Source organism: Myxocyprinus asiaticus, chromosome 47, assembly GCF_019703515.2.
Source record: "Myxocyprinus asiaticus isolate MX2 ecotype Aquarium Trade chromosome 47, UBuf_Myxa_2, whole genome shotgun sequence".
Lineage (NCBI taxonomy): Eukaryota > Metazoa > Chordata > Actinopteri > Cypriniformes > Catostomidae > Myxocyprinus > Myxocyprinus asiaticus.
Genome location: NC_059390.1, coordinates 25,183,293 through 25,470,299, shown reverse-complemented (window position 1 = coordinate 25,470,299; position 287,007 = coordinate 25,183,293). Strand labels below are relative to the sequence as shown.

The following is a 287,007-nucleotide window of genomic DNA, read 5'->3' as shown; positions in this document are numbered from 1 at the left end:
GCCAGTGAACCACTTGGCTTGATTTAAATATTTTAGTAAAGACTGCATTTAATTTTTTTTTTTTTTATAAATAAATAAACAAAACAACAAAGAAACTATGTAAAGAGCCCTTTTAACACTCCCTGGTAAATTCTATCTATATTGTACACCATACAAGGAGATTTTACTCATATTAAAATGACATTTCTGAACTAAAAGCCACAAAACTCTCATTTAGATTTTTATGGTGCTGTTAAAGTGTTAGTTTCACAGCCATTTGTATGCTAATGTCTACTAAAAAAAATTTACTTGAAACTTTTCAGATATACGCATTTAAAATTGACAGTAAAAATGTACTCTTCTGTGAAAATGCAAGAAAAAATATTGATGACATCATCTCATTCTTAGGGGCGTATACAAATTTCTGTTCAATCATATGGTCTCTAGAATGTCCTTCCTCCTAATACCACCTACTAAAAACAATAGCAAGTAGAAAATCAGTTTTGCTGGGCTGTAAGAAAAAAAAAAACTTTGATAAATCTTTCCCAATCTCTTTTTTTTTAATGGACCACTTACATATTTCCGGGTTTGAAACGTGTAAGTAAACTATAGTGGGGTAAACCTGTATAGCAGTAAATATGAGACCAGAGCAAATATTATTTCCCATTTGCCCCATCAGTCAAAAAATATTGAGTTTTCACAATTTTCCAAAAGAGGAAAAAAAAAAACAAGAGAAATGGATTATGGCAGTAAGAATAGCGAAGAAACAGTTGTATTAGAAACCCCATTGCAATTGTAAAGTTAACGCCAGGGTAACATAACACAAAAATATTACAAATGTGCAAATTTTTTTTAAAGTTGCCTAAATTTACACTTCTAAATAAGGCAAAACACATCAAAGTCTTTGAAAAGTCCATAAAAAATAAATAAATAAAAAATGTATAAGGTCATTAAGATTAATCTACAAATAAAAAAATTAAAAAAATATTCCCACAAATGTTCCAGAAACTAATCCAAGAAGAACCCTTGCTTCTAGTTATATAACACGCCACTGCTAGTCAAAGTGAAATAAACAACAGTCTTTGGCATTCTTGTGAGAACAGCTCTTAAAATCTTAAAGTAATAATAAACTCCTACAGTAATAATAATAATTTCAAGTCATAATAATATATTTTTTAGCAAACACAGATTACTCTTTCCTGACCACAATATTTAAACATCAAGGTCACTGGCAGAAGAATGTGAGTCATTATACCCATATTTAGCAGTGGAATCTCCTTCGTTAGCAATAACCTCAATAATATGCTTCTTAGAACTGCTGATTAGATCTCTGCAGTGCTAAGGAGGGATTTTGGCCCACTGTTCAAAACTATTTTAGTTCACATATATATTTGAATGTCATTCTTGAGATATAAGTTGCTATAAATTTACTGATTTTATCTTAGTTGCTCAGAAATATAATTTTCAAACTGTTGCTCTGCCATTACAGTAGTTGACTTGAGAAAATTCACCATATAAGCAGACAGTTTACATTTATGTCCGCTATAGTGCCCCTTGTAGCAACGTTTCAACAACTTGCATTGCATTATGAATTGAGGTCTGACACATTTTGGAAAGCAACTATGCATGAAACCAAACATGGATTGCTAGATAGTCTGTTCACGTTCTTACGTAGAGTATGTTTTGGGCTCAAGTAATTTAGTAGGTGCTTTACACTTATTACAAGGACAGTTCACCTTAAGCAAACTGAAGTTAGCATCTTGCTCTAGGGAACAATAGTGATGGCTTATGGCTCACTCCTTGAAGGGACTGAATCCACAAACTTATAGTTATCAGTCTTGAATTTTAACCACCACACCACCATTTTCTTTTTTCCAAACATAAAGCTTGGCATCTCTGTTTAAAGCCCGGTGCACACTGTACGATTTTGGCCACGATTCTGCCGTCTGAGACAAATTTCGGAAATCCTAAAGAATTTCTGTCATCGCAGGGCAAAATCAGCAATCTTACAACGTTCAGTGTGACATGTTCACAGACAGCCAATTAATAGCCTTGCAATGATCTTTAGCCTCCAACGAAGTTCTGGCAGTGTCAGAAATTTAGCATGTAGTCGTATAGTGTGACTGCTATTACGACAGCCAGATGAGATATTCCACTCCTCTCTCGCACCCTAATTCACTTGGAAAGAAACCTGCTCCGCGTCTGCACCACCATAGCAACATTTGTACCCAGTTATCACTCTACTCAAGCTCTTTCAATGTTTTATCTTCTATTCATTTTATATACAAATTTTAATAAATAAATAAGCAGAAAATACTTGGAGAAAAGTGTAACACGTCAGCAATATGAAAGCATTATTCTCTGAATTAAATACAGAGCTTAGGCTACAAAACGAAAATAAATAAATGATTGCATTTTCTTTACAATGTTATTTTAATTACTATTTTACTTTTAATAAATTTACTTTAAACGTCTTTAAACTTCTTTAGTTAAGATTCACACCACTCCAATTTTATTAAATAAATAAATAAATAAAATAAAATAGAAAGATTAAACAATTTATACTGGTAAGTATTTATGGGATGTTTTATTCCAAATCAGCAAATACAGGATACAATTCTAGAAATCTATGTCATGTTTGTGCATTAGGGAATATATTATCAGCCTATATGATTTTTCTAAATTTTGCATGGCCTATATGTTACTAATCTAAAAGAGGAGAAAGACGTACTATAACCCACCTTTTTTGTTTTCTCCAATGTGAACGGAGAAGTTTGTAATTTTTCAGGCCATAAGTCTTTTTATTTCCACAATGAATATTTGCTTGTGGTAGTTCATTTTTACTCGAGGCTACCTCTCGCACTCACGTTCATTCTCAACATCTGTACTTTTCTGTATTTGTGATCAAGTTGTCTTATTATAGGCCTATTTGACAAAATCCATCTTTCTTGTAAATGTTAGCATATGCTCCTGATGGAGTGTTATTGGAGCAATGGAAATGCTGATGTCCTGACTTTCAGAGAGAAAAAAAAATGCTCCTCCGTGGTGGGCAAATTTTGCCTTTTCGCTTCTATTCCGCAACACTCCCGTAACGTGACTCACGTTCACTGACTGGGACAATTGGGACCACAGTCGGCTGCGATGTGTATCATGCAGTCGGAAAAAAAGTCGCACAAGTGTGCCATGGCGATATCAATGCGTTCATATCGTACAGTCTGACTTTCCAAAATCGTACAGTGTGCACAGGGCTTAAATTGCATTTAGGATGTAATTCCAATATCATCTCACAGCATACCAGCGTGTTAGTTCGACATCCCCCGTGTGTCAACTTCTAGACAAGCACCTTCACGTAGCGAATGTTCATTCTCCAAAAATTGTCTGCGTTGTTGCCTGCGTTGTCAGCATATCCCTTTTGATCTCCAGCTAGCGAGATATTACATTTGCACTAAGGTAAGTGAAAGAAAGCTTTTTTTGGTCTCGAAACTGTTATGATTAGGTTTAGGGTTTGGGTTACGAGTGTACTTACGTAATTAGTGCTCAAATGTTTACTTTAGAAAATGTTTGCTCATGTCTTACGCTTGCACGGTGCATTGCGAAAAGGTGAGTATTTGTTCAACTGTAGTTCCAGCTTCAGCCACTGGGGCAGTTCATAAATTCAGAAAGCATGGACTGATTTTAGCAGACAAAAGTTACAACCTCCTGTCGCTGATTTCCCACGAGATCAGTCTCACAACTAAGGTGACAAATATAATGACCTGTGAATTATTACTTATAACAGTAAAGTCATCAAAACAATGAATTAACACAAATGGAAATATGGGAATTATGTAGTGACCAAAAATATTAAACTAATAAAAACTTTTTTAAAGTTAAGTTTGTCTATATTACAGCTCTGCATACTCTCACATTTGATCAATCAATGAATCAGTCAAGTTTTAAAAAGAAATTCATATACAGGTATCTATTTTTGCCAACCAAAAACTTATTTCAAAAATTCAACATAAGCCTTAAGATCAAAAGTTCTTTGATTAATTGATTGATTGATTGATTGATCATCAGAAACATAAATTCTGTCCAAACTTTTGAATAATGTGAACTTACTGGAATCTTCTAAAATATATTAAGCATGCGCTTAAATCAATAGCTTTTAATTTTAGGGAAAGCAAAGTTGCATACTTCAGGTTTGCCTTAAAAAGTTTTAAAACATTGTGGCTAACTACTAATTTACCAGTTTAAGAGACAAACTGCATCCATTTGATGTCTTGCTTGGATATTGACCACTAATAAATGGCATGCTTGAATCTAAACTCCTGGTCTGCCAAATTATTGACATTTCCACTGATACCATTAATAAATCAGCATTGCACTTGCTTTGCAATTAATGAAGGCTTATGTTAACTTAACCACCATTTGATATTACAAATAACATCTGCATTTTAGCTACAAGAAACTGCACTGAGTCACTTTAAAAGGAAAATCTTCTATTAAATGTTTAAAGTAAGTTGGTTTTGGGTGGGCCCAGGTCCAGGACAAGCAATGAATGTTCAGGCAGAATTAGACTACCCAACTTTAAAACAGATTTTAGCTCAGATTGCAAATGTGTGTGTGTGTGTATATATATATATATATATATATATATATATATATATATATATATATATATATATATAATTTTATTTTATTTTATTATTTTTATGTCATAAACCAGTGAGATTCGATACACCCTGCTACATATCTGTTCTTTGAAGTCAACATGGCAAAGTATTCAAAATCCTCAGGCTCTGGAGATATTAAAAGACACTTACATGCTCAAGCTGGTGCCTCGGACGAGCCCGCAGACCAGGGACTCGGTTTGGACAGAGCAGCGGGAGAAATTCAACGGCAACTGGCAAGCATGTCTGTGATGCTGACGAAAGTTGTTGCTGACTTAGAGGATCTTGCTGTAATATGTTGATCGATTATTGCGATGGAAACTAAATTCTCTTAGTTGGTTGCGAGAATCGGGGACGTCGAGAGATGGATCGATTATCTGGAGTCATCCGCTAGCGTCCAAAGCAGATTTGGAATGCGTTTGGGAAAAACTGGAGGATTTGGAGAATCATAATCGGCGAAACAACGTCCGAATTGTTGGAATTCCTGAGCATGAAGAAGGCAGAGATATGGTGAAATTCCTAGATGAGCTCTTCCCGAGTCTGCTCGACATAACAGGCCATAAGCTGGAAATCGAGCGAGCTCACAGAGTCCCAGTTCGGAGATCGGCTGAGGGAGACAAGCCCTGATCAATTCTGGCCAAATTTCTGAGATCATCCGATAAAGATCTCATGTTACACGAGGCGAGGAGCAAAGGAAATCTTTCTTGGAAGAATCACAACATTTTCTTGTTCCCAGATTTTGGGAATTGGAAAAGAGAGAAACGTAATCGATTCAAGGAATGCAAGAAACTCTTACATCAATGAAAGGTCGCTTTTGCTCTGTTGTTTCCTACCAAATTGAGAATAGATACTAAGGATGGCCGCAAAATATTTACATGTCTCCAGCAAGCACTGTCTTTCATAGAGACAATGGGGTGAGTAAACCATTTGATGTTTCTCATGTGGCCCCCAAGTGGGCTTGACTCGCTGTACATACACTTGACTGTCTGAGGAAGCTGGGCGCCATTTTTGATTCTTTTTGAGTTTGTTTTGTGGAATAACACTGAAGTTCCCGGCCAAATTGAGAATGGATTTTAAGGATGGCCACAGAATATTTACATGCCCACAACAAGCGATGTCTTTCATAAAATCAATGGACTGAGGAAGTCATGGTGTGTTTCTCACGTGCCTCCACGTGGGCTTGTCTCGCTGAACATACACTTGCCCGTCCGAGGAAGCTGGGTGCCTTTTTTGTTTCTTTTGGTGCTGGTTCAGCCAAACGGCTGGAGTTTGTTTTGTGGAATAACACTCCTTCGGGACAGTTGTGGATGAATCTGCTCGTTCTTTGTGCTTATGCCTCCTATTGGATGGAGTTTGTTTCGTGGAGTATTTTTTTGCAGAACATTGGAAAGGTTAGGTCATCTCCTGCACTCATGAACAGCCGGCTCACTGAACATTAATTTGACTGTCCGAGGAAACTGATCGGCTTTGTTTTTTTTTGTGTGTGTGCTGGTCCAGCTAGTGGCTGGAATTTGATTTGTGGAGGAACACACCTTCGAGACAGTTTTGTGAATGAATCTACATGTTCTTTGTGTTTATTCTGCCTATTGGCTGGAGTTTGTTTTATAGACTATTTTCTGTTGTGTACTTCTGTCTCACAAAATTTGTACAGAAGCACCGGACTTGAGCAATCTGACGGCAGAATTGTTGCAGGGACTTTCGTAGGCGTACGTGGACTTTTTGAGTTTATAGGGATGGACGCTGGTTGGCGCTGTGCATTAACCCCTGCGCACGTTGTTCTTTTTTCTGTTTGTTTGGTTCGGGGGGAGGTTCGGGGTTTGTTTGTTGCACTAATGGGAAATGTGGTCTTTATAATTTTATTTTTGACACACAATCTATTATTTCTAATATGTTAAAATGTCAAATGTTAATATGAGTGGATTATCTCTCTCCATGTGGAATGTGAATGGGTTGGGGCACCCCATAAAAAGAAGGAAAGTTATTTCTTTTCTTAAACATAAAATTACGTTATAGTGTTTCTGTATTATAATGCTGATGATCAGGGCTTTTTTATAGATCTTGAAGGCATGTTGTAAGCCGCTGGCATCCCTCATGATATAATATTGGGAGGAGACTTTAATCTTTTGATGGACTCAGTCCTTGATCATAGTGAAGCAAAAGTGTGTAAGCCCCCAAGAGCAACGTTGACGCTTCACAGGATGTGTAAGAATCTTGGTCTTACAGATATTTGGAGACTTTTGAACCCATCTGGTAGGGACTATACATTTTTTTCATCAGTCCATAAGATTTATTCTAGAATAGATTTTTTAATTTTATATCTAAGTCCCTCATTTCATCTGGTGTTGATTGTTCAATTGGAAAAAAAATTGACTCAGAGGTGTTGCCACGTACAGAGAAAAATAAATCATATAGTTGGTGCTTTAATGTATCCCTTTTGCAAAATCTTGATTTCTAACAAATGTTAAAGGCTGAAATCAATGTCTATATGGAGACCAACTGGTCCTCAGTATCCTCTGTGGGCATGGCTTTGGAGGCACTTAAGGCAGTTCTTAGGGGTCATATCATACAGTATCACTTCATTCAGTTGGAAGGGAATGTTAGAAGTGCCGAGGCAGAGCTGAAGCGCCAAATGTTGTCTGATGGCCTCAGAAAATTGACCCGATTTAAATACAGATATAATACTATTTTGTCACGGAAGCTGGAGTTTTGGCTATTCAGGGAAAGACAGTCATACTTTGAGTTGAGGGACAAAGCAGGGAAGCTTTTGGCTAGATATATAAAGCAGAGAGAGTCTTTTTTCTACCATTCCCTCAATGAAATCTGCTGGTGGTGAAATATTTACCTCAGCCATTTATATTAATAATGCTTTTAAAGAATCCTCTCTTGATCTTTATAGTTCCACGTCTTCGTCTACTGATGAAGATATTAGAAACTTTGTGGAACCATTAGAACTCCCTAAACCGACGATGGAGCAAAAAAATTCTCTTGATTCTGAGATAACCTTGGAGGTAATTAAGGCCTTGCCTACAGGCAAGGCTCCGGGGCCAGATGGCTTTGCCGCTGAGTTTTTTAGATCTTATGCTACAGAAGTGGCTCCACTTTTGTTAGAAGTTTATATGGAATTATTAAAGAATGGAAAGCTTCTGCCATCCATGACACAAGCCCGGATCAGTCTGATTCTTAAAAAGGACAAAGATCCAAGCGAGTGTAAGAGTTACCGTCCAATTTCCCTGATCCAGTTAGACGTTAAAATACTGTAAAAAATTCTGGCTAAACGATTAAGTTATGACATCTCTTATACATATTGATCAGGTGGGTTTTATTCAGGGTCGTAGCTCTTCTGATAATATTAGGCGTTTCATCAATATTGTGGTCAGTGGCGAATGATCAGACTCCAGTCGCTGCTATCTCACTTGACGCCGAAAAGGCGTTTGATATGGTAGAATGTGATTATCTTTTTAAGATTTTGGAAATATACGGGTTCGGGAAAATTTTTATTGGATAGATTAAGTTACTTTATAGACATCCGGTAGCGGCGGCACAAACGAATGGATTAATTTCAGATAGGGCCGGGTGCCCTCTTTCCCCATTATTGTTCTGTTTTGCCGTGGAACCATGAGCAGCCGCGATACGAAAGGAGGATGATTTTCCAGGTGTGATTGCGGGAGGTGTGGGGCATAAGCTTCTGCTTTATGCAGATGATATTTTGTTATTTGTCTCAGACCCTACTAGATCTATGCCTTGCCTCCACAGAATTATTCATTTCTTTTCTGAATTCTCAGTCAATTGGTCTAAATCCGAAGTAACGGCTTTCCAGCCACGTGCCTTCCAGTGGCCCAGACAGGGCATTAAGTATTTGGGCATTTTATTCCCAGCAAATTTGTCTGATTTAGTTAGAGGTAATTTTGACCCTTTCATAAAAATATCATTCGAGCGATGTGGGCAGGTGGGCTTCATTACATTTATCTATGATTGGGAAGGTTAATGTTATTAAAATGAATTGTATTCCAATTAAACTATTTGTTACAATCTCTCCTTGTAGATGTCCCCCTCTCTTATTTCAAGCAATTTGATAGTATAGCGAAGTCCATCATTTGGAATGGTAAATGTCCCAGATTACATTTTAATAAATTACATAGGCCGATTGACAAAGGTGGGCTAGGCCTACCCAAGATTTTGTTTTATTATTATGCATTTGGTCTCAGACATTTGGCTCATTGGTCACTTCCACCTGAGAGAGCCCCTCCCTGGTTTTGTATTGAACAGGAAGTTCTTGTCCCTATTTTGTCATTACAAAGCCTTTCTATTAAACTAACCAGAGTAGTTTAGTTACACCCCGTTATCTCGCATTTGCACGCGGTATGGACAAAAATGTCCAGAATGTTTAATTTGGATATTTATTTAAATGTTGCCTCAAGCATATGGCTGAACCCTAAATTATGTATTGAAAGGTCCCCTTTCTGCTGGTCAGGGTGGATTGTGAGGGGGGTAGACCTATATGAGAGTAGAGTGTTTAGATCTTTTGAAAATTTGGTTCAACACTTTGAGATTCCCAGATCTCAGTTCTATAGGTATTTACAGCTGCACCACCTGCTCTGCAATATTTTTGGGAGTAGCTCACACCCCCTAAAGTGGCAGATAGGTCACGAGGCATCAGTGTATTACTCCCTGTTAATTCAGAGTCTGGGGGATGGAGCTTTAACTTCAATGAGATGTAAGGGTTCGCCTTATGCAATTTAAGATTTTACATGGATTCTATTAGACACCCACTAGATTATATTGGCTTGGTCTTAAAGACACACCCACCTGCTGGCGATGCCAATCAGAAGATGGAGACACAATCCATGTTTTTTGGGGGTGTGCTAAGATTCACGAATTTTGGTTGAAAGTTCAGAGTTGTATGTGTGATGTTTTGAGCACTCAGGTTTTACTTTGTCCCAGACTCAGTATTTTGGGTGATGGGGCAGTCATAAATTTGGGGGATAATCACATTAAATATTGGGTTCTGACCAGTCTCACGATCAGCAGGCAAATAATTTTAAGGGGATGGAAGTCGAATGGAGCGCCCTCTTTTTCGGAGTGGTGTGTGGAAATGGGGAGGGTGGCTGCCTTTGGGGAAGTGGTAAGTAGAAGTCTGGAGTTTTGGGACTTATTTGTTAAAAAATGGGGCAATTATTTCTTTTTTTTTCTTTTTTTTTTTTTTTTGGAGGACTCTCGGGGAGGGGATGTGGAGAGTGTAGTTTAGTTTATGTATGTTTATTATATTTTTTTCCTTTGGTTGTGTGTGTGTTATTATGTGGGGAGGAATATTAGTGGGGTTTGAAATGTTGATTCGTTGTAAATGAGCTGGGTTTTTCTTTGTGGTTTATATATGAATTAATAAAAAAATTTAATTACAAGAAAATCACATAGTATGGGTACAGACTCCAATTTCTTACCCTCAGACATGATTCCAACTAGTTGGAGAATATCAAACATGTTTGATTTTTAGAGCAGACTGTAGTGGAAATATCACAATGTTTGATGCACCGCGACTCAAAAGTCATATGGTGGGTGACTGGCCAATGGAAATTGAGCATGCAGGCCCTGCATGTGCTACTTACGAAGGAACGCCCCACACAGAGTCACTGCTAAACCAAGCAGTTTGCACTTGGTCAACAATGCAAATTTGCACATCAGAGTTCACAAAATTTTACCCACGTGAAATTGTCAGAGAGTGAGACAAGCAGACCCAAGAGCAGAGGAACAGTTCAAAGGATTTATTTACAGTTCAACATAATAACTTCAGGAGAGTTATGAGGAATCCTCTGTGATGAGCGCTCCCGCAGGCGATCGCACGTGCCGTGACGGCGAGGAGCAGAAAACTCCTGAAGAGCAGCTGACACACTGTCAACTGGAAGGCAACCACACTCTCGCCGTGCGGGCAGAGACAGGCAACCAAACAGATACAGAGACAGAACCAACTAGGCAGAGAGAGTGAGGTAAGTTACTTCTCACCAAACAGCTTTCTATAATGATAATTCAACAATCACTACAGACTACATTACGGCAACAAACATGACACACGAAGGGATTTAAATAAGCAGGAACAAACAAGGGACAGGTGCCAGGTTCGTGTGCCAGCGGCACCTGAAACACTTGAGGGAGAAAAAAAATTGTTAGAAAACCAGACCGACCGAAGAGCGCACAGTGGTAACTTACAACTGGACCCATGCGCTCACACAAAGAACATACACGAAGCACAAGACAGACAGGGAATGATGGTGTCACAGTCCCGCCAGACAAAAACCCAACTTGACAGAATGACAGGACAATGACATCGCCGAAGAGCGCATGGTGGTAACTCACAACCGACCCGTGCGCTCACACAAAGACAGGACACGAAACACAAGACATGGGATGATAATGTCACAGCCCCACCAAATTAAAATCCAACCTGACAGAGTGACAGAACTGTGACAGAAAATCGCATACGAAAATATCTTCACCACCGGAAATCTGTCGGGCAATAGTCCTCATTGCACGGATTCCCACTGAGAATACTGTATTTCGCCTGCAAACTTTTGCCTCACTAAAATGGCCAGTGAAAGTCAGAAAGAGGAGCCACAACAGTCTGTTTTTATTGAATGTAATTTCTTTACTTACTGAAAGCTGTGTTTGGACATACGCATTCTATGACAAACCTCGAGGGGATATATACAGTGAACAACAACAGCTCTGACTCTGTGGATGTTAAAATGGGAGTCACCAAGGGAGTTATCATGAAGCTGATGTAATGAACATCTAAGTGAGTCCAGATTAATATTCATCCTTGATCTATAAAAAGATGTTCTTCTTAAGCAGGTGTTACTGCCTCTTTCAGTTGACCAGACACACTTGAAAAAAAAATTCCCTCTCAAGTCTGCTTAACATTGTCCTGAATGACATTGTAGTTTATTTTGAAAGCTGTGATGAACATCTACTGAAGGGTCCTGGGAGATTTACTAAGACGAGTGACCGTTAATGATAAGAAATGCAATCGTAATGGATTATCAGAAGTTCAATACCTGGGGTTTCAGACTGGCAGGGGAATAATAAAATATGGTCACACTACTAAACATTAAACTGAAATTGGAAAAGTCTGCCATATTTTGAGTGTTTAAGAGATACAGTGCTAACATTTATATATAAAAAGCTTGATCTGTGAAGGGTTGTTGTTGTCCGCATCTTATTTTTACATGAAATATGAATTTTTCAAATCCGTAATATTTATTTATCTATCAGCTGTTCAATAGCTAACAGCAGAATAGATCAGGAAAGGATCTCTACAGATAATCAAAGCATTTTGCAGTGCTAAGCAAAAATAAGACAAACATACACTGAACTGACAAAACAGACTCAATTGGTCATTAAGTGAGATCACTGGACCAGATGCTCACAACTCACATACAGACATCAATCTTTAAACATTGTGTTCCACTGACAGCCGCTTACTCTCTCTTTCTAGCTATGATTTGCCCTGCCAACTTCCACCCCCCTTGTTTCAATCCATTATGGCCAGTGTCTGGCATTTTTGACAGATAGTTCTCAAAAGGTGTGTTTCAGGTCAAAGAGGTAATTTACAAATGGCCTATTATAACCATTTGGCCTGATTGAGCAGGACTACAAAGAAATTCTTTCACTTTTTGCCAAACTCTCGCTCTCTCTTTCACTATTGGAAGTGCTTATGTAAGTGCAAGTTCCATTATGCACCGCCAGTCAACTCTGACTGGCCTTGTGTAGTTTGAATACTTGGAAGTTTGAAGAGAGATTTTAAGTTTGAAGGGATACAAGCCATACTAGGCGGTTGCTAAGGTGTACGGAGTGATTGCTAGGGTATTTTGTGTTAGTGGTTAGGTTTAGGTTTGAGGTAAAATGTAAGAAAAAATCGTAATTACATTGTTCTCTCTTTTCCATTTCTTACAATTTCACCATTGTGTACAATTTCTTGTAATTTGGCCATCTCATTTGATTTCTTATGATTTTGCCATCTTATATGATTTCACCATCTTTTACGATATCTTATGATTTCACCAGCTCGTATAATTTCCCCATTTCGTACAATTATTATGACTTCGCCATATCGTATGATTTCACCATCTTGTAAGATTTTGCCATCTTGTGCGCTTTCGCCATCTCGTATGGTTTCTAACAATTTTGCCATCTCGTAAGATTTCTTATGATTTCGCCTCCTCGTGCGATTTAGCCATCTCGGAAGACTTCTTATGTTTTCATCATCTCGTACAATTTTTCCATGATGAACAAATTATTTTGATTTTGCCACCTTGTAAGATTTCTTGTAATTTTGCCATCTCGTATGATTTCTTATGATTTTGCCATCTCACAATTTTTTTTTAAAGATTTTTACATCTCGTATGATTGCTTAAGATTTTGCCATCTCTTATGATTTTTACATCTCTTAACAATTTCACCATCTCGTACGATTTCTTAAGATTTCACCATTTCATGCGATTTCACTGTTTTGTAAGATTTATTACAATTTATTAAAATCAAATCACTTTTATTGTAACACAACCATATACACAAGTGCAATAGTGTGTGAAATTCTTGGGTGCAGTTCCAAGCAACATAGTAGTCATGACAGTGATGAGACATATACCAATTTACAATAATCATCAGATTTACACAACACAATTTAAAATCTAATATACACATAATTACACTCAACACTATATACAAATGATAACATACAATGTACAGTATACAATACACACAATATAGAATACACATTATACAATAATAAAAAAATAAAATAGTATATATAAAATATACAGTAGGTTGTATTGTACTGTATTGACATTCAGGCTGTCGGTTGATAGTAAGTTGCTAGTGTGTTGTTAAGAGAGAATATAATTTATGACAGTCCGGTGTGAGATAATAAGATTAATAAAGTGCAGTGCTGATGTATTTTGATCGTGAGTTCAAAAGTCTGATTGGTTGGGGGAAGAAGCTGTCATGTAGTCGGCTGGTGCGGGTCCTGATGCTGCGATACCGCCTGCCTGATGGTAGCAGTGAGAACAGCCCATGGCTCGGGTGGCTGGAGTCTCTGATGATCCTCCGAGCTTTTTTCACACACCGCCTGGTATATATGTCCTGGAGGGAGGGAAGCTCACCTCTGATGATGTGTCTGGCAGTTCGCACCACCCTTTGCAGGGCTTTGCGGTTGTGGGCAGTGCTATTGCCGTACCAGGCGGAGATGCAGCCAGTCAGGATGCTCTCTACAGTGCTAGTGTAGAATCGTGTGAGGATGTGGCGGTTCATTCCAAACATCCTCAGCCGTCTCAGGAAGAAGAGGCACTGATGAGCCTTCTTCACAACGGCCTCAGTGTGGACAGACCATGTGAGTTCCTCAGTGATGTGGACACCCAGGAACTTGAAGCTGCTGACTCTCTCCACTGGTGCTCCATTGATGGTGATGGGGCTGTGTTCTCTTTCTCTTCTCCTGAAGTCCACAAGCTCCTTTGTCTTACTGACGTTGAGGGAGAGGTTGTGCTCCTGACACCAGTGTGTCAGAGTGTGCACCTCCTCTCTGTAGGCTGTTTCATCATTGTCAGTGATCAGACCTACCACCATCGTATCATCAGCAAACTTGATGGCATTGGAGCTGTGTGTTGCCACACAGTCATGTGTGTACAGAGAATGCAGGAGTGGGCTGAGAACACAGCCCTGCGGGGCTCCAGTGTTGAGGGTCAGTGATGGGGAGATGTTGCTGCCCATTCTAACCACCTGGCATCTGCTTGACAGGAATTCCAGGATCCAGCTGCACAGAGAGCTGTTTAAGCCTAGAGTTTCACATAAACCTTGGAGGGCACTATGGTGTTGAATGCTGAGCTGTAGTCTACAAACAGCATTCTCACATAAGTGTTCTTTTTTTCCAAGTGGGAGAGAGCAGTGTGTATTGTAGATGCAATGGCATCATCAGTGGAGCGGTTGTTGCGGTAAGCAAACTGCAATGGGTCCAGTGATGGAGGCAGCACAGAGCAGATGTAATCTCTGATTAGTCTCTCAAAGCATTTGCTGATGATGGGGGTCAGAGCAACAGGACGCCAGTCATTTAAGCAAGTGATTTTGGATTGCTTTGGAACAGGCACAATGGTGGACGTTTTAAAGCATGTGGGGACTACAGACAAAGAGAGGGAAATGTTGAAAATGTCCGTAAAAACACCAGCCATTTGGTTCGCACACGTTCTGATTACACGGCTCGGAATGCCATCTGGACCTGTGGCTTTATGGATATTCACCCATCGGAAGGATCGGGTTACATCCGCTACAGAGACGGAGAGTGAACTAACCTCTGTAGCTTCGGCCGCGAGAGCTCTCTCCGCGAGGGCGGTGTTATTTCCCTCGAAACGAGCATACAAAGTATTTAGCTCATCCAGGAGAGAGGCAGCGGTGTTCACGGTGGAGTTTTTATTCCCTTTAAAGTCCATGATGATGTTAATTCCCTGCCACATGCTTCTAGAGTTGGTGGTGTTGAACTGTCCTTCAATCTTGTTCCTGTACTGACGTTTTGCTGTTCTGTCCTCCACGTTCACGGAATTAAAAGCGGAGGTCCGCGCATCAGGTGCTGCGCAAACATCGCTATTAATCCAAGGTTTCTGGTTCGGGTAGATCCGTATAGTTTTGGTCGGAACAACATCCTCTATGCACTTTCTGATGAAACACGTTACACTATCAGCGTAAAGCTCGATGTCGTCATCAGAGGCGGACCGGAATATCTCCCAGTCCACATGATCAAAACAGTCTTGTTGCGTAGAGTCTGATTTGTCCGACCAGCACTGGATGGTTCTGAGGGTGGGTGCTTCCTGTTTCAGTTTCTGCCTGTAAGCGGGCAGAAGCAGAACGGAAGAGTGGTCCGATTTGCCAAATAGTGGGTGGGGGAGGGATTTGTAACCATCCCGGAAGGGAGAGTAGCAATGGTCCAAAACCCGGTCCCCTCATGTGTTGAAACTGATGTGTTGGTGGTATTTTTGCGTGACTGATTTAAGATTGGCTTGTTAAAGTCCCCGATCACAATGAACGTGGCCTCAGGGTGTGCGGTTTCCTGCTTGCTTATAATCCTGTACAGCTTCTTGAGTACCCGGTCTGTGTCGGCTTGTGGCGGGATGTACACAGCAGTGATAATGACCGCTGTGAATTCCCTCGGTAGCCAGAATGGTCAACACAGAAACATGTGAAATTCCAGATCAGGAGAGCAGAAAGACTTGATAGAATGTACGTTCCTCTGATCACACCAGGATTTGTTGATCATAAAACATACACCACCACCTCTGCTTTTACCTGAGAGGTCTTTCGCTCTGTCCGCTCGGTGCACAGAGAACCCCGTGGGTTCAATGTCAAACATCGAGAAGTTGTCACTGCCAAACTAAATTCTTTTTACTAATTTGTTTTGTTTGAGATTACAAGAAAAGCCATTTTACTTTTGGAAGATTTAAGGACTTAATGGGGAGAAACATACCTTATGCAAATATGCAAATCTAGACATGAATGCTTGGTCAACACATTGTAAACACGCAGTCCCATTAAACATAATGTGCATTCTTGTGTTACTGTGGCAGTATCAAACATCAGTAATCAAATGGGCGATAGAGTGTTATTTTTCAGGTAGCTTGCTATAAAACAGTCAATAGTCTTTATTTTTTAACTTCATTTTTTTAAGAATCATGTATAATAGCCATATTACAAGTGAAGAACTACGCTACCCATAATTCTAAAGAGAGACCCATCAATAGAGTACAACAGTCTGGTTCCAGGTAAAAATCACATACATTTTCTCTGTCGACCAATCACTTTTTTTAACGCTAACGTCATGGTTACTTGCGTAACCTCCGTTCCCTGATGGAGGGAACGAGACATTGTGTCGATGTATTGACACTAGGGGTCACTCTTGGGAGCCCGAGACACCTCTGGTCTTTGATAAAAGGCCAATGAAAATTTGCATGCCACTCCCCCGAACATATGGGTATAAAAGGAGCTGGTATGCAACCACTTATTCAGGTTTTATGCTGAGGAGCCGAGACAAGGTCCAGCCATTTCAGCGGGTAGTTCAGCATTGTGGCAGGAGGGACACAATGTCTCGTTCCCTCCATCAGGGAACGGAGGTTACGCAAGTAACCATGACATTCCCTATCTGTCACTCACTCGACATTGTGTCGATGTAGTGACACTAGGGGTCCCTATACAAAACGCCGCAACTGGCTGAACTGTGTTACGTGAACTGGCAGTGTGTGACGGGCAGACAACTGTGTGCCTCGTAGCCAGCACACCAGGCCGACATGTAACCTCCCCCAACATAGTTATGAGTGTCGAACGGCCCTTTGGGGACAAGTCAACTATCCAAAAGATAGAGACAGGCTAGCCCAGTCGTGGCCTCTTTTCCCCTTCTTTTTTTCCACTCCCTAAAAAAAAGGGGGATTATCCGATTGGGCCGACCAGGTATAGTCGGGGGGTGTTCCTCCCAAGGGGAGGACACCGCGGAGACCACACCTCGCCCAGAGAGAGGGATATTTAAGTGGAAAATACGTCACATGGTCTTGCCGATCATGTGGAGAAGTCTCATAGTAGGTCCTACCCAACAGGGGAGGAGTTACTACAAACATGGAGACTGTGGCAGAGGGGTCTCTGCCCAAGGAAGATGCAGTTTGCCAACAGGGAAACGAATTAGCGGAAGATATACATTGCATGGGGTTGCCTAAAGGGAACCGCCACATGCGGAGCACCTGCACCTGCACAGGGCTTTTAATTAGCACGTGTACTGGGCCGGCAGCGAGTCTCTCCAAAAACTCGACTGCCACAGGGCTCGTCGGAAGTCAACCAGGGAACATAGTTTGTGAACACTACTGGGAGTTAATGGCCCACGTCTTCAGCTCAGAGGAGGTGAAAGGAGCTATGTGCAAGCGATACACCCGGCCAGCTATCCCGGGCTTATCTGCTTGTATTGGGGGCCCTAGCCTGAGTGATTGTGTCTGTCACCGTGGGTGGTAGACCGCTTAGGTCTTCCGTGTCCCATCCAGGAGCCAGACATGGAGATTCCAGAGGTCTGGTCATGGGTGCCAGATGATGCCCCATCCCTGAGAAAGAAGGTCCTTCCTCAGGGGAATTTGCCATGGGGGGCTGTCGTGAGGAAAGTGAGGTCCGAGAACCATGTCTGGGTGGGCCAGTAGTGTGCTACCAGGATGACCTGCTCCTTGTCCTCCCTGACCTTGCACAGTGTCTTTGCAAGTAGGCTCACTGGGGGAAACGCATATTTACGCTGTCCAGGGGGCCAGCTGTGTGCCAGCGCGTCTATACCGAGAGATGCCTCGGCCAGGGCGTACCAGAGTGGGCAGTGGGAGGATTATTGGGAGGCGAACAGGTCTACCTGTGCCTGTCCGAATCGACTCCAGATCAGCTGGACCACCTGAGGGTGGAGTCTCCACTCTCCCCTGAGGGTAACCTGCCATGACAGCACGTCCACTGCAGTGTTGATGTTGCCTGGGATGTGATTGGCTCGCAGCGACTTGAGGTGCTGCTGACACCAGAGGAGGAAACGGCGGGCGAGTTGTGACATACAACGAGAACGCAGACCGCCTTGGCGGTTGACATATGCTACCGTTGCCGTGTTGTCTGTCCGAACTAACACGTGCTTGCCCTGGATCAACGGCCGGAACCTCCGCAGGGCGAGCAGAATTGCCAGCAACTCGAGGCAGTTGATGTGCTAACGCAGCCGTGGGCCCGTCCACAAGGCGGCGGCAGGGTGCCCATTGCAAACGGTGCCCCAGCCCGTCTTGGAGGCATCTGTCATGACCACGACGTGCCTGGAGACCTGCTCTAGGGGAACGCCTGCCCGTAGAAACGTGAGGTCGGTCTAAGGGCTGAAGAGGCGGTGACAGACCGGCGTGATGACCACGCGATGTGTCCTGCAGCGCCATGCCCATCTCAGGACTCGAGTCTGAAGCCAGTGCTGAAGTGGTCTCATATGCATCAACCCGAGCGGAGTGGCCACCGCTGAATGCCATATGCCCCAGGAGCCTCTGAAAAAATTTCAGTGGAACTGCTGTTTTCTGTTTGAACACCTTCAAACAGGTCAGCACTGACTGTGTGCGCTTGTTGATGAGGCGCACCTTCAACGAGACTGAGTCCAACTCCAAACCGAGAAAAGAGATGCTCTGAACCGAGAGGAGCTTGCTCTTTTCCCAGTTGACCCAAAGCCCTAGTCGGCTGAGGTGCGAGAGCACCAGGTCCCTGTGTGCACACAACACATCCCGAGAGTGAGCTAGGATTAGCCAACCGTCGGGATAGTTGAGGATGCGAATGCCCACTTCCCTTAGCGGGGCAAGGGCTGCCTCTGCGACCTTCGTGAAGACGCGAGGGAACAAGGACAGACCGAAAGGGAGGACCTTGTACTGATACGCCCGACCCTCGAAAGCAAACCACAGAAAGGGTGTGTGTTGAGGTAGAATCGAGACGTGGAAGTACGCGTCCTTCAGGTCTACCGCTGCGAACCAATCTTGATGCCGGACGCTCGCTAGAGTGTGTCTTTGCGTCAGCATCTAGGACGGGAGTCTGTGTAAAGCCCGGTTCAGTACTCGCAGGTACAAGATTGGCCGCAACCCACTGCCTTTTTTCGGTACAATGAAGTAGGGGCTGTAAAACCCCTTCTTCATCTCGGCCGGAGGGACAATCTCGTCAGACGTACCGGCGGGTGGGGCTTCGTGGCGGGGCAGAGCCTGAGGTGCCACACCGTGTCGTGGCCATGCTGAGTTCAGGGACATCGAGGTACTTACCTGGCTCCTTGTGACCACCCCCGGAACAGCCTGGGACGGGGGAGGAAGAGGCCTGTCCTCGTGATCCGTGGAGACTGTCATATCAGGGACAGATTTGTGCCACAGCTGGGTGCTCGGGGCGGAGAGACCGCCGCTGGAGCGCCAAATCTGCCAAATAGAGTGGTGGACGGTGGTCGTGATGACAGCCGTGCACACCGGATATGTGACCCAGGGAACAAGGAAACCGCTCTTGCTGAAGTCTTGGGTACTGCAGCCACTTGGGAATGCAGTGCAATTAAATGCAAAGATAACAAAAGATTCTCCTCCCGGCCCACGACCGGGGGATGGAGTGGTCTGCTTACCAGCTCCATGGCTTAGAACTCTTTTTGAACAAATTACTCTTATTAAAAAAAAAGAATTAAAAAAAGGGAGCACTCTATAGCACACCCTTGTGGCAATGCTGAGAATGTGATGCATGTTTGTATTGCATTATGAATTGCCTCCAAAACGCATCAACATCGAACTTGTGTAGCTAGAAACAATTGCGTTTTTGCGTGCTGGGGAATGGGAGGTCTGTGGGGGGATACCCAGCGGAGGTGGTCCCATTGGGGTCCCCAAATCGCCCCCAGTGCTAGTCGCGCTGGCCTCATACCTGTGGGTAGAAGGACCAAGGCGGGAGCCTCTGGAGTGGCTTGCTTTCTTACGAAGGTAAGCCGCGACCGCATCGATGCCATGGACATGTTCTCGCAATGAGTACATGACCCGTCCACGAATGCTGTCTCCACGTGAGCAGTGCCCAGACACGAAAGACAGTGATCGTGACCGTCAGAAGGCGAGAGATAACGAGCACAACCAGGAATAACACACAAAGGAAAGGCATCTTTAAAAAGACGCGTCTTTAAAAAGACGTTCCGTGTGTGCCGCTCTTTTAGAGAAATATACTCTTTTAGAGAAATATACTCTTTTAGAGAAATATACTCTCTTATTTCTGCCGAAGCGCCCAGGGGCGTTCTCTGCAGTGCACCAGTGCAGAGGAGGGAGAAGCCTCTGAAATGTGCCATCAGATCCAGCAGAGGTGAATGAACAGTCATGGGAATTCAGCTCAGTGAGCATGACCGTTCGGCTCCAAAGAGAAAATCTGAATGAGTGGTTGCATACCAGCTCCTTTTATACCCCTATGTTCGGGGGCGTGGCATGCAAATACCATTTGCCAATTTTCATTGGCCTTTTTTCAAAGACCAGATGTGCCTCGGGATCCCAAGAGTGACCCCTAGTGTCACTACATCAACACAACTTTGAGTGAGTGACAGATAGGGAACTTACATAAACCTTAAAATACAGACCTACCATGAGCTCCGAGGTTAATCAAGGGTATATATATTTGTTGAAGCCACCAGTCTGCGTTATTTCAACTTTTTTGTTTTTAGAAATTGTGTTTAATAGCGTTATTCTTGGTGGAGAACTACACTACCCATGATACTGTAGAAAAGGATCCACTAATCAGAGTCACGGCAAACAAACCATGGCAAAAAGCTCTGCAGCAACCACCCACACCCATGACGCACTATGAATGACGCAATCGAGTTTTTCTCCCTACACTAAAACTATTTATATATTTGTATTTATCTGAATATTTTGAATAACTGAATATTTCAAATTACAGTTTGTAATGTTCAAATGACAACTTCAAATCAAATGGCTTGGTTCATGGCTTAGAAATCTTTTTGAACAAATGACTCTTATAAAAAAAAAAAAAAAAAAAAAAAGAATACTTGGAGATTTATAGTTAGGGTTATATCGAAGAACAATGTCGGCTTTTGAAGTGTCTCTAGCAGCCAAACAGTGTCTTTTATTTTAGGAGGTACTGTGAGTATACAGATCAAGAGTTCAAACTGTTAAGTCCTTCTCTGTTTGTGTGCTGAGAGATGGAAAAAGTGGTGTAGAGAGAGAGAGTTTCACAGTGGTAGAAAAGAGTGAGGAAGGTTAGCTTTGGAATATTTATAGCTCATTAGACAGATCCGAATAGACTCTGAGAGACTTTTAACGACATTCATATTCACACTGTGAGATTTCCTGCAACACTGGGACACATTTATGCACCATCATGGCTGCTTGCATACAAACAACACATCTAATTACAAATAGTTGCAGTTTACAATATGGTTCCATTTGTTAACCTCTTAACGATGGGGTGGTTCAAAAATGACCCACTAGCTTATTTATTTACTTTTAATTTATGTTTAATGCATGTTTAAACTGTGAAATTGTAAACTAATACTGACATCCAATATATCATTTGAGATCTGGGTCTTAAGATTTGATATTTTAAAGCGATTTTGACGATAGCAAAGTTACAACGATTTTATTAAACGTGTCAAGAGTGAAAATCAAAACATGGAAAATGAAACTGGAAGTTCTGACCTTTATCGTCTTCCAGCCAAACACAGATGAGCACAATCCTCTAAACTTCGGTATGCTTTTCATTGCAAGTCCAATAAATAAAATCCATTAGAGATTTTAGTCCAAAAATCTACAAATATGAATAAATATTGATTAATCTGACTTTGTTCAGGTTTTACATATTCAACATGTTATCATTCATGTCCATTCTCTGCGAAATCTTGCACTCTGTGTAGTGTTTCAGTAGTAAAACACGCAAACATGATATTTGGGAGGGTCTTACAAAAAAATTAGCCCTCCCTCAAAATTTTCTGTGCAGTTGTGAATGGGTAGTCACTCAAAATAGCCAAACAGCACAGTCGACACGAGTGATGTAAAGATTTGCGTCATCCATGTTTGTCTCTGGATAAAGCTGGCCAGTGAAAAGCTAGATCATGTTTGACTGATGGGTTGTGTAGCTAATGAAAAGATGAAAACAACGATATGAGGGTTGTATATATCCCTGATGCCGATTTGCGAAGGTTCAGAGTGGAAAACCGTGGACAGTGTTTGTTTGTGTTTGCGCTTTTACCCACGGTGTGCAGTTATAGCATGTTACTGCCATACTGTTGACTTGGAGAGTTCTTTGTCAACTGGCTTGCAACCACTCATTCAGGTTTTGTGCTGAGGAGCCGAGACAAGGTCCCGACCATTTCAGCGGGTAGTTCAGTGTTGTGGCAGGAAACGCTCAGGGAACGGAGGTTATGAAAGTAACCAGGACGTTCCCTATCTGTCACTCACTCGACGTTGTGTTGATGTAGTGACACTAGGGGTCCCTATACAAAACGCCACAACTAGCTGAACTGTGTTATTTGAACTGGCAGACAAGCAGACCATTGTGTGCCTTGTAGCCAGCACACCCGGCCGTCACGTAACCTCCCCCAACACTCTTACAAGTGTCGTACGGTCCCCTGCACCCCTGCCATCATAGAGACTGAGTGTAACTCCATGCCGAGAAAAGAGATGCTCTAAACCGGGGAGAGCTTGCTCTTTTCCCAGTTGACCCGAAGCCCCAGCCGTAAGACGGGTGGTGTCTGCTTCCTGTGGGTGGCTACAAGCCGGGGCCGGCCTCCTGGGGTGGGCTGTGGTGGAGCCGGTGTTGCTGCTGCAGGGAGCGTCCAAGCACGTGAGACAGCGATCGTGGCTGTCAAAAGCAGAGAGATAGCGACCGCAACCAGGAATTATACACAGACGGTAAGGCATCTTTAAAAAGACGCTCCGTCTGTGCCACTCTTTTAGTAGGAAAATATACTCTTTATTAGAAAGAATATACTCTTTTAGCTGCTGAAGCGCCCGGGGCATTCTCTGCACACCACCAGTGCAAGAGGGGGAGAAACCGCTGTAATGCACCATAAATCCAACAACTTTCGAGCTGAATGGATCGGCGGAGGAATTCAGCTCGCTGAAACACAACCGCTCGGCTCGAAGAAGAAATCTGAATGAGTGGTTGCAAGCCAGCTCCTTTTATGACATGCAAATTCCACTCGCCAATTCCCACTGGCCTTTTCCCATTGGTCTTTTCTCAAAGATCAGAGGTGTTTGGGGCTCCCAAGGACGACCCCTAGTGTCACTACATTGACACAATGTCGAGTGAGTGACAGATAGGGAACCACTCTTAATAATTTGATCAATGACTATGGAACATTTTCAGGCTATAAAGTTAACCATTCAAAGTCATGAATGCTTTTTCTTAATGAATGGGAGAGACTGAATCCAACAATACAACATCCCTATAAAACCTCTATTGATGGATTTAGGTATTTGGGAATTGATGTTACTCCTCAAGTAAAAAATCTGATTTCATCAAATTTCCCCCTGATAGTTCAAGTTAATGAAAGTTTGAATAGTCTCTCCCTCTAGCTACTATTGGAAGGGAGAACACTATTCAAAAGAATATACTCCCAAAATGTTTATATTTGTTTCAGTCAATTCCACTAACACCTTCTCCTTCCTTTTTTCAAATATGAAGAAAGCATTTGTTAAATTTATCTGGAACAAGATGCGCTACAGGCTCCGCCTGTAACTTTTATATCTCCCATATAAAAGAGGTGGACTACAACTCCCTAACCTTTTATGGTATTTTAAGGCAGCCCAACTCAGATCTATTCCATGTGTTCATATCGAAAGAAAAGAGACAGGAAGTTTGAGTCTTGACACATACTTATATTCTGATTCCTTAAAGAGACTCAAACGTAAAACATCTAACCCATTTGCTAAAACTACTGTCTTAGTATGGCATGAGTCACAAGCTGTGTTGGGCGATACACCTGTATTATCCCAGTTCTCTTTTTGGGGGGTAATGCAATGTTTATTCCAGGCAAATCAGACTTGGGATTTAACCTGTGGAGGCAGAAAGGCTTACAAAATATAGCAGACCTTTATGCAGAGAATACACTGATGTCTTTTGAAACCTTAAGGGAGAGATACAAAATTCCCCAGACTCACTTTTTTAAGTATCTTCAGATCCGTAATTTTATATGATCTAAGTGTCATTCATATCAGTGTCCTTTCTTAAGCAGTATAGAAGATATCTAAGTTAAAAATCCTGCTGCTAAATGTAAAATCTCAATGCTGTATAGCAAATTTGTTAATGCATCAAAAGATTCAACAAATCATTAAAGATTGGCTTGGATTGATGATCTTCATATGGATGTTACAGAAAACTAATGGAGAACGATCTGTGTTCAAGCACAAACATTATCAATTAATACACGTCTTAAATTGATCCAATACAATTGGATAATGAGAACATACATAACACCGGAAAAGCTGAATACATTTTATCCAAATATTTTGGATACATGTGGGAACCCATAAGGGAAAATTATTTCATTGTATTTGGCAATATGAACACCAACAGTCTTTTTGGAAAGATTTAGTTAGTGTAATATCTCAAATTAATGGTAAAGAAATCCCTGTCTGCCCCAACATTTGTATCCTTGGTCTTCTTCCGCCAGCTCTATCTTTTAAGATACATGAACAGAAGTTTGCAAACTTGTGTCTATTGCATGCAAATCGCCTGATTGCCACATATTTTCTTCACTTTATAGAACAGAATGAGCCGACTCTTGAGTAATACCAATGAGTTTTTTTGTTTTTTTTTTTTTTTTTACTGACAGATTAGAACAGTTGAGTGTGAATGAATATGTAAATTATGTGTATTGCTATTTATTGTAATGTATCTTCCATTTTCATCAACATTTAATCTATCTGTACTGAACTGTCACTTATTTTTCTACTGTATTTTTATAATTATTTTCCCTTTTTTTCATATGGGTGTAAGTGTTCTTATGTGGCTCTCAGGTGGGGGATGGGGGTGTCCTTTGGTTCAGTTTTCTTCTCATTTAAATTTTGAATTGCATATGTTATTCCTTTTTTGAAAATAATAATGAGAGGTGCACAAAAAATGGCAGATCAGTTTCGCCCTCTTCCTCACATTGATTTCCTATGACATCTAAACACTTTTACTACAGCGCATCACTTGTAAGGCAATCAGTTTTAATGGTTGCATTACATAACCAATTACATTTGCAAGCTTATAGGAGTACAATCAAATTGTGCGGTAGCTCAACTGATAGAGTGTTACACTTGCAAGGCAAAGGACCAGGATACGAGTCCTAAAGAGCATGCAGGTCGCCCAGTGAGCTGAAAGTGTCATAGAGGCACCACAAAATGACATGATTGCTTCAGCGTTTATTGCCTTACATTTGCTTTTACTGACACTATCGGTACAGTTTAGGTTTAAGGTTTAGGGAGGTAGGTTTTGTTGATTTAAAGTGGATAAAACCTCATCTGTTTGGGAGAAAATGTAACTTGCTTTTAGCACTACACAGTGGACATTTCACCTCAGTACTTCTGTGATACGTGTAATGAACCACATAATGTCATTTTACAAAAATGTTGCCACAGTCACATAATTTTAATGAGATCAAGCAGTCCCCATCTCTCTCTTTACCGCTACTATTTTATCATGTTGCCGCTTACAACTGTGGCATGGGAAAGTAAAAGGACCCATTTATATTAGGTGTCTTTAACTATTATGTACTTAAGCATTTGATATAATGTACTTATTATGTAAATATGTGTTGTTGCATTGTACTTACATTTAAAGTACCTGCATTTAATTACATCTAGAGTTAACCTTACCCCAACCCCCAAACCTAACCCTACCCCAACCCTTACCCTAAACCCCTAACCCTCACCCTAACCCCACACCTAAACCTACCCGTTCATTACCTCAGACTCAGTAGCAGCAAATGTGAATCTTGTGAGAATTTTGAACAACAACATGTAGAATTGTGAGAGAATTGTGGTGACCCACAATCTGCCGACCATACAGCCATGTTCTGAATCATTTTCTGTGATAATTTTCCTGAATTGTAGTTTTTTTTTTCCCATCCCTATCCACACAAGATGACCAATTCTGTTTTGAATTTGATTTTTTTTTTTTAGGCAAAATGTGGATAGGATACCACAAGGATGGACTAAATTCCAAGCCTACCATGTTTTATGAATTAGAGTTGGGTAAGTGGAGACAGTGTGAAAGAAACGTGCCTTAGAATGACGAAAAGATGATACTTGGTGGAGACATGATATAGCCGATATTCCACTAGAAAATCGTTTGATTGATTGATCGTCCCATTTTGGAAGGTTTTCCTAATCCATAATACAGTTACTGATTCAATGAATTGGATTAACAGAATCCATTACGAACTGTATCATTTTGCGAACAGCACAAAATTGGCTATAACCTTCTAAAACGGAAATGGGTTACTTCCGACAAATGACTCTTCGAAGTCCGAATGGTATTAGATGGAATTTTAGCTGAAGAAGGTGTGTGTAAAAATTGGAAATGAATGTTGCACGTTTGTTCCAGCGTATGATGCAGATGGAAACAGCATATCAAAGGAGTTGGAGGACATGACAAGGGTGCGAGATGATTTGTATCAGGATGAACAGGCCAAATATCCAAATGCATCATGGGATTGGCTGAACAAACTCTTTCATGATTTCTGGAAGTGTACTCAGACCAATATTAAAGTTTTTGATGCCTGTGCTACTAACTCTTTTCATTAAAGGAACTGTAATCATGTGTGTTATAAAATGTATTCTTACATGTGTGTGAAATATGATAAAGGAGACCATTAAGAGCAGTGAGGGACAGTATGTGCAGTTAGATCCTGTAGCAATGAAAAATGATTCTGAAGTTGTGTACGATGAGGTGTATGAGAGAATGCTTGGACTAGGTGAATGGGAAATGGGGATGGAAACAGTCTAAGATTAATCGATAAATTGATGATCGTTGTTTAAACGATCAAAGGGGGGAATGTGATTGATAATTTTGGATTGAATAAAATTGACTGCTGAGAAGAGAGCAATGAAAGGTTAGTGCAAATCAGTACAAGTAGGATTTTAAGGGGAACTAGAGAGAGGAATTCAGCATCTTTCTCTCTCTTGTATTTCTTGATGTTCACCAAACCATGTCACCTCTTGAAAAAGTTTCTTGACTGTCACAGTTGTGCTGCACTAAAAAACAAAACAAAAACAAAACAAAGATAGGTAGTATAGCTAACTCGTAGCAAGTTTATCACATCTTGCTAATTTTGGTTGTTGGTCATCATAAGCATCTTAAGAGGTGCCTTTATTGATGAATCTCACAAAGCCTGCCAAGAAATTATATTAATTAAGAAAATACAGTTAAAATCTTTAAGATTTTTTTTTTCAATCCCTTAAAAAAATCTAGAGCTCTGGCGAACTAGCCTCAAACTTGCCACAAATTTTGCCACTCATTATTTTCACATGCAAATGAGCTTGTTATTTGCCGCAGTTGTTTGCCAAAAGTTTGCAGCTCTTCACCGGTAGTGGTGAACCTGCAGCAAACCTTTGGCGACAATGGACAATTTGCTTGACAATTAAGTCAAGTTTTACGCAGAGATATGGTGCCTAGATATGGCTTGGTGCCTTGGTCCATTTTATCTGGCAGGCGACAGTCATAAGTTTTATCACTTCTCAATTCGGACCATTAGCAACCACCTAGCAACAACCCACAACCCGCTACCACCCGGAGCACCTCAGCAACCATATAGCAACATGCTGAAAACCACTCAGAACAACCTAGTATTGAGAATGTAAAACTCTTCTGTAGTTAGTTGTTCATGCAATACGCATTGCTTTTAAACCATCCCTTAGTAATTTGATTGAGTCACAGTCACCAACAAAAATTCTTCTTTGGAGTGTGTCAAGAATAAGCGGTAAGGAAAGATGTTTTTCCTTTACAAAATCACCACACAAATTCAACTGAAAACATTTAGCAATAAAACCTTTAAAGGTAACATCACTTGTTTATTAAAAAAAAAAAATCATGAATGTAGATTACTTAAACTTTTAAATATACTGAAATCGATTCATATCAAATTTTTATCACATCTGTCATTTGAATCCAGTTTTGGCGCCTTCATTTTAAAGGCGGCTGAAGGAATGAAACTCTGTAGGAGAGTTTTACTGACATCTAGTGGTCAATTGAAGAAGTTCATTAACATCACTGTGGTTAATATTTGTTATCGACAGTCCTATTTTAATCATGTAACTTCAGAATGTAATAGTCTTCCATCTTATTTTTTGTGGCCATGATATGGTGGGCAGGATATTGTTTTTTCTCTTATTTTTATGTTTATTCTTCTATAAAGAGACAGATATACAGCTCTGAAAAAAATTAAGAGACCACTGCAAAATTATCAGTTTCTTTGGATTTACTATTTATAGATATGTGTTTGAGTAAAATGAACATTTTTGTTTTACTCTATAAAGTACTTAAAACATTTCTCCCAAATTCCAAATAAAAATATTGTCATTTCGAGCACATATTTGCAGAAAATGACAACTGGTCAGAGATTGCAGAAAATGACAACTGGTTAGAGTTGGGGAACATTGTCAGAGCAGAAGGAAGCAAGTTTTCTTCCAGGATAACCTTGTACATGGCTTGATTCATGCGTGTTTCACAAAGACGAATCTGCCTGATTCCAGCCTTGCTGAAGCACCCCAGTTCATCGCCGATACTCCACCTGGTAATCTAATGGTTATAGACAGAGACCTGGAGAGACCTGTGTGGCATGGAGGACAATACTCTATGCCACACAGCCAGGTCAATCAAGGTGTGGATGGAGGACCACCAGATCAAGACCCTGTCATGGCCAGCCCAATCTCCAGACCTGTACCCAATTGAAAACCTCTGGAATGTGATCAAGAGGAAGATGGATGGCCACAAGCCATCAAACAAAGCCAAGCTGCTTGAATTTCTGCGCCAGGAGTGGCATAAAGTCACCCAATAACAATGTGAAAGACTGGTAGAGAGCATGCCAAAACGCATGAAAGCTGTGATTGGAAATCAGGGTTATTCCACCAAATATTGATTTCTGAACTCTTAAGTTAAAACATTAGTATTGTGTTGTTTAAAAATGAATATGAACTTGTTTTCTTTGCATTATTTGAAGTCTCAAAAACACTGCATTTGTTCTGTTATTTTGACTAGTTGTCATTTTCTATAAATAAATGCTGTAAATTACTTTTATTTGGAATTTGGGAGAAATGTTTTAAGTACTTTATAGAGTAAAACAAAAATGTTCATTTTACTCAAACACATACCTATAAATAGTAAATCCAGAGAAACTGATAATTTTGCAGTGGTCTCCTAAATTTTTCCAGAGCTTGTATATTAGGCAGGATATGAATGCAACCCAGCAAACACACAATGTTCCCCTAACGTTAGCGTATGGTTCCCATTTGGTTATACTTTTGGGAACCAATTCCTAACGTTCTAAGAATATTCTCTTTAGATTCTTTATTTTCTAACTATAAACTTATGTTCCCAGAAGGTTGCAGGGTGTTCTTTGTGGGATAACCTAAAAGTAACTTATACCAAATTCCAATTTCTCCCATTCATTTTAATAGAAGTGACCCGTCTCTGCTAAATAGTCTCTGCTTATACAGAACGTTCTCTAGTGGTTATTTTTAGGTTTTATTTTTTATATCCATAAACTAACGTTCCCAGAACATTGCAGGGTGTTTTTTAAATAATGTAAATATAACTTATACAGAATGTTCTCTAATGGTTATTTTTAGGTTTTATATTTCATTCAGATTTTTTATTATTTTTCATTATATTTGATTATTTTTCAGAGAGGTTGATAGACAACAAAGTCTGACATTAGTGCAGTACAGCATAAAGTAAAAGTAAGACCACGGAATATGGGAATTAAATACATTAAAATGAACAGATGTGGAAAGCATACACTGACTATACAGTATAATGCATGCGCTATCTACCTAAATACATGCACGTGCCTTAGGTCCGCACACGCTTTATTCGGGTGTCTTCAAAATAGCTTTTTTGTGACCTTGAAGGGCACTGCAAGAAGAGGATGCAACTCGAAAGGTCATCCTCAATCAAAGTAAGAAAATATTTTTTTCCACAAAGAGCCTGTCATGAATTTTGTGTGTATTGGGTACCCGTACCTTGTATGACGTCACTGACAATCGACATCAGTAAATAGAACACGGTTGAACCAAAGTTCCAATGTGTGTGTCGTCTCTGTCCACCTACAAATTATATTAAATACATAACAGGGCCTTTCCACAAGACTGCTAGCGAAGAGTACATTCATACAGTAATGACAATGCTCCTTTCAGAGTGCCCAGATCAAGAGCTGGCATAGGAAGGATCACTTTCGATTGGAAAACGCCCTTGCTCTATATAAATCTGTGCGCTGCTGAATTTAAAAATTAAAGGTCATTCTGGTGGAGGAATTTGTTGACTGACATTCATTTGTCAATTTCCTCAATAAATAATTGCTTCTAGATGTAAGATTAAATAAATATGGTATTGATTTGAAAAAGATTTGACTCATATCAAAGTTGTTCTAGCAAATCAGTCCACTGTTGGCCATCTTTGGATTTTCCAGTCATGCCAGTGCAGCTCCTATCTACTTGAATGGAGAAAGACCAAAATCTCAAAAACGGTTACAATCAAAGAACATATTTCAAATTAGCAATTAAATTTGATAATATTGGAATCATAAATTGAGCTTCTTTACCTCATATTAAGCTAAAACAACTTATATATAAATATAACTGTGTCGCTCACGCAACGTTAAACTGCCAGCAGGAGTCGAAGCCACCGGAAGTGTCCGAGCGGCCATCTTAGTATGCCCAAACTCTCATAAAGCATCAATGACTGACAGGCGAAAACACCCCATTTCACCGTCTCCGACCTGCGGATACGACAGTTGCATTTAATGTTTGATTTGCTTGTTCTAGATAATATTCCTTACGAGGGAGAATATATACGTCGATCGCGATGTCAGAGCAGCACAACTGTCCACAAGTTGTAATATAAGTAGGAAAAGCTGTAATATCTGCTTGTTTAGAGTGACAACACTTCCTTACCCCCAAAAGGAACTTTAAAAAGTCAGACCGGGATTTGTTTGTTTTCACATTGAAGTGCACTCTGTAGTCATTTTAATTCATTGTCCTCCAGTCGAACCTGTATCAATTTAATTTTAACCAGCTTTGCTTTGTGTGTCTAACTCATCTCAGTGCCCGTTGTGCGTTTGATAGAGGGAGAGAAAGCACGAGAACAAGGCACTTTTTGATAAAAACATAAAACAAGTTACTCTTCGATGATCACAATAAATAAGTCTGAAAATGTCTTTGTATCTTACCTCAGTTTCAGTGAACTTGTTTACATTCAGCTGGTCTGTTCGCTGATGAAGTTTGTTTGAGGTGGTTACTGTTTGATATAAAGTAGATATACATAACTCGCTCGGGCTTTCAAGAAACAGGAAAAATTCCAGACTTTAAATAAATTATTACATGTGTAGAACATTTGTTTTTTTCAGATATAAAATCGGTGATTGAATGACTAATGTTTACTCACTGAAATGAGATGATTTCCTGTTAAGTCAGTAGGGACATTGGAATGTTTGGGCATAGCAATATGGCGGAGCAGTGGCTTCACTGATATGACGTCATGAGCAATCCAGTTCTATATATATATATATATATATATATATATATATATATATATATATATATATATATATATATATATATATATATATATCAGTGGCTAAAACATGCATTTTTCTGGCTTGAATAGCTAATGTGCTTGACAGGCGATGTCTGCATCTAAAAGGTGATTGGCTCTTTTACCGTAAGGCAGGACTTCCTTTCTACATCTGTTGACCATTGGGCATTCAGAGCCCCTTGGTTGTGCGTTCCAATTTCTCCCATTAATTTTAATAGAAGTGGCCTGTCTCTGCTAAATAATCTCTGCTAATTGAAAAGAACATGATTGTTGGTACTTTTTTATTGTTTTTGTTGTTTATTGGCCACTAATGACGAGAAGAACATGTCTCCACTAAACTGTACACTTCAGAGGTAAGAAATTAATTTTAATGTATGTCAATGCATTTCTGAGTTTAAAAACCCTAAAATGTATTGAAATCATTGATTATTTGGAATAGTTTACTTTAATATCTGCATAATGTCTGGTGCTGTAGCTGAAGAAACACAAAAATCAAGGCTGAGTTTTCAGTATGTACAATGTTAGATAAAAATTACATGTTTCAGCAAATCTTACATATTAATGGAAAAAGTACATCTTACATATGAATTAAATCCACCTGTTAGTGTTTCCCTGGCTGCGTGACCTAGAGGGTAAAAAAATGAGTAGATGGAAATTAATTTATCCATTAATTTATCCATCACTCCATATCATGTGTGATGATGTGTTTAACTTATTTTGTAACTTACGTTGCATATAGCCTAAACATCCATAAAAATAAATACATTAATCTAAGAATTTTTCTTCCATTGACAAGATTTATAACAAAATACACAAAACAAATCTTAATATGTAATGCATATTTGCCTTTTATGTTCATTTATATTTTTAAGAAGATTTAGATTTTTTCACTGAAAAGGAATTTATTGAAACATCACAAGATGTTTGTGTTGCGTGTAACATTACAAGACGCGGCCGTGCACACTTCATGATATTAAAGGCCTATAAACAATAGTAGAAGATTATTTATTTATTGTTCATCTAATTGTTTAATCTAGTGTCCATGTAATTTACATTGCCTTTTTTTTTGTTCACAATTTGGAATGCCCAATTCTCAGTGCGCTCTAATTCTTTGTGGTGGCATAGTGACTCGCCTCAATCTGGGTGGTGGAGGACGAATCTCAGTTGCCTCCAAGTCTGAGACCGTCAATCCGCGCATCTTATCACGTGGCTTGTTGAGTGTGTTACCACGGAGACATAGTGCGTGTGGAGGCTTCACGCTATTCTCTGCGGCATCCACGCACAACTCACCACGCACCCCACCGAGAACCACATTATAGGGACCATAAGGAGGTTACCCCATGTGACTCTAACCTCCCTAGCAACCGGGCCAATTTGGTTGCTTAGGAAACCTGACTGGAGTCACTCAGCACACCCCTGGATTTGAACTCACGACTCCAGGGGTGGTAGTCAGCATCAATACTTGCTGAGCTACCCAGGCCCCCGCCTTTTTAATTTCTTTGTTAAATTTGCAGATGACAGTGGTGGAAGAAGTTCACCTGTTTTTTCAAGTGGAGAAGTTTACCAAAAATGTATCTGTTTTTACAGTTACAATTTATTTTTTAATGATATAATGTTCTTGCACATTTTTATCTATGAAAATGTTTTCATGTTTTTTTGTATTAAATGGTAATTATGTGTTTTTAATTAAACAATCGATCAACAAAGTCACTGATTGTTTATTAATGATTAATGATGTATAAATGCATGAATATGTAAATCTAAATATGAACGTTAGGGGAACGTTAACAGAAAATTAGGAGAACGTTATGGGAACATTCTGCAAACCTAAAAAGAACGTTATAGTTCCGTAAAGAAACTTTCCTGGCTAACCAAAAGCAAACCTTAAAAATGTATTTTCTGGGAACGTTCTGGGAACCAAAAATTGCTGGGAAAATAAGAATGCAGCTTGTGATTTGGCCGACATTGTGCAAACTGGTGTGTTGTGATTTATTTTGGGATTTCTGCTGTGAATATGTCTTGCTTCCCATACCCGGCCTTTCAGTAAAACAGAAGCGTACTAAACTGAGTTTTCACTAGGAACTAAATGTAATGAAGAAATTTCACACGAACAAGAGTGCTGTTGATATATCAGTATGAGGCTGTACTGATATTCAGACCAGTAGCACAACTGCGAGGGTGATATTGCTTTTACACAAACAAACAAGTAAATAATAAAGAATAACTTATGTTTCAGACCAAATTTCTTCTCGTCTAGTGAAAATAGTTTCAAAAGAAGCCAAAGCATCAAGCACAACTCTGCACTTCTGTTTTGAACTAGCAGTGCCACAATCTGTCTTCCAAGCAAATCGTTTTTTATTTATGGTTGAGAACGACTCGTTGTTTAACGAATCAGTCGAGTCAATAACTCCCCTTACAAAATTTATAGTTCTGGCAAACTTGCGCAAACTTGCCACTCATTATTTTCAAATGAGCTTGCAATTTGCCCAAATTACTGCCAGAATTTTGCAGCTCTTTGTTTGGCAAAAATTGACAATTTGTCGCTACTGGCAAAAACTGAAAAAATGACGACTTGAATGTGGAAGTGAAAGTGAAAATGTAGATTTACAGTCATAAAAAATAAAAAAAAACTTAAATATTGATCTGTTTCTCACCCAGACCTATCATTTCTCTTCAGAAGATATGGATTTAACCACTCGAGTCTTATGGATTACTTTTCTGCTGCCTATATGTCCTTTTTGGCCCCTCTGAGTTCTAGTCACCATTCATTTGCATTGTGAGGACACAACGATCTGAACTATTCTTCTAAAACCTTTGTTTGTGTTCTGCAGAAGAAAGTCATACACATCTGGGATGGCATGAGGGTGAGTAAATGATGAGAGAATTTTCAATTTGGGGTGAACTATCCCTTTAAGTGCACTCTGTCAGTCTTTAAGGAAAAAAGCCTGACTGACAAGAACAGTGGTTATAGGTACAGTTATTCCCCGTCAGATGGCGCCAAAGCTTCAAAATGTCCTATTTGATGTGAATAACTTCGATTAATTTTGTCTAGGTATTAAAGGCCAATCTCAATTTTTAAGTGAAATAATGGTATATTATTAACCGAAGTCTTCAACAACATAGATGAAGCGACTTACGCAAGCAGACGTATTGTTGTGGGCATGTTTATTTCTGAGCAAATGAAACTGAAAGCATAAAGGGAATCTTATTTATTAACATGGCTTCGAATTGGGATGAGTGTACGGGTGAGTTCTGAATCTATTAAGATATAAAATGAACAAAATTGCATTAAACATACATTTTAAGTATACTTTTTTCTATCTGAACACGCAGTTTTCGAGGTTGGAGGCTTTTGGTGTCTCGTTACGACTGGAGTTTCAATCTCAGAGTCATTTTCCTTTACAAACATAATCTTTCAAGGGTAGATTCGTTTTTTAAAAGTCAGTTAAACTAGAATATATTTGTAAGACATATAAAATGTTATCAAATAAGAACAAAATCTCCCACAACATATAGCCTGTGTATTTCAAATGAATTATGGGTTGTATCATGGCTTTTTAACACAATTTAATTAAACAATTATGGAACTAACTTGGATTTGACATTAGCTTAGTTTTTGTGTTCATAGAAATGTTGCATAAAAGCAATATCACATTGGTGTGCTTTTGTACAGAATATAATCACTGCCAGAGAAAACAAGCATTTATGCAGTTTGACTCAAAACCTTAGTTACAGGGTATATACACCATGTGACACCTTCCTTATGTGACAACTAACCTACAGTACAATCTCTAAGTTGTATTTTGTTATTAATAATGAGGACTTCTACGTTCCTAGGTGAGAGCAGACATCAGAAGTCAGACTCTGAGGAGAGCAGCACGAGTTTCAGTGGAGCAGACTCAGATTCTGGCTCCAGCTCTGGAAATGAAGCCAGACATACCACTGCCAAGGTGAATCTCAAATTAGATGAAGACATAAGAAAGACATAAAAAGGAATATTGTAAAATATTGTAAGATAACGAAGACAAATCCTCTCAATAAAATGTACTTTCAGTTTAAAAATGTGTAAGAATAAAACATATTACTTCTTGAGAGTGACTGCAGTTGTCTTAAAGGAATAGTTCATCTCAAAAATGAAAATGAAAATTCAATTCACTCAAGGCATTCCAAACCTGTATGACTTTCTTCCATGGAAAACCAAAGAAGTTTAGAAGATTGTGCCGTGTGAACTAATCTTTAATAATAAATCTTAAAGGGGTCATGACATGCCTTTTTTATTATTTTAATATGTTCCTTGAGGTTCACTAATAATATTAGTGAAGTTTTTTGCACAAATAACAGTAGAATATTTGTAAAACATGATAATTTTCCACCCTCATTCTGACCCTCTGTCAGAAACACTTAGTTTTGGTGCTGCTTCTCCTTTAAGACTTGACAGTAAATGCCCACTGTTCTGATTGGCTCTCTGCTCTTGACTGACTTGCCTTCTCACTGCTCACCACTACTGGGCAGGGCTAAGGAAATAATGAGGTAAAGTAGGCATTGATGTGTTGATGTGGAGGTGGTCAGATGCAAATGTCTACAGCAGTGTGACATCGCAATGTGGAGGAAGTACATTTGGTTTCAACAAATGCTCTTTTTGCAGTGAAGAGGAAGTTTTGAGTTCTGAAACTTACAGTATGTTTTTAAGTACAATGACCTCTTATATGTCGAAAGATCAAGGGAAATTTGGTTCCTCATGTCATGATCCCTTTAATTGATTATCATGTTCTGTGTTAAGGTTTGTAAGAATTACAATAGTGGCCGCTGCCATTATGGAGACAAATGTTGGGACCAGCACATTTGCATACACCACTTGAAAGGCTTTTGTCGCTATGGTACTGGGTGTCGCCTCAACCATAAACAGATTTCATCTTCATCACCTAGACAAAGTGAACGTCCAGGGAGGAAAAGTCATGGAAGACAGCGGAGAAGGAGCCGAAGTCCCTCACCTGTTGGTATGTCAAGTTATTTTTATTTGTACAGCGCATTTCACAGCACACATCTTTTCAAAGCAGCTTTACAGAAAAGTATGCATTAACAGAAAATGAAACTGTAATATCTATAATGTCTTCGAATCACCATTGTGTAGTTTGATAAAATATGATTGTGAATTGTGTTTAAAAATAAGTAATTAAATAATAATTGTATTTATAACCCCAGTGAGCAAGCCGAAGGTGACTGTGTCAAGGAACACAAAACTCCATAAGATGTTGGTTAATGGAGAAAAATAACCTTGGGAGAAACCAGGCTCACTGTGGGGCCAGTTCCCCTCTGGCTAAACAACATGAATATAATGCCAATATTATGTAATTATGTATAGTGCAAGTCATGGTTTAAAATTATTAAACTAAGTAAGTGTGAAGGGTCAGTGTTTAAACACAGATTTTGTAAGAACTGTAAGATTAATGACTAATGTCTTTGAAGTCCATCCTGGATTAACTGCAGAAGTTCACATAGATGCATTGTCCTTTGTTAGTTGGCTGATGAAGGGTTTTGTTGGCAATTAATTGATAGTCTATGTATTCCATTATAAGAATGTAGTCCATCATTAGACCGAGGTGATGCAGGCAGAGATTAGTGAGGTGCATCGCAGTTCAACCGGCCAGTAATTTCAGTGAGGTTTATCCTAAATCCAAGGTTCAGGCAATGATATATGATGTATCCCATGTCTTATGGTTGGAGTTGGCATCAGTTCATCTGAAGTGATGTTTGACTGGCACCAGCTGCATTTAGTCGTCATCACTCACAGACACATAGCAGTTGAGTCCAACACGAAGAAGGAATGGAGCTGGATTCTGCTGGAATGCTTCTGGTGACCTCAGGATAGGAGTCCCGAGGTTGAGACAGGGAAACAAATAGAATAATATTAGCATAGATGCCATTCAATTTATTGCAGAGTTATAGATCATGATCAATGTTTCTGGTTCCAGCAGACCTAACTAAAGCAGCCTAGGTGTATGCCTGGCTTAATAGATGAGTCCTTAGTCTAGACTTAAACTGAGTGAGTGTGTCTGCATCTCGAACAGGGTTAGGGAGACTATTCCATAGTTTAAGAGATAAATATGAAAAGGATCTACGTCCTTTCGTGGATTTTAATATTCTAGGAACTATTAACAGGCCATAATTTTGCGATCGTAATGAACGTGATGAAATGTAGTATGGTAGAAGGTCACTTAAGTACTGCGGAGCTAGACCATTCAAAGCTTTATATGTAGTTAACAGAATTTTAAAATTAATAAAAATTTAACAGGTAGCCAATGTAACGACGATAAAATGGGGCTAATATGATCATATTTCTTGGTTCTAGCCAGCACTCTGGCTGCTGCATTTTGAACCAATTGAAGTTTATTTATTGATCTTGCTGGACATCCTCCCAGTAATGCATCACAGTAATCTAGTCTTGAGGTTATGAATGCATTAATTAGTTTTTCGGCATCAGCAACAGAGAGCATGTGTCATAATTTAGCAATATTTCTTAGGTGGAAGAATGTTGTTCTACAAACATTTGTAATTTGATTTTCAAAGGACAGAGCTTAGTTGGTATTGGATCTAACATAAACTACCAGTCAAAACTTTTGAAATACTTGACTGAAATGTTTCTCATGATCTTAAAAATCTTTTGATCTGAAGGCATATGCTTAAATGTTTGAAATTAGTTTTGTAGACAAAAATATAATTGTGCCACCATATTAATTTATTTCATTATAAAACTAAAAGTTTATAATACAAAAAAGTTTTTGAAATTGATGACTCGGACCAAATAATAAAGAAAAGCAGCCAATAAGTGCCCAACATAGATGGGAACTCCTTCAATACTGTTTAAAAAGCATCCCAGGGTGATACCTCAAGAAGTTGATTGAGAAAATGTCAAGAGTACATGTCTGCAAATTCTAGGCAAAGGGTGACTACTTTGAAGATGCTAAAATATAACACAGTTTTGATTTATTTTGGATTTTGTTTAGTCACAACATAATTCCCATAGTTCCATGTTATTCCATAGTTTTGATGACTTTACTATTATTCTAAAATGTGAAGAAAAAAAAATTATAATAAAGAATGAGTAAGTGTTTCAAAACTTTTGCGACACTGGGGCGACACTTTCAAGAGTGCTAGAGAAGACTGTATTTATATTTTCTGTTATTTCATCAAGTTCTTCTAGACTTTGAGGCTTATTGAGTGAATGAGATAGATCTGGAAGATTATTAGTGAAGTCAACTTTAGTGGTCGAAAGAATAGTTCTACCTGAACGATAGCGTGGTGTAGATTGAGTAACATTAGCTGATCGCAGCCTACAAGAGACGAGGTAATGATCTGAGATGTCATTGCTCTGCTGAAGGATTTCTATAGTATCAACATCAAATCCATATGACAGAATTAAATCTAGCATATGATTATGGCGATGAGTTGGTCCTGTCACATTTTGTCTAACTCCAAGGGAGTTGAGAATATCGATAAATGCTAATCCTAATGTGTCATTTTCATTATCTATGTGAATGTTGAAGTAACCAACAATTAAAGCTCTATCTACAGTAACTACAAGATCTGATAAAAAATTAGCAAATTCACCAAGGAAATCAGAATATGGCCCAGGTGATCTATATACTGTAGCAAGGGCAAAAGAAGAGTTTTTTTATTTATATCTGACAGGGTCACATTAAGCATTATTATTTCAAAAGACTTAAACTTATATCCTGTCCTCTGAGTAACACCTAAAACTTCACTCTAAATTGTAGCAACACCTTCTCCTCAACTCTTCTGACGAGGCTCATGTTTATAACAATAACCTGGGGGAGTAGTTTCATTTAAATTAATATATTCATCCGGTTTCAGCCAGGTTTCGGTCAAACAGAGCACATCCAAACTATGATCTGTAATAATTTCATTTACAATTAGTGCTTTGGTAGAAAGAGATCTAATGTTTAGTAGCTCTGTATTTATATGATGTTTATCTTTAATTTGTTTGTTTTGTTCAAGTTTGACCGTAATCAGATTTTTCTAAATTATTTAGTGAGAGTTTTATGTTTGGTAGTTCGGGGAACAGACACAGTCTCTATGTGATATCTAGGTGATACAGTCTCTATGATGTCTCAAGCAGATGATCGGATTAACCAGTTTGTCTGCTTCCTGACCTGGGACCCAGTTAGTCAAATACAATTATTATAAAGTGTATTGATGTGTGGAATGGATAGTTGTTTAATTAACTAAATAGTGTGCATTGCTAGACATTTTGTTATTTTTATTGACTTATAGAAAGTGATGGAGACAGTGACAGGCCCTACAGATGGCAGCTGGACATGGGAAAAGGCTGGGAGGACATTGCCAATAATTATGTTATAGAAGCCCAATATTCATGCCCCAACACCAAAGGAATCAAAATCTATAACACTTGTGCTGGGTGAGTGCAAGAGATCACAAGATTAAAGTTTGTTAAGATAAGTGCTTTAATTAGGGGTCCAAGTAACAAAGTTAATAGAACCGGATTTAATTTGAGTTTTCTTCTTTTTTAAAGTGTTAGTTCACCTTTATATGACAATTTTGTCATTATTTATATACCCTCTTGTTGTGAATGTAAATCACATAGAGCCCAAACTTAGTAGGTTGGCACAGAACCACATTTTTGATCCTCTGGATTCTTCAGTTTTCCTGAACGAAATGGTCATGCAGTTTCCATATCTGTCTATAATATTTTTCTGTCATTTTCAGTTTCCAAAAAAACTCTACATTTTCGAACTCATAATAGACCATGGGTCTGATTCCTATGAAATTTGGTATTTATCATCTAGAGACCCACATGACAAAAAGTATTTTTACCTCATTACTTTACCTCATTACTTCCTTAGCCCACCCAGTAGTGGTGAGCAGTGAGAGATGGCAATGAGAGAACAGATCAGTCAAGAGTAGAGAGCCAATCAGAACAGTGGGTGTTTATAATCAAGTCTTAAAGGAGGAGCAGCACCAAAACCGAGCATTTTTGACAGAGGGTCAGAATGAGCGTGGAAAATTATCACATTTTATAAATATATGACTGTTTTTTTAGGGTTTTTTTAACAACTTTTCTAATGTTATAAGTGAACCTGAAGGAACATATTAAAATAATTACAAAAAGGCATGTCATGACCCCTTTAAACATAAAGTCCAAACTTTAAATGATCAAATAATTAATACCTGCTACAATTCCCCACCAGGTCATTGTGAGGATGCGCACCAAATTTCATTCCATTCTGCCCATAGGGGGCGCTGCAACTCAAAACCATTATAAACAGCAACCATATGTTGGAGGATGTTGAAATTTGGCATGCTTTGGTGCAAATATACGGGGGGGAAAAAATCAGACTAATCAACAAAAACAGCCTCCAATAGCCAATCAAATTTCAGCAGCCATTAATTTCAACTGAGAATGGAAGATCATCCCGTTTCTCGCTCATTAAATCGTTTGGTAGACATAAATCAATACATTTTTCTGACGTGGCCCATAATTAATAACTAACCTGTATCTTGTAAGCACAAAACCAAAGTATACAAAACTTAGTACACATGGACACCAGGACATTCTGAGGGTGCACACCAAATATCGTTCCATTCCGCCCATAAGGGGCACTGCAGCTAAAAACAATCATAAACTGCAACCGTTTGGTCGAGGATGTTAAAATTTGGCATGCTTTTTCAAATCGAATTTCAAATGCATTCATTTCAGTTAACTGATTCCAATTCCATCAGATATAAATCAATACATCATTTGGGCATGGCTTTTAATGCCTAACATGCCTGTATCTTGTGAGAGCAAAATCTAAATGTGGTACACATGGACACAAGGACAATCCGAGGATACATACCAAATTTCACCAATATCCGAAGCCTATGGGTGCTATTACTAAGAAGTTCTCAAAATTCTGCAACAGTTTAGCTGGAACAGCTAAAGTTGGAAACAAGTTTTTTCAGATCATCCACAGAATTATTTCCAATAAAATTCAATTATTGCAGCTTGCGGCTGTATTTGGACATTATGTTTGAATTGCTGTTTTAAAGAACTACTTGAGGAACTTCCCTCTGCCTCTCTGACTTATTCTCCATGTCATTCAATATAGGGCTATTTCAATTGATTTCACTAAGATGAGAGTTCTAAAGAAATCTAATATCAAAGTCCGCCGTAAAGGTTCACGACAGACAGAGTGGCTCTGGTGGTACCGAGGTGACCAAAGCTGGAGTTGTTATGGAGAGAAGGTAAGTGATATGACTTGTGCACTATATTCCAAGTCATCTAAAGCCTTTCGATGACCTTGTGTGATGAATATCATGACACTTCGTTATTTGCTCTCAAATCAAATCATTAATTAATTGCTGAAATCAGCATGGCAACTACGTCGATAGCATCAGATCTCTTTGCCATATTCTCTTTGCCATATTCTTAGCTGCCATATTTGATATATAATTAATGCACAATATGCATTAATTGTATCTGTGCGTCTAGGGTTCTAAGGGCAAAGCCAGTCCACTTCAGAGCTCAAAACTAGAGCGAGAGTACCAAAACAACCGTAAAGGTTCGGTTCAGTTCAACATTGACTCCACCACCTATGAAGTTAACTTCAGAGGTTTGTTTTTATTGCACCCACGCACATGTCTAAAAGTAATTGAACTCTTAGCATTGATTCCTTAAACACGATTGGCCACATTCATGAATGTTTGTGTGTTAACAGGAATGTTTCAGAAAAATGTATCAACAGGCCACATCAGACGGGTTCGACGACGCCCTAAATATGATCCTCAAAGTGGAGTGTGAGTTTAAAGAACCAATTAGGGCAAAAAGTTCACTTTTGGGCCTCTCTGCCTTATTTAGTTCCTTTAGCTTATTCATAAAAGTCAACTTGAAATCAAAATGTCCCCTTTTTACTTTCTTAATACACATTCCTGGTCTAACTGTGCACGATTCCTCAGTGCATGTTATTCCAATGAAAAATATTTGTCTTTGGAATCTTTCATCACAATGTAAAACTTGTTCCGCCACTGAAACCACTCTGTTTCACTCTGAAATACTTAGCATTCTGTACTCTAAAAACTAAATGTACATTGACGTCACAAATCAACATACATTGAAATACAATCACTTTAAATTCATTTATATTATAGTTTGAAAGTCAAATGCTGAATGGACATTACTCAATATTATAATGTTTTCACTAAACCGATATAGTGGATTATCCTCAAAGTTCAAGAACTTGATGGCTCCTCCAAATAAAGCTCACATGTGGCAGTTTGAAGGGAGAAGTGGTGGAAACTGGCACACCTTCAAAAACTCGGTAAATCTCTTTCTTTACATGTGAATAATACTTTTCTGTCTATATGTTAATGGTAACTCCATATTGCAGCATATTCTGACCAAGAACTGCCCACTTAAACAGTAAGAGACTGTCTGGCTGTAAAGTGATCAGTCACAGTTCGTTTTGTTTTTACGTGCCATTTAGATATATTATACCACATTAATAGATCATGGAACATGGAAAAAAAATTATAATGGTGAAATAGTGTGTACAATCAATTGTGTAGGACATAGAAAAATAGCTGAAAAGTAACAGTACAGACTATTTTACAGACCTAACTAACAAAAACAAAGTAAAATAGACAGGTTTGTTCATGGATATCTAGTTTTATTGCTACTAAGATTTGATTCAATTAACCTGGCAAACTCTGGCAAGTCCAGTGATTGTTTATTCCTCAGACGTGCTTATTGTGTCAACCCAGTACCTTGTAAATGTGACTGTTTCCTGCGGAACTAATAAAAAAAATAAAAAAAATATTTGCTTATACTCTGGAAAGTTGCATAAAGCTAGCCAGTGAGATTTGAGCTTACTAGATTGAGAAAGTGCTTTCCATTTTTGTTTGTAATATGCATTAGATGGTTAGTTAACATACTGTCTGTGGGCGTGCCATCTGAGATTAATATGGACTTACTGACATAATTAGTCATTGAATAAAGTGTGTATTTATGTCTGTAGGGAGATTAAAATAGATTTTGTTGATCTTGTTGTTTTCTCAAAAGGGTGGATGTTCAGTTTCTAGTGCTGACATTGAGAGGTGCTACCAACGGCAACAAAAAAGCATGACCTTCACTGTGAATGGTGACACTTACGTACTGGATTTTTCAAGTATGTCAGCAAAACATACTCAAATTTATAATGATGCACATGTCTGAAAATGTCTCTTTTTGTCTGGCAACCAGTATTAAGATTGTGTCAGAGCGTCCCTGGTTTAATGGCTGCATTGATGTACATTGATCTTTTTTTTTTTGGTAGAAATACATGATAAATAGCAACTCTTTGTCATTGGATGTATAACAGGAGCTGTATCTGATTTGGTTCCATTTTAATTAGTGATTTCAATGACAAACATTTGTAACTTTAGTCTAAAATGAAGACAAGGATCTGTGGTGTCAGTCACATTCTGTAAATGCTTCACAAAATTGTGCACGACACACTGTATGGAAGTATATTAATGACAAATGTCTTTGAAGCAAAAAAGCACACTGAATTGCACTAATTGAAAAATAAACGCAATGCATTAACCGTGCTTGGATTATTTGGGGGATGCCGTTTCATATGGGTGTTGTTAATGCAATTCAGCGTGCTTTTTATCAAAGACATTTGTCACTAATATACTTCCATACACTTGGGTGTGTTTAAATCTGTCAGAAAATGAATTTTGGATCTCTGTTGAAAGGTTAGGTAAAGAAAAACAATAATTTTATGTCAGGGTAATAATTTGACAATTTAATATGAAATAGGAGCCCCCAAGTGTAATTTTTGTGTTTTTTTCGTGACCACACCAGCCTTCCTTCAATTCAAACCCTGCTGGTAATATAAAACCATTTAAAAATGCAAGGACATCATTTTGTGGTTCTATTAACCTGAATCTTTTAAAACAAACTTTAAAATAAATTATTGTCCTGTTTGGGTGAAACATAAAATCAAGTTGAGATGAGATGTTTATTGTTCTCTTTTCCAGGGATGAATCAAGTCAACCAGAGGACAAATGCCAAACGCAAGATCCGACGTGTGTAACGATCTGCAAGTCTTGCAGGAGATTTTGGCTGATGCTCAAGATCCAAACAGCAAATACTTGGCCAATATGTGGTGGAAGGAATTATATGTTATTTACTTAGTGATTTTAATGTTTCAACTCTGTTTTTATTTCCATAACCGTCTTGTTTTGAAAGCTGCCTGTGGAATCATTATTCAATTATATTAAACACTATCAAAAACAATATACTATATATAGGGGAGTCCAGGGCTAGTTGTCAAGGTTTTTACTCCAGTGAATATTTCTCAGGGTAGGTTTGTTTTTGAAAGTCAGTTTCTGCATAGACACATCTTTTAGTCTTGGTTACAAAAAAAGCTATTGAACATTTGACCTCTGTGACAACATGCCCCAGTAGCAGGGCATGATAGTTTGGTTTTATTATGTTCACTAGTTACCCAAAAGTTATAGCATATGATAATGGAATTTTAAATTTAAGAGTGTTTTGAACTGTTTGAAACCAACATACACACACTGCTAGGGGGGAAAAACACACATTTGTGTAATTGTGACACCTTCTTGTGTGTTTTTCTTAAATTAAAATGCTGTTTACTACATCAAATTGAACATTAACATGCAATGTGCCTGAAGTAATCTTGCCCTGATTTTGCTTTCTGTTTAGCTTCTGTGTAATGAAGGCTAATATTCTTTGTGATCCTGGAGTGTGTGTGTGTGTGTGTGTGTGTGTGGCAGGTTTAAGTGGTTTACGAGGACTTTTTTTAGGTTACATACTGGTAATTACAAGGGTATTATGCTATAAATGTGGGGTATGAGGACATTTCTAGTGTCCCCATAATCCAATTTGCTTAAAAAACATACTAAATTATGTTTTATTTGAAAATGTAAAAATGCAGAAAGTTTTTTGTGAGGGATAGGTTTAGGGGTAGGGTTAGGGTTACGGGATAGAATCTATAGTTTGTATAGTATAAAAATAATTATGTCTATGGAGAGTCCTCATAATGATAGCTGCACCAACATGTGTGTGTATGTGTTTACTTATGAATCTGCCAAGATAATTTTGCAATGCAGATTAAACTGCCTGTTGTGTTAATTTGCAATCATATTATCTAAATATCATATGAACCAGTGTTTACACCCTGCTGATTGTGTATGAATGTTTCCAGTTAGTTTTATTTTCTATACATAGTTTTTTAGTTTCAACCTGTTCACAAACTTGCTGTCAGGATCAATTAAAACATCCAATCAGAGATAGCCTGCACACCATGATACTGTGTGAATATTGAGCAATACATAATGTAATATAAAATGCCATGTGGTATACTGGACAATTTGATTTTACTTTAGACACTTGTGCAATGAATTAATGTTACATGAAATGACAGAGTTATAGTGAGACAATCGCTTAAAACTGAACTGTTTTAATGGTATAAACGCACTATGCAAGAATTTTATGGTTCATTGGTGCCTTGCTTTATACATGTTACTTGATATAAAAATAAATAAAATCATAAATGAAAGATAAATTCTTGTTTAGCTAATGTACACACACACACACGCACAATATGTAACATTACTATTTCTTTATCAAACAAATGGACAAAATGTTTTCTACAAAAAAACAAACAAAAAAAAGTTTATTAATGGGGATCACTGACAACATTATATAACCATTCAGAAATGTTTCATAAATACTTTATGGTTGTATATTGACACTATATTTATGTTTCTTGACATTGGTTTGAGAAGAATACCTTTATTTGATATAATTCTAAGGTTAAGAAAAACCAAAAAAAAAACACCCATCTTCCATTCTTAAAATATGTCATATGGTATCATTTAATGGCTTTTCAGCCAAATGTAATCAGTAAAAACAATTATGAAACAAAACAGTTGAGCACTTGAGGGAATGGCACTGGTCTTCACATTTCCATCCATACAACAAGTACATGTGAAGAGACTAATTTCATATGAAGTGCTAAATAATAGCAAAACCCTGAAATACAGCCACCCACTTCCCGGGAAATATCCGGCTTGTCCACAGTTCATTCCTGTTGGGGTTTGTCTGGGGAATCTCCAGTCATGACGCTGAAAAGAAACTGAAACTCAATCAGCTGTCGAGAAATCATCTGTAGTTTCATGTAGTAGTTCGGACTAAACGTTAGACAATACGTTTATTTAATAAATGATGATTGATTATTTGTTATGCTGGCGATGCCTTATAGTGTCATAGGAACCATATTTGGTGAGTATTATCCTCAAAGTGGAGTGCGGGTTTAAAGAACCAATTAGGGCAAAAAGTTCACTTTTGGGCTCTCGGACTTTAGTTCCTTTAGCTTATTCAGAAGCCAACTTGAAATCAAAATGTCCCCTTTTTACTTTCTTAATACACATTCTTGGTCTAACTGTGCACGATTCCTCAGTGCATGTTATTCCAATGAAAAATATTTGTCTTTGGAATCTTTCAATCACAATGTAAAACTTGTTCCGCCACTGAAACCATTCTGTTTCACTCTGAAACACATCACATTATGTGAGTAAAATAGGTTGCGATTGCCATTTCATGTTGACTAACAATACTTACCATTCTGTACTCTAAAAACAGAATGTATTTCAATGTATGTTGATTTGTGACATCAATATACAATCACTTTAAAATTAATTTATATTATAATTTGAAAGTCAAATGCTGAATGGACATTACTCAATATTATAATGTTTTCACTAAACTGATATAGTGGATTATCCTCAAAGTTCAAGAACTTGATGGCTCCTCCAAATAAAGCTCACATGTGGCAGTTTGAAGGGATGTGAGGGACTCGACATAGAGGTGAAGGTAGAATCCAAATGCAAGAAGTTTATTAAACACAGCAAACAAATCCAAAACACAGTAGTTGTATAAAGTAATCAGTCCAACCAGGCAAACAGAGCAAAACGGTAATCCACAAATCGGTAATCCAATAAGGCTTGCACAAATGGTCATAACATGAAGACAATGAAAACAGGCAATGGGAAAAATGCTTGGTAAGGCAGTGAAACTGGCAATACTTCACAAAGTAACAAATGGAAGTAGAGAACATTCTTTTATAGAAGAAACGGTTCAATGTTAGTATTCGGGAGAGGGCTTCCTCTTGCGGTCGGCTGAATGAATACCAGCCTCATTCGTTACAGAACCCCCCCTCCCCCCCATGAACAACTCCCAGTGTCCTCCTTCGGGGTTGTCCCCTTGGTCGTGCTGCTGTACGATTCGGGTGCCCTTGGTGAAAGTCATGAATCAAGGATGGATCCAGTATGTCACTGGCGGCTACCCTTGATCTCTCCTCTAGGTAATGCATCTGGCCCCCTCTACGATGAGAGTCCATAATCTCATGTAAGCAGGTGATCCACTGATCTCCAATGGAGGAGGCGGCTCAGGATCCGTGGTTCTGGGGCCAGACGTCGAGTGGACCGGTTTCAATGACACATGAAAGGAAGGAGAGATGCATTAGTTAGCAGGAAGCTCCAATCGGTATGTTACAGGATTCTGAACGGACCAACATACCTGGGGCTGAGCTTCCTGCATGGTAGCCACAACTTGAGGTCACGTGTGGATAACCAGACCCCCTGACCAGGCTGGTAGTTGGGGCGGGGACGCCTCTGTCGATCAGCTTGGATCCGTTGGGCCCGGATGGCCCGCTGCAGTCTGACGTGCACACTGTCCCACACCTGCTCGCTCTGCCTGATCCAATCATCCACCGCTGGCACCGTAGAGGGATCACCTGACCAAGGGAACACTGGAGGTTGGTAGCATAGCACACATTGGAAAGGAGTGAGTCCAGTGGAAGAGTGAGGGAGTTCTGAGCATATTCCGCCCATGGAAGGAAATCACTCCATTTCTGTTGTTCACGACTGCAGTATGACCTGAGATATCTCTTGGTTCAGCCTCTCCACTGTCCGTTTGCTTGAGGATGATACCCAGACATGAGGCTGACGTTGATGTCTAGCTGCTTGCAGAAGGTCTGCCAGACTCTGGAGGTGAACTGGGGTCCCCGATCAGACACTATGTCTTCTGGCAGACCACAGATCCTGAAAACTTGGAAGTGTGTTAGTGGTATCCATGGCAGTGGGTAGACCTTTCATGGGGATTAGTTTGCATGATTTTGAAAAAAGATCAATGATAAAAGATGGTGGTATACCCATTGGAGTTTGGCAAATCTGTGATGAAGTCGACAGACAGGTGGGACCAGGGTCTCGGAGGGATAGGCAGAGGTTGTAGAAGGCCGGCTGGCAGTTCTCTGGGGGTTTTTGACGGTGCACAAACTTGACATGCCTTAATATATGCAGTGACATCTTGAGTAAAGGCCACCAGAATGAGTTACGTACCAGGCTTATTGTCCTCTGGATGCCAGGGTGTCCAGTGCTGAGGGAGGTATGGATCCATTGGATCGTTCTTTGGCATAGAGTGCGTGGTACATACTGTTTTGTTGGGGGGCATTCTGGTGGTGCAGAGTCTGTCTGTTGGGCTCTTTGAATGGCTTCCATTATGTCCCAGCTTATGGGTGCAATGATGAATGAAGGTGGTAATATGGATTCATTTTGAGAGGTGTTGTGAGGATCGTGATGACGAGAAAGAGCATCAGCTTTGCAGTTCTTACTGCCAAGGCAGTAGGTGACTGTGAATTGGAATTACACATCAGGCTTGTTGTGGGTTGAGTCGTTTTGCTCCCTTGATGTATTCGAGGTTTTTATGGTCGGCGATTACTTGAAACAGATGGACATATCCTTCAAGCCAGTGGCGCCATTCTTCTAACGCAGCTTTCATGGAGAGTAACTTTGTTTCCAACATCATAGTTCCTTTCAGCTGAGATCAGTTTTCGTGAAAAGCACAAGGATAAAGCTTTCCAGGGTTACAGTTGCGTTGAGAGAGAACCGCCTGATGCCGCAGTCTGATGCATCCACTTCCACAATGAACGGCTGTTAGGATCGGGGTGCTTGAGAATGGGGACAGTCGTGAAACTTGTCTTGAGGGATACGAAGGCTTTTTGAATGGGAGTCGCTCCATGGTAGTTTGGATTAAAAGTTTTAATGTGTTGTGCTTTCTTGGGAGTAGATGAGTATGTCGTTGATGTAGGCGATGACACACTTGAGGTCTCATTGATGAATGATTGGAACACAGCTGGTGCATTGGCCAGGCCATAAGGCATCACCTGGTACTCGTAGTGCCCCCTAGTGGTGATGAATGCAGTTCCACTCGCCTCCTCTAATACGAATAAGATTGTAAGCACTTCTCAAATCAAGCTTAGTGTAGATGCATGCTTCATGTAGTTGTTCTAGGGCAGATGGAACAAGAGGGAGTGGATACCTGTATTTGATTGTTACGATGTTAAGTCCTCAGTAATCAATGCATGGACGGAGCCCTCCATCTTTTTTTTCAACGAAGAAAAAGCCTGCTGCAGCTAGTGAGGTGTAAGGATGAATAAAACCTGAAGCTAGAGCCTCCTCGACGTAGGTTTCCATGGCCATGGTTTCAGGTCTTGATAACGGATAGGCTTTGCTCCTAGGAGGTGCCATGTTGGACAGTAACTCAATAGTGCAGTCCCATGGACGATGAGGGGGTAATTGAGTTGCCTTGATCTTGCCAAAAATTCAGAAAATTGAATATTCTTTAGGGATTTTGATGAGCTTGAATCTCATGATTTTCGCTGCTAATGGTTAAACATGGCATGGTGACTGTAACAAGACGACAACTTGAACGGCAATAGTCTGACCATTGTTTTAACTCACCCTGGTTCCAGGAGATGATGGGATCGTGGACAGCCAGCCATGGATGACCCAGGATGAGAATATGCTTAGGTGAGTTGATGACAAAGAGATACTGTATGTCTTCTGTGTGAAATAATCCAATTCATAATGTCACTGGAACAGTTTGGTGAGTGATGCCTGTGCCTATGGGTGCATTATCCACAGCAGTGATGTTAATGGTGGGTATGCAAGGTACTGTTGGGATATGGAGTTCTTGTACAAGATCTTGATGAATCAAACTGAATGCAGCCCCTGAGTCGACGAGTGCAGAAACACATTTAAAATTTATCAAAAGGAGAGTTCGATGGGAAGAGAAAAACTGTGGTGTATGGGAGAGGAAATATTCTTGGTACTCACTTTTGTTCTTGAGTTTTGATATTTCTTGCCTTTGTGAGGGCATGCAGAGTTTTGAGGACTCCTTTTTACCACAGTAGTAACAGTCCCTCCTTATCACGACAATCGCGTTCTTCAACAGAAACTCTAGTGTAGGTGATCTGCATAGGTTAAGGAGCTTCAGGGCATGCCTGGACTTGACTATGGACTGATAGTTGTGACTTGAGGCTAGTCTTTGAACATGGCAAGTTATGCAGTAAATTATCAATCTTTACAGCCAACGAAATGAATTCAGTGAGCGTTCAATCCTCAACCTTGCATGCAAATTCGGCCTGCAGATTGTGGTTCAGTCCCTCTCTGAACACAGCCTTGAGTGCGATATCATTCCACCCACTTTGGGCTGCTAGTGTCCTGAAGTGTAGGGCAAAGTCAGCTGCCAAAGGTGAACCCTGGCGTAAATGAAGCAGCTGAACAGAGACCTCTTTACCTCCCACTGGGTATTCAAACACTTCATGGATCTGGGAAGCGAAGTAATCAAATGAAGTTTGGAGTTGCCTATCAGTCTCCCAAACAGCAGAAGCCCAGTCTAACACTTTACCGATAAGTAATGTCATCATAAATGCACATTTCTTTGAATCCTGGTTGAATGATTCTTGTTGGTTGGAGAAATATATTCTACATTGATGTAGAAACCCCTTACATTTCCCTGGTGAACCATGAAACTTATCAGGAAGAGTGAATCTTACCGGTGTAGCTTGTGGGGATGGAAGAGAGCAGATGTAGTGAGTGAGGCTCTCATTTGCAGCTCTTAGGTTGTTCAGTTGCTCTTGGTAACTTGTGAGAAGTTCGCTCTGTAAGCGAATGCAACACAAGGCAGAGACAGAGTTGTTAAAGTGGCAAAGTAGTCGTATAAAGTAATCAGTCCAACCAGGCAAACAGAGCAAAACAGTAATCCAAAAATCGTTAATCCAATAAGGCAGGCACAATGGTCATATAATGAAGACAATGAAAACCGCTTGATAAGGCAGTGAAACTTGCAATACTTCACAAAGTAACAATGGAAGGCATGGCTATTTATATAGTGCAAACAGGAAGTCACCATAGAAGAAACAGTTCAATGTTATTATTCGGGAGAGGGCTCTCTCTGGCGATCGGCTGAATGAATACCAGCCTCATTCGTTACAAGGGAGAAGTGGTGGAAACTGGCACACTCTGTAAATCTCTTTCTTTACATGTGAATAATACTTTTCTGTCTATATGTTAATGGTAACTCCATATTGCAGCATATTCTGACCAAGAACTGCCCACTTAAACAGTAAGAGACTGTCTGGCTGTAAAGTGATCAGTCACAGTTCGTTTTGTTTTTACGTGCCATTTAGATATATTATACCACATTAATAGATCATGGAACATGGAAAAACAATTATAATGGTGAAATAGTGTGTACAATCAATTGTGTAGGACACAGAAAAATAGCTGAAAAGTAACAGTACAGACTATTTTACAGACCTAACTAACAAAAACAAAGTAAAATAGACAGGTCTGTTCATGGATATCTAGTTTTATTGCTACTAAGATTTGATTCAATTAACCTGGCAAACTCTGGCAAGTCCAGTGATTGTTTATTCCTCAGACGTGCTTATTGTGTCAACCCAGTACCTTGTAAATGTGACTGTTTCCTGCGGAACTAATAAAAAAAATAAAAAAAATTTTTGCTTGTACTCTGGAAAGTTGCATAAAGCTAGCCAGTGAGATTTGAGCTTACTAGATTGAGAAAGTGCTTTCCATTTTTGTTTGTAATATGCATTAGATGGTTAGTTAACATACTGTCTGTGGGCGTGCCATCTGAGATTAATATGGACTTACTGACATAATTAGTCATTGAATAAAGTGTGTATTTATGTCTGTAGGGAGATTAAAATAGCTTTTGTTGATCTTGTTGTTTTCTCAAAAGGGTGGATGTTCAGTTTCTAGTGCTGACATTGAGAGATGCTACCAACGGCAACAAAAAAGCATGACCTTCACTGTGAATGGTGACACTTACGTACTGGATTTTTCAAGTATGTCAGCAAAACATACTCAAATTTATAATGATGCACATGTCTGAAAATGTCTCTCTTTGTCTGGCAACCAGTATTAAGATTGTGTCAGAGCATCCCTGGTTTAATGCCTGCATTGGTGTACATTAATTGATTTTTTAGACAAATATGTGTAAACTGTTGTAAAGGCTCCTGTTATTTAAAATACATACAGACTTAGTTATGATGTCATGCAGCTGTCTATTTTATTTTAGAAGTGTGACAATGATTTTAAGGAAGAGGTGCAGAGTTATGCAGTTATTATGACAATAGGATGATGTCAGCTGGTAGGACACAATTATTCTGATCTAACTTGTAAATTGTGCTGTTCTTTCTTTAAAATAAATTTCTTCCTTTCTTTAAAATACATTACACTTGCTTTGGTATTTTGCACTTACATTCAGACATTTTTAGTGTGGCTGAAATGCCCAAATACATTTTTGGGGCCACCGCATGCCATTTATGTTTGTGTTGGGTGTAATCCGATTACAAAGTATTTAGTTAGTGTAATCTAATTATTTTTCTGACGGATAGGCAGCAGCTTGTGAGACAGGGGAAATTCACTTCCAACACCTGTACAATCAGCACTGGTGCCCCACAGGGATGTGTGCTCTCCCCACTACTCCCTCTACACCAATGACTGCATTGCCAAGGACTCCTCTGTCAAGCTCCTGAAGTTTGCAGATGACACCACTGTCATCGGCCTCATCTGAGATGATGATGAATCTGCATACAGAAGGGAGGTTAAACAGCTGGCTATCTGGTGCAGTCAAAACAACCTTGAGCTGAACACGCTCAAAACGGTGGAGATGATTGTGAACACCCCAACACTGTCCCCCCTCACCATTCTAAACAGCACTGTGGCAGCAGTGGAGTTATTCAGGTTCCTGGGCACTACCATCTCACAGGACCTGAAGTGGGAGACCCACATTGACTCCATTGTGAAAAAGGCCCAGCAGAGGTTGTACTTCCTTCACCAGTTGAGGAAGTTCAACCTGCCACAGGTGCTGCTGATACAGTTCTACTCAGCAGTCATTGAGTCTGTCCTCTGCACTTCAGTAACTGTCTGGTTTGGTTCAGCTACGAAATCAGATATCAGAAGACTACAAAGGACAGTTCTGACTGCTGAGAGGATTATTGGTTGTGCCCTGCCCTTCCTTCAAGAACTATACACTTCCAGAGTGAGGAAAAGGGCTGTAAAAATCACTCTGGACCCCACTCACCCTGCCCACTACCTTTTTGAACTGTTGCCTTCTGGCCAACGCTTCAGAGCTCTGAGTATCAGAACCGTTAGGCACAGGAACAGTATTTTCCCCTCAGGCTATCCATCTCATGAACAGTTAAAACTACCCCATTGAGCAATAATTAATGTGCAATACACAGCTTAGTCTTTTTATATTATCCAACACATCCTATCTCTTCTGCCATTACATTCCCTTGCACTGTATATAACCGATTTGTATTTAGATTTGCACTACGTATGTATGTGTGTGTATATATAATATATATATATATATATATATATATATATATATATATATATTGTCTATTGTGTTTTCTATATTTTCTTTTCAATATTTTTTATTTTTTTTTTCTATTTGTAATTATTTTTAAAAAGTCTTGTTGCTTTTTTTGTATTGTTTGTACACTGGAAGCTCCTGTCACCAAGACAAATTCCTTGTATGTGTAAGCATACTTGGCAATAAAGCTCATTCTGATTCTGATTTAGTCAAAGAAAGTAGTACTACTCATTACATTTTAAATTCTTGCAATCAGATTACAGTTACTGACTTTCAGTTAATTTAATAACTTTTAAGAACACTTCCGGCAGTGACAAAGACAAGGGTGGGTCGGGTGCGTCTGGGCCCACTCAAATTAGACTCAAGCCCACCCAGAACATTAGAGATTATTCTATGACTTCAAATATATATTTAAAGAAATAGTTTTAAAAAAGGCATAAATTCTGATTTCTGAACGTGTGAAAGAACTGTTTGAATGCGCTGCCTCTCTACTGTCAAGGAAAATTTGGTAAAAAAATAAATAAAATTGGGGCCATCCATTTTTATTGAGGCCCACCCAAAAGTAATTTCATGGCTATGCCCTTGCTTCCGGGTTGAACATATTTCTATAATACAATTTTTATGTGGAATAAATTTAAAACATGAATTTTGTTCATTTGTAGGACTGTTTGCATTTCTGTGACAACTGAAGAGTCACTAAAAAGTAATTATAAAGGAGAAAATTGTGGTGGTGAGAATACTGTCTTGTGTGCAGTAATGAATAAGGAAGAAATGTAGACATTATTTTAAATTCGTTAAGCAGAAAGTGTTTTGGAAAGCAGCTTAAAAGGTAATTAGTAATGTGTTTACTTTTCCATGAAGTAATTAATAAAGTAATGGGATCACAATTTTAGAGAAATAATTTGTGGATTTATTTTTTGAGTAACTATCCCAGCACTACATACTCTGCTGATGTAACAGACTCCGGAGAACAGAGGTTAAGATCCATATGCGGTTTAATAGCAAACGTGCAACTCATAAACAGACAGGCAGGGTAAATCATGAGTAATGGAACAGCGTAGGCAGACGAGAAACATAGTCATAATCAGGCAACGGTCAGGGCAGGCAGCAAACAATCACAGTAAGAGTCCAGGTAAACGGTAGGTAAACAAGGCAGGCAGCAGAGTATCAAACGGTGGGAAACAGGCAGTAGTATAAACAGAGGTCAATGCTCAGAAATGTTATCGGGAGCAAAACAAGACTTCACAATGACTAGTGTTTGAACAGCGCTGAAATAGTCTATGAAATAGGGAACAGGTGTGAGTGTAATCGGTCCAGGTTGGCATGCTGGGAAGTGTAGTTCGAGGTGCCCTCAGAACTCGGGCGAGGGAGACTTCTGGTGGTGAGCAGGAGTCCTTGAGTTCGTGACAGCTGACATGTTGAGAACTGTATTTAATTTACTTGAGTGATGTATGAAGTTCTGTTAAATTGAATTCATTTGTTAAACTAAAATCTCTAGGTTATAAACATTCATAGAACACTGCAGGGGACAAAAAAAACAGCATTATGGCGGCAGGTAAACCTGTAATTTTTATTGTTGGTTTCTCTTACATTTAGCAAACATACAATGTGGAATCTGGCAAAACTTTAATATGTAACTTAATGAGAAACAAAAAATCATTTCAAAAAATCAAATCATTTTCTTTCACATTGATTGATTTATTGATTGATTGATTCATTCATTCATTCATTCATTGACACACTTATGCTACCATTTAGTATTTCATTTAACATTTCATTGTTGTCTTTGTTTTCATCCATTGAAATCCTCAGGTAATCACTATGAGTGGCAGTTGTATGATGGACAGCAGTGGTCATCTATCTGTAATGATACTGTCATTGAGACCCATTACTGTCAGCCAGGGGCTACTGGGATCACCATCCACACCAGCATGGGGTGAGTTTAGTCTTCAACAAATCCCGATGTTTCTTTACAGAGTTCATCAAATTGAGTTTATTGTAATAAGGCTTTACCACATCTGCATTAGGGCCATATTATTAAATATTATTAATTGTTTTCCATTGGTTCAACAGGTCTCTCTATATTGACTTTGATGCTTTGACAATCAATTAACCTTTTACTAACCTCGGTATACGACGCAATATGTTTCTGAACTACAATCAGAAGCAAGAAGTAGGCTGGTACTACAAAGATAACAGTCGCTGGTGCGAATATGGAAGTGACCTCAGAAATTGTTGACTTTTCTCATCCTTCTTTCATTACACTATGATTTTAGGGTAGGTTATGGTTAGCATTGCAGTTGAGGGTGCACTTTTTCCACATTTAAATGGTTTCACACTGAAGAAATGAATAGTTATTTTTTAAAACCTGTTTAAAATGATGTACACTCACATGAGATGAAGACTCCAGTCCAGCGGTGGAAAGAGTACTGATTTTTTTTTTACTTAAGTAAAAGTACTGCTACTTAAGAAATAATTCACTTGTAGATGTAGAAGATGTAGAAGAACTGGATAATATTCTGACTCAAGTAAGAGTAAATAAGTAGTTTGCAGAAAAACTACTCAAGTAATTACTTTACAAGTTACCTCATGAAAATTATATTATATAATGTATAGTATATATGCTTCCATTTTTAGAATACAAAGACATTTTTGTTTTTGAAATAAATTGTTGCTTCCTTTCACCAAGGATGCATAAAATTGATCAAAAATACTGCCAAAATCATTAATTGCTAATTATTATTACGGTTTGAAATAATTGTTTTAAGTGGTATTTATATAAAAAAAAAATTACCCGTGATGGCAAACATATACTGTGTCACCTGTTCCTTATAAAAGCATTCTAAAGTGTATGTCTAATCTGGTACTCAAGAAAATGTTCTTATTATTAGAACAATTGAAAATGGTTGTGCTACCATGTGGAAATCACAATACAGTGGGTTTTTTCCCTTATTTTACAAGTTGCTTTACACTTGCAAGTCAAATTTTGGTTTTAAAAATAGGCAAAAAGAAACATTTCTCCTGAAATTCTATTTTCTCCTAAAGTCTGTTGTTTTAGAGAGATGAAGGCTATTCTATCCATGCATTTCTGTTTTGAAAAAAGAATCTCTAACCAGGATAGAGAGGAAAGTGGGCAGCCCAGATGCACAACTAAAGACAAGTAAATCACAGTCTCTAGTTTGAGAAACAGACTCAGGTCCTAAACTAGCAGCTTTAAAATGCCAAAGACCTGCATTGCTGCAAGAAGATTCTTGGACAAACAGAACATTTTAAGAATACAACATTTATTTAAATAGAAATAACCATTCGTAACATTCTAAATGTCTCTAAATCAACTCTAAATGACATAATGTGCATTGTGACTGAAACATTCCTATTTCAAGTTTATTCTCATTCACATTTGTATTTTGACTATTAAGTTAACATACTGTACTAAACTAATATAATACAATATCATTGAGGAGGAAATGTATCCTCTATTATATTGCAGCAATTATCCAGATATGGAATGAGATTATTAAGCAAACTGTTATCAACTCATATATGCCAACTGAATAAAATAAGGCAAAAATAAACATTTCACATAGTGTTTAATGAGAGATATGATTGATTCAAACACTAAAAGTGGCTGTTCTGTATATGTATTATTGAATTACAGTTGTAATAATAGTCTTAATTAACATTATGGTTATTTAACATATTGAGATATTATTATTAAGTAAATTGTAACATTTGGTTGCATTATGTTTTGTGATTTTTCATACCTTCTTTATATAACATCCATCCCTTGCTCACTTTTGGCCTCTAGCGGGTGAGGCTTTTCAGACAGATAAACAGCAGCACAGAGCAGGGAAGTACAGTACAGCACCGTGAGCATGAGTGTTACCCACTAGGACAGTTTATTTTGAACAAGAGGGGCGAACGGTTATGGAATTTAACACAGGAGTACAATACCGAACTGATGCGGATTGATAAAAGCAGAGGGCCCATCTGTGCGCATGATGATGCGAGGAGCCGGACGACAGGAAAACAAATTATGTTCAGTCAAAAGTCAAAAGAATATCGCAATGTATGTAATTGTAACTATATCAGATATTATTAATTATTAAAATGAAATATGCAGGAAATCACAGTATTACAGTTCTTGTATAGTGACAGGGCAGAAAGTCTTGGAAAAGCTAGAGAAGAGAGGACACCGGTGGCAGTTTATGCAAGCTGCTGTGCTCATGATCCTGTGCCCTGTGGGCTTCCGTCGTGCCTCACACAGCATATTTTAGATATAGCGCTTATAAATTTCTTCTTCCCAAAAACTTTACTTTGTAATCGTGGTGAAAAATAACTGTAGCGAATTTGAATACTTCATTTTTAATCAACTCAAGTGAAAGTAAAAGTACTATTATTTATTTATACTTAAAAAAGTAGATTTAAAAAAAATAAAAACAGTACTCAAGTACTGTAACGAGAGTAGTTGTAATTCGTTACTTTCCACCTCTGCTCCAGTCATATCAGTGGTCTAGAAAAAGCTGTTTTAATTAACAAGTTAACCTGTTGTTTTATCTTCCTCTTTATTTTGCTTCCTCTAAAATTCTGCAGGGATCAGGTGGGAACACCTCGTCAATTGGAAGTGATTACATAGAGCAACAGTACAACAACAACCCAACAGGTTCAGTCCAGTTTACTGCAGGAAACATGACTTACATGATGGACTTTACTGGTAATTCTTGAAAAACACTCTTTGGAAAATTGAGAATTGTAACACAGCTATATATTAGCATCATTCATGACAAATACACTTGATGCACTTGAAATTTAAAATGGCTAACTTGCAGATTTATACGTTTATTTGTATTTACTGTGTTATTTGTAATGTTTTAGCCATGACTTAAACCAGTCTGTCCATACGCACGATGAGGAAAGTGAGACGGCGACCAAAGTTCAATTCAGTAGTAATGGTCAACAACAGGTATCCAGAGAATCACTTAACTAGTGTCATCAAAACACTAAATAAAAAAATAATAAAAAAATTTGTTATAACCGTATTGTGCTGAGCGACAATGGGCCTTATTCATGAAACATTGCAGAACGAATTTTCTGAGCAAATTGTTCATAAAAACATTCTTGTGTCAAATTAACGCAACAATAAATGTAAGAGTTGTTGTATGAATTCTTATAATGACTTTATTTAGACTCTTCAGGATTTCAACCTATGAATTTCTGTATAAATCATTGTAAAAATATTCTTACGCTTTTAGACTCTTCGGGGGTCAACCAAAGAATTTGCGTAAATAATTCGTAAAACCATTCTTACTCATGAATGCGACAATTTATGTACGAATGGTTTTGCAAAGTTTTCAACTTGTTTTATTAATGGTTTTACAAATTCAGTGTTTAGACTTTTCAGGGGGTCAACTTCCGAATTTCTGTGCAAATCATTCATAAAACCATTCTTACGTACATTGACCCAAAGTACGCCAATTTATGTAAAAACGGTTTAATGAATTTTTAAAGACCCACAGTGTTTAGACTTCAGAAGTCTTTCTTTGTAAATTGTTCGTCAAACCATTCTTACATAAATTGATTGCAATAATTTACATCAGAATGGTTTAATGAACGGTTTGCACAGAAATTCGAATGAGACCTAATTTCTTTTAACTTGTATCGTGTGGAAAAGTTCAACATCAAAGTTTGATATGACTTTATCATATGCAGTTTGCCAACGCTGGAATCTCCTGCTACAAATTCAAATGCTTCATCGACTGAATACATCTGGGAGTTTAAGGGTGATAAAGGCATTTGGACTGAGTACCATAAACCAGTAAGAGATGTTCTAAACCTTTTTTTCAACCAACCAAACACTATCACATCCAAATCCACATTCTGCATCAACTGAAATGTTGAAATATGAAATGTTCCACCGGCCTTAAATTTCATTGGACTTTGTCTTTGCAGGGATGTTCTTTGGATAGTGCAGATATTGAGAGATTGTACAAGTTAAACCCTCAATATCAGGTTTCATTCACAGCTGGACGATCCACTTACACTCTTTACTTTAGTGATAAGACATGTTAAGATACTATAAACAGATAAAGATATAGACTGTGCTACAAACATGTTTAAAAGACCTTGACTTGAATTTCCATTTCCCATGTGATGACTGAAGTATAATCAGTCTCAGTTTTTAACATCTCCTTGACTCTTTGTTTATTTACTTTACTTCCATATCCTTGTATTCCAATATAATAGTATGCTATTTTTTTCTGCAGAAATGTATCAAGTGAATAATAAGTTTGGTACGAAAAGACAGGTGAGGAGGATAGACAGTGGAGTCCAGCAAACCAACAGGTATAAATCCATGAATGACAGTAAACATTTTCTTGTTAAGAAAGCCAGTCTCATCATAAAATGGACCAGGTTCTGAAAAAATATCATTAAAACTAAAGTGTAAATGCTTTTCCTTTCATTTTTATTAACACAGTGTGTTCTCACAAGCTCGCTGGCAGTTCCAAGATGTGGATGGCAATTGGAAGGACTATTCTAAAGTAAATGTACCAGTACAATTGCACCATACTGATGAAATGAACACTAAATGCACATATTTAGCAGTCTGTGTCATAAACTTGATGGACTTTGTAATTTGTATACGGTGGTTCTTGGGGTCATTGCAGTGTGTCGTCAAGATATTGAGGCTCAGTATCAACAGGACTCTACTGGGAAAATGAAATTCTGGGCAGGCAGGTTCAGCTATGAGCTGGACTTCTCAGGTGTGCATGCACAAAACAAAAAGTCTTTCGTTCAATTTTTTTGTTTTAAATCAAATCACTTTAGTGTTTTCATTTTGTATGTTCTTTTAATTTTTGCCTTTTGTTGCAGACATGTCCCAGTCAAACCTGTCAACCAACACTAGGAGATTTGTACGCCGCCTTTAGCAATAAAATCTCACCTGCCTATTCTTACAATTACTTGTATTTTTATGTGCATGTTTTGAGGATGCCAGTTAAAGTGATAGTTCTCCTAAAAATCATTTACTCACCCTCATGTCGTTTCAAACCCATTTGACTTTCTTTTTCTTCCGCCGAACACAAAAGGAGACATATCGATGACTGTTGTATATGCTCTTTTGAATGCAAAAATACCATGAAAATATCATAAATGTGCACTGTATACTATATGGTATCAAATTATATGCTTTATTTGTCCAGACTAACCTATTGATAGTGTATGTGCCTAAAATAGTTTAAACTGCCATTTTGTAACAACTAAGACCATTCTTCCTTCGATTTTCTTACATGAACTCTTTTTTTTTTTTATTAATAGTTTTCAAGTTTTTCTAGTGCATTAACTGTGATTTAAAAAGTGCCACTTTTAAATGGGAGTAAGGATATAAAATATATATAGAACAGGGAGAGGGACATGTTTTTTTTTTTTTGTTTGTTTTTTTGCAGTGCCAGAAAACAATGGTGTGGTGCTTATTTATAAGGAACAATAACTTGTTTTGGTTCATTTTATTAATATTCTGTGTATTCAATAACATTTTATTTTAAAATTATTTTAACCAACAAATGATGATGAATCTCAAGAAGAACATTCCCAGATTTCTTCACCCACCCCCCCAAAAAAAAAAAAAAAAAAAAAACACTTATTATTGCATGACATTTAAGCACATTTACTCTCCAAATTCTTAGTACTGTATTGCACCCAGATGTATTACTGTTTGTGTGTAATTCTCATTACTGTTAGACATCCTGTCTGGATTTTTTTTTTTTTTTTTTTTTAAATCAGTATATATTTGGTTTATCACAAAAATACTATTTTTTTTTTTTTTGTCCATAACAATAATAGGAATGCAATTTTTTTGTTTTGTTGCATTATTGTAATGATAAATGATGGGATGTGCTTAATTATCATAAAATAATGTAACAATGCAAAACATTTTTAAGGTCCTAAAAATAGGCTTAATTTCCTTTATGCATAATAAATATATGCATATAATAAATATTAACTCAATATGCATATGCAATATGCAATTATAATATATATATATATATATTATTTTTTTTATTTTATTTTATTTTTTATTTGGGATGAAATATGATCCACGACATTTTCTTGACAGGTTTCGTGAGATTCACCCATAAATATTTGCATGCCAAGTCTGTTAGAGAAACTGAATTGTAGGCAATAAAGACTACATGAAGGTAATTCCATTGTGTATTTTGCTAAATCTTTGCATGAAGTCATCTAAACGTAAGACAACATGACCTTGGAGCGTGATGTAAAACTCACTGGGCCCACACTATAAATACTACAGCTGTAAAAAAAAAAAAAAAAGAGGGAACTGGGAAAAGTGGGTGTTCCATACCAAATTCAAGCCAGATCTGAGTTTGCTAAAACTACAGTTTTTGGTAAACATTATATCATGAAATTACTTCTGGGTTTCTTTTGTAATAATGTGCATTGATGAATTGTCCACAATAAGACTGGGAACATGTTAACAGTTTTAATTTTGATTTCATGTTATTGTTATAATTAAAAGAAGCTACTAACTAAGGACAAAGATGTTACTCTTGAAATAATCAGTTTATTTGATTTCAAAAATCCCCATCTTACTAACAATCCAGTTCACATTTCTTTTAATTTAAACGAACCCAAATATTTATATACTTTAATTTAGACTATTTGAAAACTACCTGTAGTGAAACACTCATACAGCGAGTCATTTTCACAATCCCCATAACAGACCTGTTATTGCACAACTCTCAACATAAGGCCTCTCATTCATAAGACCAGGAAACACATTCCTTTTAAATAAAACCAGTCTTTCTTCAAGAAAGTGTTTAACTTGAAACAGTACTTATAAAAACTCCAGTGGCAGTTCATCTCTATATAATGTACATTTAGTTCATATAGTTTGTAGAAATAATACACATTTTGGTGATGCTGTGTTGCAGCTATATGTTTGGTCATGATATAGAATAATATGTTTGGTTGGTCACTCCCCACAGCAAGAAACTGCCCATATCTTGCAGTGATAATGATAAAAACAAAAAACAGTAGACCGAATGTGGCAGTAACTTCCAAGCAACACAAAATAATAACAAACACAGGGCAGAAAGTAACGACAGAAACTGAAAGGTGGACAAACACAGTAATTGTGTCATACAGTAGCCATTACAGGCCAATGAAGCACAGACTCATTTTAAAATGTCTGAAGCCCTACAGTTTTCAGTTCTACTACATTTAGTGCACCTTCAGTATGAAAGCAGTGTCCTTTCATTAGAGGGTGAATCTTTCACAAACATTTCCGTCATATTTCAGCCCAAAACCAAGAGAGAGAAAAAAGAAATTATATTTTGCATAAGGAAAACTTATTTTTGGAGATTTTTTTCTACATAGTTACATTTTAATTTCAATTAAGCACATTTCATTTAAACTGTAAGGTATTTATACAAAATGGTAACTGATACTATACACGTAATATGTACACTAAAGTAAACATGTCTTGTATTATTTTATGATTTAATCACTTTGTCTTTGTTTCTTTAATAGAAAGATACTTATTACTGAACCATGTTTACCACGAACTGGTCCGTGGAAATAAAGCAAACTAAACTCACAGCACCTCCTGAGATGATCAGAGATCATTTGCAGCATTCTCATACACAACATTATTCTTTAAAACAGTTTTCAAGGCGAATGAAACTGAAAAAAAAAAAAAAAAAAGTGAAAACTCTTTACATGTGCTTGTTCCACAAGACAGGCTCGCTCTGAACAAACAGCGAATCAGACACGAGCATTGACGGCTTTTGTTTTGTCTGTTCTAAAAATATAATAAAGTGTGTTTCTTCAAGCGCGTGTCTTTGTGACTAACGGCATTTCTTGTCATGTGTCACTCCGAGACGTTGCAGGTAGATGAGCAAAATTACCCACGCATGAAATATATTTGGACGAGGAGCTTGTGAACGGGATTCAACCTCGACACATTTCGCGGGTGTTAGTTTCACACCCTAGGCTATTGTTTAATATATCTGCTGATTTCCCAGATCCATGGTCTTGCCACTTCCCGATATTGTCGATCATCGTGTGCTAACTGAGTGTGGCAATCGGCATCAGGATCTGTAAGATATCGTTGATATCCGATTACATCGCCCTATCGCCCAGCCCTAAATGATAATAAAACTTTTTTTCACATTATTGTAATGAGAACTAAACTATTTTTTTGCATTAATATAATGACAATTAGATTTTTTTGCATTACAACAATGAAAGTACGATTTTTTTCACATTACTGTAATGAGAATAATTTGTCATTTTATGGTAATGAGAATATTTTTTTCCATGATCATCATAATTGGATTTTTCGCATTACGGTAATGAGAATATGGGGAGAAAATGTGCTTAACTGTCATGATAATAATGCAAAAAATGTTTATGGAAAATATAATTTCTTACATTTTTCTTTTCATTTTGATGTAAAATATGACTTAGACATTTCTTTGTGAGATTTGCCTAAGAAGCTCTTTCTTCAGTGCACCAAGTATATCAGTATGGACCTTAAACAATAATCACCAGTTACATTATATACACATCAACAAACAAATTATAAATTCATTTATTTAGGCCATGACTGTGGACAGCACCAGCTTCCACCTCTTCGTTGCTTACAGGGTGAGCATTTTAGTTCAGAGTTGAAAGAGCAATTGAGAGACTTCCTTTATTGGCAAACAATCAGCAAAACAGCAAATCCTGTTGATGATGTTGCCATTTGTTTTGAAAGTGGAAGATGGCTCGTTCAGGCAAGGAGTGAACATGAGAAAAAGGAAAAAGAAAGCAAAACCAAAAATGCTTGAGACTGCCCCTTGGTTACGAAACATCTATTTTGAATACTCCACAGTGTGCTTGTGGAAGCTGTGGTATGTGTCTCAAGCTATGGCTTATGTATGCAGCATGATGATCCACCGACAGAAGCCCCAATGGGTAGAGCACAAGCTTCTCTTAGAAACGTGATGGTTTGTTGTTCAGTCCTTTTGATTTACACCAGGAGATAAGTTGACTGTTTGCAAAAGGTGCACCATGATAAGAGCTAAAAAAGACAAAACAAGCCAGAAAAACAATTTTAAACACTCTTTCAAGCAGAGATCCCACGTCCAACCTTCCCACCAAATTTTAACAGTCATTGTCGCTGCTGATGTTTCACTTTTGATTCCTAATCAAGTAAGAACCAAAACAAGAGCCAAAAGTTTTAACCAAAGAGGTCTTTAAGGTCACTGTTAACTGAAGCACTTTGTTTCATCATTCCAGTATTCACTGCTGGAGCGGCAACAGGTTGCGAGAAGTTCTGCGGGTTGAAGAAAGGGTTTGCCTGCATCCCAAACCCACCCTGGACCCCCGCCATTCCCATCGGAGCTGCCTGCATGGGTGCAGTCTGGGAAGGCTGGCCCGTACCAAACTGGCTGAGCCATGGGGAAGGTGCAGTGGTTCCTGAGGTCGGTTTGGGGGCCATTTGGTTCAGGCTTACTTTGGGTTTGTTAGAGGTGAAGAGGGAGTCTAGGGCGGAAATATCAGAGGGCTTGTTGGACTGGTTTTGGGACAGGGCGCTGAAATTTGGAACGCTCGTAGTGGTGGCCATGCCTCCATAGAGGCCAGGATTGGTGGGTCTCATGCCCATCCCCATACCCCCTGTCTGGAAGCCTATGGGCGAGTTGAAGCCATTGCTGATGGAGCCCATGTTGCCCATTCCACCAATGGAGGGTCCAGAAGGGAAGGTGGAGATAGTTCCCCCCTGCATGGGCATCGTCCTGGGCCCAGAGTTCAGCGAAAGGTTGTTCAGAGAGGTCATGCTGTTCAGAAGACTGCTGGTCAGATCTTTTGCCTGACAGTGAACAAATAAAATTTCTTCAGTAATCAAGTACAACACAGACAAAAATAGTTTAAGATAATTTACACCACAAGCCATCACAGCAACGTCAATCACAAAAATGACTCTAAATCTACCATTAAGATTCATCCGACTAGTATCACAAGACGCATACAATATTTGCCCTAAATGTAAGGGATGCACCGATATAGAACTTTTAGGGCCGATAACGATAACCGCTAATTCCCAGCTCATTGTGGCCAATACTGATAATTGATAATAGCTACTTATTAAAAAAAACGACTCAATTGAAACAACATAGGTGTTGTTTAAAAGTTTGGAATCTGGTTCCATAGGGATGCACTGATATGAAATTTCTGTGCCGATACCGATAACCGATAATTTTACTTTTTGCCTTTTAACCCTTTAAAATGGAGCTGCTAGCTAAGTAATTAAAAAATATATCATATTTACTTGAAACAAAATAGGTGTTTGTTTAAAAAAAAAGAAGAAAAAAAAAAAGAAGTGGAATATGGCAGGGATGCACAGTTGGCAATTTCTGGGTCAATACCAATACTGATAACTGATAATCTTTTAGCATTTTAACCTTTTAAGCTGGAGCTTCCATCTGTTTAATTAAAATTGCTCACTTGATACAGAAAAATTGTGCACAAATGTGCATGCTCCATCTTATTCAGAGAAAGAAACAGAAAAAGGAAAACGGAATATCATTATTTATTCCAGATGAGCCCCAAAAACAACATATTTCACTGCATAGATGTTGAAATAATCCTCAAGAGCGACATGACATGCCAGCTTGGCTTTAACACTATCAATCCTGGTCACACACTGACTGTTGCTGACCGCCTGACAAGGAGATTCTCTGCCGCAAAAATATCTGCGGTAATTCCACCATCAGTGCAATAATAATTTTTATTTCCAGTTACCGTCTGCCAATATATAGTGAACCCCTACTAATATGTAAATAAATTTTTCTATTTATAGGTCATGTATAAACAGGAGCCACCAACAAAACAGCTCCTGCAATCTGCCAACTTAAAATCAACATAAAAGAACATTCGCAAACCATTTTACTAATAACCCACTTCACTAATGTAATATGACAGTTTTTTTTTCCGAGTTAAATTCTGCTGTCAAAGAGTTTGAGCCAATCATGAGTTCTAATTTAGCTGAGACAATTTAAATGCATATTCAGCTTCAAATAAACTGCACAGCTTGCTAAATAGTATGTTGTTTAATTCAGTTAATAAATAGTAGCTGCCTACTATATTTCTGTTACAGCCAAGCATAATTTTCAGCAAATTACATCAGAGATTTTGAACAGTGTTTGAATGGTATAAAAAACAAAAATCAGTTCAACTTTTACCAGAAAAGTTTAATTAGCAATTTGACTAATTTAATGTGTTTCATATGAGAAAGTAGCTGTGTAGATTTGATGGTACCGCTCTCCAGCACGTTACCTGTAGTGTTGTTGCTGCTGGTTTAATGCTCTGTGGAGCCAAAGGCTGCTGGCTTCTCAGTTTAGCAGCCTGTTCCTGCTCTTTAGCCAAACGCTGCTTTTCCTCCAATGTGAGAGACACCTGAACAAACCACAAACAACATTTAGTACCCAAGAGGATCACGCCAACCAGGCCTAATAGGTACGAATAGGTACAAATACTAATGATAAATAGTGTTAAACAATACATTTAATTAAATTGCATGCGTTAAAGCTTTAAATTTGACAGTTCTAGATAAAAAGTCACTTTCTAAAGAGTTTCAGATTTGGACACAAATGAAACAAGAAGTTATTATCTTTCAGTTTTGCTTCTTGTTGGATGTTATGTTGAACTCACTCTTGAGGGCTGAGAAACAGTTGAAGAGGAGGAACCGTTCTCTTTACCATTCACACCTGCACTTCCTGAACTGCCACCAAAAATCTCATCAATCTATCAGAACACAGAGAAATACATTCCATTCCAGTGTAAGCACATTTAAAGTGGCAGGTGATTTGTGGGAAATGCAACAGGTGTAGTTACTCACTTCTCTGACTTGTGTGGCTGGACTGGGGGTGCTCTTAGTCTCCTCTGATTGGTTCATCTGGTTTGTAATGTTTAAACTCCTGAAAAATACAGAATACAGTTGACAACAAATTGCAAAACAGGGTTTAGTCAATGCTGCATTTACAACATGTCGGAATAAGCATAATTATGACTTCCCAACAAGAGCCTAACTGCCACAGAAAGTGACAAAAAGCCCCCATGACAATGTGGGGGCAAAAAATGCCTTTTAACCCTAATCTTCTGTTGGGGTCTTTTTTGATCACTTGTGAAATTTGCTTCTTTAAAAAAAGGGTGAGATATTAAACATCCACAGTGAAGAACACACACACACACACACATTTTTTGCTGTTGGTTGTATTTTTTTTTATTCATTTCTTCTATTGAGTTATTGAATCAGGATGTTTGAAATAAATAATGGGTAACTAAAATCTAATGTGGCATCATTGCAAAAACTGACTCAAAACACCTCAAACCAAAAAAAAAAAAAAAAAAGCTAAACTGACAAAAATAATGATTTTTTTTATATATCTAAATGCATAACTAGTCATAAGATCTGAAAACAAAAATCAGTTTGCTACAATTTGCTACAGGCAAATGAGTTTACCTCTGCAGCCATCTGCTGGTTATATGTTGTAATTTCACATCTAATGTTTTTTTTTCTTTTTTTGCTCTGCAACAGTAATCTGCCCACAATGCATGACAATATGTCCCTGAATAAAATTGTGACATGTTGTCAAAAAGTAAAAGTGAATTTAGCATAAAATGTTCTTATTTTATATAAAAATGAATGGCATTGTTTAGTCATTTCGAGGTAAATAAGTAGTGGTCAACCAATATACTGCAGAGGCCGATAAATCGGCCGAAATTCTGAATTTTTTAATAATCGCATCGGGCGATACATTTTCCTGTTTGGCTGATTTGTTTTTTGAGGGCTCTGAAAATTACCTGCTTGTATGTGAAGCGACTGAGACATGTAAATGACCAGTCACTGTTCGTTTTGTTGTTATGTGCCATCGTGTTACTACAGTAATAGGCCGGTGTGCAATACAGTCTCATTTAAACAGTCCGCATATCAGAGCAACGGCAGACGAGTTTGAGCTCATAATGTTAAAGTGCTCGCCTGTTTCATTCTCCCTCTCTCTCCTCAACAGTTCCCTGTAACTTTTAACTGTCTTGTCTAATGATAAAAAGGCAAATATCAATAAAACTAGTATCATATACTGTCTGCAAGTATGCGCATATCTCGTTTAAACAGATGTAATAAACAAACCTCTCAAAACTTGAGCAGATCCAGCATCCAGTGGAGTGCTCATAAATCTTCCTCTGAGGCAAGTATTATAACAGTCTCTCCTTAACAGTTCTCTGTAACTTTTAACAGTCTTGTCTAATGATAAAAGGCAAATATCAATAAAACTACACGGTATCATATACCATCTGCAAATATGCAGATATCTCATTTAAACAGATGTAATTCATGAACCTCACGAAAATCCAGCATTTTCTTCCCGTCGAGCGCTCATCTAATATCTTCCTCTGAAGCGCATATTCTATCAGCCAGAAACAAAAACTTCAGGATCAAAAGTTCCTCTGATTCACAAATCATGACAGTCAGTCCGTGACAATCCAAACAGTTGATCCAGGCTGTTTAAACTGTCAGGAGACTGCTGCTTGCGCTGGATCCACATGCGTGAGTGCAACTTCAAAGTAAAAGCGCTTCACTTGTAAATGTCTTATTCACTACACACTATATGTACAATTGGTTTGATTCAAATTGAAGAAAATGCAATTGTTAATGCGCTCATGCCATCCATGGTTGCTGGACTACTGTGTGTACTGTTATTTCCTTCTTAATATATTAACAATTTCTTCATGTGCAAATAAATTAATAGAATTTGATGACTAAACAGAAATCAGAAGAAAATGCTATCTACCATTTAAAATGCAATATTATTATTTTTTATTATTTTTTACAAAGTTAAAGTTTAGTGTGAAATTAAGTAAATATAGTGCTAAATCAGAGTTTATTCATTTTTTAGCAATTTTATGTTCATGTTCATTATTCATGTTATTTACTATATTAAATTGTGTAATATATCAGCATTGTATCAGCCTATCAGCTACCCTGCTCTCTAGATATCGGCATCAGCCATTAAAAAAACCCATTTCGGTCGATCACTATAAATGAGGTAAATAAAAATTCCACAACTCCCCAAAAAACTTCACAACTTTAAAGTTTTAAAATCATTGAAGTTAGTGATATAACATTTGTTAAAAAAAATAAACATTTTGGTACAAAATCATGTGTGTGGGCTTATATTGGCCCAGTGGGGGGCACTCCCTGTGAAAAAAAAAAAAAAAAAAACAATAATATTGACATAATAAATGAATAACCACTTGCTTGATCCGAACAAAATAGGTGTCATTTTAAAGCTTAGAATCTGGACTTTATAGCTGATCCTACCAATTCTCAAACAATGCTTTTTTAGTTTACTGACAAATTAGAACTGTTTCATTCTCATCATTTGAAAATTTATCACAACAATTATATTCAGAGTTGGTAAAACCATAAAAAAAATGAGATGAATGAAATGCACACTGATACACACAAATATAATAAACAGGAGTGGCTTTTTGTCACGTTTTTTCTTTATTACTTCCTGAAACATATATATAACAGACAATGACATACCATAACTTACAGTAGACTATCCTGATTCAAACGAGCCCAAACACAACATAAGGATTAAATTTAAGTATCTGACATAAACAGATTAGACACCGTTTATGCTTTAAATGGAAAAAACAAAAACAAAACAAAAAACATTGCCCTCATAAAGGTAAAACATGTACCTGAAAATCAAATCCAGGTGGCAAACATTGTGTGAAAGTTAATGTGAAAGTTAATTTCAGACACTGGTTCATGACTAGTAAAAACATAATTGACGAACTCGTAATTCAAAGCATGAAACTCCGAAACTTTATGGAAACTCCGACTTTCTGACACCAAAATGGCTGCGACTTGAACGATTAAAAGTAGTTACATCTACATATTTCTGTTCCATATTTATTCTAATTTTACTATTGATAATGTCTCAATTATATAAGATAGTTTATATTTTATTTGAAAATAAACAAAAACTTAAAATAGGGATTACTGTTTGCATAAATGGCAAAAACAGTTTCTTGGCCACCAAGTTAAAGGAACAGTTCGGCCAAAAATGAAAATTTGCTACGATTTTTTTAATCGTTTGTAAAGACATGAGGCTGAGGAGATTTTTAATTTTGGGTGAACTATTCCTTTAATAACAGCCAGCTCAATTCAACCAAGAACTGGATCTGAAAATTTGAACGCATCATAAAACCATAAAAATCAGAAGCCTTTTATTATTCTGAATAGAATTTTTGAAAAGGAATAAAGAGAAACCGTGACAATCAAATGAATAAAAAAATAGAATTGGCACCTCTGTTGTTCCTGCATGATGTGCAGCTGCTCTAGTTTGGTCTTATGCTCCGCCTCCATGCGACTCAACATGTCCCTGATCACAGCCATGAAAGAGTTAAACTGAAAAACACCACACACACACAAGAGCATTTACAAATATTTGAGTATAGGTGTGCATAAGAATCTATTGACTAAGTTCAAGTTACATTTAATAGAGTTTATATTCGATGGATGAACAACAATTTTGTATTATTTAGCAGACAAATTCTGTGTATAGCATACATGTAAGAGAGTGTGTGTGTTTACCTGGTTAAGGTTAAGGTTGTTATCAATACTGAGTGATACCAGATGAGGTAAACTCTTTCCAGCAAGGTGCTCTTTAGGGATGCCCAGTTTCTTGTGGGTGAAAGTGCACTTGTAGATGCCTGAAGGAAAACAAAGAATAAAAGCATCAAGAATCAAAGTTATTTTAAATAGTCTTCATTTCCTGATGTGCATAAGATAAGAGCAATAATATTATTCAGGATACTTGCATTAAAATTTCTGCAAGGATTAAATTCAGTTTAATTAAGTTCAGATTTATATACTTTTATACAAAAGCAATTGCAATCGAGACCAACTTGATTGCATCATTCACAGCGCGTCAAAAGCGTGGGCCGATGCTGCAGAGCTCTTCTGGAGCACTTTGTTGGCCGTGATTCTCTGAATGGTGGATGTTTTCTTTTCAAGATTCATGGTTAATGTAGTACCTCACCAGGGATTCTGCTATTAAAAACGTTGTTTAAAAAAAATAACACTGACTGATGACTTCAGAAGAAGTATATACCATCGATTAACCACCCTGGAGCTCACAGTATGTCCGTCTTTAAAGGTTTGATTGACAGATTGACAAACACACACTTAATTGCACAATGAATTGCTGTCATCTGTAGGCTTACATTCAGTGATATAAGGACAAAAACAAACAACATATTGACATATATTTCCACATTTTGTGTTGTCAAATCAATGCTTTACTCGTCTGCTACAATAATACAATATATTTTAATCTGGATATCTGAATTATTATATTTATTATAGGCCCTACATATTCTATTTTATTATGTATTATTTATATTGGGCTATCTTTATTTGGGGGACTTTCTTAGCATTTATTGCATATACATCGATTAATTCAATAAAAAAGTGTTCGATTGACAGCCCTACTTTCCACAGTTATTAAAATGTATTAAAAAAACTCAAAGTGAAAAGAAATACCCAGAACACCCATGAGCACAGCAGGCTCTCTGGATGGAATCTGTTGCAGGAATGGTAGAATTTCATCAATGACGAACCATTTATCCAGATATTCTAGAATTTTGCCTAGGCACACCAGAGAGTTCACCCTCACCTGGAACAATGGCAACCAAAGGACAAAACAAACTTCCTTTAGAACCAGAATCTTGATAATCTATTATTGAAAATTCAATTCTCACAAGAGCCACAAGAGATGAAAGGACACAAACCGCTAGTGAGGAGGTTTGTAAACAGGCAGATTTGATCCGTGGAATGAGTGCATTCTTCATGGAGGGATACTCGATCAGATTGGCAAACGTGGGAATGATATTCAGACAAAGCTCCTGTTTAGCAAAGGAAAAGAACACAACAAGCAGTATTTTAGATATACATTCAAATTGAAGTTTTTAAACCACATGCTCAAAGTTTATCATGTGGTCAACCTGTATTTGAGTAGATGGAGCCTCCATTGCTCTATACACCATGGGCAGAACACTGCTCTTGATGTCTTCAGGAGGGGTTTTGGTCAGTAGTAGATCCATCTTTTGTAGGAATATCAGCAGGATCTAAGTATACAGAGATAGAAATGAGGAAATCAGAGGGTGATGGAATATAATTTCCATGAAAAATGCCTTAAACATCTCTATTGTGCCAATGGATCTACAGTTGAAGTCAGAAGTTTACATACACTTAGGTTGAAGTCATTAAACCTCATTTTTTAATTACTCCACGGATTTAATATTAGCAAACTATAGTTTTGGCAAGTTGTTTAGGACATTTACTTTGTGCATGACATGAGTAATCTTTCCAACCATTGTTTACAGACAGATTGTTTCACTTTTAATTTACTTTATCACAGTTCCAGAGGGTCAGAAGTTTACATACACTAAGTTAACTGTGCCTTTAAACAGCTTGGAAAATTCCAGAAAATGATGTCAAGCCTTAAGACAATTAGCTTCTGACAGGAGGTGTACTGAATTGGAGGTGTACCTGTGGATGTATTTTAAGGCCTCTTTGCTAGACATCATGGGAAAATCAAAAGAAATAAGCCAAGACCACAGAAAAAAATTTGTGGACCTCCACAAGTCTGGTTCATCCATGGGAGCAATTTCTAAAAACCTGAAGGTACCACGTTCATCTGTACAAACAATAGTACGCAAGTATAAACACCATGGGACCACGCAGCCATCATACCGCTCAGGAAGGAGATGCACTCTGTCTCCAAGAGATGAACATAGTTTGGTGCAAAAAGTGCAAATCAATCCCAGAACAACAGCAAAGGACCTTGTGAAGATGCTGGAGGAAACAGGTAGACAAGTATCTATATCCACAGTAAAACGAGTCCTATATTGGCATAACCTGAAAGGCTGCTCAGCAAGGAAGAAGCCACTGCTCCAAAACCACCATAAAAAAGCCAGACTACAGTTTGCAAGTGCACATGGGGACAAAGATATTACTTTTTGGAGAAATGTCCTCTGGTCTGATGAAACAAACATTTAACTATTAGGCCATAATGACCATTGTTACATTTGGAGGAAAAAGGGTGAGGCTTGCAAGCCGAAGAACACCATCCCAACCGTGAAGCATGGGGGTGGCAGCATCATGTTGTGGGGGTGCTTTGCTTTGACTGGTGCACTTCACAAAATAGATGGCATCATGAGGAAGGAAAATTATGTGGATATATTGAAGCAACACCTCAAGACATCAGCCAGGAAGCTAAAGCTCGGTCGCAAATGGGTCTTCCGAATGGACAATGACCCCAAGCATATCTCCAAAGTTGTGGCAAAATGGCTTAAGGACAACAAAGTCAAGGTATTGGAGTGACCATCACAAAGCCCTGACCTCAATCCGATAGAAAATTTATGGGAAGAACTGAAAAAGCGTGAGCGAGCAAGAAGACCTACAAACCTGACTCAGTTACACCAGTTCTGTCTGGAGGAATGGGCCAAAATTCCAGCAACTTATTGTGAGAAGCTTGTGGAAGGCTACCCAAAATGTTTGACCCAAGTTAAACAATTTAAAGGCAATGCTACCAAATACTAATAAAGTGCATGTAAACTTCTGACCCACTGCTAATATGATGAAAGGAATAAAAGCTGAAACAAATCATTCTCTCTACTATTATTCTGACATTTCACATTCTTTAAATAAAGTACGGAAGTGATCCTAACTGACCAAAGACAGGGAATGTTTGTACGATTAAATGTCAGGAATTGTGAAAAACTGAGTTTAAATGTATTTGGCTAAAGTGTATGTAAACTTCTGACTTCAACTGTATCTGCCACTAGAAATGGGAGATTTATCGCATATACACAATATATTTGAGATGATTTAGCTGGTAACATAAAATTATGCAACATTGTGATTATTGCAATGATTGTGATGCACTTTTTATTTAGCCACTAAGTTCCCTAAGCAGTGTGTCTGAGTAATTTTCCAATCCTTCACTGTCTCGTAACTTGAGAGTATATGCGCGTTAAGACACAGATGTTTTAATTGCATCTTTGATATAAACCTCAGAAGCACAAATGGAGTTAAAAGCGGGAAATTCAATTACAACCCTAATTCTGAAAAAGTTGGGACAGTATGGAACATGTGAATAAAAACAAAAAGGAGTGATTTTTTTATTTGATTCACCATGTGCTATACTGAAAGCACATCAAAAACACATTATTTTATGTTTTATTGTGAACCTAATTGTTTTTTGGAAAATTAAAAGTTGAGAGTAAAAATTTACGATTAATAACAATCTGATGAGTTGAAATAAAAAAGTGATGTGAAACAGCAGATGTTAAACAGGTGAGGCAATTGTGTTATAAAATACAAAGAGCCTCCAAAAAAATGCCTTTCGTCCTTCAAGATAAAAGGATGGGTCGAGGCTCGCCAATTTGCCAATAGATGCGTCAGCAAATAATCTAGCGCTTTGAGAACAATGTTCCCGAAAGACAAATTGGAAGGATTTTGGGCATTTCACCCTCTAAAGTGCACAATATAGTTAAAAGATTCAAGGAATCCAATAAATTCTCTGTGCTTAAAAGGCAAGGCTTTTTTCGTCTGTAATGGATATTATGACATGGGCTCGGGAATACTTTGATAAACCTTTGTCAGTCAACACCATTCGGCGCTGCATCCAAAGATGCAAGTTAAGGTTTTACTTTACAAAGAAGAAGCCATACATCAACACTGTACAGAAACACCGCCAACTTCTCCAGGCTCGGTTTTTATATGAGATGGAAAGTAGAACAGTGGAATTGTGTTTTGTGATCCAACGAGTCCACATTTCAAATAGGGTTTTAAAAAAAAAAAAAAAAAAAAAAAAGAAGCCTTTTTGTTGTCCAGGCCAAAGAGGAACAAGACCATCCAAGCTATTATCAGTGTCAGGTACAAAAGCCAGTGATGTCATGGTATAGAGGTGTGTCAGTGCCCATTGCATGGGTAACTTGCACATCTGTGAGGGCACCATTAATGCAGAAATATATGTACATATTTTGGAGCAACATATGCTGCCATCTAGATGCCCTCTTTTCCTGGGACATCCCTGTATTTTCCAGCAGGACGATGCCAAACCACATAGTGCTCTGATTTCAAGTTCGTGGCTGCATAATCAGAGAGTGCGGGTGCTAGACTGGCCTGACCTGTCTCCAATGGAGAATATGTGGTTATATGAAGTGCAAAATATGGCTATAAATCCCCGTACAATTGCACAACTGAAGACCTTCATAATGGATGAATGGGGGAAAATTCCACATTCTAAACTTAACAAACTTGTGTCTTCAGTGCTCAAATGCTTTAGTTTTATTACAAGAAATGGTAAACACTTGACTATCTCAACTTTTTTAGAGTGTGTTACAATCATCTGATTTGAAATTAGTGTATATTTTCAATAAAAAATTAAAATAAAATACAATTAATTCCCAAGGTCTAATAATCACACATCAAATAATATGTTGTTGTAGTGCTTTCAACATAACACATTTTAACTAGATTTCTAATGCATTTTATTTTTTGCATTTTGAATCTACTGGCAACAGTGGCTGCGTTGAAATGATGGTTCCTCTGATTGAAATAAAAAATAAAAAAAAAACACAATTTTAAGCCATTTTAGAGCAAATACATACATTTGGAGATTATAAAGAATTTCTTTAGCTATACTGTCCAGTGCTATCTGCAACCTCATTATGACAGCAAAAAATGGACATAACTCCAACAGAAAGACTTTATAGTGACTTGCACAGACAAACAAATGTGAAAATAAAAACTACCACAAAGACAAATGTTCAAACCTCACTTACCATGTTGCTTGCCTGACAGCATGAAAAAAAGAAAGCAGTTACTTTGAGAAAAAAGCCATTTCCTGTGACCCGAGCACCAGTCTGTACTTTCTGATTATGTGACAGCAAACTACATTTAATAAAACATATATAAAGCACACTCTCCATCCACAGGATATTTGAGTGTCTAGAGTGGATTATGGGGAAGAACTGAACACAGATGGACTACCTGTACAGGCTCCTGTTGTTTGAAGATGGGGGTGAGGTCTGGGAGCACGAGGCGGATGTATTCTTCTTTTGTGCACTCTTCAGCGATGAGCAGCACGTTTGGAAGGACAAACGGAACCATATCAGGATTCGCAAACTCAGACGTGAGCGCCGGCAGGATTCGGTATATTATCACTCTCTGAAGGGGGGGGTACAGAGAAACAGACACATCCCATAAACTTTTTTTGAACAGTGCAGTACCGGAAGCTGCCTATATTTTCTGAATGAACACCACAAACACTTTTCAGTACAAACTGCAATATATAAATCAAGTAATTGTTATTAGTAATCATTACAAATGAACCATTAAAACAACATGAAAACAAAATGACTGATCTCTATTGTCTTATTTTGCACAATTTATCAATGAATGCTAAAGTTAAAAATGTTATATTTATAATATGCTTATAATTTCATCTAAATGTAATTACTTTCTCCACCTGTGAAATTACCTTTTCTTTTCTGCTGATGTAATTAAGGCCATGTGGGCAGGACAATAAAAAAATAATACCAAAATGTAGGCCATGATTCACCAGTAATCTTCCTCTCTACCGTAGCACTCAAATCTCATTTGTACTTGTGTTCAAATAAAAAAGGGGACCTTTAGACTTTGACAAACACCACTGGTTCAAGAGCGTCACGTTTGAAAACTCTTACTGTGGCAAGTTTGAAAAATGTAATTTGAGAACTACAACAGGGGGGTAGTAAATAAAACCTCAAATTTCGGTCTGTTCCTCACATAAAGCTATTGCATGACTTAAGAAGACTTGGAATACAGCATGAGTCATATTAACTACTTTTATGGCAATGCTATTTTGCTCTTTTTTAGGCTTAACAGCATAAATGACCAACCACTTTCCTTGTATGCAAAGCAAAAGCCCAGACATTCTGCTCTCATCTTTTGTGTTTCATGTTAGTGAGATAACACACCCGTATAATAATGCACTCCGTATGGATAAGGGTGAATAAATGATGACAGTCATCTCATTCTTGTGTAAACAGTTGCTTCAAGAAAAATAAATAAGCTGAAAGTCTGTGTGCAACCATTTGTTCTTGCCTTAGGCAGCTTGGGCAAAACTTTGGGCAGGCCTTTGTAGAACTGAGACTTCTGCAAGTTGTCCTGCTGGAAAAGTGAGTCAAAGTACTGAAGAGTCATCGCTCCTACATCATCGAAGAAGGGAATCTGAACACGCACACATTCATAGTTGTAAAATTATGTCATCAAGTATGCAAATGGAGAGAAAAAGCGAGGAAAGAAAGGGAGATCTGACCTTTGTCATCTGATCAGCATCAGGACGCACGTTGGACGTGACGCTAAGCAACATTTTTACATGTTCCCTCACCTCCTCTGGGACCTGACTCAACACTCCTGGATTCAAATGACTCAGCTAGAAACAAAATATTGTCATCAAACAGAGTTTCAGGACAGGGAGACAAATGGAAAGCCAACAAGAAAATAATACATAAAGTGAACCTCAATGAAGTGCTATCATTGACATTGGACAGACCAATTTCTTTGACTTGACAATGTAAAAATAATGTGGAAGAAGCAGCTGAAAAGTCAGCATTGATAAAGGGGTATTGATAAATGTTTATACGCAGTTCACGTTTTTGATTGCTATGGAAAAAAGTTTCTTCTTTCTTTTTATTCTTATAATTTTCAACAGCCCAAATTGCGACAAAGGGTGGCTTTTGAAGTAAAAAAAATTAGATTTGTTTTGATTTGTTTAACATTTTGTCACTCCAATATTTTCCACACTTCCACATATCCACATTCTTTCATAGATTTGATAACTTTACTATTATTCTAAAATGTGGAATATAGTAATAATAATGCATTAATGTATTTGAGTTCAAATTTAGTAAATATTGTATAAAGAAATGTTGATATTAGAGGTCAACTGAAGGTGGATTTTGCCAGTACCGATAACTATGGGCTGATAGTTTTAAAATCGATTTATAGAATGTAAAAAAAAACAAACAAAAAAAAAAAAACGTAGTCTTTCCTTACTATAACGGTAACAGACATGAGGCTACAAGACTCCAAAATGAATAAAAACTCAGATGTAGTTATCAACCAAAATCCCAATGTTCATCAGAAAAAAATAAAGATCTGGTGCGTAACGTGGGACTTTTATCTATAAACAAGCCTGAAAAACACAGGGGACTCTTATTTTGAAATGACAGAGACTTAGCACCATTACAATGCTCTATATTTCAGTATTAACCAAATTCAGTTTTTTAACAGCCTATAGTATATTGTACATTCACCAGATGAAGGGTTTTGTAAATACATATACAGTATATTTCACCAGATGAGGTTTAACGAGGAATAAGGTTTATTATTATTCAAAAGATTTGAGCTGACGGAGCACATTTCCATATACTCGCATTTTTCTTTGCATGCCCTCGCTTCAATTTAAAACACTTGATTGTCTAACAAAATATGCATTCAAGTGAGGATAAAAATATGGATGAATGTTGTCAATAATGAAAGATTTAGATACAGCAAATCCCCACGAGGTGTCAGTGATTGTTTTTTTATTTCACCTCTAGAGGCTGCAGTAATACTGCAGAACCAAGACATTTTAAATGTAGAACCCTCCAGCTCCAGCCACAGAGTAACACGGAGGAATAAAAACATAAACAAACTATCGGCACAGATTTTTACAGATAGTTCCAAAAAGTGACAATCGGTACCGATTAATCGTTAAGGCCGATATATCAGTTTTCCTCTTGTTGATATTAATTCCAGCAATTTTGTACACATCTGTACGTTTTTGTGTATGAAAAATATAAAAAACACCAACCACATAAATACGTGTTGTGTACAATCCCTCACCTGGTCGAGCTGTCGGCTGAAGCTCTTGAATATGTCCTGCTTGTTGACCTGAAAGATGGGCTTCCCTTCATTAAACACGGCATGGAATAGCACACCTAGCGAGTACATGTCAGAAGCCGCATCACAGCTGACTGACAGGATGTACTCAGGGGCGACATACTCGGGGTTACGCAGGCAGAGAGGTGGTAGATTGGGGTCCCACTCTTTACACACATACTTGGGCTAAAATGCACAAATATACACACACAAAATCTTAAGCACATTAATAGATTCCCTTTGACAAGACAAGCTAAAAAGATTTGTATAGTTCTGGCAGCTTCATATCGGATTTTTAGGACTTTAAAGTCAACATGAAAGTGTGATTGCAACCCATTTTACTTCTATAATGTGACGTAGAGTACTGTGCAAATGTTTTAGGCACTTGTGAAAAATGTTGCATAGTGAGGATGTCTTCAAAAATAACGGCATAAATAGTTTTCATTTATCACTTAACATCATACAAAGTCCAGTAAACATGAAAAAGCAATCAATATTCGGTGTGACACCTTTGCTTTTAAAACAGCACCAATTCTCCCAGGTTCACCTGGACACAGTTTTCTTGGTTGTTGGCAGATAGGATGTTCCAAGCTTCTTGGAGAATTCTCCACAGTTCTTCAATCTATTTAGGCTGTCTCAGTTGCTTCTGTCTCTAATCCCAAACTGACTCTGTTCAGTAGGGGGCTTTGTGGGGGCCATGACATCTGTTGCAGGGCTCCCTGTTCTTGTATTCTAATCTTTTCTATTTGCAAAAGTAATGTTTGGGAGTCGAAAATGTACATTTCCTATTGACACACTAAATGACAACATTTAAATGACAAATGTTTTTGTGAAACATCTTATGTGCCTAAAACTTTTGCACAGTACTGTATTTTCCAAGTGAAATAAGGGAGAAATGTGTGGCAAGACTTGATTTTATCCATTATCCAGGAATTGATTTGATTATGAAAAGTGGGCATTACATGCCAGAACAGCGGTGGATATGAGGAGGTGTTTTGACCAGGACATGGAAGCTAAGAGCATCTTGACGTATCCCAACGGTAATGCTTATTTTTAAATGTAGCATTATTTGAAATTATTGCTGTAAACTTTTTATATTAACATTAACCAGCATTAAATTACTGCCTTAACTATTGGCAAGATTTTAAAAAGGCTGCATTACCTACTAAGGTTGCCTTAAACTATACCTAACTATCAAATTGGCTCTTTGTTAACATGAACTAATAACCCAGATGACCTAAGTGATGTAAGCCAAATAAGGCAAGCTGTTTCAGAGGTAGAGCAAGTTCTTCTTTTTCTTCTTTCAGCTGCTCCTGTTAGGGGTTGTCACACGGGCCATTCGTAATCCGCATATTTGAATTGGCACAGGTTTTACACCAGATGCCCTTCCCGACGCAACCCCCGGTGGCTGGGGGACACTCACTCACACCTACGGGGCAATTTAGAGTCTCCAATTCACTTAACCTGCATGTTTTTGGACTTGTGGGGGAAACCGCAGCACCCGGAGGAAACGCATGCAAACACAGGGAGAACATGCAAACTCCACACAGAAAGGCCCAGTTGAGCCAGGACTCGAACCAGGGATCTTCTTGCTGTGAGGTGACAGTGCTAACCACTACGTAATTTCCAAAACCAGGAATGCGTATTAAGAACGTAAAAAGGGTCAGTATTCATTTCATGCCAATTTTCAGGAACAATAAATCCAGTTACTAACTTCAGTGTCAGAAGGGTTACTAGACGAGATACTGAAGTCAAAGCCCATGATCTTCCAGGCTCCGCTCTTATTCAAGATTACGTTCTCTGGACACAAGTTACTATGAACCATCTTCACGCCACTGTGGAGGAAGGACAAACCCTCTGAGATCTGCAAGAGTCGGAAAGAGAGGAATCTCATTAGCTAAAAATGTATGAGTCAATCGGATACTAAAACAGAAAAGCTCATGTATGTGTTATAAGAGAGTGCTTGTGTTTCTCACCAGTTGAAGTGAGACACTGCATTAACATTTCTGCTCTACGGTCTTACCTGCAGTAAGCCGTACTTCGTCTCCACGTCGTAGAGATTATATTCTTTGATGTCTGTGGGAACGGGGCTAGGGAGATTGTCCCAGTGGCCAAGCACATTAGCTAGACTAGCGAACACAGGCTCTGTGCAGAACGCTAGACAGTCTCTAGAGATACAGATACAGACACAAAGACATCTAGTGAAAACAGCAATGTTTAGAGGTAAACCGATATATCGCTTTTACCGATTAATCGGTGATGATAGTTGCTTTTTTTAACTATCGTTATCGGCAAAAATCTATGGCGATAGTTGCCAATAGTTTTTATCATTTCATCATTTCAAAATAAGAGTCCCCGATCTGTTTTCGGGCTTGTATATACTTCAAAGTCTCATATTATGCACCAAATCTTAATTTTTTTCTGGTTATTTTTGGGATTTTGGTTGAACAATAAACTGCATCTGGGATTTTATTCATTTAGGACTCTTTGACTGTGCCTGTCATAGTAAGGAAAGAATAATACTTTTTTTAGACATTCTATAAATCAATTTTAAAAACTATCGGTCGATGAATCGGTTATCAGCCTCTTCCACCACCTTAGTTATCGTATCGGCAAAATTCACAATCAGTCAACCTCTAGCAATGAAACAAATAGGAACTGGTTTTGTTGGTAATCTTGGAGATATTCTTGAGTTTTAGACATTTGGCTCTTTCTGTAGACAAGCAAAAAAAACCTTTCTTTACTACTGAGTCTTCTAATCAGTTTAATTTCACAACTTGAAGAAAAATCTGTGTCAACTGAGTGAATACAAAATGAAGCTAATTTTCATTCGAATGCTGATAACACTGCGGCTATTTGTCAAAACCTATTAACTAGAATTTAATAACTTATATAATAATGTTATTTTCTGACATCATTTGAATGTTTGTCTATGTTACCCAACAATGCAATCTAGGTAGGCAGCTCACTAGGTCGGTGTTCATGTGTGCGTGTTTGTGGTCACCTGGACTCCTCAAGCGGATGCTGGACGGTGAGGAGGCGTGGATGTCTTAACCGGGTCAGCTGCTGGACTCCTCTCTTGAGCGAATCGATGATCTGATCCTTCTCAAACTTCTGATAGCGGTCAATGAGCTTCTTATCAAACACAAAGACTGCCACTTCCTGTGAACAACAGAAGCAAATATGGGTGGGCAATAAGTACAAATTTACATTGTGAAATTCTTGAAATGTTTAGTGCGTTACAAATGTGCACTAACTGCTCGGCTACGACTCAATAACTCTTTTAAACCATAAACGGCATGTAATTCTAGCTGGGTTTTCGATTATCAAAAAGACTACGGTTAATGTCTGCACTACAACTTTGACATATTTCGATTGTGACACAGTCACATCACTTAAGATTGTTTAGAATTACTCATGTTATCATTATAACTTCTGTTTATGCAATTCGGATTATGAAAACAGAATGTAAGCACATTAATGGAAAAGCATAATTTAATAAAACAGCATCTTGCACTATCTATGCTGCAACTATAGAAAACAAAAAACTTCAAGGACAAAAACTTCCTCTTTCACAGTTACATGAAAACACAAAAACATCAAATGTTTCAACAGATCTGTTGTAACCTCATTCAGTGTTCTTGCTTCTACAGAACATCCTACAAGCAAAAGTAAACTTTAATGAAACATAATCAGGTGCTATTGTGTCATATTTATAGGTAACTGAATACAAGTTTGAAAACGCACTTAGTAGTATAGTTACCCCCTCGCACCTGTTTGGTGGATTTTTTCGTGCCGTTGTAGATCCTCCAGCACATTCCAGGACCCCCACTGGCGATATGACGGCCCACCTCAAACTCCCGTGTGACGGGGTTACCCATGACAGCGCTGGTCATGTCACCCGCCACCTTGGTGACGGTGCTCTTCAGTTTATTGAGCATGGACTCCATGATTTCACTGGCTGTCAATTTGAATAGGAAACACTGCACGTTAATGCATTAACTGCATTTAAGCTTTATTAACTATTTAGTCATGCCTACAAGCTTTCCATTGGCCAGAGACACGGCAAACTGAGATTCATTTTCTACAGAAAATGTGTGAGGCGCTTGCCTGTGATAAGGTTGCTAGGGCATTGCTATGTGATGGTGTTAGCAACCACGAGCACACCTATCTCGTTGTTAGGGTGCTAAATGGTTGCTAGGGTATTCTGGGTGATTTCTCTATTGTTGCTAGGGTGTTCTGGGTGGGTTTTTTTATGGTTGCTAGGGTGCTATAATCAATGCTCGGGTGTTTTTGTGGTTGCTATATCATTGCTAGGGTGCTATAGAGTTTTTAGGGTGTTGTTGGTGGTTGCTCATTGTTAGGGTGCTATGTGGATTCTAGGGTGTTCTGGGTGGATGCTATTTTGTTGCTAGGGTGCTATATGGTTGCTAGGGTGTTCTGGGTGGTTTCTTTATCATTGCTTTGGTGATCTTGGTGGTTGCTATATCATTGCTAGGGAGCTATATGGTTGCTAGTGTGTTCTGGTTGATTGCTATATGGTTGCTAGGGTGTTCTAGGTGGTTGTTATATGGTTGCTAGGGTGCTATAATCGATGCTAGGGTGTTCAAGGTGGTTGCTATGTTGTTGCTAGGGTGCTATATGGTTGCTAGGGTGTTCTGGGTGGTTGCTAAATCATTGCTAGGGTACTATATAGTTACAAGGGTGTTCTAGGTGGTTGATATATTGTTGCTACAGTGTTAAGTGTGGCTGCTATTATGTTGCTAGGGTTTTCTGTGTGGTTGAGATATCATTGCTAGGGTGTTCTGTGTAGTTGCTATATGGTTGCTAGGTTATTCTGTGTAGTCGCAATATAGTTGCTAAAGTGTATGGGGATGGTCACTATATCCTTGTTAGATATTTCTGGGGGGGTTGTTATATCATTGGTACAGTGTTAAAGTCACCATGAAACGGAGGTAATGACCGACTTTATTACTGTATTGTGACGTATTTCTGAGTGAAACGGCTTTCCGAACGAGAAAAAAATTAGGGTGGGGACTTTATGTTAGGACAATTTTTTCCTCATTTAAAACATTTTACTTCTAAAGGAATGAATTGCATTTTCGAAACAACTGTATAAAATCATGAGCAACCACATGAGATGAAAACACCGGTTATATCAGTAACCTTATAAAAGCTGTTTTATTCTACATGAAGAGGGTCTCCTCATGGGTGCTCCCATGTTAGAATCACATGACCAGTCAAATATTACTCGCTTAATCTTTGTAACTGCCCTGTTATTGGACACTTTTACTCATGGACTCAATTAATCCTGGCTAACTGTGAATGGTCAATTTCTACAATGGCATTGTTAACTAAAAACAACTGCCTTCGAATGACGCTGCATCCACACTTCTAGGTGTCAGTGTATGTCCAAGTCAAAATGACATAAACAAAAATCTTACACCTTTACTGCAAGTCTATATAATATTTATTTATTTTAATTTTTTTGCCCAGTTTATCATCTGCCTGGTGAAAACTGAAAGTCTGATTGGCCCTTCGCTACGCTCCGTCCCCCTTGGTTACGGTTGCTTGCTTTGACAAGCTCTGCAGAACTCCCCATTGGAATGAATGGGAGATTGCCTTGAACAGCGCTGTTTTCGGCCAAATATTCTCATAAACAGAATGGATAATAGTTTTACGTGGGCTGGTATGAAGAGTGACATTGTAATGCATATTTATCTTAAGTTTTTTCTAAAAGAAATTGTTTAATTACTCAGTAATTTGATTATGAAACTGTGTAGACTGTGAATCAGAATCAAGGCAAACAGTTATTACAGTCACTTGAAAACAGAAAAACTTCATTTAATAGCGATTACCCATCTAATACCATTAGTGTAAGTGAACAGAGCGGTTTATAACGTCTGATAACACACTCATTTTGATTCAGTGAACTGTTTATTTATCATCACTTTTACTATAACTTGAATCAATTCATAAATTAATTAAGGTTCAGTTATTATTACTAATATTACCACATTTTCAAGATCATTTGTCACTTACACATCCTTAAGTTACAAGGATCTCCACGATCCCAGATCATTTATTACCATTTATAATGTAAAGCTAACTAAAAATGTAACACTAAAAATAGAGATATAAACTATTGACAGTAATGCAATGTTCTAGGTTCAATACAAGTCAAGCTAAATTTACAGCATTTGTGGCATACATTTTACTACCACCAAAAATAGACAAGGGATGAGACAAAATCATTTAAAAAATGCAAAAGCAAAAAATGAGTTTGGGGCCTGGGTAGCTCAGCGAGTAAAGATGCTGACTACCACCCCTGGAGTCGCGAGTTCGAATCCAGGGCATGCTGAGTGACTCCAGCCAGGTCTCCTAAGCAACTAAATTGGCCCGGTTGCTAGGGAGGGTAGAGTCACATGGGGTAACCTCCTCGTGGTCGCTATAATGTGGTTCTCGCTCTCAGTGGGGTTTGTGGTGAGTTGTGCATGGATGCCGTGGAAATTAGCGTGGACCTCCACACACGCTGTCTCCGTGGTAACGCGCTCAACAATCCACGTGATAAGATGCATGGATTGACGGTCACAGACGCGGAGGCAACTGAGATTCATCCTCTGCCACCCGGATTGAGGTGAGTCACTACACCACCATGAACACTTGGAGCACATTGGGAATTGGGCATTCCAAATTGGGGAGAGCAAAAAAAACAGTTTCAGTGAGGCACTTATAATGGAAGTGAATGGGGCCAGTCGATTAACATTAAAATACTCACCGTTTCAAAAAGAGCCACAAGATGTAAACAATATACATGTTAACATGATTTTAGTATGATCAGATTAGGGATTTACTCGAGTTACAGTGTTTACCATATTACAGGGTTTGCCGCCATTATGTCGTAATGACAACAAAGTTTTCATTTTGAATATAACTTTAAACAAATGAGGTTAGTAAGTGATTTTATCACACTAAAATCATGTTAACGTGTGTATTGTTTACGTCTTGCAGCTATACTTTTGACACCGTGTGTATTTTAATGTTTATCGACTGGCCCCATTCACTTCCACTGTAAATGCCTCACTTTTTTTTTTTTTATAAATGATTAACAAGTCGAAATTGTTTTTTGTGGTAATCAACATAATGCCACAAATCCTGTCGACTGAGCTTTGAGCCTGTATCAGTCATATAAAATCATTTTTAACATTATATCTGTGTTTGTTAGACATAGGAAGTGACATAGTTGCGTCATAAGGCATCCTGCGAGTGTGTGTGACGTATTCAACAGGAAATATTAAATAAATGAACACCTGCCAGGTGTGACAGGTGTTTTTCTGACACATTGAGAACCCCACCTCTTGACACCAAACATATGGAAATTACCGCAACTACTCACTATAACTTAACATGAGACGAAACTGATTAAATAAGATGTGCAAGAATGCGGTAAATGTACGCAGCTCGCTTTTGAGACTCCACCATATATGTGATGTAGCTGAAAATCATTTGCGTTCCTGAAGGCTACAAAATGTCAAACCTACATCACTTCCGTCATTTTAATATGTGTTATTCACTATCAGTCAGGTAATCAACTTAAACTTAAATTCACACTAAAAAAAAAAACATAATACAACACGACAGCAGCTGAGCTAACAGGCTAATGCTAAATGGAGTCAAAGACTGAGGATGAGAATATAGCTCATAAACATAGAGAATTCATACTAACCTTTATACCAGATGAGGTGACAGCGAGATAAAAGTAATATAATTGAGTACTGAGGGGCGTCAGTGGCGGTGGCGGTTAACAGCCTTCATGACAGTTCAGCACAACACCTGCGATTCCGTGTGTGAAGCCGGAGGAAACAGTCAACGCTTCTGACAGAACAAAAATGGGATAAAAGTCCTCGTTTTCAAAATAAAATCCAATCCGACTTTACTTTTAACCATCAACGTTCTGTTTAAATTGCATTGCTTTTTGTCTAGTTTTCTCCATTTTTCTATGTGTAATAATAATAATAATGATCATTTATAACGTAACCTATTATTTTCAATTCAAATTCGGTTAATATGTTCCTCTCTGACCAAATAACATACACAGAAGAGATACTGAACCCTTCGTAGTATCACAAAGCATACATGCACTTTAATGCGCGTCAGTATGGCCACAGCAAACACACACTGTAAAACTTAAACATAAAGAAAAATAAATGAAAATAAATAACTGGCTGGGGTGCACCTTTACATAAAATCGTATGAAAATACATTGCGTTTACTCATGTTTTCTATCTGGGGTCTCTGGGACACAGCAGTCATTTTGGGACACCAAAAGTCCCTTTCGGCGGCCATCTTTGGAACGCTCCAGGGCAGCTATTGTCAATTTAAACAAGTGCAGCTCCTATCTACTTGAATGGGGAAAGACCAAAATCTCCAGAACGGTTGGTCAAGTTCATACGACGGCGTTTTAGTGCCACGTAAAAAACAAATAAAAATAAAAAAAAAATCTAAGATTTCGAGAATAAAATCATAATATTTTCAGAATAAAGTAAAAATTACGAGATTAAAGTAGTATTATTTTGAGAATAAAGTCAAAATTTAGAGAATAAAGCTGTAGCATTACGAGATTAAAGTCGTATTATTTTGAAAATAAAGTAAAAATTACGAGAATAAATTAGTATCATTACGAGATTAAAGTTGTATTATTTTGAAAATAAAGTAAAAATTACGAGAATAAATTAGTATCATTACGAGATTAAAGTTGTATTATTTTGAGAATAAAGTAAAAATTTCAAGAATAAAGTCATAGCATTATGAGATTAAAGTCGGAATATTTTGAGAATAAAGTCAAAATAACCAGAAACAGCGCATCGTTATCACAATGATAGAACGCTGTGCCAGCAGCTTCATCAATGCAAGAAATGGATGTGTTTTAGTTAAATCATACTTTAGTTTAGGATTTAGCAACAAAGAAATCCTTTGTCATCTTTTGGCACATCAGCACAAAGTTATTATTGGGATCCGCACTGCAGCGGTTATGTAGGAACTGAATTTATTCAGGAGAAAGAACCAGACAGACATTCGTGCAGTCCCGCTCAGCGTGGGTGATGCTTGGTCTGGGTTTCCCAAAGCTATCTGAACATTAGTAGCACTTAAATTGTACTTACTACAGCACGTTTCACAAAAGCATCATTATCGAAGTAGCACATAAAACGCTTGTAAATTAACTAGAGCTATGAACCGCACTTAAGTCCATAAATTATTACACATATTGATCTCACATCTTTCACAGTTTATCAGATACAAAGGGACATTTAATAAATTATATTAACATGTTTTGATCATTTGAGCCATTGTACACGGTTTCAGAGGATAAAAGTGTTGAAAAAATTGCATTGAAATCAATAGGCAGTCTCTGCAGTCTGTGCATGTGACGTGATAGGTCTAAATTAGGTCTAAAGATAGATCTAAATTTATACGACACATAATACAGTATAACATTTTATTGGGCTTCTTTGATAAGCATAATTGTAATGGCAACAGAAAGATATGTTCTTATTGAACATATTTGCTTAGAAGACATATGTGAGTAATGTGACCCTGCAGTTTAAAACTAAAATAGGCCAAAATAAATAAAGTATGGTTAACAAAGGAGGGTGAGAGTGTGCAATGAGTGATTAATTCTCTCTCTTCTTCCTCCTCTTCTTCCTCCCTCCAATGGATGATTCAAATAGTCCTAGTCTGTTTACACAGCAGTCACAAATTGCATGCTGCATAATGGCAGTAAGAAAGATATGAAAGAAATCTATTCATGATTTTTGGATTTTTGAAAGTCCAAGGAAAATGAGTGCCTTTTTTTTTGTTTTTGTTTTTGTTTTTGTTTTTTGTGCTGGTTCCGCCTAGCAGTTGGAGTTTGTTTTGTGGAGTAACACACCTTCAGGACAGTTATGTGGATGAATCTACACGTTCTTTGTGTTTACTCCGCCTATTGGCTGGAGTTTGTTTTAGAGATTATCTTTTGTTGTGTAATTCTGTCTCACAAAATTTGTATAGAATCACCGGACTTGAGCAATCCGATGGCAAAGTTGTCGCGGGGGCTCTCGTAGGTGTACATGGACTGTTTGAGTTTAGAAGAATGGACGCCAGTTGTCGCTGTCGTGCGAGGGGTTAAGGCGCACGTTATTCTTTTATCTGTTTGTTTGGTTCGGGGGGAAGTTTGGGGTTTGATTGTTTCACTAATGTTGGAATGTGGTCATTATAATTTTGTTTTTGACACACAATACATTTTTTCTCATATGTCAAAATGTCAAATGTTAATATGAGTGGATTGTCTCTCTCCACGTGGAATGTGAATTGATCGGGGCACCCCATAAAAAGAAGGAAGGTTATTTCTCTTCTTAAGCGTAAGAAATATGAAATAATGTTTCTTCAAGAAACGCATCTTTCCCTGGAGGAAGCTGAAAAATTTGGGAAGATATGGGGTGGACATGTTTTTTTAGTGCTGGCTCAAGTAAGAGCAGGGGAGTCATTACAATGATAAGTAAGCTTCTATAATTCAAATGTCTCAAACAGACTAAAGATAAATCAGGAAGAGACAGACAAATTCAGCGGCAAAGTCTTATTTTGGCTAATAACTATGCACCTAACATTGATGATCAGGGCTTTTTTATAGATCTTGAAGGGATGCTGCAAACCGCTGGCATCCCTCATGATATAATATTGGGAGGAGACTTTTTGATGAACTCAGTCTTTGATCATAGTGAAGCAAAAGTGTGTAAGCCCCCTAGAGCAAAATTGACACTTTACAGAATGTGTAAAAATCTTGGTCTTACAGATATTTGGAGACTTTTGAACCCATCTGGTAGGGACTATACATTTTTTTCATCAGTCCATAAGATTTATTCTTGGATAGATTTTTTAAATATATCTAAGTCCCTCATTTCATCTGTTGTTGATTGCTCAATTGGAAACATTTTAGTCTCAGATCACACCCTGGTGAGTTTAGAGGTGTTGCCACATATGGAGAAAAGGAAATCATATAGTTGGTGCTTTAATGTATCCCTTTTGCAAAATCCTGAATTCCAACAAATGTTAAAGGCTGAAATCAATGTTTATCTGGAGACAAACTGGTCCTTAGTATCCTCTGTGGGCATGGCTTTGGAGGCACTTAAAGTGGTTCTTAGGGGCCTCATTCACCAAAAAATCGCTGGATGACCTCAGAGCATTGACCCAACTGAAACACAGATATAATACTATTTTGTCACGGAAGCTGGAGTTTTGGCTATTCAGGGCAAAACAGTCATACTTTGACTCGGGGTACAAGGCAGGAAAAATTTAGCTAGATATATAAAACAGAGTGAGTTTTTTTCTACCATTCCCTCAGTGAAATCTGCTGGTGGTGAAATATTTACCTCAGCCATTGATATTAATAATGCTTTTAAAGAATTCTATCTTGATCGCTATAGTTCCATGTCTTCGTCTGCTGATGAGGATATTAGAAACTTTGTGGAACCATTAGAACTTCCTAAACTGACAGCTGAGCAAAAAAATTCTCTTGATTCTGAGATAACCTTGGAGGAGCTTGGCGAGGTAATTAAGGCCTTGCCTACAGGCAAGGCTCCGGGGCCAGATGGCTTTGCAGCTGAGTTTTTTAGATCTTATGCTGCAGAACTGGCTCCACTCTTGCTAGAAGTTTATACGGAATCATTAAAGAATGGAAAGCCAATTTCCCTGATCCAGCTAGATGTTAAAATATTGTCAAAAATGTTTGGCTAACTTATTAAGTAAAGTTATGACATCTCTTATACATATAGATCAGGTGGGGTTTATTCGGGGCCGTAGCTCTTCTGATAACATTAGGTGTTTCATCAATATCATGTGGTCAGTGGCAAATGATCAGACTCTGGTCGCAGCCATCTCACTTGATGCCGAAAAGGTGTTTGATATGGTAGAATGGGATTAACTTTTTAAGATTTTGGAAATGTATGGGTTCGGGAATAATTTTAATGTTTGGATTAAGTCACTTTATTGACACCCGGTAGTGGCGGTACAAACGAATGGATTAATTTCAGATTATTTTACTTTGGATAAGGGCAACTGGCTGGGTTGCCCTCTTTCCCCATTATTGTTCTGTCTTGCCCTGGAACCATAAGCAGCCGCGATAAGAAAGGAGGATGATTTTCCAGGGGTGGTGGCGGGAGGTGTGGTGCATAAGCTTTTGCTTTACACAGATGATATTTTATTATTCATCTCTGACCCTACTAGATCTATGCCTTGCCTCCACAGAATTATTAATTCCTTTTCTATGTTCTCGGGTTACAGAGTTAATTGTTCTAAATCCGAAGCTTTGGCTCTGACAGCGTACTGCCCAGTAACAGCTTTTCAGCCGGGTGCCTTCCAGTGGCCCAAACAGGGATTTAAGTATTTGGGTATTTTATTCCCAGCAAATTTGTCTGATTTAGTTAGAGTTAATTTTGACCCTTTAATAAAAAGGTTTTCGAGCGATGTGGGCAGGTGGGCTTCATTACGTTTATCTATGAATGGGAAGGTTAATGTTCTTGAAATGAATTGTATTCCAAACTTCAACTGCCTGCTACAGTCTCTCCCTATAGATGTCCCCTCTCTTTTTTCAAGCAATTTGACAGCATAGCAAAGTCCTTAATTTGGAATGGTAAATGTCCCAGATTATATTTCAGTAAATTGCATAGGCCGATTGACAAAGGTGGGCTAGGCCTACCCAAGATTTTGTTTTATTATTATGCATTCGGTCTCAGACATTTGGCTCATTGGTCGCTTCCACCTGAGAGAGCCCCTCCCTGGTTTTGTATTAAACAGGAACCTCTTGCCCCTATTTCACCATTGCAAAGCCTTTCTATCAAACTAATCAGAGAAGTTAAGTTACACCCCGTTTTCTCACATTTGCACTCGATATGGACAAAGTTGTCCAGAGTGTTTAATTCAGACATGTATTTAAATGTTGCCTTGAGCATATGGCTGAACCCAAAATTATGTATTAATAAGTCCCCTTTCTGCTGGTCAGAGTGGATTGTGAGGGAGGTAAAAACACTCAGTGACCTATATGAGATTGGAGTGTTGAGATCCTTTGAAAATTTGGTTCAACATTTTGGGATTCCCAGATCTCAGTTCTTTAGGTATTTACAGCTGCGCCACCTGTTCTGTACTATTTTTGGGAGTAGCATACACCCCCCTAAAGCGGCAGATACTCTTGGAGTGGTGATTACTGCTTTTGAAAAAGGTCATGAGGCATCAGTGTATTACTCCCTGCTAATTCATAGTCTGGGGGATGGACCTTTAACTTCTATCAAGAGATTATGGGAGAAAAATTTAAACTTGGTATTGGAGGAGGGAGTGTGGGCTAAAAAACATCAAGTCTGCATCTAGAGACGCAAGGGTGTGCCTTATGCAATTCAAGATTTTACATCGGTTCTATTGGACCCCCTCTAGATTGTATAGGCTTGGTCTTAAAGACACTCCCACCTGCTGGTGTTGCCATTTTGAAGTTGGAGAGACAACCCATGTTTTTTGGTGGTGTGTTAAGATCCAATAATTTTGGTTGAAGGTTCAGAGTTTTATGTGTGATGTATTGGGCACTCAAATTTCATTTTGCCCCAGACTCTGTATTTTAGGCGATGGGGCTGTCATCAATATAGGAAATTGGTTTAAAAGAATTGGGTCCTTACCAGTGTCATGATCACCAGTCAAGTTGTTTTAAGGGGAGGGAAGTCGGCTGGAGCGCCCCCATTTCAGGAGTGATGCTCGGAGATGGGGAGGGTGGCGGCTTTCAAAGAAGGGTCATCTAGAAGACTGGGGAATTTGGATCGGTTTGTTGAGAAATGGGGCAAATATTTGGTGTTCTTAGAGGGCCCGCAATATCGCAACTGCGCATGCAAATTGTGTTCTGCATACTTTTTGCGGGCATGTTTGCACTGTTGGCTCATTTGCATAATTACTTTAGTGAACGGGGCGCTAAACCAGTGCAGAGAGCGTATGCTAGTAAATAGCGCATTTACCAGGCACAATTAATTCTTAGAGGTGTAGTTTTTGATGTGTGTGATTATTATATATTTTATTTTGTTTGTTTTTTGTGTGTGTGTGTGTATATGTGCTCATGTATGACCACAGGGGTGTTTGTTGAGTGTTGGGGTGGGGTTGGGGATTGGGAGGGGGAGGGGTGATAGTAGGGGTTAAATGTTGATTCTGTATATATATATATATGTTTTGCTTTTCCTTGTTTGTTGTGTGAATCAATAAAAATGTTAATCACAGAAAAAAACAGATGTTTGTGAACATTTTAAACCCATCATATCAGCAGTAATTCTTCAAAAACTGATCTAATATGGGAGAAGAACGTTATAGACTATATCCAGATGCGATGTGTAGTTGAGCACACTTTTTTGGCATGTTGAAGAGATGATTTAGGTGTCTGGATCACAGTGAAGATATACAGACTGGCAGGGTGTGTCAAATGCAGTCTTCAGCATCCTCCATAGCGCTCAGAATCGGCCCACAAAATCACAACTGCGCATGCAAATGGTGTTCTGCATACTTTTTGCGGGCCGTTTTTGCACTGCTGGCTCATTTGCATAATTACTTTAGTGAATGGGGCGCTAAACCATTGCAGAGAGCGTGTGCTAGTAAATAGTGCATTTACCAGGCACAATTCTTAGTGAGGTTTTTTTAAAAAAAATTATTTTATTTTTTTATTTGCCCACAATGTCAAATTAACATCAGCAGTATCACATAACATAACAAAGATCTATACAAGTTACAGGGTTTTCAAAACCTAAAAGGTTTATAAAAAATCATGCTATTTAGAAATATTAGGTTATATATTCACACCATGACTTTGAATGTGTCACTCAACTGGTATAGATGTAAAGTTTAAAAATTCTGGGTCATCAGAAAAGCTTACCTTTGTAAATCCTTACTGTCTTGGGGGGGTTGAATAATTTCAGTTGCAACTGTATGTCTTAATATCTCTCCAAGCTCACAGAGTGTTTAATATGGAATAATGTTCCGAGAATCTTTTAGCTTTGTAAAGCACTTAACAAAAGGTAGAAATCTAATTGGTAGTGGAGAACAAGTTGCTGTTTCCATATTATACCATACAGAATTTGTCATTTTGCTGTACCAACTAATCATATTTTTTATCTGGGCTGCCCAATAATACAATCAAAAATTTGGCAAGGCGACCCCACCTTTGTCCTTTGGCTTCATTAATTTGGAGAATTTGATCCGTGACACTTTATTATTCCATATACATTTTGAAAGGTGTTTATTACAATTTTTGAAAAATTAATTGGCTAAATAAGTAGGTATAGATTGAAAAAGATATAAAAGCTTGGGAAGAATATTAATTTTTATTACATTTATTCTCCCTAGAAACGAGATGGGGAGCGAACACCAGGTTTTGAAATTAACTTTTATTTTTTCTATAAGAGGGTTATAATTATTGCTTATAAGATCATCAAGTGAAGCTGTGATAGAAATACCAAGATACCTGAAGCCATTCTCAGTTATTCGATAAGGGGAAATTGATTTGAGGTGTTCTAAGGAAGAGATATTTAAAGGTAATGCCATGGATTTTGAGAAATTTATTTTATAGCCAGAGAGACTACTGTACTGAGAAATACATTCCAGTAGCACAGGAATTGACTGGTCAGGTTTAGACATAAATATTAATACGTCATCAGCATATAGTGATGCTCGATGATCTTCTCCTCCTACTGTAATCCCACAGAAATTTTTGCTCTGTCTAATAAGTGTTTGATGACTAAAGCGAAGAGCAAAGGTGAAAGAGGGCAACCCTGCCTTGTACCTCTCCCTATGCAGAACGGAGTTGAAGTGAGTCCATTTGTAACTACTGTGGCCTTGGTATTAAAGTAGAGCAACTCAGCCCATCTGATAAAATTATCACCTAGGTTACATTTTCTAAGAGTGGCAAACAGAAAGTCCCACTCAACTCTGTCGAAAACTTTTTCAGCATCAAGGGAAAGAACAAGTGCAGGGTGCCTCCCGTTTTGAACAAAATTAATGACATTTAAAAGTCTACGGATATTATCAGTGCCGTAACAGGATTTACCAAACCCTGTCTGGTCTGGATTAACTATCTGAGGTAATATATTCTACAGTCTACATGCCAGAACTTTTGCCAGTATTTCAGAGTCTGTGTTAAGAAGAATTACTGGCCTATATGATGCACAGTCTTGAGGTTCTTTGTCCTTCTTAAGAATCAGGCAGATAGTTGCAGTTTTCCATGTTTCAGGCACTGTACCTTGATCTAAAAGAGCTTGAAGAGCAGGCATTAAAATATGAGAGAACTCAGGCCAAAATAATTTCTAAAATTCCGGGGGAAAACCATTGGGTCCTGGTGACTTATTAGATGTCATTGATTGTATTGCTGCTAGGACCTCTTCTGGAGTTATAAGTGAGTTAATGTAATCCCTATCCTCATCTGAAATAGCTGGGAGAGAAATATTGTTAAAAAAAAGTTTAAAATTCTGATTGTGAAGCACCATTTTGGGAACAATATAAAGATTCGTAATAGGATCGGAACGCATCATTTATAAGTGCAGGTTCATTTGTGGTGGTACCATCCAACATCTTTAGAGACTTAATTGCCCTCTCAGAATGATTTTTTTATTTTATTTGATATGTTAACAGTCTACTAGATTTGTTTGCATATTCATAATAATTTTGTTTGGAAAGAAACAGTAATTTTTTTAATATGATCAGTGTGATCAAGATTGAGTTCGGCCCTAGCATGGCATAAAGTAGACCAGTTAGCTTGGTTGGGATTCATACTATGTAAACATTCTAGTCTTTTAACCTCCTTTTCTAATTCTCGACGTGTGGAAGTATAAGAGATAATGTACCCACAAATTGTTGCTTTAGCTGCATCCCACATCATAGCAGGAGAGACAGGTGAATTTTTATTATCCAACCAATAATTTTTAATTGAATCTCTTACTACATTACAAAATTTTGGGTCTGTCAGCAAAGACGAATTCAGTTTCCAACCTTGCTCCTTGCTGGCAGAGTACTTAATTTAATATCAATCTGAACTGGTGCATGATCTTAGATGGCAATTGAGCCAATATGACTAAAAGGTGTAAAGTTGAGGTAGGTGTTTGGAATAAAAATTGTCAATTCTTGAATAAGAACCGTGGGGACTGGAATAAAATGTATAGCACCTACTATGAGGGTTCATTTCTCTCCAGCTATCAATTAAACCAGTCTCTTTGCATAGTTCTTTAAGAACCAAAGAGGATCTGGGGTTGACTAGTGTGCCCGTCGAGGATTTGTCCAATCTCTCATCCATCGCGCAATTAAAATCTCCGGCGCAGACCCCAAGTCCTTTGCAGTGATCATTAAATAACAAGATCATTTTGGAAATTAATTTGGGAGAGTCTTCATTTGGCGCGTAAACATTTAGCAGAGTAATATGTTGGCCAAATATTAGGCCTGTGACCAAAATAAATCTACCCTCTGGATCTCTGATTTGATGTTCAAGAATAAATGGTAAATGTTTACTAATTAGAATAATCGTACCTCTCTTCCTGGGATTAGCTGTGCATGAAGAAAAATATACTTGACCCACCCAATCATGATTCAATTTCAAATGTTCACTGTCCGATAGATGTGTTTCTTGAAGCATGGCAACCTTGGCTTTTTCCTTTTTTTTAAAAAGTCAGTCTTTTTTTCCTTTTTACCACGTGCCCTAATCCCTTAACATTCCATGTCATAAACCTAGTCCAGCTCTGCATAAAAATGAGGTATGAAGAAGTAATAGACTGCTAATGTAGTATTAGAAGAAAAAAAAATGTCTGATGGGCAAGTTTTTAACATCAAGGAACAAGTAACAAAAGAAAAACATCCTCCCCCCACCCCCGGCTCTGTCCCCAAACGATAGGGCCAACCAAATGCCCCTGAACCTAGGTCTCTGTACCCATTGGTCTCAATCAAAGAATAACTATACCTGTTACCAACATAAGGTTCAGAAAATTACCCATTGTGAGAAACATTAATCTGCTCCAGTAAATCTAACCATGAATATTATCCCGGAAAACTTATACAGGAAAGAATGACGGAAAATATATAAAGTCAGTGATGTAACATAACCTCATCTGCCATTCCGAACAGATTAGAAATAAGTATATGACATATGAGGTCCCGGGGAGGTTCAAGCTACTTTCCTCCAAATATGATAGAGGTGATATAAAACTGATAAGAATCCCTTTATCACTTATCGTCTCTATGAACTCCTTCACTGCGGTCAGAGTGCTGAAAATATGAAGCTCTGACTCGTGGAGACAGCGCAGCTTGGCAGGGTTATGCAAAACCATGGAACATCTTGCAATCAACTAGAATCTTCCACACCGCATCGAATTCCAGGCGTTTCCTTATCACTTCCACTGAGAGATCTTGAAAGAAGCACAGCTGCTTGTCCTCGTAAGCAATCTGCCGTTTTTTTTCAACGCTGCATGTAGAATGCGCTCTCTGTCCACGTAGCACATAAATATGACCAGTACGTTCCGTGGTGGATCGTTAACTGCAAGCAATTGGTGTGCTCTCTTAATTTCAAGATTGAGGTCGGAAGGGAGGCCAAGCCATTTCGGTATCATTTCTCTCTGAAATTGAGCCCTCAGCTTTTTCAGGTAAACCCACAATTCGCATTTTTCGCATTGGCTTTTTACGTCTTCCGCGGTACTCTAAGTCATCCACTTTGGCTTGAAGCTGTGTCACCGTTTTAACCAATGTAGAAAGCTCACCCTGGCGGGCCCGTAGAGCATCTTCTGTGGTAGAGATTCTGTTTTTGGCTTCCATTAAACAAGATTCGCTCGAGGAAACTCTTTGTGGCAAGTTGAATAAAGTCTCGTGCACTGCAGAAACAGAGGTGGCTATAGCATCGAGATGATTTTCAACAGCGTCAAAACGACCATCGATGTTCCCCAATCGAGCACTAAGTGCTCGTATTTAGTTCAAAACTGGGTTAATTTGTTCCATTTAGGACGAAGACGTTTCTGCTGACACAGTTTGTTTCTTCTTTTTCTGTGATCGCGAAGTTGTGAAAAGTGGAAAATTAGTAATTGAGTCTCAGACAAGTTAGCTGTATGCCAAGCCTTTAAAACACGAGATTCTTTGATTTAAACCGAAGAGAGTAGCAATTTAGTAAACAATCTGGAGGGGAACTAGGATTTAAGCGGCCATCTTCTCAAGCGTCTGCAATCGCCCCCCAGTGAGTTTTTTTACTATCGTTCACGATCATCTTAATGTTTTCCAAACTAGCACAGTAGAACGCTCGTTATAAAATAGAACGCAAGTGCTTCTTTACGGGAGCTGTCCGGTCCAAAGGCGCTGAATCATTGTCTTCTCAAAATGAAAATAACGTGGACATACTGACAAACATGGCAGTTGTTTGTAACCTTGTCGAGGCATCAAAATGAATGAACTATTACAGAATTTAATTACAAAATTATGATGACTTTAGTAAGACGAGGTTTCAAATGTATTAATTCTCAACTTCATAGAGATTATTGAAAGTGACGGCAAAAAAATACATGTAACATGAATGTACGTAATGTGCATCATAAGAGGCTCTCTATAGCCTAAAGTTTTGTTTCTTTGGCTGGGACCTGAACAGATGCACAAAGAACAGGATTAAAATGACAGACATCAGTAGGCTAAACTATAGACACATAGACATGCACTTGAAGAAACACACTTTATTATATTTCGAAGAACAGACGACAGGAAAGCCATCAATGCGCATCTCTGATGCGCTGTTTGTTCAGTGGAGTGCAGCGGGAGAGTGTCTCGTGGAACACATGTAAAGCGGCAGGTTCACTTTATAAAGTAGATGTGTATACAACCTAAAAGAGTTCACCTTGAACCTAAAATGTATTTGCATTTTAATTATTATTATCATTATTATGTTTACATTTATAATTGTCTTCAGATCTTAATTTGTATTAATAATTTTCCACCTGTTGGAGACGAATACTTGCATGATGGCAAAAAGAAGGGTGCTTATATTCAATTTTTTTTAACCACTTCATTATTCTTATAAATTTCTAATTTCATTTGAAGTGTAATTTGAATTTAGAAATATATTTGTTTTATAAAATATATAAGTTTTTCATGTTTCAAAACATAAATGTAATTTTTAAAGCAAAACCAATAAAGCAAGGAGGGTTGTCGATGTTATCGGATATGGCTATAGGGCTGTATTGTTTTTCAAAAAATATCGTGAATATAAAATATCATGAATATATTTCTTTCATATCGCCCAGCCCTACTTGTAGCCTTACTGCCATTATGCAGCATGCAATTTGTGACTGCCGTGTAAACAGACTAGGAGTAATCGAATCATCCATTGGAGGGAGGAAGAAGAGGAGGAAGAAGAGAGAGAATGAATCGCTCATTGCACAATCTCACCCTCCTTTGTTAACCATACTTTAATTATTTATTTTGGCATATTTAAGTTTTAAACTGCAGGGTCACATTACTCACATATGTCTTCTAAGCAAATATGTTCAATAAGAACATATCTTTCTGTTGCCATTACAATTATGCTTATCAAAGAAGCCCAATAAAATGTTATACTGTATTATGTGTCGTATAAATTTAGATCTATCTTTAGACCTAATTTAGACCTATCACGTCACATGCACAGACTGCGGAGACTGCCTATTGATTTCAATGCAATTTTTTCAACACTTTTATCCTCTGAAACCGTGCACAATGGCTTTCCAATGATCAAAATATATTAATATAATTTATTAAATGTCCCTTTGTATCTGATAAACTGTGAAAATTGTGAGATCAATATGTGTAATAATTTATGGACTTAAGAGCAGTTCATAGCTCTAGATAATTTACAAGCGTTTTATGTGCTACTTCGATAATGATGCTTTTGTGAAACGTGCTGTAGTAAGTACAATTTAAGTGCTACTAATGTTCAGATAGCTTTGGGAAACCCAGACCAAGCATCACCCTCACTGAGCGGGACTGCACGAATGTCTGTCTGGTTCTTTCTCCTGAATAAATTCAGTTCCTACATAACCGCTGCAGTGCGGATCCCAATAATAACTTTGTGCTGATGTGCCAAAAGATGACAAAGGATTTTTTTGTTGCTAAATCCTAAACTAAAGTATGATTTAACTAAAACACATCCATTTCTTGCATTGATGAAGCTACTGGCTCTGCGTTCTATCATTGTGATAATGACGCGCCGTTTCTGTTAATTTTGACTTTATTCTCAAAATATTCCAACTTTATTCTCATTTTGACTTTATTTTCAAAATATTACTAATCTCGCAATGCTATGACTTTATTCTCAAAATATTATGACTTTAATCTCATAAATTTGACTTTATCCTCAAAATATTAAGACTTTATTCTCGAAATATATTATTATTTATTTTTTTATGTGGCACCAAAACACCGTCGTAAGATAAAATTCAAATTACAATCAAAGAAATATTTAAAATCAGCACTAAAATCTGACAACAGTGGTATCATAAACTGTGCTTCTTTTTTTTTCTCAAATCATGTTAAAAACACTATTTTCAGACTGATCCAGCCAATGCGCATGTGCGTTTTCAAGTTGACCGACAGGCAATGTCTGTGACTGCGTCCAAATCCAAAGGTAGCTGCCTTGTTGCCTCGCTGACCCATCAGTCAATGACTTAAAAGACAGTGTTTGCTTACAAAGGTACCTCTGGAAACTGGTTTCAGACAGGCTTCAGGCTTCAGAGGTTGCACTACAACAAATCATACCAGCATTCATTCAGTCCAACCGAACCACAACAGACTATTTACCTAGAACAAAATCAAGAGAGTTTTGGCAATAACCAAGTGAATATTTAATAACTACAATGCTACTGTCTCACTAGAAATGGAATCAAATGTTAGATGAAGTTGGAAAAACTTGCATGTATAAACAAACTGGCTATCAGCTGCTGCTTGGGCCACCATTTTCTTTCTTCAGCTCATCCGCTGTGGATATGCATGCACAGGATTGTGGGATTTCATAGGCAGCGAAGGATACATCTATGCTGCCTTCAAAAATCGATTAAATGAAGGTATCTCAGTAGACAGTGGTGCAAATTCGGACATTCCTCCATCCCTTCCTACCTCCGTATACAGCCTCCGGAGGCAGCGTTTTCCTGGTTTTGTACGCAGCCTGTATCAGAAAGGTTTGGGTCTTTTAACGGTAAGGTGGTAATTCCTTTTCTACATCCGCCATATTGAGCATTTCAATTTCTTCCATTAATTTCAAGCCCGAGATTTTTAAGCCACACTTTTAAGTCAGTGGTCTGTCTTGGGCTAAAGAGTCTCTGGCATAAGGAATATGCCATTGGCAATGACTCATGGTGGACATTTGAAGCATGATATGAAGTTTGAATTTTGTTTATAAAATATTTTCATCTTAAATTTCAACCTGGTACTTCAATGTTAAGTAATTTAGTTTTTATTTAACCTTACATTTTAGGAACAGCCAGAGGCGTAGCCAAGGGTGGACCAGGTTGAGCCTGGGCACACCCAAATTCTATCCAGGCCTACCCAGAATATTAGAGATTATTATTTGACACCAAAAATATGTATTTAAAAAATAGTTTTAAAAAAATGCATAAATTCTGTAAGTGTGAAAGAACTGTTTGAATATGCAGCTTCTCTGTTAAGGAAAACTCTGTTTTTTGGTTAAAAAAAAAATGTGGGCGAAATCTTGGCCCATCCATTTTTCTTGAGCCCCACCCAAAAACGATTTACCTGGCTACGCCCTTGGGCACCGCAAGTCTAAGCATACAAAGTAACATACACAACATGAGCTCTCCAAAGGCATTTTAATGAGTTTTCAGATAATTAAAGTGCATCTACATAAACAGTCTCAAATAATGACAGTAATCAGCCAACTTAATTAGTCCAAAGTACCAATAATAACACTTTTAATGACTTTTCAGATCAATTACATATTAATAAATATCACTGACATGTCACTTTAATCCAGTGCAATCTAACATTATTTCTAGCAGTTAAAATAATTCAACAATGAAAAATTCCCTCTGTTTTTCTGAATAATTATGCCATACATGGTTAATTAATAATGAACTTCCATTATAAATCCCTTTAAATATCAGAAGTTAATGATTGTTCAGAATACAGTAACAAATGAGGTCAATATTTATTGAAATTCTGATCCTAAATCATTGGTGCTCACAAATATCGCTTTCAAAAAGGAAGTGTTCCTTGTTCAAAATAAGAGCGTAATTCGAATCTTTACCTTTAAGGCTTTTCAAGTGCAACTAAATCTAACTTCAATAGCATTAAAAACCTGAGCATATCACATAATTCAAGTAATCTTAGAGTAGCTGTTAGATGATGCTGACTTGCTGATGAAATCTTTGTAGTGTACAATAGTGATTAGCAGTGTCTTCACAGTACTAATACTTTTGAGAACTGTTCTGCAAGTATCTTATTTTTTGTTTGAGACAGGGTTAAGTATGTGACTCTAATCAGAAAATGAATTTACCTGCAAAATCAAATCATCTTTCTACAAAAACAGAAGTGTAAAGTTGATAATCTGTTATCTCTATATTGCTATATCAGATGGGATTCCAGGGAAATTCCCATCATTCTACAACTGATAAAGTCAACATCCAGTTGCAAATGCAAACAAATAACTCGACCTTAAAGTCTTCTGGAATAAAATTCTGCACAATAGTGGCTCTCCGGAACTGGAGTTGAATAGCACTAACTATAAACAATTTGTATCCAGTGTTCGTTGCTTTTTAAAATGTTGTGAAGAAGTGCTGGAGAAAGACTCCCGGGTGATGTTTCTGGAACTGTTTGGCGAGTCGTCTCTTCTGTTTGACAGATAGGCTGTCACTGTGGGTGATGTGCTGCATTAACTGCTTTAAACTGTCAAGAGTGGCCTTATCTCTATTCTCCTCGTACTGCTGGAGCGACACCTGCTGGCAGAATGTGAACACTGCAAGAAAGAGAGACAGTATATGCCAAAGTACTGTAGTATGATTCTATTACGTTTAATATCTCAGATGAACGGTTATCTATGCATCATCAATAAAAAGATGCATTAAAAACAGTGTTTAAAGTGCAAGTGAACATACGTGCTACATTATCTAGATCCCTGCCTTGCTGCAAAGTTTGAAGAGTTTTTCTCACAGCCTCAGTCAATGATGAAGGTGTCTAGATGTATGAAGGAAACATGAATGTATTAAAGAAAAATGGTCCGATATTATATATTTGCATTTTATTATGCAAGTGACAATATAAAAGTAATCTGGAGAACTGAGCATTATGAATCATCAAGGTTGTTACCTTGAAGAGTTGTGTGCAATTATCCATGAGGAACAGCAGCAGTTGCTCACCCTGGACACGAGTCATCTCTTTAATCTGTATCACAGCCTTTACAAACGTCCTGCTCACCAAAGACCGGTTCTCAATCTGTTTCAACAAATGTAATGATTATGGAAGATACGTCAAATAAATAAAAATAAATCCAGCATGCAAGTCATTATTTTGAGATATTATCTCTGGATTTTCCCCCTTTTTCACCCAATTTGGAATGCCCAATTCCCAGTGCGCTTTTTAAGTCCTCGTGGTCGTGTAGTGATTCGCCTCAATCCGGGTGGCGGAGGATGAATCTCAGTTGCCTCCGCTTCTGAGACCATCAACCCACGCATCTTATCACGTGGCTTGTTGAGCGAGTTGCCATGGAGACATAGCACGTGTGGAGGCTTCACGACATCCACTGTGGCATCTGCGCTCAACTCACCATGCGCCCCACTGAGAATGAACCACATTATAGTGACCACGAGGAGTTTACCACATGTGACTCTACCCTCCCTAGCAACCGGGCCAGTGGTTGCTTAGGAGACCTGGCTGGAGTCACTCAGCACGCCCTGGGATTCGAACTCCAGGGGTGGTAGCCAGTGTATTTTACCACTGAGCTACCCAGGCCCCCTTATCTCATTCTTTTAAGTACCTCATTGATTTGAGGTAGTATCTCATTGTTTTGAGTTAGTATATCTTTGTTTTGTGTATATCATTATTTTGAGGTAGTATCTCATAGTTTTAAATATCTAATTGTTTTGAGTTAATATCTCATTATTCTGAGTATCTCATTGTTTTGAGTCTCATTTTGAGTTAGTATCTCATTGTTTTGAGTATCTCATTATTTTGAGTATCTCATTGTTTTGAGTATCTCATTGTTTTGAGCTAGTATCTCATTGTTTTGAGTATCTCATTATTTTGAGTATCTCATTGTTTTGAGTATCTCATTATTTTGAGCTAGTATCTCGTTGTTTTGAGTATCTCATTATTCTGAGTATCTCATTGTTTTGAGTATCTCATTATTTTGAGCTAGTATCTCATTGTTTTGAGTATCTCATTATTCTGAGTATCTCATTGTTTTGAGTATCTCATTATTTTGAGCTAGTATCTCATTGTTTTGAGTATCTCGTTATTTTTAGTATCTTATTGTTTTGAGTTAGTATCTCATTGTTTTGAGCATCTCATTATTCTGAGTATCTCATTGTTTTGAGTTAGTATCTCATTGTTTTGAGCATCTCATTATTCTGAGTATCTCATTGTTTTGAGTATCTCATTATTTTGAGCTAGTATCTCATTGTTTTGAGTATCTCATTATTTTGAGCTAGTATCTCATTGTTTTGAGTATCTCGTTATTTATGGTATCTTATTGTTTTGAGTTAGTATCTCATTGTTTTGAGTATCTCATTATTTTGAGTATCTCATTGTTTTGAGCATCTCATTATTCTGAGTATCTCATTGTTTTGAGTTAGTATCTCATTGTTTTGAGCATCTCATTATTCTGAGTATCTCATTGTTTTGAGTTAGTATCTCATTGTTTTGAGTATCTCATTATTTTGAGCTAGTATCTCATTGTTTTGAGTATCTCATTATTTTGAGCTAGTATCTCATTGTTTTGAGCTAGTATCTCATTGTTTTGAGTTAATATCTCATTATTCTGAGTATCTCATTATTTTGAGTTAGTATCTCATTGTTTTGAGTATCTCATTATTTTGAGCTAGTATCTCATTGGTTTGAGTATCTCGTTATTTTTAGTATCTCATTGTTTTGAGTATCTCATTGTTTTGAGCATCTCATTATTCTGAGTATCTCATTGTTGAGTTAGTATCTCATTGTTTTGAGCTAGTATTTCATTGTTTTGAGCATCTCATTATTCTGAGTATCTCATTGTTTTGAGTTAGTATCTCATTGTTTTGAGCATCTCATTATTCTGAGTATCTCATTGTTTTGAGTATCTCATTATTTTGAGCTAGTATCTCATTGTTTTGAGTATCTCATTATTTTGAGCTAGTATCTCATTGTTTTGAGTATCTCATTATTTTGAGCTAGTATCTCATTGTTTTGAATATCTCATTGTTTTGAGCTAGTATCTCATTGTTTTGAGCATCTCATTATTCTGAGTATCTCATTGTTTTGAGTTAGTATCTCATTGTTTTGAGCATCTCATTATTCTGAGTGTCTCATTGTTTTGAGTATCTCATTATTTTGAGCTAGTATCTCATTGTTTTGAGTATCTCATTATTTTGAGCTAGTATCTCATTGTTTTGAGTATCTCATTATTTTGAGCTAGTATCTCATTGTTTTGAGTATCTCATTATTTTGAGCTAGTATCTCATTGTTTTGAATATCTCATTGTTTTGAGCTAGTATCTCATTGTTTTGAGCATCTCATTATTCTGAGTATCTCATTGTTTTGAGTTAGTATCTCATTGTTTTGAGCATCTCATTATTCTGAGTGTCTCATTGTTTTGAGTATCTCATTATTTTGAGCTAGTATCTCATTGTTTTGAGTATCTCATTATTTTGAGCTAGTATCTCATTGTTTTGAGTATCTCATTATTTTGAGCTAGTATCTCATTGTTTTGAGTATCTCATTATTCTGAGTATCTCATTGTTTTGAGTATCTCATTATTTTGAGTTAGTATCTCATTGTTTTGAGCATCTCATTATTCTGAGTATCTCATTGTTTTGAGTTAGTATCTCATTGTTTTGAGCATCTCATTATTCTGAGTATCTCATTGTTTTGAGTATCTCATTATTTTGAGCTAGTATCTCATTGTTTTGAGTATCTCATTATTTTGAGCTAGTATCTCATTGTTTTGAGCATCTCATTATTTTGAGCTAGTATCTCATTGTTTTGAGTATCTCATTATTTTGAGCTAGTATCTCATTGTTTTGAATATCTCATTGTTTTGAGCTAGTATCTCATTATTCTGAGTATCTCATTATTTTGAGTTAGTATCTCATTGTTTTGAGCTAGTATCTCATTGTTTTGAGCTAGTATCTCATTGTTTTGAGTATCTCATTGTTTTGATTTAGTATCTTATAGTTAAGTACCTCATTATTTTGAGCTAGTATCTCATTGTTTTGAGTATCTCATTGTTTTGATTTAGTATCTTATAGTTAAGTATCTCATTGTTTTGAGTTAGTATCTCATTGTTTTGAGTATCTCATTATTTTGAGCTAGTATCTCATTGTTTTGAGCTAGTATCTCATTGTTTTGAGTATCTCATTATTTTGAGCTAGTATCTCATTGTTTTGAGTATCTCATTATTTTGAGTTAGTATCTCATTGTTTTGAGTATCTCATTATTTTGAGTATCTCATTGTTTTGAGTTAGTATCTCATTGTTTTGAGCATCTCATTATTCTGAGTATCTCATTGTTTTGAGTATCTCATTGTTTTGAGTTAGTATCTCATTGTTTTGCGTATCTCATTGTTTTGAGCTAGTATCTCATTGTTTTGAGTATCTCATTGTTTTGATTTAGTATCTTATAGTTAAGTATCTCATTGTTTTGAGTTAGTATCTCATTGTTTTGAGTATCTCATTATTTTGAGCTAGTATCTCATTGTTTTGAGTATCTCATTATTTTGAGCTAGTATCTCATTGTTTTGAGTATCTCATTGTTTTGAGTTAGTATCTCATTGTTTTGAGGTAGTATCTCATTGTTTTGAGCATCTCATTATTCTGAGTATCTCATTGTTTTGAGTTAGTATCTCATTGTTTTGATTTAGTATCTTATAGTTAAGTATCTCATTGTTTTGAGTTAGTATCTCATTGTTTTGTGTATCTCATTATTCTGAGTATCTCATTGTTTTGAGTTAGTATCTCATTGTTTTGAGCATCTCATTATTCTGAGTATCTCATTGTTTTGAGTATCTCATTATTTTGAGCTAGTATCTCATTGTTTTGAGCATCTCATTATTTTGAGCTAGTATCTCATTGTTTTGAGTATCTCATTATTTTGAGCTAGTATCTCATTGTTTTGAATATCTCATTGTTTTGAGCTAGTATCTCATTATTCTGAGTATCTCATTATTTTGAGTTAGTATCTCATTGTTTTGAGCTAGTATCTCATTGTTTTGAGCTAGTATCACATTGTTTTAAGTACCTCATTATTTTGAGCTAGTATCTCATTGTTTTGAGTATCTCATTGTTTTGATTTAGTATCTTATAGTTAAGTATCTCATTGTTTTGAGTTAGTATCTCATTGTTTTGAGTATCTCATTATTTTGAGCTAGTATCTCATTGTTTTGAGCTAGTATCTCATTATTTTGAGCTAGTATCTCATTGTTTTGAGTATCTCATTATTTTGAGTTAGTATCTCATTGTTTTGAGTATCTCATTATTTTGAGTATCTCATTGTTTTGAGTTAGTATCTCATTGTTTTGAGCATCTCATTATTCTGAGTATCTCATTGTTTTGAGTATCTCATTGTTTTGAGTTAGTATCTCATTGTTTTGAGTATCTCATTGTTTTGATTTAGTATCTTATAGTTAAGTATCTCATTGTTTTGAGTTAGTATCTCATTGTTTTGAGTATCTCATTATTTTGAGCTAGTATCTCATTGTTTTGAGTATCTCATTATTTTGAGCTAGTATCTCATTGTTTTGAGTATCTCATTGTTTTGAGTTAGTATCTCATTGTTTTGAGGTAGTATCTCATTGTTTTGAGCATCTCATTATTCTGAGTATCTCATTGTTTTGAGTTAGTATCTCATTGTTTTGATTTAGTATCTTATAGTTAAGTATCTCATTGTTTTGAGTTAGTATCTCATTGTTTTGTGTATCTCATTATTTTGAGCTAGTATTTCATTGTTTTGAGCATCTCATTATTCTGAGTATCTCATTGTTTTGAGTTAGTATCTCATTGTTTTGAGCATCTCATTATTCTGAGTATCTCATTGTTTTGAGTATCTCATTATTTTGAGTTAGTATCTCGTTATTTTGAGTATCTCATTGTTTTGAGTTAGTATCTCATTGTTTTCAGCTAGTATTTCATTGTTTTGAGCATCTCATTATTCTGAGTATCTCATTATTTTGAGCTAGTATCTCATTGTTTTGAGTTAGTATTTCATTGTTTTGAGCATCTCATTATTCTGAGTATCTCATTATTTTGAGCTAGTATCTCATTGTTTTGAGTTAGTATCTCATTGTTTTGAGTATCTCATTATTTTGAGCTAGTATCTCATTGTTTTGAGTATCTCATTGTTTTGAGCTAGTATCTCATTGTTTTGAATATCTCATTGTTTTGAGCTAGTATCTCATTATTCTGAGTTAGTATCTCATTGTTTTGAGTTAGTATCTCATTGTTTTGAGCTAGTATCTCATTGTTTTGAGTATCTCATTATTTTGAGTTAGTATCTCATTGTTATGAGCATCTCATTATTTTGAGCTAGTATCTCATTGTTTTGATTTAGTATCTTATAGTTAAGTATCTCATTGTTTTGAGTATCTCATTATTCTGAGTATCTCATTGTTTTGAACTAGTATCTCATTGTTTTGAGTATCTCTTTATTTTGAGCTAGTATTTCATTGTTTTGAGCATCTCATTGTTTTGAGCTAGTATCTCATTGTTTTGATTTAGTATCTTATAGTTAAGTATCTCATTGTTTTGAGTATCTCATTGTTTTGAGTATCTCATTGTTTTGAATATCTCATTATTTTGAGCTAGTATCTCATTGTTTTGAGTATCTCATTATTTTGAGTTAGTATCTCATTGTTTTGAGCTAGTATTTCATTGTTTTGAGCATCTCATTATTCTGAGTAACTCATTGTTTTGAGCTAGTATCTCATTGTTTTGAGTATCTCATTATTTTGAGTTAGTATCTCGTTATTTTGAGTATCTCATTGTTTTGAGTTAGTATCTCATTTTGAGTATCTCATTATTTTGAGTTAGTATCTCATTGTTTTGATTTAGTATCTCATTGTTTTGAGCTAGTATTTCATTGTTTTGAGCATCTCATTATTCTGAGTATCTCATTATTTTGAGCTAGTATCTCATTGTTTTGAGTTAGTATCTCATTGTTTTGAGTATCTCATTATTTTGAGCTAGTATCTCATTGTTTTGAGTATCTCATTGTTTTGAGCTAGTATCTCATTGTTTTGAATATCTCATTGTTTTGAGCTAGTATCTCATTATTCTGAGTATCTCATTATTTTGAGTTAGTATCTCATTGTTTTGAGCTAGTATCTCATTGTTTTGAGTTAGTATCTCATTGTTTTGAGTATCTCATTATTTTGAGCTAGTATCTCATTGTTTTGAGCTAGTATCTCATTGTTTTGAGTATCTCATTATTTTGAGTTAGTATCTCATTGTTATGAGCATCTCATTATTTTGAGCTAGTATCTCATTGTTTTGATTTAGTATCTTATAGTTAAGTATCTCATTGTTTTGATTTAGTATCTTATAGTTAAGTATCTCATTGTTTTGAACTAGTATCTCATTGTTTTGAGCTAGTATCTCATTGTTTTGAGTATCTCTTTATTTTGAGCTAGTATTTCATTGTTTTGAGTATCTCATTGTTTTGAGCTAGTATCTCATTGTTTTGATTTAGTATCTTATAGTTAAGTATCTCATTGTTTTGAGTATCTCATTGTTTTGAATATCTCATTATTTTGAGCTAGTATCTCATTGTTTTGAGTATCTCATTATTTTGAGTTAGTATCTCATTGTTTTGAGCTAGTATTTCATTGTTTTGAGCATCTCATTATTCTGAGTAACTCATTGTTTTGAGTTAGTATCTCATTGTTTTGAGTTAGTATCTCATTGTTTTGAGTATCTCATTGTTTTGAGTATCTCATTGTTTTGAGCTAGTATCTCATTGTTTTGAGTATCTCATTATTTTGAGTTAGTATCTCGTTATTTTGAGTATCTCATTGTTTTGAGTTAGTATCTCATTTTGAGTATCTCATTATTTTGAGTTAGTATCTCATTGTTTTGAGCTAGTATTTCATTGTTTTGAGCATCTCATTATTCTGAGTATATCATTGTTTTGAGCTAGTATTTCATTGTTTTGAGCATCTCATTATTCTGAGAATCTCATTGTTTTTAGCTAGTATCTCATTGTTTTGAGTATCTCATTATTTTGAGCTAGTATCTCATTGTTTTGAGTATCTCTTTATTTTGAGCTAGTATCTCATTGTTTTGAGTATCTCGTTATTTTGAGCTAGTATCTCATTGTTTTGAGTATCTCATTATTTTGAGTTAGTATCATTGTTTTGAGTATCTCATTGTTTTGAGCTAGTATCTCATTGTTTTGAATATCTCATTGTTTTGAGCTAGTATCTCATTATTCTGAGTATCTCATTATTTTGAGTTAGTATCTCATTGTTTTGAGCTAGTATCTCATTGTTTTGAGCTAGTATCTCATTGTTTTGAGTATCTCATTATTTTGAGTTAGTATCTCATTGTTATGAGCATCTCATTATTTTGAGCTAGTATCTCATTGTTTTGATTTAGTATCTTATAGTTAAGTATCTCATTGTTTTGAGCATCTCATTATTCTGAGTATCTCATTGTTTTGAACTAGTATCTCATTGTTTTGAGCTAGTATCTCATTGTTTTGAGTATCTCTTTATTTTGAGCTAGTATTTCATTGTTTTGAGTATCTCATTGTTTTGAGCTAGTATCTCATTGTTTTGATTTAGTATCTTATAGTTAAGTATCTCATTGTTTTGAGTATCTCATTGTTTTGAATATCTCATTATTTTGAGCTAGTATCTCATTGTTTTGAGTATCTCATTATTTTGAGTTAGTATCTCATTGTTTTGAGCTAGTATTTCATTGTTTTGAGCATCTCATTATTCTGAGTAACTCATTGTTTTGAGTTAGTATCTCATTGTTTTGAGTTAGTATCTCATTGTTTTGAGTGTCTCATTGTTTTGAGTATCTCATTATTTTGAGCTAGTATCTCATTGTTTTGAGTATCTCATTATTTTGAGTTAGTATCTCGTTATTTTGAGTATCTCATTGTTTTGAGTTAGTATCTCATTTTGAGTATCTCATTATTTTGAGAATCTCATTGTTTTTAGCTAGTATCTCATTGTTTTGAGTATCTCATTATTTTGAGCTAGTATCTCATTGTTTTGAGTATCTCTTTATTTTGAGCTAGTATCTCATTGTTTTGAGTATCTCGCTATTTTGAGGTAGTATCTCGTTATTTTGAGTATCTCATTGTTTTGAGTATCTCATTATTTTGAGTTAGTATCATTGTTTTGAGCATCTCATTATTTTGAGTTAGTATCTCATTGTTTTGAGCATCTCATTGTTGTATCTCATAGTTTTGAGCTAGTATCTCATTGTTTTGAGTATCTCTTTATTTTGAGCTAGTATTTCATTGTTTTGAGTATCTCATTGTTTTGAGTTAGTATCTCATTGTTTTGAGTATCTCATTATTTTGAGCTAGTATCTCATTGTTTTGAGTATCTCATTATTTTGAGCTAGTATCTCATTATTCTGAGTTAGTATCTCATTGTTTTAAGGTAGTATCTCATTCTTTTAAGTACCTCATTGTTTTGAGTTTGTATCTTTGTTTTGAGTATCTCATTATTTTGAGTTAGACTCTCATAGTTTTAAGTATCTCATTGTTTAGAGTTAGACTCATAGTTTTAAGTATCTCATTGAGTTAGACTCTCATAGTTTTAAGTATCTCATTATTTTGAGTTAGTATCTCATTATTTTGAGTATCTCAATGCTTTGAGGTAGTATCTCATTGTTTTGAGTATCTCATTATTTTGAGTTTGACTCTCATAGTTTTAAGTATCTCATTATTTTAAGTTAATATCTCATTATTTTGAGTATCTCAATGTTTTGAGGTAGTACCTCATTGTTTTGAGTTAGTTTCTCATTTCTCATTGTTTTGAGTTAGTTTCTAATTGTTTTGAGTACCTCATTGTATTGAATTAGTATCTCTTTGTTTTGAGTATCTATTTGTTTTAAGGATCTCATTGGTTTCAGTTAGTATCTTATTGTTTTGAGTATCTCATATGTTGAGTCATGTTGAGGCATGTGTTTTGTAGTGCTGGTTCGAGTAAGAGCAGGGTTGTCATTACATTGATAAGTAAGCATTTACAATTTAAATGTCTCAACCAGATCAAAGATAATTTAGGAAGTCATTATTGTTTTGGCTGAAGTACAGGGGCAAAATCTTATTTTGGCTAATATTTATGCACCCAACACTGATGATCAGAACTTTTTTATAGATCTTGAGGGAAAGTTACAAGCAGCTGGGATCCTTCATGATATGGTTTTGGGAGCAGACTTCAATCTTTTAATGGATCCAGTCCTTGATCATAGTGATGCAAAAGTGTGTAGACCCTTTAGAGCAACATTGACACTGCAGAGGATGTGTAAAAATTTGGAGACTCCTGAATCCATCTGGAGAGCCTACACCTTTTTTTCATCCTGAACAGATTTTTTTTTATATATATAAGTCACTTATTCCATCTGCCACTGACTGTTCAATTGGGAATATTTTAGTTTCAGATCATGCTTTGCTGTGTTTAGAGATGTTGCTGTACATCGAGAAAAGAAAATCATATAGATGGCGCTTTAATACATCCCTTCTGCAGGACCCAGCAATTCAACAAATGTTAAAGACAGAAGTCAATGTTTATGTAGAAACAAATTGGTCCTCAGTGTCCTCTGTGGGCGTGGCATGGGAGGTCCTTAAGGCAGTTCTTAGGGAAGGATCACACAATATGCCTTATTCATTAAAAAAATCAAAGCACAGGAATTCATTGAATTGGAAAAGAGCAATAAAAGTGCTGAAACAGAGCTGAAGCGCCAATTGTCATCCAATGGTCTTAGAGAGTTGACCCAGTTAATGTATAGGTACAATACTATTTTGTCACAGAAGGTAGAGTTTTGGTTATTCAGGGCAAGACAGACATAATTTAAGTCGGGGGACAAAGCAGGGAAACATCTTTGGAGATACATAAAACAGAGAGAGTTTTTTTTTTTTTCACCATTCCTTCAGTGAAGTTTACTGGAGGCAATATATTTACTTCTGCCACAGATATTAATAAAGCCTGTAAAGAATTCTATTTTGATCTTTATATTGACGAGTGATCAAAAGTACTTTCTTCACTCAGATATTACTTTGGAGAAGCTAGTTGTGGTAATTAAAGGCTTGCCAAAGGCCAAATGGTTTTGCAGCAGAATTTTTTAGATCTTGTCACAGAACTGGCTCCACTTATGTTAGAAGTTTACACAGTCTTTAAAAAATGGTGAACTACCGCCAACCATGAAGTAAGCCCTGATCAGTCTCATTCTTAAAAAAAGATAAAGACCCAAATTAGTGTAAAAGTTATCGTCCAATTTCCCTTATTCAGTTAGATGTGAAACATTTTCTAAAATTTTGGCTAATCGATTAAATAGGGTAGTTACACCTATTACACATATAGATCAAGTGGGGTTCATTCGTGGTCGTAGTTCTTCTGATAATATTAGGCATTTTATAAATATTATGTGGTCAGTAGTGAATGATTAGACCCTGATTGCTGCCATCTCACTTGACGCCAAGACTATATTTTTTAGATTTTGTTCATTTTGGGACTCTCTTTTTAAGATTTTGGAAATTTAGAGTTTTGGGAACACTTTTATTAGGTGGATTAATTTACTTTATAAACAGCCGTTAGCTGCAGTGCAAACTAATGGATTAATTTCATTTTATTTTTTTCTTGGTAGGGGAACCCCGCAAGGTTGTCCTCCCTCTCCTTTATTGTTTCTGTCTTGCCCTGGAAAAATTTGCAGCCACAATAAGAAAAGAGGATGATTTTCCTGGCATTGTAGCAGGAGGTGTGGTGCATAAACTTCTACTCTACGCAGATGATATATTATTATTTGTTTCCGACCCTAGTAGATTTATGCCTAGCCTCCATAAATTTATTAATTCTTTCTCCAAATGCTCTTGCTCTGACAGCATATTGCCCTGTCATGACTTTCCAACCTGCTGCCTTTCAATGGCCCAAGCAAGGCACTGGGTATTTAGGTATTTTATTTCCAGCAAATTTGAGAGTTAATTTTGACCCATTAATGAAAAGTTTCTCGTGTGATGTGGATAGGTGGACTTCACTACATTTGTCTATGGCACAAAAGTTTCCTGTATGTTCAATTTTGATACCTACATTTCCTCATTGATGCAGAGTCTTGGTGACGGGGCCTTAATAACTCTTAAGAGGTTATGGGAAAGAGATCTGAACTTTGTATCGGAGGGAAAGAATTTGGTTTAAAAGACACACCTACCTACTGGTGATGTCAGTTGGAGGATGGAGACATAGCCCATGATCTATGGTTTTGCGCTAAGATTCAAGAATTCTGGGTAAGAGTCCAGAATTTTATCTGTGAGGTTTTAGGTACTCAAATTTTATTCTGCCCCAGACTATGTATATTGGGTGACAAGGCGGTTATTAAAATAAGTGACAAATATACATAAAGCTGGGTCCAAACTAGTATAATGATTGACAGACAAATAATTCTTAGAGGATGGAAGTTAACTGGCGCTCCCTCATTTCAAAAATGGTTCACTGAATTGGGCAGGGTGGCGGCATTTGAAAAGATGCCATGTAAGCGGCTTGGAAGATTGGGCATGTATGGTAAGAAATGGGACAGGTATTTGTCCTTTCTGGAAGGCTCTCAGTGAGGACCATATGGAGAGAGACAAAATTGTGGTAGTAATTGTGGATTCTGTTCTTTGTGGATTTATTTTCTCTTTGTTTGTTGATTTTTATATTTTTGATTATCTAAAATATTTTTTGTTTGTTTGTTTATATGTGTGCATTGTGTAATTAAGGCTTTGACCACAGAGATGTTTGTTGAGGGACAGAGTGGGTTTGGGGAGGGGGAAATAATGGGGGCTAAAGTTGATTCTTTATATATACACATTTTGTTTATTCTGTTATACAGGTGCATCTCAATAAATTAGAATGTCGTGGAAAAGTTCATTTATTTCAGTAATTCAACTCAAATTGTGAAACTTGTGTATTAAATAAATTCAATGCACACAGACTGAAGTAGTTTAAGTCTTTGGTTCTTTTAATTGTGATGATTTTGGCTCACATTTAACAAAAACCCACCAATTCACTACCTCAAAAAATTAGAATATGGTGACATGCCAATCAGCTAATCAACTCAAAACACCTGCAAAGGTTTCCTGAGCCTTCAAAATGGTCTCTCAGTTTGGTTCACTAGGCTACACAATCATGGGGAAGACTGCTGATCTGACAGTTGTCCAGAAGACAATCATTGACACCCTTCACAAGGAGGGTAAGCCACAAACATTCATTGCCAAAGAAGCTGGCTGTTCACAGAGTGCTGTATCCAAGCATGTTAACAGAAAGTTGAGTGGAAGGAAAAAGTATGGAAGAAAAAGATGCACAACCAACCGAGAGAACCGCAGCCTTATGAGGATTGTCAAGCAAAATCGATTCAAGAATTTGGGTGAACTTCACAAGGAATGGACTGAGGCTGGGGTCAAGGCATCAAGAGCCACCACACACAGACGTGTCAAGGAATTTGGCTACAGTTGTCGTATTCCTCTTGTTAAGCCACTCCTGAACCACAGACAACGTCAGAGGCATCTTACCTGGGCTAAGGAGAAGAAGAACTGGACTGTTGCCCAGTGGTCCAAAGTCCTCTTTTCAGATGAGAGCAAGTTTTGTATTTCATTTGGAAACCAAGGTCCTAGAGTCTGGAGGAAGGGTGGAGAAGCTCATAGCCCAAGTTGCTTGAAGTCCAGTGTTAAGTTTCCACAGTCTGTGATGATTTGGGGTGCAATGTCATCTGCTGGTGTTGGTCCATTGTGTTTTTTGAAAACCAAAGTCACTGCACCCGTTTACCAAGACATTTTGGAGCGCTTCATGCTTCCTTCTGCTGACCAGCTTTTTAAAGATGCTGATTTCATTTTCCAGCAGGATTTGGCACCTGCCCACACTGCCAAAAGCACCAAAAGTTGGTTAAATGACCATGGTGTTGGTGTGCTTGACTGGCCAGCAAACTCACCAGACCTGAACCCCATAGAGAATCTATGGGGTATTGTCAAGAGGAAAATGAGAAACAAGAGACCAAAAAATGCAGATGAGCTGAAGGCCACTGTCAAAGAAACCTGGGCTTCCATACCACCTCAGCAGTGCCACAAACTGATCACCTCCATGCCACGCCGAATTGAGGCAGTAATTAAAGCAAAAGGAGCCCCTACCAAGTATTGAGTGTATATACAGTAAATGAACATACTTTCCAGAAGGCCAACAATTCACTAAAAATGTTTTTTTTATTGGTCTTATGATGTATTCTAATTTGTTGAGATAGTGAATTGGTGGGTTTTTGTTAAATGTGAGCCAAAATCATCACAATTACAAGAACCAAAGACTTAAACTATTTCAGTCTGTGTGCATTGAATTTATTTAATGCACGAGTTTCACAATTTGAGTTGAATTACTGAAATAAATGAACTTTTCCACGACATTCTAATTTATTGAGATGCACCTGTATGTTTCTGTCATACTTTTTTTGCATTTAAATTAGACTTATTTTGGTGGAAGCTTTTATTTTGAAGTGGATCTGTGTTGCTTTGACAGTAGTTTCTCACTCTCGGAATAACATGTCGCTATGTGACCCAATGTGATTATTAAACCGCAAAAGGCTGATATTTAATTAAATAAATATGTAGTCTGTATGTGCCTCGCGCTGCAGAGTGAATAAGCGCTCTGCTTACTGTTATCTACTACAAACAGAGCACACGATGCTCGTGATGGTGTTTTCCATGTATGAGCCAAGGAGCTCTAAAAGTTATATGCAGCCAGTGTCGGTACTGCACCTGCTCCACACATTCACAAGGGCTCACATTTCAAGCGCACAGCACATTCAAACTATATATTTATCTCATTAAATCACAGCCTTTGTGGTTTAATAATCACACTAGGGACATAACGTGATTTTAATTTGTGCACTGAATGTTTCCAGAATGACATTTGCACGTCAGATTGTATCATTTTTCATTTTAAAAGCACGAGTACAAGTACATGAACACAGTATTGGAACTGATTCCGGTACCAGTCTTGGTACATCCCTAAAGTAAAGCAGGTCACACTGCTGTCACTGCATGACATATCACATCAACTACCATACAACAGATCAAACTTCTGACCACCAGTGTTGATATGTGTACCTGCTTGTGCAGTCTGAAGGCTTCATTATCTGCAGCGGCTGCCATAAACCCCAACAGTCTGCGTAACTCGTCTCTGCATGTGGACTCCAGCAGCTGCAGACAAAGCTGAGATGCTTTCAGAGCATCCTGACTACCACAGTCTGATAAAAGACACACACACACACCTTTTACAACCATTCTAATGAACACATTCAAGTAATCAAAAAACATCTTTTAAAGTAAATGAATCTAAATGTTATATTTACACACCACCACAGAGGAAAGTAAATACTACTGGTTTGGATTTGGAACAACATAGAGTATATGACAGAATTTCCATTTTTGTGTGAACTATCCCTTAGTATCTCAATCTCACTGTGTTTTACATTTACCCAGAAGATGTAGGATTCCAGCCTGGATATCTGTGTAGCTTCCAGGCAGCAGTGGTGGTCTTTCCGGGCTGCTGTAGTACTTGGCAATGGTGTCAAACAGCAGTCTTTTGTGCGCCTTGAACTTTTCTTCCCCTACTGCTTCTTTCTGCTGGACGAGCTGCTCGCTGGCCACCACAATTAGCTGATCTGGAAACAGCTCAAGACAATCCACTGCCGCCATCAGCCAAGAATCCAACCTGGAAAGAGAAAGAGACATTATGCACAAATAGGGCTGGGTGATATATTACGAGGCGATGATACAAAGTGTCAAAATCTAGAGATTTTGCTATATTGTGTATATCGCGATATGTAAATATTCATGTGCACGTATCTATCAGTAGGCAGGGCTTCATGTGAGACTGTGATATTTGAAAAAACAAAACAACAACAAAAAAACAAAACATGATTTTTCCGATATTTAAAGTTTTGAATGAAATTCAGCAATTTCAAATCACATTAATCTTGTGTTCTGGGCTTCATAAGTGCTAAATATGCTTCTCATGAGAGATGTGCGTCTGTGTTTCATGTGAGTGTCATGCGCACTGTATCTGGACCTTGCAAATGCGAGTCCAGCAGGCTTCCTGATATTTGTGCTCCAAAAACAGGAGAGCATAGAGCAGGATCACTCATGCTACTCAAACTGGCTTCTCTCGATATCGCGGTGCAGACCACAAAACTTACGTGACCCATTTGAAATTTGAAAGTTTTTTACCTTAAAGTGCTATAGAGGAAGTCAAACGGCGAGACAGCCTGACATTCTAACCACCACTGATGAGGAAAACAGCCATAACACTGTGTCATGCATATTTGATGTTAGAAAAGAAACCGGCCATGTTTGCCTTCAGTTATTCATATATTCACTATAGAGATGACTTAAATCATTATGAGCCTAATGAAGTGTTTCTTTTCATTGGATAATGTTTTACTTATATGTATCATGTTATTTGTTGCACTGCTTTGAGAAGATGTTTGACAAGAGTTTCATGAGGAAAGTTTATAATAATAATAATAATAATAATGGTCAACAACATATCAAACTGAAATGTGTCAATGTGAAATTTAGCATTATGGTAAGGTTGATTTAAAACCCAAGTTGAGTGTCTTTTTTTGTTGTTGCTGTTGTTGTTTTTTTACTACTGTTGCTATTATTAAATAATCTTCTGATCACGGTATCACAGAGCAGCTCCTGTCCGGAAGAGCAAGTGAAGCGCTTCTCAAGCGCTCTGATGCACGCGCCATCAGCAAAGGCTCACGCCAAATTCCCGCGAACGATCGTGTAATGGCAAACATTCCTGGTCATAGCAGGTTCATGCACGTAATGTTAATGACGTGCAGTGACAGAGGAGACGCACACTTACTCAATTCCTGTGAAGTGATGAAATGATGAAATGAAATCTCAAAGGATTTTCTTAATGAGAAATCAGGGCTTGTGGGTTTAGTCAGATAGCATTAAAACAGTGTGTGAAAGTGAAGAAACTAGGAAAGAAATATTTGACTACTGCATAATATAATATATAAAAATATATATTTTAATTCATATCATATCAAATATACGAGTTCCAAAAACAACAGTGTAAATGAAAAAGTTACCAAAACTGATGTTGGCCAAAATGAGTGAGGAATTTTATTTAGAAATATTTTTATATTTTAAAAAACAATTTCATGTCATTCTGAGTTTTTAAAGCCTTAAAAGGAAATCATACATACCTATTTTATTATTTGATTTATGTATTTGAAGTTAAATATGTAAAAATGATTTCTTAAGGTGTATGAAGCTCACATGCACCTTAAGAAATATGACAATTTATCTGACAATTAATCATGAAAGCCCTAAGAGAGACAATTAATTGCCATAGCCCTAAAACAGACAATTAATCGTCATAATTACAATTATTTGTTTGACAATCAATCATCAGCCAAATTTTATAATCGTGACAGCCCTATTTATCAAGTTCCAAATAAAGAGAACATTTTATAAGAGGAAGTCATTTTCATTTATAAAGTATTTAATTTACTGACTGGATTGTCCAAAAAATAGGCTTTACAATATGGCCATTTCATATATAAAAATGTTACTATATCATGATATATAGATATTGTTATAGTGACATAAAATTACTCATAGTATGCCATGCCAGCTTACGTGGCTATTTTCATGGCAGAAAACAAGTTAATACACATTAAAAAGGTTTAGTGATTAGAGGTCGACCAACAGTGGATTTTGCATATACAGATAACTAAGATGTTGGAAAAGGCTGATAACAGATTAATCGGCCGATAGTTCTTGTTTTTTTTTATCAATTTATATAAAAAATTCTTAGTCTTTCCTTACTATTATGTGCACAGACATTGAGGCTACAAGATTCTTAAATGAATAAAATCCCAAAAGCAGTTTAATGTGCAACCAAAATCCCAATAATAACCAGACAAATTCCGATTTAATGCTTAACGCGGTACTTTTAACTATAAACAAGGCCTAAATACACTGGGGACTCTTATTTTGAAATGGCAGACACTTGGCCCCGTTACATTGCTCTATAAGTATTTACCAAATAAAGCTTTTATAGCCTATATAATCACCAGACGAAGAGTTTTTTTTTTAGGTAAATATATTTCACCAGATAAGTTTTATTGATGAAATAAATTAAATAAATCAGCAACTATCGGCATAGATTTTTGCTGATTACCAATAGTTCCAAAATCAACTATCGGCACCGATTAATCGGTAAAACCGAAATATCGGTCTACCTCCAATAGTGATTGCATGTTTATGATATTCGTGGTAAAACCATAGTAATAATACAGGAAAACCAAAATGATGGTAATAAAAATAATCTTAGTGCAGTTTACGTACTGCACTATTATAAACCAAATAATAAACATGAATCTGAATGTGGCAGTATTGAGTACTGTGTCACTGACTCAGGCAGGTTGAGACTCTCGGACACTTCACGATCAACACAGGTGTTGGAGATGACCAGGTCGCCATGGTTACGCAGCGATGAGCGCAGGGGCTCAGGTTTGGCAGGTGAGGACAGAATACAGTCCAGCATGGGGATTTCCATGACCTGCAACAGCTGGAGTAAAGCCTGCTGCCTCCAAATGTCCTGAACAACTGAGAAGAAACAGAGGAAGAAGGGGAAAAAAGACTTTCTGCAGAACCTGCTCCTTTTATTTTGAACATAATGTCAACATCACCAGCATTTTCACCTTTTTTTGTCAGAAAACTGTTGGAAAACGCAGCACGATTTAGATCAGAGGGCAGAGATGGGTGAAGGTTTATATTCTTCAGTAGTCTCTCCACTCTTCTGTCTGATGATCCAAGAACCAAAGGGTTGGAGATGGTCTGCATTTCTCCAAACCTGAAAAACACACACACACAAATATGAGCAGTGAGCACTGAAAAGAAAAGGTTTTCTTTGGCTCTTTGTTTGCCTCAAAGATACATAATTACTTTAAAGTGCTCTTCTTTCCAGTATGTTTATCGCGAGTCTGGTTTTCGATGCCACTGTATCTTTTCTGGGTCGATCCCGGGACGTCACTACCGTCCAGGAAGCGATAAAGGCTGCAGCTTGAATCCTCAAAGGTCATCTCCTTCTCTCGTCTGAAGAGCTTCATACCGATGGGTCCGAACACTCTGGACTCCATCAAGGCCTGGCAGAGTCTGGAAGCTTTGAGACGGGACACTTCGCTGGAGCAGAAGTAGATGTTCTGCATGAGGTGGCTCAGAACAACATCCACAGCATCAGAGCCGGTGAAACAGTCTTGATGTATGCGCAGGTGCTGTCTGCGTGGTCTGAGCTCCACCTGCGTCTGCAGAGCCTCAATGATGTTCTGCCACAGTTGGGTCGCTCTGAATGGACCAGAGAAACCTGAAAGATATCAGGATTTAAATGCAGTCTTCAAACACTAACAAAAAGTACCATGGTTTTTAGATGTAGTAGCATGGTAACATTATGTTTTTTGGACACCGGCAATATTTTTTATTGTCTGTTACCACTGTTTAGAACTTTGTGTCTAAATCAATAAAATTAGAATGCATATAAAAGTTTGATCATACTGGTTCTATATAATTATGACAAGCAATTATATAGATTTGTGCAGTGTTCACGTTTGAAGTAGCACAAATACAAAGCTCATGTATGTTTATTGAAATTATGTAGCTTAATACCTCAGAATCTCACTGAAAAGCATCATCGAACATTAAAACACAACAAACATAATGAATACATAGAAAACGGTTTCTCTAGCTTAACTGAGGAAGTTGATAAAGATCTTGAGATAATATTTCGGTTGATTTGGTTATCAAATTGGTGAAACTACATGCAACTTGAAAACGTAATTGTACATAAATATACATTAATCGTGTAAAGCCTGTGTTTGTACCTGACAGTTGTTTATTTTCTCTGAAAGCTGTTTGACTGTTCAGTCTTCTGAACCGCGGAGTCAAATCCACCGCCATCGCGGCACCGGAAATGACGTCATACTAAGCTTGTGACGTACATCGGAGGGTCGCGACGGAGCGCTGATCTGAGAACAGCTGGAATTCTGTGAGTCTGAATACAAACACAGCGTGTTTGTTTGAAATAATCTGATCCCAGAACTAATCAGCATCGCACTTGGAATCATTGCTAAAGTGGACAATAAAATAAGATTATTAATTAACATAAAGGTTTGAAACGATTGATTGGCACACTTGTTTTTGAATAGTCAGTAGTGCGCATGTATGTACGTCTTTTTTATTGCTGTAATAATTACAACATGACGTCAAATTTAGAACAATAAAAACTAATATAAATAAATACATAATACATAAAGTCGGCATAGAAGGCAACGCATTATAACAGGTATATAACAATAAGACTCAAAAAGGAAGATTCAAGGCTTTACAGAAATTCACACTCTTTATGGCTTTGCTGCTTTTTACTCCTGTTAATGGATCAAAATAATGGCCTAATTCTATTTTGAAATGTGTAAAAATATTATTATTATTATATTTTTTTGTGATGCCCATTTACAATTATTAATGAAACTTTTAGCAATAAATGCATGATATACCATAATTTATATTCAGCACTATTGTCAAAATGATATAAAACATCCCTTTTCCTCAATGTCAGTTTTCACCCTATCCAAATCACACCAGAAGAGTTTTGTATAGACACAGTCAAAGAAAAGGTGTACAATGCTTTTATTTTCAATGTTACAAAAAGCACATTCTAAATCAATGTGTTTCCAGAATCTTGCAATCACCTGTTTTACAGGATAAATCTTGTGAATAATCTTAAATGAAACCTCACGAATTTTATCAGTGACACAACATTGTCTTGTCATTTTAAAAGTCTCTTCCCAATCAACATTTTGAAATTGTTCACTCTAAATTTAATATATTTAGAGTGTGTATTCCACAAACCTATGGCTGAATGAATTATGAATTTTTTTTTATTTTTACGATACCTGTTATTACATTTTTTATCTGTATCTGTGCTCTTGAAACATTATTATTTTTTAATAATTTAATAAGTTCTAAGAGTACAGCATCAACCATAGTCACAAAATCTTTAACAGATACTGGAAAATAATTTTTTACTAAGAATTCTGTATATACAGCTATATATACTGTATAAAAAGATTTATTTCTGTGTTTAATGTTTTTGTGCTCAAGATTAAACATCTGTGAGGAGAGAAATTGTGCTTATGTGTAATCATCCATAATAGCAGTACCTGTTTATGGACATTAGATCATTTGATAGGGAGTTTGCTGACATCAAAATTACAATTTACAAGAACTTAAATTCAACAAAGTATTTCAAAGACACAATTTGGAATGTAAAACCATAATTTGTCTTTTGAATGCATATAGTTTTGGGCCCATTTTAATTTGAGGATAATGTTGGATAGTTAAAAATCAAGTACATTTAACCCAGCTTGATAAAAAAGGATTTAAGAGAGTTTTTTATTTGTATTTTATTTTTATTTTTTTTCACGTACAAGGCTTTTTAGCAAGTCAGTCCACTCGGCGGCCATCTTTGGAACGATCCCGGGTGCTATTTTCTATGTAAACAAGCGGCATACAAGTGCAGCTCCTATCTACTTGAATGGAGAAAAACTAAAATCTCCAAAACGGTTAGTGAGGATTACGATTAAAGAACATAAATCAGATGTAAAATCTGACAACACTGATAACAACAATTGTTTTTTTTTTTTTTTGTGTGTGTGTGTGTTTTTTTTTTACCTAAGATTAAGCTGAAAACGCATGTAGGCTATAGCTAAAGCGCATTGCGCGTTCTCGAGTTGACTGACAGGCCAAGCCTGCATCTAAAAGGTGATTGGCTCTTTTACCTATAAGGCGGGACTTCTTTTCTACATCCGTTGACCGTTGGGCGTTCCAATTTCCCATTTATTTTAACAAAAGTGGATCGTCTCTGCTAAATAATCTCTGGTATGTACCATGTTAGTACTGAGGGTATTCTCTGAAGTACATTACAGTACCATTTAAACACGATGGTTTGTGAATATGGTAGAGTAGCTACATTGTGTGAGGGGAATTTCCTCAACAGGTCAAACAAATAGATAGACAGAAAGCTAAATATATTGAAGTATTAATATATTCATTGTATTATTTAATTTACGATCAGTTTTATTAAGTTTTTTATGAAATAGTATTTTTGTATGCAAATAGTTCAAGCGTTGAAATATGTATACAACTATAATGTACATTCATTTTATTTATTGTTATGTAAAGAATCAAAGGAGGACTATTGTGAAACTGACACGTAAACATCAGTCATAAACTTCACGGGTGTGGTTTCGGCTTTCGTCATTCACATGATTCTTTTAAGAGCTTCTCTTATTTAAAGTTTAGCATTTCATCAGAAATCGCCTTAAATATTAGTGTATCTTTTGTTTTGAGTAGTTTTAAGACGCACTCCGCCGTGACGTCACAGAGGGACACTCCACGCGACAAGTGGAGACAAGATGGCGCTCGCAGTTGTGCCCCAGAAGTAATCAGCACTTGACGAAAAACAGGTTAGTAAAAGATCGCTGATTCATAACACCTCCGATCTCATCGCTTTCGCATCAGAGGCGGAAATGTATCGGAATCGGCGTATTTCACTCACCCAGTACGTCATACACACTCCAGTGTTGTGTGATTTTAGCATTAGCACACTAGCATCCCGTGTGCTGCTTAACTTTCCTCTATATCAGGGTGATCAAACACACTAAGCTAGTTGATCTGAGCGGTGCTGAGCGGCTAACCAGGTTAGCTCGTTGAAAGTATGTAGATGAACGAGGCAGTGAGCAGCTAGCATCTTTCACCATTAGCGCGCCTAAACACAATCAAAGTCACAGATGGTTGAACTAGGTAAAGGAGATCAGAACGGTTGTCTAACCTCGTTGAATCTCAACCTAAGACCTGATTTAGTGTAAAACCAGAGGGATAAGACGAACACTGGTTGCACAGTAACAACGTTCACAAGCCAATTATACTAGCAGTGCAGCTACACGCGTTTCAACCTCTGAAAATGACTACTGTCAACTAACTAGATGTATTCCCAGGACGACTAGTTTGTTTTGGTTGAACACACGTGGGCCCCAGTGGAACGGGTACATTATTTTGGTCGTAACAGAGATAAACAGGCGTCTGTGGAGCTAAATAAGGGACACACACACTTGCTTAAGCCGGGTTGTTTACATGCTAGTGAGTTCGTGATATTTACCGCCTTTATTCCTTTAAAAGTGGAGCATGTTTGTCTTTTTGGCCTTTTGAGATGTCTCTAATCTGATCACTGACTTAAAAAAGAACAATGGTAATACCATGTTTATTTGAACATGTTTCATGGTAATGTCAAGCTTTTTAGGGCATGCTTGATTATGTGGTATTCTTTTAATACCTTGTAATTCCGTAGTACTTGAATGTAGTTATCATTTAGTACCATATATCCCAAAAACTGATCTGACACAAACTTGAAGATCCATGGTACATTGGATGTTTTTGGGACATGAAGTATAAGGGTATTCTTTGAAGTGATTTGTGAACATGTGGATATTAAAGGAATATTCAATACCAGTTAAGCTCATTTGACAGCATTTTTGACATAATGTTGATTTCTTTTTTTTTTTCTCCCCAATTTGGAATGCCCAATTCCCAGTGCGCTCTAAGTCCTCGTGGTCGTGTAGTGATTCGCCTCAGTCCGGGTGGCGGAGGATGAATCCCAGTTGCCTCCGCGTCTGAGACCGTCAACCCACGCATCTTATCATGTGGCTTGTTGAGCGTGTTGCCACGGAGACATAGCTAGTGTGGAGGCTTCATGCCATCCACCGCGGCATCCACGCCCAACTCGCCACGTGCCCCACCGAGAGCAAGAACCACATTAAAGCAACCACGAGGGGGTTATCCCATGTGAGGCTTACAATGGAAGTAAATGGGGCCAATCCGTAAACGTTAAAATACTTTTCAATGCATGAATACTGCGTTTCAAATTATATGTGTGTTAGGGTGATTTTAGTGTGATCAAATCACAGACTAACCTTTTGTGTGTAAAGTTATATCCAATTTTACAACTTAGTTGCCATAACGATGCCGTAAACCCTAAAACGACCATAAAAATGACGATTTAATCAACTTTACATCTCAGATAATACATGAGTTTTAACCGAAGAATTAATATGTGCTTTCATAAAAATTATAAGCTTCAAATTTCTGCTTTTAAACCCTCCAAAATTGGCCCCCAGTCACTTTTATTGTAAGTGCCTCACTGTAACCTCCATTTTTGCTTTTTTTAAAGAAAAGGAGGGACGAGTCAAAATAATTTTTTGTGGTAATCAACATTATGTCACAAATGCTGTCAATTGAGCTTAACTTGTATTGAACCTGGAATATTCCTTTAAGGACAAACAATAAGGACATATTTTGTTTGGTCATACTGTACCTTTATATACTGGGGGTGGGAATCACAAGGGAACTGGCGAAAAGATATCATATCGATATCACTAAATCACCAAATGCATTGTTAAAACTAAAGTTTGAATGTGAACCATTACTTTTAACAAACAATACTGACCCTCCAACAATTTGTTTTACATTTATTTATATATATATCTATATCTCTCTCTCTCTCTCTCTCTCTCTCTCTCTCTCTCTATATATATATATATATATATATATATATATATATATATATATATATATATATATATACACACACACACACACCGATCAGCCACAACATTGGCACCATTCTGAGTAAATTCTAGAGACTGTTGTGTGTGAAAATCCCAGGAGATCAGCAGTTACAGAAATACTCAAACCAGCACATCAGGCATCAACAATCATGCCACGGTCCAAATCACTGAGATCACATTTCTTTCCCGTTCTGATGGTTGATGTGAACAATAACTGAAGCTCCTGACCCATATCTGCATGATGTTATGCACTGCATTGCTGCTACACGATTGGCTGATTAGATAATCTCATGGATGATTGTTGGTACCTGATGGGATGGTTTGAGTATTTTTGTAACTACTGATCTCCTGGGATTTTCACACACAACAGTCTCTAGAATTTATTCAGAATGGTGCCAAAACATAAAACATTCAGTGAGTGGTAGTTCTGTGGACAGAAACGCCTTGTTGATGAGAGAGGTCAACAGAGAATGGCCAGAATGGTTTGATCTGACAAAGTCTATGGTAACTCAGATAACTGCTCTGTACAATTGTGGTGAGAAGAATAGTATCTCAGAATGCTATTCTGAGATGCGGGTTGGTGCTGTTTTGGCGGCACGAGGGGGACCTACACAATATTAGGCAGGTGGTTTTAATGTTGTGGCTGATCAGTGTATATATACATACACACACATTAGGCATTAACGAATTAGTCTGTTTCGTTTTGTGACTAGAAATGATGCCATGAATGCCCATCACAAGTATAAAATAATGTCTAAAATCATCATATCTGCAGATTACCCATCATGCCTTGGGAGGCGCTAGATTCACCGCTGGCTGCCATCACCATGGTGATGTGAAGAGGGCCGTGACTCAGTGTGATGGACAGGTGTAAGCACGTGGGTCGTTTAAGGCTCGCGCAGGACCACTCCATCCTGAACCCACAGAAATGGCACTGCGTGGACTGCAACACCACCGAGTCGGTGTGGGCGTGTCTCAGCTGCTCGCACGTAGCCTGTGGACGCTACATCGAGGAGCATGCGCTTCAGCACTTTAAGGTTTGTTTTATTGACAGTGTAGTTTGATTAAATGTAGAAATTTTTATTTTATATATATATATATATATATATATATCACACACACACACACACACACACACAGAGATATCCAAAAAAAAAAAATTAATTTGGCTAATAGGTTTAGATTTTTTTTTGTGTCCATTAACCATGCATGTTAAGTATCACAGTATGCTGTAATACTTCACATGTCTAGCCAATTATCTGTAATTATATAGGAATATTTTATGTTGTTTTCACGTTGAAGTTGGTTTTTATTTTCTGTTTTGTTTGTAGGAGCAGCACCACTCCCTGGCCATGGAGGTGAATGATTTGTATGTGTACTGCTACCTGTGCGACGACTACGTACTGAATGATAATGCGACGGGTGACTTGAAGCTGCTGCGTAGCACGCTAAGCGCCATTAAGAGCCAGTGCTATGAAGTCACCACACGCAGTGGGCGCACACTACGCTCGTCCTCCGCCACCGGAGAGCAGCCGTCGCTCGGCGCGCAGGAGCTGCAGTTGCGTGACGAGGACCGCATGTTCACGGCGCTGTGGCATCGCCGACGCGCCCTTATTGGGCGCGTGTTCCGCTTGTGGTTCGCTCAAACGGAACGGGGGAAGAAGCGATTGGAGGAGGAGCAACAACGGGAGGAAGAGGAGGAGCGGAAGAGGGAAGCGCGGGAGAGGAGGCGGCAACTCAAACGGCAACTCAGGGAGGAGCAGGAAAGCGCTCCTCCAAGAAAGAGCCATCGTATTCGGCGGCAGAGTCTAAAAGCTGCTGCTGCGTCTACGACGCCATCGTCGGCCAATAGTGTAAAATCTACAAAGCGTAGATCTGCTACTGCTCGCATCTCCACTCCGGCTCCACGAACTGCAAAAGACAGAATGCTTCAAAAGAGGCCCCGTACACCCGTTAAGGCCAAACGGCCCCGTGCCCCATTTCCGAAAGTGGGCGATTCACCAATCAAACGGCGTCCCACTGTCACGCCGGGAGTTACGGGCTTGCGCAACCTCGGGAATACTTGCTACATGAACTCCATACTGCAGGTTTTGAGTCACTTGCATGTATTCCGGGAGTGTTTTTTGAGACTGGATCTGAACCAAGCACTGGAGTTGCTAGCTTCTGCGGTCAGCCGCAAGTTGGGACTCTCCGCTCAGCGCGTGACCCAAACGAAAGGCTCCAACCAGGGGTCAGGGCTCAGCGGAGGGGCGTCCCGCTCGCGCAACATGGAGCTGATCCAACCCAAGGAGCCCAGCTCCAAACACATCTCGCTTTGTCATGAGTTACACACGCTGTTCCAGGTGATGTGGTCGGGTAAGTGGGCCCTAGTGTCTCCGTTTGCAATGCTGCACTCCGTGTGGCAGCTTATCCCGGCGTTCCGCGGCTATGCACAGCAGGATGCGCAGGAATTTCTTTGTGAACTCTTAGATAAAGTACAGCATGAGCTGGAACGGACCAGGACGCTAACACCTGCCACTGTCCCGGCCAATCAGAGACGGCTGATTAAACAGGTGCTCAGCGTGGTCAACACCATCTTTCACGGCCAGCTGCTTAGCCAGGTGATTAGTACACATACACACAGTCACATCGGCAAATTAATATGTACACATGCTCTACTACGCTATTACGCAATCGCAGACGCTTGCTTTGCCAGCACATTGCAATTCCTACAATGCTACAGTGACTATATGTAGTCAATCAATGTATGTACTACACTGACTATTTTTAATAATACCAATGGTTATGCCTATTGTTATTAATTATACAGCAATTTATTTTATACAGTAAAAATATATTTCTGTCGTAATGTCTTCAATTTTGAGCATCCAGTTAAATCGAGCTTTTATTTTGGTGGATAACTGAATGAAGGCTTTTGTGTTCCTGTGTGTATTTTGATGGAAGTTTTGTATTAATTGCCAAATTGTCGGTCACTTCATCCAAAATTGGTCAAATTCCATGAAGTTCTGTGTTTTTCCATTTATTCAATTTTCATTATTTAAAGGAATATTCCGGGTTCAATACAAGTTTATCTCAGTCGACAGCATTTGTGGCATAATGTTGAATACCACAAAAACATTATTTTGACTCGTCCCTCCTTTTAATAAAAGCAAAAATCGAGGTTACAGTGAGACACTTACAGTGGAAGTGAATGGGGCCAGTTTTTGGAGGGTTTAAAGGCAGAAATGTGAAGCTTATAATTTTATAGAAACACTTACATTATTTGATCTGTAAAAGTGTTTAAATCGTCATTTTAGAGTTATAGGGTTTGTTGATATTGTCGTCATGGCAACGAAGTTGTAAAATTGGCTATAACTTTACAAAGAAAAGGTTAGTAAGTGATTTTATCACACTAACATCATGTTAACGTGTATATTGTTTACATCTTGTGACTCTACTTTTGAAACGGTGAGTATTTTAACGTTTACGGACTGGCCCCATTTACTTCCATTGTAAGTGCCTCACTGGAACCCAGATTTTTGCTTCTTTTTTTTTTTTTTTTTTTAAGAAAACAATTTATTTTTGTGGTTATCAACATTATGCAACAAATGCTGTCGATTGAGCTTAACTTGTATTGAACCCGGAATATTCCTTTAATTACGCCTATAATAAATTATAGGGCCCTAAATGATGCATGAAATAGAGCTCACATAGCTGGAAGCATTTGCATTCACATACTTGTGTAGACAATATTGACTTTTTCCCAGATATCAGACATGCACAGTTTTGCTGAAAATCCTTGTCTCACTTCTTGTAGGTGAGGTGTTTGGCGTGCGATCATCGCTCAAACACAATAGAGCCCTTTTGGGATCTTTCTTTGGAGTTCCCAGAGCGTTACCACAGCAACAGTAAGGATGCCGCACAGGTTCCTTGTGGTTTGACAGAGATGCTGGCCAAGTTTACAGAGACGGAGGCTTTGGAGGGAGCCATATATGCCTGTGACCACTGTAACAGTGAGTTGAACACACATTACGGCTGTAGGGAAATTTAGGCTTGTGAATTACCCAATAACTTTAAAGAACATTGTTGCACTTAAGTTTAAAGCTAGAAGGCAACGTTGACCTTTTTTACTTTCTTAATACACATTTCTGGTATTTTTTTCTTTGGGACTTTTTTTGTCGAATCAATTTCTAATAGATAAAATCAAGTCTGGCCCTACATTTGTCTCATTGAAAATGGGTTACAAATGCCATTTCATGTTGACTTAAGTTTAAGTCTTCTAAACAAACAATAACATTAAGGTACGAAAGATTCATGCACTTCTTATTTTATTGTCTCTTTAAGGTAAACGACGGCGATTCTGTTCAAAGCAGGTGGTCTTAACGGAAGCTCAGAAACAGCTGATGGTCCACAAACTGCCTCATGTTCTCAGACTGCACCTCAAACGCTTCAGGTATTCTCATGAGCAGGAACTAGCTGTATGTGGGAGTTTGTTGACAGTCAGATCTTGACGTACATGTGTGTGTGTTTAGGTGGTCTGGGCGAAACCACAGGGAGAAGATTGGTGTTCACGTTCAGTTCGAGCAGGAGCTCAACATGGAGCCGTACTGCTGCAAAGACTCCAGTAACTCTCTCCACCCTCAACACTTCCTCTACCAGCTCTCTGCTGTCGTCATGCATCATGGAAAGGGATTCGGCTCAGGCCACTACACTGCCTATTGTTATAATACAGAAGGAGGTATTAACCTTTTTTTTTTTTCCCCAGTACCATCACCCTGTGCTGTGTGCAGTAAATATGCTATTATTATAACAACGTATGTAGAAGTGGGCAGTATGAATAAAATCGGATCTCACGGTATGAGTAATTTTATGTCATGGAAGCAGTAAATACCATGATACAGTTACCATGATGGAAATTCAACAATGTGAATGTTCTGGGTTCAATAGAATTTAAGCTTAAACCTGGAGTGACCCAGTATCGGTGATCACGGAATTGTTTTTTTTTTTATGGTATTACTCAACAACCACTTGTTTTTTTTATTTATTTATTTATATTTTTTTGGATTTTTCCCCTTTTTCTCCCAATTTGGAATGCCCAATTCCCAATGCACTCTAAGTCCTCGTGGTCATGTAGTGATTCGCCTCAATCCGGGTGGCGGAGGATGAATCTCAGTTGCCTCCGCGTCTGAGACCTTCAACCCGCGCATCTTATCACGTGGCTTGTTGAGTGCGTTGCTATGGAGACATAGCGCGTGTGGAGGCTTCACGCCATCCACCGCGGCAACCACGCTCAACTCACCATGCGCCCCACCGAGAACGCCCCACATTATAGTGACCACGAGGAGTTTACCAAATGTGACTCTACCCTCCCTAGCAACCGGGCCAATTTGGTTGCTTAGGAGACCTGGCTGGAGTCACTCAGCACGCCCTGGGATTCAAACTAGCGAGCTAGCGAACTCCAGGGGTGGTAGCCAGCGTATTTTACCACTAAGCTACCCAGGCCCCCACAACAACCACTTGCTTGATCTGCACATATTAGGTGTTGTTTTGAAGCTTAGACTCTTATCTTTACAATGATTATAGCTGTTTTGACTATCAGCTAAAATACTGTTTTATATTTGATGATAAATTAGAACTGTTCCATTTAAAAAAAAATAATGTGCAAATTTGCAATCCAAACAATCATATAAAAAAAAAAAAAACTGTAAAAAAAGATCAAAAAGATCACACAGCCATGTTTTGTATATCTTTGAAAAGGTCTTGATTAGTAGAATATAAAGAGCAAATTTGTTTCATTAAGAGACCAATCTATAGTGAGTATTAATGTGTGAAATGCACATTCATTTATCAAAAAAATGACAAATACACATCATAAAGAAAATGAGATATCATAACTTACAGCTGGCGATCCTGAATCAAACAAGCCCTCACTCAACATCATACGATTTGTAAATCCAGATATATAACTCAAAGAGTGACCTGAGAGCTCCCTGGTTAGTGCTGATGGCGATCACTATAGCAACGGTGTTCTCTGGGAGCGTCTCACTGAAACACGGTTCTTCACGTCATAGATGTGTCAGATCATTCTCACTGGATCTCAAGAGAGTGTCAGATTCCATATTTGGGTAATCCATGTGTCAGGAGTCAATAATAGATCCAGAGCTCACATACATAGACTGCACAAGAGGGCTATCATTTTGGACTAGTTTGTGTTTTTATACGTTTCTTTTATTTTTCAGTTATTCTGTTTTAATGTTCAATAAAACACTGGTTAATTGTGGTTCGGAGAGATTTTTTGGACACTTTGATAAATATGTCCACCTTGAGAAGCATGTTTCATATGTGATAACTTTGGATTGCTTTGTTCTATCAAATGTTTTTTTTTTTTCTTTTTCTGGTATAGTTGACATGTGGGAGAACAGCACCAAAGTACATTTTTTGACCATCCATACTTCCTGTCTTAAATGTATAATGTGAAACTGAATAATAACTGAAAGGTTTATTTTTTAGCACTCAGATTTTGTGTGTTTTGTCAGCAGTGTTGTAGCATAATTGTCTCTGAGCAGGATCCAAATATATTTTCTACCATTTTGAAAGGTTTTCTACAAATGTATACCACGCAATTGATATTTTTTACAGATTTGTTTTTAGAGTTATACTCTCGTCGGTATGCGATTTTGGCGGAAATCAGTCAAAATGTCTTTGGGTTTTGACTGCATTTGTGGCATAATGTTAATTAGAACAAAAAATTATTTTGACTCGTCGCTTGTTTAAAAAAGAAAAGAAAAAGAAAATCATGATTGCAGTGAGGCACTAACAATAGAAGTGAATGGGGCCAGTCTGTAAACGTTAAAATACTGTTTCAAAAGTATTGCTACAAGTTATATCCAGTATTACAACTTCTTTTTCCCATGACGACGTAACACTGGTAAACCCCATAAGTGACTTTATCACACTAAAATCATATAAACATGCATATTGTTTGCATCTTGTGGCTATACTTTTGAAACAATATGTATTTTAATGTTTATAGACTGGCCCCATTCACTTCCACTGTAAGTACCTCACTGTAACAACAACTTGATGGGCACAAAGCATAAAATTACTCACAACTTTGCACAATATGCGAAAAGATACCAGAAAGTGATGTGACTCCCCAAAGTACTGTTTATATGGAGCAAACTCCATCCACAGGAATTACAGTATGACTATAATGCATTACTGGAAATTCATCTGCCTAAAAAAGTAGTTCCACCTCAAAAAGGATGATTTAGACAACTTCACAGCTCAAATAACACACATTTTTGTTCGGACTAATTAATATAAGCGTCACAACATTTCTGCTTTAAATCCTTCAGACTGTCTTGCCCCATAGACTTCCATTATAAGCATGTGACTGTCCAGTTGTATTGAATCTACCGCATTCATATAAATGCTCCTGTTAATTAATTCAGCTTATTCTCTCCCTTTGTTTCTTTCTCTTCAGGGTTTTGGGTGCACTGTAACGACTCTAAACTGAGTGTGTGCGCTGTGGAGGAAGTGTGTAAAGCCCAGGCCTACATTCTCTTCTACACACAGCAAAGCTCTCAGGACAAAATCAAAGCCAGTGACCTCTGACCCTTGCTGAGCAGCCCTCCAGCCACAGAGACTGTGTTTTTATGTACATTCTGTTGATATAGGTTTTAAAACCATTGGCGTGCGTCTTCTCTAGTGTACAGCAGTTGTGAAGTGTGTTTTTGTTGCGCACACTCAAGCCTTACAGTGATATGACTGACAGATTTTGGTAGGAGGCGTGTGTGTATGTACAGTATATATGAAGAGAGTGATATTGGTCCAAACCAGAAGCATTATTGCATCTCTTGTAAGTGTGTCCTTTTAAAAACTGAATGTTGTCCACAAACCAAAGTTGATTGAGTTTTGTATGTGATGAGCCTGAAATGTCCATAGCGTCCGTATGAAAGTTTAAGAAACCGATCTGTAAGAAAATGAGGTTTTCTCTCTTCATATCACTGTACATGTGTTTCCATATCTCTATACCTCTTTTGAAAGTGTCCAGCAGCCATGTCAAACCAGTTTAAGATTGACTTCCAACACAATTCAAACAATTCAGGAATTTTTGTCACCTTTTCAGAATGTAGTTTTATACCTGGTATTTGGGTAAACAATTTTTTTTCTATTTTACAGAAAAATGTAAAAAAAAAAATCACCAGCAAAAGACAATGTTGTATGTTCTCCCCATGTCAGTGTGTGTAGTTGGGTGTGTGGTGTTGTGCAACTCACACACACATATCAAATGGAGTCTCCATCGTTTGTTGTTCCAATCCATTTTCCGCTTTCGAGCAGGTATAGATGTAAAACTATGCAAATTGTTACCTCAGTTCATAGAGAAATTTACCTCAATAAAAGGAGAATATTTTTGCATTTTTCTAAACAGCTTGTGGGCTGGTTTCTTTACCGACAATTTTAAAACTTGTAAAATGTTCAGGGGGCCTGGGTAGCTCAGCGAGTATTGACACTGACTACCACCCCTGGAGTCATGAGTTTGAATCCAGGGCGTGCTGAGTGACTCTAGCCAGGTCTTCTAAGCAACCAAATTGGCCCGGTTGCTAGGGAGGGTAGAGTCACATGGGGTAACCTCCTCGTGGTCGCGATTAGTGGTTCTTGCTCTTAATGGGGCACGTGGTAAATTGTGCGTGGATCGCGGCGAGTAGCATGAGCCTCCACATGCTGTGAGTCTCCATGGTGTCATGCACAACAAGCCACGTGATGTGCGGATTGATTCTCTCAGAAGCGGAGGCAGCTGAGACTTCTCCTCCGCCACCCGGATTGAGGTGAATAACCACGCCACCACGAGGACCTACTAAGTAGTGGGAATTGGCCATTCCAAATTGGGAGAAAAGGGGATACATTTTTTTTTAAATCTGCTAATTCTATTCCTGTTAATTAACGGTAAGACATACAATTATTATTTATATATATATAAAATCTGCTTGCCTACACTGTGTGCTTTTGTTTTTTAACTGTTAAAGGGAGTTCACCCAAAAAATTTTTTTTTTAATTCTGCCATCATTTCACCCTCATGCCATCTCAGATATGTATGATTTTTTCATCTGCTGAACTCAAAGATTTTTAAAGAATATCTCAGCTCTCAATGCAAGTGAATGGTAACCAGAACTCTGAAGCACATAAAGTTAGCTTAAGTGGTTAAATCTGTGTCTTCAGAAGCGATATGATAGGTGTGGGTGAGAAACAGATCAGTATTTAAAGAGCACCTATTATGGTTTTTAAATGTGCCTAATTTTGTTTTAAAGGTCTCATACAATAGATTTACATGCATCCAAGGTCAAAAAACACTTTAATTTGCTCCTAATTTAAATTGCAGCATTACCTTTTTTTCCCAGTGTCAAAAACGACTCGTTCAATGATCCGTTCTAAAGGATTCATTCTAAACTCCTCCTTTCAGAGAACCTACTCTGCTCTGATTGGTCAGATGTCCCAGTCTGTTGTGATTGGTCTACCGCTTAGTGTAGTGTTTGAGGGTGGGTCAAAGCTGTTCACGAGCAGCCAATGAAGACCAGAGGCGTGTTTTTTGTTACCAAATTACATAGGTTAGTACAGGAAGTAAGTCTGGAATTACTAACGACTCGTTTCAGGTGTTCAGAATCGGTTCTTTCTTTTGGGAGTCAATAACTCCATTTGTCGTGCACTTTGATTTTTGAAACTTTGCAGACTTTTTTACATTCACAAACAGCTATATAACACACTACATGAAAGGTAATATTTGAAAAACCATAACAGGTGCTCTTTAAGTCCTTTTTTACTATAAATTCTCCTCTCCGACCAGTAGGTGGCGATATGCAAGAAGAATGTGAAAGTGGAGATTTAGAGTAAAAAAGGACTTAAATATTGTTCTGTTTCTCACCCATACCTATCATATCTCATTTCAGAAGTCATGGATTAAACCACTGGAGTCTTATGGATTACTTTTATGCTGACTGTGATTTTTGAAGCTTCACAGTTTTGGTCACTATTCACTTGCATTGTATGGACCTACAGAGCTGAAATATTATTCTAAAAACCTGTATCTGTGTTCAGCAGAAAAAAGAAAGTCATACACATCTGGGATGGCATGAGAGAATTTTCATTTTTGGGTGAACTATCCCTTTAATTTAAAACATTTGGACCTCAGTCTTGAAACAAACTTGTGCAAAAGTTTGTTAAACCATTTTAAAATAAACTGTCCCAACTATAATTTAATGATCTACCCAATGTTCTGCTTGTGTTTCATAAATGAGGCCTAATAAATTATGGTTGTGATGGTCAAACCTGCCATAATTCCACCTCAGATAATGCAATTGCTCAGTTCAGGAAATTTGAAATGTGTTATTTTAGGCAGGAGTTTTCTCTTTACAATGTCACAGTTTTAAGTTTGCACGATGAGGAACCTTTCAGAAACATTTCACTCCAAAATCAAAAGAAAGAAATAAGAAAATATATTTTGCATATGGAAAATGAAGCTAATTTTGGGGTCATTAAGAGTTTTTACAAAGTGATATTATCATGACAGTTACACACATTTAATCCCCCAGTTATCATTACCGCAATGCGGAAAAAATTATATTGACATTTTAAAATGTTTATACATCATATTAGTATTCCCTCAGTACTGCCTTTTATTGTTGTTGATTTCAATAAAAAATGAAAAAAACAAAAAACAAATGTACTATATATATATATATATATATATATATATATATATATATATATATATATATATATATATATATATATTAGTACAACAACTTTTTTAATGTAATATGGTATAAATAAAATGTGCGGACGTGTTACGGTAATGAGAATTAAGGGGTAAAATGTGTTTAAGTGGCCTGAAAATAATGTCACAATGCAAAAAAATCTTAATGGTCCTGAATGTTGGCTTCATTTTCTTCAATGTAAATTCCTTTTTTATATATATTGATTTGGGGTTAAATTTGACCAGGACATTTTCTTGACAGGTTTTTGTAAGAATCCCCCAGCTAAACTAGCAAACTCAGGCCACAAATCACCAGTGTTGTATGTAATCTGATTACAAAGTAATTAGTTCCTGTAATCAAATCCCTTTTTAGACAAAACTAGTGTAACGCATTACAATTTAAGTGATTGCAATCCGATAAGTTACTATCTTTCAATGAAGTTAATTTTCCATACATTACTCAGGTTACACATTTCTAAAATATGAACAAAAAACACACATTTAAAACACAAATTATGTTCATATATATATCTGTTTGTTTCTGTGACAGCAAGAATGAATGAGGAAACAGTATAGACCTTATTATGAATTTGAGCAGAAAAACAAACTTGAATGCAAAATGTATTTTAGAAAATAATTAAAAGTATTTTTAATGAAGTAATCAGTAAAGTAATTTGATTAATATTTGATTTAGGAGTAATTATACATTTGTAGTGGATTACTGTTTAAACGTACCCAACACCGCAAACCACTTCATATATTTGCAATGAAAACTGCAAATTGTTCCCTAAATTCAGCGAGAAATTTAGCTCACTGTTTGTATTCCGTTTTTCTAAACTGCTTGTGGGCAGGTTTCTGTAGCGGTTTAACAACTGTCATGAAACTTTGGACGGGGGAAAAAAAATGAATAATAATTTAAAAGTCTGGTATTTCTATTCCTGGTCCATGGCATAAAAATACACAAAACCTGCATTTATTCATCTATAATAAAAGTGTAATTTTAGCTTTATTTCAAATGTATATATTTCTTAAAGGAATATCCCAGGTTCAATACAAGTTAAGTTCAATCGAGATGTATCTGTGGCATAATGTTGATTACCACAAGACATAACTTTGACTTGTCGCTTGCAAAAATCGTGGTTGCAATAATGCACTTACAATGGAAGTAAATGGGGCTAGTTCATAAACGTTAAAATAAACACAGTTTCAAAAGTATAGCCACAAGACAAACAATATATTTTATGAGGAGGAGAGTAAAAATGATTTTTTGAGGTAATAAATCTTATGCCACAAATGAGCTTTAGTTCCAAAGTATGCGTAAGCAGTTAAACTAACAACCTCAAGCCACAAACCACGTTAAAACTGCAATGCGTCAATTCTCAGAAATAACGCAAAGTTTTGTACTGTAAAAACTGCAATGATGACAGAATTAACCTGTGAGGAACTACGAAAGCCATTTAAAGTATTTTAGAATGTATTTAATTTTATTCTATTTATTTAAAAATAACAAAAATAACAGGGGGAGTTCAAAATGTAATACAGTTGCTAGATGAAACAGCCGTTTTGATATTGTACAATTATCAAAAAGAACTGTAAAAGCTGTGCGCATTATCGATAACTTCCTGATGAAATGGAGTTTTCTTGTAAAGCCAAGCAGCCGTACTCTACATTTTCTCATTCACTACACAAAGTACAAATGAGTAAAAATTCTTTATCTCACTCGATTAATTGGGGCACTGGCTCATACCCGTGCATAGTAGTTTCATGCCTAACTTTATACTGCACGGTCGCAGCAGAATTTCCCTAACAGCAGTTCAGTAAACACCAACTGCTTTGAAACTAGTTTATACTTATAAGAATGCCTTTATGTTTGTGTATGTGTTTGCGTGAGTGCCGAGTGTGTACACATATGCGCGTTTCAGTAGTCGTCTCCGCGGCTCACAACCTCCTTGCACGTGGGTCTGAGCAGGATGGTGTGTTCGAACTGCGCCGTGTACGAGCCCTTAGCGTCACACAGAGGGGGGTAGGGATCGATGATGCCCAGGTCACACAGGTTCTTCAGAGCCATCAGGTACTTGCTCTCACCCAAACGGTCGAGCCAGCGGCGACAGAACGCAAGCGTCCCGAAGTTCTCGTTCACCGTGTTGAGCAGATGTTTCGCCCTGGGCAGCCTGGAGTACATTAAAGGTTACAAAGAGTTTTCTTTCATTTAGAAATCCTTTTTTTATTTTTATTTTTTTTTATAAATAGTTCACCCAAAAATGAAAATTGTCATAATTTCCTCCAAATTCATCATTCCAAACCTTTATGACTTACTTTCTTCTGTAAAACACAAAGGGAGAAATTTAGTTGAATGTTCACGCTGCTCTATTCCATACAGTGAAAGTGGATGGGGACTGGGGCTGTCACGATAAAAAACGCTAAAAAACAAAGACCATAAAAGTTGTGCTTAGGACTTGTGCGCGATATACCAAGTCTTCTGAAGCCATCCGATAGCTTTGTGTAAGGAAAATGGCAAAAGTGAAATTGTAATTTACGGAAACTTCTGCCTTTTGTCGAAGCTCTCAAATCTCATTGACGTTTGTGTTCAAATCAAACATGGCACATCAAGGTACATCTCTGCAGGTTTTACATCAATGGTGACCGGTGACCAAACTACTGCTGTTTTAAATCACTGGCATCTTGGCACACCATATCTGAATTTAAGTCAACATCAATGAGATTTTAAAGCTATAATGGAGAGGAAGATTTTAAGCAAATAACGACTACATTTTTTCATTCTTCTCCAAAACTTGGAATATCGCACACAAATTGTTTGGACTGATTTAATGGTATGTTTATGGTGCTTTTTTATGATTTTAAAGCTTGAAAGCCCTAGTCCCCATTCACTTTCATTTGATGGAAAAGAGCAGCTTGGACATTCTGTTAAGCATCTCATTTTGTGTGATTGAGACACATTGAGGGTGATTAAATGATTACAGAATTTTCATTTTTAGGTGAACTATCCCATTAAAAGTGATGAGGATCTTCAGCAGAGAGTAACTGGATCTAAACAGACCTACGCACTGGTATAAGTTTGTGAATGGTGTCTGTACAAATACATGGGCTGAGTGACATGCTCTCTCACCTGATTGGCACGTGCCCAACGTCAAAGTTCTTCATGTAATGCGAGCAGTCCATGTCATCGTGCACCACACCCTTACCAGTGCTACCAAAAGTCTCAATGGCGTATACTTCTCCCTCCTGAACACAAATGACAGTCAAAGACATATTTACTCCATAAGATGAATGTTGCTCCTGTCAATGACCATTTTAGGGCATTTATAGCATTATTCTAAAGGGGGGGGGGGGGGGTCGCACACCGGACATGTCTGGCATACGACATTACGCATTCTAAAATTAGAAACAACTGTTTTCATTGAAGGTACACACACCGCCGCGCCACTCGCCGTCGACTCCGTAGACTGCTCAAATTTCTGCCACGCTATGGAGCGCAACTCCCATATTTTCCATTAAATTCAACCCAAATCATTATCAAAGGACATAGATTATTTACTTAGAGTTCTTCATTCTTGAACAAGGGAAAAACCTTGCTAACTTTTGTGTTCTTTCTGCAACCTGAACCGCATTGATGTGTCCCGTGTTTGATACCTGTGCCGTGTCCTAGCCGCGACACGGCGTGACGCTTCTCGTTCAATGTGCGACCGCCTTAAGGCAACATCAGAATTTATTTAGTGTATTTAGAAATGTAACAACGCTATTTAATACTGCAGTAACAAAATGTTTGTATGCTACAGTAACTGACATTTTCTCTCTCTTCATCTTTCTTTTTCATCATTCTATCCATCCATCCCTTTCTTTCTTTTGTAATTATATCCATCCATACATCTTTCTTTCTTATATCCATCCATCCATTTCTTTCTTTCTTTCTTTCTATTTTCTTTCTTTCATACATCCATCCATTTCTTTTTCTTTCTTTTGTACATCCATCCATTTCTTTCTTTCTCTTTCTTTCTCTTACATCCATCCATCCATCCATTTCTTTCTTCCTTCCATCCATCCATCCCTTTTTTCTTTCTCATTTTTCTTTCATTATTCTTTCCATACATCCCTTTCTTTCTTTCTCTCTTTCTTTCCTTCCTTCTTTTGTATATCCATCCATCCATTTCTTTCTTTCTCTTTCTTTTCTGTCTTTCATATATCCATCCATCCATCCATTTCTTCCTCTTTCTTATATCCATCCATCCATTTCTTTTTCTTTCTTTCTCCTTTTTTATATCCATCCATCCTTTCTTTCTTTCTATTTGTTTCTTTCATCATTCTATCCATCCATCCATCCATCTTTCTCTTGCTTTCTTATATCCATCCATCCATTTCTCTTTCTTTCTTTCCTTCCTTCTTTCAAATATCCATCCCTTTCTTTCTTTCGTATATCCATCCCTTTCTTTCTTTCTTTCTCCTTTTTTCTATCATCTATCCCTTTATTCTTTTTCCTTTTTTCTTTCATCATTCTATCCATCCATCCATCCCTTTCTTTTTCTTTTATTTCTTTCATCATTCTATCCATCCATCCATCTTTCTCTTTCTTTCTTATATCCATCTCTTTCTTTCTTTCTTTCTTTCTTTCTTTCTTTCTTTCTCTCTCCTTTTTTCTATCCATCCATCCTTTTTTCTTTCTCCTTTTTTCTTTCATCATTCTATCATCCATACCTTTCTTTCTTTCTCTTTTTTCTTTCATCATTCTATCCATCCATCCATCTTTTTCTTATATCCATCCATCCATCCATTTCTTTCTTTCGTGATTCTATCATCCATCCTTCTTTCTTTCATCCATCCATCCTTCTTTCTTTCTCTTTCCTTCTATCCATCCATCACTTTTTTCTTTCACAAATACATACACAAGCTCCATTGTCAGTTGTAGTCTTGCTCATGTAAATGGCAAAATGGCGATAAGATGACAATAACAAATACACACACCTCCATCCTAGTGGCTTCTCCTCCCTTCACAATGGGCACCGTCTTCCCAGCATGTATCCGATACTGACCGATAGAGTGTCCATTTAGATTGCGAATAGGTTTGACTACATGGAAGACACACAACAGGAAATAACAAAGTGAGCCAAGCGCTTGCATCTGCGTACTCGTATAAATTACGTTTCTGGCCTGTAACATTAGGATAATACCTTGGTATGTTTTTCCATCTATTTCAACCTCGTATGACTCCATCACTTCCTGTATCGATTCTCCAACATCACAAAGACGTACATCTATACCAGCACACTGTTGAGAGAGAACATTTTACACAAGCATATGCACATAATACTGTCTGTTGCCACATTGACAATTGAATCAGTAGCTCACCTTGATGCCCGTGTTGGTGGCATCTCTTACAGCTTCAAGCAAGCGATCATACTTTGGATTGAAGGTGACAGTGAAGGCACAGTCAATAATCCTGCCTAAATACACACACACACACACACACACACACACACACACACAGCGCATGTAGTAAATGCTGGTCAGTTTATATGGCCGAACAGCATAAGTGTGGCTTTTGTGTCGTACCGTTGATGTGTGTGCCGAAATCGATCTTGCACACATCGTCGTATTGAAGGACAGTGGGGTCTCCAGCATTTGGTGTGTAGTGAGCAGCACAGTTATTCAGCGAGCAGCCGGTAGGGAACGCCAGCCCTGCGTTCAAGCCGTTCTCTTTGATTAACTTCCTACTGCAGTCCTCCAAACGCTCACTGACACAGAGAAAACATGAAAAAGACATTAAATCCAGTCTAATGAATGTTCATTTTCTTGTTTGTGCTATGCTGTGTAATAATTAGAAATATATGTATAATCTGTGCAGCTGAGGATTCTGTACTCTTGAATAAAGACACTGATGTAATTATAGACTCACCAGATGTCAATCATGGTCATGCCAGGTTTGATCCAGCTCTGCACATATTTGCGCACCTGCCGATGAGCTTCGGCCGCCTGCCGGAAATCATTCCACATCTCCTCGTTAGCTTTATCCAGCACGCGCTTCTCCTCCCTGGTCGTTCTCCATGCAGCGCTACGCCTGAGATGCACACAAACACGGGAGTGAATATAGATTTAAGCAGTAAAAGCATTTATTTACCAGAGCAAAACCAGATCAGTACAGTTAGATCATAGTCACACAACTTTAGGTTTTTAAATAAAACAACAAATAAAAAGCTAATATGTAATAAATAAATAATAGAATTAAAAATAAGACAAAAAACTTTTGTTGCTTTCTGTTAGATATTTTACTTTTAAAAACATTGCTAATAGAATTTCCTTAACATAAAAATTTAATTAATATATTAATAAAAAAAACAAGAAAAAACCTGTAATGATACATGTTAGTTTTACAAAAATTGCTAAAAGCATTTCCTAAATAAAAATAAATAAAATAAAATTAATAAGAATTTAAAAAATCTGTTGCTTCCTGTACAGATATAGTTGTACAAACAATGCTAATAGCATTTCCATTATAATATATATATGAGTAAAAAATAAAAATAAAACAAACCAGATAAAAATGTTTTGTTTTGCAACCTGTAATGAGACATGTTAGTTTTAGAAATATTGCTAACAGCATTTCCTTTATAAAAATTAAAAATATATTAATAAGAATTTAAAATAAATAAACAAAACACGTGTTGTCTCCTACAGAGCAGGGGTGGGGAGCCTTTTTCCTATTAAGTGCCATTCAGATATTTACTAAATTATTCACGGGCCATAAAATTTCTTGCAATTTGGATTGTGGGTTAAAGTTAACATACACATTCCATTGACTCCAGCCAGGTCTCCTAAGCAACTAAATTGGCCCGGTTGCTAGGGAGGGTAGAGTCACATGGGGTAACCTCCGGTCGCTATAATGTGGTTTGTTCTCAGTGGGGCGCGTGGTGAGTTGAGCGTGGATGCCGCGGAGAATAGCTTGAAGCCTCCACACGTGCTATGTCTCCATGGCAACGCGCTCAGCAAGCCACCTGATAAGATGCTTGACGGTCTCAGACATGGAGGCAACTGAGATTCATCCTCCGCCACCCGGACTGTGGCGAATCACTCCGCGACCACGAGGACTTAAAAGCACATTGGGAATTGGGCATTCCAAATTGGGTGAAAAAGGGGAAAAATCCAAAAAACAAAACAAACTAAAAAAAACTATACACATTCCATTACGTGCTCACGCACCAATAAAAATAAAAAGATATTTCAATTATACAATATTTTGCTTAAATAATTTGTTATTATTAATAAAAATGTTTTTGTTTTGTTTTTACAGTTAATAGAATCAAGGCTATTTTGATTCTAGCCTGGGTATAATGGTCTCGCGGGCCTTATGCGGCCTTGAAACCTGACGTTCCCTACCCCACTTGTACAGACATGTTGGTTTTACAAACATTTCAAATAGTATTTACTTTATAAAAAAATTAATCAATATATTAATAATAAGAATTAAAAATACATTTAAAAACAAAATAAATAAAAATGTTTGCGCTGCTCCCAGTAACGAGACAGCACCTTTACAAAAATGTAGAATAGCATTTCCTTTATTTAAAAAAAATAAATAAATAAATAAATAAAAAAAGTATTGAATTGAATAAAAAATAAAAAAACAATTTATTGAATTGAATAATAAATAAATAAATAAATACAAATTTTAACATTTTGTGATGCTTCCTATATTGGGACGTTAGTTGTACAAACATTGCTAATAGTATTTAATAAAAAAAATAATGATGACAAAATTAAAAGAAAACAAATGAAAAAGGTTTGTGTTGCTCCCAGTCACGAGACATATTAGTTTTACAAACAATGCTAATAGCATTTCTTTAATAAAAATAAACAACAACAATAAAAAGCAAAAAAAGTAAACAAATAAAAAAAATGTTGTGATGCTCCCTGTAACGAGACATTTTAGTTTTTAAAAACATTGGTAATAGCATTTCATTAATAGAAATAAAAATAAAATTAATATTTTAATTCTAATAATAAAAAATAAAAATAATTTAAAATGTTTTAGAAATTATTTACTTCCCAAACAGCACAGATACATCTCCGAGATGTCCGTTTAAGATGAATCTACTAAACATCTAAAAAGATCAGATTTACAAACATTCTAAATCATAAACGTCTCAAAGACGTCTGCTGAATGTCTTATAAACATCTGAGAGGAAACGTCTTATAGACGGATTGCAGATGAGCAAGCAACGTAAAAAATACTTCTTACAGATGTAAACACATCAAATAGACGTCTGGGTGAAGTACGTGTGCTATTAGTGTTGAAATCAGGATAAAATAAAACCTCTCAGATTAATGGAATTTGAATTTCAATGTATTGCAACATATTTCAGCCAATCACGTTTGAGTTTGCCAGTTCTGCCATATTGCTAATTGGTCCTTCCCCCTCTGTCATAAGTTTGCCAAAGACAGTCAAGGTAAAAAAATCTATAGGCCATAAAACTCCACAAAGACTCTCAGAAACACACTAATAAAAAGTTTTAAGTTTATGAACCGGACCCCGCATACGCCGTGTTCAGCACTATTTCTGGAGCGAGTACTTTAGGTCCAAGGGAACATGACTGACCTCTATGTCAGTAGTCTCAGAGATATAATATTACACACAGCACAGTGTAATACGAGGTACAGCGGCCCGGAGAAAGTACAAGGTGACCTGAGGGAGTTAAACAGGGCATTCACATTGAGAAGGGATGAAGCGGACTTACCCATCCTGTGATAGGGGGTACTCGCACTCCTGGCCCACAGGAAACACACCGTTAGGGTACAGATCACAGATGGGCAAGGAGGGCGGGTCGGTCTGAGTTTTGGCTAGAGGAGAGAAGGTAAGATATAAGATCCAAGGAATCGTTCACCCAACAATGAAAATTCTATTTTGCAAATTCAAAATTGCTGCATGAAGACGCATTATGCAAGGTTTGAGCTACTTGACTTTAAATGCTGTTGTAGCATGTCTATTAACTCAACAGTGAGCCAAGTTTGAATATGCGAAAGTGTTGTTTTGGAGTTTTTACTGTATGGTTGGGTAATATATTGAAAATGTACAACACATTCAACATTATATATAAAATTAACCAATATTGCAAATATCGCAATGATTTTAACATGTTTTATTTGCCCATTATGTTTCCTAAAAAACATCCCTGTGATCTACTTTCATGCCGTTGTTCTTTCAAACTGTGTTTTGGTGAATCGGTGAATCAGTTCAAAACACTGATTCAGTGATTCATTAGCATCATCACTCAAAAACGTTCATTCACAATAATGGTTCTGATTACACAGTTTTAACCAATTTCAAAGCAAATGCATAAATATTGAAATATAAAATATTGTCAAAAGGCTGAAAAATATTCAGATATAGTATAATATTGATATAATAGATATAATAGATTAAGATATAATATTGTGAATATTGCATTCATTTTAACATGTTTTTTTTTTTGTTGTTTTTTTTGCCATTACATTTCCTAAAGAACATCCCAGACTGCGTTTGAGCCTCTGTTCTTTCTAACTGTCTGTTTTGGTGAATTGGTTAAAAAAAACTGATTCAACAATTCATATTTGTCATCATTCAAAACAGTTGATGGTTACTCTGGTTACACACTTTAGAGCAAATTCAAAGCAAATACATAAACATCAATATATTAAATATCATAAAGGCAAAAGAAAAAAACAAGATATATATATATTTTTTCGTTTTAAATCACAATATATGAAATATTTTGTTGATGATATAAAATTAAACAATGTTGCGAAAATCGTTATGATTTTAAAACATTTTATTTGCGCATAATGTTTCCTGAAGAACATCCCAGTAGACAACTTTCTTGCCTCTGTTCTTTTGAACTGTGTTTCAGTGAATCTGATCAAAACACTGATTTAATGATTCATTTGCATCAGTATTTAAAATTGAAATAATGGTTCTTCTGGTTACACAGTTTTAAGCTATACCAAAGCAAACACATATATAACAAGATATCAAATATCGTTAAAAATGCTGTAAAATATTGAGATATTCTGTTGTTTTTAAGATATATCGCTATATATTGAATATTTAGAATATCTGCAATATTATTTTATTGATGATATAAAACTTTATCAATATTTTGGTAATACTTTGATGATTTTAACTCTTTATTTGCCCATTACATCATCCCAGTAAAGAACATCATAGTAGATTACTTTCAGACAACCGTTCTTTCAGACTGTCAGTATTGTTGAATCGTTTCAAAACACAGTTACACCGTTTTAAGCAATTTTAAAGCAAATACATAAATACTGAGATATCAAATGTTGAAAAAAAAAAAGCCTGAAAAATATTGAGGTATACTCTTGTTTTTTTTAGCTATATCGCCCAGCCCTACTTGACAGTCACTATATACTTTCATTGTATCTAAAAGAACAGCTCGGACATTCTGCTAAATTTCTCTTTTTGTGTTCCGCGGAAGTCGGGTTTGGAATAGCATGCGGTTGAGTAATGAAAGAGTTCTCATGATCGAGTGAACTATTCCTATAAAAGTTGGGAAAGAAGTATTTCAACAACACTATATTTTTTATATTTTATTAAATATAATGGTAAAAGTTTGTGGGGAAAAAAGTAACTGATAACATCGTCTTTCATGTTTATGCCTTGAACGTTGTATGTTATGACTCTGATAAATATCTGTTAGATAATGACAAAACTTTTGCTGACACTTGGGACCTGTTCAAAATCCTCCACTGAAATATAGTCTGCACTGCAGGATTTTCCCAGAGGCACAGTGATCTGGCATTACTCCAGTGCGCTGCATTGGCAGCCAAACACGCTTCCAGCCCTCATTGACACACGCGCATTTCACTGAAGCCGATCGTACCGTGGGCCCTGTCCCATTAATCTGAGAGCCACACGCACATAGGTGCTGCACTGATGTGGTCCCGCTCTAATAGATGACTGAATTCTACTCATTTCCCTTTAGTGGTCATTATCTAACATCTTGTCCAATCAGCAAAGAGCAAGGGCACTTTGGGATCCAATGAGCACTTATGTGACTCTGGTTCCACACAGAACACAATGTACAAGGAAAAGAGAAAGCTAACGTACGTCCTTTCTTCTTCTTGGCCTTCTTTTTCTTCTTTTTTCCAGAGGTGTTATCGATCTCTTCCCCGTCTGTGATGGGAACAGAGTTGACAATAAATTACTGGTCGGGAAAGTGACTGTAGCAGAGTATGGCTGTGTTCGGATTAGAGTGCAACAGTGCCCGCCCACTTTTTCAGCTGTTTTTGGTATTTTTCCAATTCATTTTTTCCATAGGGATTTCATTAAATCTGCCATTAAAAGAGTTATAAGCCATGAACTAAACCAACCAGCTCAGAGGTGAATCACAACATTACAAACTTTGATTTGAAGCAAAAAAAAAAGTTGCTGCATAGCTCTTTTGGTGCACTTTGTTGGCTGTGATTCTCTGATTGGTGCATTTCCCCCCTCAGGTTCATGGGTAGTGTAGTTCATCACCAGGAATTCTGCTATTTAACAATATTTCTAAAAAATTAATTTGAAATAATGTGGACTGATGACTTCAACAGAAGTATGTATCATTGATTAACAACCTCGGGGCTCACAGTAGATGGGTCTTAAAGGTTTATACATTAGCATTAATAATCACTTCCCCTATGGAAAAAAATGAGTGTGATTTTTACTTTCGGAACCAGATTATTGCACTCTATAAAATACTAGTGTTCTGCTTATTGCATAGTGAGCATTATACACTGTGCCTACTGTTTAAAAAAAACAATTGCACATTAAACAGTACTCAGTATGCAACGAAACATGTTTCAAATAGTAGTATGCTACATTGCTGTTGCATCACCTTAAAAAGTGCATATAGTATACATGGATATAAATATATTAATTTTGTATTTTTATTACAATTTTGTGTAAAAATGTCTTGGCAGTCTGATCTAATACTGAGTGAAGAAGTAAAAACAAATTCCAGCTGATATTATTTCCCGTTCATTCGTCACACTAGAAAAATAGACGCAGTGCAATAAATTTAACAGAACAGAGACGTGTTTTTAAAAGTTCTATATTTTTGAAGTCAATTTAAAGTTGACACGGCATCTATAAAACACGAAAAGAACTAAAAGAACAATGCAATAGTCAAAAACGTCCAGACAAAATCTTGTGTTTGTTGTGGACGGCCCCCTTACCCCACACAATGAGCCATATTTTGAACATTGCATAATGCACATTTTGCCCCTTTGAGAACTGGACGGGAATTTTTTTTCTGAAATAGTTTTGAGTGCACTTGCAATAAATTTGCCATGGTTTTATTACAGTAACAATATTTTAACCATGATATTTGTAGTGAAACCATAGTAATGATACAGGAAAATGAAAACAATGGTAATAAAAATCATACTTTTGTGGTTACTATGGTTTTACTACGAATACCATGTTTAAAACCATAATAACATTAATCTATAGTAAAAACCATGATTACTATATGGATACAGTTTACTGTATTAAAACCATATCTCAATGATTTCAACACATTTTATTTGCGCATTACGTTTCCTAAAGAAAATCCCAGTAGACTTCTTTCGTGCCTCAGTGAATCAGCAACTGGTGAATCAGTTCAAAACACTGATTCAACAGTTCATTTCCATCATCACCCAAAAACACAATCGAAATACTGGTTCCTCTGGTTACACCTTTTTAAGCAATTTCAAAGCAAATACATAAATACTGAGATATCAAAAATTGTCAAAATGCTGAAAAACTTTTGTTTTTAGAATATTTAGAATATCTGCAATATTGTTTTATTGATGATATAAAACTTTATCAATATTTTGGTAATACTTTGATGATTTTAACTCTTTATTTGCCCATTACATCATCCCAGTAAAGAACATCGTAGTAGATTACTTTCAGACAACTGTTCTTTCAGACTGTCAGTATTGTTGAATTGTTTCAGAACACCGATTCAACAATTCATTTGCGTCATCACTCAAAAACATTTGATTAAAAAAAATAAATAATGTGCTCTAGTTACAGTTAAGCAATTTCAAAGCAAATACATAAATGATGAGATGTCAAATGTTGCAAAAAAGTCTGAAAAATATTGAGCATTATGAACATAAATCTATAGTAAATCCATGGTTACTATATGGATACAGTATACTGTATTAAAATCATGGTTTCTGCCAAAAAAAAAAAAAAAATTACTTTTCATACGGTAGTTACTACAATATTACTATAATAAAACCATGTTAAATTTATTCAGAGGGAATGCAAACCTATCAAGTCATAACCACGTAGTGAACATTTTTGGGGGGGTAAACCATGGTTTTACTATAGTAATATTGTAGATTGTATTAACCATGTTTTTTTGTGGAAATCTTGTTTTTACTATAATAATATTGTATTAAGCATGACTGTAGTCGGCTAACCATGTTTTATGGTAGAAACCATGATTTTAAAACACTATATTGTATTCATATAGTAACCATGGTTTTTATTAAAGTTTAACCATGGTTAATCTTGTGGTTACTATGAAATTACTATAAATACCATGGTCAAACTATGGTATTTGAAATAAAACCATAGTAACCACAAAATTATGATTTTTCTTACCATTGTTTTCATTTTCCTGTGTTTTTACTATGGTTTCACTAAGAATATCACGGTTAAAATATTGTTACTGTAATAAAACCATGGTAACTTTATAGTGAGGGGACGCCAACTGTTGCGAGAGAACGTAAACTATTTCAGAAAAAATCCTGCCCTTTCTTCTAGAGGGCTCCTTAAAAAACATGTCAAGAACATGTTCAGTTTATATCAAGCCCCAAAATCAAGAACTTATATTTTGCATGAGGAATAATTTGAGGACTATTATGATTATTGGCTTTAATCATATTTTCACCCCAAATTGTCATTAGTTTCATGCAAAGAAATCGAATTCTGCAATGTGAAAAGAAAACCAATGAAACATTATTTACATTTTAAAGTATTAATACATAAATGTAGCATTTGTTGTACTGCATTTATGGTCTGCTTATATATATATATATATATATATATATATATTGTCAAGGGGTTGTCAAGTAAAAAGTCTAGACACATTATAGTAATATTTTGCTTCATTTTATTAATGCAAAATATTATTTTATTTTATTTATTTATTTTCGGGGTGAAATGTGTCCTTTTCGAAAGATTCACCCAAATGCAGTAGGTCATCTGGGAATTCTATGCATAAAGAACATTTGCATACTATGCACAGTTTACATACTACATACTACAGAAATAGCAAGGGTAGTATGGTAGTCAGCTATTCCAAACACAGCCTGTGTGAGTGAGACAGCTGATTCATTCTGGAAAACAGTGAGGTTAGTTCACGTATGTGCTAAATTAATGAGTAAAGGAAGTGTAACATTGTGGAAGTGTGTGTTTAGAAGCAGAATACCTTCTTCACCATCGTCTTCTCTGTCCTTGTCCTCCAGGTTCTGCTGTTCTGTCGTTTTCCTCACTTCCACCTCTCCATCCACCCCCTGCTCGACCTGTCCTGCTGCAAAGTCACACACACAGGTGCAGAGGCCCATGAGCAAAGTGCTAAGTGTGCCAGATGCATCACAAGCTGCAATCTTCATCAACACTGCGTATGTTTGTGAGTGGAAGTGAATAACGGCTGTCAGTTTGGAAGCTGTCCACAACTGCATCTCCTATACTGGGTCCATATGAAAGCAAACTTGGCACAGGACAAGCCACAGAAGTATCTGCATTATCATACAGTATAACCTTGGTAGGACGACACATACGGTAAGATCTGATGCAAGTACTTGTAAGATATCATAAGACATGCAAGCAAACATTCACAGCAGACTGCATCTAAAGTGTAGAATAACTTCACAAATCAGTTTCTCAAAATATAACTTGTTTACTTAGAAGCAACATTAAATGACATAACCAAACTTTTGCTAGCTGTCTGCAAACTCTGGCGCATTAATTTAAGTTTTTATGGCCGTCTCTCAAAACGTTAGCTAGTGAGCCTCCAACTTAGCATTTATGGGCATCAAAGTCTCAAATCCTAGCAAGCCGCCAATCGAGATGGCAATTTTGGGCATCAGAACTTAGTCTCAGAACTTACTAAACTGTCTACCTAGACAGCATTTTATCCTGCTGGGAAAAAATATATATAATAATTCAAACCAGCCAAAGGTGGTTTGATGGTCTTAACTGGTTTGGCTGGTCTGTCAGCCTGACCAGTTGACAAGTACACCAGCTTGACCAGTGGAAACCATTTTGGGGGACAAGGTAGGAAACCACCTTAGGCTGGTTTACGCTGTTCTTTGCCAGCAGGGTAGTCTCAAGCCGGCTACAGCATTTTGGGGAATCATAATCTCAAAGCCTATTGAACTGCCTATCTACACTGCATTTTTAGGCATTATAGGTGCATTTGTAATTATCCTGTCCACGTAGGCAGCTCACAAGGTTTTAAGACACAACCTGTATGTAAATCTATGCCTAAAATCAAATTAAAACAAAATTAATGAAAAATATAAAAGAAAACATATAAAAATGTATAACATAATACTAAAAATATTTTTTATAAAAATGTATCAAAAAATCAGTTAGAAAATATAAAAAAATAATTAAAAATAAATATTAAATAAATATAGAATACAAAATAATGAATAAACAAAAAATAAATGATAAATAAAAAAATACAAAATATAAAAAATTTAAAAATGAAAAATAAAATTAGTATAAATCTTAATAAATTACATAAACAATAAAAAATAAATATTAAATATATAATACATTTAAAAAAATAAATTATACAAATGAATTAAAATATGAAAATCAAAATACATAAAATATGAATTATGCAAATAAAAAAATAATACATCATTATTATTAAAAATAATGATAATAATCATAATGAGCTTTACTGATAAAAATAGTAAATATAAATCTAAAAAATAACAAATTATAACATTTATAATAATAATAAACAAAAATAAAATACAAAATATAAAAATAAATTATACAAATGAATGAAAAAATTAAAATACAATAAATAAATACATTCATAAAAAATAAATGACAAATGATAGAAATGATACAAATAAAAATAATAAATGGTGAAAATTAATAAAAAATATAAAAGTAACAAAATGATACAAATTAATTAAAAAATGAAAATAAATACATATAAATAAATGACAAATTATACAAATTAATAAAAAACAAATAATAAATAAAATACATGGTACATATTAATTAAAAAATGAAAATAAAAATAAATAAATGATCAACATTAATTAAAATGAAAATGAAATTCCAAAGGTTGAAAAACTTTTTAGAGTGCCACTAAAGAGATTCAGTGATCCTTAGTCCTAAACACAGCAGCATATAGGGCAGATCCTGCTGTCTTGAGTTCATAATCTGAGACTTTAAACAGTTCACAGCTGAGTATTTAAAGCAGCAGTGTAAGTTACAAAGGGGCCTCTGCACTCTCATTACAATAGGACACTTACCGGTAACCGCTGACTTGCTTTTCTTCTTTTTCTTCTTCTTCTTCTTGGCGGGGTCCGTTTCTTCTCGTTCTGCCGCGTGCCCGTTCACGATCAGCGTGTCCATGCCCAACTGTACCGGCAGCTGCTCGGTGCCGTTCGCCTCCATGATTGCGGACGCGAGTGGCGAGAGACCGATGCGTGTGTAGGAGGAGCGGAGAAAAGCTGCCGAATCAGCTGAGTACGTGAAGAGCGTCATCAGCGGAATGCGAACTACTACTGCGAAGGCCCTGCTCATGAATATTAATAAGGTAATTCCGCTGACGTATTTTATGAGCCTTCCCAGATAGTTCATTTACGTAACTTAATTAATATTTATAAGCCATGCCTTCGCTGGCGCGTCTGCATTTAGACAAATCACATCGGCCTAATAGTGTTATGTCACGGTATATTAATATTAATGAGTCAAGCCTTCGCCATCATAGCATTTGTAAATTCGGGAGAGGAATGTTAATTAATTGGAAAGCCATTCAATGAAAATGTGCGCAGAAAAAGTGCTAGTTTATTTAATTTATTCCACGTGGAGTCCAACGTTATTATTATATATCCATATTCTAAAGTAGCTATATAGTGTACGTAAAACTCGTAAGTAATCGTAATGAACATTGACACAATTTAAATTTAGTAGTTATATATAATATATATTTACACTGAATATGTATATATATGTATGTATGTGTGTGTGTGTGTGTGTGTATATATATATATATATGTGTGTGTGTGTATATATATATATATGTGTGTGTGTGTGTGTGTGTATCCAAAATGGATTACATTCATTATTTTCCTCAAAATTCTACAAACAATACCCCATAATGACAACGTGAAAGAAGTTTGTTTGAAATCTTTGCAAATTTATTAAAAAAAAAAAAAAAAAAAAAAAAATCACATGTACATAAGTATTCACAGCCTTTGCCATGACACTCAAAATTGAGCTCAGGTGCATCCTGTTTCCACTGATCATCCTTGAGATGTTTCTACAACTTGATTGGAGTCCACCTGTGGTAAATTCAGTTGGTTGGACTTGATTTGGAAAGGCACACACCTGTCTATATAAGGTCCCACAGTTAACAGTGCATGTCAGAGCACAAACCAAGCCATGAAGTCCAAGGAATTGTCTGTAGACCTCCGAGACAGGATTGTATCGAGGCACAGATCTGGGGAAGGATACAGAAAAATTTCTGCAGCATTGAAGGTCCCAATGAGCACAGTGGCCTCCATCATCCGTAAATGGAAGAAGTTTGGAACCACCAGGACTCTTCCTAGAGCTGGCCGCCTGGCCAAACTGAGCGATCAGGGGAGAAGGGTCTTAGTCAGGGAGGTGACCAAGAACCCGATGATCACTCTGGCGTTTCTCTGTGGCGAGAGGAGAACCTTCCAGAAGAACAACCATCTCTGCAGCACTCCACCAATCAGGCCTGTATGGTAGAGTAGCCAGACAGTAGCCACTCCTCAGTAAAAGGCACATGACAGCCTGCCTGGAGTTTGCCAAAAGGCACCTGAAGGACTCTCAGACCATGAAAAACAAAATTCTCTGGTCTGATGAAACAAAGATTGAACACTTTGGCCTGATTGGCAAGCGTCATGTATGGGGGAAACCAGGCACCACTCATCACCTGGCCAATACCATCCATACAGTGAAGCATGGTGGTGGCAGCATCATGTTGTGGGGATGTTTTTCAGCAGCTGGTACTGGGGGACTGGTCAGGGTTGAAGGAAAGCTGAATGTAGCAAAATACAGAGATATCCTTAATGAAAACCTGATCTAGAGCGCTCAGGACCTCAGACTGGGTTGAAGGTTCACCTTCCAACAGGACAATGACCCTAAGTACACACACAAGACAATGCAAGTATAGCTTAGGAACAACTCTGTGAATGTCCTTGAGTGGCCCAGCCAGAGTCCGGACTTGAACCCAATTGAACATCTCTGGAGAGACCTGAAAATGGCTGTCCACCGACGGTCTCCATCCAACATGACAGAGTTTGAGAGGATCTGCAGAGAAGAATGGCAGAAAATCCCCAAATCCAGGTGTGCAAAGCTTGTCGCATCATACCCAAAAAGACTTGAGGCCGTAATCGCTGTCAAAGGTGCTTCAATGAACTACTGGGTTAAGGGTCTGAATACTTATGTCACTGTCATATTTCAGTTTTTTCTTTTTAATAAATTTGATTTTATCAAAAATCTGTTTTTTTTTGCTTTGTCATTATGGGGTATGGAGTGTAGATTGATGTGAAAATTTTTTATAATTTAAAGCATTTTAGCATAAGGCTGCAACATAACAAAATGTGAAAAAATGAAGGGGTCTGAATACTTTCTGAATGCACTGCATGTATATATAATGAATTTCTTTTGAATTTGGGGTGAAATATAACATGTTCTTAACAAGCTTCAGGAGTATCACACATTTGTCCAGTAGATGGCAGAATAACTCTCACTATATCAAAGCCCATATGGGTCACACATTAGATGAAAGTTTTCTCTTGCCATGGGTCTGTCATTTCATGAATTAGGCATTTATGGAAGTCTTCTTTTTCTGAAAGAACTTTTGTATACCTGCTCCTAATGTGCTTCACAAAAGACAAACACACATATGTATGTACATATATTTTATTTCACAAACGAAATGCAAGATTGCCACTTTTGGAGAGAGGAAAAACTTGAACCTTTAGAAAAGGCAAAACTGGTGTTGAGTGAGGACAAACACACACACAGACAGTTTCTGCCATGGTCAAGACGATTGTTGGACAGTCTCAAAGTCATGCAGAGTGGTAGACATAAAAACATTGCCACACAAACATTCAGTCACATAATTAAAGGTCAACATTATCTATACCCTTTTCTGTTCCATACAACATTTCACTGTTACTGTAAAGTGCAGCTGTCCTTCCAGAGGAAAATGTTTAAGGCAAGTTCAACTGCAGCTCGGTACCTTTCCCAAAGAGTTTTTTTTTTTTTTTCTTCTTTTGTCTAAACTGGGTTCAGTGAAAGATGAAGGCAGCCTTGAGTCTTTAAACCGACTTTAGACCAGTACTGGTTACTTTAATAAAGTCCCAATAACTAGTAAAAAATGTTAAGTATATGAACTTTTATAAAAATAGATCCACTGTAAATAAAGAGAAAATCATACTGCTTTGTCAATTTCAAGGCGTTTAATAGCTTAGAACTGCTGTAACAAGTCTACAAATGTTTATCATTCAATTCATAGAAGCACTAACCTTGTGGTGTAAGTCCAGCTGCTACTGTACAGAAACTCTGATGATGAAATGAAATCAGGGCAGCTATTTATTTTTCTGAAGACAGTACAGACACAAATATACAAATGGAAGGTTTCTCAAGAGGAAAGAAACTATTTTCAAGAATGTTGCTCTCTTTTTAGACTGTTTAAAAGAATTGGGTGAATCCCATGAAAAAACATCTGGGGCCTATTTCATCCCAAAATTAAAAGAAAAAGAAATTGTATTTTTAGGACCATTAACATTGTTGCGTTTTGACATTATTTACATGACAATTAAGTGCATTTCTCATTACCTTAATAGGAAAAAAATGCATTCTCACTACTGTAATAAGTGAACAAAAATCTTATTCTTACTGCAATGCAAAAAGTAATTCTCATTACTGTAAAGGAAAAAAACTACTATTCTAATTTCTGTAATAATAAAAAATATAAAGTAATGCAAAAAGTAATTACTGTATTCAAAAAAATAATTCTCATTACTGTAATGTGAAAAAAAACCATTACGGCAATGTGAAGAAAAAAACAATTACCGCAATATTAAAAAAACATTACCGCAATGTGAAAAAAAATATTACTGCAATGTGAAGAAAAAAACCATTACCGCAATATGAAAAAAAAACCATTACCGCAATGTGAAGAAAAAAACCATTACCGCAATATAAAAAAAAAACCATTACCGCAATGTGAAAAAACATTACCGCAATGTCAAAAAAAACAAAAACATTACCGGAATGTGGAAAAAAAAACAACAAAAAAACACATTACTGGAATGTGAAAAAGTTACCGCAATGTGAAAGAAAAAAAAAGTTACCGCAATGTGAAAGAAAAAAAAAGGTTACCGCAATGTGAAAAAAACATTACCACAATGTGAAAAACAACATTACTGCAATGACATTTTTTTTTCTCATTACTGTAAAGCAAAACACACATTCTCATAATTGTAATGAGAAAAAAATATTATTCTCAATACGTCATGTGAAAAAATAAGGTTCTCATTACTTAAGAGGAAAAAATATTATTCTCATTACTGTACAAATGAAATACTATCAGACCACGAAATACTATTTGCATTATCGTAACATGAAAAAAAAAATCCTTCTAATTTTAGTACAGTACTGAAAGTCATCATGTTGAATATTATTATAAAATACATATTTTTTCCACATTACAGTAATGAAAATGAGGCTTCTTTTATGCAAAATATAATTTCTCTTGATTTTGGGTTGAACTGTAATCGGAACATGTTCTTGAGAGGCTTCTTAAGAGCGATTAAGCCAAACTGACTAATTGAAGTTTTTTAAGTTATTCTGAGTAAGGACCTTCATGAAATTTAATTTAAACAGGACCAAGAAAGCAAGTATGTAGATGTGTGCATGTGTGTTAGTGTGCGAGTAAATGTGTACATTTTGGTCTGTTATTTTGTGTATTAATGAGTCTGTACCTGAGCCCTGTCATGAGGATAGTGGACTTGAGACATCACATGAGACACATAGCCCTCTTACTGACAAACACACACACACACACACACACACACACACACACACACACACACTTAAAGACAGAGACACACAAAAGAGCAAAACAAACGCACGCACACATCAGCTACATCCAATGATGTCTGGCACCTGAAATCAAGCTCAATAAATAAAACTAAAAGAAGATGAGAATAAATATCCCGGATGTCGCAAAATGCCATTTCAGTCCTCCTCACTTTCTCTCGTCTGCTGTGATGTCACTTCCTCTTCCTCCTCCGAGTCCCCATAAGTACATTCCTGCATGTAAGTGAATGTATGTGAGCGTGCCGCAACCTGGGCGGCCAAGGCGGAGCTAAAACTGAGCGCCTCTGAGCCATGCAGTTCTGTCAGTCTGTCAATCACAGAGAGGGTGGGCACTCTGGGTGTGAGTGGGTGTGTCCCATCCTGCCCGTCATCTATAAGCCCGTCTGATTGAAAGAGCTGCATTTCCACCACAGTCTCCGCCCCACTGACATCTATAGTTGCTCTAGGTACTTCTGGATCTCCGGTGTAAAATTCAGTCACTGAATATTTTACTTCCTCGACCCTGCTAATATTTTCAGTCTGCTTCCCTCTATCATTCTCCTCTTCTTCTTCTTCCGCCATCAGTCGTTCTTGTGATGTTTGGATGATATGGTTGCCTGCGGTAGTCGTTGGTTCAGCTGAAACACTCAACTCTAAAGAGTTTGTATCTGGTTCTGATGTTTCCTTAGCAAATGGACCCAGAGCAGCTAGCAGGACAAAAAACAAGTGTGGAGGTTAGCACATAAATTTAACACATAAACCTTACTAAAATGTATACTAAACAATAAAACTCGAAAACATAGTGGTTAACAGCAGTATTTATTTTTGCTTCAATAAAGAACAAACGAAATGATGCATAAGGATGCAAATGGTTTAATCAATCTATTTTTTTTTTTTACTTGTTCATTGACTATCTGAAATGAACCAAATCATTAAAACAAACCTTCCGAACAGACTTTGTTTTTACACTACTGAGTGAGTCATCACAATTAAACGTCTAAACGAACGATTCGTTAAAACAGTGGCTGTGTTCAGAATTTAATACTAACATACTGCTGAATACTGGACAGTTTTTAAGTGAAACAGTAGGGTTATTCCATGTCAAATGAACCAAATTTCAGAAATCTTTGATTTTATTAATTCTTTTTTCTGAAGAAAGATAAATATAAATGATGATGAAAGACAAAATATCAAATGCCATGGATCAATTATTTTCAAGGGGAGGCTCAAAATGACAATTTTCGCCAATGATTTTGGAGCAAAATTACAGAAAATTAATAAATAAAAAAACTTAGAAAGGTGGCAGCATAATTATTTGATTTTTACATAAAGATAGGTACGTCTATTACTCAAATCAGTTGACTTGGCATTATATGCCAGTGGTGTGTGTCCAAAAATGGGAAAAACACTTTATTGTGTGTTGTTTCTCAAAGCTGGAGTGCCTAAAACTCCAGAGGTTTTAAAGGGATAGTTCACCCAAAAATGAAATTTCTCTCATCATTTACTCACCCTCATGCCATCCCAGATGTGAATTAATTCCTTTCTTCTGCAGAACACAAATGAAGATTTTTAGAAGAATATTTCAGCTCTGTAGGTCCATACAATGCAAGTGAATGTTGACCAAAACTTTGCATCTCCAAAAATCACATAAAGGCAGCATAAAAGTTATCCATACAACTCCAGTGGTTTAATCCATGTCTTCAGAAGCAACATGATAGGTGTGGGTGAGAAACAGATCAATATTAAACTATTTTTTTTCCTATAAATTCTCCTCCCTGCACAGTAGGTGGCGATATGCACGAAGAATGTGAATCACCATAAAACAAAAGAAGAAGAATGTGGAAGTGAAAGTGGAGATTTATAGAAAAAAGGACTTTAATATTCATCCGTTTCTCACATCATATCTCTTCTCAAGACATGGACCACTGGAGTTGTACAGATTAATTTTATGAGGGCATTTTTATTTTTGTATTTTTTTTTGTGTTGCTTTTTGGATATTTAAAGTTCTGGTCACCATTCACTTGCATTGTATGGACCTGCAGAGCTGAAGTATTCTTCTAAAAATCTTCATTTGAGTTCTATAGAAGAAAGTCATGCATATCTCGGATGGAAATGGGGTGAGTAAATTATGAAAGAATTTTCATTTTTTGGGTGAACTATCCCTTTACAGATATCTTAATATCCTTTTAGATTCTGGTTCAGAACAAGCTTTCCTTTTGGTATCTTAATTTTTAAAGCCCTATAAGGTTAATCCGTAAAATATAATGGCTCCCAATCTTGCTCTATTCGGAAAAATTGTTAAATTTTACCCATTTTCAATCGTTGAAAAATAAATCTGGGTCACATGGTATGAGACTAGTTTTTCTTGTCCAACAAAACAAAGGTCTAAAGGAAATGTAATGTTAAATTGCAAATTTCGAGAGTCTAAAAAAACACTTGTGGCTCTTCAGATCCTAAACTTCTTGGAATGGTCCCAAATGGTCCCGAATGGAGGCCCCCTCCCACCCCCACTACTTAGATGCACACACACACATCCATCTGACACTAGGTGGCACTTTAATAAGCACATTTACATATTTGTTTTCGACTAGAATCTCAATTCTTTTTTCCTCTGAATCTTTCAGTGCCACCAGATGAAACGCTGATATGGTCATTAGGGTGTTCTTAAGTTATAGCCCCCCAAGCAACCAAAATTTGGGAAATTTGGCATGTGCCCTCAGAATGTCCTGTTGTCCATGTGTACCAAGTTTTGTTTTCGTTTGGATATTGCGCTCAGAAGATACAGGCCAATTAGTCACTATGGGCCACACCCAAAAATTTTATCTACTCATGTCTTATAAATGCTTAAAAGATCAAGATTTCTTTTGATAATTTTTTGGTCAGGAGCATCTCTATATGATACACACCAAATTTGTGCATCTTAGACAAATGGCCTATAACGAATTCAAAAAGGTAGCTTTAAAAGTGAATTTTTATTTGTGTTTGTAGTACCCTGATCACTGAACAGCAGACGCTTGCGTTTGTCTCTCTCTCCATCTGAGGTTCGAATTCCAAGGACGGATTTCAGCTCGAGTAAAACACGTCTAGACTCTTCTCGTTCATGCCGCTGACGCTCTTGTTCCCACGGCGACAGCACATCTGAGGTCCCTCTCCATTCTGTCTCAGAGTCAGAATCCGACACATATGCCTCCAGTTCCTGGCCAAGAAAAACACCTTTTATTTATCCCAAATAAGCCACAGAATTAATATTAATCTTTGCAAATATTTCCTTTTTATTAGTAGATATACAGTTAGTTTTGCTTTGTGCACAGTTTAAATCACACAGAATTCACAGAATTTGTTCAATAGTCAAAGAAATGCTGATGATGACCAGGGCCGGTACTAGGATGCGATCTTTGCTGGGGCACTTGTATGTTTAGTGGGGGCAACACTGATCATTTTGCAAGTCCGGGGGGCGGAGTGCCCCTTGATCGTTTCGCTGTCAGTCAGGGCAGGGGCATCAAGAGTTTCTGGGGAGACTCAAGGCAAATCTTTGGGGCAATGCCCCAGCCCCCACTTAGACCCGGTCATGATGATGACTATAAAAAGCACTATATTTACAACTCAAAAAGAACAAGTCACTCAGTATAGGGGCAGTGGTGGCTCAGCGGTTAAGGCTCTGGGGCCAAGATACCACTGTTGGGCCGTTGAGCAAGGCCCTTGACCCTATCTGCTCCAGGGGAGCCGTATCATGGCTGACCCTGCACTCTGACCCCAGCTTAGCTGGGATATGTGAAAAAAAAGAATTTCACTGTATACAGTGCATCCGGAAAGTATTCACAGCGCTTCACTTTTTCCACATTTTGTTATGTTACAACCTTATTCCAAAATGGATTAAATTCATTATTTTCCTCAAAATTCTACAAACAATACCCCATAATGACAACGTGAAAGAAGTTTGTTTGAAATCTTTGCAAATTTATTAAAAATAAAAAACAAAAAAAAAATCACATGTACATAAGTATTCACAGCCTTTGCTCAATACTTTGTTGAAGCACCTTTGTCACCAATTACAGCCTCAAGTCTTTTTGAGTATGATGCTACAAGCTTGGCACACCTATTTTTGGGCAGTTTCTCTCATTCTTCTTTGCAGGACCTCTCAAGCTCCATCAGGTTGGATGGGCAGCGTCAGTGCACAGCCATTTTCAGATCTCTCCAGAGATGTTCAATCGGGTTCAAGTCTGGGCTCTGGCTGGGCCACTCAAGGACATTCACAGAGTTGTCCCGGAGCCACTCCTTTGTTATCTTGGCTGTGTGCTTAGGGTCGTTGTCCTGTTGGAAGATGAACCTTCGCCCCAGTCTGAGGTCCAGAGCGCTCTGGAGCAGGTTTTCATCAAGGATGTCTCTGTACATTGCTGCATTCATCTTTCCCTCGATCCTGACTAGTCTCCCAGTTCCTGCTGCTGAAAAACATCCCCACAGCATGATGCTGCCACCACCATGCTTCACTGTAGGGATGGTATTGACCAGGTGATGAGCGGCGCCTGGTTTCCTCCATACATGACGCTTGCCATTCAGGCCAAAGAGTTCAATCTTTGTTTCTCATGGTCTGAGAGTCCTTCAGGTGCCTTTTGGCAAACTCCAGGCGGGCTGTCATGCGCCTTTTACTGAGGAGTGGCTTCCGTCTGGCCACTCTACCATACAGGCCTGACTGGTGGAGTGCTGCAGAGATGGTTGTTCTTCTGGAAGGTTCTCCTCTCTCCACAGAGAAACGCTGGAGCTCTGTCAGAGTGACCATCGGGTTCTTGGTCACCTCCCTGACTAAGGCCCTTCTCCCCCGATTGCTCAGTTTGACCGGGCGGCCGGCTCTAGGAAGAGTCCTGGTGGTTCCAAACTTCTTCCATTTACGGATGATGGAGGCCACTGTGCTCATTGGGACCTTCAATGCTGCAGAAATTTTTCTGTACCCTTCCCCAGATCTGTGCCTCGATACAATCCTGTCTCGGAGGTCTACAGACAATTCCTTGGACTTCATGGCTTGGTTTGTGCTCGGACATGCACTGTTAACTGTGGGCCCTTATATAGACAGGTGTGTGCCTTTCCAAATCATGTCCAATCAACTGAATTTACCATAGGTGGACTCCAATCAAGTTGTAGAAACATCTCAAGGATGATCAGTGGAAACAGGATGCACCTGAGCTCAATTTTGAGTGTCATGGCAAAGGCTGTGAATACTTATGTACATGTTTTTTATTTTTAATAAATTTGCAAAGATTTCAAACAAACTTCTTTCATGTTGTCATTATGGGGTATTGTTTGTAGAATTTTGAGGAAAATAATGAATTTAATCCATTTTGGAATAAGGCTGTAACATAAAAAAATGTGGAAAAAGTGAAGCGCTGTGAATACTTTCCGGATGCACTGTATGTGCAAATGTATAACGTGTGATAAATAAATAAAATTAATTAATTAATTAATTAGTTGTACTCTACACAAGAGCAATGTCTAACCAAAACTATAAAACTGTTTATTTACTACAGAAAGTTCTAAGACTTTTAAGATCCTCTTAAATTTCCATGACTTTTGTAATTCCCTGGTATTTTCAGGTTTTCCATGAACATGAGAACCCTGCTAAGCATGTGTATCTGAAGCTAATACTTCAGATTTTTCTTGTAACCCCAGACAGCAAAATGACCAAGGGGGGCACCTCCTGGTTAGACAAAGGGAGAACCCACTACCCATTGTAAAGGTAAAAATACTGCATCCTAGTACCGGCCCTGCTTCAATTCAACAAGAAATGGCATTCGCAACCCATTTTACTTTCACAATGTGATGGATTTCAGACACAATCAGACTGTACCTGTTCCTCAGGGACGGGGTCTCTGTCCTGTATGTGTGTAACAGGGGCAAGAGGAGGGGGTTCTGGAGCAGCCGTTTCTTTTGGCTGGTCTGAACTCTCTGATGAACACACACAAATAAACGGTATCTAATTAGTGTGTTTGTGTAAAGCAAACTCCATCAGTTTTTACATCCCTGGCACATACAAATCAATGGGCCAAGATCTCATTGTTTGTTGAAGCGGTGGTGCAGAAAGTAGCACATTGGCTCCTGACAAAATTAAAGGCTCTGTGGACTTGAATCCTGCCTGGGGCATATCCTGATCCCCATCTGATTCCAAATGGCAAGAATATTATCAGCCTGGTCAACATAGCGGCCTATCACTAAGATTTTACAAGAGTATTTGATGTAATATTATATGCAGCATATTTTTTTATCTAGCCTAAGGTTATATACTATTAAACATGGCCAAAATAGCCACGCTTCCACTGTCGGGCCAAATGAAGGCATGCTAGTTGCGTTCCCACTGTCACTTCCGGGGCTTAATTGTGCCTCTTCTGGGCTTATTCCGGCTTATTACGCCGATTATCCTTGGGCCAAAGAAGGCCAAATGGGGATTGAGGCACAGTCAAAGTCAAAGGCGGAGTTTAGCGAGACACTCAAGCTGCATTTCATTCAAGTCAGATGTGGGATATTCCTACTTTAATTCTCCGAACTACGACCATAAAGGAATTCCATTGCCAGATACTTGGAAAATGACGTTTAAACAACCAAAACTGCAACACTCCCGTTAGCATAACAGGGGTTTGACCTGTTTCCTAGCAACTCAACTAATAAACAATGCTGCTATGCTAGCATTTGTGCTACAGGTGTACAGTCATCAAAAGAGAGTTTAATTTACTCTATTTTGTACAGCAGTCTCTGCAAACATTTGTTAAACAAGCTTTAATATCTTTTAATGTAGAAACTTTGACTCATTGATCGATATCATTTAATTAAAGTGAATGTTTATCACTAACTTTGTACATCTCTGGGTGCCAACATATCTACACACACCTATCATCTCATGGAAAAAAACTGCGGACACATTACAAATCCGTTAAGATGCACAATGGACAAAGCGTGCCCAAAGTTAAGTTAAAGACTTTATTGTCATTGTACTGCTGTGCAAAAACAACGAAATTGTAAAGGAAGAACTCTACATGGTTCAAGATCATGGACGGTGTGCTGGGACATCGTCATGCTCTTCATGGAGAGACCTGGGAGTTAAAGTCGGTGAGTTGTCAACGTTAAATTATCTTAGATAGATAACTAGATAACATGCGTGTTTGTTTTAGCTTGTGAAATGGGCAGGGAATGTGATGTTTGCACCAGGGCGGCATATTAAAGGCGGGTTTCAGGGCAATGCTGCGGGGCTTTTGGCCTGATGGTGGGAATGCACAGCGATTTTGGTCTCATGGCTCATGGTCCAAGGCTACTGACCCCAGCTGACCAGTTTATGGCCTTGGTTCGCACTGGCCCAATAGTGGAAAAGCGGATAATGAATGAAGTTATTACTCTGAAAATATCTGCAGTTGTTTGCCACCCAGTGTGTGTTAGCGTGCAAAAATACATCAAACAACCGTAGAGATGACCTTTGACCATGCTGTATTACAACCACCAGCGCAGAAGAAAGTCATGAAATGACGCTGGGGATCATGTGTTTAATGACTTCACCGACTTGTGCATTATGGCCTAATTCTGTAAAGAACATCACCCACTACATCTGTCTCTTTCCTTTTTTACCCTGCCCTCCCACTTCCCTAATGCTCCCTAAAATAACTGCAGTAAGGGAAAATGGTTGAATAAGGAACTCTAAAAATACTCCCAAGCAGCATGCTGTTACTACAGAAACATGCAAGGGCTGATGCACCTATTGTACAGTGTGGACGTCATTTAGAGAACTCATACACACTCAAACATACGGTAGTTCAACTGCCCCATTTAAACTATATTAAACTAAACTGTTTTTAATTAGGATTGTCAATTTAACATTATACACATAAAGAAATTACACATTTAATTTTGCCCCCTGACCTGTACATAAATTCCGTAAAATGTAGTTTTCCTATCATTCTCAATTCAACAATTTCTGAATTTCAGGGTTTTCTAAGCAAATATTGATCTAGGAAATTAATTAGATTGTTTCATCAGCATTTCATGTAATGTATTTGATTGGCAGCCTTATTTATAACTAAACTTAACCAGACTATAATTTTTCTTTTCTTTTTTTTTTTTTCACCCCTTTTCTCCCCAATTTGGAATGGCCAATTCCCAATGCCCTCTAAGTCCTCGTGGTGGTGTAGTGACTCGCCTCAATCTGGATGGCGGTGGACGAATCTCAGTTGCCTCCGCGTCTGAGGCCGTCAATACACGCATCTTATCACGTGGCTTGATGAGCGCATTACCGCAGAGACCTAGCGTGTGTGGAGGCTTCACGCTATTCTCCGCGGCATCCCCACACAACTCACCACGCGCCCCACCGAGAGCGAGAACCACATTATAGCGACCACGAGGAGGTTAACCCAACGCAACTCTAAACACCCTAGCAACCAGGCCAATTGGTTGCTTAGGAAGCCTGACTGTAGACACTCAGCACACCCTGGATTCGAACTTGTGATTCCAGGTGTGGTAGTCAGCGTCTTTACTTTATGAGCTACCCAGGCCCCCAACCAAACTATCATTAAACATTTTCAGTAAAGACGGCAATGGAAGAATGTTCAGAATAACCTGCAAATTGGACCATTTAATATTCCGATCAGTTTAAACAATCAAACATCAAATATGAAAACCAACAAGAGGTGCAGCACAAAAGCATTAATCCCGACTGCTGTGTTTGGCCAAGAGGATGACCTCTGACCTGGGCAGCTGGAGACCCTGCGCAGCATGCGCTCCACCTGCGCGAGCGTTTCGTCCCAACAGCAGGTGCTGGCCTGCATGTGTGGCTGCAGCAGCTGCAGACGCTCCTTCAGCTCCTGATAGCCTGTGCACGTCATCTCCTCTGTCTCCTTAGCAACCATTAACTTCTCCAAATCATCCTCCAGAATAATGACCCTATAAGAAATAAACCACTGTGATGCAATAAAATGCCAAATCTTCAGTGTCATCAGGTTAGACTAGAGCAAAGACGATTATAACCAGTGTGTTAAACTGAGTTCAAATAGGCAATGCATCTGTTTACACTTTGTGTTTTTTTTATTTTTTAGAAAGTAAAAAAAATTGGTAACACTTTACAACAAGGTTGTATTCACTGATATTAGTTAACAACTTTAGATAACGTGACTAACAATGAACAATACATTTACAGCATTTAAATTTGAAATCTTGATTTATATGTGCAATGGAAAGAAAATGTATGTGAACCCTTTGGAATTAGCTGGTTCTGCATTAATTGGTCATAAAATCTCATCAAAGTCACAAGTATAGACACAATGTTCTTAAGCTAACAAGACAAACAATTATAATCTTTCATGTCTTTATTGAACACATCCCATTACACATTCACAGTGCTGTGGAAAAAGTAAGTGAACCCTTGGATTTAAAAACTGCTCGATCCTCATTTGGCAGCAATAACCTCAACCAAGCATTTCTGGTAGCTGTGGATAAGACTGGCACAACGTTCATGAACAGAGATGTTAACCAGTTCAAATGATTCCTTTAAGCCTTATTTACCTCACTGAGCATTCTGCAGTGTGCCCTTAGAGTCATCTTGGCTGGACAGCCACTTCTAGGGAGAGTAGCCACAGTGCTAAATTGTCTCCGTTTATAGACAATTTGTCTAACTGTGGACAGATGAATATCTAAGCTCTTCGAGATAACTTTGTAACCCTTTTCAGATTTATGCAAAGCAACAATTCTTGATCGTAGGTCTTGATGCTTCTCGTCAGCAGATGCTTCTTGTGAATAGCAAACTCAAAATGTTTGAGTGCTTTTTATAAGTCAAAGTAGCTCTAACCCACACCTCCAATCTTGTTTAATTAACCGGATGCCAGGTTTGCCAACTCCTGACTCTACTTAGCTTTTGTTGATGTCATTAGCCTAGGGGTTCACATACTTTTTCCCAACCTACACTGTGAATGTTTGAATTATGTATTCAGTATGTACAAGAACAATACAATAATTTTAGTTAAAATAGATTGTGTTTGTTCATTATTGTAACTTAGATGAAGATCAAACCAGATTTTAAGACAAATTTATACATAAATGCAGGTAATTCCAAAGGGTTCACATACTTTTTCTTGCCACTGTATTTCTACAAATACGAAAACATTTTTAACATTAAACAAAGTAAGTTAACATTAGTTAATGCATTATGAGCTAACACTGACAATGAACAATAGCAAATTTAGAAATATACATCAAAATTAAAATGCATTGTTAGTTCATGATACCTAGGCTTACGTATACAATCTTATCGTAAAGTGTTACTGAAAATTCATCCTGAAGCAAAACTGTTCTGAATACAGTAAAATAAAGTATAACAATTAAGTAATAATTATGGACAATGTGGGCTCCATAATGTTTAATTAATGCAATTCTAAATTACAACTCAATCAATGGAAGCTATCAAAGGAAAGGTCAAAATATAAAAACTGGTGTTTTGTACTAATATTTATACATCAAATTAAAATAGTTTACTGTAAATGTTGTTACAAGTTAATATTTATTTCAAATAAAAAATAAAAAATAAATTTAAAAAAAGTGCATTATTTATTGACTTACTGATTTATTATGAATTCGTTGGTGGCCGATTTAATGGTGATATAAATACAGTATATTTCATTTAATTATTTCAAATGAGACAAACAAAAAACCTGACATTAAATTAACATTTAATTTGCACAGTAGCTACTAAATAAAAAAATATTTCAAACAGAAAATGTGCATTGCCAAGATTGTCCACAGATTTTGAAAGTGACACAAGGGGGAACTACTACTTCTATTAATCAGACAAGCAGCATTCAGTCGGCAATAAAATGGCCAAATATCAGCTGACTGATTTGCCTGGCCTTTATAACAGTCTATTCCTTATTGTCATGGTGAAAGCAATCTTAAAGACAGACTTTAAGCATTCTTTAAGAATTTATTAACACTAGTGGCAAACCGATATATCGGCCGATCTTTGGCTGATTTATCAGTTTTATTGGAATTGGCTGATAACAGTACAACTTTGCAAAAGGTATTCGTTCACGAATTTGTCAGTTCCAAAATGTACCGACAATCTTGTCAATTGACACTGCACATTTTAACATCAAATATTTACGTTAATAGTTAATTTTCAAGCTTTTTGAACATTTTAAGTAAATAAAATAAATATCAATTTACTTTCAGAAATGTTGTATATGGCTCATTTGAAATTAATCATCTGCATTTTACACCATACATGGCATTATATTGGCTATTAGCCACACTTCTCTCTTGATATCAGCACTGACCATTGAAAAAATACTAATTAAGCGGTACCTACTCATTCAGGAGTGTTTTCAGGTGAAGTTGTAAACTTCGGATAGATGTGTGCAGAGAATTGAGCTCTCTACACTTCTGTTGAGCACGTCCGTTTCGTCCTGAGCCCAGTGACTGGTGCTGCGTTTCAAAGTAGCGATGGAAGTCGTAGCTGCGCTGAAGATCGCCAAGGCAGCCGGCCAGAGTGCGATGCAGAGAGTCAGTAATCAAAGGGACGCTGTTATACGTGAGGGGGCTGGGCCTGGAATTAAGCTCCTCCCTCCCTGGAGACAGTAGCAGAGCTAATCGCCGGAAAAACTCAGAGCTCTGCCCCACCCACAACTGGAACAACATCTGCAAACCAATCAAAGCATGATTTTGGGAATTGAAGAGATTAGTGTGTTTCTATATCAACAGTAGGTCTGGGCAATATATCGAACATTTACAATATTTTTGCAATGATTTTGTTGCCGATATTAAATAAGCATAATTATGAATATCGCAACAATCTTAATGTGCGCCTCTGTGAGCCATTCATTCAGAACACATCTGTCTTTTTCTATGCAAGCGTGCACTAGACGGACGTCATTGACCGCTGTGTCGTGTCTTGCTGTCTTTTCCGTGTCTTGTGCTGTAATGACGCATTTTATGACGCTGTCAAAATCAATTTAAAAGGAAATTCAACCTTTAAAATGCGCCTCGAGACACCCGCGTTCTGTTTTATTCATTGCACTGCTTCTTTTTTAGCCCAAGAATGCAAGTCATCATCAGTGCTTGGCATACATCGAAAATTTGAATGCTCATTTTAACATTCGAATGTGCATTTTAATCTTAAATTCAACGAATATCTGAATTTCGAATTTTGATTTGACAGCCCTGCTGTCCATTGCATTTAATTGGTTCAAACCACCAATTCAACGATTCGTTCGTCATTACTTACAAAATTTGGTGGGGATTTTCACAAAATCTGTGAAGAAAATGTCCTGGTCCGATTTCTCTCCAAAATTAAAAGAAACAAATAAGAAACTATACTTTGCATTTAGAAAATGAAGCCTATTTTTAAGGTCATTAAGATTATTTTCATGACAGTTACACACATTTACCCTCCAATTCTTATTACCGCACTGTGAAAAAACATGGTCATTATGATATTCTCATTACTGCAATGTGAAACGAAAAGATATATTTGTATTTGTGCATCATGGTGAGATAGTACTCTCTTGGTATTGTCTTTCATTTTCGTTGATTTTTAATTAGATTTCAGATTTCTTTATTGTCATTGTAACAAAATTACAACGAAATTCTGTATGGCTCAGTCCAGAACGCAGCTTATAAAACACAATAAAAATAATAAAAATCAATAATTTAAATCCATTGATATATAAACAAGATAAAAGTTAGGATAAAAGTCAAGATAAGAGACTTTTGTAATCATTAAAGTGCATAAGTAAATAAATAAAAAATAAATCAAGTCAATAAATAAGGTGCACTAAAAGAATACTGGTAGCAGCGTGTGTGTGATTTCCAGTGAGGGAAGTGCTCCAGCAGTCTAGACACAATCATCCTGTATAGGGATAGTTGAGGCTACAGCTCTTGGAAAGAGGCTGTTCCTCAGTCTGTTTGTACGGGACTGTATTGTCCTGTATCACCTGCTGGATGGTAGAGAGTCGAACAGGATGTGTCCAGGGTGAGTTACATCGCTGGCAATGCTTCTAGCTTTCCTTTGCAGCCGACTGATGTAGACTTCACCCAGATTCGAGAGCTCAGATCCGATGACCCGTTGGGCTGCTTTCACCACATGCTGTAGTTCTCTCTGGTAACCAGCAGTGCAGCTGGCATACCACACTGTGGCACAGTAGGAGAGTATACTCTCTATGGTGCTATGGTAAATATTCCTGAGTAATTGTTGAGGTAGTTGTGCCTTTTTTAATTTTCGTAGGAAGAATAGTCTCTGTTGGGCCTTCTTCACCAGATAAGATATGTGCTGTGGCCAAGTCAGATCACATGAAATGTAGACTCCCAGGAACTTGAAGTGCTGTACTCTTTCCACTTCCTCACCATGTATGCAGAGAGCAGCATGTTCTGTTTTCTTGAACCTTCTGAAGTCCACAGTGATCTCTTTTGTTTTTGTGGTGTTGAGGGTCAAGTTGTTGACCCGACACCATCAGGCAAGATGGCACACCTCCTTCCTGTACGCTGTCTCATCATTGTCTGATATCACTCCCACCAGGGTGGTGTCATCTGCAAATGTAATTATGGTGTTGGAGGAGTGGGTGGGGGTACAGTTATGTGTGAACACAGAGTAGAGAGCTGGACTGAGGACACAGCCCTGTGGGGCTCCTGTGCTCAGGATTATGGTAGAGGATGTGTAGTCTCTGATCCTGACATTCTGTGGTCTGTTTGTTAAAAAGTCTAAAATCCATGTGCAGAGAGAGGGGCTGAGGCCGAGGTTGTAACCAATTTATATGGTATTATAGTATTGAAGGCAGAGCTAAAATCAATAATAAGTATCCTTACATATGTGTTCTGGTGCTCCAGATGTGTCAGGGCTTTATGCAGTGCAATTGAATCTGCATCCTCCATTGAGCTATTGGCTCAGTAGGCGATGATGGTCAAGGTCGGGGGGGATGACTGCCTTAATGTGTGTCAATATCAGCATTTTGAAGCACTTCATGATAATGGGGGTTAAAGCAATCGGCCTGTAGTCATTCAGACATTTTGCTGTTGATTTCTTTGGCACTGGAATGATGGTAGATAATTTAAAACAGGTAGGGAAGGTAGCCTGTCGAAGTGAGTTGTTGAATATGTTGGTAAACGCATCCGCCAGCTGTTCTGCAACACTCCTTCAAAACCCTTCCCTGCACTCCGTCCGGTCCAGCTGCTTTCTTGATGTCAATTTTGCGCAGGGTGGACCTTACTTGATGGTGGTGTAGAATGAGTGCTTGCTCATTCTGTGGTGGTGCAGTAAAGGTGGTAGGGCTTTTGTTTTCACCATCAAAACGTGCAAAGAACTGGTTGAGGACATCAGGGAAAGCAGTGTCAATGTTGGACATAGGGCTGTTGTCACACTTGTAGTCAGTAATAGCCTTAATCCCTTTCCACATGCTGCAGGAGTCGTTGTTAAAATGCTCCTCAAAGCGCTGTTTATGCTTGTGCTTTGCATCCCTGATGCCCTTCCTCAGTTTACCCCATGCATTTTTGTAGGTCCCTGTGTCCCCAGATTTAAAAGCAGTATCCCGAGCCCTGAGGAGAGTTTTTACCTCGTTGTTGAACCAGGGCTTCTGGTTGGAAAACACTTTTACGGTCCTTGTAGTCATGTTGTCAGTACAAAACAAATGAAATTAAAACAAATTATTGCACGATCATCCTTTTGACTAATATAGTTACAGTATGAGAATCATCCTTGAAAACTACTGGAATATTAAAAGCAGAACGTCCGGACGCATTATGGTAATGATAATTGGGGGGTAAAATGTGCTCAAGTGTCCTGAAAATAATGTCACAATGCAAAAAAACTTAATGGCCCAAATAGGCTTTCTTTTCTAAATGCAAAGTATAATTTCTCTTTTTGTTGTTGTATTTTATTTATTTATTTTTCTGTGTTAATTTGGGATTTAACATGACCAGGACATTTTGTTGACAGGTTTCGTGACAGTCACATTTGACATGTTTTAAAATGTTTTATTAAAAAATATATGTAAGTAAACACTGCTATTTATTAGCTGGAATTGCTTTATTTGCACACACACAAATATATATACAGTTGTGCTCAAAAGTTTGCATACCCTGGCAGAAATTGTGAAATTTTGGTATTGATTTTGAAAATATGACTGATCATGCAAAAAAAAAAAAAAAAAAAAAAACTGTCTTTTATTTAAGGATAGTGATCATGTGAAGCCATTTATTATCACATAGTTGTTTGGCTCCTTTTTTAAATCATAATGATAACAGAAATCACCCAAATGGCCCTGATCAAAAGTTTACATACCCTTGAATGTTTGGCCTTGTTACAGACACACAAGGTGACACACACAGGTTTAAATGGCAATTAAAGGTTAATTTCTCACACCTGTGGCTTTTTAAATTGCAATTAGTGTCTGTGTACAAATAGCTAAAGAGTTTGTTAGCTCTCATGTGGATGCACTGAGCAGGCTAGATACTGAGCCATGGGGAGCAGAAAAGAACTGTCAAAAGACCTGCGTAAAAAGGTAAAGGAAATTTATAAAGATGGAAAAGGATATAAAAAGATATCCAAAGCCTTGAAAATGCCAGTCAGTACTGTTCAATCACTTATTAAGAAGTGGAAAATTCGGAGATCTCTTGATACCAAGCCAAGGTCAGGTAGACCAAGAAAGATTTCAGCCACAGCTGCCAGAAGAATTGTTCGGGATACAAAGAAAAACCCACAGGTAACCTCAGGAGAAATACAGGCTGCTCTGGAAAAAGACGGTGTGGTTGTTTATAGCGACCACGAGGAGGTTACCCCATGTGACTCTACCCTCCCTAGCAACCGGGCCAATTTGGTTGCTTAGGAGACCTGGCTGGAGTCACTCAGCACGCCCTGGGATTCGAACTAGCAAACTCCAGGGGTGGTAGCCAGCGTCTTTTACCACTGAGCTACCCAGGCCCCGGAAAAGAGTGTTATGGATCTTAACCCCATTGAGCTTTTGTGGGATCAGCTAGACTGTAAGGTGCATGAGAAGTGCCCGACAAGACAGCCACATCTATGGCAAGTGCTACAGGAAGTGTGGGGTGAAATGTCACCTGAGTATCTGGACAAACTGACAGCTAGAATGCCAAAGATCTGCAAAGCTGTCATTGCTGCACATGGAGGATTTTTTAATGAGAACTCTTTGAAACAGTTTAAGAAGTTCTGAACATTTTGTTCAAATTGTAATAGTAATTTTTCACATTATTAATGTCCTGACTATACACTGTGATCAGTTGAATGCCACTTTGGTGAATAAAAGTACCAATTTCTTTACATAAGAGCAAAATCTGTCCATTATTCCAAACTTTTGGCCGCCAGTGTGTGTGTGTGTGTGTGTGTGTGTATATATATATATATATATATATATATATATATATATATATATATATATATATATATATATATATAAAGAAAATTTACAAAAGGCTGAAACATATTAAGATATCGCCCAGCCCTAATCAACAGTGTGAGTTAGGGCTGCTCGATTATGGCAAAAGTCATAATCACGATTATTTTGGTCAATATGGAGATCACAATTATTTAACACGATTACTCATTGACTTTGAAAACATCATGCGTTTATTGAATAATAAAAAATAAAAAATAAACTTTTCTTTGTAACAGTGGGTTTCCTTGAACTTGAAATGTAAACTGCACTGGGTAGGGGAGGAGGCTATTGTCATATGATAATTATTTTATGTTACGTACAGTAGTCAAATAAAGAAAAGCCTCCATCACCATCATTTTCAGCAGGGGTGCTCACACTTCTATGGAATGAGATCTACTTTTTCATCATGCAGCAAGATCTACCATGTACAATAAAGGCTATACATTATCACAATACCAAAATTTCAGTAGTCTGTAGTAAAATTTGACTATTCTCAATACCAGCTTCAAAACCACAACAAATAATAACACTACTAACTAATATGTTAATAATGGAAGAATGGTTTCAAGTTCTTAAGTAATTATTCAAGACTAGTAAATAGTCAGTAATCACAATAAAAAACTGCAATGAATAAAAATAGATTAAAAACAATAATACAAAAAATTTAAATTAAGAAAATTCTGTGCTTTTTTTATTTATTTTTTTATTATTATTAATTTATTTTTCTCCCCTTTTTCTCCCCAATTCCCAATGCGCTCTAGGTCCTCGTGGTGGTGTAGTGACTCGCCTCAATCCGGGTGGCGGAGGACGAACCTCAGTTGCCTCCACGTCTGAGACCGGCAATTCGCGCATCTTATCACGTGGTTTGTTGAGTGCGTTACCGCGGAGACATATCACGTGTGGAGGCTTCACGCTATTCTCCGCGGCATCCACGCACAACTCACCATGCGCCCCACTGAGAGCGAACCACATTATAGTGACCACGAGGAGGTTACCCCATGTGACTCTACCCTCCCTAGTAACCGGGCCAATTTGGTTGCTTAGGAGACCTGGCTGGAGTCACTCAGCACGCCCTGGATTGAACTCGAGACTCCAGGGGTGGTAGTCAGCATCTTTACTCACTGAGATACCCAGGCCCCAATTCAGTGCTTTTTTTAACAGCTTTAAAAGTTTTTAACCGCAGTATCAATTATTCAAGTAAACATTCAAAATGAAATGCAACATAAAAATACTACTGGTCTTCACTGTATGACTATAACACATTAATACTTTTTAAAACTACTAAAGTTTTAAAGCTACTAAAGAGCAGTGAGAGTTTTCTCATTTTCTTGTTCTGGTTGTTGGATTATTATAAATGACACACTAGACAGCAGCAGGTCTGTTAGCTTACATTTATACTTACAAGTCCGGCATTTTAATACAAATCCGCTTTTTACTCCGCTGTTTACGTTCACTTTAGACATCACTCTCTGCGTTTATATGAATACCTCACCAAGATGGGCATTTTGGCAGAATTTTGAAATGTATTTGACCATTTAGGTGCGCATTAACGCAAGCATTTTTGGAACACACGTGCATGTTCAGAGTCAGCACACACACATACACCGCCTGTCAATCAAACAGGTTGCAGCTGTTCCTAGATCACTAGTGAATTCTAAAATTATGTGTTCTGGATTAGTTTCGACAGCAGAATAAGAACAAGAACTTTCTAATAAGTGACACAGGCCTAGGCTATCACAAATATAGACAGTTATTTTTTTGTTATTGACGTTTTAATCAGTCTGCTTGTCTGGTCGGGCAAGTCAAATTCTCTTTTACTTACATCTTCAAAAATCCACTAGTCCCGGACAAGCATTTATGTCAAGCCCTGATTAAATATTGTATTCAACATTCACCGATAACCTTTTATTCTGCAGTATAGCTCCTAAAGTAAATGTGCATTGTTTTAAAGGAGTTTTAGATATTATTTTTAGCCAAAAAAAGACTAATCAAAAACGTATTTTGTTGCAGTGTATAATGAGCTAAGACTACACTCTCTCACCTTTATGTTCAATTCGATCCATTTTTAACTCACAAAAATAAACTCTCTCTTCTTCATAGAGCTGCATATCACCGATTTTCTTCACAATAAGATACACACAGTGAACGTGACACATATATTATGACTCACTACGTCACAAGCCATCACGTTATAATCTAGCTGCAGCAAACATGCGCGAGCGATGAGCGTCCCCACACCAGAGTGTTGATCAGCCAGGAGAAGATTCTATCCCTTCCCCGGTCACTTCACGTAACTCGTAGTTGCGGAGCTGACCAGACAGAGAAATGCCAGTTTCTGAGTTTATTTTCATTATTTCAATAAAGCATGCTTTAAAGATTTAACACCAGGGTGTTTCATTGCGAAAGGAATGCGGCACAATAATCGTTTTATCTCGATTATCTTGTTTTCATAATCGTTGGAAGCCAAAATTGTAATAAAATAAAATTCCAGCAAAGTGAGTAAAGACAAAGTTTTTAAACCTTGAGAGCTGGTAGGCTGTAATCATTGGTCAGTTCTTGTGCCTGCTCATCAGAAAGATGCTCCACCCCCAGACCGAGACCCAGCTCTCTGATTGGCACGGTGGATACGTAGTTGGTGACATTGTCAATCTCTGAATTCAATGGAAACGTAGAGCAGACATAGTCAAGGAAATTAACTCATAAACTTTTATCAAAGCAAATTAAATGAAAAGTTCAGAAATCAATGTCAAAGCAAATAATAATTTCAATGTTGTTATGTGAGGATATGATTTGAGCGTGATGCATGTGGCAAGACGTGAAGCTCTGAATGCGCAGCGAAGACTCTGATAGGCCGCCTTCCGTAGACCAATCAGCTGCTGGTTGCGAAACAGCCCCGCCCTGTTAAAGGGACAGGCGCCACTCACCCTGTCGAATAAACTTGACAAGTGTAACATGATCCAACTGTGCAGACGTCTGAGAACCATTAGGTCAAACAAACTTCACACACAACAACACTCATAATACTACAACACTGTTACACACAATACATACAACAACACACATTAGAGGTCGAATGAAATTGGATGTAGCCGATATGATAACTAAGGTGGTGGAAAAAGCCAATAACTGATTTATCGGCTGATTTATTGAACATGTTTTCTTCAAAATAAAATTTTGTTCTTTATAATTAATAAGGATTAATTATTCAATATTATAATCAGTGAACTATCAGTGTTAATTTCTGCTGACCACTGATAATTGCAAAAGTAGCTATTGGCAACAATTAATCGGAAAAACCAATATATCGGTCGACCTTTAACTCACATATTACTGCAATACTGTTAAATACAACACACACACACAAAACAACACACACACAATTCTACAATACTGTTATTACTGTAATAACTATTTGATAACACAACATATATAAAACTAACAGAGAATTACACAAATAACTACAATAAAAATAATGATAAGATTTGGAAAAATTTTATTTCTTTAAAAAAAAAAAAAGGAGTGAAACAATTTTTTAAAATATGTTTTAAAATATTACTAATATATTAATTGTCTACTAAATCAAAGTCAGGTGGTGTAACAACATGCAGGAAGGGATTCTGTTGTCATGTAACAAAAAAGAATAATTAAACTGATAACTACTAACTGCCTTAATGCTAGGTTTTTATTTAATACAATTAATAATTTGATCAACCCTGTGTCTAGAGCTGCTTGTTGTCCGATAGATTGTAACACGTTTTTATCTTTTTTTGTTAATAAGGTCTGTAACATAAGGGCATCATTTATTCTTCCGTTACCATGTGTGAAAAAATTAAGCTGTAGGGAGACTTTGTTGGATTTTTTCTCTCCTATTTCAAAGCAGGATCTATATAGAATTGTACATCAGTTGAAACCATCAAGTTGCCATATAGATGTTGTTCCTTTAAAATTTTTCAAGGAAGTTACTGGGACTTTAGGCCCTACTTTGTTGTCTATTGTAAATAGCTTGCTTGTGTCAGAACGTGCCCCAGAGGAGTTAAAGACTGCGATAGTTCAACCGCTTCTAAAGAAGCCCTCATTAGATCCTTCGGTTGCGAATAACTATCGACCAATCTCAAAATTACCTTTTATATCTAAAATAATAGAGAAAGCAGTAACTGAAAAACTGTTGGAGGCATTGAAGGATAACAATGTTTTTGAGAAATTTCAGTCAGGTTCAGTCAGAGAAAACCACAGCACAGAAACTACCCTTCTTAGGGTTACCAATGACTTATTGATGGCGGAGGACACTGGAGAGTACTCCATTTTAGTGTTGCTTGATTTAACTGCAGTGTTTGATACAGTTGATCATTCAGTTTTAATACATTGAAGAGATGGGTGGGAATATCTGGGGTGGCTTTAGACTGGTTTGTTTCCTACTTGACGAATAGGAAATTTATAGTGTCTGTTGGAGAAGAGATGTCCTCCTTTTCAAAAGTTAATTGTGGTGTTCCACAAGGATCACTGTTAGGGCCAATATTGTTTTCACTATATATGTTACCGCTTGGTGCTGTGATTCGAAAATACAACATTTATTTTCATTGCTATGCAGTTTACCTGCAATTGTATTTGTTGTTGAATCCCAATGATCTGACTAATTTAAATGCTCAAGCTTGTATAGCAGATAAAAAAAAATTGGATTGCATGTCATTTCCTTCAGTTAAATACTGATAAATGGAGATTGTTATAATCGGTCATGGTTTTAAAAAAAGTCAGATTGAGCGCTTAAACAGGTGGTCCCAAATAAATACCACAGCAGGTGGTGAGAAATTTTAGAGTCTATTTTTATACTAATTTAAATTTTGAATACCATGTCAGGAAGTTAGTTCAATCTTATGTTTATCAGTTAAGAAACATTTCCAAGGTGAGAAATCTTTTCAAATCGTTTCAAGGATACAGAGAAGCTTATCCATGCTTTTATTTCATCTCACCTTGATTATTGTAATGCCCTTTTTTCAACTCTAAATAGACTTTTGACATGAAAATGGTCTTTTAATCAAAATTGGTTACCAATTCATTTTAGGCTTGATTTTAAGATTTTATTAATTACAAATAAGGCATTACATGGTTTGGCACCTGAATATTTAGCAGAACTTTAAAGATCTTATGAAACAGTTAGACTTCTTAGATCTTGTCATGAACTGTTGGCTGTTCCAAGATCCAGATGCGAAACAAAAGGTGATAGAGCATTTGTAGTGAAGGCCCCACGATTATGGAACAGCCTGCCCTTGGATATCAGATCTGCTGAGTCTGTGTCTGTTTTTAAGTCTCGTTTAAAAACTAATTTGTATACACTGGCTTTTATTACTATATGAATGTGCTGTGTTTTACTGTATGTGTCTGTTTTATTACTATATGAATATGTTGGGTTTTACTGTATGTGTTAATTGCTAAAAGGTGCTATATAAATAAAATGATTATTTTTATTATAGAAATAAATAAATATATAAAACAGAGAAGATCACTTAAGAAATATCAGATATTTTGACATTTTTATAAAAAGACACATTTTGTTCAGGTAAAATGGAGAAACCCTAAAAAAAACGTGATATTTGTGACTAAATTAATAATTTATAATATTTGTAAAGATGAAAATAAAAAATGTTACCTTGAAAAATATGTTTGAAAACTTTTTTGAAATTAGTGATTAAGTTTTAAGGAAAGTATTTAATTCAATACCTTATAAAAGATGGTTACACCATAAGACATTTTGTTTTATTTTTTAGAAAATGCTAAAATGTTCAGAATTTTATGAAACCAATATGGACACAGATTACATTTCTACAAACTTGACACATTTTTTTAAACTACATTTTTTAAATATTTCTCATAGTTATCAACACAGACCACCTTATTTGTCAATGACCCATATACAGACATTACATGAGGTAGGTGTGTGTGTGTGTGTGTGTGTGTTGGGCCACTTACAGTGTGAATCCTCGTGAGATGACCTCAGTCTCCTGTATGAGTCGCAGTGATTTGCGGGAAAGGCTTGTCAGAGCTCGACTGTTGTTCACTAAACCCTCCAGCTGAACGGCCAGAGACTGAACGTGACGCTGTAGACCTGCCTTACGCCACAGACACAGACCACGATATACACACACTGCACACACTAACACAACACACACCCGCAAGGCCTGCTCATGGTCAGGGTCCGAGCATCGGACGGCGAGCAGGACGGCTAACAGCCCGACCAACGCTGACACGTCCCTGTAAATACAGACAGACACAAAACCACACATTCCAAGTGTTTATTAAAGGAAAATTCACCAAAAAAACAAGTCATATGGACTACTGTTATGGTGGAACAATATGAGGGTGAGTAAATAATGACAGGACTTTCATTCTTGGGTGATATATCCTTTTAAATGAGCATTGATGTATGTGTACCATAGCGAGGGTGGTGAGAGGTAGCGTGGTGCGGGCACAGCAGTGCTGGCACTGGGGCAGACAGTATCAGTCGAGCCCAGAGAGAGCACGCTCGGATCTAACAGCTCAATCAACTCGACATCTTCCTGCAACAGCACATCCCGAGATAACAGACAGTGCAGGGAATACTGGCGGAAGGCAGCATCCTGCAGGAAAAACAAAAACACAAACACAATCGATAACCAAATGATCTAATCCATTGATTGCATCCATCTGCACTGTGCAGTAATACTGGATTTCTGTGCTGTCTAATCCACTGAAAGATCTTTGCTTAGTCTCTGAATCTCAGCTGTATCGGTACTTATTCTAGTACACTTCCTATAAATGGACCCTTCTCACACTTCTAGGATTTGGGACGCTGAAGTAAACGACTGCAGGGTAAACATCAAAAGAAAAATGCCACTATTAAGTATCTATAAATTTCCAAATGAAGAAATAAATTGAGAACAGTGGATTAAACATTCAGAAGAGACAAGATGGCAAATTCACTGTCACTTTCTCAGAAGCTGTATTAGAAACCTCACACATCTGTGGTAACTTGTTTTTAAAACAAAATTCCAAGGTGATATAATAGAAAGTATAATGTTATAAATGTACAATAATTAATAAAAAATTGCATATATAAAAAAGTCTGCTAGAACGTGTCATTACATATATATATATATATATATATATATATATACACATACACACACACACACACACACACACACACACACACAGCATAAATATAAATTATACATTTAAAGTGAAGTGATTCGTATGAATTATTGAAGTAGACCCTATGGAACTGCCACTTTAAAAATGAAGGAATCAATTATGATTTTTTCATGTGAAAATAAAAATGTTAATAAATACAAATAAACACAATATTGACAAAAAGAACCATACTAAACATTTATCATAAAATTCTTTATTTTAAAATCATTATTAAATGCTTAAAAATGTAGTTAGAATTAACAATAAAATACTATTTACATTTATAAATATTGATTTTACACTGCATTTGAAAAACAAGTGTTTTTCATAATCCATTTACAAAATAACAAATAAAAATACATATTTAAAATTATTTTAAAAATAATGTTTTACATGTTTAATAATGTAGTTAGATATTTGTCAATGCTTCTATCCATTTGTCAGTTCAGTTTAATAATAAATATGGCTATTTTTTTGTACAATTTGTAAAGTGATTTTTTTATATAGTTTTTCAAAATAATGTTTACATGTTTAAAAATGTAACTGAATAACAATGAAATACTGCTTATGTTTATAAATACAAATATTTATTTTAATTGCATTTTAAAAAACATTTTAAAATTGCTTTTTGTTATCCATTTGGCAGTTCAGTTACAAAATGACAAAAAATTCAATGTTTAAAATCATTTCTTTAAAAATAATGTTTACATGTTTAAAAATGTAGTTTTTAGTTTAGTTTTATAATGTAGTTAAATAAAAGTTATTGTTTTATATATATATATATATATATATTATTTTAAATTGCATTAAAAACACATTTTCCAATTGCTTTTCTTTATCCATTTGACAATTCAATTAAAAACTGTAATCGGACAGTTTAATGTACCATGCGTAGTCAACCAATGAACTTGGATTGAATTTGAATCTAGTAATACAATGAAGTACCAAAACATTTGACTAGACTTACAACTGTCCTCCCATACAAGTTTATGTAGTCATTCACATTTTAGATGTGACTGAAATCCCAGTGAAAGCTAGTAACGTTTTACACTACCTGAACACTACAATAATAGACAACAGAAGAGCTGTTCCTCTGTGAAGGGAAAAACAAACAGAAGGAAACAGAAAGGTTTCATTCTCACCAGCTGCTGCTCCTGCCACTGGGTGGCGCTGTCTTGGTGCAGTGCACTCAGGCTGCGCAGACCATCAACCAGCCTCCAAACCCCGGCCTTCTGCAAACACACACAGATAAACCACCACAACAGCATATGAAACTACATTTCTTACAATACTGTATGTCTACATAGCACATCAAACTCTTATTTCAAAAAAGCAAGAAAATCCAGTTTTCTATGATATTCCCGACAGTATTGTGGATGCTGACTGCATTTAATATGGCCTCTTGTTATTATGTACACTCAGTGTGATCAACACTGGATGATTATTGATCACGTCTGGGTCATGATCACACGATCGGCAGCCGCAACAAACCCACTGTGGAGTAGTCTGCAGTTTTCATCAATATGACCTACATGCATTACAGTTTTACAGTTTATAAAGATCATTGGAAAGAAAGATTTTCTTTGTGGCATGTAATTCAGAGAGAAGATTTGAGAAAGTTTCAGAGGGGGGTTTTGCTGTGTTTTGTCTTCTTTTCTTTCTGCATGTCTTTAGTATTCTGCTGCTGTACGACACACACATTCTAAATGCTTTGTGTGTTTGTCACACAACTGAAGAAGAGAAAGAGACCGTGCGTGTGTGTGTGTGTGTGTGTGTGTGTGTGTCTGTGGGTGTGTGAGAGAGAGAGAGACACAGACACAGACACACACACACACACACACACACGCATACACAGCAGACTGGGAACACAAACAGGCACTTTTGTGATTGTTCGTACTTTACAACAAGGTCTATCTTTACTCTGTGGAAATGTTCATATTGTACATACATAAAATAAAAGTGAGTTAACACAAAGTAGTTTGATTTTGTATTTTGTGGCAAAGTCTCCATGCTTTGGAATGAACTCCATTCTACCATGAAGTGGAATTTCAGTACATTCCCAAACAGCTTTCACTAAATACCAGGGGTTTTGTGTGTGACGTCATCACAGGGGCTTTTAACATTTGACATTATTTTATTTGAAATTTGCAGGCTCTATGAAGCCCGCAAATGTCAATAATATCACATCAAATGTTAAAAGCTGAAAACAGCTCATATTTAGAGCGAAATTCCTGGTTACTTACAGCACTTTTGTGTTAAATGTAAATAAACTTTCTAGTGACACCTGACCGTGTCATTTGGTGTTCCAGGCATTAGTCAGTGTAAGAGTCTGTAATTTTTAGTTTTCAGACTGAACCCCCTGACCACTTAAAGGAATAGTTCACCTAAAAATGAAAATTCTCTCATCATTTACCCTCATGCCATTCCATATGTGTATGACTTTATTTCTTCAGCAGAACACAAAATAAGATTTTTAGAAGAATATTTCATACAATGAAATTAGGTCCATACAATGCAAGTGAATGGTGACCAAAACTTTAAAGCTCGAAAACACACATGAAGGCAGCATAAAAGTAATCCATAAAAGTCCAGTGGTTTAAACCATGTCTTCTGAAGAGATACGATAGGTGTGAGTGAGTAACAGAACAGAAGTCCTTTTTTTTTTTTTTTTTTACTATAAAACAATACACTTTCACTTTCATCTTCTTTTGATTTTTTTCACATTCTTTTTGCATATTGCCACCTACTGTTCAGATAGGAGAAATTGTAGTAAAAAATTACTTTTATGCTGTCTTCATGTGTGTTTTGAAGCTTCAAAGGTCTGGCCAACATTTACATTAACTATGGACCTACAGAGCTGAAATATTCTTCCAAAAATCTTCATTTGTGTTTTGCAGAAGAAAGTCACACACATCTAGGATGGCATGAGGGTGAGTAAATGATGAAAGAATTTTCATTTTGGGGTGAACTATCCCTTTAAAACAACACAGAATAAAATGTTATAACCTGACACCGTCTATGCAAGAGTTGTGTCGCATCAAAAGCAAACTGCTCCAATTATAGTCAATGATGCTGTCTACACTGGATGCGTCCATCTTGTCGCGCCACAAACAAATAACTCCTTAAAAAATGGTTTTTCAAAGCCAGCTCGTGATGTTTCTGGTCTTTGATCAACTAATTTAAATAATCTTTTGTTTCTATTAGTATCTATACAAGGTCCTTGCAAAATTAACATTATATTAAGAATTACAGATGCGTCCAGTGTAATCAGCCTCATGTCTTTGCGGCATGTCGCATCATTGGTCGCATCCAGTGCAGACAGCGTGTTGAGCGATGTAGACCTGTAGGAACAGATTTCATGTGTTCTTTCCTCATTTGTTGCGTGACGAGTTGTTACGCTGTGACAAGAAGATATGTCGTATGTCGTAAATATGTCGCAAAGCAGTGAGGTAAACCTCTTTTACGATAATACAGACAGATGCTTTGCCGCTCTCAAAGAGATGTGCTGTTTAGGGGCAGTATGGAGACAGATACACTATATTGCCAAAAGTATTCGCTCATCTGCCTTTAGACGCATATGAACTTAAGTGACATCCCATTCTTAATCCATAGGGTTTAATATGATGTCGGCCCACCCTTTGCAGTTATAACAGCTTCAACTCTTCTGGGAAGGCTTTCCACAAGGTTTAGGAGTGTGTTTATGGGAATTTTTGACCATTCTTCCAGAAGCGCATTTGTGAGGTCAAACACTGATGTTGGACGAGAAGGCCTGGCTCGCAGTCTTCGCTCTAATTCATCCCAAAGGTGCTCTATCGGGTTAAGGTCAGGACTCTGTGCAGGCCAGTCAAGTTCTTCCACACCAAACTCGCTCATCCATGTCTTTATGGACCTTGCTTTGTGCACTGGTGCGCAGCCATGTTGGAACAGGAAGAGGCCATCCCCAAACTGTTCCCACAAAGTTGGGAGCATGGAATTGTCCAAAATCTTTTGGTATGCTGAAGCATTCAGAGTTCCTTTCACTGGAACTAAGGGGCCAAGCCCAGCTCCTGAAAAACAACCCCACACCATAATCCCCCCTCCACCAAACTTCACAGTTGGCACAATGCAGTCAGACAAGTACCATTCTCCTGGCAACCGCCAAACCCAGACTCGTCCATCAGATTGCCAGATGGAGAAGCGTGATTTGTCACTCCAGAGAACGCGTCTCCACTGCTCTAGAGTCCAGTGGCGGCGTGCTTTACACCACTGCATCCGACGCTTTGCATTGCACTTGGTGATGTATGGCTTGGATGCAGCTGCTCGGCCATGGAAAGCCATTCCATGAAGCTCTCTACGCACTGTTCTTGAGCTAATCTGAAGGCCACATGAACTTTGGAGGTCTGTAGCGATTGACTCTGCAGAAAGTTGGTGACCTCTGCGCACTATGCGCCTCAGCATCCGCTGACCCTGGTCTGTCATTTTACTTCGTGGCTGAGTTGCTGTCATTCCCAATCGCTTCCACTTTGTTATAATACCACTGACAGTTGACTGTGGAATATTTAGTAGCGAGGAAATTTCACGACTGGACTGCACAGGTGGCATCCTATCACAGTACCACGCTGGAATTCACTGAGCTCCTGAGAGCGGCCCATTCTTTCACAAATGTTGTGAAATGTAGAAGCAGTCTGCATGCCTAGGTGCTTCATTTTATACACCTGTGGCCATGGAAGTGATTGGAACACCTGAATTCAATTATTTGGATGGGTGAGCGAATACTTTTGGCAATATAGTGTATGTGTCAAAAAGTTAAAAAAAAGCACCACTAAAGTAGCAACACTTCGAGACATATCCTTTTCTTTTCCACAATAGAAAGAAGGTAAAACAGAATTCAAACAACATAAGGGTGAGTAAATAACCATTTTCATTCTTAGGTGAACTATTGCTTTGTCTGATTCTAATCTGATCTTTCAATGTGTGTTTCAAAACCTGTTAGTTACGAAACAGTTTTCAGATTAGCATCTGAACACGTTTTAGTTTTATGGTCCATAAAACACCAGTTCTTTACTTTTTCACCGCTCAGGTGAGGCTCTTGAGAGATTGTAGTTATAAAGTCATAGTTGTACGCTTAGTGTACTGAAAGGTAAACGCTGACACTCACTCTGGCCGGAGGGAGGATGTCTTGTGGAAACGGCCTCTCCTCGCCTCCAGCGTTCAACTCCTCCTCCTGAGAAACAGGAGAACATGCCTCAAAATCTGTGTGTCCTAGATCCTGCAAATACTGGAACAGCGGAGAATTCTGGAGGGGCGAGAAAGACACAACTCTAAACAAACAATGCCCTTAGGGAAAAATTTTTTTTATCCATCAATAAATATAATTTAAATATCTTAGTGAGCAAATTTTTTTAAAAACATTTATAATCAAATTTTTTATTTGCATGTTATGGAGAATTTGTAAAAAGCAACACTGTGTGACAGTGAAATGGATAAAGCTCATCTGTGCAGTAATGTCACACATGCAGCCACTAATGAGAATAATGCAGTCGTCAAATGTTATGTATTTTATTAAGACTTTTTTTTGTATTATCCATTTTTGTATTTTTTTTATTTACTTAGCTGTAAAGGGGTAAGGTAGGCAAGGAAGAGGCGGGAACCGGCTGAACAGTCAACGTAAGTTTTAATAACATAAATGAACTCATATCAACTTAAACACAAACACACAGACACACACACACACACACACACACACACACACACACACACACACACACAGCGGCCGCATGTGGCTCTTTCTCTCTCTAACTGATGCCTCTCGTCTTTATCCCCCTCACGGCTGAATAGCCCGATTCAGGGCCGGGTGTGTGTCCTCACGGGCCGGCCCCGCCCTCCTCCTCCTCGTCACACTCCTCCAACCCCCGGCAGGACGTACTCCCATTCCCTCCCTTCCTGGAGGGGAGGGGAGTTGCCCTTCCGGCCATGCCAACCAGCAGGTTTTTGCCGCCTTTCTGGAGCCCTGGGAGAGACGAGGGGAGGGAAAGGGGAGAGGGAAACAGTGAGGCAGAGCGACAGAGAGAGTGAGAGAGGAGAGAGAGAGAAAACTGGCTCGCCAGTCCCCGGACACGCTGTCGCCCGGTCCTCAGCCATTCCTCTGACCTCTGGCAGACGGCAGCTCGCTCCTCCCCTGGCAGACGGCAGTGAGTCCTCCGACCCCCGGCGAACAGAACAGCTCCTCCCCTTTCTCGGCGGATGACAGCAGTTTCTCCGACTCTCGGCGGCTGGCAGCGACCCCTCTGTCCCCAGGCAGACAGCCGCGGCTGCTCCACTGGTGGATGGCAGCGGCAAGGACTCCGTGACAGCGCATCCCTCCTCATTCCCGGGTTTCGGCACAAATGTAACAGGTAAAGGATGGGCAGGAGGAGGCGGGAACCAGCAGAACAGTCAACATAACTTTAATGACGTAACTGAACTTAAAACAACATAAAACAAATATAAACACACACACACAGCGGCCGCGTGTGTCTCTCTCTCTCTCTCTCTCGAACTGGTGCCTCTGGCTCATCTTTATCCTTCTCCTGGCTGATTAGCCTGATTCAGTGTGTCCTCACGGCCCCGCCCTGCCCTCCTCCTCATCACATTAACATTTAAGTTTAGCTATAAAGTTACCTAGGAGATAATTTTCTAAGATTGTGTCATATAACAGGTAGAGTTAAGTCTATTACACTAATATTTAGTATAATACAAATTGTTTAACAGCATTGATTATTGTTGTTTCTTTTTTTGTGTGTGTATTTTGACATTTACAAAATGTAGTCATTCATTTTCACCTTACATTTTTGCATCCATAATGTAGTTAACTAACGTTAACAAATACAACATAATTGCAAAGTGTTACCATGACTTCCTACATGTTGGTTAGCATAACGGTCACACCACACAGACATTTGATTTGACGGACAACGTTTTTCAGTAACACTTTACAAACCGGTTGTATTTGTTAGCATTAGTTAACTACATTAGTTAACATAACAATGAACATTACTTTTTCAGCCCTTTTTAATCTTAGTAATATTAATTTCAACATATACTAATACTATAATTTTTTTAAAACAAAATTACAGTAACATTAACCAAGATTATAGCTAAATGCTGTAAAATATCTTGTTCATTGTTTGTTCATGATACCTAACGCATTTACTAATGTTTACATGAATTAACAAAGAACAATACTTTTTCAGCTGTTAATAATCTTAGCAAATATTAGTTTCTGATAAATATAAGTAACTAGAAGCTAATTTCTAGAATTAGTCATTTCTAGTAAATGTTAGTAACTACTACATTTTTTTAAATTGAAAGCTGTTCATTGTTTGCTCATAGTTAACATATACTGTATTTATCTAATTAACATTAACCAAAATAATTAATGCTCTTTAAATATTTTGTTCTTTGTTAGTTCATGATACATAATGCATTTACTAATATTAACAAATAGAAACTTATTGTAAAGTTTTACCAGTTTTTCTAATATAAACATTTAAAACCAAATTAAAGAATTTCAGCATTTTAATCATGTTTATTTCCCAAGAACCCAGTACAGTAAGTTATACAGCCTTAATATTTTTGACCACAGATAATGTTTCAATTCAGAAATCTATTCAAGTCATTCTATATATAAATTACATTTTATTACTTTTAGTACTTTGGATAAAATAATTTAACAGTTTTTTAAATATTAATATTTTTAAAATAATATTTTTCCAAAAATGTAATTTTTTTAATTGTATTTTTTCTTCATCTTGAGCTGAATAAAGTAGTTACAAATGTCTGTAATTTTAATGGTAAAAGACTATAAAAATTCTACAGTTAAAAAAAAAAACATTTAAATATACAGTAAAAAATTTTAATACATTTAAAAAGACAATACATGCAGGCCAATTGTCCATTAAATGTTGCAAAATTCTGTATTTTAGATGTAAAATGTATAATGTATATTATGTATATCCAGTGTTGGGGAGTAACAGAATACAAGTAACTGTATTCCACTACAGTTACAATTTAAATCATTGGTAATTAGAATACAGTTACATTCAAAAAGTATTTGGATTACTGAAGAGATTACTTTGCATTTTATTGTCATTTGTTTCATTTAATATTTAGTCCTTTCAGATGGAAAACATTTATACATATAAATGATGTGATCCAAAGTGCATTTGAACAGCGGTGAAACACTTTCTTATGATGTGTTACATTCATACGAGCAGACAGAGAAGTAAGTTTGAAGTAAGTTTGGAGCACAAGAAATAGAAATAAACCTTGTGTAAATTGTCATCTTTACGCTAAGCTAAAATGCTATTTCTAGCAATTTTACATGCACGTTACCAGACACGATTATTTTTATTTATCAAGAAAATTCACGTTAGATCATAATTTCTTTTTTTCTAGTAAGACCTTTGATATTAGGGCAAAAATCATATTCTTGATAATTATTTTTTTCCTGTAAAAATATCTAAAAATCCTTAAAACAAGATCAATTTGATATATCTTGTTTTAGAAACAACACTACATAAGATATTTAGGTTTTTCAGAGAATGTATTTTGTCTTACTGTACTGGCAGAATTTTTATAGTCAAAACAAGTGAAAAAATCTACCAGTGCTGAAGAAGTAATCCAAAGTATTTAGAATACGTTACTGACCTTGAGTAATCTAACGGAATATGTTACAAATTACATTTTACATCATGTATTCTGTAATCTGTAGTGGATTACATTTCAAAAGTAACCCTCCCAACCCTGTGTATATTACAATAATCGGATGTTCCCAGAATTCCCTGCGTGGCCCATCACATTTCATTATATTTTATGGGAATAGTTATGTTTCTTCTTATTTTTAATATCAGTTATGTACTTTGGGGTGTTCTGTGTTATATTTAATGTAGTTAAGTTAATGTATATTACATTACTTTAATTTCACATGTGTTACCCTGATGGTGTTTAATGTTTGTGTGAGTGACACTGAGCACTGTCTCTACATGTTTATTGGTCATGAACTTTGTCATCATGTAGCTTTCTGCAATTTCTATAGTGATTAACAATACATTATAAAGTGAAAAGCAGACTTTTGTAGTTCCAGAATGTTACTGTATCAAGTTTATATCATTTAATAATATAAATGGTAATGAACCATACAATATACAGGCATCAAAATTACATCCAATAAAGCCTGAAACAAGTTTTTATTTTTTATTACCAAATAAAAAAGTATATAAATTCAGAAATGTCATGCATCACAGAAGTGTAATCTTCTATATGGAATCCATTTTAACCTATTACTTTTTGAAGCCCAGACCAAAAAAACAAAAACAAAAAAAACAAAAGGCACCATATCATTGACCCATTAGCTTTCTTTGCCATTCTTTCATGAAAAAACATCATGTGATGAATAAATGTACGTAACAGAGAAAGGGAGGAGAAAGACAGAGAGGTGATGATTCAGATATTCCTCACAGGAAGTTAAAGGCTGTGCTCTATCATAATTTCCGGTTGTCTGCATCCTCCCTTACCTCTCTGATCTCACATCTTCTCAAACGCTTCATCGCTCAATGGAGGATGTAGACCCAACACTCTCACAAGTCCCAATTCCCAACAGAGATTCAGAATCACAGACTCATTTCCATCTGTCAGACGCCCAGATTACCATTTCCACTGGATTTGAGTTACTAAAGGGCTTTATAACTCTTTACTCCTGTTTCAGCTAAATCCTGAGCTGAGGTAACCTGCCTCCCGTTATGTACTTTGGATCTTGTGCAGTAAAGCTCATTTCCAGCGAGAGCGTGTATTGATGTGAGAAAGCATTTTTTGCCTGAGGCAAAAGACCTCATTTCAGAACACGCATGTCCAAATGAGAGCATAGTTTTTTTTTTGGAAGACTGAATTCAACACAACTATTTATATCTGACCCCACAAAACTTATGAGAGAGAAAAAAAACACAAACAGTAGTCCTCGCGTCCAGTACACGGACATCTGGGTAAAAATGTGTGACCAACTGCCTAAATAAACATGAAACATAAAAGGAGTTTCAAAACATTTTACCAATGAAATTCCATGACTGTTCCAGTCATTAATGATTAGTCAACAAGGATTTTTTGTAAATAATTTTATAGAGATTGCATTCACAGAGAGCAATTTCTTTCCAGTGAAATAAATTAGGCTAGAGCTAAACATAACTATAAAAAAAGTTCTATTCACTATAGGTATTTCCATGACTTTTTAATATTCCAGTAATATCCATGACTTTTCCTGGCCTTTAAATCAGAATTTTAAAGTATAGTGAAATATCTCTTGTCATTGATATACTTCCATATAGCATATATCCGGATATTTCCGAAATGTGAGAACCTTGCCACCCAATATAAAAACAGATGAACCCGAGGGTACCAAACATGGGTTCTGGAATCACAGCCCAGTTCAATTCAGTTCATTAAGAGATGCTCTAAATATTCAGTCAACTGGGAACAGAGTCGGGAACCAAGATTAAAAAAAAAATAATAAAAATACAGGACTCAAATTATGTTTAATGACCTTTGGTTCCATTAATGTTTCTTGAAATTAGCAGCACGAAACATCCAGTGAAACCAGTGTCCAATTCTCATACAAATGACTCTTATGAACAAATGACCAAACAAATGACTCTGGTTCATTTGAATCTATACTGCAAAGCATAGAGCGTGTCAAGTGTTGCCTGATTCCTGGACAAATCTTGACTCTTATGCGCCGTCCTTTTGAATCTACACTGCAAAGCATACAACTCGACCAGTGTAGTCCGATTCCTAAATCGATAATTTTTACATGATGTGACGACCATCAAGTCAGAGCTTTCATAGAATCTCTAGTTTACAATTGTTTTTTTTTTTTTTTCCCCAATCTGGAATGCCCAATTCCCAATGCGCTCTAAATCCTGGTGGCGTAGTGACTCGCTTCAATCTGGGTGGCAGAGGACGAATCTCAGTTGCCTCCGCGTCTGAGACCATCAATCCACGCATCTTATCATGTGGCTTGTTGTGCGCGTTACCGCGGAGACCTAGCGTGTGTGGAGACTCACGCTATTCTCTGCGGTATCCACGCACAACTCACCACACGCCCCACCGAGAGTGACAACCACATTATAGCGACCACGAGGAGGTTAACCCAACGTGACTCTACCCACCCTAGCAACCGGGACAATTGGTTGCTTAGGAGACCTGACTAGAGTCACTCAGCACGCCCTGGATTCGAACTTGCGACTCCAGGTGTGGTGGTCAGTGTCTTTACTTGCTGAGCTACCCAGGCCCCTCTAGTTTACAACTTGAAGACGCAAGCGCTTTTACAAGTCAGAATCTCATAAGTATGGTAGCCTAATTCCGACATGATGGGAACACACCATAAAATCAGATTAATTACAGAATGGCAATGACAATGTGTTGTTATTAAAGATATTATATCATAAATATTGTAATTTGTCTGTGTACCTGTACCTTTTGCAAGAATGAATTCTGTTAAAATATGAAATTATCTCATTATTTTGTAACAGGGTGTTAAAATCTTGATAAGGGCAGAAAATTATTAATTGCATTTATTATTTCCAAATATTTCTTCCTCAATAGTATTAAAAGAATCATTCATGGAATGGGAATCACTAAGAGGAATCGGAAACAAAACTGGAATCATTAAATTCATTACAATTCATCTCCTAACTGGGAAGAACTTCAGAAATGTCGACTTGATTGAAGATGGAAGAGAAATCTTTTCTCTCTTCACTTCTGCAGGCAAATGGATGAAGATGCGGATTGCTTGGCGGTCTCCTTCGGATCCGTTAGAGTGTTCGGTTGAACACAGAGTAATCTCAACTCGTCCAGCGAGATGGAGATTGTATGGATACAGTTTCAAGTCGGACGTTACTTCCTTGTGCCACGAGGTTGCACCGGAGAGCAGCGAAGAGCTGCGTCCACACGCTGCAAACAAAGTCGCTGGAAGCCAATCCCGGAAGCATTTCAGAGGTATTTCAACTCCTGATGATGTCATGTTTGAGGGACGTTCTGTTGTGTGCCTCATCCAATAGGAGTTGAGAGTTCGATCCTTTAGTGAGCAAGGCTTCATGGAATTTGCAGTCTGTTTTGGACTCCCTTTGTTTAATTTTTTTTTAGGTTTTTACGACTGTGTTAGGCCTGCCTTTGTCTTCTATCTGAATACATGAGGCCCAACAGCTGTCTACCTTGAGGTCTTGATGCCCAAAAATGCTGTCTAGATAAGCAGCTCACTAGGTTTTGAAACACACCCTATGTATCATGCCCAAAAATGTTTTCAAGATACACTATATTGCCAAAAGTATTCGCTCACCTGCCTTTAGACGCATATGAACTTAAGTGATATCCCATTCTTAATCCATAGGGTTTAATATGACGTCGGCCCACCCTTTGCAGTTATAACAGCTTCAACTATTCTGGGAAGGCTTTCCACAAGGTTTAGGAGTGTGTTTATGGGAATTTTTGACCATTCTTCCAGAAGCGCATTTGTGATGTCAGACACTGATGTTGGACGAGAAGGCCTGGCTCACAGTCTTCGCTCTAATTCATCCCAAAGGTGCTCTATCGGGTTGAGGTCAGGACTCTGTGCAGGCCAGTCAAGTTCTTCCACACCAAACTCGCTCATCCATGTCTTTATGGACCTTGCTTTGTGCACTGGTGTGCAGTCATGTTGGAACAGGAAGGGGCCATCCCCAAACTGTTCCCACAAAGTTGGGAGCATGGAATTGTCCAAAATCTCTTGGTATGCTGAAGCATTCAGAGTTCCTTTCACTGGAACTAAGGGGCCAAGCCCAGCTCCTGAAAAACAACCCCACACCATAATCCCCCCTCCACCAAACTTCACAGTTGGCACAATGCAGTCAGACAAGTACCGTTCTCCTGGCAACCGCCAAACCCAGACTCATCCATCAGATTGCCAGATGGAGAAGAGTGGTTCGTCACTCCAGAGAACGCGTCTCCACTGCTCTAGAGTCCAGTGGCAGCGTGCTTTACACCACTGCATCCGACGCTTTGCATTGCACTTGGTGATGTATGGCTTGGATGCAGCTGCTCGGCCATGGAAACCCATTCCATGAAGCTCTCTACGCACTGTTCTTGAGCTAATCTGAAGGCCACATGAACTTTGGAGGTCTGTAGCGATTGACTCTGCAGAAAGTTGGCGACCTCTGCGCACTATGCGCCTCAGCATCCGCTGACCCCGCTCTGTCATTTTACGTGGCCTACCACTTCGTGGCTGAGTTGCTGTCATTCCCAATCGCTTCCACTTTGTTATAATACCACTGACAGTTGACTGTGGAATATTTAGTAGCGAGGAAATTTCACGACTGGACTTGTTGCACAGGTGGCATCCTATCACAGTACCATGCTGGAATTCACTGAGCTCCTGAGAGCGGCCCATTCTTTCACAAATGTTTGTAGAAGCAGTCTGCATGCCTAGGTGCTTCATTTTATACACCTGTGGCCATGGAAGTGATTGGAACACCTGAATTCAATTATTTGGATGGGTGAGCGAATACTTTTGGCAATATAGTGTAAGTCTCTTTATGTTTTGAGACAGATCCCAAGATACCAAAAAATGTTGTCTAGATAACCAGCTCACTAGATTTTGAGATACAGTCTACAATGACCAAAAATTATGTCTAGGTAGGCAGCTGACTAGATTTTGAGACGCAGTCTAAAAAGGAAATGTTAACAAGGGTAGCAGCTCACTAGTTTTTGAGACACATACAATGATGCCGAAAAGACGTCTTGGTAGGCAACTAGGTTGAGACACATCCTAGGATGCCCAAAATGCTTTCTAGGTAGTCAACTCACTAGGATTTGTGACACATCCAATGATGCTCAAAAATGTTGTCAGGTAGGCAACTCACTAAGTTTTGATACACAGCCAATCCAAAAGAGACAAACATGCCCCAAATTACTATATAGATAGGCATATCTTAAACACACGGATACCCAAAACGTTGCCTAAGTAGGTAGCTTATTATGTAGGCAGCTCACTAGTTTTTGAGTGCAGCCCATGATCCCCAAAATAGACACAGACAACAGTTTAATGCACAAAAATGCTGTCAATGTAGGCAGCTCACTAGGGTTTCAGATCCAGCCTACGATGCCATCAAGGTAGGCAGCTCACTAGGGTTTGAGACACAGTTTATGATGGCCAAAAATGCTGAACAGATAGGCAGCTTACTGGGTTTTAAATGTGGACCAACATTGTCCAAAAATGTTGTCAAGGGTGGCAGCTCGCTAGGTTTTGAGACAAATTCGATGATGCACAAAAATGTTGTCAAGGTAGGCAGCTCACTAAATTTTGATACACAGCCAATCCAAAGTTTACAAAAATGCCCCAAATTACTGTATAGATAGGCAGCTCAGCAGATTTTGAACACACTGATGTACAAAACGTTGCCAAGGTAGGTAGCTTATTATGTAGGCAGCTCACTAGTTTTTGAGTGCAGCCCATGATGCCTAAAAGAGACACAGACTACAGTTTGATACCCAAAAATGCTGTCGGTGTAGGCAGCCCACTAGGTTGAGACAAAGTCTATGATGGTCAAAAACGTTGTCTAGATAGGCAGCTTACTAGGTATTAAAACCTCAATACCTATATAGGCGTGTATTTTAAACCTTATTTTAACAACTTAAATATTTAAAAGATTGTTTCACTGTCATGGCAATTATGAATGAAAGACATTACAAACAACATCTCTTTTAAAGAGAAAATAAGGCTTTTTGACTACATATTTTTGTACTTGTGCTTGTCATCTTTCGACTTGAGATACTTCAGAAGACATGATGACGTTTCTGGTAAAGGAATGTAGTAAGCAACGGTGCTCCCTGGTTTTTATGTTGCATTGTGGGATTTTTTAGGGAGCGAACGTTTCAGTGCACTGGAAGGATTTTGCGAATGAGGCAGCCCTATAAATGGCTGACTCCCTGATCAGTGCCCTGACTACTGAACTAGGGAGCTGTTTGAGACGCACCCTAGGTAGGGCAGCTCACTAGATTGTCAAACACAGCCTCATTTCAGATACGTGTCTTCTGTAAACATATTGGAACACAGGCAAAAGAATGCAACCCCATATATATATATATATATATATAATTTATTTTAATTTAATATTTTTTTGAAAACAGGGTGATTTGTAAGCAGCTCTAAAGTCTAGTACAGATATACCGGGAGTGTTGTGAGTGGATAAGCGCAGGCAGCTAACAGCACTTCTATGAAACATACGAGAACAGCTGCTGTCTGTCTGTCTGCATGCATGCATGTGTCTGGAGGTAAACTCACCTCGAACACAACTTCTTCATCGAAATCCTCAGTCATAGCTCTCCGCCATATGTGTCCAACAGTTGCGCATGCTGGGATTGTAGTCGATATGAATGAAAGGAGGGATCTGTACATCTCCGGCTGAATTCGCAGAAACACGCCTTGTCTTGAACTACAATTCCCATGAGTCATGAGCATTCTTCTTCTTTTACATTACAGTGGGCAGCATACCGCCACCCACTGGGCTATCTGAAAATGAGTCTCTGAATGAACATTGTGCGCTGTTAATTTCACTGTTACTAAAATATCAAATTTATTAGACAAAATGGAGTGGTTTAAAACCCAAACTCACCTAGTTTGAGTCTATAGCATTTTCTCAGAACACGAAACCCAGGAAGAGTGTCTTTATTGATTTTGACATACTATCTGATGCCAGTTGATTTGTCGTTTATAATATTTCTATGTTGTATTTAAACTAGTAATGTGTGTTTGGTTGAAAATGTTTATGGTTTTATTGCTATTAATTTTCTATAAAAACAAACAGTACATAATTGTGTTATTAGGAGTTATTGCCTAGGCTTGTAAAACTTAATAATAATTAAACACCCTAAGATTAATTTACTAGGCCAATATTCTTCTTTTATTATCCAACTGTCCCCCAAAAATTCCAGTCCCAATTTATCCCAAAAATCACTAATCATTCGACTTTGTTTGTAAAATTAGAAATTAATTCTTCCCTCTCTGCAACATATCCTCCACACATAGGTGTAGATTTAGGTAGGGATGATAGGGACATGTTCCTACCAACTTTCAAAAAATCTGAAATGTCCAAACCACCATTCGGGCAATTTTACCACACATAAAATGCTTTAACTTTGTACTATATTTTTTATTTTCATTTTAACAACTGTTAAAGGTCCTTAGTATAATTATTAATGTGTAAATTATTGTCCTACCTATTCTGAAACAGCTCATAATTGGTGTTGTCATGTGGCACCTGTTACTTTTCTTAGCGCTGTGCAGGATGCACCAATCACAGTCGTTTGTAAGATAATTAAAAAATAAAATAAAAAATCCATTTCTGGAGATTACAGGGGCACATTTCTATTGGTATCATTCATCCAGTCCTTGAAATTAATATATTTTTACAGCATTTTTACCAACATTTTGAATGTTATCCCTGCAATATGTCCCTACCAACTTTCAAACCAAATCTACGCCCTTGCCTCCACAATCATATATGACATTTTCTGCCACCCCTCAGAACTCACACAGACACATTTTCATCTGCCCCAATTAGGAATAGTGATTAATTCAACCCAGTGTGTCCTTAACATGGTCATCATAACCTCCTTCTTTTTTATTTCTACCATAAATATAATTATTAACATCTACAAATGTTTTTGCTCACAAACGGTGCTCGATGTAGTGACGAATCCTTCTTTGGAATCGGTTCCTTTGAACGCATTGATCGAAGTGAATCGCATATCTGAATCTGGCTGAACCGAACTGTCGGTAGGTTATCAATGGACCCATATGCGTTTTGCTTTAAAGGTGCACTCAGTATTTATTTTTTCCTCATTTAAAAAGTTTTACTTCTAAAGAAATGTATAGTAATTTTGAAACATATGTATAAAATCATGACCACTAATGTGAGATGAAGAGTTCAGTAATATCAGTAACCTTTTAAAAGCTATTTTATTCTACATGGAGCAGGGGTGCCTCATGGGGGCAGCCATGTTTGGATCACATGACCAGCTGAATACTTCATGCTTATTATCAGTAATCGCCCTGTTATTGGACACATTTCATTCATGGATTTAATTAATCCTGGTTTACTGTGCATAGTGAATTTCTACAATGGCACTGGTAACTGAAATCTACTGTGTTTGAATGATTCAGCATCCAGGCCACTAGGTGTCAGTGTAAGCCATACTTCGAAAAATTAATGAGTGCACCTTTAAATAAAAATGGGCTAAAAGGTGTAAAACCACAAATTTCATATTTGGTTGTTGTGTTTGTGAGAGGCATATTCTCTTGTACAAAGTTGTGCAAATTGCAATATGGGTAACATAAGAGCAAATCAAAAGTTATGATGTGTATCAACGTGTATCATGTACATTTAGCAAGCAGAAATATTTGTTGTGGTTGTGAAAGGCATTTTTTCTTCGCCAAAGGGAAAGCAAAACAAAGGGTATCATAACTTTCAATGGGTATCATGAACAGTTAACAACAAGAAATCAGAAACAATGCGTTACTTATGTGGCATAAACACAAAAACACTTTTTAGTGCTGGGTGCAGCGAATCGCTGAATCGAAATTATTCATTGAAACAAACAATTCGAAAGAACCGACTCTCTAAAATGACTCGGAGCGTGACAGTCCTCTAGCGGCGGATCGGGGAAGTTTTATTGAACGCACTGGACTTCGCCGTTCCAGTTTTACAAAAGCCGTGGCAAAACTATGGGAAGCATGGATCTCATTCGGAATACAAAGACTTTGGACGATCTTTTTAAGTTAGAAAGTTGCCCTTCTTTTGGGGGAATTTGCGATGGCTACTGCTAGAAGAGAAGACCCGTGTCTAAAGGAACTGTGCTGAAAGTAGCTCATTCATGGAGTAAAGGGAGTCGTTTGGGGATCATGAGTACAGGTTAGTTTCCTGGATGAATAAACATCAGCCACTTCTGTTGACCATGCAGGGGCGTGGGATATTAAGAGCAATTATGGTAAAAATTTTGCAATGTCAATCTGTTTCGTGAGTTATTCCTAGTGTTGCAACCCCTGAAACTTTTGTGAAGTAGCAGCCTCATGTTTCTATTCTCTGTTTGAGGCTAATCTGTGCTAACGGGACGAATTCCCCAAAACAAGCACAACAAGAAATGCCTGGATGAAGCAGGTAATAAAATATATTTTGTGTCTATTTTTGCATGTGTTGTTTCATGGCACGTTTTCAAAAACGCAGATCTGGATGGATATTCTGTTTTCAGCTCATCCAGGTTTTACCCCTGGATTATATGGAGATCGCACGGCATACTTTGGTTTGATATCAGCCTTTTGTTTAAACATTTCTTTATATACTTTCCTTATTCTTTCGCTGCTCGCGCGCCAATAACCATTTTAGGATGAGGATACCTTTTCTTTTGTACTTTATGGTCAATATGGACATTGTTAAGGAAGGTTGCTGAGGGAATGAAGAAAAAAGTCCCGTGATTTTCTTTCCATCTCTGTAAGGAACTGTATAACTGCACATCCGCCTGATGACTGCGTCTCGCGTGCCGCTCAAGAGTTCGCGAGCTCCTTTATTTGATCCAGAGCTCGTGCACGGGTCCGCGAAACGTCTCGAACCATTGCACGAGCTCTGTAACTCGTGAACCCTCTCGCGCATTTGAGTAACCGCTCGGTCCGGTTGAGGAGGAGGGCGCCTCCGGGATTTTTGTTGAATTGCTTCCCACAGAATGGAAGACCGCATTTCCTCAAGAGTGCACCGACAAAGTTTCTTTATTTTATTTATTTATTTACCCGAAAGCGTATGTCTCATGTTAATTTCATGAATAATGATTATTCACCTTTGATAAATCCACATCCTCTTGTAACCGTAATATCTCCCATACAGAATGATGAAATATGGCAAAACATGTAAAACATATAGGTACATTTTCATTTAGGGTTTTTACGGATAAAAGTAGCACATACGTGTACATAAATGCAACATATATTTAAAAATGCTACGAAAATGACCGTTTTCTCACAGTTACAGAAATACTCAAACCAGCCCATCTGGCACCAACAAACATCCATGAGATTATCTAATCAGCCAATCGTGTAGCAGCAATGCAGTGCATAAAATCATGCAGATACGGGTCAGGAGATTCAGTTAATGTTCACATCAACCATCAGAATGGGGAAAAGTGTGATCTCAGTGATTTATAGTGTGGCATGATTGTTGGTGCTAGACGGGCTGGTTTGAGTATTTCTGTAACTGCTGATCTCCTGGGATTTTCACCCACGACAGTCTCTAGAATTTACTCTGAATGGTGCCAAAAACAAAAAACATCCAGTGAGCATCAGTTCTGTGGAAGGAAATGCCTTGTTGATGAGAGAGGTCAACAGAGAATGGCCAGACTGGTTTGAACTGACAAAGTCTACGGTAACTCAGATATCCACTCTGTACAATTGTGGTGAGAAGAATATAATCTCAGAATGCTATTCTGAGATGCGTGTTGGCGTTGTTTTGGCAGCACGATGGGAACCTACACAATATTACGCAGGTGCTTTTAATGTTGTGGCTGATCAGTGTATATACAGCGTATTCCCACACGCACACATATTTTGCATATATTTCTGTAAATTCCTACATATTATTACATGTATGCATGCATAGATTGTATGTTCACCGATCCTTGATTCTTCTATAGAATAGTGGAATTTAAAATATGTACATTATAAGCCCTAATAATGAACTATAATTGTATGTTTATATAAATGACTATATATCAGATTTCTCTATCGGTCTCCTGTGACAATTGTTACATTATCTATCAGTAACCATGTTTACATGCAAATCATTTTCAGATTAGGTTCTGTTAATTTATTCTGAAAAAGACCTCTCATCCTCAGATTTATATGTTATGTGTTTTTGGAGATTAAAGGGTCTTGGCATCCCTTGGACCCCAAACAGTACATGTAATGGTAAATGCCATTAATTTTTTTGGCTGTGCTGGCTAATACCACAATAAGTTACAACAGTTTACTGTAGTAACAATTATTGTCATAATTGTTGTATTTTGGTTGAAATATGGTAACTTTAGGTAATTTTTGGAATGAAAATGTCTTTCTTGATGACAGTAGTGGTTAATAGCAAGTTACCACAGTTTTCTTGTAAGAATAACCATAGTATCTATGGTATTGTGGTGGAATTAAAATGCTTATGAAATCAGATTTTTAAGAAGCATTTTGAAGCCACTGGTGGTACCAAGAGTTGTGCTATATTTTATTCAGCAATTTTCTGATAGATGACAAGATCTTGACATCATAATGACTCATTTACAGGATGTCACACAATCCTAAAATCAAAGAATCCTCTAAATAACAACTAGTTTTGATGTTCAAATATTTTCTGGGTTCAGAAAGAGGCCTGCGTATGGTTTGTTTATATGCTATATTTCAGTCTTGACCTATAATCGAGGAGTGCTCTGCTGTTTGCATTTGGAATGTATGTCTATTCATGGAATTCATGTTGCTCTTTCTCTCTGTGAGTTTATGTAGGAATGAAGAAACCGCCGGTCGCCCCCAAACCCAAGCTGGTTCAACCGCAGAAAACGTCTCCTCCCCCTATCGCCCCAAAACCTGAAATTTTGCTGCCTTCACCCTCACCTTCTGCGATAAAGAGAGGAAAACCTGCTGTTGCCCCCAAACCATGCCTCCCCAAAGTCAACCCTCTGATTCCTCAGAAGCCTCTCCAGACAAGGCAAGATCCCTGCAAGACCCAGCATCCTCCTGTCTCCAAAAACGGGGGTCCCGCTGTACTCCCCTTACCCATATCACATTACATTATACCTCCCTGCCCTCAAGGTTATCACCTTGGCAACAGCAACTCAGAGGGTTCGAAGGAAATAAGTGGAACAGCAGAGGTAGGTGTTGTCAAAGAGGGCGACAGCCCAAAAGAACAGCTGTTCTACAATGACACGGGGGAACATGCTGCCCATCCCGAATGGGAACAAATACATGCTCCCACAGACTCATTTCACACTTCCACAGGTAAAGCGGAAGAAACACACACTCCTACACCAGAAAAGGACCAAGCGGGTACAGAAATACAAACTTTAGAGGGCATAAAGCATAAACAACAAAGCCTTGTTGAACCCCTTCAAAAGCAAGACCAGTTTGTGGAGCAGAACAAGACCGGGAATTCTGTTGCTAGCTCCTGCTTCAGTGGAATTGTTGGCATTTGTGTCCCCACACCACCTAGCAAGCCACTCCCCGTACCTCAACCACGATGCCCTCGGAGGGCACTTCTTAGGCAGAAAGTTGTGGAAATTGCACCCTTGGAGGATACTCAAGCAGATACACTTGCAGAAACTTCTGAACGACTTCAAATAGGCACACCACTGGAAAATCCTGCCAACACTTCAAAAACATGTTACACCCACACGGACACACCCCTAAATACATGTTCCCCTAAAGAGGACATGGAAAACACGGACACTGACTCTTCATGTAACACGGATCCTTTGCACACGATAGACTCTTCTCTCAGTGCACATACTGAAGACACACCTTCTCACCTAGACTCCATCCATTATTCCACTCCGACAAATGGTGTAACTCTAGCTTACATGGACACAGCTGAGGAGGAGGAGTCACAACCTCCAGCTCCGCCCCCTCGACATAAGTCCCTCCCACAAATGGCCTCATCATCAGTGGATAGTCTACCTTTGCATTGTCACTTGGAGCCTCACAGTTCTGAGATTAAGACCTGTGAGGATGAAGAAGACGATGATGAAGATGATGGAATATATGGAGATTTCGCTCGATACCCAATAACACGGAGTCTTCCAAAACAGATTAAGCTCAGCTGTGGAACACAAGTTGCGGCAATAACCAAGACACCTTCGGACGGGGAGGAGAGGTCTCCGAAGGTCATGCCCAAGAAGCCCCAACGGAATAGCCTTCCCGCATCCGCTGTGTTGCGGAACCAAAAAACGCCTCCGCAAATGCATATGCCTCCACCACTCCCCCAGTCCAGCCCTCCTGTATTCAGAGAACTCCCTGCACCTCCTCAGGAGAAACCGTCGTGGCGGGTGGCCCTGCCTAGCATTCCTCTCTTTAGCAGAAACCAACCAACTCGCAGTAACAGCCAACCACAAGCTGGAGGCGTGGGACCTGTATTTGTCAAACAGAGGGCAAAGTCATTTTCCTCGGCAGATCTTCAGCGAGTGGACAATGGTTCTGGATCTACTGAGCCATTGGTGCGATCCGAACAAGGACGTCGTAGTTTGCGAAAACTTTTAGAACTGCGCGTGTGTGCACGCTTACTTCCGAAGTTGCTTCGCAGTGGACAGTCCCTGGATTGCACTCGGGCTGATGCAGAGTACGAGGACCATAAAGACACACCCACTAACCAGGTCGCACCTAGCGATGGTGAAGTAGCTCAGGGTGATAGCGAGGTGGACTGGGGGTTCGAATATGAGAATGTATATGAGAGGATTCCAGAGTACATGAACCTGCCATGGGTTTACGCCAACCAGGACTCGGTTACAGGAGTATATGAAGAGCAGGAACCATGCGAGGTGAACAGGTGAGTTTGTGCTTGCATGTGTATACATGAGCGTCATCAGTCATAGTTAATCATCATCATGGATCTGAACTGTCCTGTTAATAATAGGTTGATTTCAATTTACTTTATAATCAGGGTATGGTAACTTAGCAGGCAAAGTGATTGATTAGCAGAATGAAGCCATAGGCTAAGTCTGACAATTATTGCAATACATATTTTTTATTGTCTGGATCATATCGTGTGGTATCACATTGACGTGATTTGATTATTTCATGTTTATTTATTTATTTATTTATTTATTTATTAAGAATATGCTACCAAAACATCACATGCCAAAGTGGTTAATGAAGGCCAGGGTATACAGGGTATTCCTTTTTTCACGCACCAATACATCTCGCGCACGGTCGAGCACTCTTAACTTTACAAAGTATACTCTTTGACCACGTGCACATACTAACGCGTTACTGTCAATGTCTAGCCCTGGTGTGTTAGTTAATTTAAAACTAGGGAATGTAATTTTTGTGTGATTTAAAAAATAACCTGAACTGTCGAAATTAACGCATAAGTGCATGTGATTATTAAAAGCGCTTAACGCGTTCATTTTTCTTAATCATGATTAATGCATTTACAGATATACAAGCCATCAACAATAAATATATTTCCAATAATAACTTACATCTGCAATGAAGCGAGCACACAACAGAGCTTGAACAGGTAAATAAACTTGTAGAGAGAGTATTGTTGCCCCGGTAAATTGAAGAGCTTTTTAAAAACCTATTTTCAAACGTGTCTTATATAGCCTATATATGAGCTTAATTAGCTATATCGAGAACAATAATATTATTACTTTAATCTGTGAAGGCAACAAATGCACAACGAAGCTTGAGTTGTAGATGGAGCACATAAACAAGCACGAGCCCTTTCTTTCATATTGTTTGTTGACATGTTATCACGAATAAACTTTCCTGTGTGTGAGTTTGTAACTTCAGTCTGGGACAAATAGTTGATACACCTAATCGTGTTGAGTGTTTGGCTTGAGTTTCATGCTATATCCGTATCTTGAAAACATGCCGTTACCAGATCAACATGTCCCCATAATAAATAATCCACAACACGGTTACTAAAGATGTAATACTTTATTATACTCATTAAATGACATTATTTTAGGTATTTATTTTCGTAAGGTCTTTTATGTAAGTTGATGTGTTTACGTTATCCAACACCGCGGTGGGACGATTGTCACGGTGATGCTACCAGTCCTAGAATGTCACTAGATAAAAGCATCTGCCAAGTGCATAAATGTAAATGGTTAAGACTAAGTAGATCAACAAGCAAAATTTCTGGATTTCTAATCAGGCGAGTAGTCATAAAAAATAATAAAAAGTTTCAGCCAATGGAATAAATTCAAGGGTCAATGAGGGTTTGACGGGTACTTTCAGTAAGGCAGTGTTTGTAAATTACAGTTTATACCCTGTGAACTTTCCACCGCAAATACATTAAAAACATTAAGACCCATACTAAATACATGATACGTGTTCATAAATGCATCATGTAACCTAAAAATGAAAGACTCTTGATCACATAACCAACATGATCTCACAGGAAATCGACAGGTTGCTTTCAAAAGTTCAACTCGCTTTTGGCGCCACTCTGTGGACATATCACCCGGAAACTGAAGCTCACGTGCTCATACATTTAACAACACTTCCAGCTTCAGCCACTGGGGGCAGTGATTAGAATTTTGGTAAGCACAGACCGATTTCAGCAGCAGAACTTTCATTGTGTGATTTGTCTGCACATAACATTCTGCACTGGGGCTCTGCTAGTTTTGTGTCTGTTTATCATTATCAGCTGGTCTAATTTGCTACCAAATTGGTTTACAGCTTTTAGCAAGTGAAGTGTCAATAACCAAATTGGCAGCTGTGTGTGGGATAAAACGTCAAGATTTAAATCCTGCTGAGCAACAAATATTTTTTTATGTTTAGCGTAATTTGGTCTGTGTGGTCATGTAAGTGTGTGTGAATGTGATTGCTGAATCAGGGAAGGTTACAGTTCACTCTTGGAGTCCAGGTTGGGCTGTTTTCCTGTGGGTTATTTTCAGTGGCTAGAGCAGGAAATGTCTAAAGAGAAGAGAGCTGAGCCACTGGAAAAAGGTTATTCTCTCTCTTGCTTTCTGTTTCTCCCACACACTTTCTTTCAGTCCCTGAATTTTAAACTCAGATCTTCTGGCTCATGATCATGCTTTGTCATTACAACATTTCCAACTGCTTAGCAATAAAAATCATGTCATGTCAGTAAAATATGATTCATCTTGTTCTGAATGCAAATAAACCAACTGCTGACTGTAAAGTGTCACAAGCCCATTTCTCAACACTAAGTGCATGGATTTGAGAATGCATGCATATATAGCAACCGTATGCCTAACATGTGTACTACATCTATTAAAACATTCTTCATTGCATACAGTGCATCCGGAAAGTATTCACAGCGCTTCACTTTTTCCACATTTTGTTATGTTACAGCCTTATTCCAAAACGGATTAAATTAATTATTTTCCTCAAAATTCTACAAACAATACCCCATAATGACAACATGAAAGAAGTTTGTTTGAAATCTTTGCAAATTTATTAAAAATAGAAAAAATCACATGTACATAAGTATTCACAGCCTTTGCCATGACACTCAAAATTGAGCTCAGGTGCATCCTGTTTCCACTGATCATCCTTGAGATGTTTCTACAACTTGATTGGAGTCCACCTGTGGTAAATTCAGTTGATTGGACATGATTTGGAAAGGCACACACCTGTCTAAATAAGGTCCCACAGTTAACAGTGCATGTCAGAGCACAAACCAAGCCATGAAGTCCAAGGAATTGTCTGTAGACCTCCGAGACAGGATTGTATCGAGGCACAGATCTGGGGAAGGATACAGAAAAATTTCTGCAGCATTGAAGGTCCCCATGAGCACAGTGGCCTCCATCATCCGTAAATGGAAGAAGTCTGGAACCACCAGGACTCTTTCTAGAGCTGGCCGCCAGGCCAAACTGAGCGATCGGGGGAGAAGGGCCTTAATCAGGGACCAAGAACCCGATGGTCACTCTGACAGAGCTCCAGCATTTCTCTGTGGAGAGAGGAGAACCTTTCAGAAAAACAACCATCTCTGCAGCACTCCACCAATCAGGTCTGTATGGTAGAGTGGCCAGACGGAAGCCACTCCTCAGTAAAAGGCACATGACAGCCCACCTAGAGTTTGCCAAAAGGCACCTGAAGGACTCTCAGACCATGAGAAACAAAGATTGAACTCTTTGGCCTGAATGGCAAGCATCATGTCTGGAGGAAACCAGGCACTGCTCATCACCTGGCCAATACCATCCCTACAGTGAAGCATGGTGGTGGCAGCATCATGCTGTGGGGATGTTTTTCAGCGGCAGGAACTGGGAGACTAGTCAGGATCGAGGGAAAGATGAATGCAGCAATGTACAGAAACATCCTTGATGAAAACCTGCTCCAGAGCGCTCTGGACCTCAGACTGGGGTGAAGGTTCATCTTCCAACAGGACAACGACCCTAAGCACACAGCCAAGATAACAAAGGAGTGGCTCCGGGACAACTCTGTGAATGTCCTTGAGTGGCCCAGCCAGAGCCCAGACTTGAACCCGATTGAACATCTCTGGAGAGATCTGAAAATGGCTGTGCACCGACGCTCCCCATCCAACCTGATAGAGCTTGAGAGGTCCTGCAAAGAAGAATGGGAGACACTGCCCAAAAATAGGTGTGCCGAGCTTGTAGCATCATACTCAAAAAGACTTGAGGCTGTAATTGGTGCCAAAGGTGCTTCAACAAAGTATTGAGCAAAGGCTGTGAATACTTATGTACATGTGATTTTTTTTTTTTTGTTTTTTTGTTTTTTTTTTCGTTTTTTTTTTTTTTATAAATTTGCAAAGATTTCAAACAAACTTCTTTCATGTTGTCATTATGGGGTATTGTTTGTAGAATTTTGAGGAAAATAATGAATTTATTTCATTTTGGAATAAGGCTGTAATATAACAAAATGTGGAAAAAGTGAAGCGCTGTGAATAATTTCCGGATGCACTGTAAATAGTGTTTTTTGATAACGCAAGCACTACTAATCCTATTGCTCATACTTCGGAACATGGACTTGAACAAATCTAACACTAAGTAGTACTACACTGTTTGAAATTGCCTACCTCGATCTCAGATGTATTAACTACATACTCTTCTGTGAGGACAATTGACTTTGTAAGCTCAGCCTTGACCTCCATCATGCATTTGTTTGTCAGTGATAAAGACACACTGCTGGTAAAAAGTAACAGCATTCTGCTGAATTTGCAGTTGTTTCCCAGATGAGCAGGACAGTGAATTAAGTTTGTGGTCGTTTGTTTGGAATGAGTTGTCAGCAACTTGTCACCAACAAATATTTGACTTCACCGAATGATCAAAGAATTTATGTAAAGTATTGCTGTTGTGATTAAGAGGTTTACCCCATATGATGAAAACATAAACCTAAGGTAAATCAGAGTTTAGTGGTCCTTGTACTGCAGTGTTTCCTCTATATGAATTTAGGGTGCACCACCGCTGCTGAATTATTAGCACCACTGCTGAAATTTCACATGGTTCATTATGAATTAATATTAATAACAAATTCAGTCTCTTCAGTCCATTCTTCCACACTGTTATACTGGCCGGGACTGTCTTTCACTCCACAACATAATTTGATTGGTACACTCTTTCTGCGCTGTCATCAACCTCACGACACAGCAGTTTCTAGGTACACCCGCCAAACAAAAAGATGACAAATTCCTCGATTTATTTGCTTCTGTCGGTTTTGTATAGGCTGTTTTTGTAAGTATCAGAAAGTGCGAGGCATTGCAGTTTCCGTAAAAACCCGCTACATACAATATCCTAAACTAGCTAAAATACAGAAAATGTATCATGTCTCTAAAGCATGAAGAATTCAGAATACAGTAACTTCTAAAATTAGCTAATACTTCAGTACATTCATAGTATGCTTTTATTTTAAGAGCTCAGGTTTTCACAATAAGTTGTATTTTTGTTTCTGTTATTTGTTTGTTACATGTTTAAATTAATAAATGTTCAGGGGGCCTGGGTAGCTCAGCAAGTAAAGATGCTGACTACCACACCTGGAGTCACAAGTTTGAATCCAGGGTATGCTGAGTGACTCCAGTCAGGCTTCCTAAGCAACCAGTTGGCCCAGTTGCTAGGGTGGGTAGAGTCACCTTGGGTTAACCTCCTCGTGGTCGCCATAATGTGGTTCCTGCTCTCGGTGGGGTGCGTGGTGAGTTGTGAGAATAACATGAAGCCTCCACACGCGCTAGGTCTCTGTGGTAACACGCTCAACAAGCCACGTGATAAGATGTGCGGATTTGTCCTCTGCCACCCGGATTGAGGAGAGTCACTACGCCACCACGAGGACTTAGAGCGCATTGGGAATTGGGCATTCCAAATTGGGGAGAAAAGGGGAGAAAAAAACATTTTCATACGTTTTTCTAAATGTTGGTATATTTGATTAAAGTTTGGGCTGTTACAGTTTGACAATCATTTTTGTCATTTTGCACATCAACTAAACTGTTATTTTTGTTGATTTAAAATGATATGCCATTTTAGTCAGACAAGACATAATATTGACTAGGACTAAATTTAAAGGACTGTGGTAGCGGGGGCGTGGTCAAGCATCTCTCCGGAGAGAGAGAAAGCGGTAAGGGCGCTTACACCTGAGTTAAATTATGTCTAACACCTGTCTCTAATTTTAGTGGGCACGGGGAGAGCGGCATAAAAGGAGCCACACCGCCAGTAGAGAGAGTGAGAGAGAGACCGGCATAAGAAATGCAATTCTAGAATGAAAGTTACTGGATAAATTAAAGCACCCACCTGAACTGGGAAACCTCACTTCTCGCCGCCTCCTTTATCCCAAAAAAAACCCTTACACTGGTGCCGAAACCCGGGAATTAAGTTTGGTTGAAGATGGACGGGACTCTCGCCCCGTAGAGTCCTCCCAGTTGGCGGAGATCGTCCAAGCCCTCGCTGGCCTACATTGGAGCCACCAGCAAACACTGCTTGAGCTCCGACAAGATCAAGATCGCTGGTTTGTCGAGCTCCTACACACTCAAGCCGAGGACCGGCAGGCGTACCGGAGCCTCCTCAGCCAGGAGACGTCCCCAGCCGTGACCCCGGACACTCACATGCCGTTACCCCCGCCCGCGTTACAGAAAATGGGGACGGCGGACGACCCCAAGGCCTTCCTGGATTTGTTTGAACGAACCGCCGAGATCTGGGGCTGGCTGCTCGGCCAATGGCCGGCCCAACTTATCCCGCTGTTGTCCGGGGAAGCCCAGCTCGTGGCTCAACAACTGCCAGCGACGAGTCTCCTGGCCTACGGAGATTTAAAGAAAGCCATCCTGTAACGGGTTGGTCGGAGTCCGGAGGAAAGTCGTCAACTCTTCCAGAGCTTGAAGTTGGAGAGCTCCGACCGCCCGTTTGCCTTCGCCCAACGGCTCCGTGACGCCTGCCGAAGATGATTGCTAGCGGGGGACCGCGACGTCAACAGGATCATTGACCAGGTGGTACTGGAACAATTAATACATCGTCTGCCAAAAGGGACGGCGGAGTGGGTCCAGTGCCACCGCCCGGTGTCGCTGGAGGAAGCCGTCCGGCTTGCGGAGGACCACATGGCGGCGATCCCGAGGGCGGAAGAGCCCTCCTACACTCTCTCCTCTCGTTCTGCTCTCTCTCCAGGTCCCGTTCCTGCCCCACGCAGACGAGGAGGACTTCAGCCTCTGAGACCAGTTCCCCGGGTGTGGGAGGCAACACCTTCCCCTATCCCGATGCCCCGCCGCTCTCCCCCTCAGGGGGGGGGCGCCCGCCGACGCAAGTGCGGGCGTAGTGCCTGGGCCAGCCTGCTGGAGGTGCGGAGACCCGGGCCACTTCCGGGATCAGTGCCCTGTGATGGAGCTGGGGACGGTGGTGCGGGTCTCTGACCTCCCACAGGCTGCCCCCGACTGGGCCGGAGCGTACCGGATACCGGTAAGTGTCAAGGGGGGTACTCACCAAGCGTTGGTGGACGCCGGGTGTGATCAAACCACTAACCACCAACGCTTGGTTCAACCCGAGGCATTGGGCACAACTAAAACGGTGAGGGTGAAATGTGTGCACGGGGATACTCACAAGTATCCAGTGGTGACCCTGACGATTAAATTCCGGGGGAAAAAGCATAGAGTGGAGGCCGCGGTTAGTTCCCGCCTCACCCATCCGCTGATTCTGGGGACTGATTGGCCTGATTTTAGAGTTTTATTAAAGGGAATTTGCGCGGATGAGTCCTGTATGAAGTTAGGGAGATGTGCAATGTGCGATGCTCTGGCAGGGGAGGCAGAGCTGGGGCCGTCCTCGACAGCTCCACGTCATAATGACGAGAGAGGCTGCAGCCCCTCCCCTTCTCAGGGAATTCCCTGAGGGGGATTTCCCTTTGGAGCAGTCGCGAGACGAAACCCTCAAACACGCCTTCGACCAAGTGCGAGTCATCGATGGTCAACGACTCCAGCCGGACATCGCCCTTTCATACCCCTATTTTGCAATTATAAATGAGCGGTTGTATAGAGTGACTAAAGAGGATACAACCCAACTTTTGATTCCACGGAGCCGTCGGGAGATGGTATTCCAGGCGGCTCATTATAATCCCATGGTGGGTCACTTAGGAGAAAGGAAAACACTGAACCGTCTAATAGCCCGTTTCTATTGGCCGGGCATTGGCGGCGATGTCCGCAGGTGGTGTGCGGCATGCCGCGAATGCCAGCTGGTTAACCCACCAGCCACCCCAAAAGTGCCACTGTGCCCTCTTCCCTTGATCGAGGTCCCCTTTGAGAGAATTGGAATGGACCTCGTCGGGCCATTAGAACGGTCAGCACGCGGACATCGCTTTGTATTGGTCCTAGTGGACTATGCAACGCGATATCCGGAAGCAGTGCCTCTTCGCAACATCTCAGCACGCAGTGTTGCGGAGGCACTCTTCAAAATAATCTCCCAGGTGGGGATTCCGAAAGAAATCCTCACCGATCAGGGCACAACGTTTATGTCACGGACACTACGCGAGCTGTACGAGTTGTTGAGTATTAAATCGATTCGCATCAGTGTGTACCTTCCTCAAACGATGGCCTGGTGGAACGATTTAATAAAACCCTCAAAAACATGATTCGTAAGTTCGTGCACGACGATGCTAGAAATTGGGATATATGGCTCGACCCCCTGTTATTTGCAGTACGAGAGGTCCCACAAGCCTCCACTGGCTTCTCCCCATTCAAGCTGCTGTATGGGCGATGCCCACGCGGTGTGCTTGATGTATTGCGAGAGGCCTGGGAGGAGGGACCTTCAAACAGTAAAAATGAAATTCAATATGTTCTTGATCTTAGAGCAAAACTCCACACTTTGGGGCAGCTAACACAGGAGAATTTGCTCCAAGCTCAAGAACGACAGTGCCGACTGTATGACGGGAACTCAGCTAAGGGAATTTGCACCGGGAGATAAAGTGCTTGTATTGCTTCCCACATTGAGCTCTAAATTACTCGCCAAGTGGCAAGGACCCTTTGAGGTCACACGACGAGTGGGAGATCTCGATTATGAGGTTAAATGAATCGATAGAGGGGGCGCACGTGAAATATACCACCTCAATCTCCTGAAATTGTGGAGGGAGGCGGTCCCCGTGATGTTGGCTACGGTAGTTCCCGAGAAGGCGGAGCTCGGACTGGAGGTGAGTTCAAAACATAAACAGTTCACCCCGGTCACTTGCGGAGACCACCTCTCACCGAGTCAACTCGCGGAGGTTTCTAGGCTGCAACAGGAGTTTGCGGATGTGTTCTCCCCTCTACCGGGACGTACAAACCTCATCCATCACCACATCGAGACCGAGCCGGGGGTCGTAGTACATAGCCACCCCTATCGTTTACCCGAACACAAGAAGAAAATCGTTCGGGAAGAATTGGATGCAAAGCTCGATATGGGGGTAATAGAAGAATCCCACAGCGATTGGTCTAGCTCAGTTGTTCTAGTGCCTAAGAGCAACAGGTCTGTACGATTCTGTGTGGATTATAGGAAAGTCAACGCGGTGTCTAAATTTGATGCATATCCAATGCCTCGCGTTGATGAATTGCTCGATCGGTTGGGCTCTGCTCGATTTTATTCGACATTGGATTTGACGAAGGGTTATTGGCAGATCCCCTTGACAATTTCCCGTGAAAAAACCGCCTTCTCCACACCGTTTGGATTACACCAATTTGTGACAATTCTGTTCGGTTTGTTTGGAGCTCCGGCTACGTTTCAGCGTCTCATGGACCGAATCCTCAGACCGCATTCAGCTTACGCCGCTGCCTATTTAGATGACATCATCATTTATAGCAATGATTGGCAGCGGCACATGCAACATCTGAGGGCAGTTCTGAGATCGCTGAGCCAAGCGGGACTCACAGCGAACCCGAAGAAGTGCGCAATTGGATGGGTGGAGGTACGGTATCTGGGGTTCCACTTGGGCCATGGGCAGGTGCATCCCCAAATTGACAAGACAGCGGCGATTGTGACCTGCCCGAGACCCAAGACCAAAAAGGGGGTGAGACAGTTCCTGGGGCTGGCTGGCTATTATAGAAGGTTCGTGCCTAATTATTCGGACGTCACCTGCCCGCTGACTGATCTCACTAAAAAGGGAGCTCCAGATCCGGTCCAGTGGACTGAGCAGTGTCAGCGGGCGTTCACGCAAGTTAAAGCTTCACTTTGCGGGGGGCCGCTTTTACATTCACCTGACTTCTCTCTCCCTTTTGTTTTACAGACAGATGCTTCAGACAGGGGGCTGGGGGCCGTACTCTCACAGGTGGTAGGGGGGAGGAGCGCCCAGTGCTGTACATTAGCCGTAAGCTCTCCTTGAGGGAAACTAAGTACAGCACCATAGAAAAGGAGTGTCTCGCCATCAAGTGGGCGGTCCGCACTCTCCGATACTACCTGTTGGGGCGGGTCTTCACCCTCTGTTCCGATCACGCCCCACTCCAGTGGCTCCACCGCATGAAAGATACCAATGCCCGGATCACCCGTTGGTATCTGGCTCTTCAGCCGTTTAAGTTCAAGGTGGTCCACAGACCAGGGGCGCAGATGGCTGTCGCCAACTTCCTGTCCAGGAATGGGGGGGGAGTGGTAGGCAGGCCAGTCGCCGCCCCGGCCTGAGTCGGGCAGTGGGGATATGTGGTAGCGGGGGCATGGTCAAGCATCTCTCTGGAGAGAGAAAAAGTGGTAAGGGCGCTTACACCTGAGCTAAATTATGTCTAACACCTGTCTCTAATTTCAGAGCACGGGGAGAGCGACATAAAAGGAGCCACACCACCAGTAGAGAGAGAGAGAGAGAGAGAGAGAGAGACCGGCATAAGAAATGCAATTCTAGAAGGAAAGTTACTGTGAAATTGTGTGTGGCTAAAGTCAACAAGTGTTCCTGCAAAACTGTAAAAACTTTTCCCACCTGAACTGGGAAACCTCGCTTCTCGCCTCCTCCTTTATCCCAAAAAAACCCTTACAAGGACATTTTCATCAATAGACTATTACTATGACTAAAACAAAAACTTTACAAATTAAAAATATTGAGAGCAACATTATGGTTACGGAAGTAAAATTCCATTAATTGGTTTTATTGGGGAATAGATTATTAACGATAACCTTTAAAGACAGACCTGCCGTGAGTTCCATAATTTCAAGTTTTTAAAAATTGTGTTTAATAGCAGAATTCCTGGTAAAGAAATACACTATCCAACAATAAGAGAATCATAGCAAAGAAACCGCTGCAAAATTCACGCACTGTCAATGACGCAATCGAGTCAGTCTCCCTACACTCTCAAACTACTTATATATTTGTAAATACCTGAATATTATGCAAAAACATTTAAATATATTGTTTCTATACTTATAATCAACAACTTAAAATCAATAGTTTTATATTTTTCCATTGTTTTTAATTTGGTTACGTCATTCACAGTGCTTCATGGGATTGTAGTTCATTCCCTCATAAAAGCCATTAAAGAGCACCTATTATGGTTTTTCAAATATTACCTTTCATGTAGTGTGTTATATAGCTGTTTGTGAATGTAAAAAAGTCTGCAAAGTTTCAAAAATCAAAGTGCACGACAAATGGAGTTATTGACTCCCAAAAGAAAGAACCGATTCTGAACACCTGAAACGAGTCGTTAGTAATTCCAGACTTACTTCCTGTACGAACCTACGTAATTTGGTAACAAAAGACCCGCCTCTAGTTTTCATTGGCTGTTCGTGAACAGCTTTGACCCGCCCTCAAACGCTACACTAAGCGGTAGACCAATCACAACAGACTGGGACATCTGACCAATCAGAGCAGAGTAGGTTCTCTGAAAGGAGGAGTTTAGAATGAATCCTTTAGAATGGATCATTGAACGAGTCGTTTTTGACACTGGGAAAAAAAGGTAATGCTGCAATTTAAATTAGGAGCAAATTAAAGTGTTTTTTAACCTTGGATGCATGTAAATCTATTGTATGAGACCTTTAAAACAAAATTAGGCACGTTTAAAAACCATAATAGGTGCTCTTTAATGGCACTTTTCCACTGCACGTTATGGTTCAACTCGACTCTGCTCGCTTTACTTTTCTGAGCTTGCTTTTCCACTGCAGTTTAGTGCCGCTTCAGCATGGGTGGGATTATAGGCTGATCGGCATAGTTGCGCCGCCTCTACTGCCGTGACATCATCTTAAACCCGACGCAAACATTACTGACCATAAACAATAACACGACCACTAGCTGTAAGCTACTAGCTCATTGTGCTGCATAAAGCAGTTATTGCATGGTGATTTTACACAAGTGTAACAGTTAAATTGGCCTGGTTGTTTTAGAAGAAAGCTTTCCAGTAGCTGGTCAACTAAATAAAGTGATGCTTTCAAGCAGAATATAGAGTTAACGTAATAAAACTTACCATCCTCCATCGTGGACTCCAACAACGCCGTGGCCGAGTCCAGGGCACTCTCCCTCCCATTGCTCACTGGTCTATTGCCATAGATAGCGTCCATTTGGTCGAACCACTTCCACTTTCTTCTGTTTGAATCACTCCGGCTGTTGTGGTGCTTGATGGTTCTGTAGTCACTTACGTTTTTTTATCTGTTAGCCAATCGATTTGCTTACACGTGATATTTCAAGCCAATCGGCTCACGTGGTGGAAGATATGTCCTTTGACATGTAATCGAGTAGCCAATCAACTCATGTACTCTCTCTTTGTCTAACATTGAAATTGCTCAGTTTTGCAGATAAGCTTGCAGCACTCTGTGATAATTTTTCTCTGAAATTAATTTTTCTTTGGTGGTTGCTGGGGATTTTCTTCTACCGGCTTGCACGGTAAGGTCTGCTTTTGGCCCTGACGCTTAGGAGCGTATCTATAACAAAATAAGCCTTAGCCAAATCAGGCCTGGCACACATATAGTTCAAATTTCCTCAACTTGTCAGCTTGCATCGCCGGAAGTTGCTTCGTCGCGCGATACCGCTGGCGGTGTGAATGAGGCTTTAGCCAAATCTGGCCTGGCACACATCAATATCTTAGGTCATTAGTTTAAATAAATCCACACATAGCAAAGTAAAGTCACTTGTTAAAAAACCTCTGGGCTTTCCTGGTCCAGGTACACATTATGAGTCAGGTCCCTAGCCGTTTAAGCCATTCAGCCAAGCAGTCCAAGGCACACATAAAGATTTAATTAATTAGCATTACGTCATTTTGCCAAGCTGGCCAAACCACACTTAGCTAGCATACACTCGGTGCACATGGTTCTTCAGAGTAATCGTGTTGCCGATTAACTTGTGTACTCTCTCTTCATCAAACATTTAAATTGCTCACTTTTGCTGCTAAGCCGGTTTCACTGCAGCATGCTGCTAGAGTTATTCTCTGAAACTCTCCACCTGTCTAGATCTACTACACAGGGATTGTATGTCTAATTGTGTAGCAGCATGTCATACATGCTTAATGCAGCATGTCTGTGTATGATCTAGCAGTAGCATAGTCTTTGCACTTGCTCTTCAGCAGCAGCGTAGCAGATCTAGTTCGCCAAAACCAACATCCTATCAGTGTGTTACTCTCACATTAACATGCTGAATCTTTCTGAGAGTTGTCATGACTGAACTTAGGTCATTTTTAAAAAGTAGTAGGCAGTATACTGTATTTTCTGCACAGTAAGCAGTAAGCTAATATTCCATTTCAAACATTTGGAATTTTCTGTTTGTATTGGGTTAGTTGTTGTGTTCTATTGGTTAATAGGAGTCAGGCATAAGCACTTGGAGTGAAACCATTGTGTGTGTGTGTGTGAAAGCTGAATATGATGAAACTTCCCTTTGGGGACATCTGAGGAAATTCTCATTCAGAAAAAGGATGCATACATATATAATTTTATTATTATTATTGGCTAAAAGTTTTCTTTTAAGGTTAGGGTTTGTCTGTAATTATAATTTGCTTTATATGAAAACATTAGAAGTCTATGATAGGCCCCCATTTAGGCAAACGTGTGTGTATGATTGCCAGTCCTATATTAGCCATTATCAAGGTAAAAATAATAACTTTTCAGTGAGATTTGGGCACCATCCATCCTCTGAGCTTCCCTAAATATATGATAGAGTTAAACTCATATTTTAAATATCACTCAGACTAATTGCCCAGGCACAATAGAAACTCCAAACTCCTGCCTGCCTATCTGTGTGTGTGTGTGTGTGTGTGTGTGTGTGTGTGTGTGTGTGTGTGTGTGTGTGTGTGTGTGTGTGTGTGTGTGTGTGTGTGTGTGTGTGTGTGTGTGTGTGTGTGTGTGAAAGAGAGAGATTGTACCCTTCTGGATTTGTGTATAGATGTGTGTGTGTGTGTGGCGTCTCTTTGCAGAGAGAGTTTATATAAGCTGTAAACAAGAGCAGCTCTGTCCTCCTGCTGCAGGAGGAAGAATGAGAGCGAGGGGACCAGAAAAGAGGAGAGAAAGTGTGTTAGAGAGTACTTTACCCTGTCAGTCCTGTCAGAAAGGACATCCTAGTGCAATTTGATTTAAAGAAATAGTTCACACAAAAATAAAAACTCTTGCTGCATCCCAATTTGTCTACTTATACTATGCCCTTAAAGTGTGCACTCTTTTTGTGATTGAAAAGTGTCTACTCTTCAGTGTGTAGCAAAAAAGGGTGCAAGTTTTGGGACATACTGTCACATCATAAAATCACGTCTTGAAACCAAAGACCCTTCAGCCACATTGTTGTATGGTTATGTGTATCCTGTAACCGTACATTGACCTGTCAATCATACTGTTACAGTTTTCATGAGATACATGTTCCTCATTTAATTTTTACTATCAATCATTTATTTTTATTTTTTTTGCATTCATAGTTTTAATTAGTGACTGATGAAGTCAGACTACAGACTGTGTTTTCCTTGGGATATAACACTCAGTGTGCTCTAAACCAGTTGACATATTGTTTTATAGCGATAAGTAGCATTCTTTGTTTTTTGATATTAACATTTTATTGATAAAAAACAAAGGGTCAAATAAAACACAATAATGAAGGAACATAACATACACACAGAATCAAGTTATATCAAATTATATATCCCTCCCTCTGAACATCCCCCCTCCATCTCCCAGACTCTGAATTAGCAGGGAGTAATACCCTGATGCCTCATGACCTTTTCCAAAAGCTCCCAGAGTATCTGCCGCTTTAGGGGGGTGTATGCTACTCCCAAAAATAGTACAGAGCAGATGGCGCAGCTGTAAATACCTTAAAAATTGAGACCTGGGAATCCCAAAATTTTGAACCATATTTTCAAAGGATCTCAACAATCCACTCTCATATAGGTCACCGAGCATATTAACCTCCCTCACAATCCAATCTGTCCGGCAGAAAGGGGAGTTATTAATACATAATTTTGGGTTCAGCCAAATGCTTCAAACAGCATTTAAATAAATGTTCGAATTAAACACTCTGGACACTTTTGTCCATACTGAGTGCAAATGCGAGATAACTGGGTGTAACCTAACTTCTTCGTTAGTTTGATAGAAAGGCTTTGCAATGGCAAAATAGGGGCAAGAACTTCCTGTTCAATACGAAACCAGGGAGGGGCTCTCTCAGGTGGAAGCGACCAGTGGGCCAAATGTCTGAGACCGAATGCATAATAATAAAACAAAATCTTGGGTAGTCTTAGCCCACCTTTGTCAACCGGCCTATGCAGCTTACTGAAATGTAATCTGGGATGTTTACCATTCCAAATGAAAGACTTTGCTATGCTATCAAATTGCTTGAAATAAGAGAGGGGGACATCTATACGGAGAGATTGTAGCAGGTAGTTGAATTTTGGAATACAATTCATTTGAATAACATTAACTTTCCCAATCATGGATAAATGTAATGAAGCCCACCTGCCCACGTCACTCGAAGACCTTTTTATTAAAGGGTCAAAATTAACTCTAACTGCAAATTTGCTGGGAATAAAATACCCAAATACTTAATGCCCTGTTTGGGCCAGTGGAAGGCGCCTGGCTGAAAAGCCATTACCGGGCAGTACGTTGTAAGAGCCAAAGCTTCGGATTTAGACCAATTCACTCTGTATCCTGAGAAATTAGAAAATGAATTAATAATTCTGTGGAGGCAAGGTATAGATCTAGTAGGGTCGGAGACGAATAATAAAATATCATCTGCGTAAAGCAAAAGCTTATGCGCCACAAAATCATCCTCCTTTCTTATCACAGCTGTTAATGGTTCCAGGGCAAGACAGAACAATAATGGGGAAAGAGGGCAACCCTGCCGGGTGCCCCTGTCCAGAGTAAAATAATCTGAAATTAATCCATTTATTTGTACTGCCGCTACTGGGTGTCTATAAAGTAACTTAATCTATCCAATAAAAGTATTCCTGAACCCGTATATTTCCAAAATTTAAAAAAATAATCCCATTCTACCATATCAAATGCCTTTTCGGCATCAAATGAGATGGCAGCGACCGGAATCTGATAGTTCACCACTGACCACATGATAATGATGAAACGCCTAAAGTTATCAGAAGAGCTGCGGCTCCAAATAAATCCCACCTGATCTATATGTATAGGAGATGTCATTACTTAATCGGTTAGCCAAAATTTTGGACAATATTTTTACATCTAGCTGGATCAGGGAAATTGGATGGTAACTCTTACACTCACTTGGATCTTTGTCCTTTTTAAGAATCAGACTGATCCGGGCTTGTGTCATGGTTGGCGGAAGCTTTCCATTCTTTAATGATTCCGCATAAACTTCTAGCAAAAGTGGAGCCAATTCTGTAGCAAAAGATCTAAAAAACTCAGTGGCAAAGCCATCTGGCCCTGGAGCCTTGCCTGTATGCAAGGTCTTAATTACCTCACCAAGCTCCTCCAAGGTTATCTCAGAATCAAGAGAATTGTTTTGCTCATTCGTCAGTCTAGGGAGTTCTAATGGTTCCACAAAGTTTCTAATATCGTCATCAGTAGACGAAGATGTGGAACTATAGAGATCAAGGTAGAATTCTTTAAAAGCATTATTAAAATCAATGGCCGAGGTAAAAAGTTCACCACCAGCAGATTTCGGAGTCGTGTGGCGCCATGCGAGGATCGGACGTGTGAACGTGAGCTCTGCGCACTTTGTTAGTTTTAATCATTTTTATCTCATAAACTGGTGAGATTCGATACACTCTGATTCTTAACGGTTCTAGGAAGACAATATGTAAAAGAATTAAATCCTCGGGCTCTGGAGACATTAAAAGACACTTACGTGCTCAAGCTGAAGCCCCTGAGCAAAAGGCCGAAAGCCCGGGACTCAGTTTGGCCAGTGTGGTGAAAGAGATTCAGCGTCAACTGTCAAGCATGTCAGTGATGCTGACGAAGGTCGTTGCTGACTTGGAGGATCTTGCTGTAATACGTTGATCAATCACTGCCATGGAGACGAAATTCACTGAGATGGTTACAAGAGTGTTGGATGTTGAGAAACAGATCGATTATCTGGAGTAATCGGAGAGGGAATTAGCTGCTAATCTGCTAGCGACCAAGACAGACTTGGAGCGTGTTTAAGACCTTGAGACTCGTAACCGGCAAAACAACATCTGAATTGTTGGAATTCCTGAGGACAAAGAAGGCAGAGATATGGTGAAATTCCTAGATGGGCTCTTGCCGAGTCTGCTTGATATAACAGGCCATAAGCTGGAAATCGAGCGAGCTCACAGAGTTCCAGCTCTGTGATCTGCGGAGGGAGACAGGTCCGATCAATTTTGGCCAGATTTCTGAGATCAACCAATAAAGATCTTGTGTTACTCAAGGTGAGGAGTAAAGGATGGCTTTCTTGGAAGAACCACAACATTTTCTTGTTCCCAGACTTTGCGAATTCGACAAGAGAGAAACGTGATCAATTCAAGGAATGCAAGAAGCTCTTACATCAACCATCAGCACATTTCACTGAGGGAATGGTAGAAAAAGACTTGCTCTGCTTTATATATCTAGCCAAAAGCTTCCCTACTTTGTCCCCCGACTCAAAGTATGACTGTCTTACCCTGAATAGCCAAAACTCCACCTTCCGTGACAAAATAGTATTATATCTGTATTTCAATTGGGTCATTTCTCTGAGGCCATCAGACGACATTCAGTGCTTCAGCTCTGCCTCGGCACTTTTAATATTCCCTTCCAACTCCACGAGTTCTCGTGCTTTGGATTTTTTGATGAATGAGGTATACTGGATGATCCGACCCCTAAGAACTGCCTTAAGTGCCTCCCAAGCCATGCCCACAGAGGATACTGAGTACCAATTGGTCTCCATATAAACATTGATTTCAGCCTTAACATTTGTTGGAATTCAGGATTTTGCAAAAGGGATACGTTAAAGCGCCAACTATATGATTTCTTTTTCTCCGTATTCGGCAACATCTCTAAACTCACCAGGGCGTGATCTGAGACTAAGATGTTTCCAATTGAGCAATCAATAACAGATGAAATGAGGGACATAGGTATAAAAAAAAAAATCAATTCTAGAATAAATCTTATGAACTGATGAATAGAATGTATAGTCCCTACCAGATGAGTTCAAAAGTCTAAGATTTTTACATATCCTGTGAAGCGTCAGTGTTGCTCTTGAGGGCTTACACACTTTTGCTTCACTATGATCAAGGACTGAGTCCATCAATAGATTCAAGTCTCCTCCCAATATTATATCATGAGGGGTGCCAGCGGCTTGCAACATCCCTTCAAGATCTATAAAAAAGCCCTTATCATCAGCGTTAGGTGTGTAAATATTAGCCAAAATCAACTGTTACCCCTGCATTTCTGCTAAAACAATAATGACTCTCCCTAATTTATCTTTACTCTGTTTGAGACATTTGAATTGTAGATGTTTACTTATCAATGTAATGACTCCTCTGCTCTTACTTGAGCCTGCACTAAAGAAAACATGCCTACCTCATATCTTCCCAGATTTTTCAGCTTCCTGCGGGGAAAGATGCGTTTCTTGAAGAAACACTATATCATATTTCTTACGTTTAAGAACAGAAATAACCTTCCTTCTTTTTATGGGGTGCCCCAACCCATTCACATTCCATGTGGAGATAGACAGTCTACTCATACTAACATTTGACATTTTGACTTATTATATAAAATAGATTGTGTGTCAAAAACAAAATGATAAAGACCACATTCCAACATTAGTGCAACAATCAACCCTGAAATTCCCCCAAAACCAAACAAGTGATCGATCGACGTATTACAACCAGATCCTCAAAGTTTGCGACAACCTTCGCCAGCATTGCAGACATGCTCGCCAGTTGCCGCTGAATTTCTCCCGCCGCACCATCCAAATTGAGTCCCTGGTCTGCGGCCCTGTCTGGGGTATCAGCTTTAGCACGTAAGTGTCTTTTAATATCTCCAAAGCCTGAGGATTTTGAATTCTTTGACATATTGTCTTCATAAAACAGTTAAGAATCAGGGTGTATCTAATCTCACCGGTTTATGACATAAAAAGTATTAAAAACTAGCAAAGTGCGCAGAGCTCGCCGTTCACACGTCCAACCCTCATATTGTGTCACGTGACTTCCCCCAAGATAAGGATTATTAATCATTTATACCCCTTTCTGATTACTGTAAATGGAGCCACTTGATCGTTCGCAATATATTGAGCCAATCAGCGTCTTCGTCCAACAGTGAGAACAAAGTAGTTACGTAACATTTAATGATGTTTTATGTTGTAAAATGGAGTAAATGGAGATGCGCTGTCAGTCTCTTCACTATGTTTGTGGTTTTTCACGGAAGAAATTTGTAGTTCTGAAGCGAACAGTCAGTTCTCTTCTGTCAGGCAAGGGTTTGTGGGCAATACTAGCCGAAAAAGTGTTCACGGTTCCACACTTCGGAAATCTTCCAGAAATAGTAGACCACCCAGGCAACTTTGGGACACTCATTTCGACATACTATGATTTGGGACACCCCGATTCTAATCTTGAGTACTGTTTTACGGCGGATATGTTCCGGATTGGGATGCAGGGTCTGACGACATTTACTTACTCTCTCATGTCATACCAAACCTGTATGACTTTCTCTCTTCCTTGGAACACAAAAAGGAGAAGTTCTGCAGAGTGTTTATTTTGCTCTTTCCCTTAAAACGAAAGCATATTGTGACTTGGCGCTGTCAATATGCACCATAAAAGTACTATAAAAGTAGTCTCTATGATAGAGTTCTATTTTCCAAGTCATTTAATAGCTTTGTGTTAGGAACAGACCTAAATTTAAGTTAAGTTCATCTTAATTTGGCATGCCAGGTTTGATGTCAGTGACATCTAATGCTATGTGTCTCGTAACTGATTTATTCACCTGACCTAATAATGCACAAATTTGTAAATTACTTTCTGTCAGCAATGGAAACCATTAAACTTCACATTGTAAATGTAAAACACAACTGAAATTGTGTGCACATATATTTGTGCAGAAAGGCACAGTATGTTTGATTGCAGAAAATGACTTTGTGTTTTACGTCAGATGTTCGGGGAGCGGTGATCTGTCAGAGGATGGTTTGAGCTCTAATGAGGAAGAGGATAACAGCTCTAACTCCAGCAAGGAGGAAATGAGCCAATCAAAAGATAAAGAGGTAATGCACTTTACACAGATGCACAAGCCAGCATTGCCACATTCTAGTTGTGTTCCGGGTTCAGTATAAGTTCAGCTTTCTCAACAGCATCTCTAATAGTCTTTCAATTATTATATAACTACAAGCTACTAAAAAAAAAAAGTAGCTTACTTTATTAAAGCTATTTAAAGAAAAAATATTTTTAGAGATTGTTCTGATTTCAGAATTCAATAATATCACCTTTGCGAGAGCTGTGTCCGCATTCTCGGCATTAAGTCGAGCTTGTTCACAGTGGGTGCAGGACTGTCCCTTGTCACCGATTTTGTTCGTGGACATAATTTCAAGGCGTAGCCGAGATGTGGAGTGTGTTCAGTTTGGGGGCCTCAGGTTTGCATCCCTGCAATTTGCAGACAATGTGGTCCTGCTGGCATCATCAGTCTGTTACCTCCAGTGTGTGCTGAGGCAGTTTGCGGCCGAGTGTGAAGTGGTTGGGACGAGGTTCTCTGCCGGAAGAGGGTGGATTTTCCTCTTCAGGTGGGGTGCGAGCAGCTGCCCCAAGTGGAAATGTTAAAGTATCTCGGGGTCTTATTCATGAGTGAAGGAAAGTTGAAGCATGAGATCGATAGGCGGATCGGTGCAATGGCTGCAGCAATGCGGTTGCTGTACCGGGCCGTGGTGGTGACAAGGGAGCTGAGCTTGAAGGCAAAACTCTCAGTTTAAGAGTCGGTCTATGTTCCAACCCTCATCTATGGTCATGAGCTTTGGGTAGTGACCTAAAGAATAAGATCACGGAAACAAGCGGCAGAAATTAGCTTTCTTTGCAGGGTGGCAGGGCTCACCCTAAGGGATAGGGTGCGAAGCTCTGATCTCCAAGAGGTCTGAGCATTATTTTTCATTAAAAAGACAACAATAATAGTATAATTATAGTAAGTTTCAATAACGTCCTTACCTTCTCCTTTATTAAAACTTGCATGACTACAAATCTACTGACTTCAGTATAAGAATTATAAACACAAAGCAGATCTACGGTATCATTTTCCTACAGTAGCCTATTTAAACTGCTGATCATGGCTTTTATCAGAAAAGACCACAATAATAGACAAATAATAATAATTCTGTGTTTCAAAAATGTTCTTTCATTGTAAAGCACATTTCACACGAGTTGAGTCGAGGCGTCAACGCTCCGTTCAACGCCAGCATCAAGCGCCGCATTGCCCTCCACATGACGAGTTGCAGAAAGCGTCATAGAGGGCCAATTTACGTGTTTGCCACGTAAAAAAGTGGGAGGTGTGCACAATAAACATTGAAAACTTGTATATGGAAGAGAGAAAAAAAGCTTGCAGTTGCTTTGATAGCAGAAAGTAATAAAAAGACTCGCTAATGTTTAGGTCTAAGCGTTTTCTTGGTGAATTTAAATTAGTTCAGTAACTGGGGTCTCTGATATTCGTAAACGATAAGATAATATTTAATTAAAAGAAATGATGAGACATTCAATGTCTTTTCACAAAATTGGACAGTTTTTAAATAGTTCTTGTTGCTTAGTACTCTCAAAGACATTATTGGTGAAATTGTGTGTGTGAAAAACACTTTGGTGTAAAGTGACGTCACCTCATAGATTTCAATGTATTCTGCAGCGCTGACGCGAGTCATGTAAAAAACCCTTAACGTGTATAAATATCAGTCACTTTTGCTCATTAATTATTGCTCTTCACAATCACAAAAGTGACCGATTATGGTTTCAAAACGGCGAATTTCTCCGAAAGGTGAGGAGTTTGGATGCCTAAATTTTTTTTTTTTTTTTATGCATTCATTTATTTTGTGGTATTTGATAATTTTCCATGGCACACCTGACAATCTTTCACGGCACACTGGTTGGGAAACAATGCCTTAAGCGGCGTAAGGGAATCAGCTTTTTTGTTTACATGGCATTTCAGAACGCCGCTTTCTGCTAAAACCTGGAATAAAACGTTTTCTTAAGTGCTTGTAAACGTGGTCAGTGAATCATTTATGTGATTTAATTAATTTACATTAACTGTCCAAAATAACTTACTCACTAAATCAGGATTTCCCAACGCTAAAGGAAATTGTTAATTATAACTGGTTCATTTACATAAACTTTCCGAAAGGACCGATTCACTTAAATGATTTGGTTTTCCTAGCCGTCTAGAGAGAGGACAGTTTAGGTAAGCGTGTTTGATTACTTCCACGGCCCCATTGCCGCGTTCACAATACAATATGACAAATTTAGCATTTTGTGGCGCTACAGCGAAATTCGTTAAAAAACGTAGCTTGTTACTGAAAAGCCATATTGTGAAAATAGCTGAACTACTATCACGGTACTGAAAAACAAAGTTAGTAGTGTCGCTACTTTTAGTTGGGTGGGGGAAAAATTATCCAATTATATCACTTTTCATTTGATCATGATCCAATCAAATCCAATGGTTCACAACAAGTCCTGTTCTACATTATGTCCTACTGAATGTTCTGTTTCACTCAGAAGTACGTGACATTATACAAGTTAAATCCGTTATGAATGGCTTTTCTTGTCTTTAACGTTCTAAACTTTCAACATGGTTGAGTTTAAACATCAATTTGAAGACAGAAACCTTTCTTAAAAAACAGGTGTGACTTCAAACACTTATGGGTACATCAGTCTCGAGCAGGCACGTTCAGCAGACGGTCTGTCTGGAGACAATCCTGAGAGACCCCCAGACGCACCCTGATCTGAGAAACTGTCCTTTCACTCAAACTTTGTTCTTGTGTTGAGACAGACACCCGATCCAAATAAAGACTGCAGCTCTCACTAGCCCAAAACAACATCAGCCAGCCGCCCACACCCAAACACACACAAACACACAGATGGGAGTTACAGGGCGTTTGTTTTGATATGAGGCTCTATATTGTCTGTAATCATGGTTGGATGCAGAAACTGTGTAAGTTAATGGCACTGTAACGGATATCAAATTGGAATATGTTTTGAGATCATAACAGCATTTAACGTGTGTTTCTGTAGGAGATAGAGAGGGCAAAGAAGAACAAGGTGGTCCACATCGCCATGGAGATCATGAGCTCAGAGAAAGTGTAAGTGTTGTGATATCAGTGATCATAGTGTTTTACATCATGAAGATCTGTTCATTTGTGCTGTGTATATTAACACATTCCATATTTTTGTGGCGACCACTTGTACAGAGTATTTATTTTTCTGTTTCTGAGTTCGCTTTCATTGTGTCTGTGTGTCTTCCCCAGATTTGTGGATGTTCTGAAGTTGCTTCACATTGTAAGTCATTACTGTTCTCACTGTCTCCAGATTTGAATCAGAGAAAAGTTGTGTTTACAATAGAACTGTGTTAGATTTTGTGTTATTGTAGAACATTACATTCAATATTTGATTATCACGGTACACATGAATAGGCATACACAGACACCTGTCTGAGTTTTTTGGACTTTAATGAGTAGTTATGTGTTGAATGCAAGGCTAGGATGAGCAAAAGTTCATGATTGAATATAACAAAAGCGCAGTCAGGGTATTATGTTTTGTAGGCAAAAATTAAGCCTATTTTAGGGCCTTTATGTTTTTTTAGGGATTTTAATTTATTTCAATCTGAAATAATAGAATGCATTATTGTGGCTGACGAGTAAAGCATTGATTATACAAAACAAAAAGTGGCTTTAGAAGTCAATATTTCAAAGTCAAAGCTTGTTTTATTCCCATATCATTAAACATTATCATACAGTCAACAGCAATTGATTTTGCAGTTGAGTTCGTCATTCTGTCCAGTTCACAAAAGACCCGTTCTTACGATCCATCTGCGCTATTTTTAATTGTCGGTCAATGTACATATGAGACTTTTGGAGTGTCTAACTGGTTTTCAGCATTATAAACACCGTGTTTTTAAGACTCTGGGTCAAGTTAAAAGAAGTTAAAACTTTGAAAAGCACATCTCGAGAGCCCTGCTACCTGTTGTCCCTCCCAGCTGTCAAGTGCGCATCCTGTGAGACCAGCTCTCATTTTGTGTAGTGATGGGTCATTCGTGAACAATTCGTTCATTTTGAACGAGTAGTCTCAGAGAGTGATTCGTTCATTTTGTGTTGGATGCGCATTGCGCAACCTCCATTCGTTTGTTGTTACGTGAAAACCGCTTAGGCACTGTACAGGAAACAGAAATGATTAGTTCACCTTTCAACTCTTTTGATCCAAATCGTTTGTTCTTTTGTCACGTGACAGCCGTATACGCTATGCTTTGCTCACACAGGAAACAGAAATAATTAGTTCACCTCTCGAGTCTTCTGGTCCTAGTTGTTCGTTCTTCCCCCCCCCCCACCCCCCAAATTCTCTGTACCGTAATTTGTTTGGACGTTGCATTTTTTTAGTTTAAATAGTTATTTTGTAATTCCCATTTTTACATTAAAACTTCTTCTGAGGGGTTGTGAGCCCTTTATTCATACCTGTGTTAGGTGCAGCACTAAGCACTGCAACCATGCTTTACGCCTAATCCAAATTTCGTAAAAGCACGAAATTCAAGTTACGTTTTTGTAGCAGGGCAACACGAAATTGGCAGTGGGTAGCATTGCTCATGCTATTTGTGGGTGTGTATAGGAAATGCCTATGTAAATGAAGATCCACAAAAGCGAATTTGCTGTTCTTGTGAGAATTAGGTAATTGTGCTTTAGACGTCTGAGAACCACATCTAATGATTTCGCCAACCCACTTATGGCACTTTTCCACTGCACGTTATGGTTCGACTCGAATCGACTCTGCTCACTTTACTTTTCTGAGCTTGCTTTTCCATTGCTGTTTAGTGCCGCCTCTACATGGGTGGGATTATAGGCTGATCGTCATAGTTGCGCTGCCTCTACTGCCGTGACATCATCTTAAACGCGACACAAACGTTACTGACTATAAACAATAACACGACCGCTAGCTGTAAGGTACTAGCTCATTGTGCTGCATAAAGCAGTTGCTGCATGGTGATTTTACACAAGTGTAACAGTTAAATTGGCCTGGTTGTTTTAGAAGAAAGCTTTCCAGTAGCTGGTCAACTAAATAAAGTGAAGCTTTCAAGCAGAATATAGAGTTAACGTAACAAAACTTACCATCCTCCATCGTGGACTCCAACAACGCCGTGGCTGAGTCCAGGGCACTCTCTCTCCCATTGCTCGCTGGTCTATTGCCATAGATAGCGTCCATTTGGTCGAACCACTTCTACTTTCTTCTGTTTGAACCACTCCGGCTGTTGTGGTCCTTGATGGTTCTGTAGTCATTTTTACGTTTTTTTAACTTTTCCCTACACTGTTGGTAGGTCCGGTGGTAGCCGTGTGTGGCCAACAGCTGAGAAACTTCCTGAAAGACTTTTTCGTTTTACATTGTTTCGTTCGTCGCTAACGAGAGGAACACCTGCACCTCGTTTTTTGACCACGCCGTGGTTTTGCGCTCAGCCATTTCTTTTTACAATTCGAAAATCGCATGAACAAATGATACTGCTGTCGCTTTTGCTAACTTTAAAACTAGCGGGTTGATGTCCTGTGTCGCAAATCCAGTGACTCTGGTAGTGACGATTCTCTCTGACCAATCAGTGATCTGCAGGGTTTTGACATTACATTTAATATCAGCTCATCTCGCTTGGAACCTCGACTGAGGTGGTACTAAAAAAAGTATCAGGTACCAGGTACTATCCACAGTGGAAAACCCCCAAAAAGCGCGCAGAGTCGTGTCGAGCTGAGCTGTACCGTGCAGTGGAAAAGCCCCATTAGGCCTAGACCAAGCTCATACTGTAATTGCATGAAAATACCAAAACTTCAGACTCATTGACGTATAATGTATCATATTGCACTGTGCTTAAGACGTAGCTTGAATACGGTTCTTTTAATTCATTCACTTTACAGCACAGTTGCTAAAAATATTAAAGCTACAAAAATAAGTCCAGAGAGCTGTACATACTATAATAAGAGTGAAAGTAACAGAATGAGTGAAATTAATTGAGAGGAAAGAGACGGCAGAGGAAGAACGGGAGGAAGAGAGTGTCCAGAGAGACTGTGCTAAAGGAATAAGAGATCAACACACAGAGTTTTCGGAAAGAAATTTCACCCACCCCCCTTTAACCCACTTGTTTGGCCGTGACCCCAAACAGCTGTCCTAAAGACGTGTGTGTGTTTGTGAGAGAATGTCCTCTCTACTTCCTGTTAAAGCTGTTGATAGACTGTGCTGCAAGTTTGTGTTTCAGTTTGTTGATTTTACTCCAATAGTGTTTGGAAATGTTTTGTTGAGTATTGAGTATGTGACTTTGAGGATAATTGAATTATGTCCATTATCTTTTTTTCTTTTTTTTAATTCAACATCAAGACTTTAACATTTGCATATGAATAAGGGGAAAGTCTCAGGTTGTGTAACTGGTCACCATTTTTTTCTAAGTTGATAATCAAATTTTAGTCTTCACCTTTTCATTTTAAATATAATGTTTAAAAGTACAAATACTCCATGAAGTCTCTCAATTAATATAAGGTAATAAAACGGCATGTGTAATAATTATAAACAAACTAAACATATTGTTTAACATAGTTTTATATGAAATGTAGCAGGACACTTCTATTATTGCTTGAAATTTGATGTTAGCTACCCATGTGCTGATCTTGACTAGCTTGTTTTGTTACTCTACATTGGAATTTGGCATTGGTTAATATCTACATTTTTGTGTCAGGATTTCCGGGATGCGGTTGCCAAAGCAACTCGTGCTAGCGGGAAGCCGTTAGTGGAGGAGAAAGTGTTGAATCAGATCTTGTACTATCTGCCTCAACTTTATGAACTTAATAAAGACCTGCTGAAAGAACTGGAGGAGAGAGTAGCCCACTGGTACATAGCACACAGACAAGCACACAGACACATGCAGACAAATGCTGAGAGAGTTTTTATGGAGCCTCCTAGAGCACGGGAAGGGAATTTATGTGTGCTCTCGCAATAATTTTGCCTTATTATTTAACCATGATGTTACTATAGTAAAACTAACCTACTAAAATACATTAAAGAGAAAAAATTTTAATTATTATTTTTATCACCATAGTTTTGGTTTTCCTGTATTGTTTATATGGTTTTACCATGAATGTCATGGTTAAAATATGGTTGTTGTAGTAAAACCATGGTAAATTTTGTGGTTACTATGGTGGTACTACAAATACGATAGTTCAGCTATGGTTACTATAGTAAAACCATTGTTAATTTTTGTAAGCATGGGTAAAGTTATTGTGAGGGAATGCAAACTATTGCTAAGTAGCTCAAAACTTACTGGGAGGGAACGCAAAGTATTCGAGGGAGTGCAAAATTTGTATCATGGGAATGCAAACTTTTGCAGGGAAGTGTAAATTATTGCAAGGGAGAGCAAACTATTGTGAAGGAATGCAAACTGTTGTGAGAGAGCGCAAAACCTATTGCCAAGGAACACAAAACCTATTGCGAGGGAGCGCAAAACTTATTGATAGGGAACGCAAACTATCGCAAGGCACCCCAGATATTCAGAGGGAGCGCAAAACATATTGGGAAGAAACACAAACTATGCGAGGGAAAGCAAAATTTATTGCCAGGGAATGCAAACTATTTAAGGGAGCGCAAAACTTGTTGCAAGAAAGTATAAACTATTGCGAGGGAACAAACTATTGAGATTGGGATGCAAACAGTTGCAACGGAGTGCAAACAGTTGTGAGAGAGCACAAAATGTATTGCTAGGAAACGCAAACTATCGCAAGGGACCCCAAATATTCAGAGAGAGCGCAAAACTTATTGGGAGGGAATGCAAACTATTTAAGGGAGCGCAAAACTTGTTGCAAGGAAATACAAACTATTGCGAGTGAACATAAACTATTGAGATAAGATGCAAACTGTTTTGAGGGAGTGCAAACAGTTGCGAGAGAGCACAAAATGTATTGCTAGGAAACGCAAACTATTGCAAGAGCCCAAACTATTGCAAGAGAACGCAAACTATCGCGAGGGACCCCAAATATTGAGAGGGAGCACAAAACTTATTGTGGGGAGCACAGACTATTGTGATCAAGTGCAAAGTGTGTTGCGAGGAGCACAAAACTTTTTGGGAGTGAACAAAAATTACTGCAAGGGAACACAAACTATTCGAGGGAGAGCAAAATTTTTTGAGAGGAAACAAACTGTTGCGAGGGAGCGCAAACTATTGGGAGGGAGCACAAACTATTGGGAGGGAGTGCAAGCTGTTGCAAATATTCAGAGGGAGTGCAAAACTTATTGGGAGGGAACACAAACTATTTAAGGGAGCGCAAAACTTGCTGCAAGAAAATACAAACTATTGCGAGGGAACATAAACTATTGAGATTGGGATGCAAGCAGTTGCAAGGGAGTGCAAAACGAATTGCGAGGGAATGCAAACTATCGCAAGGGACCCCAAATATTCAGAGGGAGCGCAAAACTTATTGGGAGGGAACACAAACTATTTGAGAGAGAGCAAAATTTATTGTGAGGGAATGCAAACTATTTAAGGGAGCGCAAAACTTGTTGCAAGGAAATACAAACTATTGAGATTAGATGCAAACTGTTTTGAGGGAGTGCAAACAGTTGCGAGAGAGCACAAAATGTATTGCTAGGAAACGCAAACTATTGCAAGAGCCCAAACTATTACAAGAGAACGCAAACTATCGCGAGGGACCCCAAATATTGAGAGGGAGCACAAAACCTATTGCGGGGAGCACAGACTATTGTGATCGAGTGCAAAGCGTATTGCGAGGGAGCACAAAACTTTTTGGGAGTGAACAAAAATTACTGCAAGGGAACACAAACTATTCAAGGGAGAGCAACATTTTTTGAGAGGAAACAAACTGTTGCGAGGGAACGCAAACTATTGGGAGGGAGTGCAAACTGTTACGAGAGGGCGCAAGCTGTTGCAAAGGAAGCGCAAACTATTGCGAGAGAGTGCCAACTGTTGCAAGGGAGTGCAAGCTGTTGCAAATATTCAGAGGGAGTGCAAAACTTATTGGGAGGGAACACAAACTATTTAATTTAGAGCAAAGTTTATTGCGAGGGAATGCAAACTATTCAAGGGAGCGCAAAACTTGTTGCAAGGAAATGCAAACTATTGCGAGGGAAAGTAAACTATTGCGAGAGAGCGCAACCTTTGCGAGGGAGTGCAAGCTGTACCAAAGGAAGCGCAAACTATTGGGAAGGAACACAAACTAACACGAGGGACTCCAAATATCACAAGGGAGCACAGACTATTGCGATGGAGCACAAAACCTATTGCAAGGGAACACAAATTATTGCGTGAGCCCAAACTATTGCGAGGGAACTCAAACTGTTGCAAGTGAACGCAAACTATTTGAGGGAGCACCAACTATTTGAGGGAGAGCAAAACTTATTGCCAGGTATTGTAAACTATTTTTGTGAGGGAATGCAAAGCTATTTCAGAAAATAAATTCCCTCCCTATCCGCTAAGGGGCTCCATAGTTTATATACTGTCTATAAAGAATATTTAACAGGTATACCTGTTATAGCAATTAAAACATTTATCGTACACCCCTTAATGCTCAATACTGGATTTGTTTGGCATAATTTTTGTGTGTCTCTTGCAGGTCTGATCACCAGAGGTTGGCTGATATCTTTGTTCAGAAGGGTCCGTACTTGAAGATGTACTCCACCTATATACGAGAGTTTGACCATAACGTGGCTCTGCTGGACGAACAGTGCCGCAAAAATCCTCCTTTTGCCAATGTTGTACGTCAGTTTGAGGTATGTTTGTGAAATTGTTCTAGTAACTGTTGCTTTATTAATGCTCGCAAAAATACAAATTTGTGCATTTAAAGTTTTCTTCAAAAACATTTGCATAATATTCTTATGATATTGTTTAAATTGGTCTGTTTAGTGAATATTGAGTTGATGTTTGATTTTTCATTCTTTCTCACAGATGAGTCCTCGCTGTGCTAGTCTGGCATTGAAACATTACCTGCTCAAACCAGTGCAGAGGATCCCTCAATACCAACTGCTGCTTACAGGTACATACATCTTTATATAAGTACAGTTGAAGTCAGAAATTAACATACACTTAGGTTGAAGTCATTAAAACTCATTTTTTTAACCACTCCACAGATTTAATATTAGCAAACTATAGTTTTGGCAAGTCGTTTAGGACATCTACTTTCAGTCATTTTTTCAACAATTCAGATTGTTTCACTTTTAATTGACTATATCACAATTCCAGTGGGTCAGAAGGTTACATACACTAAATTAACTGTGCCTTTAAGCAGCTTGGAACATTCTAGAAAATGATGTCAAGCCTTTAGATAATTAGCCAATTAGCTTCTGATAGGAGGTGTACTGAATTGGAGGTGTACCTGTGGATTTATTTTCAGGCCTACCTTCAAACTCAGTGCCTCTTTGCTTGATATCATGGGAAAATCAAAAGAAATCAGCCAAGACCTCAGAAAAACAATTGTGGACCTCCACAAGTCTGGTTCATCCTTGGGAGCAATTTCCAAATGTCTGAAGGTACCACGTTCATCTGTACAAACAATAGTACGCAAGTATAAACACCACAGGACCGTGTAGCCATCATACCGCTCAGGAAGGAGACACATTCTGTCTCCTAGAGATGAATGTAGTTTGGTGTGAAAAGTGTAAATCAATCCCAGAACAACAGCAAAGGACCTTGTGAAGATGCTGGAGGAAACGGGTGTACAAGTATCTATATCCACAGTAAAATGAGTCTTATATCGACATAACCTGAAAGTCTTCTCGACAAGGAAGAAGCCACTGCTCCAAAACTGCCATAAAAAAGCCAGACTACAGTTTGCAAGTGCACATGGGGACTTTTTGGAGAAATGTCCTCTGGTCTGATGAAACTAAAATGTAACTGTTTGGCCATAATGACCATTGTTATGTTTGGAGGAAAAAGGGTGAGGCTTGCAAGCCGAAGAACACCATCCCAACCGTGAAGCATGTGGGTGGCAGCATCATGTTGTGGGAGTGATTTGCTGCAGGAGGGACTGGTGCACTTCACAAAATAGATGGCATCATGAGGAAGGAAAATGATGTGGATACATTGAAGCTACATCTCAGACATCAGCCAGGAAGTTAAAGCTTGGTCACAAATGGGTCTTCCAAATGGACAATGACCCCAAGCATACCTCCAAAGTTGTGGAAAAATGGCTTAAGGACTACAAAGTCAAGGTATTAGAGTGGCCATCACAAAGCCCTGACCTCAGTCTGATAGAAAATTTGTTGGCAGAACTGAAAAAGCATGTGCGAGCAAGTAGGCCTTTAAACCTGAATCAGTTACACCAGTTCTGTCTGGAGGAATGGGCCAAAATTCCAGCAACTTATTGTGAGAAGCTTGTGGAAGGCTACCCAAAACATTTTACCCAAGTTAAACAGTTTAAAGGCAATGATACCAAATACTAATAAAGTGCATGTAAACTTCTGACCCAATGGGAATGTGATGAAAGAAATAAAAGCTGAAATAAATCATTCTCTCTACTATTATTTTGACATTTCACATTCTTAAAATAAAGTAGTGATCCTAACTGACCTAAGACAGGAAATGTTTTCTACGATTAAATGTCAGAAATTGTGAAAAACTGAGTTTAAATATATTTGGCTAAGGTGTATGTAAACTTCAGACTACAATTGTACATAATACACTTAGCTGTGGATCAGGAGGAAATTTCATAAAGTCAACAGATCTCTTTGTCCCTTTTTTTATATTCCAATTTGCTGTTTCATGCCTATTTCAGATTATTTGAAGAACCTTCCTGAGGATTCGTCCGACTACAAAGACACACAAAGTGAGAGCTCACATTTTTCCTTAGAAATAATACAATGCACACACTAGAGAGTTATTCTTATATGTCAGCAAAAGGTAACAAAAATCTAGTGATATCTTAAATGAGGACTCTTTGAGCAGAGGTCTTTCTCTTGTCTGAGTTTGGCTAATATACTAGTTCTTACAATTTTCTCATGCTTGATTTGATGCTTATACGTAAGACCTTTAAAATAATTGAAACTTTTCTGGTTTGATTTGGTTTACACAGCTGCTCTTGGTGTGGTGAAGGAAGTTGCAAACCATGCAAACGACATTATGAAACAAGGGGTACGACAAACGCACAACCACACAAACACCTCATCATTAATATTTCAGGGAGGTTGAGCGGCTGGCTCACTGGTGCAGTCATAACAACCTGGAGCTCAACACGCTCAAATCAGTGGAGATGATAGTGGACTTTAGGAGGAACACTGACCCCCCTCACCATTCTAAACAGCACTGTGGCAGCAGTGGAGTTATTCAGGTTCCTGGGCACTACCATCACACAGGACCTGAAGAGGGAGACCCACATTGACTCCATTGTGAAAAGGCCCAGCAGAGGTTGTACTTCCTTCACCAGTTGAGTTAGTTCAACCTGCCACAGGCGCTGCTGATACAGTCCTACTCAGCAGTCATTGAGTCTGTCCTCTGCACTTCAGTAACTGTCTGGTTTGGTTCAGCTACGAAATCAGATATCAGAAGACTACAAAGGACAGTTCAGACTGCTGAGAGGATTATTGGTTGTGCCCTGCCCTTCCTTCAAGAACTATACACTTCCAGAGTGAGGAAAAAGGCTGGAAAAATCACTCTGGACCCCACTCACCGTGCCCACTACCTTTTTGAACTGTTGCCTTCTGGCCAACGCTTCAGAGCTCTGAGCACCAGAAGCATCAGGAACAGTTTTTTCCCTCAGGCTATCCATCTCATGAACAGTTAAAACTATACTATAATTATGTGCAATACACAGCCTAGTCAATTATAATATTTAACATATCCTACCTCTTCTGCATTACATTCTCTTGCACTGTATATAACCAATTTGTATTTGTACATACTATATATATATATATATATATAATTGTCTTATTGTGTATTTCTATATATACTTATATTTCTATTCGCTCTTTTTTTCTATTCTTTCTATTTTTTATTATCTCTGTCTTGTTGTATTGTTTGTGCACTGGAAGCTTCTGTCACCAAGAAAAATTCCTTGTATGAGGAAGCATATAGTACTTGGCAAGAAAGTTAATTCTGATTCTGATTCTGAATATGTATGACTTCTAACACACATCTCATTGTATTCAGGATAACTTTCAGAAACTGATGCAGGTTCAGTACAGTCTCAACGGTCATCATGAAATTGTGCAGCCTGGCAGGGTAAGAAAGACCGCATTACCCATGATGCAGTCATTAGGTGCGCCTGCAATCTGTGTTGCTGATCTAACAAACTGGGTTTCTGTGTTTCACATGCAGGTTTTCTTAAAGGAGGGAACCCTGATGAAACTCTCCAGAAAAGTTATGCAGCCGAGAATGTTTTTCCTGGTAAGAAATACATATATTAAGTTATATACAGTATATCAAGTTTTGCCATACAGCATTTATAGTATACACCGATCAGCCACAACATTAAAACCTCCTGCCTAATATTGTGTAGTTCCCCCTTGTACCGCCAAAACAGTGCCAACCTGGATCTCAGAATAGCGTTCTGAGATGATATTCTTCTCACCACAGTTGTACAGAGTGGTTATCTGAGTTACCGTAGACTTTGTCAGTTCGAACCAGTCTGGCCATTCTCTGTTGTCCTCTCTCATCAACAACTGCTCTGTACAGTTGTGGTGAGAAGAATATCATCTCTGTTATAGAATATAATGCTATTCTGAGATGCGGGTTGGTGCTGTTTTGGTGGCACGAGGGGGACCTACACAATATTAGGCAGGTGGTTTTAATGTTGTGTCTGATCGGTGTATATGGGATGGCCATATAGTGATTAAATGGGTTAATTTATTGTTGAAATGTCCATATTAGCAGGTCATTTACTGTATAAGCTTGTTCTTCATATGACTCGCCCATATGTGATGTAATGTGGTGTAGTGCTTTGTTGTAATTGGGACAGTGAATATCAGTTTTCTCTCACAGTTTAATGATATTCTGCTGTATACGACACCAGTGCAGTCCGGCCAGTATAAAGTCAACAGCATGCTCTCTCTGGCTGGTATGAAGGTCAGATACCCACTGTCTCAAACACACACACACTAAAAACACACTACAGGAGATGTAACCTTTATTTGTGTCTCACGTCTTTTATAGGTGAGCAAGCCGAGTCAGGAGGCTTATCAGAATGAGTTAAACATTGAGAGTGTGGAGCGCTCCTTCATACTGTCTGCCAAGTAAGACACTCACGCATACACTGGGGTTGTAGCCCTAATACACCACACAACAAGTGTTTGGAAAAAACAATTGTGAAGTTTTGGGTCCAGAAGTCATTTCAGTAGTGGAATCAATAATTATACATGACGCTAATTATTTTTAAATCACTAAAAGGATTAAATATTTGGTACTATTTTAATTGAAATTACTTGCAGTTCAGCCACAGAGAGAGATGAATGGTTGGAAGCCATCGCTAAAGCAATAGATGACTACACCAGAAAGAAGATTTCATTCTTCTCCAGCAAAAGCCAAGAGGTGTGTGTGTGTGTGTGTTTATTTTACATGTATGTTTTTGAGTATCTGGGTTAGATCAAATGTATAGTGCTCTCATCTAGAGATATTTTTAACCGATATTTCCACTTTTCCACTTAATCTGTTATCGGTTATTTATCATCGGTTTACCAATCATGTAAAACAAAAGACTTTACATTTTAAATATTAATCAGGCTAAGTGTGGGGATTTGTATATTGCACCTAAAACTAATCAAATTAATTATTTGTAGACACAGTATAAGTTTTTTTTAAAACAGTTCACCAGAGGTTAGTGATAAATAATTATGTTGTTAATGTGCCTAAAAGCAGAAATATCAGATACTTAAACCAGTAATTAAAAAACCAATAATGGTCAATCTCTCATCTTCATGTACTGTATGTTCCTATGAAAGGTATCTTCTCTTTCATTGCAATGCAGAAAACAACTAACTGTGAAAAACTCAAATTCAAACTACTTTTATTCTCCTGATTATCACACTAACTTTTTGCAAAACACACATTCTCACTATCTACATACTACCATTAATTACCATTCCTAAAATAAACAAACTATGCATGCAAACTCATATTCTCACTCTCTGCATTCTACCATTTATTATGTTTCTTAAAAAAAGATATTTTCATGCAAAATGCATTTTCTTATGAATTGCATGTTCTCGTTATTTGCAAAGCCTCATATCAGTAACGTTTGGAACAAAACGCAAATTCTCACTGTTTCCTTTTAATGTCAATATTTCAGTTCCTTCCAATTCCTATCGTACCCTAATTGCATGCTCCAATCCATTGTGCTTTATAAAGTCACTTACTTTGCATGCAAACATGTATTCTCTCTGTTTGCTTTCTACCATTAATCATAGCTTTTAAAATATCTATCTTTGTGTGAAAAAGTATGTTCCTATGAAATGCACCTTCTCGTTCATTGCAATGCTGAAAACTACTAACTGTGCGGGCAAAACACATATTCTTACTGTTTGCAATGCTTAACTTTCCCTAATTGCATGCTCCAGACAATTGTGCTTCATGAAATCAAAATATACTGGATGTGTGTGATATCCAGTTGAATGTTCTAAGGCCTGTTCAAACAAAGTCTATTGTAGACTAAACAACATAAACATAAAATGTTCACAAACAATACACCAGAACAGTTTAAACCTGTCCGATGCCAAATTCTTAATTTTCTGAAAGATAAATAAATACATAAATAAATACCCAGCATAAATAAAATGAAAAGTACAGTGGGGCCCAAAAGTCCACTTTGACAAGTAAAATGAGAATAAGAAATGTTTATTATTTAAGATTCTGAACTATTTCTAGGCCACTAATGAAATACATTTAAGATAATATGCTATTGAATTAATTGTATTAAATTAGAAAAATGCAAAAAAGTAGTAGTAGTGGCACTGGTGGTCTCATGTAACTGTATGTAATTGACATGAAAAAATAAATAAATAAAATAATCAGAGCCTGCATAAAAAAAATAGTGGCTAGTCACAGTACGATATCTTGAAGGAGTCTATAGAGGTGCATTGTTTATAATAAAAAATGTGTGCATGTTTTTGTGCTGAAACAGACTGTAAATAGTCATTTATCTGTTTGTCTAATGTGTTTGGGTTTTCTCTGTGTAGTTGGAGGGAATTTCTGACGATGGTCTTCCGCTGGGCTCTAAAGCTCCAATCTGGATTCCAGATTTGCGGACAACCATGTGTATGATTTGCACCTGTGAGTTCACGCTTACCTGGAGACGTCACCATTGCCGTGCCTGTGGAAAGGTCAGAGATCAAAGAATCAGTCCCAGACATTGTGTTCTATTTTGTCGAGTGTACAAATAGATCTGATGACTGTTTTGGCGACAGGTGGTGTGTCAGGCGTGTTCCTCTAATAAATATTACCTGGAATACCTGAAGAATCAGCTGGCACGAGTGTGTGATCACTGCTATATTAAACTACAACACAAGGGTATGAGATTTCTGCTGTCACCCACTTCTTATTCTCTTTCTTGCTCTTCTCTTACTCCACCTTCTCTACTAATAGTGTTATTTAAAGCACATACTTTTAATTAGTGGTGTTTTCACTATTATTTCTGCACACACAAACCTCTAACCTTAAAGGGATAGTTCACCCAAAAATGAAAATTCTCTCATTTACTCACCCTCATGCCATCTCAGATGTGTATGACTTTCTTTTTTCTGCAGAACACAAACGAAGATTTTTAGAAGAATATTTCAACTTTATAGGTCCATACAATGCAAGTGAATGGTGACCAAAACTTTGAACCAAAAATCACATAAAGGCAGCATAGAGTAATCCAGACTCCAGTGGTTTAATCCAAATCTTATGAAGCAATATGATAAGTGTGGGTGAGAAACAGATCAATATTTAAGTCTTTTTTTTACTATAAATCTCCACTTTCACTTTCACATTCAGCCACCTATTGGTCAGTGCTGTTCAAAGGTGGAGATTTAAAGTATAAAAGGACTTAAATATTCATCTGTTTCTTGACCAAACCTATCATATCACTTCTGAAGATATAGATTAAACCAATGGTGTCTTATGGATTACTTTTATGCTGCTTTTATGTGCTTTTTGGAGCTTAAACATTTTAGTCTCAGAGACCTTCAGAGCTGAAATATTTTTCTAAAAATCTTCATTTGTGTTCAGCAGAAGAAAAAAGGTCATACACGTCTTGGATGGCATGAGCGTGAGTAAATGATGAGAGAATTTTCATTTTTGGGTGAACTATCTCTTTAAGTGTGCAAATCATCCCCACCTTTGTACACCCTAGCAACCAAATAGCAACCTATAAACACCACTCAGAACACCAATGCAACTGCAGAACAATGCCCTGGCAACCACTCAGAACACCTTAGCAGCAGCTTAGCTATGCCTTGGCAACCCCCCAGCAATGCACACACTTAAAAAAACTCAGAACACCTTTTCAACTATATATTAATGCCCCCAGCGCCCTTGCAGTCGCATAGCAATGCAGTAAAAAAACTCTCTAAACATCTCAGCACAAATCACATTTTCTTCATAAAATGTAAAAATCACTTTTGCTTTTCTCTCTTAGGTGACCAATCCAATGTGACCGTTTCACCTAGTGGGCGGAGTTCCACATTTGCTTTTTCTAGAAAACAGAAGAAGATTCCTTCAGCCCTCAAAGAGGTAACCTTTAGTACACCAATAGCAAATCATATGCTGTGTTTATATCATATGTTATGTCACTGTAGTGAGGACTGTTTCTACAACAACACTGATGTCATATTAATATGTAACTATTTAAATGTCATCTCGCTCACAGGTGTCGGCCAACACTGAAAACTCTTCTATGAGTGGATACCTACAAAGATCCAAAGGTCACAAGAAGCCCTGGAAGAGACTGTGGTTTGTCATCAAGAACAAAGTTCTCTACACTTACGCTGCTAGCGAAGTACGTTGCCCATATTTGTGCGATAACTTTCAGCCAGTGTTGTGGATGCCTCAAGTTACTCATAGTTTAACCTAGTTAAGCTACAATCAGGCTACTCTTTTGATAATGTAGGGACAATAGCTACACTTCAGGCTACTAACAAAAAGTAGCAAAATACATTGAAGTTATTTAAGATGACAATACTTTTTAACAATGTTACTATCAGACAGTGTTGGGGAAGCGCTCAGGATTCATAGTAATAAACTACAGTCAAACCTTTTGAAAAGGTAGTTTTAACTACAAAACTAACAAAAAGTAGCTCACATTGGAGCTACTTAAAGGGATAGTTCACCCAAAAATGAAAATTATCCCATAATTTTCTCACCCTCATGCCATCCCAGATGTGTATGACTTTCTTTCTTCAGCAGAACACAGATACAGATTTTTAGAAGAATATTTCAGCTCTGTAGGTCCATACAATGCAAATGAATGGTGACCAGAACTGTGAAGCTACAAAAATCACATAAAGGAAACATAGATGTAATCCAAAAGACTCCAGTGGTTTAATCAATGTCTTCAGAAGTGATATAATAGGTGCGGGTGAGAAACAGATCAATATTTAAGTCCTTTTTTTCACTCTAAATCTCCACTTTCGCTTTCACTTTTACATCTGAAAGTCATGTGGTGCCTGTTTAGTTTCACTTTCACATCTGAAAGTTAAAGTGGAGATTTAGAGTAAAAAGGACATAAATATTTATCTGTTTCTCACCCACACACATTATATCACTTCTGAAGATATGGATTTATCCACTGGAGTCTTATGGATTACTTTTGTGTTTCCTTTATGTAATTTTTTGGAGCTACAAAGGTCCATTCACTTGCATTGTATGGACCTGCAGAACTGAGATATATTTCTAAAAATCTTTGCTTGTGTTCTGCTAACGAAAGAAAGTCATACACATCTGGGATGGCATGAGGGTGAGTAAATGATGAGAGAATGTTCATTGTTGGGTGAACTATCCCTTTAAATAGAAAATTCCTTCCATCAGAGCAATTCAAGCTTGAAGTACCACCTGTATTCAGCAGTGGGCAGTAAGCGAGACGCTAGCTGTAAAGGCAACGCGCAACTGTACAAAGCTGCGTTTTTACGCAGTGTTTATGACGCAGTGCAATCAAAGTTGCACGCTTCAAAAGTGTGCGTCTGACATGTGTTCATTGAAGCGTCCTTAGACAAGCTCTTATAATAAATCTATGTCGGACTGATTGACGAATTCAATTGCAAAATGTAGTGCTGTGGACTATAGGTCAATGGTTGTCTTATGTTCATCTATAGGCACTTTTTGTTTTTTCTTAACAAAGCTTTACTCTTCTGCCACAATAATGTAATGCATTTTAATTATCTGAATTATTATTATAAAATAAATAATATTTATAATTATTTAATCATTATATATTGAATTATTGTTTTTTGAAGGGCTTTCTCTTCAAATATTTATATATCCGATTAATTCGGCATATGTTATTAATCGGCATATGTAATTCATTTGATTACACATTTTAATCGATTGACAGCCCTAATAAATATTAAACTGTCTTCTAAAAAATTATTTATTTTTGCAAGTAGAGCAGTATGTATCTGGCACAAAAAATAAGGATCTCAATTTGGGTGACCGCATTAAACTAAATATATTTAAAGGTGCACAAAGTCATTTATTCCTCATTAAAAAAAATTACTCCTAAAGCAATGAATTGTAATTCTAAAACATATGTATGAGCACTCACGTGAGATTAAGACTCCAGTCATATCAGTAACCTTATAAAAGCTGTTTTATTCTACACAGAGAGGGTCCCCTTAAGGGGGCTGCCATGTTAAAATCATATGACCAGTCAAAAATGACTCGCTTAATCTCAGTAACCACCCTCTTATTGGACATTTTTCATCTTGGATTAATTTAATCATAACTCACTGTGAATAGAGAATTTCTACAATGCCATCTGTAACTAAAAACTATTGTTTTTAAATAATGCTGCATCCACACCGCTAGGTGTCACTATAAGTCCAAGATGACATAAACATTTACTGAGTGCACCTTTAACTAAAAAGCACCCCAATTTATGTAACTGAGTACATAGTTACAAACAACACAATTTAACAAAATATTCAGCAAAAAAAATAAAAGAATAAAATGTATGACTTGTGACTGATGTGACACAACAAAACTGAAACGTTGAGCAAAAAATTCTGGGAACACCTTTGAGTCATTTTGTTGAGCTACACTGCTACTTGTTGGAACAAGTTACTTTTTTCGGAAAAACTACATAATTGTGAAAATAGCTGAGCTACTGACAAAGTGTGAAATATAGTTACGTTTATGTCAGTATTCGCTGCTACTAAATGAGTTACTCCCCAACACTGCTTTTTAGCAATTTTAATTTTAGTAATGAGAGTAACAAGTGTGCGTGACGTGATGAAATGCATCATGTGAGATGATTTTGTGTTTTGTCAGGATGTTGCAGCGTTGGAGAGTCAGCCGCTGCTGGGCTTTTTCCTCAGAGAGGAGAAGACGGGGCCGGCTCAAAAACTACAGTTTAAACTTTACCATAAAAACACTCTCTACTACATCTTCAGAGCTGAGGATATCCCCACCGCTCAGAGGTATGCAAGCAGATTAAGAACAGAAACATGCTCAGGGGCCTGGGTAGCTCAGCGAGTATTGACGCTGACTACCACCCCTGGAGTCGTGAGTTCAAAACCACGGTGTGCTGAGTGACTCCAGCCAGGTCTCCTAAGCAACCAAATTAGCCCGGTTGCTAGGGAGGGTAGAGTCACATGTGGTAACCTCCTCATGGTCACGATTAGTGATTCTCGCTCTCAATGGGCGAATCGCGGAGAATAGCATGAGCCTCCACATGCTGTGAAGCTGCGTTCACACTGCCAGCGACATCACGCGAGACAGCAACACGATCCTATTCATTTTCAATGAGAGCACAGCGACTTCCGGCGACACGAGCTGCCGCGGCCATTGGCGACAGAGATCGCCGTGGAGAGCGACAAGACAAGTTGACAAAATGTAAACTATGCAAATGACGAGCGACATTCACGAGCGACTGCCAATGAGAGCAAAGACAGCAGAGCTCACGTCATCTGTCTCCTGGCAGACTGGGGACGAGTGCATGCAAGACAGAGAAGTTTCAGTGTCGTGAGGGATTTTTACTGTTCTATATAATTTGTCTGTAACCACATGCATGGATATAATAAAACAATGATGCAACCGTGAAGCATCGGGGTGGCAGCATCATGTTGTGGTGCTGCAGGAGGGACTGGTGCACTTTTTGAAATTTTGAAAATTATGTGGCTATATTGAAGCAACATCTCAAGACATCAGCAAGGAAGTTAAAGCTCGGTCACAAATGGGTCTTTAAAATGGACATTGACCCCAAGTAAACCAACAAAGTTGTGGCAAAATGGCTTAAGGATAACAAAGTCAAGGTATTGGAGTGGCCATCACAAAGCCCTGACCTCAGTCTGATAGAAAATTTGTGGGCAGAACTGAAAAAGTTTGTGCGAGCAAGTAGGCCTTTAAACCTGAATCAGTTACACCAGTTCTGTCTGGAGGAATGGGCCAAAATTCCAGCAACTTATTATGAGAAGCTTGTGGAAGGCTACCCAAAACATTTGACCCAAGTTAAACAGTTTAAAGGCAATGCTACCAAATACTAACAAAGTGTATGTAAACTTCTGACCCACTGGGAATGTGATGAAAGAAATAAAAGCTGAAATAAATCATTCTCTCTACTATTATTCTGACATTTCACATTCTTAAAATAAAGTAGTGATCCTAACTGACCTAAGACAGGGAATGTTTTCTACGATTAAATGTCAGGAATTGTGAAAAACTGAGTTTAAATGTATTTGGCTAAAGTGTATGTAAACTTCTGACTTCAGTTGTAAAGCTAAAAATGTTATAAATATATCTGAGTAGAAGCTATTTATTTTTATACGTTATGGTTGTTGAGCCAACAAGTTATTATTATTTATTTTATTTATTTTTTCTCAGTGTAGCGAGTAGTTTCGTGATCCTTGTCGATGTTTAAAAAGAGTATAAAAATTTAAAAAGGTCCATTTCAATTAATTGATTCAATACTGATTCAACAAGATGTTTTCGTCATCACTCAAAAATGTTTACAGAAATCTCTGCATGTCATATTTTGCATGTATTAAAACAGTAAAAAACAGGTTTTTGTCTATTAAAATGATGTTACACACATTATTAGGTTAATATTACTGTTTATTACCATGTACAGTGTTGGGGGTAATCAAATTATTTTTTAGTAAAAAAGCAGTTTGTGTATTACGTTTCAAATTCTTGTAATTGTATTACAGTTACTGACTTTCAATTAAGTTAAATACTTGGAATTACTTTACATGGGTTACACATATTTCTAAAATAATATATATGTAAAATACATTTAAAACATGAATTACATTAATATGTATATCTGTTCGCATTTGGAGACATGCCCCACAAGTCAATGAACAAGAGGGAAATATAAACTTTGTTTTAAATTCGTTGAGCACAAAACAAGCTTTTCGTGAAAAGTGTTTTAGAAAGTAACTACGGATTTTATTACTTATTCAATGAAACTGTCAGTAATCTCGGCAATTTGAGTAAATTACCCAACACTGACCATGTATTTTTTTTTTAATCCCCTTTTCTCCTAATTTTGAATGTCCAATTCCCACTCCTTACTAGGTCCTCGTGGTGGTGCAGTTACTCACCTCAATCCGGGTGGTGGAGGACAAGTCTCAGTTGCCTCCGCTTCTGAGACCGTCAATCTGCGCATCTTATCACGTGGCTCACTGTGCATGACACCACGGAGACTCCGCATGTGGAGGCTCATGCTACTCTCCACGATCCACGCACAACTTACCACACGCCCCATTGAGAGCGAGAACCACATTATAGCGACCACGAGGAGGTTACCCCATGTGACTCTATCATCCCTAGCAACCAGGCCAATTTAGTTGCTTAGAAGACCTGGCTGGAGTCACTCAGCACACCCTGAATTCGAACTCACGACTCCAGGGGTGGTAGTCAGCGTCAGTACTCACTGAGCTACCCAGGCCCCCTGAACATGTATTGTTATACTGGTGCATATAAATTATTAAATGTAATTTTTTCTTCTGTTCTTCCACTGTTCTATAGTGGAAAATAGTGTGGAAAACATGCCTTGATTATTTTTAACTAGATTTTTACGGTATTTTACTTTTTGCGTTAATCGTTTTATTTGGCAACAGTGTCTGTTTGGTCTAAATAATGGTTCCTCGGAAGAAAAAAAACAAGCAAATACATAAATATTGAGATATATGTCAAATGTTGTGATAAAATTTTTTTGTATATCAGCCAACCCTAATAGGTGCGATAGCACCCCTTGTAGCAACACTGAAAATGCAATGCATACTTGTGTTGTTTTTTTAATTGTGCATAGACCACTTATATATAAATATAACTGGGTCGCTCACGCAACCTTAAACTGCCGTCAGGAGTTGAAGCCACCGGAAGTGTCCGAGCGGCCATCTTAGTATGCCCAAACTCTCATAAAGCGTCAATGACTGACAGGCGAAAACACCCCATTTCACCGTCTCCGACCTGCGGATACGACAGTTGCATTTAATGTTTGATTTGCTTGTTCTAGATAATATTCCTTACGAGGGAGAATATATACGTCGATCGCGATGTCAGAGCAGCACAACTGTCCACAAGTTGTAATATAAGTAGGAAAAGCTGTAATATCTGCTTGTTTAGAGTGACAACACTTCCTTACCCCCAAAAGGAACTTTAAAAAGTCAGACCGGGATTTGTTTGTTTTCACATTGAAGTGCACTCTGTAGTCATTTTAATTCATTGTCCTCCAGTCGAACCTGTATCAATTTAATTTTAACCAGCTTTGCTTTGTGTGTCTAACTCATCTCAGTGCCCGTTGTGCGTTTGATAGAGGGAGAGAAAGCACGAGAACAAGGCACTTTTTGATAAAAACACAAAACAAGTTACTCTTCGATGATCACAATAAATAAGTCTGAAAATGTCTTTGTATCTTACCTCAGTTTCAGTGAACTTGTTTACATTCAGCTGGTCTGTTCGCTGATGAAGTTTGTTTGAGGTGGTTACTGTTTGATATAAAGTAGATATACATAACTCGCTCGGGCTTTCAAGAAACAGGAAAAATTCCAGACTTTAAATAAATTATTACATGTGTAGAACATTTGCGTTTTTCAGATATAAAATCGGTGATTGAATGACTAATGTTTACTCATTGAAATGAGATGATTTCCTGTTAAGTCAGTAGGGACATTGGAATGTTTGGGCATAGCAATATGGCGGAGCAGTGGCTTCACTGATATGACGTCATGAGCAATCCAGTTCTATTTATACGTATAAATATATATATATATATATATCAGTGGCGCAGACCCATTCTGGAATGCAAAAACATCAAACTTGCACAGCCAGAAGCATCTGTGTTAACATACATGTGTTGCTTGTGTGTCAGGCCTATCAGGCATGATATATCTAAAAAGATTACTGAGTTGAACTAAATCTATTCTTCTTTTCCAGGTGGATCGAGGCATTTCAAGAGGCCATGATACTTTGACTGGTCTGATTTGAATTCAATATTGAATTATATATTTTTTTTTAAAGTTGCTCATCTGGGTCTTCCTCTGCCTCTAGACTGTGGACACAGGCAGTGAGTCAAGAAGGCACAAATCAATTCCAGTGTGATGCAATGGATGCTGGTAGATGTAGTTTATACAGTTTATCTATCATAAGCAACCTAATGAAGGTAAAATGACAATGAGTGGCTATTTAATCAGACTGCCTCTACTGTATTTTAAAAATGTGAGGTAATTAATCCATAGTTCTTAATGTAATTTTTGGTAACACTGCCTCTGTGTGCCATGTCCTTTTGGTGCTTAATGTTATCATGAAACCAGCACAAAAAGCGAACCGGTTCTCAAAGTTCAGAATCTGATTGGATTTTGTGAGCTCTAAATATTGAAGCTTTTATTGACTCCTGATCATGAAGTTTACCTACAGACCATTTTTAAAATCTATATTTATGCCCACCATTAGAACACTTGAGTTTTTGAACACTCCAACATGGTGTCATAGGGACATGATACAAACTGTAACTACAGACAGTTTGAACATAATTGGAGGCATAATTTGTTGCCTGATGGTGAAAATTGTAAATGTGGTCACAGGTGTCATTCATAGTTAAGTCTGAAAGTGCATGAGCAAGTATGACACAAGGAATGGAGATTTTAGATTCAACTGTGAAAGCTGGGAGAAAGAAGGCTTAAAATAATTGGGCCTCATTCATGAAACATCAGCAGAACTAATTTGTGCAAATTGTTCATAAATCCATTTTTACATACATTGTCGCATTCAATTAAGACAAAAAACACGTTTTCGTTAATTGCCACATTCAATGCATAAATCATTCGCAAAACCATTCTTACTAAACTGTCACATTAAGGGCCTTTTTCATGAAACACAAGCAGAACGAGTTTGTGCAAATCATTCATAAATCCATTACTACGTAAATTGTTACATTTTAATTGAATGCAAAATTTTACTTCTATTGGTTTTATGAAGAATTTACACAAATTCGGTCTGCTTTGTGTTTTATTAGACCCTCAATGTGTCAGTCATTCATAAAACACATGCTTGTGTAAATTATTGCATTCAGTGTGTAAATCGTTTGCAAAACAATTCTTAATAAATTGCCACATTCAGGGCCTTATTCATGAAAAACAATTAGAGTGTATTTGTAAAAATCGTTCATAAATCCATTCTTGCATACATTGTCATGATTCATTTAATGCGACAATTTACTTAAAACAAAAATACGTTTTTGTAAATTGCCATATTCAGTGCGTAAATAATTCGCAAAACAATTCTTACAAAATTGTCACATTCAAGGCCTAATTAAAACATGAGCAGAACAAATTGATGCAAATCCTTCATAAATCCATTACTAAGCAAATTGTTGCGTTTAATTTAATGCAACATTTTTCATTAGATTCGTTTACAAAGAATTTACACAAATTCGTTCTGTTTGTGTTTTATTAGGCCTTCATTGTGTCACTCATTCAGAAAAACATTCTTGTGTAAATTGTCGCATTCAATGCGTATATCGTTCTTAAAGCAATTCTTACTAAATACATTCAGTGCCTTGTTCATGAAAAATGATCCGAACAAATTTGTGCGAATTGTTCATAATGCCATTCTTACGTTCGCACATTTAATTGAATGTGGCATTTTACGTAAAATTGGTTTAACGAAGGATTTATGCAAAGTCGTTCTGCTTGTATTTCATGAGGCCTTCAGTGTAAAATACATGTTTGCGTAAATCGTTACATTGTTGCAAATGATTTAAGCAGTTAATGCGACAACTTGTCTAAGAATTGTTTTATGAATGATTGATGTAAAGTTTCGTGTAAGAATGGTTTAATGACTATTTACACAAAGGTTTACGTTAGAATGGTTTTACGAATGATTTACACAAATTCATTTTGCTCGTGTTTGGTGTTCGCTTTTTTATTGAAAATCTTTTAATGATCTTCATTTTTTTTATAAAACTCTTTTGTACAATGTAGGCCTTTTGACTGATGTTCTAAACCTTATACTGGACTGAACTGGAAGTGTACATATTCTGTAAATGGTAATATAATGCAGGTGTATTTAAAATAGTTCAGGATGTTTAGTGGCCTCCATGAATTATGGATAGGAAAGACACAGTGCCAGGCTTGCTCACTGACTTAGTACTGTTTTTAACTTTTTCTATAACACACAGTGCATCGGCTGTGAACATAGAAATAAAAGCTAGTGCTCTTATCAGGAAAAGATATAACACACGTTTTCACTCTTTAATTATTCTAAAGCACCTTGTTCAGGATCGCATCTCCTAACACTTTGACAACAGGAATGAACTGATGATTATTTTCGTTGCAGTTTTCTCTAAGGTCCTCTAAGCACAGCAAGCCACTGATCTTTTTTCACTGTTTAAAGTGCAACACATCCAAGAAATTTTGTTTTCCATTGATATGGTTCCATATGGATCACTTTTGTGTGTTGAATGTTTGTTTACATTTTGTTTTTTGAGTGTTTCAATTTTGGCAAACTTTACATACACTGTTATGTCAAAAAAGTTATTCCTTTGTTTGTACCATGTTTTAAGTGTTCCACTTTAAAGATAAATGTATGTTTCTGGTCATCATGGCACTGGTTGTTCATTGTTGCATCCCAAAGTTGAAATTGTGTAGATCACAAAATGTTTTACATCCTAAATTAATCTGTTAGTACCTAAGGATTTCAAGGGAGTAGGCCAATGTAAATGTAAAGTGCAAATACATTTTAATAAATAATGTAATGTAATGAAATAATGTCAATGCGTGTGTGTGTGTGTGTGGTAGAACTTGGTCTCACAATCACTTGAGGATGTGTTTGTTGAACAAGAAGTTTTTCGAGGGGCATTACTGATAACTAGAGAGCAAGGTGGCCCATGGCTGATATAATGCAAATATACAGTGCATGTGATATGGGCTAATACAATTTAATTATTGCAACTGAGATGTAGACATTTGCACTAAAGGTTAGGGTGGCTGATATAATGTGGACAAACAATTTGTATGTATAAAACGTGAAAATGCAGGTTGTCCAAACTACTAAAACATATTATTTGTGATCTACACAACAAAATTGTGTTTCTCTTTTAAGCTTGTTTTCTTTCTATTAATGTAATTATCTTAAAGTTACTAGATTATATAATGTAGGGTGAATGTTAACCAGTCAAGTCTGTTCAACAACATGGGCAGGGAATTTGTAATGCTTTGCACTGGACTTGATGCAGAGAGTAAAAATGTTCAAATGAAGTGTTATTTTATGCAGCAAGATGAGAAAAGGGGGAGGTTTAATCGTGTTTATTGTTGTTATTTTGGGATTTAGAACAGATTATGTTATGCTGGGTTAACGTGGTGAAGAGTGAAGCTTTTGCATGGGTTGAGGACGGGTACACAAACAACACGCTTTATGTTGCTTTACTCAAGAAGCAATAACTAGTTAGCATTTAACATGCTAATGTATGCAGTTGCTAGCTAAAAGTTAGCTACTAGCATAACCTTGTAACATAAATCAGTAATGCGACACCAAAATGTTACAGCTGATGGAAATGAATCATAAATAAGGCTACTTAATTGGATGATTTAAAAACAAGTTTATTCCATTATGTTGAAATTACTTGAATTAATTTTGTTTTCTGACAGAGAATCAATGAGCTAAACCAAGAGGAAACAATATGTTGATGTAACTCAATTAATTTTCATTTATTTTATGAAAATGAATCAGACTTCTCAAGGCTTCATATGAGAGGAGAGGTCTGTTTATTTCCTGTGATCCTTGTCATTTTAGATCTTAGTGCAACTTTTGACATGGTTGACCATAACATCCTTATTTCCCGTCTTGAGCAATGTGTGGGCATCAAAGGAACTGTTTTGAAATGGTGTAAGTCATATATGTCAAACAGAAGGTTTTAAATAAGCCTTGGTAACTTCTTGTCCTCTGCAGCTCATCTTCTGTAGGCGGTGCCACAAGGCTGTGTTCTTGCTCCAGTTTTATTTTCTTTATACTTGCTTCCTATTGGTTCTATTTTCAATAAACATGGTGTGTCTTTCCATTGCTATGCTGATGACACCTTTACTGGCTTGCTTAAAGGACATAAAATCTTGGATGCCTTTAAAGGTGCACTCAGTATTTGTTTTCCTCCTAAAGTATTGATTTGTTATTTTGAATGTATAAAATCATGACCAGTCACATAAGATGAATACTCCAGTCACAGCAGTAACCTGATAAAAGCTGTTTTATTCTACATGGAGAGGGTCCCCTCATGGGGGCTGCCATTTTAGAATCACATGACCACATCTACTTGCTTACTCTCAACAACTGCCCTATTAATGAACACTTTCACTTATTAAATCAATCATGGCTGTCTGTGAATTGTGAATCTCTACACTGACATCTGTAACTGAACACTGTTTGAATGATGATCAATCCACACCTCTAAAAATGACAGAGTGCACCTTTAAATTTCAACAAAACTGAAATAATTATGTTCTGACACACTGACAGTACTACCTGTAATCTTAATTTAGGCCATTTTGCTTCTCACACTAAACCGTGCGTGAAGAATCTGGGCTTCTTATTTGACAGTGGCCTTAAAGGGATAGTTCACCCCAAAATGAAAATTCTCTCATATTCTACTCACCATCAGGCCATCCCAGATGTGTATGACTTTCTTTATTCAGCAGAGCACAAACAAAGATTTTAAGGAGAATATTTCAGTTTCACTTCCACAAGTTCAAGTGGAGATATAGGGTAATAAAAAATAAAAAAAAAGACTTAAATATTGTTCTGTTTTTCACCCACATCTATCATATCGCTTCAGAAGACATTGATTAAACCACTGGAGTGTTATGGATTACTTCTATATTACCTTTATGTGATTTTTGGAGCTACAAAGGTCTGATCACTATTCACTTGCATTGTATGGACCTACAGAGCTGAAATATTCCTCCAAAAATCTTAATTTGTTTTCTGCAGAAGAAAGTCATACACATCTGGGATGGTATGAGGGTGAGTAAATGATGAGAGAATTTTCATTTTTGGGTGAAATAAATCTGTAAATTTAATAAACAAACAACAACAAAAAAAAACACCTGTTCAAATAAGAACTGCTCCTAAACTATCAGTTTTTATATCTTTGCTAAATCACATCTTCTCTCATTGGTTTTTAATTGTGTGTAGTGTTTTGTTTTATGTCCATTTGTTGTCTTATTTCTTGTTTATAAATCTTGTCTCTTATAGTTGTTATACAGCACATAAATCAACTGTTGTTGTATAAAAATGTGCTTTATAAATAAACATTACATTGACATTCAGGAGAAATTAATATACATGAACCGTTTGATCTTGGTTTAGCCCGTTCTTTGATTATATTGTGTTTACTTGTTTATTAGTTTTCTGTCATTAATTACTTGTATGACTTTCTTCCATGGAACACAAAAGGCAGAATGTTCTAATTCAGTTTCAGTACTTTTTTTTTTTTTTTTTTTTTGTCATACAATGAACGTTAATGGGGACTGAGGCTATCAATCCCAAACATTCTGCCTAACATTTCCTTTTGTGTTCCATTAAATAAATAAAGTCATACATATGGGCTTGAAATAAAATGAGGCTATGAGTAATGACATAAGCCATTTCTTTAACAATTTTTTAAGAGTAGTCACATCCACATTCTAGAAAATTGTTTTAGAAACTAATAATATTAAACAAATACATAACTAATATAGATCAGTCATTTGTTATATTGAAAGCCGTTTGTAGTGTTTAACTATAATCTCTTTTCCTTTTCACTTAACAGCACTAACAAAATTCTGATGACCCAGATGATGGAGTGGTGGAACCAAAGATCCATTGCCCCTTATCAGACTATAATCTTGCTATTCTTCACAGATAAATACATCCTCTTACATCACCTTTGAATGACCTGGAGCTCCTGACACTATTATACTGTGATATTATGCAGACTATGTTCTACCAAATTTGTGTTGAGTTCTAGATTCAAACAAACACAATTCACAAGCACACAAACAGTTACACTTTATTAGACTACACTAGACACTTTACATACACTAGTCTCTGACTAGCATTCTGACAAACAAATGAATATTAATGCCTGATATTGCAACTCATTACCACATAGTGCATAATTGTGAAGGAAACTGCTTATGTTACAGATACTCCACCATGCATCAGGCACATTCCATTTCACATTCAGATTACAGCTGCTTGCCATTTCTTATATTAACATCCTTTATGCTTATAAAAATACCTGAAATCACTTGAAGAGTATTTACAAATAATAATAGTGTATTTAGTGATTTAAAAGTCAAATATATCTGTAAACCTGTCAGCTGTGTAAAGTCGTTTAGGTCATCTACTTTGTGCATGACACAAGTAAATCTTCCAACAATTGTTTACAGGCAGATTGTTTCACTTTTAATTGACTATATCACAATTCCAGTGGGTCAGAAGTTTACATATACTAAGTTAACTGTGCCTTTATGCAGCTTGGAAAGTCAAAAAAGACTTTAGACAATTAGCTTCTGATAGTAGGTGTACTGAATTGGAGGTGTACCTGTGAATGTATTTTAAGACCTACCTTCAAATTCAGTGCCTCTATGATTGACATCATGGGAAAATCTAAAGAAATCAACCAAGACCTCAGAAAAAAAAATAGTGGACCTCCACAAGACTGGTTCATCCTTGGGAGCAATTTCCAAATGCCTGAAGGTACCACGTTCATCTGTACAAACAATAGTATGCAAGTATAAACACCATGGGACCACGCAGCCATCATACCGCTCAGGAAGGAGACGCATTCTGTTTCCTAGAGGTGAATGTAGTTTGGTGCAAAAAGTGCAAATCAATCCCAGAACAACAGCAAAGGACCTTGTGAAGATGCTGGAGGAAACAGGTAGACAAGTATCTATATCCACAGTAAAACAAAATCCTATATCAACATAACCTGAAAGGCTGCTCAGAAAGGAAGAAGCCTCTGCTCCAAAACCACCATAAAAAAGCCAGACTACAGTTTGCAAGTGCACATGGGGACAAAGATCTTACTTTTTGGAGAAATGTCCTCTGGTCTGATGAAACACAAATGTAACTGTTTGACCATTATGACCATCGTTATGTTTGGAGGAAAAAGGATGAGGCTTGCAAGCCGAAGAACACCATCCCAACCGTGAAGCATGGGGGTGGCAGCATCATGTTGTGGGGGTGCTTTGCTGCAGGTGGGACTGGTGCACTTCATAAAATAGATGGCATCATGAGGAAGGAAAATTATATGGATATATGGAAGCAACACCTCAAGACACAGCCATGAAGTTAAAGATCGGTCGCAAATGGGTCTTCCAAATGGACAATGACCCCAAGCATACCTCCAAAGTTGTGGCAAAATGGCTTAAGGACAACAAAGTTAAGGTATTGGAGTGACCATCACAAAGCCCTGACCTCAGTCCGATAGAAAATTTGTGGGCAGAACTGAAAAAGTGTGTGCGAGCAAAGAGGCCTACAAACCTGACTCAGTTACACCAGTTCTGTCTGGAGGAATGGGCCAAAATTCCAGCAACTTACTGTGAGAAGCTTGTGGAAGGCTACCCAAAAATGTAACGGCAATGCTACCAAAAACTAACAAATTGTATGTAAACTTCTGACCCACTGGGAATGCGATGAAAGAAATAAAAGCTGAAATAAATCATTCTCTCTACTATTATTCTGACATTTCACATTCTTAAAATAAAGTAGTGATCCTAACTGACCTAAGACAGGGAATGTTTTCTATGATCTACAATGTCAGGAATTGTTAAAAACTGAATTTAAGTGTATTTGGCTAAGGTGTATGTGAATTTCTGACTTTAACTGTATATATTATTTGTTTTGCTGTCTGTATATTGTGTACAATGTTTATTATGTAATATGGATATTGTGTATTATGTGTACATATTGTTCAGTGAGTGCTGTGTATTCTGTATATCTTGTAACTACATGACTGCAATGTTGACGGAACTGCACTAATAAAGTGATTTGATTTCCACAACAGTTTTAATCAAGGTTAATCCATTCAATCATTAAGCTGGTTTGTTAAGTCACATTTTGAAGCACTATTTAAAATGTCTTTCTTCAAAAACATTTGGATTGAATACCCATGCAATGCAAACCACTTTAAGGTCTACATCCTGTGAAAACAAGCTCCATGCTTGATTGCGATTTTCATAATCTGTTTAAATTTTTCAGAATTCACAATAATAATACAGTGAGAATTGTGATGGTTTGAGTGCATGCGCTGACAATGGAGTTATTAAGTGTGTTGTCATGGTGACAGCATTCCACAGTACTGCTCCTGAAAGCTTTTCGCAACAAAGCATTAGGAGAAAGAATAATACAGATATAATACAAAAGCAAATGCCTAAATATATATCACTACACATTAATGAATTTTGAAGACCCTTGTAGATTCTCGAATTTTTACACGTAAAACGGAACCAGAGCCCTTTCCACTGACTGAACTCTTCTTCCAGGTCAAAGAGCTGTCAATCAAAAACTCACTAGCCAATGAGAACTCATCTCAGTTAGCCCTGCCCATACAAGAGTTTTGTGCCAGAACTGCGAACGAAAATTCACTGAAAACTCTTGCAGCGCATTTGTAAATCCTGATCAGCAAACGTAAGCAGAGAATATCGTTAACAAAGGATGCTGTTTGTTTGAAGACTGAGTTAAAATATTGCCTTTGATTTGTTCCGTTTCATATTGTTTTTTTTTTATTATTCATTCTTATTTTTTATTTTTATTAGTTTCTTGAAAAGTTACGTTCAAATCAATTGGCACAAATATAATCCCATACAACCCTATGAGCCCTCTTGTCAAACACGTAATGAACAGAGTTAACATGTCATGACTAGTGCTTCATGAAGCTGAATGCAGTCTGTATGATGGCTAGTGAGTTCAAGTGCGCATGCGCAAATGCGCCGGTCTCCTCCGAGTAGGTCGCGAACTCTGACCTCCTGTAGCTGCAGTGAGCCGTCAGATCACGATTATTTATTAAAACATCATCATATCTGGATAATTAAACACTTTACCGGGTAAGAGCATTTCATTTATTTTACCTTATTAAACCCCACTGTGTCTTCAGTCATCGATTTGGACGAATAATACAGGAAAACGTTAAAGCTGTAGTTAGCCGGCCTGCTAACACGAGTTAGCATACTAGCAACTAGCATAACCGAATACATGCGATAAATCGATTATTAATAGCGTATATTTGCTATTAACCAGACCAAATTACATTTAAGAACGATAACCAGACACAATAAAGCCTTTCCTAAACATCAAAACAGTTTTACAGCGTTTTGATGTTAATGAGCAGGCTAACTCTGCTAAAACCATGCTATTCTGACAAACACAACAACATGCAGATCACATTAAAGCACAAAGACGATTTATCGCGCAGTTTTCTAAGCTTTCGATTATATAGATGTGTGCAGATGTTTGATTTGCCCTGTAATGTCTCTTGTTGATGGAGCTGCTGTAGTGTAGAGCCGAGCATGTGTGTGCATGGGGCTTTAACCCTTCAGTCATGACCTTTAACCTACAGGAACAGATCTGACTTTATCTTCCCGGATCACACACACTCTTCATGAGTTACAGACCCCACAACTGTCATTCTCACCAAATCACACGTACTCACCATTATGCGATCTGAGTCATGTAATACTGTAAAAGCACAGTGCTAATGTAGCTAATAGCTAATCAGATGGCTAGGATTTCTTCATATATATACTCTTTGTAAATCTGGTTTGCACTGAAGATAACACTGAGCCATCTGTAAACTTACAGATCAGGTATAATATTAGCTCATTGATATAAGCACTGTGGCCTAATGTGTGTTTGAATTCATCCATATAGATCATGAAATTGCACTGAAAATAGTTGAAATATACCCCATACTGTAGTTAATCTTATTTCCAGTAAGTTCTGTTAGTCATTAAATTAGTGTTTGCTATAGGGCACACATCACTATTACAGCTAATATTAGGGTTAGGGATTTAAATAAACCAACTACTAGTCATTGGCTGTTATGTTTGAAGGGATAGTTCACCCAAAAATAAATATACTCTCATCATTTACTCATCCTCATGCCATAACCAGATGTGTGTGACTTACTTTCTTCTGCAGAACACAAATGAGGATTTTTAGAATAATGTTTTAGCTGTGAAGGTTCATACAATGCATGTAAATGTTAGCCAGAACTTTGAAGCTCCAAAAATCACATAAAGACAGCATAAAAGTAATCCATAAGACTCCAGTGGTTAAATCCTTGTCTTCAGAAGTGAAAAGAGAAGATAAGTGTGGGTGAAAAAAGATACAAATTTAAGCCCTTTTTTACTATCCACAGTTTTCCTGAGCAACCACTGGGCGGCGCCATGATGATACTAATTGCCTGTTTTGTATTTCTGGTCTTGAGACGCCAAGTAAAAACTGCCAAAACGAGCGATCCAGAGCAGAACAACAACCATTTAAGTGTTACTTGGTGTATAAATGAATTTCAGGCTCAAATTGTGCTGTTGTTGGCTGACATAACTCAGAATAATTAATGATGTCAACATAACTTATCTCTGACCATCGCTTCATATCATCTACACACTCAGGTGAGGCACTGTCTATAAAACAATGGTCATCTCGACTCTATGAAATAGCAGCATGTTTTTGACAATTTTTACAAATGTAATACTTTAAACATCACATTACCCGCTAAGAATATACGCTGATGCGAGTGAAAACACTGGAGACTGGCAATTGAAAACCGTCGATTTGTGGAAAACTTGCGTTCAGGAAAAAGATGGATAAATCTGAACTTTCACTTCCACCTTCTTCTCGTGTTTTGGGTGATTCACATTCTTTGTGCATATTTCCACTTACTGAGCAGGGAGGAGAATTTATAGTAAAAAAAAAAGGACTTAAATATTGATCTGTTTCTCGCCCACACCTATCATATCACTTCTGAAGACATGGATTAAACCACCTACAGAGCTGAAATAATCTTCTAAAAATCTTCATTTGTGTTCTGTTGAAGAAAGGAAGTCATACACATCTGGAATGGCATGAAGGTGAGTAAATGATGAGAAAACTTTCATTTTTGGGTGAACTATTCCTTTAATGTGGACAAAAGTGGGTGTGTCCACACGTTAACTTTTTTTGTAATAATTTTACATTTATTGTACACTAATTCAATGAGCAATAATTGAGATCAACAAGATCAGTAGATCTAGATCGGCAGCGCAGTCTCATATTGAAAATGGTTGGTGAAGACTGTTTTGTGAGTTGTGTTGTTTTTCTCAGGTTAGCGTGTGGCTGATGGGGTGTTGCGACTGAGCCACGGCTTTGACAGATCGGTATCATGGAGGGAGAACGTCCCAGAATACAGCTGGTGTCTGCAGATGGAGGCCTACAGGTGACCTACAGCACACAATTCAGACCAGGGGTTTTAATCCTTTTGATGCCAAGGACCTCTTTCCTAAAATATATATTTTCAATATAAAGACCACATGTTGTTTGCAAAACGAAATAATTGGTCTGTATATTGTCATACGAAAGCCAGAAGGAATAATTCAAATATTATGTGGAAAATAATACTTTGTTGACTGTGTATCTTTCTCTGCCCAATATTAATGTTAGATGCATAGAACTGAAAAGAAACCTTTTTAACTCAATCCAGATTTATTTTTATAGCGCTTTTTACAAGAAATGTTATTCCAAATCAGCTTAATAGATATTGCCTTGCAGCTCCTTGTTAAAAGGATAGTTCTCCCAAAAATGCAAATTCTCCCATAATTTTCTCAACCTCATGCTATCCCAGATGTGTGTGACTTTCTTTCTTCTGCAGAACACAAACAAAGATTTTTAGAAGAATATCTCAGCTTTGTAGGTCATTCAATGCAAGTGAATGGTGATCAGGCAGCATAAAAGTAATTCATATGACTCCATTGTTTTAATCCATGTCTTCTGAAGTGATCCAATCAGTTTTGGGTGAGAACAGACCAAAATGTATCTGCCTTTTCACCATAAATCTTGACATCAGCAGTCTCCTTGACAATCATAATTTCAGGCTCGATTACACTTCCTTGGCGCCATCTACTGATCGTGCCTAGAGACTGCAATGGCAAGATGTTCAGTGAAAAAGAAGTTATAATTTGGTCTGGTCTCAACCAAAATCAATTAGGTCGCTTCAGAAGACATGGATTAAACCACTGGAGTTGTATTGATTACTTTTAAGATGCCTTTTATTTGCTTTTTGATGCTTTCAAAGTTTTGGTCAACATTCACTTGGATTGTATGGACCTACAGAGCTGAAATATTTTTCTAAAAAATCTTCATTTGTGTTCTGCAGAAGAAAGAAAGTCATACACAACTGGAATGGCATGAGGGTGAGAAAATAATGAGAAAGTTCACCCAACAATGAACAATCCCTTTAAGAAAAAAGTCGACAGTGGTGAAAGAAGCTATCTGTTAGTAGAATAAAATAATCTAACATGATTAATCTCATGATTTTCAACCAGTTTTTAAAAATCAGACTTAAATTTGGTAAATGTGTCAATAAGTTTTTTTGTTTTGTTTTGTTTTTTGTCCCTTTTTTTTTTTTTGTCCAGATCTAGTAAGATATTTAAAAATACATTAAAATGCAGTGCACATAAAACGATTACTTGAGTACACCTTTACTATGATGCTTTTAATTTCTGAGTTCAAAATCATTTCAATTTCTTTTCTTTTTTTTTAAGGGTTTAAAGTTAAAAAAGTGCTGTAATTGTCTGGAGATATAATAGTCACATTAAAAGCTGAAGTACTTGAAAGAAAATGTTAGCATGAATAGTTTGGTATAATCTTTTTTCATTATTTTCTTAATAAAAATAAGCAGTGAAAAACTTTTTGTATTCAAATAGAGAAGACCCCCTATAGACCCTGAAGACTATTTTATTTTAAAATTATCAAATATTTTGACATTTTTGTGGAAATGTGCGGTTTGATCTGGTCAAATGGAGTAACCCTAAGAAAGCTTCTCGATATTCATGACTCAAAAAATCATATTTATTTACCTTGAAAATGTTTTGTTTTTTTTGGGGGGGGCATTCCCAATAGGGGAATGCCCTATTCCCACTACTTAGTAGGTCCTCGTGCTGGCGTGGTTACTCACCTCAATCCTTGTGGTGGAGGACAAGTCTCAGTTGCCTCCGCTTCTGAGACCGTCAATCCGCACATCTTATCACGTGACTCGTTGTGCATGACACTGTGGAGACTCGCAGCACGTGGAGGCGCATGCTACTCTTCGCGATCCACGCACAACTTAGCACATGCCCCATAGAGCGAGAACACTAATCGTGACCACGAGGAGGTTACCCCATGTGACTGTACCCTCCCTAGCAACCAGGCCAATTTGGTTGCTTAGGAGACCTGGCTGGAGTCACTCAGCACACCCTGGATTCGAACACACGACTCCAGGGGTGGTACCTTGAAAATGATTAAGTGTACACAGCCTGCACATGTATTCAAGGGGCAATTAACATATTTTAAAAACTTTTACTTGATGGTTACACCACTTGTCATTTTTAATTAATTAAATCTTTAAAAAAAAATTTTTTTTCAAAAATGTAATAAACCATAAGGGACACACATATTGCATTTTTTTTAACTTTAATGGATTTATGTAATTATATATATATATATATATATAACAATTTATGTAATTATTCGTAATAGTAATAATTACAGTCATTATTAATTTAAAATTTTATACATTTTAAGAAAATATATATGTAATTTTTTTTTTTCTCCATGAAATTTTCCGTGGACCCCCTTGTGGCCTCCTGAGTGTCCCTTGATCCCAGTTTGGAAACCCCTGATTCAAATATTCACTGAGCATTATTACTTTAGATGTCTTTGTGTTTCATTCAGACATGATCATTTTTGTTTTAATGTGTTTATCAGATTGTGACTGAGCAGCAGTTGGCACAGAAAGTGCAGATCGTCACGGCAATTGACCAGGCTGGAACCGGCAAACAGCAGTTTATATTGGCTAACCTGGATTATCCCAACCAGGAGAAACTGTTCATCAAACAGGATAACTCACCTGCCAAGGTCATCTTAACCTCTGCAGACGGGTCAGCTGTCAATCAACTGCTTTTCGCATCACCTGAACTGACAGGACAACAGATCCAGGTAATCAGGTACCACAGCTCCATGTTTATTTATGTGAAATCAGTAACAGCATGATTAAATGTCTCATCATACATGTATAATTACATTATAATGCATGTTCAAATGTGCATGTTTTTTTGGAAATATACACTCATTTAAAATCAGATGATTGCACCGTGCTCCAAAAAAGTTGGGACATCGAGTGTTTACCACTGTGAAACATCACCATTTCATCTAATAACACTTATTAAGCATTTGGGCACTGAAGACACAAGTTTGTTAAGTTTAGAAAGTGGAATTTTCCCCCAGTCATCCATTATGCAGGTCTTCAGTTGCGTAATTGTACGGGGCCTTCCTTGCTGTATTTTGAGCTTCATAATGCACCACACATTCTCAATTGGAGACAGGTCAGGACTGCAGGCAGGCCACTCTAGTACCCACACTCTCCAGGTAGTATGTGGTTTGGTGTTGTCCTGCTGGAAAATGCAGGGATGTCCCTGGAAAAGACGTCATCTGGATGGCAGTATATGTTGCTCCAAAATTTGTATATATCTTTCTGCATTAATGCTGCCCTCACAGATGTGCAAGTTACCCATGACATGGGCGCTAACACACCCCCATACCATGGCAGACTCTGACTTTTGGACCTGACGCTGATAACAGCTTGGATGGTCCTTTTCCCCGTTGTCCCTGAGAACACAGTGTATCTAACAATGGATGTTTTTTCCAAAAAACATTTTAAATATGGACTCGTCAGACCACAAAACAATTCCACTGTTCTACTTTCCATCTCAGACGAGACCGAGCCCAGAGAATTCAGCAGCGCTTCTGGACAGTGTTGATGTATGGCTACTCATTTGCGTAATAGTAAAACCTTAACTTGCATCCGTGGATGCAGCAGCGAATGGTGTTGACTGACAAAGGTTTACTGAAGTATTCCCGAGCCCATGTCATAATATCCATTACAGACCAATGACGATTTTTAGGACAGTGACGTCTGAGGGATCAGAGATCAGGCAAATTCAGAAGTGGTTTTCGGCTTTGCTTTTTAAGCACCAAGAATTGACCAGATTCCTTGGAACTTTTAACTATATTGTGCGCTGTAGAGGGTGAAATGCCAAAATCCTTCCAGTTGTTGTCAAAGTGCTGGATTATTTGCTGACACATCTGTTTGCAAATTGGCAAGCCTCAACCCATCCTTGATCTTTTTTTTTTGTTGTGATTTTTCTCCCCAATTTGGAATGTCCAATTCCCAATGCGCTCTAAGTCCTCGTGGTGGCGTAGTGACTCGCCTCAATCCGGGTGGCGGAGGACAAATCTCAGTTGCCTCCGCGTCTGAGACCGTCAATCCGCACATCTTATCATGTGGCTTGTTGAGTGCGTTACCGCGGAGACATAGCGCGTGTGGAGGCTTCACGGTATTCTCTGTGGCATCCACGCACAACTCACCACGCACCCCACCGAGAGAGAAAACCACATTATAGCTACCACGAGGAGGTTACCCCATGTGACACTACCCTCTCTAGCAACCGGGCCAATTGGTTGCTTAGGAAGCTTTACTGGAGTCACTCAGCATGCCCTGGATTCGAACTTGTGACTCCAGGTGTGATAGTCAGCGTCTTTACTTGCTGAGCTCCAGGCCCCAACCCACCCTTGATCTTACAGAACAAGGTTTTTTTGGAGGCTCCTTGTATATTATAACACGATTGCCTCACCTGTTTCACATCTCCTGTTTCACATCACCTTGTTATTTCAATACGTCAGATTGTTATTAGTCCTAAATTGGCCATCCCAACTGTTTTTGGAGCGTGTTGCAATCATCTGAATTGAAATGAGTGTATATTTTCAGTTAATTCAATTAAATTACATTCACAAGGTTAAATATCAAATAATGTATTATTGTAGTGCTTTCAATACAGCACAGGGGGAATCGAATTTACAAATCACTCCTTTTTGTTTTTATTAGCATTTTCCATACTGTCCCAACTTTTTTGGAATTGGGGTTGTATAACATCTTGTGTTTTTTATTCTCACAGTTTGTGACAGAGGGCTTAGAGCAGGGCACTCCAAAGCTGGCAGTGGAGTATTGTGTAGTTTGTGGAGACAAAGCCTCAGGTAAAAAGCAAACACCTTTTATTTTTTTAAAACAATCCAACACCTCAAACTGGTTCTAAATCTAGCCTTGCCAAGAATTAGATTGTTTCAGAAAGATAAACGTAGGCTTTGTGTGTGTGTGTGTGGGTGTGTTCAGGTCGTCACTATGGAGCGGTGAGCTGTGAGGGCTGTAAGGGTTTCTTCAAGCGCAGCATCAGGAAGAATCTGGTGTACACGTGTCGAGGGTCTGGAGATTGTGTCATCAACAAACACCATCGCAACCGCTGTCAATACTGCAGACTGCAGCGCTGCATGGCTCTCGGCATGAAGCAAGACTGTGAGTCCCTTACAGAAACCAGAAACACTCACAAATCTACACAAATCACATGCTTTCAGACTTGAAACAAGACTGAGACTGTAGAAACCTAGTGCTGTTTTGTAACCAACAGCATTGTTGGGCATTATAGACATGTTCCTGTCCAAAAATGCTGAATAGTAGGCAGCTCTCTAGCTTTTGAGATATTCTGCTAAATAATAATAGTGTGTATTTATGGAATTATTTTTTGAATTTTATTGTATTTTCTCTACATAAAAATTCTCCCTACAGCTGTGCAGTGTGAGAGGAAGCCAGTGGAAGTGTTGAGGGAGAAGCCGGCCAACTGTGCACCCTCTATCGAGAAGATTTACATCCGTAAAAACCTCTGCAGCCCTCTCACAGCCATGCCAACGTTTGTTAGTGATAAAGAGACCACCAGGTTGGTGTATGCATGTGTGTATGAGTTTAAAAATGAGATCAGAAATTAAAGTTTGTCATCGTTTCAAACTCTCACTGTGTCTGGGTGCAGATCCAACAGTTTACTGGACTCCAACATGCTCTTGAACAATTCACAACAGCACAACACAATTTTAATTCCTCCTTCACCAGATCAGGTAAAAACACTTGTATAAATCATCAAGTAATAATGCATGTCAAAAACTTAGTCATATCCTTAAATGTGAATAATATTATGCAATGAGACCATTATAGTCCATTACCATCTAGTCCCTATTATTGAAATGTTACCGAGCGAATCTCACAAAGCTTAATAGTTAAAAATAATAGAAATAAGATGTATTTATTGTTTTGCATGAGGAAAGCAAGCCTATTTAGGACCAATACGATTTTTTTTGTATTATAACATTATTTTCTTAAAGGATGTGCAAGAGTACTCGATTAATCAGCTTAAAATATCAGACTAGTAAAAACACTACTCGAATATTGCAATTTGATTTTCCTTTGTACCTTTGCATGCCGCTGGCAACATTGAAACTGCTTCTCTCACCTAAATCTTGCTGTTACAAGTTAATGCAATGGGTGGCGCTGTGGGTGCATGATGCTGTTAAAGGAATAGTTCACCCAAAATGTTTTGTTTTTAATTGATTGTATTGCTTCAGATGATTGAAATGTATGTTTCTATGTGTGAGTGCAAATGTTTTTTTTTTTTTGTGTCATTTTTAAATCTAGATGTTGTTAAATCTTATTTATGTTTAATTTGTTCTGAAACAGGCTAAAATTGTTACAATGTAAAATTTTCTCCTTGGTTTGGTTCGCTTTTACAAAGCAATATTTCAAAACGGTGTTAAGAAAAGTCTCACATGAGCATGCTTTCCCCTCATTGGTTACAATATTTGTATGCTGTTCTGGGATTTAGCTCATACATCAATTTACCGGTTAAAGTTATATACTTGTGTCAAACAATTACAAAGTCACGGTTATGCAAAACGTCACCAAATGGTACAGAGTGCGCGTTCTAGTTAGAGATTGCGTGGCAAATAAACATTTTCCGTCACTTGGATGATATGAGTTGTAAAATTTATGACAAGGTAAAAGTTATTTTTATCCTTCGGTTGTTGCTTTTGCATTATTTGCATTACATGTGCCTGACCTCACAGTCAATGTACTAAAATTACCTCAGGAATGATAAAACAACTCATATTTTAAACTTGCAATTATATCTAATAATCACCAAAAGGCTATATCCACGTTTTGATGATGAATTAAAGTGACGTGCTGATCTATAGATGTCTCCAAAGATCCATCAGGTATGTTCATGGTGTTTATAGCTATATTGTTTGGTCCATTGGGTTGAATTGCATTCTCACCACAAGTTCAGGAGGTCTCGGACTGATTGTTTTGGTGCAGTGTAATTGCCGTGTTCATATATGCCTAAATGAACTGAACCAAGGGAGAAAACAAATGCTCCAAACGAGCCAGGTGTGAAAACGCCCTAAATTTCAAGTAATCGATTAGTTTTTTATTTTTATTTGTTAGAGTACTCCACTACAAAATTACTCAATTCCCATCCCTAATTTTCATTTCAGTTAAGCACATTTACCCACCTCCCCCCCCCACCCCCACCCCCCAAATTCTCATTACGGTAATGCAGAAAAAAAGTTGATTTATTAATTGAAATATATAAAGTATTTTGTGGGGGTATGTGTAAAATTGCTTTTAATTCATGATGATTATAAATAATAATAATAATAATTTATATTTTAATACATTATTACAATTCTGTATTACAGTAATGGGAGCCTAATGTGAATCACTTTTGAGAATATGTGTTGGAATGTGACAATTACAGAAAAAACAAATAAACTCAAAAGTAAAATGTCCAGACACATTACAGTAATGTAACTTTTTAGGGAAAATAAAATATTACAATGCTATAACTCTCCTGTTGTCTTAAGCAGTGGCAGATTTAGGCATGGGTGGCATCTTGTGGGGGGGGTGGCATGAGATACTTCAGTCAGACGTGAATGCTGAGTGTCCGCATACAGGACGAGTTAAGCCCGCTACACACTCTAAGATTGTAAAAGGCTAAGTGAAGGCTAGTAAACGGCCGTCGGTGAGCATGTCACACTTAACGTTGTAAGATAGCCGATTTTGCCCTACGATGACAGAAATCCTTTAGGATTACCGAAATTTGTCTCAGATGGCAGAATTGTGGCCAAAATAGTACAGTGTTCACCGGGCTTTACGCAAATTTCGTCATCAGCAGTGTGCTCAATCACTGAACGTGCTCAGCCTAATTTTTCTAACCTCACGTCTCTGAATGTGCATGCGCCTGGAATTAACTGCACTAATAAGTGGGTCCACAAGGTGGCAGCACTCACTGCTGAGCCGCTGCTGTCATGAAGAAGCACTAAAAGATGATGTAATCGCCGCTAATCAACAGGAGACAAAGGTGGAAATAGTGGATATGCAACAGCAGTGGATGTGCGAGTCAAGAGCGCGTGTGAGAAGGTCAGGACATACTTGAATTTGTGTGACTCGAGTTTAAAGAAATATAAAGACATGTTTATGGGTTTAAACTCCTGAAGAGAAATAGTCCAGTATCTCCAACCGCTTGAGTATGTGCACACAGACAGTCAAATGAAGTACACTTTGAAAGGTGAGCGTTCAGCTGTGCAAAGACGCTCAGCATTCACGTCAAAACTGAAGTACACTTAGGGCTTTAGGGTCATTTTTGACCTGAGCCAGGTAAAGAATAAATTATAAAAACTGGATAGTTTTTGATTCTGAAACCAAACATTGTGACTTTGTCAAGGCCATCTAAACAAACAAACAAAATAAAGAAGGAAATGATTATTTTTTATAAACATTATGATTAACATGATTTTAAATAATAGGGTACAATGGGGCTAAAGGCCCCTGAATGGTAATAGACCTATTAGATGTTATTTTCATGTGAAATGTGGCAAAATTTTAGGGTGAAATGTGATGTGGACATGATCACACTATTTGTTTTTAGTATGTAGTGACATGTTCTTCAAACAAATTCACATTTTCCCAATGTTCACTTCAGAATGATTCCAATCAGGGAGATCTGGGCACTCTGGCAAATGTGGTCACGTCTCTAGGACACATCAACAAGAGCCGTGAGATGATGGACAGCAGTACTGACCTATCAGAGATAGAAACAATGAGTAACGATGACAGTGGTATGACAGATGCACAGCGGGATGAGCAAAATGAAGTCACACGGTACGGAAAGAGACTGCTTTAGTTCTGATATTAAGCCCAGACGATGTGTGGTAGACATCTGTGTTTACGTGCTTGTGTTCACGTGCTTGTGTTCGTTTAGGGCCTTTGACACACTCACAAAGGTGCTCCAGCCAGAGGAGGGTTGTGGGGAAGAGATGGCAGAGGGTGATGTTGCTGTAAGGGTTGATGAACAGAGCGCCGCCCTGCTGGAACTAGAAGGACCGCTGCTCTCGGACATGCATGTCCCCTTTAAGGTCAGATATCACTGTAGATTTACACACTGCAGCTATTCTTCAAACTCTTATTCTTCTACACTTCAAAGGCCCATTCATACCAAGAGCGAAGCAAGATGTAAGATTCAACCCATCCAACATAGATTTCACTTGCTTTAATGCAAAATAAAACCCATCACTAAAATGAAAATGGATGCGTTGTTATCTAAATGCTACATTGAAAGTAAAAGCAAGTGTAATATTCAAATAAAATCATAATTTCTAAATGATGAATTTATGGTAAAATAAAAGTAGAGGTCTACAGTTGGTTATAACCTTGTGCAACCCCACTACACAAAACGCTTTGTTTTGCAATATCAGAAATTTAGAATTAATTTGAGTGAATTTTAGGTAAATATAAATAGAATTAATGTTTGTTTAAATGCAGCTATTTTTTTTTAGCTATCATTAAATTGTGTTTTATGGAAGCCAGTTTTGTAAGTAAGTTTAGTAAGCCGCTGTGGCTGGCAACGTTTTGAAGCAAAAAAAAAAAAAAATGTATTATCAATGCTATCATGTTGTTTTCATTTTTTTTTCTTTTCTTTTTTTTCTTTTTTATAATGAAATAAGTAATAAGCAAGTAAAGGCTCAAGCCTCAAGGGCTCCATAAATGAGTTGAGAAGTTACTGCGTTCTGTTAAGAAATGAAAACAATGAATGAGAGTAAATTAATAACTGATTATAAATGTGTAGATTGGAAGATAAATATGCTTGTGGGCGGGGCAGGAAAATTTTATTAAAAGGGCAGTGAAATGTGCTTATATGACTGTATTATGTTCAAACTTGTACTGGAATTTGTGCCTCTTTTGAACTAGATACTGAAGCAGTCATGTGGTTTTCAGGCGAATGAAGCTTCGAATGTCACGGATCACATTTGTTTTTTCTACCCAAAACGATTTAAGCTCCGATACAGTGCATCAATGTAAAATGTGTTGTTTTGGGTTTTTTTTCAACACAAGCTTCGAAGCTTCGGTGTCGAATGTCATAAATATGAGTCTCCGGCCTCGTAGCTGGCCAGGATGTAGTTGTAATAATGAAGTAATAAGGCTGACGTCTCAGATGGCGAACACTTATGAGTATATTTTCTCATAACTATTTCAGCTGCTGTCAGGCCTTAATTAAAGAGACATGTGACATGCTCCTGCTCCTCTGACATGGCCATACTGAATGATGTCTCCGGACTGATTTTGCAGTGATTTACTCTTAAGTCAAGATCTCAAGAATGTTGGTGTTTAGCCAGGGACTAAAAACGAAATGGTTTTTCATTTTGGTTCTTTCTGACCAGAAACAGTATTTTTGCGGTTCGAAAAACGGTTAGAAAGGAATTAAAGAACGGTTAATAACTTTCATTGTCAAATGCCAGTACTCTATGCTAAGGGTGGATGATATACCAGTTGCAATGTTGCCAGATCTCACAAGAGAAACAAGGCACCTGTTTTGGAAAAAACAAGCTCAAAATAAGGGACTTGCCTCACTTAGCGAAAATAATCGATTCAGTTTGTTGCCATGTGGGGGAATTTTCAGGACAGAAATCATATCTAGCATAGTATACAGTAGCCTATTTAAAATAAAGTTTTTTCAATAAATGTATTCCTAACATTAAATATATAACTAAAAACATTTCTCATATTTCAGATATTCATTTGGCCACCTAAAATCAATAAATTGTCACCTTTTGTGGGCTGAATGATTTAAAAAAAAAGAATTTCTCCCCAATTTGGAATGGCCAATTCCCAATGCACTCTAAGTCCTCATCGTGGCGTAGTGACTCGCCTCAATCTGGGTGGCAGAGGATAAATCTCAGTCACCTCCACGTCTGAGACCGTCAATCCATGCATCTTATCGCGTGGCTTGTTGAGCGCGTTACCGTGCAGACATAGCCCGCGTGGAGGCTTCACGCCATCCACTGCGGCATCCACACCCAACTCGGGTTACCCCATGTGACTCTACCCTCCCTAGCAACCCGGCCAATTAGGTTGCTTAGGAGACCTGGCTGGAGTCACTCAGCACACCCTGGATTCGAACTGGCAACTCCAGGTGTGGTGGTCTGCATCTTAACCCACTGAGCTATTTTTAATTTTTTTAACATTGTTTTTTAAACTAGCGGTCAATCAAAGTGCTTGCTTATTTTCTACCTTAAAGAGAGAAGCTTAATTTTCTCAACCGTCAGGAAGTGGTGTAATTCCTGAAAATCTTTGGTCTTTGGTTTCATGAAAAAATTATCGGAACAAAATTAACTGGTTATTAACTGGTTACCAGCACTTAAAAATAATGTTTTCACTCCAGAACAATTGAATGGGATTTCATTCCCATTTTCAGTTACATTCTGCAAAATTCTTTGTATGATTCCGGTTTTGGTTTTCTTTCCTTAAACCATTTTTAATCCCTGCTTTTAGCACTGTGGTCTTCTAAAAAATAAAGTCTTGTTAAAACATTTTTCACACTTTGGTCTACTAAAAATGTCCATCAGTGTACAGTGCATCCGGAAAGTATTCACAGCGCTTCACTTTTTCCACATTTTGTTATGTTACAGCCTTATTCCAAAATGGATTAAATTCATTATTTTCCTCAAAATTCTACAAACAATACCCCATAATGACAACATGAAAGAAGTTTGTTTGAAATCTTTGCAAATTTATTAAAAATAAAAAACAAAAAAAAATCACATGTACATAAGTATTCACAGCCTTTGCTCAATACTTTGTTGAAGCACCTTTGGCATCTAATTACAGCCTCAAGTCTTTTTGAGTATGATGCTACAAGCTTGGCACACCTATTTTTGGGCAGTTTCTCCCATTCTTCTTTGCAGGACCTCTCAAGCTCCATCAGGTTGGATGGGGAGCGTCGGTGCACAGCCATTTTCAGATCTCTCCAGAGATGTTCAATCGGGTTCAAGTCTGGGCTCTGGCTGGGCCACTCAAGGACATTCATGGAGTTGTCCCGGAGCCACTCCTTTGTTATCTTGGCTGTGTGCTTAGGGTCATTGTCCTGTTGGAAGATGAACCTTCACCCCAGTCTGAGGTCCAGAGCGCTCTGGAGCAGGTTTTCATCAAGGATGTCTCTGTACATTGCTACATTCATCTTTCCCTCGATCCTGACTAGTCTCCCAGTTCCTGCTGCTGAAAAACATCCCCACAGCATGATGCTGCCACCACCATGCTTCACTGTAGGGATGGTGTTGGCCAGGTGATGAGCGGCGCCTGGTTTCCTCCAGACATGACACTTGCCATTCAGGCCAAAGAGTTCAGTCTTTGTTTCTCATGGTCTGAGAGTCCTTCAGGTGCCTTTTGGCAAACTCCAGGCGGGCTGTTATGTGCCTTTTACTGAGGAGTGGCTTCCGTCTGGCCACTCAACCATACAGGCCTGATTGGTGGAGTGCTGCAGAGATGGTTGTTTTTCTGGAAGGTTCTCCTCTCTCCACAGAGAAACGCTAGAGCTCTGTCAGAGTGACCATCGGGTTCTTGGTCATCTCCCTGACTAAGGCCCTTCTCCCCCGATCACTCAGTTTGGCTGGGCGGCCAGCTCTAGGAAGAGTCCTGGTGGTTCCAAACTTCTTCCATTTACGGATGATGGAGTCCACTGTGCTCATTGGGACCTTCAATGCTGCAGAAATTTTTCTGTACCCTTCCCCAGATCTGTGCCTTGATACAATCCTGTCTCGGAGGTCTACAGACAATTCCTTGGACCATGGCTTGGTTTGTGCTCGGACATGCACTGTTAACTGTGGGACCTTATATAGACAGGTGTGTGCCTTTCCAAATCATGTCCAATCAACTGAATTTATCACAGGTGGACTCCAATCAAGTTGTAGAAACATCTCAAGGATGATCAGTGGAAACAGGATGCACCTGAGCTCAATTTTGAGTGTCATGGCAAAGGCTGTGAATTGTTTTTTATTTTTAATAAATTTGCAAAGATTTCAAACAAACTTCTTTCACATTGTCATTATGGGGTATTGTTTGTAGAATTTTGAGGAAAATAATGCATTTAATCCATTGTGGAATAAGGCTGTAACATAACAAAATGTGGAAAAAGTGAAGCGCTGTGAATACTTTCCGGATGCACTGTATGTACATGCATCACAGGACATTCATGTAATTTAATTCTGAAAGTGATAAAAATTCTCTGCATAGTGTCATTTCTGGCACATCTCAAATTCTGTATTGTGTTAAATAAAATTCTTTTTATAATGGATTTTCATAGCTTTATATCGAAAGTCTGGTTTTGGAACAAAAGTATATAACAGTTAAATCGGCACATAAAAGGCATTTGAAAAGTACCAAAAATAAATGATAAAGGCCTGAAAAAAAAAGTCAAATTCAGTTTTAATGAAACCTTCATATAACAAAAATAAAAAAAAGTTGAAATCTGTTAATTTGAATAAAAATCAACACGGCCATGTGGGGGCCTGGGTAGCTCAGTGGTAAAGACGCTGGCTACCACCCCTGGAGTTCGCTAGTTCGAATCCCAGGGCGTGCTGAGTGACTCCAGCAGGAGTCTCCAGGTCTCCTAAGCATCCAGATTGGCCCAGTTGCTAGGAAGGGTAGAGTCACACAGGGTAACCTTCTCCTGGTCGCTGTAATGTGGTTCGTTCTCGGTGGGGCGCGTGGTGAGTTGAGCGTGAGTGCCGCGGTGGATGGCATGAAGCCTCCACACACGCTATGTCTCCGTGGCAATGCGTCAACAAGCCACGTGATAAGATGCGCGGGTTGACGGTCTCAGACGCGGAGGCAACTGGGATCACTACGCCACCACGAGGACTTAAAAGCACATTGGGAATTGGGCATTCCAAATTGGGAAAAAAAAAAAAAAAAGAAACAGCCATGTATGAAATAATATATATGTGTGTTCACATTATGTGTGTTCTTGTGTGTAGTTGATGATGCCGTTGCCTATGCCAGACTTCCTGAATCTGAACTACATCTGTGAATCAGCATCTCGTCTGCTTTTCCTCTCCATGCACTGGGCACGCTCCATCCCCGCTTTCCAGGCCCTCGGGTGAGAGTGTTTGTATTCTCATCTGTCTCCTACTCCTATTCTACATTAATATATGATGTGTTATTTCTACAGTTAAGATGACTTATGGTGGCATCCTCATTTGGCATGTGCTTTCTTTTGTTTGGTGTTTAGCTCCGAGAACGGCATCACGCTGATGAAGGCCTGCTGGAATGAGCTGTTTGCTTTGGGTTTGGCTCAGTGTTCACACATTATGAATGTAGAGACTATCCTCACAGCCATAATAAACCATTTACAGACCAGCCTGGAGGAAGGTACGTGTATAGGAGCCTCTCATGAATACTCATGAGACTTTTGGTTTATACATCATAGAAAGGGGTGGGTGAAACACTGGTTGAACTGAAAGCTTTGTTCCTATCATTTACTTACAGTAAATGAGTTACTGTTGCAAAAGCTGTCAAGCATTCCTATTAGGAAATGTCCTATTATTAAATAATATCTGGATTAACTGTGGTTATTTCTAGTAATTTGAAGTAGTTAACAAAAAGGTCTCAATTATGGTATGGAAGGTTAAGGGTGCTTTCACACTTGGTTGGAGTGCTTCTACCGAACCCGAGTTTGTTTCCTCCCCCTGCCCCCACTGGTCTCTGTTCACATTTTATTATTTGGTACTGAACTGCAGTCCGATTGCGTCATCAACACGAGTACAAGTGGCAGCTGTTTATCAGTGTAACTAGGCAGCAACTCAACATCAGCTTCGCTCTGTTATTAAAGTATCTCTTTGATTTTACCTTCAAAACTTTACATGCACAGAACGACACTTGTGTTTGTCTCCCGCGGATGCATTGAATGTGCAATGATGAAATTATTAATAGCGTTTGTCTGCCGTGAGCCTCTGGATGCTTACAAGAGATGTGAAGAATGTGAGCTGCTTTCTGAAGGTGATTTATTTGGACACAAGCTGGTATGAGAAATGCATTATACTACAGTAATTGCGATCGGGAGCCTGCAAAGACATTCACTTCCGCAATTTGGTACAATTGCATTCATATTAGCAGCGAACTGTACTGGAGTTGACATGAATCGTATCCCAGACCACCATTTCAAGCAGACTCGGGTGCGGTTCCTGGGTGCGCACCCAAGTTCGGAAAACTTTGACGGCATTCGACCCCGGGTGTGCATCAAAAGTGCTAGTGTGAAAGCACCTTAAATCACAAACACATGAATTGATGTAGGTTATAATTTTTATTTTATTTTTTTATTAAAAATGGATAAGATAAAATAGGATTTATGGTATAATGTTTATACTTAATATTTTTATAAAGTTTGTAATTTAAAAAGTAATAGTATAGTATTTTAATTAATATTCATTTGTTTTTAATACATTTGTATTTATAGTATAAAGTTTATACTTTTTTATTTGATAAAGTTTATTGCTTTTAAAATTTTTAATGAATAGTATAAAATTCTTTCTAATTATTATTAATTTGTTTTTTTAAATACATTTGTATTTACAGTATACAGTTTATACTTTGTAGTTTTATAGTTTATCATTTATAATTTTTACAAAATGAATAGTATATAGTATTTTAAATTATTGTATTTATAGTATAAAGTTTATACCTTATTTTATCAAGTTTATCATTTAAAAAAATCATTTGTATTTGTAATTATTATTAATTTGTATGTATAGTATACAGTTTAAACTTTTTAGAATTTAAAAAAGTGTTTCATTGTAAATCTTTAAATATTAATTGTATAAAGATGGTATTTTAATTATTATTTGTTTAAAAAAAACGTATGTATACACTTTAGATTATCATTTTTTATAAACAAAAGTTTGAACTTTAGAATTTTATTAAGTTAATCTTTTTTTATTATTATTACTTTTAATTATTGTATTTATAGTATAACGTTTATACTTTATAATTTTATAAAGTTTATCATTTTCAATTTTTGGAAATTATTAGTTTAAAGATAGTATTTTTAATTATTATTTGTTTTTTAATACATTTGTATGTATAATATAAAGTTTTTATACTATATAGTTTTATAAAGTTGATCGATTTAAAATCCTAAAAAATTTATAGTATAATATAGTAATTTAATTCATATTTGTTTAAAAAACAATATTTACTTTTTAGAATTTTGTAAAGTTAATCATTTTAATAACAAAAATATATAGTATTTTTTATTATTCTATTTATAGTACAAAGTTTATACCTTATTTTATAAAGTTAATAATTAAAAAATCATTGTTTAAAGATAGTATTTTTAATTATTAATTTGTATAGTATACAGTTTACACTTAATTTCAAAAAGTTTATAATTTTAAATCTTTAAAAATTCACAGTATAAAGAGTATTTTAATTAATATTATTTTTTTTTATCATTATTTGTTAAACAAATGTACTATTCAGAAATTTTTATGAAGTTAAAATGGTATTTTTTATTATTATTATTATTTGTATGTATAGTATACAGTTTATACTTTATAATTTCAAAAAGATTATAATTTTAAATCTTTAAAGATTCATATTATAGAGTATTTTAAAGTTACGCACTTTAGTTTATAATTTTTTATAAACTAACATTTATACTTTAGAATTTTATAAAGTTTATAATTTTTAATTATTTTATTTATAGTATAAATTTATACCTTATCATTTTATAAAGTTTATCATTTAAAAAAAAAAAAAAAACGTATAAAGATAGTATTTGTAATTATTGTTTTTTTTTTAAATAAATTTGTATGTATAGTACACTGTTAATACTTTATAATTTTATAATGGTTATACTATCATTTGTTTAATGAAAAATGATAAAGATAGTATTTAAATTATTTTTAATACATTTGTTTCATTGCAATGTGCGTGACTGTTCATGCATAGTTTGAAGTCTAAAGGACCTTTTGTTATTTTTTTCTGTAGTTTTGAATCACTTCTTTGTAAAAAAAACTTATTTGTTAAATATTATCAACCAACATTTTGAGAATATGGTGATATAAATTTCTGCATATATTGCCCACCCATTACATCATGTAACTATTAACATTTTGTAAATTACTTCACTGACATATGCATGTCTAATGTGAGATGTATTTAATTGAAAAACTGTCTCCAGAGCGGGTGAAGCAGGTGATGGAGCACATCTGGCGTATGCAGGAGTTTTGTAACAGTATGAGCCGCATGAGTCCTGACGCTTATGAGTACGCTTACCTCAAAGCTGTGGTCCTGTTCAGCCCAGGTAAGAAAAAAAACTGGTGTGTGTTTATTTTGAGAATATATATTAAAGGAAAGAAGGTGGTGAGAAAAGTAAATGATAAAATTATTTGTGTGTTTTGGTCATAGATCACTCTGGAGTGGACAGCACCCTTCAGATAGAGCATTTTCAGGAGAAAGCTCACATGGAACTACAGGACTATGTGAGCAAAGTTTATCCAGAGGACACGTATCGGTGAGTGTGTGGTTTTCCATTTGAATCGCGAGATTTCAATATAATATATTATTGGCACATCCTTACACCAAAGTGATTTTCTTACACTGTCTCTCAGTTTGTCAAAGCTGTTAGTTCGTCTGCCTGCCCTGCGGCTCATGAGTGCGGCACTAACCGAAGAGCTCTTTTTCGCCGGCCTCATCGGGAATGTCCAGATCGACAGCATCATTCCCTACATCCTCAAAATGGAGTCCACCGACTACAACAGCCAACCAATCAGCACCACAGAATGACTGAAGCAATGCCCATAGCCTCACCAGTCAGCTTTAAGATGTCATTGCCTCAGAAATGGGATCATTATGTTCCTTTACTCAGAACCCTTTGGGCGAAAAAAAAAAAAAAAATCTGTATGATATAGTCATGTGAACCATTTTGAATGAAGACAATTTTGTTATGACTTTGCATTTTCATTTGGTCGGTGTGTGGATTGTTTCTGCGGGTTTATGTATTATGGATAAAGTGGAAATCCCATTGCGGTTGGATGGTTTTCTCTTTTATTGTATTGTGTTCTTATACTTAGAAAAGTGTCTATAAAGACACAGGAAGTGCAAAAAACTTCTTCCTTAGAACCCCCAACCCCCCAAAGCACTGACTTTCTCTGTATGCACTGTATATGAATTGTGTAAATAGGAATAATAAATGTCAAATCAGGGGAAAAATGTCAGGATTTGGTATTTGTTTGCATGGAGTCTGATGCGTTTTTATGATCAAATAAAGTGTGACAAACAGGGTTCTCACAGTCACGGACAAACTAAATAAAGTCTTAAAGAAAAAGAAAAGCATGGACATTTCTTTAGTGAATATAATTTTTCTAGTTATGCTCCGCTCTTACAGTCAAAATCATCTTTCAGATATAGGCATCGGTTAACTCAAGAATGTGCAAGCACATTAGCTGAAATTACCTGAAAAATCAGTTTTTTTGTTTTGTTTTTAAGGGTGATCTGTGCTAAAGAAGCTCAACTTATGATATTGTTGTCAGATTTAACTGTTCATTTGAAATATTTTCTTTCATTGTAATCTTGCCCATCCATTTTGGAGATTTCAAGTAATAATTCACCCAACAATGAAAATTTTCTCATCATTTACCATCCCAGGTGTGTATGACTTTCTTCTGCAGAACACAAATGGAGATTTTCAGAAGAATATTTCAGCTCTGTAGGTCCTCAATGCAAGTGAATGGTAACCAGAACTTTGAAGCTCCAAAAAGGCATTATAAAAGTAATCAATACAATTCCAGTGGTTAAATCTTTAGGTGAGCACGTTTTAGGTGAAAACAGACCCAAATGTAACTCCTTTTTCCACTATAAATCTTGATAAATCATGATTTCAAGCTCAAATACACTTCCTGGTGTCATCTTACACTCTGCACCTGCGTCAAGCACTAGAAAGTATAATCGAGCTTGAAATCATGATTGTTCCTAGAGTCTGCAATGGCAACATGTACAGTGAAAAAGTAGTTATATTTTGGTATGTTCTCACCCAAAACTGACTAGATCGTTTCAGAAGATATGGAGTCATATGGATTACTTTTATGCTGTCTTTAGGTGCTTTTTGGAGCTTCAAAGTTCTGGCCACCATTTACTTGCATTGTGAGGACCAACATATTCTTCTTAAAATACTAATTTGTGTTCTGCTTAAGAGGGAAAGTCACACACATCTGTGATGGCATGAGGGTGAGTAAATAATGAGACAATTTTAATTTTTGGGTGAACTATCCCTTTAAATGTATGTTCCGGGTTTAGTACAAGTGAAACTCAATCTAAAGCATTTGTGGCATAATGTTGATTACCACAAAAATATATTCTCCCTCCTTTTCTTAAAAAAAAAAAAAAAAAAAATTCGAGGTTACAGTGAGGCACTTCCAATGGAAGTGAATTTTTGGAGGGTTTAAAGGCACTTATATTAATTCATCTGTAAAAAATAATACACAAGTTAAGCTGTAAAGTTGTTTAAATCGTAATTTTTACAGTTGTTTTAGGTTTTGTTGACATTACATCGTCATGGTAACAAAGTTGTAAAATTGGCTATAACTTTATACAGAAAAGGTTAGTAAGTGATTTTATCACACTAAAATCATGTTAACGTGCATATTGTTTAAGTCTTGTGCCTATACTTCTGAAACAGTGAGTATTTTAACAAAAAATTAGCCCCATTCACTTCCATTGTAAGTGCCTCACTGTTACCAAGATTTTATTTATTTATTTATTAAAGGAGGAACAATTTGAAATACATTTTTGTGGTAATCAACATGATGCTACAAATGCTGTCGACTGAGTTTCACTTGTACTGAGCCCAAAACATTGCATTAAGTCTTTCCCCATTTAAGTAGATAGAAGCTTTATTGTACAAATTTGACTAAAAAAGTAAAATAACTTTCAATGTTTACAGATAACATATCAGGAAACGTCTCGGTTAGTGCGAGACGCTGCTTATGAAGGCTATGGGAAACCGTCCGAGTGTCACGTTGTCTGAAGCCCTTATACAATTGCACCAATTTATTGGCTGATGGCGCTTAAGCGGCATCTCTAGGGAGCTAGTCACGAGCTCCATAAAGGTGCTGGCTTTTGCGCCATGGAGTCAGACTTTCTGCAAGAGGCATGACCTTATGCAGCGACTAGAGAGAATGGCCAGCTACGCAGCATCTCGTTCCCACTCAGGGAACCAAGGTTACCTATGTAAACGAGACATTCCCTTTGGAAGGAACTCTACACCGCGTATGAACGCTATGGGAACGATATACATTCACGCCAAGCAAACAGTAGCTGCCAACTGTCTAAGCCTGTGTGGCAAGCATACAGTGGCGCACAAGCAAGCTAAAGCATCTGAATAAAATAAATTATGGATTTACACCTGTTCCAACAGAGAGAACCTGGGAAGCAGGAGTCAAACCCTCGTCCAGATTATAAAATCTAACAAATGTATGTGGACAGGACCACCTTGCCGCCATACAAATGTCCTCCATGGACGCACCTCTAGCCAAAGCCCATGAGGATGCCATGCTCCTTGTAGAATGGGCTGGAATGCCTGAAGGCAAAGGTAAACTGCACATTTCGTAAGGTCTCGAAAGGATATGTAACCTTTCATGAGACTTGATTTAGAGAATAATGGTTTTTTTTATTTGAAAATCATCATCATAAATTCCATGACGTAACATGAATCTTATGGATAAACATTACAGGGCATCATCAAGAAAGTTGAGAAATGCAAAACACATGATCATATTTTTATCATGTATGTATTTTACCAGAATTTCAACAATTTGACATACATTAATAGTTTCTTAAGATACTGGTTACACACACATCTGTTACATATGTACACAGACATATTATATTACCAATTTCAATAATATTGTCACATTTGCCTGTCCTTTTAAGAACATTTCTGACTGTCACATACTTACTCGCCCCTGTCAAGAATCACACGAGTCATACTGTCCCACTCGACTAAAAAATTTCTCAGACACCATTTGTTTCTTTAGGTTGTTTAAATGTTTCTCATTTACATGACAATCAAAATCAACAACATATCTCCCAAGTTAATCATTAATGGTTTTGTACAATAATTGGGTAATTTCACACTTTACACGACTTCCAAGCAATTGTTTCACCAAAGCAGAGGCATTACAAAGGTTACCTATGTTGGTGTCACTCTGAAGTCTTGGTAGTGGTACTCTTCCAGCTGTTCATAGTATCATAAATAGCCTTTTGACAGCTCTCGTCCACCAGATTCTCTCTGATCTTGTTGACCTGTGATGTAGGGCTCGTCACGCAGCTCACACAGAACAGACTCAATACTTCCCGGTACCTGTTGCAGATGGGGTATTAAACCAAACAGCTTTAAGGCCCAGGCTATAATGAGTTTCATGTCCACTTGAAACAGTTTACTACTCAGCTCTTCAAAGTAGAATTGACAGAAATAAGGACTGGGTTCAAACAAGCAGGAATGCTTCAGTTGGCTGGGGTGGTACACTTCACAACCCAGACACTGCTCCTTTAACTTTTGTCAATAATATGACTCAGAATAATACTGATAATAGCTTTAATTACTTTATAGCTGGTTACACCAAAACAGCCATTGACAGCGTCATCCCTGGTATGGTTTGCATCTGCTGCTGCTGTGGCCACAATGGCACTGGAGTAGGCGGTGATGAAGCTTTAATTATGATAACCCAGTTTGTTACAGTCGCATGGCTCTGTATGGTTTCAGATGACGAGCCACAACCATCGCTGACGGGGGAGCCGTGTGGCGTTGAATCGCTGTCTTGAGACATGATAGCTGAATGTGGTCGGAGCGCTCCCTTTTTAAGCATTGTTGTTATAGGTGGGTGGGGTTACGTACAGGGTTAAAATCGTACAGACACAGACGATTTCCGGATAAATTTAATTGATACTTGATACTGTCTGAAGGATTGTGGAGAAACTTGGTCAAACTTGGACCCCACACTCTCTTTGAAAGAAAAAGATCTTAAATCGTTACACTAACCATGGTCGTCAACATTCAGAATAATTTTCTGAATGTGGCGACTTATTCAGACTCAGGAAGACACACCTTTTAAACTGCACGGTCGACAAAACTTTTATCACTTAAAACATCTGTCAACCACAAACCATGTTCAGACTAGATCAAACAAATTTCCTTTAACCAAAGGCCAAACACTAAGCTAATGTTATCAACCAGCCAGACATCCTGTCAGAGACATCTCCTTATTGTTATCAACCAACCAGACATCCTATCAAAACATCCGGTTATCGTAATCTCTCAAACACACATCCGGTCATACACTCTGGTCAACCATCAAACACACATCTGGTCAGACACTTCCGGTTATGGTTATCAAACATAAATATCTGTCAACTACTTCCGGACATGCCCCCTCATCAATCATTTTAACATATACCGGGTTACATTACTACTGATGCTTGCCCAGTCTCAAAGCTCACGGCACGTGCCTGCAATAGATAGTGTGTAATTAATACATAATAAAATAATTTTTCTGACCTTTGAGCATTAGACACCACAAAAAACTGGCAATAATCCAGTAAAAACATGACTGAAGTTTTATTGAAAAGCACCATGAAGAGTCACATGACGTCATACGAAGTTCAGACGTGTGAACGGTGAGCTCTGCACACTTTGCTAATTTTAATACTTTTTATGTCATAAACCAGTGAGATTCGATACACCCTGATCCTTAACTGTTCTAGAAAGACAATATGTCAAAGAATTCAAAATCCTCAGGCTCTGGAGACATTAAAAGACACTTACGTGCTTAAGCTGAAGCCCCTGAGCAGCAAGCCGCAAGCCCGGGAGCCTATTTGGCTGGAGAAGTGGGGGATGTCGAGAATTTGATCGCTTATCTGGAGTCATCGCAGAGGGAATTAGCTGCTAATCCGCTAGCAACTAAGGTGGATTTGGAGCGCATCTGGGAGAAGTTGGAGGACTTGTAGAATCATAACCGTCCCCTCCGGGTAGAACCTACCACGGGGACTTCCTCCACATGCGATACTGCCGATAAAGAATTGGTAAGCCCATGTGAATTATTTCCACACAATTACCTCTCCTTTGGGCTGGGTGTGGTCTCCGCGGTGTCTTTTTCCAAGAACACCTACCCCGATGTGAATACGTTTGGCCCCAGCTGGAATCAAGCAAGTTCTTTCTCCAGGAAAAGAAAGAAGAGAAAAGGCCGAACCAGCTGGTGCAGCCTGTTCCCATTTTGGCAAGTCTGACCATACAAGGTGTTGGGAAGGTTACGATGGGGCCGGTGCACTTGTTACTTGGCACGCAGTTGCCTGCCTGCACCTGCACCGCCGATCCACGTAACACAGTTCAGCTGGTTGTGGTGTTTTGAATAGCAAAGTCGAGTGAATGACAGATAGGGAGCATCTAGGTTACTGTTGTAACTCCCGTTCCCTGATGGAGGGAATGAGACGTTGTGTCCCTCCTGCCATAACACTGAACTACCCGCTGTGATCGCCGGGGCTCTGTCTCGGCTCCTCAGCATAAACCTGAATGAGTGGTGACACACTAGCTCCTTTTATACCCGTATGTCCAGGGGAGTGGCATGCAAATTCCACTCGCCAATTTTCATTGGCCTTTCTCAAACATCAGAGGTGTTTGGGA

The 287,007-nt window shown here is 38.0% G+C and overlaps 8 protein-coding genes and 1 pseudogene across 15 annotated transcripts; 5 read left to right on the top strand and 4 right to left on the bottom strand.

The window, feature by feature from the left end:
* Positions 1–34,978: 34,978 nt before the first annotated feature.
* On the top strand, positions 34,979–46,538 carry LOC127436846 (protein mono-ADP-ribosyltransferase PARP12-like). Of its 2 annotated transcripts, XM_051691290.1 has the most exons (10): positions 34,980–35,179; positions 35,772–35,884; positions 36,715–36,931; positions 40,227–40,371; positions 42,062–42,197; positions 42,445–42,565; positions 42,671–42,749; positions 43,165–43,270; positions 44,011–44,116; positions 44,973–46,537. In XM_051691290.1, the coding sequence occupies exons 1-10, from the start codon at positions 35,152–35,154 to the stop codon at positions 45,026–45,028; spliced, it is 1,107 nt and encodes a 368-aa protein (XP_051547250.1). In that variant the 5' UTR covers positions 34,980–35,151; the 3' UTR covers positions 45,029–46,537. The 2 variants fall into 2 exon arrangements, with proteins under 2 accessions (XP_051547251.1, XP_051547250.1); XM_051691291.1 differs by lacking the exon at positions 43,165–43,270 and having other exon boundaries at positions 34,979–35,179; positions 44,973–46,538.
* A 9,721-nt stretch (positions 46,539–56,259) lies between these two features.
* LOC127436621 (uncharacterized) lies at positions 56,260–61,909 on the top strand (annotated as a pseudogene).
* A 406-nt stretch (positions 61,910–62,315) lies between these two features.
* Positions 62,316–88,627, bottom strand: LOC127436833 (SCY1-like protein 2). Its single transcript, XM_051691269.1, has 18 exons — positions 88,491–88,627; positions 84,538–84,725; positions 83,769–83,926; positions 82,788–82,932; positions 82,479–82,628; positions 80,729–80,950; positions 79,158–79,274; positions 78,944–79,069; positions 77,849–78,025; positions 73,792–73,914; positions 73,579–73,692; positions 73,331–73,463; positions 72,380–72,498; positions 72,093–72,193; positions 68,612–68,690; positions 68,425–68,517; positions 68,050–68,169; positions 62,316–66,583 (listed from the first exon to the last, which is right to left on the bottom strand). Exons 2-18 carry the CDS (start codon positions 84,712–84,714, stop codon positions 65,954–65,956), a joined length of 2,784 nt encoding a protein of 927 aa, XP_051547229.1. The 5' UTR covers positions 84,715–84,725; positions 88,491–88,627; the 3' UTR covers positions 62,316–65,953.
* A 14,987-nt stretch (positions 88,628–103,614) lies between these two features.
* Positions 103,615–124,174, bottom strand: depdc4 (DEP domain containing 4). Its single transcript, XM_051691281.1, has 9 exons — positions 124,096–124,174; positions 123,164–123,581; positions 122,920–123,071; positions 122,632–122,824; positions 119,671–119,906; positions 119,300–119,439; positions 105,122–105,247; positions 104,911–104,989; positions 103,615–104,771 (listed from the first exon to the last, which is right to left on the bottom strand). The coding sequence occupies exons 1-9, from the start codon at positions 124,169–124,171 to the stop codon at positions 104,572–104,574; spliced, it is 1,620 nt and encodes a 539-aa protein (XP_051547241.1). The 5' UTR covers positions 124,172–124,174; the 3' UTR covers positions 103,615–104,571.
* Positions 124,175–126,132: 1,958 nt separating this feature from the next.
* Positions 126,133–137,305, top strand: LOC127436836 (ubiquitin carboxyl-terminal hydrolase 44). Of its 2 annotated transcripts, XM_051691273.1 has the most exons (8): positions 126,133–126,151; positions 126,626–126,738; positions 129,671–129,932; positions 130,227–131,495; positions 132,692–132,887; positions 133,219–133,327; positions 133,407–133,612; positions 136,361–137,305. In XM_051691273.1, the coding sequence occupies exons 3-8, from the start codon at positions 129,756–129,758 to the stop codon at positions 136,489–136,491; spliced, it is 2,088 nt and encodes a 695-aa protein (XP_051547233.1). In that variant the 5' UTR covers positions 126,133–126,151; positions 126,626–126,738; positions 129,671–129,755; the 3' UTR covers positions 136,492–137,305. The 2 variants fall into 2 exon arrangements, with proteins under 2 accessions (XP_051547233.1, XP_051547232.1); XM_051691272.1 differs by lacking the exon at positions 126,133–126,151 and having other exon boundaries at positions 126,190–126,738.
* Positions 137,306–141,090: 3,785 nt separating this feature from the next.
* Positions 141,091–156,375, bottom strand: metap2a (methionyl aminopeptidase 2a). 2 transcript variants are annotated; one of them, XM_051691289.1, is made up of 11 exons: positions 156,179–156,375; positions 154,105–154,203; positions 150,744–150,809; positions 148,372–148,474; positions 145,536–145,697; positions 145,193–145,374; positions 144,989–145,083; positions 144,811–144,907; positions 144,605–144,708; positions 142,755–142,870; positions 141,091–141,798 (listed from the first exon to the last, which is right to left on the bottom strand). In XM_051691289.1, exons 1-11 carry the CDS (start codon positions 156,321–156,323, stop codon positions 141,546–141,548), a joined length of 1,422 nt encoding a protein of 473 aa, XP_051547249.1. In that variant the 5' UTR covers positions 156,324–156,375; the 3' UTR covers positions 141,091–141,545. The 2 variants fall into 2 exon arrangements, with proteins under 2 accessions (XP_051547249.1, XP_051547248.1); XM_051691288.1 differs by having other exon boundaries at positions 154,105–154,206; positions 156,179–156,374.
* A 3,863-nt stretch (positions 156,376–160,238) lies between these two features.
* LOC127436834 (vezatin-like) lies at positions 160,239–199,998 on the bottom strand. Its single transcript, XM_051691270.1, has 12 exons — positions 199,875–199,998; positions 189,687–189,824; positions 185,692–185,781; positions 183,812–183,996; positions 183,350–183,631; positions 180,174–180,310; positions 179,906–180,054; positions 172,312–172,640; positions 169,705–169,898; positions 166,828–166,925; positions 163,980–164,184; positions 160,239–161,695 (listed from the first exon to the last, which is right to left on the bottom strand). The coding sequence occupies exons 1-12, from the start codon at positions 199,986–199,988 to the stop codon at positions 161,148–161,150; spliced, it is 2,469 nt and encodes an 822-aa protein (XP_051547230.1). The 5' UTR covers positions 199,989–199,998; the 3' UTR covers positions 160,239–161,147.
* Positions 199,999–202,297: 2,299 nt separating this feature from the next.
* Positions 202,298–254,619, top strand: LOC127436832 (FYVE, RhoGEF and PH domain-containing protein 6-like). 2 transcript variants are annotated; one of them, XM_051691267.1, is made up of 21 exons: positions 202,298–202,503; positions 205,119–207,150; positions 227,174–227,282; positions 230,275–230,342; positions 230,508–230,538; positions 233,957–234,108; positions 236,841–236,997; positions 237,173–237,260; positions 238,998–239,048; positions 239,295–239,353; positions 240,371–240,442; positions 240,539–240,607; positions 241,202–241,285; positions 241,373–241,452; positions 241,648–241,747; positions 243,391–243,534; positions 243,619–243,721; positions 244,833–244,927; positions 245,064–245,192; positions 247,679–247,827; positions 251,789–254,619. In XM_051691267.1, the coding sequence occupies exons 1-21, from the start codon at positions 202,494–202,496 to the stop codon at positions 251,823–251,825; spliced, it is 3,819 nt and encodes a 1,272-aa protein (XP_051547227.1). In that variant the 5' UTR covers positions 202,298–202,493; the 3' UTR covers positions 251,826–254,619. The 2 variants fall into 2 exon arrangements, with proteins under 2 accessions (XP_051547227.1, XP_051547228.1); XM_051691268.1 differs by lacking the exon at positions 202,298–202,503 and adding an exon at positions 202,600–202,749.
* Positions 254,620–259,736: 5,117 nt separating this feature from the next.
* LOC127436839 (nuclear receptor subfamily 2 group C member 1-like) lies at positions 259,737–281,543 on the top strand. Of its 4 annotated transcripts, none has more exons than XM_051691277.1 (15): positions 259,737–260,934; positions 262,930–262,959; positions 263,192–263,303; positions 265,832–266,062; positions 268,078–268,156; positions 268,293–268,472; positions 268,743–268,890; positions 268,981–269,065; positions 271,984–272,162; positions 272,263–272,416; positions 277,310–277,431; positions 277,564–277,703; positions 280,513–280,635; positions 280,740–280,845; positions 280,943–281,543. In XM_051691277.1, the coding sequence occupies exons 3-15, from the start codon at positions 263,250–263,252 to the stop codon at positions 281,115–281,117; spliced, it is 1,776 nt and encodes a 591-aa protein (XP_051547237.1). In that variant the 5' UTR covers positions 259,737–260,934; positions 262,930–262,959; positions 263,192–263,249; the 3' UTR covers positions 281,118–281,543. The 4 variants fall into 4 exon arrangements, with proteins under 4 accessions (XP_051547237.1, XP_051547239.1, XP_051547238.1 ...); XM_051691279.1 differs by having other exon boundaries at positions 262,926–262,959; XM_051691278.1 differs by having other exon boundaries at positions 262,859–262,959.
* The last annotated feature ends 5,464 nt before the right edge of the window (positions 281,544–287,007 follow it).

Excerpts from the sequence above, each read along its gene's own strand:
- LOC127436846 (XM_051691290.1), top strand. The coding sequence starts at position 35,152 with ATGGCTTCGAATTGGGATGAGTGTACGG. Across the intron at positions 35,885-36,714 it reads CCAGACATACCACTGCCAAG|GTTTGTAAGAATTACAATAG; the intron begins GTGAATCTCAAA and ends TTCTGTGTTAAG. Across the intron at positions 43,271-44,010 it reads GGCACACCTTCAAAAACTCG|GGTGGATGTTCAGTTTCTAG; the intron begins GTAAATCTCTTT and ends TTTTCTCAAAAG.
- LOC127436833 (XM_051691269.1), bottom strand. The coding sequence starts at position 84,714 with ATGGAGTCCATGCTCAATAAACTGAAGAGCACCGTCACCAAGGTGGCG. Across the intron at positions 79,070-79,157 it reads ATGCTGATCAGATGACAAAG|ATTCCCTTCTTCGATGATGT; the intron begins GTCAGATCTCCC and ends GTGCGTGTTCAG. Across the intron at positions 66,584-68,049 it reads CAGCAGCAACAACACTACAG|GCAAAAGATCTGACCAGCAG; the intron begins GTAACGTGCTGG and ends GTTCACTGTCAG.
- depdc4 (XM_051691281.1), bottom strand. The coding sequence starts at position 124,171 with ATGGCGGTGGATTTGACTCCGCGGTTCAGAAGACTGAACAGTCAAACA. Across the intron at positions 122,825-122,919 it reads CAGTTTTCTGACAAAAAAAG|TTGTTCAGGACATTTGGAGG; the intron begins GTGAAAATGCTG and ends GTTTCTTCTCAG. Across the intron at positions 119,440-119,670 it reads TGGAATCCTACATCTTCTGG|ACTGTGGTAGTCAGGATGCT; the intron begins GTAAATGTAAAA and ends GTCTTTTATCAG.
- LOC127436836 (XM_051691273.1), top strand. The coding sequence starts at position 129,756 with ATGGACAGGTGTAAGCACGTGGGTCGTTTAAGGCTCGCGCAGGACCAC. Across the intron at positions 129,933-130,226 it reads ATGCGCTTCAGCACTTTAAG|GAGCAGCACCACTCCCTGGC; the intron begins GTTTGTTTTATT and ends TTTTGTTTGTAG. Across the intron at positions 133,328-133,406 it reads CTGCACCTCAAACGCTTCAG|GTGGTCTGGGCGAAACCACA; the intron begins GTATTCTCATGA and ends GTGTGTGTTTAG.
- metap2a (XM_051691288.1), bottom strand. The coding sequence starts at position 156,323 with ATGGAGGCGAACGGCACCGAGCAGCTGCCGGTACAGTTGGGCATGGAC. Across the intron at positions 145,698-148,371 it reads TACCCCCTATCACAGGATGG|GCGTAGCGCTGCATGGAGAA; the intron begins GTAAGTCCGCTT and ends TGTGCATCTCAG. Across the intron at positions 145,375-145,535 it reads ATGACCATGATTGACATCTG|TGAGCGTTTGGAGGACTGCA; the intron begins GTGAGTCTATAA and ends TCTCTGTGTCAG.
- LOC127436834 (XM_051691270.1), bottom strand. The coding sequence starts at position 199,988 with ATGTACAGATCCCTCCTTTCATTCATATCGACTACAATCCCAGCATGC. Across the intron at positions 183,632-183,811 it reads CTCTCACCACCCTCGCTATG|GGACGTGTCAGCGTTGGTCG; the intron begins GTACACATACAT and ends CTGTATTTACAG. Across the intron at positions 161,696-163,979 it reads TCTGCTGTTCAGTGATCAGG|CTGCTCTGGGTCCATTTGCT; the intron begins GTACTACAAACA and ends TTGTCCTGCTAG.
- LOC127436832 (XM_051691267.1), top strand. Across the intron at positions 241,453-241,647 it reads TCCTTCATACTGTCTGCCAA|TTCAGCCACAGAGAGAGATG; the intron begins GTAAGACACTCA and ends AATTACTTGCAG. Across the intron at positions 247,828-251,788 it reads GATATCCCCACCGCTCAGAG|GTGGATCGAGGCATTTCAAG; the intron begins GTATGCAAGCAG and ends CTTCTTTTCCAG.
- LOC127436839 (XM_051691277.1), top strand. The coding sequence starts at position 263,250 with ATGGAGGGAGAACGTCCCAGAATACAGCTGGTGTCTGCAGATGGAGGC. Across the intron at positions 268,157-268,292 it reads TTGTGGAGACAAAGCCTCAG|GTCGTCACTATGGAGCGGTG; the intron begins GTAAAAAGCAAA and ends GGGTGTGTTCAG. Across the intron at positions 280,636-280,739 it reads TGTGGTCCTGTTCAGCCCAG|ATCACTCTGGAGTGGACAGC; the intron begins GTAAGAAAAAAA and ends TTTTGGTCATAG.